The sequence below is a fragment of the Puntigrus tetrazona genome, unplaced genomic scaffold (assembly GCF_018831695.1).
Source record: "Puntigrus tetrazona isolate hp1 unplaced genomic scaffold, ASM1883169v1 S000000005, whole genome shotgun sequence".
NCBI classification, from domain to species: domain Eukaryota; kingdom Metazoa; phylum Chordata; class Actinopteri; order Cypriniformes; family Cyprinidae; genus Puntigrus; species Puntigrus tetrazona.
In genome coordinates this window covers 186,252-474,609 of record NW_025047685.1, presented here as the reverse complement: position 1 = coordinate 474,609, position 288,358 = coordinate 186,252, and the positions used below count along the sequence as shown (strand labels likewise).

At 37.6% G+C, this 288,358-nt stretch overlaps 6 protein-coding genes and 1 long non-coding RNA gene across 8 annotated transcripts; 3 read left to right on the top strand and 4 right to left on the bottom strand.

The window, feature by feature from the left end:
• Positions 1–3,935: 3,935 nt before the first annotated feature.
• Positions 3,936–14,269, bottom strand: LOC122332143 (mitochondrial poly(A) polymerase). Its single transcript, XM_043229444.1, is given in 10 exon segments — positions 3,936–5,643; positions 7,144–7,217; positions 7,404–7,496; positions 9,114–9,340; positions 11,838–12,046; positions 12,659–12,883; positions 13,026–13,253; positions 13,356–13,516; positions 13,700–13,886; positions 13,888–14,269. Coding segments are annotated over 10 exon segments (1,800 nt in total). The 5' UTR covers positions 13,930–14,269; the 3' UTR covers positions 3,936–5,289.
• Positions 14,270–14,730: 461 nt separating this feature from the next.
• Positions 14,731–21,749, top strand: map3k8 (mitogen-activated protein kinase kinase kinase 8). Its single transcript, XM_043229445.1, has 8 exons — positions 14,731–14,906; positions 15,471–15,804; positions 16,011–16,181; positions 17,081–17,342; positions 18,189–18,295; positions 18,892–19,044; positions 19,968–20,214; positions 20,300–21,749. Exons 1-8 carry the CDS (start codon positions 14,875–14,877, stop codon positions 20,422–20,424), a joined length of 1,431 nt encoding a protein of 476 aa, XP_043085380.1. The 5' UTR covers positions 14,731–14,874; the 3' UTR covers positions 20,425–21,749.
• An 18,012-nt stretch (positions 21,750–39,761) lies between these two features.
• LOC122332136 lies at positions 39,762–44,385 on the bottom strand. Its single transcript, XR_006248456.1, has 3 exons — positions 44,259–44,385; positions 43,980–44,090; positions 39,762–39,945 (listed from the first exon to the last, which is right to left on the bottom strand). It is a non-coding gene; the product is annotated as an uncharacterized LOC122332136 (long non-coding RNA).
• Positions 44,386–94,992: 50,607 nt separating this feature from the next.
• Positions 94,993–99,181, bottom strand: bambia (BMP and activin membrane-bound inhibitor (Xenopus laevis) homolog a). Its single transcript, XM_043229461.1, has 3 exons — positions 98,761–99,181; positions 96,778–97,059; positions 94,993–95,893 (listed from the first exon to the last, which is right to left on the bottom strand). The coding sequence occupies exons 1-3, from the start codon at positions 98,834–98,836 to the stop codon at positions 95,466–95,468; spliced, it is 786 nt and encodes a 261-aa protein (XP_043085396.1). The 5' UTR covers positions 98,837–99,181; the 3' UTR covers positions 94,993–95,465.
• A 4,204-nt stretch (positions 99,182–103,385) lies between these two features.
• Positions 103,386–126,376, bottom strand: waca (WW domain containing adaptor with coiled-coil a). Of its 2 annotated transcripts, XM_043229446.1 has the most exons (13): positions 126,141–126,374; positions 125,927–125,960; positions 124,958–125,144; positions 119,287–119,378; positions 116,056–116,171; positions 114,293–114,408; positions 111,839–112,090; positions 108,716–108,838; positions 106,692–106,840; positions 106,497–106,612; positions 105,918–106,158; positions 104,989–105,116; positions 103,386–104,888 (listed from the first exon to the last, which is right to left on the bottom strand). In XM_043229446.1, the coding sequence occupies exons 1-13, from the start codon at positions 126,179–126,181 to the stop codon at positions 104,819–104,821; spliced, it is 1,665 nt and encodes a 554-aa protein (XP_043085381.1). In that variant the 5' UTR covers positions 126,182–126,374; the 3' UTR covers positions 103,386–104,818. The 2 variants fall into 2 exon arrangements, with proteins under 2 accessions (XP_043085381.1, XP_043085382.1); XM_043229447.1 differs by lacking the exon at positions 111,839–112,090 and having other exon boundaries at positions 126,141–126,376.
• A 2,776-nt stretch (positions 126,377–129,152) lies between these two features.
• mpp7a (membrane palmitoylated protein 7a) lies at positions 129,153–220,855 on the top strand. The gene is made up of 17 exons (XM_043229448.1): positions 129,153–129,367; positions 151,079–151,238; positions 160,384–160,502; positions 166,020–166,097; positions 169,308–169,388; positions 173,577–173,708; positions 184,369–184,450; positions 184,607–184,692; positions 184,942–185,016; positions 186,689–186,885; positions 187,840–187,904; positions 202,503–202,673; positions 206,479–206,559; positions 209,544–209,637; positions 212,472–212,580; positions 213,620–213,763; positions 218,305–220,855. Exons 2-17 carry the CDS (start codon positions 151,202–151,204, stop codon positions 218,482–218,484), a joined length of 1,731 nt encoding a protein of 576 aa, XP_043085383.1. The 5' UTR covers positions 129,153–129,367; positions 151,079–151,201; the 3' UTR covers positions 218,485–220,855.
• Positions 220,856–239,601: 18,746 nt separating this feature from the next.
• On the top strand, positions 239,602–287,703 carry odad2 (outer dynein arm docking complex subunit 2). Its single transcript, XM_043229427.1, has 20 exons — positions 239,602–239,743; positions 239,932–240,172; positions 240,273–240,430; positions 241,649–241,775; positions 242,006–242,112; positions 244,490–244,629; positions 245,746–245,862; positions 251,938–252,158; positions 253,112–253,252; positions 254,602–254,746; positions 262,090–262,236; positions 262,831–263,040; positions 263,892–264,125; positions 265,243–265,353; positions 265,523–265,677; positions 270,269–270,511; positions 273,116–273,230; positions 276,192–276,380; positions 276,613–276,834; positions 283,867–287,703. The coding sequence occupies exons 2-20, from the start codon at positions 239,955–239,957 to the stop codon at positions 283,978–283,980; spliced, it is 3,114 nt and encodes a 1,037-aa protein (XP_043085362.1). The 5' UTR covers positions 239,602–239,743; positions 239,932–239,954; the 3' UTR covers positions 283,981–287,703.
• Positions 287,704–288,358: the final 655 nt, after the last annotated feature.

The window sequence follows — 288,358 nt, the reverse complement described above, 5'->3', positions numbered from 1 at the left end:
ACATATGGATTCACCACCACTGATGGAACCCAATATTCATGGAAAGGCTTTGGAAAGTGTTTGGGAAAGAGAAGGGAGAGGAAATAAAATTCAAATTTAAACAAACCGATAGCAATCAAACGCCCATGTAATCAATTTCATGCGTGTGGTTCTAGTTTCCACGGTGTAATAAGACACACGTACAGTGAGAAAAACTCACAAGTGACTAAAAACAAATGGTCTCGGGGCTGAATAATAAAACAACTTCTATTTTTCCCCTTTTCGATCATGAAGACACAGCTCAACAATAGCCACAGATACAGTCAGGCCAGCACACTGGATCTAGCAAGCTCTGAACTCAGCATAATATCTCGTCTATTATTCACCCCGCTGTTGTGTTGCAGCTGTGTACAGCCATCGAGGAAAAGACTAACTGTGGTGGCAGGGGAGAAATCTTGGCCTCAATAAATTGGCAATTTAGTTGTTTAATTTCAGAGAGTATTACTCTAGTAAAAAATATATACAAATAAATAAAAAAACAATCATCACAGAACGTGTGATAAGCATGAATGCATATGGGATTCTCAAAGCAAAGTTGTTGTTTTTTCCCGTTTCTGCAGGAAGCACACAAACGGTCACACAAGCAAGGTCTCCGAGGGTGAAATCCAGAAACTTGAGTAGTTGACTCTAGGAAAGCATTAATTACATTAATTAAATACTAACTAATAAGTAGACAATGTAATCTATATTAATTTAGGTCTTGTGGATGAAAAGATCTATAAAAACATAATATAATAATAAATGATAAATTTAATTGAAGACAATAATCATAAAATATTATAAAACAATATAAAAATAAAAAACTGAAAAAAATATATATATATATATATATATATATATATATATATATGTGTGTGTGTGTGTGTGTGTGTGTGTGTGTGTGTGTGTGTGTGTGTGTGTGTGTGTGTGTGTGTGTGAAATGTCTTGAGCATCAAATCTGCTTATTAAAATGATTTTGACAATGATGACTGGTTTAATGGCTACTGAAAACTCAGATTTGCCTTGACATTAATGAATTACTTTCTGAAATATACTACAACAGAAAACGTTTTACAGTATTAAAAATAAAAGCAACCTTGTTGAGAATAAACATGAATAATGCTAATAAGAAACCCAAACTCTGATCCCTTTTAAAGCTGGCAAGCAAGACTCAGACACAAGGTTCAGTAAGCTGTTTTCACCCATCATTAGTAACTATAAACTGACTGAAGTTTTAAACAGAGACAGACCTATTAAACAGAGGCCTTTCCAGACACTTATATTGTGTTAGTACTGCCTGTATTGCAGACAGGCCCTCGGCACCAGAACAGCAGACAAGAGAGAAAGACAGAGAAATGCCATCGACCGGCATAGCTCTATCGTTCCACTGAGGTCGACTTTTGGTGCCAGGCTCAATTAAGCCTTGCTGAGGTGGAGAACTGAAACAATGGGAATTGTGGATGCACACAGAGGCCCATTCTGATAACTGAAATTCAGTGTGTGTGTGTGTGTGTGTGTGTGTGTGTGTGAGCTCGCTAAAAACAACAACAACACCAGGGCAGTACTTTCCACCAGTTTACTGAGCTAATGCTACTGGCTGGCGCAGTGCTTCCGATTTGGGAAAAGAACTGTGTCAGAAGCTTTCTCAGATTCTCTTGATCCGCAAGGTGCTTTGGGAAAAATAAAAGGCAGGAGGAGAAAAGGCAAAGAACTGATTTAGAGACAGTGACCCTTCGCTGACGGGAAAGATTGAGAGAGGACAGAGGAAAGGACTCTCAATGTGTTTTTTGTTACCACATGGCAAATGATTGGCACAAGCACAAGAACTATTGCGCATTTCGGACAATGGACTTGAGAAGGAAAAGGAAGTCAGATTATGCTTGGCTGTGAATGCCATCACATGAGAAATTGAGATCATGTGATTATAGTCGGACAAATAATTGATGCATATCAGCTGTGGACATATTAAAGTATCGTACAAGTGTCAAATATTTGAACGCCACACTAATCACTGCTTGTGATAGGTGTAAAATAACGCCTGGAACATTTTTTGAAATATCCAAGGCTTTAATGGTAAATTGCACCTAACCAGCAAAATCCTCTGAAGAGGTTGTAAATAGCACGGGTTTTGACTGAAATTCCACTAAGACGGCAAAGCCAAGACCATTTTCATTTCATGTTGTTTTTCCTGCAAATCCCCCCCTGTGTTTTTCAAACCCTCAAGCCACCTTTCCGAAATTCTTTCAGGCTCAGGAGAAAAACCTACAGCCAAGAATAAGCAGAGCGAGCGAGAGAAAGAAAAAAAATGAAAGTATATATTTTGTACACACTCAAAAGCAAACACGCTCTATGGGTAGTAGAGTGAACAGTTGGAGAATATGACTAAAACACATCTCCATTGGAGCAGGGGTCATAACAATCATCATTTCAGGAAATAATCATCACATTTAAAGGGGTTTGTTTAGTTTGGCAGCAGGGGGAAGAGCAAAAATTCTAGTGTAACCTGACGAGTATTACACCCAGCGGAAGCCTCAACCCGTTCGCTGCTTCAGAGGCCGAGCAAACACACGGGAGGTCGAGCTCCCTGCCAGGCCGAATCAAAACAATGCTTTATATGTGGTTATTTTTCAGATGGATAGACCTAGTTATGAACACACACTGCTGCTTAAAAGTTTGGGGCCAGTAAGATTTTTGTTTTGGAAATTAATAAATACTCTTATTCAGCAAGAATGCATTTAGCAAAGGCCTTTACATTGGAAAAAAGAATGCACAATAATATAAATAACACATATCAGTATTGAAATAAATTTGAATAAATGCTTTGACATTGGTTCATGTGTGTGTGTGATTTGGGTCTGATTTTTAACTCGCACTTCAACCTCCACAAACGTTAATACATTATATTAACACATACCTGTACATACAACTAATAAAAATCATACCTTTTAAAGGAGCACAAAGACAGTATCAGCAGCTCTGCATGTCCTAAGCTGCATACTGTGACTCTAAGAACCCTTGTGAGGTATAAAAAGAGAGATGAGAAGCAGATAAACAATTGTGAACAGTCTACTGCCACACAAATATAAGCTCATAAAGCCCAAACGTCTTTCAGCTGTTCAGATAAATCCACCACTAAGCAGCTCTGGGTGGGATTTCACCTGTGAAATTACATAAGGATATTGAGCATTTTTATTCTATCACTCCATCCTTTGCTTGTCTTAAGGAGCCTGTGACCTTCCTCACATTTTCAAACAGCCACTGAAGTTCAAATTCAGTTCAGATGGCTTAAAGGTGACAGAGATGTTATTCTCTGGCTTTCAGTAAAAAGGGTAAGGTTAAGAGAAATGGTTCACCTATACTCTTTGACCCCATCAAGTTGAGTGGTAAAACCATCATGAACATCTAACTAGCACTACCGGGAAACTTTACACTTTTTCATCTTCTCCCACTGTAGTTTTCTTCTCTTGCTGCTAATCGTTCGTCTCAAAACACTTACTTCCTCTCTATTTGCCAATGCTTTACAACTTTTTTCCCCTCAGCTCACTATCTGTTTCCTGCCCTCCCCACCAAAGTGCTGTAGTTCCTCACCTTTCCCATGTCTTCTTTCATCCATGCCTGCCTTTTATAGTTCACTGGAGATATACATGTTGTTAACATACATAGCACTGCTACAGTAAAAAAACAAACAAAAAAAACCTGAAAATAAAATATTAAGCAATGATAATGCATTATAATATTAAGAATTTCCATTAATATTTTATCAAAGCAGATACTTAAATTAGATACTGCTCCTTATGTGATCAAATATGGAATACATAATCAATACACCTAGAACAGATACACTGATCTGCAATTACCATATATTTTGCCTTTATATATATAATTATTAGACTGTATAAAAGGGATGCTGTCAAATATTATTTTTAATTGTTCAGGCACATTTGCTTTATTGATGCATTTTGATTACCAAAATCAGCCACTTATTTTTAACAACTATAACAGAAAAATATAATTATAGGTTTTTCTATATTGGCCAGATTTTAATATTGGTGCATTCCTAATATGTACTTAATATACACATGATATACTCTCTCAAAACACAGACAAGGAACTGCATTAATGAAATCACATCTCACAAACTGTTCATCACACAATGAAAACCACAAGTCTGTCCACAAGCTTGTGTCCAATCAGCGTAGACTGTTGTCTTATTAAGGACACAATACAGTATATACTGAATCATTTTATGGATTACTTCAGCTCCATGGATCGGATCCATGTATGCAACTCTGATAGCATATATATGAACGCAAACTATACAAGTACCCCACTGGTCCTCAGCAAAAATCCACCTTAATTAGCCATATTCACTTGACGGTGGTCCTCTAACCAGATTGTAGTAGCCGGCCAAGTCGCCCAGATCCTTTATCAATTTTCATTTCAAATCACAATAAAATTAAGTCACAATTGTGAGATAAAAGGTCAAAGTTTCATTATGAGATATAAAAATCATAATTCCGAGAAATAGAATTGAGAAATTTAGGTCAAGTCTCATAGTTCGGTTCAGTCACAATAACAAGGACATGATGCACCAATCAGAAGAAATAAAGTTGTTCTCGTCACATTGTGGTTACGTTTCTAAGCCCCAGTTAAGGAAATTAAACTGAAATATAAAATTATTTAGAAATAAAACTTATTTATTCTGTGGCAGAAACAGGCTCGTCATAAAGCTATTATTAATAAAACATTCAGAAAATTAGAAACAAAGAAGCCCAAGGAGAAACGAACAGTAATGGTCTGAACATTACTTTGTTTTAATATCTTATAAAACATTATTTAGTTGACAGTGACTGTTTATGGAGTCATTAGACTGTTGTAATTTTATGGCAACTCAGAGAAGATGGGAGGTTGTTTGTGATCTAAAATAATCACAACCGTTCCATGCAAGCCATTTAGTGTTCAGAGGTTCTGCTTCACTTCTCTGGAAACCGTAATGATTGTTGTTATCAGATCAACACAACCATTTGTCTTAGGAGTCAAGACCGCAGTGGACCTCTTCTTCCATTGTTATATCACACTAAAATCTACAAAGTTACTCTTTCATGTGAAATACTTCAGTTTTTTTTTTTTTACATTTCCTAAAGGACTTACAGATTCTGACTGTAGAAATATATAAACTTGCTCCACTCTTTTGGTGTGCTGGTCATTTAAATTAGTTGTTCAGAAGACGTTTTCCGTGTTCTTCAGGATGAGTGAAGTTTATTGACCATATCACCTGCTAGCGTTTTCAGTTCCCTTCTTTGCAACAGTTTCACCACCTTTAATCTTCAGAGAGTCTAAGAGGTTCTTTATTCTTGAACTAGCAGGTTCCAGTTTCCTCTTCCTGTGACTTTTCACCGCTGCTGCTGGGGTGACTAAAGGAAGGAGAAGTGCGGCCAACCCCCACGGCGAGTCTGAACTTCGCTTATGAATTTCTTTCTGCTGGAAAAGCCAAGCACTTTCTCGACAAAGTGCCACGAAACGTTCTACCTGTGTTGCATTAACATTCTTGCTAATGTTTAGAGTGGTTTCAAATGGATTCTGGATATACAAAGCGGTCGCTTCCGGTTTAGACTGCTCCTTGCCCTGGGGAAAGAGATATAAAGCAGGATATTTATGCCAACATACACCTAAACACACAGTATTAACATCAATTGCATCAGCATCTTCACTTAATTTGGGGTTATTTCACCCAAAAATTTTAATTGTGTCATTAATCACACACACACACACACACAAAAAAAACACCCTCATGCCACTCCAAACCCATAAGACCTCAAACAGAACTGTCACGTTCAAGGCTCTGAAAGCTAATAAGGACATTGTTAAAATAGTCCAAAAAAGACAACAAAATGAATGACTTTATTCAACAGTTTTGGTCTATAACGTGCATTCACTACAGTGAAGCACTGATATCATATGGACTATTTTCACAATGTCCTAACTACCTTCCTGGGCCTTGAAAAATATCTTAATTTGTGTTCAAAAGATTAATGAAAGTTGTACGGGTTTGGAACGACATGATGCTAAGTATTTAATGGGTGAACTATCCCTTTAATTTAAAAATGCACAAAATAAAATCATTTTTTCTAGCGGTCTCAGCTGCAATCAAAATTATTTAAGCACCAGAGACTTTAGTAATAGATCATAAATGGCTGACTTGAATATGATAACATTCATTTAGGTGGACCTGTGAATTTCTGAAAGAATGGATATATGTAACGATCTTTTTGGAGCAATGTATCATTGGCAGGCAGCAAAGCTTATGAGCAGAAGAACATTATTGGCATGGTCAAAAAGAGATAGGCCAGTCTTGTTTTAGGAGTGCATTGCTGCTACAGGAAGGGAAACGTCTTGACTGCATGAAGAATATCACGGATTCTTTGAAGTATCAGGTAATTTGGGCAAAGACAGTAATGCCTTTGATGCACAGACTGAAGATAATGATCACTGTATTTTCCAGCAGGTCAACCATCCCAAAGCATGCATCCAAATCTACTGAAGCTCAGTTTGAGAATCGGCTGTGGAATGTTCTGGAGTGACCCGTTTAGTCTTCAGATTTAAATCTCATTAAAATATTTGGTGGAATTGGAAGAAGGCAGTGGCAACATGAAAACCAAAGATTATCAGTGATCTGGAACCTTTTCCACATGAGGTATGGGCTGAGATTCCAGTGGAGAGAATGAAAGCAGAAGCTATCAAGCACTTAGAAGCAATGCTTATTTGAGATTATAAAGGTGAACTAATATTCTACTTCAATAGTTTGAGCCAATTAGATTTTTTTCTCAATTTTGTATCAACTTCATGAATCTCACAATCACTCCAATGTATGTTAATAAACTTTCTGACAGTTTACTGATGCTTTGGTTGAACTGTTTTCATAATCTTTTGTTTACAGTAACAGAAGGTCAAGGCGGTTGAATAAATTTGATTGCAACAGTGTCCACTGCAGACCCAGGCACTTTCTTTGAATTCACTATATATGCACTGCCCTCTGGTGGGCGTTTGTGGAGGGTCTGCTAAGACGTCAGCAATGTCCTCTGGGAGTTTGCGCATGGATGCACGTGTCGTCGGTGGATGACTCACCTTCCTGATATTGATCGATGCCTTGTTGAAGGGGAAATTGCCGTAAAACTCGAAGAATTCCTGCAACAGTTTCTCTGTGGAAGGAAAAAATAAAAATCAAAACTGAAAAATAAACAGCAGCGTCATTCAGTAAGCGCTCAGTAAAAATAGAACGCATAACAAAATCATTACAGAAACGAGCCATCTGCCCAAAGGTGAAAATGCAGAACCTTTCATTAAGTTTGTGTAAATTATGAAAACAATCCACGAGCTCCACTTACCTAATGTATCTGTGTTCTGCTTCAGTGTAATCTTGCTAAGGTCACTGACAATAGTGCAGTCATTACCCTCAATGACACACTTATCTGACGGTCCTGGAAAGTGCACACACACAAAACATAAATATAATTTAAGTGGCCTTCCATATAGAAATGGATTCTGTATCACTACTGTGGCATCACTGTCCTTGACCCTGACGACTGTGTGTAGACAATCAGCTCAGAAGAGAGAAACACAGTGACATATCCTGAGCCGCTATAGCTTACTAGAGTCACACTTTATATTCACACACACACACACACACACACACACATATTTATATATATACACATTTTGCATTCAAACGTCTTATTTTGCAGCACATTAGGCAGACAGGAAACGTATGTTTATTATTTCTACATGTCTGACTGTAGTGTAAAAAATTGGAAATATGGAATATGATATAGTTTTTTATAATAACTGCAATAGTATGTTCTGAATTTGGAGATCGCTATTAGCTGAATCCATGAAGAAAATCACTCCCAAGTATTTCACACTTTTCCTCACAGTTGCCATTTTGAGAAAATGCTTCAATTAATGACAAGGTTTTATAAAAAGGGAAGAATTTTGACTTGTAAAATCATATAGAAAATTTATTTAGACATGCAAAGTTTTTTTTTTATATGCTCCTTATGTTTATTCATATCTCTTATGGTTACCAAGGTTGCATTTATTTGATCAAAACTCAGTGGTGCCTATTTTAATATATATTAGACTGTAACTTACTTAAATGAAGAAAAAGTAGAATTTTCAATTTTCAAAATTTTCATTACACAAGTTTTAGTGTTATATGATTGTTCAGAAACCATTCTAATGTGTTTTGATACTCAAAAACATTCCATGTTATCACTCAACCAAAAATGGTTGTAAATGTATTTATTGTTTACTGTCGAGCATAAAATTAAAGGCAATGAATACAAGAAAAAAGGTGCACACAGATTTCTAGAGTAAAGGGCACCAGAGCTTTCCCCACTAAGCTCTATAAAGGTAACACTGGAGCTGAGAAAAAATTTTTATTTTTTATTCTTTCAATATTAATTTTCACTTTGATTTCTCAGTCAATCTCATCTGTCACAGGACAGAACATAATCTAAGAGATCCTATTGCAGTCATAATTTAGCAAATATTTAGTTAATAAGAGTGCGCAAAATATATGATGTGTGATTTGACATTACCGAGTATTTAGCAAAAACCATTCAAACCACCCTTACACTGTGCATGCACCCATCACGTGAAGTCTAGACTAGAGTGTTTTTTCACTGCATGATAGTCTAATAAAAAGGCATTTAGAACAATCATAAAATTCAACATATGGGGACAGAAAAAGAATACATTAATATCATTTAGTTAATAAAAGGTCAGTCAATTTAAACTTGGTGAAAAAGATTAAATTCTATTATTGTGAACTGACCTCCACACAGAATATGAAGATTATCATAAACTTTAGGAGTCAGCTATCTTCGGCAGTACTTCAGATACCAGCACAATAACAGACTCAACAAAATATCATCTAATTATCGCCATAAATAAAATCCACGAAAATATTGACATCATAATTTTAATCAATATTGCACACACCTAGTAGTTACGGTCCTTTGCCTTTGTATGGCAGTGTAGTACAATAAACAAGAAACCGCAGAAAAGTGTGGCTGTAAAAGGAAAATTGTATGTACCTGCCAGCTCCTTCAGTCGGTCCAGTGTGGGCAGTATGGAAGGATTCCTCTGTTGTAGAAAGAACACGACCATGATTGTTAAAGAAAAGTTAGTGATCCATGCTCCTGGAATACTGCTTGTGATGCTATGAGCCCGAGCCCAGCACCGCACACTGAACACTAGTTGCCGAACACGAGGGTCCAGCTGGCCGTAGAGAAACAGCAGTTCGGAACTCTTCATTGCCACCCTGCACACATGACAACATAAAATATAACAAAACATGTACCTGGGTTTAGGATGGGATTCGCAGATTATCAAACGAAACGATATATATTTGAAGAGTATTTGAACAGAAAAAAACGAACGAATGCAGCAGATGAGTCAGCAGATTCACTGAGGAACGGCATACACATACATACATATTGTGACGGGAGGAGCCAACGACAGAACACAGTGGGGCATGGCGTCAGGCCTCGGAGAGAGGCTTTATTAACAAAAAAATAGTACAAAATAAAGTGTCCAAGGGAAAAGTGTCCAAATAAAAGGGGAAACTGGTGCCCTCGTTGTGCTTCTGGGATTGTGGAAGGTCAGGTAGTGTTCCAGGGGCAGGGTCCAGGTAAGGGGCGGAGTCCGGCGGTCGCACGCGCTGCTCCTGTTCGGGCGCGAGGGGCGCGGCTTCTTCCGCGGCATCTCCGAGAGATTTAGGGATTAACGCTCGGCATCCTGGCCCGTGCCGATCCGGTGCAGTCGTCGCCTGGACTGTACGGGGTCCCACGACGCGCTTGTCAGCGGGCGGGACGAGCTCCTTCACGCACCCTTCCTGGACCCACGAGGACACCAGCGTGCATGCACGGGGAAGAGACCGGGTGTGCTCGAGGCGACCTGGGCATTTAACGGCGGCGGTGACAAGGCTAAATCCCTTCAGGTGTGCCTCGTCACACGCCGCCAGACCTGGGCCAATACCACGCCTCCTTCGAACACACCCACTCCGTCGGGAGCCTGGTGAAGGGGCGGCGAATAAAGGACGGGTGATGGTGACAATAAAGAGGAGGGCAGCCGACTGTATTCCCCTCCCTGCCGTCAACCCCGTCAGGCGGTCGCCGCCACGCAGGAGTGCTACCTTCCTCAACCAGGCTCCAGCAGTCGGAGTGGGCGGGCAGGGATTCCTCTCCGGCAACTCCTCTCGGAGAAACCGGGAATTAGTCGAATGCTCAACCAGCCACCGGTAAATGACAATAAGCAAGCGTCACTTACCCTTCCTGGTGGCTGGGAGCGAATGGGTACTCAGCGAGAGGGGATGACGTCATCAGATGTCGCCCAACTGTGCCGTCTAAGCTCCGCTTGCCCGCATTCTCCACCACTGTGACGGGAGGAGCCAACGACAGACACAGTGGGCGTGGCGTCAGGCCTCGGAGGCTTTTATTAACAAAAAATAGTACAAAATAAAGTGTCCAAGGGAAAAGTGTCCAAATAAAAGGGGAAACTGGTGCCTCGTTGTGCTTCTGGGATTGTGGAAGGTCAGGTAGTGTTCCAGGGGCAGGGTCCAGGTAAGGGGCGGAGTCCGGCGTCGCGACGCGCTTATTCTTCCGCGGCATCTCCGTCGCTTCTTTCAGATCCTGGTATAGAGAACGAGGGATTTAACGGCTCGGCATCCTGTATTTGAACAGAAACTGAACGAATTGTCTAGCGGCGGGAGCAGACCCACGAGGACACCAGCGTCATGCAGATTCACTGAGGCTAAATCCCCTTCAGGTGTGCTCCTCGTCACACGCCGCCAGACCTGGCCAATACCACGCCTCCTCTCGAACACACATACATATATATATATATATATATATATATATATATATATATATATATATATATAGTATGTTTATTAGCAACAGTTACGCTAACAACAATAAAAAGACATTTATGACATTAAAGTAACACCATGCTGCGGTGTCAAAGGGAACATCCCTTCTGAAGATGAGAAGGACATTACATCACTCCCTGTGTCAAGTGCATTCCAAATGACTAAATGATGACATGCCATGTTCTCACTCAAGTCTTCACTAACAAGGTGATCACTTGGATTTTAAAAATGCCTGTTAACTTTTATAAGCATGTTGTTACACCCTTAATAGCCAACTATCAGAATAAAACACAAAATAATGAAATAATGACATGATTTATAAAAAAAAAAACCTTTTGCAAATAAACTTAAATTGTAAAACCACTTTTTGTAATTATATCTAGTGCCTTTAAATGTCATATCATAGTTATACGATTAAGTCCCTTCAAAATTACCAATTAAAATAAATAAGTACATAAATATCTAAATAAGCAAATAAGAAACAACCACATATCAAAAAACCAAACCTGTTTCACTTTTAATTATGCATAAAAAAAAAAAAAAAAAAATTAAATCAGTAAAACCACAAAACAACAGTAAACATCCTCTCTTTATGCACATACAATGTACAATGTACACATCTGGGAATACCCCTCTCTAAAAATACAGCTTGTCCCACGTCGGGGGCAAGAATGCAACAAAAAATGCTGAGCAGGTCTCAGAGCATAATCAATTTGTCACATTCTAAAAGGAAGCAGAAGAGTGACCTTTGCTTTGGGGAAGTGTAAATGAGAGTGAGAAAACAAACCTTAAAGCCCACATGACAATCGGTTAACTATTACTTACCTTCTCAGCTTTCAAAGTCTTATTTCAAAATGCAGTTTAAATATAGCTATTTGAGTGACATTACCTGTTATTGGCAGTGAGATCACACTGAAAGCCAGAGGGTTGGTGAGCAAAGCGGACAAGAGGACATCGAGCTTGGAGAATGTTCTGGACTCCCACACATCCGGGGCCAAACTGGTCTAGACATTTCCCAATGACTGAGAGGATACTCTGGGTCACAGCTCGATCTGAACCTCCTCTCTTCACCTGGTACTCCAGAGACAGTCCTGGGCGCTGTTTAAAACATTACTGTACAATCAATAAACCTGAAAAATAGAACTGCTATTGTTCTAGCATTAATTGTAGAACTGTAATGCATACTTTTAACTGCGGACAGAACTTTGAAATTATTTAGCCATTTAATTTTAATATTTTAAAAATGCATGTTCAATACAATGACAGCTATTACCCTCCTACAACAGAGGAAAAAACAGCAATATAAAAGCTTTTTGTTCTATCATAATGAATAACTAATAAATCAATAACAAAACAGAAAGTGGATTTTGCCCATAAAATGGAAAGAAATGCTTGGTTACAAATGAAGAGTTTATTTGCAAAAAACTATAATAGAATTTTTTTTTTTTTAACTTTGAAAAAAAAACATTTTGTTACGTTTTAAAAAAACAACAACAGTTCATAATTAAGATTAATTGGAACGCACAATGAAAAATCATGATTTTTGAAAATGGTTAAAACAGATTTGCAAATGATCTCTTCAAACATTCTTTAAAATATCTTCATGTTCAATGTCATTCTGGTTTCCAATGAAACAAGGATGACTAAAACATATAATTGTTGTGTAAACTCCCCTATTTCGATGTAACCTACACAGTCAACGGCACTGACCTTTTTCTGGTATGTTGGATATATGCCATCAAGGTCCAGAATCATGTCAACATCACAGCCCAGTTTGCCAAAGCTGTTGACAGAGGAGCCGAAAGGCCTGATAATACATTCTGGGAAATACGCTCCAGCTATGTCTTGAAGCAGCGAACAAACAAGAAAGCGCAGACTGATGTTCTCCTCTGTGAGCTGCAAAGTCTCTGTCAAACATTGTAGTTGTTCATTAATCTGCAGAAGAAACGTGAAGAGAAGATACATATTTGAAGCTCCAACCAGCAGACGTAAAAAGGAACCGCTAAGCATATTTTCCATTAGCCACATATGCTTTTGTTAAAAAAATAAATGAACATATCACTCAGAGAGGACGTACGCTGTCCTTTTCCGATAGCAGCTGGATGATTTCATTGATGGATGGAGGGGACTGCTCTTTGAGGTCGGGCACAGAATGATTTCTTGACAGACTACCTGACCATTTTAATGACAGCAGGCGAGATTTGAAAGGCACCACAGCTTCGTGATCAACAGCTGGAACATTAGTGCTCTCCTTCAGTGAGGCAATGCTCTCCTTGTTGGAGAATTCAACTACTGCATATAATCCCTAGAGAATCAGGAACACATTAAAAGCAATCAAATCACAAGATTTCTAGATATTACCTTTGTCATGATTTCTATTTGTAATTTATAGTTCTGCAACACTTACATAGCTGTTGTAGAAAAAATGTTTGTTGACTGTCCCGTGTTTAGACAGGTAATCTAAAAACTTCTTTTTGTCGATCTTAGGTGGACAGCTGATCAAAACAGACCTGTCAGCTTCTTCTCTTCTCTTCTCTTGGATCGCTTGAAACGTTTCACTTTCATTGGCTTGCGTGAATAAAACGAAAGTGGAACAAGAGGAAAGGGGCTTGAGTTATTGGGCACGTAATGCACCTGTAATTTTCATCACGATTTTCACCATGAAATGGCAGATGAAAACAGTTTTACGGTTGTTACTATTACTTAACAGAAATTACTTGGTAAATGTCATGCCTAGAAAAAAGCGTTTACCGGCTTTCGCTGTTTTGTTCTCTGTCTGGACTTTGAGTGCTGGTGCAGTCGAGTTGAATCTTATATGCGTTTGAGGTTCCAATCCCAGACAAAATTTATTAAGACCCCCTAAAGCCCTGAATCGTAACCTACACACGCCAAAGGAGGACGCCATTGTTGCTTTGAGACGGGCGCGTGCGTACACATTTGGCTCTACGGTGGCTGTGAACGGACAGTGCTGTGTTTCGCATTCGGAAAAACCTGAAATTGCCAGGCTGGAGATCGCCAGATTTGAATATATCTTTCTGAAAATATTCGGAGATTTTTTATTTTTTTTTCACTTATTTGCTTAGTGACTTATTCTGCAGGTTTACATGTTATAAACATCGCTTCGTTGGTGAAAATTGGCCAACGGACTTCTCCTGACTTTTATAAAAACCTTATGAGATAGCACGCGTTCGTCTGCAAGAAGATGAGTTTCATCTGCTCTGTAAAACATCTGACAGGCATCTGTAAGATGTCAGTTTCACATACTTTCTAAATCATAAACATCTTAAAAACATATACGTCTATATGACATATGATAGCAAACGTCCTATAGACATATTGTAGATGAGCAAACGCTAAAAATAGGTCTTGCAAATATAAACGCAGGTGTCAAATACTCTCCGTGATGTGATTAAGGGAAGATTGTTCCCGTGACTCGTTCACCAAAAAGATTCACTGACTCGTTTAGTGATCATGTCTGCAAGCGTAAAATATGATATCAGTTACTTGCCTTCTTCATTTACTAAAGTGTGACAGGAATTAACGACTACGAAAAGTGCTATTTAAAACACGTGTTATGAACAAAACAGCGTTGAGCTAAAGGTCAGCATGCTTCACTAATCTGCGTGAACGTTTGAGACTGACGAAGACCAGACTTCGCTATCGCAAAGAGCGCGCAACTTTTTCTCTTGCGTATCGTGAAGATGAAAGCGAATGACATCGTTTCCCTCCGCGGAACATTCTGATAGGAGACTGTGGCAAAACTGCAGCAGATACGTGACCTCTCGACGAGAAAACACCTCTCGTTGAAAAGAGAAAACGAAACCGCAGTTGACGTAGACGCCGAGCGGAGGCGCAGCCCGTGTTCCTCTTATCAGAGAGAGTCAGTGTGTCAGAGCTTCAGTGGGAGCTATGGACAGTCAGTGAGCATGTGCCCTGCAGCGAACACACCGACCGAAAGGTAAGCAAACTAATAAGGCTACACGGGTATTATACATCTATTTAGTTATAACATTCGAGCAGCTATTGCTGTTATCTCAGTTAGAAATTTTCACAGCAGGTCGGCAGTGACGGAAAACCTTGCCGGTCTTTTTCTAGCCGAGCATCAGTAATGATAAACTGCTGTCGCTGTACATGTTTTTGCTGCTATTTAAAGATTTTACACGAGTTAAGTATTAGAAGATGAGGTTTTCAGAAATGTTCTGCGTGTATATATGTGTGTTCTTGTATATGTAGGGGTCTGTCAAAAAAAAAAAAAGTCAGCGAGTTTGTGCTTAAGGGCTTTGAAAAGTTCTTCGAGTTTCAGTGTAAAAAGTTTTAGCTGCCGGTTGTTTTGAAGAATAAGAAAGCCCATCTTGGAGTTTCCCACCCCCTTGAAACCACCGCTCACTTGCAGGCAAAATAGAGCAACAAGCTCATCAGGAAATGTCTGACCACGCTGTAAACACACATAGGAGTGCAAAACAAATGAACGAAATTACTTTGGTTCGTGTGCTGTTTCTAACGATCAAACATTCTGATTTAGGATTCTATCAAGGATGGAGTACAAGAATGAAAATGCTGGCATAGAACTGCTTCTTGCTCACATGAACATTGAAGACTTCATTCAAGAGGCAGAGAAATTCTACAGTGTTGAGGAGGAGGTGGAAGCAGGAGTTTCGTTTGAGGAAAGTTTTTCACAGGAGGACATGGATGAGATTGAGGAGACACCACGGGATTTAATCTCGCATGTGCAAAATCCTGGAAAGGTCCGCTACGGGTCTTCATCCGACCTCCTGGACTTTGTAAATATGGTTTCAAACACCCCGTCCTCCTCTCTAGTGGAGGTGGGTGAAGAAATAGGGGTTCTGCTAAACAAGGTAAGATCTATAGGTGGTTGTTTTTGATGATATAATGGATTCATAAAGTATAGAGTAACAGTTGCAATGTACAAAAAAGCATGCAAATGAATTAAATGCTTACACTGTGAGATTGTTGGCTCAATCAAAGCAGCTCATATGATGTATAAATGAGTGTTTATTTGTCATAGCTTTATTCTCATGAAGACTCTGCTTTGTTCATGCAGACAGACATGGTCATTAAGGAGGGGCATTATCGCGTTGACTTGGACTTCCTTCTGTTTCCTTGGAAACTAACCTACAAGCCTCCAGGCCCTGGACACGTTCCCAAAGGCTCATTTGGGAAGGTCCATCTGGCTCAGGACACCAAAACTCGAAAGAGAATGGCATGCAAACTAGTAAGTACGGGAATCTAGAGAATGAATCTCAACTTTTTTTTTTCTTTTTTTTGGCAACGGTAGTTGTTTTCACTCCACTAGGAGGTTATAACAGCCATGACTTCCCTTCTGGGAATCAAAATCAGTGAAGCAAAAACATATTGTGTACAGCTTGTGCGAAATACAGCTGTAAACAATTTAACGAGTCGAAAAAAAAGAATTGAGGTCACTTGAAATCAGTCATTAAGTAAACATATTTTCATGTGAGAAGTATAAGACTGAAGACATGTGATACTGCATGATTTGTTCTTGTGATGATCTTATGCACCAGCATGTGAGGCCACAAGGCTTAATGTACAGTGGAAAAAATACTGGCTCTGAAAAGAGCAAACGCTTTTTGTAGAAACAGTGGCAGCAATAAGAGGATATTTTGAAATGAGGAAGAGCACTTTTGGGAAATAACCCAATTTCCTTAAAACGTTTCGAGGGTCAGCGTGCAGCATGTAGTGTTTTGAACAGAAACTGAGAATGGCTTTAACGCACACAGGAAGCTGACAGGAACGCCCCCGTGGAAACATGCAGCCCTCGGAGACAGTGTCTCAACTGTGTGGCAGAGTCTAACGGGAACATTTCAGACTTGCTGTCAATTTAATAGGTTGTTGTTGACTTGTATATAATAAGCCTGGTGTATATATTATTTCTTTGGAAATCAGTGTGGAGGTGCGATTCTAGTAATTAATATTGTGAAAGTATATGAGGAAATTTGTAGATACACAGGCTGCACATGTTTTACAATGTTTTCACATCTGTCTGCATTTAGGCATTCCTAAATTTTCATATCTATGTATATATTAGCAAGCTCGTTTTTGTGCACTTCCAAAATGTCTGACATTTAGAAATTAGGTGTACTTTCTCTCTAGATTTCTGTGGAACATTTCAAGCCTGTAGATGTGGAAATCCAAGCCCGGTTCCGTCACGAGAACATAGCAGAGCTGTATGGGGCACTGCTGTGGGAGCAGACGGTGCATTTGTTCATGGAAGCGGGTGAAGGGGGCTCAGTTCTGGAGAAGCTGGATAGCTGTGGTCCGATGAGAGAGTTCGAGATCATTTGGGTCTCTCAGCAGGTTCTGCGAGGCCTGGAGTACTTGCACTCTCACAAGATCATACACCACGACATCAAACGTAAGAGCTTTGGATTGCATCATAAAGGACTTTTTCTGAAACATCACTACAGTTTCCTGCCAAACTGATTGTTTATGACCACTTTACCTCAGCTGCTCTGAATTGAATTTTCAAAACACATTTCAAAAGAAGGGTCAGAGGCTGTTCAGTGGGGTTTTTTTTTTTTTGCAAACCACAGGCGTACCAAATCACTGTTATTTCCCCCTCTAAATGCTACAGCGGTGCTCTGTAGGTAAACCAAATAATGTCTGTGTGATGAAGGAAGGTCTTTTGCTTATTTGGCAGAACTCAAGAAGCAGCAGCAATGTTAAATGAATAGCAAAAGCACCGGCCACAGGCAAGAGAAGTGTTTTTAGCTCATGCCCGTCAAAGATGAGGAACGAACATAATTTAATATGGTAGGGTTGTGGCCGCCAACATTCTGCTGCTGTTTAGTCATATGCAGGAGCCAATCAGCGCTGCAGCTCATGACATCTCAAGCGTCTGGAATTTCCAGTCAGGAGAGCAAGAGCAGGAAGAGACAGACATGATTACACAAATGTATTAACTTTCAAGGCCTTATTCAAACTGTTTTCAGATTTCAGTAAGACTAAGAGAGTAACGTGAAATGAGTGACCAAGCACAAGCTTGTTATTTCAAGCAGTGTGAAGTATGGAAGGAGACCAAGAAATGGGGGTTTTGAGACTGTGATCTGTTCATCAACTATTTAAGCCATCCCATGAGTAATTATCTTAACTTTGCTTCCGGAAACACCATGCTGCATTGGTTTCGCTATATTTTGCAGAAGTTACTGTAACGCTTTAGCTTTTTTTTTAGCTTACCTAAATTTCCTTTTTGTCCCTGCAGCCAGTAATATTGTGCTCATGTCCGCAAAAGCCGTGCTGGTGGACTTTGGGCTTACAGTACAGATGAAGGATGATGTATACGTTCCTCGGGACTTACGTGGTACAGAAGTGAGTATGTTTGGGGCCGCTTTTCACACTTACTTTAGTGGAATTTGGCAGTTCCTGATTGTGCTGGTGGCAGATGTCTTTTAGAAAGTCATAAATATGCCTTGTCTTATGACATGTACATTTTTAAATAGCTAAATGGTGATTCTGAAAGGAGATCTGAAAAGCCAGAAGGCATGTGCGCGCACAGACACACTTTTCCCCCCTCTTAGCTGACATTCTGTTCCCTAACAAACTCTGGGAAAGGCCCAAAAGAACATGTGCGCATTAGCTGCCACGCTGTTGACATTTTGCCCCATTTGGAAAGTCCAGCATGCCTTGCTGACCAACACCGAAGATTCCCCACATAGAAAAATAAAGTTGTTTACTATAAGGCAGTACAGTGAGCAGCTCACCAGATGTTCACTAGGTCATTTGCCTATTATATCAGAAGTTGTTTTTCGTGTTTATATTATTCAGAGTGACTGAACAGTAGAAAGCAGCCAGTCCGGTCCAGTATTCATTGCACAAAATTAAGAAAAAACAAGTTACTGCAAATTCTGTTAAAAGCCTCTGCGTATGTGAATTCTGAGCTTATTGTTTGTTTTTTTTCTTTACAGATGTATATGAGTCCAGAGCTGATTTTATGTCGAGGACACAACACCAAGACTGACATCTACAGTCTGGGAACCACAATCATACACATGCTGAGTGGAAGCCCTCCGTGGGTTAGGAGATATCCCAGAAGATCCTACCCCTCATACCTTTACATAGTCAGTAGTCTTATTCGATTTTACCAAAATGCATTGAATTGCTTGATCTTTTAATAGTATTGCGTTCGTATGTATTTTACTGCAACGGTATAGGAGGAGTCCCTGAACGTGGCAAAACCTCATTGTATGAAACTGAGTATATACATTAACCACGGAGCAAGACACAGAAATGCCAAGCAGGCTGATGTCATAACTTCATGATATAAAGGCCTCTGTTAGCATGTATAATTGTAATAACAATAATTATTCTGTGTAATTTAATGAATTCTTTTTGCAGTTTTTGCTCATTCCGTTTTTTTAAATGTATTAATTTGTTTGATTTAAACCACTGAAAATTATGGTATTTCTATACCGTTTTAATAATTGTTAATAATTGTGTATAATATTATTTATTGCTTTAGGATGAAGTAGGGAGTGTCTTTTTAAGGTTTTCTTATTTCAGCTTAAACTCCTATAATATTTTGAATAGTCTTTTTTCTTTATTAGGTCTTTATTTTTTATTTTTTGTTGTTGTTGCTGTTGTTTTAGACACTATAAAAGAAAGGATCACAAGATAGAACTTGTGATTGTAAGTTCTTCTTTCCATTGCAAGCAATTTCCAAATATCTTTTATTTAAAAAAAAGCAACCCTAACTTAATATCAGCAGTTTAAGCTTCCCGTATGTGTCTCAGATTAGTTTGCGTGTTCCAGTTTAAGAGCTGTCCATGTAATGGAAGCAGACAAAAGTCTAGCTCTATAAAAAATTGTTTTTGTGTCATTTTGTGTCATCTGTAGTGCAGACCAACTGGTTTTAGTTCCCTTTTTACACATTGCAGTTCCTTTTTATGTAAATGTATGTTAATTCATGTACAATGTCTCTCTGCATGTGGCTGCTTGCGAATGTATTTGTGCCGCCATTGATTTTCACGATGTCTATTTGCAGATCCACAAACAGGCCCCTCCTCTGGAGGACATACCTGAAAGCTGTAGCCCTGCGATGCGGAGGCTCCTGGAGCATGCACTCGATAGGGTCCCGGCACGGAGGAGCTCTGCCACAGAATTACTAAACGAGGAGGCCCTCCATCCCTCTCGGGAGGACCAGCCGCGGTGTTGGAGTCTGGATTCTGCACTGGAGGAAGGCACACATCCACTGCTGCGACAACATAGCCAGCTTTCAGACAGCACCCAAGGTACATCACACAACACACACACACAATACACTATGTCAGATTCATTTCATTTGCGCGCTTGACATCTTTGTTCTTCTATTTCCAGATTCGTCCTTGTACACTGAGGATTCTGGGCACTCGAAGAAGAAAGGATCACTCTATATAGATCTGGGCGCCTTGGCCGGCTACTACAATCTGGTTAGAGGACCACCGTCAAGTGAATATGGCTAATTAAGGTGGATTTTTGCTGAGGACCAGTGGGGTACTTGTATAGTTTGCGTTCATATACTATATATGCTATCAGAGTTGCATACATGGATCCGTTCCGCGGAGCTGAAGTAATCCATAAAATGATTCAGTATATACTGTATGGTGTTCTAAATGACGACAGTCTACGCTGATTGGAAAGTGATTGGACACGAGCTGCCCAATTAGAGATGGACTTCTGGGAAGGGAAGACAGACTTGTGGTTTTCATTGTTTGATGATTGTGTAAATGCAGTTCCTTGTCTGTGTTTTGAGAGAGTATATCACATGTATATTAAATACATGTATGTCTGTATTATGTATGTATACATATATATATATATATATAATATGCAGATCAGTGTAGCTGTGCTAGGTGTATTGATTATGTATTCCATATTTGATCACATAAGGGGCAGGGCCTAATGAAAGTATCTGTGCTTTGAATTTGCCAAAATATTAATGGAAATCCTTAATATTATACTACATATAATAGCAGTGCTATGTATGTTAACAACCTATGCATGTTATCTCCAGTGAACTACAAAGGCAGGCCTTGTTCTGAGTGTTTTTTGGGGGGGGGGGTATTAGTCATTATATGTGTGAGTCTATTTAATTGTAATATTTGACCACAGACATTAGGCTATCTGTGCTCTTTTGTAACTAATTTCTAAATATTTTAAGTTTAATTTATATTTGCAATCCCCATGTGAGTGCTATCATTCATTGTAAGAATAAGAGTTGCCAAAAGAGTTGCACACTACTTTATTTCTCACAAAAAGTGTTTTCAGACGATATGGAAAATAATCTTTCAGGGGTTTATTCCCATGGAATGTGATTTTGTTAAATAGTTGCAATGCAAGACAATGAAATGTGCAACTGATCCTCCATATAAACCTAATGACTCCATAAACATGTTGTGACACCAAAGAAAGTGGTCTGTACATCTGTATGAATGCTCCAGTCTGCATATTCTCATCCAAAAAAAAGATATATAAAATATTGAACATATATAGAAAAAGGCATATTTGTGTGTTAAAATACTGAATAATTATGTAAAGCAAATATATTGTCAATTTTGATTTTATTTGATGGCTATTTTAGCAGAATTTATAATATAAGGTTGTGATTTTAGATGACAAAGATAAAAAATACATCTGGCTGTTCCAGTCAATAAACAGTTCTTCAGAAGTTCCTTAGTCATTCTGGAAAGACCAGAGAGCCTGTGTGATAATGATCACCTAATACGAAAACTGTTTTTACAATACTTGGGGGAAATTATAAAATAAATAAATGTACTAAAAAGATGAATAATGTGTGATTCATCACTTGGAAAAGCATTATACATGTGGTGGGAACGTTGAAGATATAATTATAAAGCCGGCAGTAGCAAACGTAAAACAAAAATGCAAAAATTGATTGAAGATAAAGATAAGCGGATGAGGGTAAACTCTTTTTAGGGGACTGAAAATTTTGTGTGCAGTAAAGGTCAAGAAATGACTTTCAGTGCAGAAAACATAAAGGTCTTTTGAGTAAAAAAGTTGTACATGGAAATTATTTTAAGAGGCATTGCACAACCATTTCCACGATAAAATTATAAAAAATTATGATTCAAAATAGGACTACATACTGATTGAACGCATGTAAGTAGTTTATGTGGAGACCAGATTATGCTATTACTGGAGCGACCGGTTGCTGCTGAGCTTCAGTAAAGTTGAAAGCACCACACTTAACAAGAAGCAACGCAAACACACGTGCATTACTATTTCTACGTAGTGACACCAAAACGAAAAGTGTTGTTTCTTGAGAAAAAGAGAGCATGGTCAGCAGAGCTCAATTGAGGAAGTGGGTTTCCCCCAGCAGAAAGGTTCTGCCTTTGAAGTTAAAGGTGAGGGAGGTGAGACAGACACTGTATTTTCTGACCTTTATAGTGCAAAGTGACAGATTCATATTCATAGTAAAGGGACAAACATTTCTACATTGTGTCAAAGATGTCACTCAAAATAATCCCTTTTCCGTGCCCATGCATACCAAACATATTTGCTTGTTTGTTTTTCTTGTTTATCAAGATGAGAGCACTTAGTTGACTTTGTTGATTCATACCAAACTAACTATGTTTACTGTCCACATGCTAACCTTAAAACTAATGAACGTGATCAAAATGTTGCTAAGCAAGAACATTTAGTATAACACTACACAGCTTTGATCATAATCATTTGCATTTAAATACATCTTACTAAGATATTATCTGGAGATATAGAGCGGAAGGAGAATTTATATTATAAGCTATCAGAATTTTAATATAGAAGATTATTATTTTGAGCTTAGTTTGCTTACTCCTTATTTCTATACTTATTAGTCAAAGGTTCAATAAACCTTTTTATTTCAAAATAGGAAAATCATTTCTAAAACACACACACACACACACACACACACACACACACACACACACACACACACACACACACACACACACACACACACACACACACGCTTTTATCGAAAATAAATGAATGCGTTTACTCTAGCGACACCTTGTGGTCAGTTTTTATTATAATTAGGTATCTTTATAATTTAATAATTTAATTATTATTATTTTTTAATTGTTCATGATATCCTAGGACCTATGATATATCTGCAGTCATTTAAAAAGAAATGTTGAAATAAATGTGCCTAATTCTTTGAATATAGGCCTTGTGAAGTAGTAAGTTTCCTTTTAGTAAACATAATTATAGCCTATATCCGTTTACTAAAGTACCACAATATTAAAAATTATATAAAAAATTATATTCAAATATGAGTAGCCCTGATGCCAAATACACTGCACATTTCAAATATCTCTCTTACCTGACCTTTTACCATTTCCGGTAAACAAACAAACTAACGAACCAAAGCTTTATCTCATTAAGCAGGCATCCAAAATGTGCACCAAAACGGGACGTCAAGGAACATAGCTGGGAACCAATGATGTAAAATTTAAACGAACTTAAAATATTACCGATTATGTCCAGAAGGGGGCAGAGCGAGACTGTTTAATTTCTGCAGTGATTTACATAGTCCAGATGTTCATAATCATCACAACTAATCATCAGAACCATTTAACACTAACAAAAGTTCTTAAAGAGATACTTCAAGTCTCAAATTACTGGAAAAAGCCTGTAAGTTTGTCATTTCAATTATTATTAGTAGTAGTATAAAATAAAATAAAATAAAATAATATAATATAATATAACATAACATAACATAACATAACATAACATAACATAACATACATAACATAACATAATATAATATAATATAATATAACTAATATAAATTACATTTGAATAGTAATCCTAAAATGACCATTATTATTTATTTCAGTAGTTAATATTATTATTGTTATTGTTATCATCATTACTACTACTACTTATTATTATTATTTTTAATGTCATATACAGTATATATATATATATATATACACACACACACACACACACACACACACATATATATATATATATATATATATATATATATATATATATATATATATATATAGAGAGAGAGAGAGAGAGAGAGAGAGAGAGAGAGAGAGAGTGATACATATAATTAATTTATATATACATAATAAATGTACACAGCATGCACATCTATTATGTCAACAAATTTCTTTCTTTTTAATCTTGATCAATCATTGCCCAGTACTAATATTTAACATATAATTCTTAATATTATGTTTATTACACATATAACATGCTCTATGTTTATATCAGCATATTACTATTTTACATAATTTACATATTAATATTTTGCCTTTTGAGATCGCAAGATCACTTGTTTAGTTTATTGGGAGATGGCACAGACAGAAAAAAAATAAAAATACAGACAGAGAAAGAATGAAAGAAAAAGACCAGTTGTCTCCCCCATCTAACAGATAGCCTCTGGTGTGGCTCCACTAATGTTAATATGCCCTAGTGTGTACAAAAGGCCATTCTTTACAAACACAGCTAACCAGAGACGCACTGTCCTCTAATCTCCACATCTCCAGACTGTACAAACAGATGATAGTTATTACTTTTCATAATTCATAGTCCTTTTTTTTTTTCTCTTGAGACACAGTACCCTGCAGTCATGGTGTCCAGAAACACGTGCTTGCACAGAAGCACTTTCACGCCTGTCCGACAAAACGCCGATCTAATAACAGCAAATCTATATTTATTGCGTTTTAGTCTTTCGTGCTGTATTGGATTTTCTGCTTATTTGGATATCTCTTTCTGTACGGAGGTTATTCGATTTCTAGGAATCCGTATAGTTTGGCGGGTGCGCTGTAAGTCATTTCTGCATTAATCACAATTTACTGGAAATAGTTTATTCGGTGACACAGAGCTTGCTGGCGCTGTTAGCTTGTTGGTTTAGTTCTCATCGAGTCAGGCCGTGACACACTCATGGCACCCCTCTTGGCCTGGTAATGGCATCGTTCCTGGCACTGTTCACATTTGGACAGAGTTTTGGCATGACCAGCGGTTGCCAGCGGTTCAATTTGTATGGCCTTTTATGCACGTTTTGCTTCCAGTAATGCTGCTGACCCTCTTGACAGTTTTCGCTTGAGCGGGTATTTGTTCACCATCCAGACTACAGTGCAGGAAAACACAACGGTCACTAAAGCCTAGTAGAAAAAATCGGACATATTGAAAGACGGGGGCATCCTCAGGAAGTGAAGTTTATTATGGACTTCCTTGACTGTGTTGTCAGTTCAATGATGACGGAAACACGCTATTCAAACTCTTTGTCTTGTTGATGTGGTTTTCCTTGCTCCACTATGTAAACATGTATACTAATGTATATTTTTTTCTGTTCACTTAAACGCACAAATAACAATGCAATATGTTAAATATTATTTTCCCAGCTTAGAAATAAATATTTATTTAATCATTCATTTACTCATTGGAAGCACACTGTGTATGCATAGTTGCCAAATAAGACATTATATTTCAATATTTTACTATGAAACGGTTGTGGGAAAAGAGGCATTTGCATGTTTTTAAGTTTTTAGTTTTTGTAATATGTAGTTTTAATACCTTTCATTTATTTAAAACAAAAAAAAATTAAATCTACAGTATAATAATTATATCAGCGTTTCCAACTTATATACAGTTTTATGATTTCTGTGACAAAATAATTACATAATACATCGCTATTACATTAGACAGGACATAAATGCACATAATAATATATAATATAATACAATTAGTGATAAGCAGTGATTAATCGCATGCAAAATAAACGTTTTTACGATGAACATAATTTATATGTGTGTGTATTGTCTATATTTTATTGTGTATATATATATATATATATATATATATATATATATATATATATATATATATATATACGCATACAGTATATATTTGGAAAATATTTACATGTATTTACATGTATATATTCACATAATTTTTCTATACCCAAATATATTTAATATACTGTATAAACATAACTCTTTATTATAATCATGCATGCATGTGTGTGTGTTTGGATACATAATAAATATGCACAGTACACACATTACATTATGTACAAAAAAAGTTTTATTTTGGATTACTCAGCACTAAATATGATATAATATAATATTATATAATATAATATGTAATACTGTATATTTATTACATATATATATATATATCATACTTATACTATATATGTAAAGAAATATATATTTAATTTTAATTTCTAAACCTCCAATTTTCAAGACAAGAAATTCCCTTTTATTCTTTAGTAACAAAAATCAACAACAAAAACGAGGGATTACAAAACTAACAAAATGAAAAATAACAAACATGCCGAGGGTAAACACACAGCTGATATAGTTTTGAATTGAAGTCTTTAGACCAGTTTTATAATCATCATCATCATATCTGGACATGCTAAGAAGCTAAACATGGGAACGACTGAACATGCTCAAAAATACGAGATCTCTTTGTAATGCTGCTTTGTAACAATAGGAATTTCGCAGAAGGAATCAAATACACTAGGTTTATTTGGCTAGTGTGCATTTTTTTACTTCACATATTCCATAAAATATGAGTATTATACTGAGCTATAATTCTTTGTTCGTCAGCTCTAAGCGTTCTTTCAGGATCCGAATCCCCTCGGTTCACTTAAACATTTAACGTTTTACATCCCTCCAGCCTGACACGGAGCAGAGCGGTGCCACGGTGGTCTTACAAACACAAGCTAACAGTGAACTGGGTTTCCTCCACACGTATTGACTTAAGCTTATGAGACATTACAGGACTTCAATCCATCCACTGACATAAAAACCCACCGCAGGATCCTGAGAGAAATGGGATACTCTAAACAGACGTTCATCTAACACACTGCGCTAACAAGAATCTCTCTCTCTCTCTCTCCTCGCTCGCGCTCACAGATACATACACACAGAGGTACAAAGGTCTCTTTCTGTGACGGGTCGAGGGCTGAAGTTTGATGTTTAATAACTGCGGTATTTTAATGCTGTCTGTGCTGACGGTGCAGTGGGTTTCTGAGGCAGGATAATGACAGGACTAAAACACTACCTGTGGATTCCTGAGGTATTGAGTTCTAAAGCGCCGCTACGAGCTCCGTCGTCATGTGTTTCTCACACTAACACTGCAAACATCTCAGCCAGCTCTGATCAGAACTACAGTAGATGTGTATCTAAGCAGGATTAGACGTGGAGCCGAGGAGACTGTGGTAACAGGGATCAATAGAGTGCGCAGGCCTCTGAGAAACTCAGGGCCTCATTCATACATAAACAAACCTCCTTACCAGAGACTCAAACACTTGATTATATATATTTTTTTTCCCAAGGTTGTAATATTTATGTATTCTTAAACAAAGAGTGAAGCTATAATGGCAGAAATCCCTATAGTTAAGTCACAACATTATATTTAAACTGTAAAAGCAGCATTAGGGTTTTTTCTGCATTGACAGTAATGTGAAGGAAAGACATCAGGACATGTTGCAGGTATATTCAGTAGACCTGAAGTCCTCATCTACAGCACATGCATTACAGCTGCACCACAGTCCTGACAAAAGGATCGCATATCAGACGGTAAAATATATTTTTTATCACTTTCAGTGGCAACAATAGAATCCCACCCGACCAGTTCTTGCAATTTTAGGGATATATTAGTCACCATTTTCCTGGCAATATGGCATTTGAAAAAGCTGAAGAAAGTTAAGGGAGAGGTAAAGCTGAGGTTTTATAGTATTAAGTCTCAGTAAGTGAGCATCCTGATGCTTAATGACCTTTGACCTCTCAGTAAGGTGGTGGGTTTTTCATGCCTGTCAGACAGCATGTGGTCATAGAAACCAGTCAGTAAGCATCCATTGTGTCTCTGTGTCCTCTGGGCTAATCCGAGCAGCCCACCCACAGGCCTCAACATATAGTGGATTCTCTCCAGTCAAGTCTATCTGTCTCCTACTATGACTCCTTTATTCAGCTCTTTATTTCTCTGCTTCAGGGTTTCCCTCTTAATTTGTGTCCTTATGATGATGAAAACAATTTCAGTTTGACCAAATATCCTCCAGTGGGAACTGAACATAATAGTTTGGAAAACTAATGAGGTGATTCTTCACATGATATTAAAGCCTATTTTCTGTGCCTTAGAAAAATACTTCAATCATTCTAGTTTTAAATGATAAATCACAATAGCTATAAATTTTTGTCATTGCGACAATTTAAAAAACTGACTGAATTTCTCTATTTTGGTTTTCTTTTTTTCCTCAGATCCATCCTGAACTTAAAAAATTAACTCATAATGCATTGATTGAAAATGTTTTGAATTTGCCTAAAATGTACATTTCGTTTTCTCATTATTGCTGTCATGACTGTCCCATAAAACTATTGAATCTCTAAGACTTTCTAAGACTTTCGGAAGAGCAGATTAACAATTAAAAGATCAGAAATTATCATTTTTGGATCACAAATTATACCGAAATCCACAAATCCATTTACTGTTAAATATGCAATATGTTTTAACACAGATGAAACTATTACGTTTTGAGTATCCTTTAATGAATTCCTATTAATTAAAGCATCCTTTAATTAATAATGAAAATACATAAAGAAGAGCAAAATCATGCTTCGAAGAATAAAGGTCAAGTTTGACATAGATGTACTACTCCAATGACTTTTGACCTCTCATTTTCCCCACTATGTTTGCTCCTGCCTGTGTGTGAGTTTGAGGGAAAAGATGGTAGAACTGTTTATCTCACTCTAACCTGTCCAATCTTTCCAGGTCTGTTTGCTAACGCTGACACACAACACTGCCACTAATGGCTAATGAGCGAATGATAAACGGCTGCGTGCACGCTCGCACACACAAACACAAAAATATGTGAGGAAGACTAATGTGAAAAGCCACAGTGCAAACACACACAAGCACGTCTCTGTTTATCGTCTATTGTCCAAGGGGCTTCTGTTTTTTTTTACAGAAGCATGAGAAAGAAGATGGATATGTTTACATATTCGGCGACAGCATTAAACACATTGTTTAAAATAGCGTCTGTGGGATAATCTCCCAAAAGTCACCACAGATAGGACAAGAAAATATAAAGCATCGAATGAAGATTCTTCATTCTTTAATATAGGGCTTTTAGAATTATTCTAACATTAGCTCATTGAAAACTTCAAACACATACACATAAAATCCACTGCAGTTTTTAACTCTTTAACTCTAGTGTAGAGGCAATAAATTTTTTTATTTTATTTATTTTAACACCGTTTACAATTACTGGGCAGATTATTATCATACGTTTCTTGCAACATACTATGAGCATAGATTTGTACACTTTCTAGATATTTTGATGTTTGCATTACATAAGCAGCTCCATACTGCATGTGGTTTTTCTTACGTAGTAAATTTGCTCAGTAGCTCACCTGGTTCAGCACTGTACAGGTTTCAGTGACTTAGAGAAACAAGCTAAAACGGCATAGCTTTCATTTCATGTTTGCCTTTGTTTACAATAATGGTCTAGGGTCAAGACTCAGGGTCAAACGCAGTTGCATTAACCTTCAATAAGCACCACTAATCTGACAATTAAATTCTGAACTGCTGCAATACTTACAACAACCAATGTAATCAAACTATCTGTTTTAGATTAAAGCAAACATTTTAGGGCCACTCACTGGACATCATCCTTGGATGTGTTATGAAATATCGCAACGGGCAATTGAATGGACATTTGGACCATTGAGTCTGAATTTACTGTTTTGCTTTGCGCACAAATTACTCCAGATTTATTAAAGAAATAGTGGTAAGACTTTAGTATAGAGACCACAGGTTGAGGCAAAAGTCAGAGTTAGCGGTTTATTAATAGCAAGAATTGGATCTTAAAATAAAGAGAGACTGAAATGGTTTACCTAGCAGTTCAAATGCATTGCAAACCAGTATGTGCAACAGAAAAAAGATATTTTGAAGAATGTTCCAACTGTTCTGTCTATACAGTGATAACTAGACCCCACTGACTTTCATTGTAAAGACAAAAAAGTATCTTGATTTGAGGTCCAGAGAAAAAATAAAGTCTCACAGGTTTGGATCAGCATGAATGCGAGTAATTTTCCTTTGTGGGTAAACTAAAGGAACATCAACCACTATCACAATACACAACGAGTAACAGTGGCAGACGCTAATGAGATAGATTTTTAAAATTCCTGCGCTTTAAAACTATGAAGAAAACATACAACTTTACAAGGATTACAAACATTGGTAAAGCCATGCAAACAAGAATAGCAATTAGCGTTGAACTAGCCGATGTGCAGCTGTGTGTGGAATGAAACAGTGGGGTTCTCTATGGGAAAATGAGCGCAAAATCCTAATTTAGTCAGGACGGCCATTTGAAGCTCCGGCCTCTCTTCATCTCACTTATCGAGCCATCGGATATAGCTGATGTTATTTTTCTCGTCTTTTTCATGAAACATGAATAGCGCCTCTGTCATTTAAGGAGGCAGAGAGAAATGGAATGCGTACGTGTGTGTTTATTCGGGGTGTGCGTCGAACCTCGGTTTGTGTGAGCGTGTTTGGGGGGAGTCTGTCAGTCTGAGTGCTAGAAGGGGTCTGGGATGTCTCCTTCCTGCTGACTTCCTTATCGCCATGGAGATCCTGAATCTATGTGTCTCTGGTGTCCGCCGCTGCTCCCAAGGCACACACAAACATTCATTCTCACACAAATACACACACACACACTCCTCAGAGACTCGGGACGGGATGCAGGAAGCTGTCCTCCACCTCGCTTGAAGGTAGGCCCCTGGTAAAAGAGCTTCCAGAGGGTGTATGTATGTTAAAGTTCTTTGGTGGGGCCCCAGAAGCGAGCTGATCGTTTGTTTTCAGAGCCATTACTATGACAGACTGTTTACCGAGGAGCAGATTACAGTTGCTCTCTGCGCTGCTGTTAGTCCCTCAGTATAAACAGCCACACCAGCACAGCTTACTGTTATTAATGAAGAGCACCTCCTCTCTTTCTGCTTATTTACCTCATTTATTTACTGCACTCATAACGCATCATACTCTTGAATTGCTTGCATCCTTCAAGGCCACATCAACCTTTTAGCAAGACACGGATACACGTACCAATAAGTACATATTACTGCTGTCTCACTAGAGGATAGAGGTACTTTAAAACTTTAGGATTGGATTTGGTGTAAAGTATATTTCCAAAATAGAGCATTAACTTTTAGCGACTGTCCCCAGATATTTAACATAATAAAAACACAGCAATACATACCTACATTAAAATAATGAAGAAGTGGCAGGATTCACGTATTGAAACTGTGTTTTAGTACAGTAATGCCTGTAAAAATGTGCACAGCGGTTGTGGACTGAGTGACCCATGGTGGTGGTGGGGTTATGGTATGGGCAGGCATATGTTATAGACAACGTACACAGGTGCAATTTATTGATGGCATTTTGATCATCATTGATGCCGTGATGAGATCTTGAGGCCCATTGTTGTGCCATTCATCCACTACCATCACCTTATGTTGCAGCATGATAATGAACGGCCCCATGTTGCAAGGATCTGTACACAGTTCTTGGAAGCTGAAAACATCCCAGTTCTTGCATGGCCAGCATACTCACTGGACGTGTCGCCCATTGAGCATGTTTGGGATGCTCTGGAACGGCATATGTGACAGCGTGGTTCCTTCCAACATCCAGCAACTTCACACAACCATTGAAGAGGAGTGGACCAACATTCCACAGGCCACACTCGGATTAACTGTATGCCAAGGAGAAGCGTTGCATTGCAAATGGTAGACACAATAGATACTGAATGGTTTTCAGATCATGAAAAATGGGGGCAAAAACAAAAGTAAGAGGGGACAATATTTAAAAGTTTTAGGCTGACAACAAAAAAGGCATGGTTATCTCTCGTTTTCAGCCTTGTCCTAGGAATATTTTCACTCTCACTATAGAGTGTTTAATTTCTATCCCTTTTTTTTCATTAAAACAGACAGTTGCTTAAAAAAAAACAATTCTTAATTTTTTTTTTTTATTATCTTCTGGTCTTTCAAAGGCTAGTTTTATTTTTGGTATTTTATATGAATGAAATAAATTAAATAATTTTTTTGTAATGTCTATTTTTTTTTACTTTTTTTGTCTATTTGGTAAACATGCTGGTTGTGGTGTAAATAGCAAGAGCGTGGAACAGCTTTTTAATTTATAAAAATCATATTCACATAATTTTTTTTATTCTACTTTTACACATAGGAAGTATTTTTCTAGCAAATGTTCATGACTGTGCCATGAGAAAAACAGTAAAATGTAATAAATGTATTACTGTTGTGCCATATGTCAGAGCACTGCACAAAAGCCTATAGCTTGGACAAAAATTTGTTAGTTTTAATAAAAATCTCCTCCTGGGACAAAAAAGTGTCAAAAGTACAGGAAACACCCATACACAGGTGTGTGTTCTCTTATGTAGGATTTTAAGGCAAACTGTAGGGGTGTATTGATATTTCTTATTCAGCTGTTGATTATGATCAGACTCTGATTCATGGCATTTGGATACAAACAGGAGAAAGAGTGAGAGGACACGGGAAAAAGTTCTGGAAAGCCTGCATGGTAGTTTTGTGCCAGACCGGATAGCGTTCCGGATGCCGCTCCACCTGGGAAAGTGACTGAAGTGGAGCAACCCTGGAAAAATAAGGGGGGTAAATTAGGACGATAATTAAAACAGAGTGCTGACAGAAGGAGAGAAGTTCAGCCAAGAGTCTGGCACAACAAACACTCAGTGCCCTAAGACATCAGTCCAGTCGTGCCTACAGACTGGAAGATTTCAGGACGCGTCACAAAACCACTAACGTTATACTTATACAAATAAAATGCTGCAGACATGACTTTTCTGATGTCAGTTAAGACCTCCAGACATGTGTTTATGGAAAAGGCATTTCCTTCAACAGGAATTGCAAGAGCATGCAGCGACTGCGTTTGAATCTTAATTTTTGAGACTATGCACACATCTAAAGACATTATTTGCCTAGTCATTTGGATTTTAATATTAAAAGCAGGCCTGGGGAAGTTTACCCTGCATCAAGTGTAACAGGAAATGCAGACACCACAGCATATTATTTTGAGAACATCATCCTGGCAGCAACCCTGGCTGCAAAGATGCATATGCATAAAGTGTTTTCAGCAAACAGAGCTGTTCTTTGTTTAGATGGCACACACTGCTCAGCACTCAGTCTCCATGTGTGTCTCCGAGGCCCTCAGTTTCTTTTCAGGCTTTCGTGTAGAGCAGACACTCCTCAAACACACCGGCCCACACGCATACACAAACACAATAAACAGTGGCGCCTGTCTTCATCTTCATTTATTCCCCAACCAAAACACACACACACACAGTCACGCACATGCACCCGTACACACACAAAAACAGCCTTTCTCTGAGGAACGCAAATGCTAAAAAATCTGTGAATGTTATTCATTGCTGAGGAGCCCCTGTCTGAGACAAATGGACAGAGACGTCATTCATCTCTTTGATTTACTGTGTGAAAAGCACAGTTCATTTACGCTGGATTGGTCAGTCACATGTGTCCTTGAATCACTTTCTTACATGGGTTGGTTGGTGTCTTCACTGTTCACTGACACCTTACCTACACATCATGCTTGAAAGTAAGCGGGTCTTACTGTTTAGTGACCCACTGAACCCAACAGGCATATGGTCTTTCCAAACAGAGCCCTCATTGATGCAAAGTGATAAAATCACTCAGGAAAAACACTGAATGCTGAATAACATAGTGTATTAATGTTAGTGTTGATCAGGAGACAGCCTGCCGGAAACCTCTGGGATGTTTTTACAGAAAAAATTACTCCATAATACACACTGCATCGAGGAACTTTTCTAAAAACCTGTAAGTGTAGGAGCCCAGCAAATGGCCCGGAATGAATGTGTGTCAGTTTATAGAATTCAATGGGATATGTGAGTGACATTTCCTCTAATGCTTGACGTCTTTGGTTTATGACTTTTTTTTTGCTCTTTTTTTCCAAAACGTAGTGACTTTTGTAAGGAAAGTGCTCAACATAGGCAGGTGCTTCCTGTTTTAAGAGATATTTGAAATGTAAGCATGTTGCTAAGCTAACTTGCACGACTGTGTTATTTATTAAAAAACAAAGTACATTACGGTTCAAAAGTTTTAAAAACTACTTTTATTTTCAAAAGACATTGACACCTGAAGCTAGCAAGATCTTTTGAACTTTATATTCATTAAAGAATCCTGAACAAATGTACCACACTGCTTCCAAAAATATTAAGCAGCACATCTACATTGATAATAATGAGAAATGTTTCTTGAACACCAAATCAGCATATTAGAATGATTTTGATGGATCATGTGACACTGAAGACTGAAATAATGTTGCCATCACAATAATAATGTTTCATATTTAATATATAAGAAACTAATTCCAAATTGAAAAGAAAAAATCACAATTTTTACAGTATTTTATACAGTAATTACAGAGTAATTACCTAGTAAGTACTTATCATTGTACTGACATAAAACAAAATGTACTTACCATGTAACTAAGTTATGGAACAGTTTGCACTTACAGTTTGTAATTATGTAGATGCAATCTGTAAATTTAAGGTTAGTAGAATAAGTTGACTGATTCTTGCAAAGATTTTTAAAGTATATTGTGGACCTCTTCAAAATAAGATATTAAGTGGACAGTCTACTAATACTCTAATGACTGCTAGTCGACACGTAGTTACGAATTTACTTACTGTAGTATTATCAGAGCTCCAAACGTGAAAGGTTAGCTTAAAATCACATAATAAGCCATTATTCTGTCAAGGAAGTCAATAGAGGAGATGCACTGGAAAGCTGAATAAACTACTTTTATGTGGAAAAAGTTAGGCATATTAATTAAATGACTGTCTGGTAATCTTCAACATGCCTGTCATGACATATTCATTGTAGAGTGAGCTATATTTGGGATAAACTATTAAAGATATGAGTGTTTTATAGGAGGAGGTCTATTTTGCAACATGGGATCAGCAAATGTGACAGAAACTCTAATGTATGACATCTTTAGTTCATCCAATAAATGCCTAGTGTCTATGTGAAAGCACTGCAATGGTCAACCAACATCATTATGCATTTATTTGAAAACGGCATGCATACAATTATATCCAAAAATGTCTAAAACAAAGAAACGGCCATTTACTCAGACAGTTTCAGCCCAACCCAAAGTTATGAAGACCAACTATTACCCTAGCCATTTTGTTCTCCTGATGACCATGTTAGCAGTAAGGGAAGATGGGGCACAGAGGATAAGAGAGTGGAAGAGTGAGTGGGAAGAGCAAGGGAAGAGGGGAATAAAGAAAGAGGAATAGGGGGGTTTGGGGCCGGTAATGAGTTTTAGGAGTGGCAGGATGGAAACAGGATGAGAGTCTCCAAGAGACTCGTTTAATGCAGAACAGAAGGAGTTTTATACCCGCTTCTGAGGAAGACCTTTTTTGTTTTTCCACTTCCTCTCCCTCATTCGGGTTTGAAGGAATGAGAAGGTGGGCAGAGATGATTTGGCTCATTGTTCTGTTCTGCTGTGATTAGGGATATTTCATTTCAAATGCATTTCACAGAGTGGTTACAGCATGAGCAACATGTAATGAGCACGTCACATGTTATCAGCATTAATAATGTACTAAAAGGTCAGTTATGTGTTCTTATATATATATATATATATATATATATATATATATATATATATATATATATATATATATATATATATATATATATATATATATAAATTGTCACAAATGAGCGATTTCCATGTAAAAATGACTGTGCAGACCAAACCATAAGTCGTAGAGACTTGAAACTTGGAGGAACGGTAGTACTCACATCATCTACAACGTGACTGGGGCTCATCCCAATTGGCCTGATGGGGGGCGCTACAGCAATCGAAAGTACAAAATTACTGTGTCAGTGTCACAAGTGTTTTATGTCATTGGAATCCTTGGTTCATGCCGGACAAAATGCCAATCAAGTTTTGCAAAACCCACTTTTGCCAAGTCTCTAGTCCTGTGTTTTTCACCCAATTGATAACCAAACCAGTGCAGAAAGATTCTCTGGAGAGCGAACATCAATAATTATGATTGAACTTTTGACTCAAAAGGATGCCAAAACATTCAAAGGGGCCAGGCAAGCATTTACTAAAATGCCTGTTACAGGTCAGAGGAATTGCGGTGATTGGCTTCTTGTTGGTCCTGTAAGAGGGTAAAAACTTAAAAATGGCTAAAGCTAAGAAACCATTTGTCCTATTAACATAAAAATCATTGTGCACGGTTTTGGTCCAATGTGCCACATGTGTTTGTGGGACATTTGCAAAATAAAAAAAACCCATGGCCGCCATTGGTCAACGAAATTTGAGCGCCTATTACACAAGGTTAACTCGCATATAATATTTCGATGGTATAAATACATTTTTGATTTGCCTAAAATGCTTTTAAATTAAAAATTGATTTAGGTGGATACAGGCTTGCTAAAAAATATGTATTTTTCATTGTTCACTTAAATGCCTAAAGTGCTTGAACCCTGGTAGTCAGCTATATTTATTATTATTATTTTGTTACAATGAAAGGCAGTGCTCACCAAAATCATACAGGTTTGGAACTGCACAAGGGTAAGTCAGTTTTCATTTTTGGGGGAACTATCAAATCAAACTTAAATGAGAGATGGGAAAGATTTAAGTTCTATTCACTATTCCCATACGACACACACACACACATACACAAAGTTTAGTCAGGAGTGACTCTCGCAGCAGGAAGTTGACTTATTAGATCTACTTTCTTAAGAAGCCAGGGGTGAAAATAGATTAAAGCCCACCCTGCCGAGTGAGACAGAGACAGAGTGTGTGAGTGTGCGAAAGAGATGAAAAGTTCTTCAAAGCTGTATCATAAAGTATCTGATTCCAGTGCGGCAGATAACACATCTAACAAAATACACATATCCTTGTGTTTGAGGGCAAGAGTGTGAGGAGAGGAAATGATAATGAAAAACACACGGTTTGACGTGATTGCAGGTGACATGTTCATATACCTAAAACAGTTTGCTTTTTACAAAGTCACCTGAAAATAAATGTGTCGACAAACTGAAACTGCTTCACATTACCGCAAGACCACCATCATGTCTTAAATCAAGCTTATATCGCCACCGGTAATAGGTTTTTTAACAAATAAATTCATTTAAACGTTTGGGGTTAGCGACATTTTATCCAAAGAAAATAAAAATTGCATGTTTATTGCATAAAAATAAATAAAAAATAACAGTACATAATTAATAACAGAACGCATCCTAAAAAGGAGCACAACTAAGCGGCACAATTGTTTTCAGATTTGAAAATGAATAAAAAGGTTTCTTGAGCACCAAATTAGCATAATAAAATGATTTCTGAAGAATCATGGACTAATGACTGCTGAAAACTCGGTTTGCCATAACAGGAAAAAGAAGAGTTTAAACAGTTGTAATTTTTACAATAGTATTGTTAGATTACTGTATTTTTTGATTAAATGACAGAAGCCTTGTTATAATATTTAAACAGTTTTACAGACCCTAACATTTTGAACGGTAGTGTATTCTCTAAAGATATGGTGATATTGAAATCTATTACATATAAAAATGTAATTCTATTAAAAATAAAAATGTTATTTAAAAATCAATGAACACACACTTTGATGAAAAAAAAAATCTTGACCAGAAAATCAACAGGATACAGTACATTCTTATATAAGCACATTAGCATGAGCGACTTCAGTACAGTTCAAGGAGGAAATGAACTGTGTAAGAGAAATGAAGAAGTGTAAAATGAAATGAACGACAGGCAAGACACAGGATGTACTTACTGATGCTTGAACACTAATACGGTTTTTGCTTCCTTTCTTTTTCTGTCCCTCTATCAAAGCAAAAGGAGTCCGTCTGGAGTGTTTATGCACCAGAGGCTGGCACCAGCGAAGATAAAAGAGATTTTATCCAAATAGTACAGAGAGGACAAAAGGGGCACAGGGACAGTGAATAGCTGTATACTGACTCACTTCTCCTATTCATTCATCAATCTATTGATCTTTTTTCTCAGATTCACTCTCATTTTTGTTTAGAATACGGGCCTCACTGGTGCACGGACCTCCAGAGTATCATCAGAAACACTCTTTATTTTACCTTTGGTCAAACTAAGAAATTCCACAGATGGCCTGAAAAAGCCTCCGATTCTTAACTGATGTATTCAGTCAACAGAAGTCTGCCAACCGTAAAAACAGGACCAAGATTTCCCAACACTCTCAACCATGTAGTTCATGAGCCTTGGCTCCAGGTGAAAGGACAACAGTCTACAATGTCCACATGTTCTGCAAACAGATAAAACGGTCCGGCCAGTGTAAACAGAAATAAAGCATTTATTAAGAAATCAGCATTTTTAAATGGGTGTTCAGCAAAACACATTGGAGAGCTTTCATATTTCATATATATCCCTCCGGCCTATGCCCCAGTGGGACCCCATGTCCGTTATCGCTGTTCTTGAAGCAGAATTCAGTCTTTCTTCTCTTCAAAAGCTCCTGACTGTCCAATCTCTCCAGTTATCTTTTTCTTCCTCTTTCTTTTTCACTCCCTCACTTCCCATGGTGGTCTGAGCGTTGGCAGACCGCAGGAGGCAGATGACTCTTCCCTCTCTTTGAAATGAGAGAGAGAGCGAAAGCGAGGTAGAGAAAGAGTGAGAGAGTCAACAGTGTAGACATCAAACACGGCAAAGTCACGACAAAGGACATTTAGGAAAGAACTTTTGATCTGTTCCACACTCCACCTCCCTCTGCCCTCTTTAAACCTGCCTATTAAAAGTGTAACTCGAACCAGGCTTGTTGGCACAGGAGGAGACATGTTTGGGCTACGATTACTCAGCTCAGGTCAAAGGTCATTGAATGGGTCTCGTTAGGTACACATGGGACGGTAACAGAGTTTAACTTGTGAATTTCTAAAAACATTTTACAGAAGACTAATTGATGTGTTTTTAAAAAGTGTTTTTGTTCACCCCAAAATGAGAATTTTGTCATCATTTACCTATGTGGGTCTAAATCTGTTTGACTTGCTTTCTAATGTGGAATAAAAACGAAAGAAATTTAACGGAATGTTTAAGCTGCTTATTCAATGACAGTGATTTTTTTTACTTTGTTTTGCATTTGTGTTATTAAAAATGTTTTAGCTATTTAATAAAAAACTAACAATATATAAATATCATAATATTTATGTTATGTTATTACAGCTTAAAAAAATAACTTTTTCTTTCCATTTACTTTTTATTACAATTAGCAAAAACATTTTTAACAACAAAAATTCAAAACAAATGAAAAAATGTCACTTTATCACTTTAATTTAGTGATTCGAATTGAAATTAAACGCTAATTAACGCTAATAAAATTATCCTCAAATGATAAAAATATTAAAATATCATAATAAATTACTAATAAATACTATATTAGTATATAAATTATACTAAGTAACATAATTATACAAAGTAACACTGACCCATACAATAGTTTTATGTGAGGAAAAGACCAAAATGTAGTTGTTAGTTGCTAAATAAAGTTATTCATTTATATTTGCAGTAAAATTTCATGACCATTTTACTGGCTTCACATTATATTATATATGACTTCAGAAGACTTCAGATATAGCACAAGAGTCATATAGACTACTGTTATGGCACTTTTGTGATGATTTTTATGATAATTATAGTAATTTTTAGAGCTTGACAGACACATGACTCATTTTATCATTCACAAATGTGTGTGTGTGAGTGTGTGTATATATATATATATATATATATATATATATATATATATATATATATACACCTTGAGCTGCGTGTGACTACATTAAAGTAATGTTTTGCTAATCTCACAAAAGAACACGAATCTACACAGTCACTTTGGCACAGTTGGAGAGATGGAGATAATCGGCAGGAGAGACGCGCTGCTCGCTTTCATTCTGCCACTGGAGAGAAGGAACAAAGGACAGAAGTCAGAGGTCAGAACTGCAGGCCTCAAAAGAGTACAAGACAAAACACACAAACATACATACCCACACACACAAAACTACAAGCCTAACACCAACATGCATAAAAACACATAACGCCCACACACAATACACACGTGCATTTTATTATTAAGTATAGAAATCTGGTTTTAATTTGTTGTGCAACAGGACAGTCTGTATACAGTAACAGTCCAAACATTTTTTTTAGGAAATCCATTAAACTCAGCAAGGCTACATTCATTAGAGAAAAACACAGTAAACACAGTTTTTGTACTTTTTTAAATAATTTTTCTATTTTAATGCATTTTTAAATTTAATTAATTGTATTTTTTCTTGTATATCAGTAATTAATTGTGTATTTTTTTGTATTAATTATATATTAGTGCAAAAATTTTCATGTTCCTGGTCCAACAGCATTAATTTGAAACAGAAACCTAAGTTGAATTTCAACACCGATAATTAGAAATGTTACCCTATTAGTGTATCACTACTGTACATTAAACATATACAGTGACCACCATGTATAAAAACATTTTTTGACAGCAACAGACATTTGCAACTTAGTACTAATGGAAAAGCAACTGCACTCTATAGTTGTTAAGCACAGATATTTGAGATATGAGAGGATATGAAGTCAGCAGTTTGTATATAACACTTTCATCCGAGACAAGTGTGGACAACGGACAGTCATATTAGCAAACTCTGAAAGAGATTAAAGAGACCAGTGCCTGATTCAAACGCTGCTAAAAGCCCAATGAAAGAAAAACCACACCAATAAACGTCAGCACTTTAAGAGCTGCCACAAACAAACGCTCAAGGACAGTCGAGTTGTGTTTACTCTTTGCTTGGCCTGTGTTTTGGTGAGCATGTGTATGCTAGCATTCATTCTTGAAACTTTCAGGGAACATGTCTCTACAGGGTGTGTCATAAGCATGTAATCTTGGGAGAGTGCTCATAAAATGTCCTAAAAGCTTTCTAACGGTCAGTGTTTGAGTAAGCGCACGTGTTTGTTTAACCATCTTTGTGTGCGGTTTATGTTTCTTAGGGTCTTGGGCGTTATGTAATGCATGTCTTCTGCAACTTATTAAGGCTTTCAGTGATGTTTGTATGTGTGTGTTTCTGTATGTGTCACATAGCAACCTGCTGGTCATGTTCAGTATGTGTTTTGGCTGCAACTGCAGAACTATATGCTTAAAGCAAAAGTTCACCCCAAAATAAAAACTCTGTCATCATTTACTAACATTTATGCCATTTGAAACATGCATGACATTTCACCGAACAAGGGACGTTTATAGAGCCGAATGCCAAAGCTGTTCTTTCCATATAATGAATATAAACACTGACCACATTTTTTAACTTAAACTTCAGCTTGTTCCTCTCATGCTTATTGTATGACTTGAGAAGCCGTGGCTAACGAATATGATGTTTTGTCTTTCCACATTACAGAAACAAGCATCATAAACATTTTACTAGAATTAAAAAGTCATACAAATAAATAAAGATAATACGTCCATTTAAATTGAGCTATCACTTGAATATTCTTGCGGTCCACTAAAAATCCCCTTGTATTCAGATAATAGTTTGTTCAATCTGTAGTGAGATGGAACCATTAAGGAGGAGAAGGGCACAAGATAACATTCCTAGACAGAGAAAAAATAGTTTTAGATACAAGAGCATCTGTAGCTGCACTTACCAGAGAGGGACCATGGTATCTTAAGTAAGCATTTGAGAGATATTAAGAAACTTGTTTTGATGCATCACTCTTTTTGTTTCTTGAGTACACACACATACACACACACACACACCCATGTTTTTTTTCTGCCAATTGTGGGGACTTTCCATAGACTGCATTATCCCCCAACCCTAAATATACCCCTTAAAGAAAACCTGTTTGCACTGTAACACTTTCAGATAAACATCATTTACTATTATATAATCACAACACTGTTCCAGAACAGTTCAACCCAAATATTAGAGTGTGTTTAATGCATTTACAGAGAACTGATTCCTAAAACCTGCAGAGCAGCCTATGCTGGCCGTGCACAGATGCTATGGGGCAATTCTAAATCTGCAAGGACAATCTGGTGCTTCTGACTCACAACCTTTAGGTTAGTTACATTTCTTAGTAAAAGAACCTGCTATTTGCTTTTCAAACGTGAGTTTTAAGCAGTGAACGGTAGTGCTTGTTGTTTATCATTTCTCCAATCACAAATGCAAATATGGTGTTATGTTTACGAGGCACTATGCGTAAAAAGAAAGTTTTTAAAACCAGTCATTATGTCCCCACTGGATGCAATAAATGACTCATTTGTAATGTCTTTTATTGTTTTTGTGTCATAGTGCCAGGATATGGCATCACGTTATGCTAAGGGGTGTGACATTTCCGTCACATGCTTGCGGTATTCGGCCAATCACAATGGACCGGATAGCTGGCCAATCAGAGCATCTTGCTTTTTAAGAACAATGAACTTTGTACAAATCGACCTGTTTCAGGAAGGTAGGGCTTAAAAAAAAGAAATAATAATGTACAGTATGTGGGAAATAATGTTCTTTTTCGCGAACATCATATGACCCCTTAAAATTAATAACAAACAAATATTCACACAACCGCACATGCACTTTCTCTATCCAACTGTCTTTCCCTTTTTAACACTATTGATGGTCAAGCATGCGACTAACTAAAGAGGTCTGCATCAGTTTGAACTGTATCTCAATCTCATTCAATAGTTCCAGCCAGATTGTCTGAGGCCAGACTCTAAAAGCCCAGGAGAGAGGCTCCTATCTCAGCCACACTCTCCAGCTCCTCTGCATCTGCTCACTACCAGATAGCACAGAAGTACAGCCAGCTATGTGTCTGCACATGGGTGGATGCATGTGACATCATTGAAATAAATGTGTGTGACCTGCGGTTACTATGAAGGCAGATGGTCATGCATTCAGAGCCGGTGTGATCATGAGCATGTAGCGTCTGCCTCACAGACCCAATAACTGACAGACGAAGCCAGAAAACAGACTTTTGTCTAACATGCAGTTGCTCACAAAGATAAACATATAAATGCTTTTTCGGCATGCCAGATGGATGTTGGTGCACAAATTCAACAGCGGTAATGAGCTGGTTATATAAACCTGATATCATGTTACCTGGTATCAATAAAAACAAAGCAGTACAGGCCCCAGTGTAGTCATGGCTGAGTTCTTTTTTTGTTTCTTGCTCAGAGATAAAGCTATGCAATGATATGTGGATATGATAACGCCATAGTGTGGAAATAGCAGTTAAGAAATCATATACATAATATGCTACAAAGAATCGCTTTGAACCCCCAAAAAGAACTCTAAAACACTTTTTTCACTTTTTTTTAATCACACACATGCATTTTTATTTATTTATTTTTGGGGGGGTTTTAAAGTTGTTTTTTTTTGTGTGTTTGTTTAGTTTTTTGCATTAGCAAACAATTGTTTTAAATATAATTGTTCAATAAAAAGAGAAAGAAAGACATTATTTACCATTTATTTAACTATGCTGTAACAGTATGACTTTTATTTGTACCAAAGTACAACATTTTTCATACCACCTCAATGTTAGAATTAAACATACCCCAAAAAACTTCTAAATCACTGAATAATTGACGAAGAAAACATGCAAACTATCAAATCAGTTAGTTGAAATGGTGAACAAATTCAACTGGTTATTTTTAATTTATTCATTGCTTCAGTCGCAGTGGTTAACAAAGTGGTTATCTTGTTGAAGGTGAAGATTAAAATAACTTTTATTTTGCATGATCTTTCGTTTAGTTTTAGATACACACTCTGCTAGTAAAAGGAGTACAAATATTTCAAGAATAAGAGTTTTTCCTTCAGTCTACGTGGTATTTGGTGTTTTGAGTTCAAGTGCACTAACTTTCTTGAACCTGTGGGTGGCACAAAGATCACCTGAACACTGTCGTGAACTTGTGATTTATGTAAGCTTGAATGTGTGTATGTGAGAGGATTACATTTTCACTCTGGACTTTATCCACCGCTTCCTGCCAAGCTTTGCCAGTCGGTCACAATCAGACTAATGGAATAGAGTTTATCAGAGCAAGATGAACTTTGACCTGTAAAGCCTAAACAAGACAGGGTAGGGTGAGGTTCATAACTGACACTTAGCTTATCGTGTGTACAAAAATTCCAACAAACGCACACTCATTTTTAATTGAACACTGAATAGAAAGAAGATCAAGAGTGTCTTTTCCTGCCGCTGTAGGAAAGAATAAAAGCAAGGTATGACCTACCACAGAGAGGACAAAGAGATGACTCTGTAGCAGGTAAACCAAGACATTTGCTGAAACATGGGATGAAACACTGTCATCTATCTGAATTCTCTCTCATTCTGTCGCTCCGTCTTTCTATCTCACTTTCTTTCTGGTATCAAAGCGACATTGCTTTGGCTAATCAGCTACTCCTTTGATCCCTGTCTGTCAGGACCCCTGGGGACTCTAGGTTGCCCTTTTATCTGCCTGACTACTGAGTCCTTTCAGAGAAGAGAGTGATAATCTGATTAACTGTAATACTTATCCTAGAAAAAGAGAATAGAAAGAAAAAGAGATAGCGAGACAGAAGAGAGACAGAGAGAGCAGAAATTGTTTGGGTGGGTAGGGGTGTGGAGACTTTGTCTCTCAAACTATGAGTCTTCTGGTGAAAATTATTCAAAACAAATGTCTAAAACGGACAACAGTGAACACAATCTTAGATCTGGGCATACAAATCAGAGTAAAACTGGATGAGCAAAGACGAAAGTCTTAAATATATAAACAAATACAAACACAAAGAAAGCCAGGAGTTTAGATTCACATACAAATGCTTAGCCAAACATCTTCCTGCAGTAAGTATAAGTGGCCTACTTTTACTGCTGTTTGTTTTCAGTGTAATTAGTTTGGAAGGACAAAGTTGCTCTACCTACTCCAAATAACCCCCCCCCCAAGCAATTCATCCACTTCCTCCTTCTGTTTGTGCCAAAAACACCCTCAAACAGCTCACTGTCAGGCGCCAGTGTTGTTTTAATATCACTGAGATACTGTTATAGTTCTCTTTAATATGTTGACTATTTTTGTATTATTTTAGTGTATGATGTTAAACTAAATGAAACTAAGAAATGTTGCTTTTGGCCACAAAATCCAATAGTTTAACTTACTTATAGTTAGTTAGCTTTAGTTGTTATACTTACTAGGTTTTATTAAGTTACCTGTCAAGGCACTCTTCTGAGTGAGACTTCCTTAAAATATTCAAGTAGCCGCAGGAACCAATGACATTAATAAACCAGATCGAGGCAGAAGTGCACTAATATGTTACTAATGTGCAAAATTACAACAACAAAAAAGGAAAACAAAAAGAAACTTAATAGATTGTTTTTACACATTCCTCCATACAGTTATCTTTCCCTAGTTGCATTCACTGGTGGCTCAAAGTCAAACTGAATGCTGAATCTTCAGTATAACTGAACTATTTGAGAGTATATTGAAAATATTTTTCTAAAATGCGTGTTTTGTTTTTTTTTCTTTTCTTTTTTTTGTAATAGTTACCAATGTTCACTTTGGTTGGGCACTTTGAAAGCTAATCAAATTTGTAAATAATAACAACTCTAAAACCAAGCAATTGTTATAATTTTTTGTGCCACAATGCACTCTAGGACTCTATGTCATGAGTAAACCTTAAGTGAAGGATCACATACTCCTGTACTTTCTCTGATTTCACTGTTTTTATAAAGGCAATCAGTTTGCATGCTTTTTTTGCTAATTTAGATTGTCAAGTGTACTAGCTGACATAAAAAAGGTATAATTTATTTCAGTTACCATTTATTTTATTTTAAGTAAAAACAATAAGTTTAATAGTCTCAGTAAAGCACACTGTAGAGTGTAGGACAAAACAATGAAGAGCACAGAGACTGAGAGGAAGAGAGAACAGGTCCTGGCCTGTGTGAAGTCAGCAGATGGAATTAGATATGATGTTCTCTTGAGAAAATGTTTTAAATGGTCACTTACTTTAAGGGTGTTCTCTGAACGAGTACATGATGGATAGAAATGCGCAAGCTCTTTTTTGAGGACATGGAGAGAACTGAAACCACAAATTGTCTTGAAAAAAAACAACTGAATTTAGTGTCTGAACTGTCTTATTTGACTCACTGATTCATTGGTCAATGGCTGCCGGTGTTCCTTATACTGACACCAAGTGGTGTGGATGTAGCATGATGCAAATAAAGTTGTGTATATATATATATATATATATATATATATATATATATATATATATATATATATATATATATATATATATATATATATATACATTTAGACTTTAGTGTTTTATTCTACAATATATTTTATTAAATTCCTGTGATGGCAAAGCTAAAAGTTTCAGCAGTCAATGCTCCATGCTGATTTTATAAGCTTTATATATGTTATTATATTTTTGTGGAAACATTTTTGTCAAGATTCATGGATGAGCATAAAATTCAAAAGGACAGCATTTATTTCAGTTAATATTATGTAAGATTATAAATGCCTTTACTGTCACTTTTGATCATTTCAATGCATGCTTGCCGATTCTTCCTTAATTAATAAATAAATAAATAGTATCTTGTACTACCTCCAAACTTTACAATTCAACGGCAACTGTTTTCATGCAATATTCATTTCTGCAGAAATAAATAATTAGTAAATGAGTCAAAAAATGATCTCCAAATTATTTCATTTCACCTTGAGGGCACATTTGTCCCACCTCCTTCTCCAGCTAAAAGGCCTGTCATTCACGTGTCAGTGGACACCCACAACCACCATGGAAGAGCAGCAACAGACAGAAACATTATTATCTTTTTCATCCCTGAAGAGATTTCTCCACTGATGTCTGGCCGCCGCTACATATTTGAACACACAGCACCTTCATTGAAGTGGCGTGGTGGTATCTTGAATAAAAAAGGTGCAGATCAAAGTAAAGAGATACAGAGTTACAGTTTCTTTTTTAGACACTGTCATGCTATGGGAGAAGGTAAATTGACCGGCATAGAGACGGATTAGTTAAAATCACTGGGATTCTTACAGGATTAAGAGTGTTCTGGCATTTCCATTGTGTTAGAGGGCTGGCAGGGTTTGGGGCCATTCATCCAAAAATAACATATGGCTTTAAAAGGGGGGAGAAAATTACCCAGCTGAACGGCAAAACGACAGCAGCACACTGACAGCTTGTTTAGACACAACCAATAACTGCAGACACTTTACGTAATGATGTTTTTGTTGTCATTTCTGATTTCAGTTGTTGCTTAAAAATGACATCACACAATCAATCAAATCAAAAGGCTAAAATTCGCATCTCAATCTGCAAATGCATGCAGTCACTCTGGCTCTATGACACACTACGGCCAAGGTTAGGTTACACTCTTTTCAGCCTGTGCTCTGTAATTGCATGGTTGTGTTTCCCATCAACCAAACCATTTCCAAACTCAACGCTCATTAAATATAGTGGGAGGAAATGTTTGCGTCTGAATGTGATGTTTATGGGCTATATACGGAGAAATGGCCTCATCCACACAATAACACGGCTGAAACTGGATCTCTGATTCCAGGGAAGTTTAGGAGGAAACTTGGGTTTTTAACAGGCAAAATTTATTCCAGAGATAATGCTTTATGACTCAGTTTGTCATCTCGAATGAATGATAAGAAATTCAGAAATCTTTCCTAAGAGGTTGTTTACAGTTTGGAATGAGGGAAACTGAGTGGAAATACTGTAGCTGCATAAAATCCTAATTTCCCAGACCACAGTGGAGCTCGGAAATGTGTTTGCTTATTTTCATTGCAGTAAAAACCGATCTAATGGGGCCTTAAAAATGCTCTGGTTGGAATAACAGTTGCTGATGTGCACTTATGCGAATACATCAAATCACAATACTCTTTGCTAGATACGATTGCCTATAAGAGTCGGTTTTTACACATTTGGGGTGTGGGAGCACAGTGTGCATTTATCATAGATGTAAATATCATAATATTTAAAATATTAAATCTAGTTGAATTTTAGCAATGTACCTAAAATTAAATTTTTGACGCCCACGATTTGTGCCCAGCAATTTCTGCACCAATGATAGCAACAGAAAACCTAACTATTCACAAAAAGACTTTTTTTTATTCCTATCAGGCATGCAATCGCAAACATAAAGAGCTGAAAACAATAAAGCTTTTGCTTTGTATCTAACATACCTGATGTAACCATTAAAAGAATTAATTTAATTATTATTGTTGATTTTGATACATGTCATTATGCTCTTGTTTAATGTCTGGACCATCATCTGGAATTATTAATGTGTGTATATTTGGTAATATTTGGCTACAGAATTATGTGAACATTTACACTATAATTTTTTGTCTATGTTTACCAAGGCTGCAGTTTAAATGAAATACTGTAAAGAGCAGTAATATCATTCAATATTATCACATTTAAATAGAACTGTTGTTAATTGCAATTTTAATTGAAATAAAGAATTTTAGCAGCCATTACTTTGGTCTTAAGTGGTACTTCAAAAAATATTTTTTTGGAAACATTGTTTTGAAATGCAATTCTTTATTGCCACTTTAATAAATACATCCTTTCTTCGAAATTTTAAATACTAGCATTTTTGCATGCAAGATTCATCTATTTTCAGTTAGCTATGTGGCATAAGAAAATGTTGTCATTTGCACACAATATTTCGCACAAGTACTCCATATCGTCTTTGGTGTAATATCCATACCAACTTGCTAATTTGTGAATTGCAAATGCTGAAAAACAAATTGCAGAAAATCAATGTATTCTTATATTATCTTTGTCAGAAAGCACATTAATCTCCTATTAGACATGTCCTCATTGGTCTGATTTCCCATGAGATGAAACCATGCTTGGCCTGATCCAGCACTATTTCAAATGCAATCAGAGCACAAGCAGAGTACAGAATACAATATCACCCCATTTACCGACTCCAAGTGCTTGTGTAAGAAACCGCAAACTGCCCAAGCTTTCTCCCTTGTCGCCACAAAGCATCCTTGCAGTCTTGCAACGGAATGGCAGGGTCAGAATTCCCCATTATCTGGAGTCTATTCCAATTACTTACCCCATTATTGCAGAGAAAGACAAAGCGCGCAGGAAATGAGATAAATGTGCTGAAATTACAGCCTATGATTAGGCCTCCGCTCCCACTACCGACTGTGTCTGAATCCATTTGGGATGAAATGGTTCTGTTGGGTGCTTCAAGTATCAGTGCTGTTTTATTGTGTCTGCTGCACTCAGGAACTGAGAATAGATGCAGTGAGTGTGTATATGTGTGGATACTCAAATGTCTGTTCATACATGTGCCGAAGGGGCATGGGCCTCCCAAAACGGTTCCAGAGTAGAGCTGAACATCAAAATTTTGTTTTCAACATAACATTAAGGCATGCACAGTACCCTGTAATTCAGTGTACTTTGACCTGCTTTCAATTTGAAGGCTGGTGTCTGCAAGTCATATTCTCTCAGCATGGAGCCCAAATTAAAAAGGACAAGTGTAATGGACCAGCCTTTAAAACAGTAATTAGCTTAATGCTAATCAGAAAGCATGCTAATGGTAGTGAAATACCAGGCTAGACCCAATTACCGATGCCGGCCTATCTGAAGACTTCTCGAGACTCTTCTGTGTTGACACAGTGACATAGCTGAAAAAGAAAGTAGCTGGTTAACTACAGACGTGTAAGCTATCGTCATATTTCATCTTCAGGCTAAAATCAGAAGTCTGGCCACACGGACTAAAACTTACTAACCCTCTGGAATCTGGGACTGGGATGGATCCATGTCAGGCCCAAGACCGCAAAGATCTGTATCTAAACTAAGACCAACAAACCGAGGTCAATGCTTTCAGTGTTGCCTCTAGTTGAGCTTTTACCTTTGGGACTGCTACATTTTAGGTCAAGATTCATGTCTTTTTTGGCTTATCAATAAAAATCTTTGTTTTTGTAAAAAGCTTTGTATTTGGGCAGTGCAGTGATGGCAACTGAACAACAACATGCATTAATAAAGTTCTTAGGTCATTTTCCAAATGAAATGTATAAAAATCATTACCATCAACTTTCCTCAAAGCACAATGAAACACATGAAAACAGTTGCCAAGTTGCAGTTGCCAAAACAGCATGAAACACTTATTGCATGAATAAATGCATTGTTTAATTAAACTTGAATCAAGGCAATTGGAAATTATCTGAGTGCGCATAACAGCTTTTTAACTCTGTGTACTGTTTTATTCGGTTATTAGAACCCTTCAAGTGCAACCGTCTAAACTCAAACTTAAATTGCCCTTACTGCTATTCTTGGACAGCAGACAAGGAGTCAAGTAATTTAGTTTGATTACCGGTAACAGGCTGAGGAAACAGATTTCAGTCATAGGACAAGAGGACTATGTGTCACTACTAAGTTTTTAATTTGTGCCAACTCAAACCATCACACTGCCTACATGCTGGGAACATGCCAGTGACCCAGAAATGTCTGTCATCACCCTTCTCAAAGATTTTTATCCACCTGTAACGCTGGACCACAAAAGGTGCCATTCTGTTTACTTTGGCATGGAAACACCTTACGAAGACTCTTTCTGCGTGTGCCTGCTGGCTAATTTGTTCTTTCTGGTCCTCAAAACCTGTTGGCTTAGAGGTCTTTCCAACTATGAGATATTTACCCAGTATGGTCATAGGAACCGCTTGAAGCGTTTCTCACAGTGTCATGGTGGAAAAATACTATTGTTGTGACACTGAATCTAGTTTTAAGAGTTTTTTAAAGGTAAAAATGTAGTTCTTTAAATTTCAAAAATTTATAAAGATTGAGCCTGTTTGAAAATTTGTTCAACGTTGTCAGAGGTGTGAGCTTCAGGGTTTCGATGGACATTTAATGCTCATCAAACCAACCAAGAGCAGTCTTATCTCATCCAGGGGTGTGTTTTTCTAAAGCAACTACTTTCACAAGTTTCATTGTTAACAGTAGAGTTCAACAGAATTTGTGATTTTATAATGGCATTTATAATTGGCTGCTGCTGAAATTGTAGTTGTAACCAAAAAACAAACTGACCAGTCATCATGAAAATCCCTTAACAGTTGAAAGAAAAGTAATTTTAATATATGAGATTGGGCTGAAGAATAAGTGTTTTATCAGATGCAGGTAACCACAGGTATTCATCCTTTTTTCATAATACTCTACTGTATGTAATACAATACACTTAAATGGAGCAACACAACGTTTCTTCATTACTAGCTCTAAAGTGACGGTATCGAATTAGTAGCTGTCAATTTACGGCTTGATCTATTGGCAGAAGTGGACTGTTGTATAAACACAATATCACACTTGTAGCCATGCAATATCCCTCTATATCAGCATGGACGCCTCATGCCTCATGCTTATGGCCAAATAACAGCCTGCAATATCATACAGCTATAAGTATATATTAAGAGAAGTCTCTAAGCCTCAACGTGTTGTCTGTGTACAAGTGTGAACACAGTGTGTGTGTAAGACAATAAAGGCAAGTTTTGCACGTATTATTGCTCCATGCTAGTCAAGGCTGTACTATAAAATCAGAAAGCGTTATGACAACACACCTATGAAACAGCTATGACATTTCCAAAGATAGTACATTTCGGGGCTCATTTGTCTTACAGGCTGAAGAACAGTTCTGCTGAATCAAGCTCATCCATCATGATAAAAGCTACATTCCTTTTTCTCATTTATTTTAAACCCAGTCATTTTTTTCTCCTTTTCCTCCAGTCAGTCACATTTATTTTTTCTCTTGGTTTTCCGTTCTTTCCCAATTTCTTTGAATCCACTCTGTACAAACTCATTTTACAAATACGTATTCAGTAGGTTTAATGATTTTCTTTTTCAATAGTTTTGCCTTTGGAAACAAATGTGGTGAAGACAGGCAAAGTAAAATAAAATAAAAAAAAGCCTACAATTAAATTAGATACGATCAGTTTGAACTTGATGGGATAATATGATTAAAAAGACACATGGCTTTATGTCTGACATTGGAACATGAGACGGGACTCAAAACTTTGTGTGGTCTAATTGGCAGGAGAGAGGAGAGATAATCTGGAATAGTTTTTTTTTTACAAACTGTGATGTGAAAATGCACGTGTGATTAATCTTGTCAAACTTTTATTAACTATATAGAAGATACTGGTCCAAGAGAAACCTCCAGGGTGACATTTAATTGCTTAGGAAGTTTTTTTTACTTTGCATCATGGGAGTGGGGGTTTTGGCCTGAAGCCTTGGCACTACAGCAGAGAAATCAAACAGAAAGTGTAACATGAAGGCCATGTTTTTCACTGTTTGACTTGGCAGGGCAAGAGGAAGTAAACACCTACGCTCATTAAGGCAGCAGTAAGCATGATGGACCGATGGACCAATGGAGATTAATGGAATGGGCCGGGTGCAAAAAAAAAAGACTAATAGGACCTTAAATTAAATAAAACATACAGGTTTATGGTTTCATGAATAATAATTAATAATCCATGCTGCAAGAATATGTGCACAACATGTATGTATTGTGAATGAATTAATAGATTCAATAAATCAAAGGTTTACGTTTAAAGCGAATTAGATTTTCCAAAATACAAAACAAAATAATACATCTGTCATACTTATGTCATTATATACATTTGTGTCCCATAAACCACCCAAACTAGTGCGTACACACACACACACACACACACACACACACACACACACAAATAAAGAGTAATGTTAAAAATTGTGGGTTCAGTAAGATTTTTTTTTATTATGCAGGTCTTGTATGCTTCCCAGTGCTTTATGTATTAGATAGAAAAAAACAAAACAATAAAAGCAGCAATATTGTTAAATATTTTAACAATTTCAAATTACTGTTTTCTACTTTAATTATTCTTGTGATGGCAAAGATGAATTTTCAGTAGCCATTGCTCCATGCTGCATCATTGCTGAATAAAATGATTAATTTCCCTCAAATAATAATAATAAACAATAATAACATATAATTGCTAAAAAAATGTATTTCAAAAATAGTATTTATTAGAAAAAACCAAAAAACTATTTTTTGTGTATTTAAATTTAAATGTCTTAATACATTATGGAAATTTTGGGAAGTGATTTAACTTTATTAGAATAAGGAAAGTATTTTATGCAGCATATAAAAAAAGGACAGAGGAGCATATAGCTAAAATTATACAGTGCGTATAAAAATATTACAGAAGAAATGAACTGCAAATAATTACGTGTCACCAACATGCCACTGTTGGTGCGCTTATGTGGCAAGTATATATAAGTGTGTGTTATAAATGAACAGCGCCAATTATATGAATGAAAATCTACTGTGCGGACATGAAAGCCTTGCCTTTCCTATTTCCCAGAATAAACTTCATTCATTCATAAAAGCGGGAGACTGGCTATGAACGGAAACTTAAACACAAAACCATATGCCTAGCGCTCAAACTCGCACACACGCACACAGACACACACATCGCAAACTGCAGTGCTCTGAGAGCAAGAGAGCACCACACAGGCTATAATTCCCAGCATTCCAGAGTGAGCGTCCAAGCCACGCTGACGTCTGTGCGTCTGGGAGGAACGCCGCTATTTACCACCACAAACTTCCTCTGCCTGCACATCATTCAGAGAGGAAGAAGGAGAGCAAAAAAAAAAAAGAGAAGATGGCATGACTGCTCTCTATTTAGGCAGCATGCTAAGTCAGCCTGGAAATGCCCCCTGTCTCCACCCTAATTCTGGTGCCAACGCGCCTCGCCACAGCGGCTAATGGCTGTTCTCCTGCGTGAGTGTGTGTGAAAATTCCTCAGGGGTTCAGGGGTTATTGGACTGCGGGAGAGAGCTGTAATTATTGCAGTAGCAATGAGATCATGGCCCCCTGTCTCTTAATCTAATGAGGACATCAGTGTCAGCAGTAATCAGAACACTAAAGACAGACAGCAACAGCCACGGGGAGAGACGGAACCGCTGAGAAATTCAATTGCGTAGACGTAAACAGAAAAGGAAATCGAGATCAAGCGAAATGAAAAACTGATAGAAAAAAGACAGATAAACAACAAAAGAGCAAAGAAGGAATCATTTCTTAAAGGGACCGTTCAAAAAAAAAAAGTTTATTTCTTTTGAAGAACACAAAAGGAACATTTTTGAGAAACTGTTTTTGTCTGCCAGTCGACTTTCAATGACTTAAAAAAAAAAAAAAAAAAATTATCTCGTCTTCAAAAGAAAGCCAATTATACAGGTTTGAATTACAGAATTTTAATTTCTGGGACAAGTATGTTTGTTTAGTTTTCCCCTGTGTAATTGTTCACGTCTCTGTTTTACGTCCATACTAATTGTACCCAAAACAGAAAAAATGGCAAAGATATATAGTTATATTGACCAAAGGTTAACTGACTCACTAGTTTACACAAACAGACTGTCTTTGTGTCGACAGAATTCCACGGAAAACTCAGAATTCTGCAGAATTAGAACACCTGTCTTAGGCCACATCCCCCTGCTCCTGACAGATTCTTAAAGTAATTATTTTGGTTTATGAAGTATGATTTAAGCTACTATGTGTCTAGTACAAATAGTAAAAACACTGTGAAAAAAAAATCTTTCTGGACCTGACTAGACCAGATAGATTTTTGTGTTTCTACCTGATGCTAATAAAATAATTACAGAACAGATTAATCAATATATTGATTTAAAAAAATCTGTATTTTGTTTTTAAAATAAAGAGAACAATTAATACTTTTATTCAGCAATGTTGCACTAAACTAAGCAAAATGGCCAGTTAAAACATTTATACTGTTACAAAAGTTTTAAAATAAATGCTGTTCTGAAAATTCAGCCTTTCCATAATTAAATTAAATTAAATTAAATTAAATTAAATTAAATTAAATTAAATTAAATTAAATTAAATTAAAAATTCTAAGTTTAATCATTTTTGATAATGTTAGTTTTATTGTATTAAATAAATAAATTAAATAAATGCTTATTAACATTATTAAAGCTTTGATAAACATTATTAGAGACATCTTTCTAAAACATTAAATAAATATCCAATCACAAAATTAAAGTATATAGATACATTAACACACATAATGTGTTAAATATCCAGAGAACATAATATGTCATAGTCAAATGTAATTCGCTGTTGTAAAAGAGGGAAGGTAAAGAAAAGTTAACAGGCAGTTACAGGAATCAATATGAATAGGTGTACGGATGTGTGCGTGTGTCCCAACTGCATGTGGGTGGAATAAAACGGTCAAAATGGCTCAAGAAAGCAGACAGTGAGGCCATCATACAATAAATGTGCTCATAATCCTGTGACTCACAGCCTTTGGGACGTCAAATCACAAACATCCGCATACACAGAACAGATACTGACAACAAACACCAGCTTCGCCTTTCCTTTGCGACTCTCAATCTCAAATGTCTCGTTAATTATAAAACTTGCAGAGAGAATAAAGATGTTTCAATTCCCTTCGAAACTCTTTTGGTTTTTATGAGCTAATTTTCATATTTGCAATGATCTCGTAAAGTGTGCTGAGGAAAGAAAATGACATTTAATGGAAGTAACGTTCTGTTATGAAAGCGTGTGTGTGACTCATGAAGTAGCGCACCCTCAACGCACACGCACACGCACAGCCAAATGGATAATGCCCAGACTTATGTTCTCGTCTGCTGATCTGTTTCATGTCGTTCCTTTTACATTCAAACTCCAAAAAGCTTGTAAAATAGTTCCTCTAACAAATAGTTCCTCTAACAAAGCCAACAAAGTCCTGTTTTATTAAATCGTGCTAACACAAGAACACTTAGCTACCTCTACCTCAAACCTTTTCACCAGCAATGTATTCGTCATCTGTTCAAATTTAAAGCATAAGTTCTCCAAAGCAACGTGTGAGGCAGATCAACAGAACAACAAAGCAGCAAAGGCTTTCCGTAGCTTGACATTAGCATATTGCTAAGCTAGCTAAGCTAAAATATAGAGCACTACTACTGAGTAAAATGATCTATTTTCCATTGCACAAAACTGTTATTATGAATACTTTTCATGTTTTGTTTTTTTGACTCATCCTTCTCCGATTCTGTTTTTTTGTGTGCGTGTGTGTGTGTTGCAGTGCATTCTGGGTTTGTGGTCTTTGTAAAGGAAACATGTGATACTAGTCGCTTACCTTTTGGAACAGCCTTTGTTTGGAGATTACATCTATCTACAGTATGATGCCTATGCAGGGAGCACTCTTGACTTTTTTTGGAAGCAATGTTATAATATAACTACCATTTGCCAACAACTATAAATGAGAACGTAGTGAATTATACAGTATCAGAATGAAAGCAAAACGGCAGATGAAGAGGGATGGAACGGCAAGCAGTGGAAAGTGGAGCTCAATACACACTTGTTCCATTACCGGCAGAGTTTACATGACATTTCAAAATGCTGCTTTCTCTAAACAACCTGGAATAAGCCGGGCGGATATAAACATCATGGTCATTATTTCAACTGAGTACTTTTAAAAGTCACCAAAAATGCAAAAAAAACATGCTCATTCAGACTATATATCCTGATTTTTATTTTCCGTTTTTTTTGGAATACACACGAACATTCCAGAGCTGCTTTCATTTTTGTCCATCATGATAGCAGAACCTCCTGCATGTCTGAGTATTCTGCCCGTTTTACTGTTTGCCACGTGTATCTAATCTACGGCTCCATTCTGTCTTATCTCTTCGCTTCACATAGAAACATGCACGCGCACATGCTGCACGCCATCAAATACTCAACCAATCCCACAGCACCCTGTATTTATGTCAGGAGATGAAATTCACATTCAGTAGTTCCATGGAAAAATGTCTAGCCTGCGACTCTGTTAAAACAACATTTTTCCCCTCAATCTATTAACAGTGTCCAAACTTACAGAATACAAGTGCATCCAATAAAAATGATCTTTGCCCTTTTTTTCCTAACTGTCATCATTATCGTAACTGGACAAAAAGTAGTTTGCCCAGTGTATAAAAATCTTGTGTTTGGTAACATTATATAATACTTTAAAAAATAAAATTCCCAATAAAATCTACAGTTAAATGTCACCAGAAAAAAAGGATGCTAAAAGACATGGTTTTAACCTTTATATAACAGAATATATAAATTCTAAATGTAATTCATAGCGGCGGTGGTGACTTTTCAGCAGTCATTAAACAAATCCTTGAGAAATATTTTTTATGCTTATTTGGTGGTTAAGAACATTTCTTATTATTATAAATGTTGAAAACATGCGTGCTGCTTAATATTTTTGTGGAAATTGTGATACAGTTTTTTTTGTTTGTTTGTTTTTTGTTGATAAAGAGCACTTTGAAGCACTTATTTGAAAAAAATTCCCCTTTTTGACGTAAATGATAAATTTATTGTATGTTTGCTGAAAAAAATACATATTGACCCCAGAGTTTGAACAACAGAGCAATTCTTTAAGCCGTGCATGACATTTTGTGTGGGAGTGTATATTGACCTCACATCAATGATGCTCGACAGTCGTCTACAGCCGACTGAAGCAGAAGCAGCTTTGAAGAGAGGGCTGATGAAGTAGATAAGGCATGAGGAAGCTCTCTGGCTACTGGGCGACCAGACCAGCCCTGACATGCAGTGCGTAAGTATGTCTGTGTGTGTGTGTGTGTGTGTGTGTGTATTGTGTGGTTACTGACTAGATTAGAAGCAGCAGTTGCAGGAGATTCTTGTTTCCCCCAGAGCGTTTGGAGACACAAGACTTAGGCGACAGGAACCTCAGACCAACAGAGACCTTCTGTTACACACTCACTAAACCACTCTCTGCCATCCGATCTCCTGATAACACACAGACTCCCACACACACACGCTCATGCTCTCGCATACACGTCAATGCCCAGAAAAGCCTTCATACAACTCATTCATTTCAAGTCTAATAAATGAGAATATGTAGATTTCATAACTTCGTATTAACTTTCAGTAGCAATACTGACAAAAATTACTAGCTGCTATTAATGTATATGGAAAATGCATACTGTCGTTTTTTCATACAGAACATCAGAGGCACAAATATATGATATTCAACTGAATGATATTAACATTACACCAATTGTATTCAAAATTGTTTTTTTTTCAATTATTAACTCATGGTCACACTTTATTTTAAAATCACTATTAACGTCAACTTTTGTAAACTCATAATCTGTCGCTTATTCATAATTAGTAGAGGACATTATGTATAGGGAAGAATTATATGTGCTTTATAAATAATAATAAACAGGCAGTATTTTTTAATGCTTTTTAAAATGCTTTTATACACTGAAAACATTTTGATGTAACAAATTTTCAAATTTTGTCATAAAAGAAGTTGTGAAAGAGCATTTTCTATTTAAACTATACTTGTTTCGCTGACTTTTTTTGTATTCATTTATTTTCAGAAAAATTCAAAAAGAGAGGCAAATAAAACAAGAAAATAAAATCAAAGAGGTTAAGCACCTTTTAAAAAGTCGTTACGTTATGTAATGCTCTTACGTTACGTTATATATAGAGTGTTCATTTTGGAAAATCATTTCTTGCTGTTAATGTACATTTCTGCTGTGCTACACATGCTGTGTGTTGATGTGTACTTTTTGAAAAAAAAAATTTTAAGTTATTTTTTATATATTACACTGTAAGTATGAGGGATGTAGTACGATGTATGTTTGCTGCCGTCGGAGGAGCCTGGACCGTGTGTATGTGTGATAGTCGGGGCTTTTTGGGGGCACTATACACGTCTGGATATCGTTTGGATTGAAGTCTAAATATTTACATGACCCGGGTTCATTAGTCGAAATGGAAGCTTTTCCTTAAACCACACAAAATGTCCATCCATTAGTACGGAAAAGCACTTAAAGCCAAGTGCTCTTTTTTTTTACACACGTGCGCACACACACATTCTTTGTCTATCTTTTTGTAAAAGGCCATTTTGTGGGGCCACCCTTTGCACAGCTGTCAACTGCCTTTAAATTGAGCTTAGTACACAATTTATGTACGCATAACTCAAGGTTCATACTTTCTTCGGTATCACATTTATCACCCTAAAGCTTACAAAGCATTGCGGAATCGCATTAACCACAAGCCATTGTTTCTCCATATTCTGGCAAATTTGAACGTTAAATTTAAGCATATGTAATATGGCAGAAGGCAGTTGGCAAGCTCATCTGATTGGTCAGTTATAAAAGAGAAATACGAGCACTGGGAAAGTACAGTAGGTTGCTGGAAAACCTATTGGTACTTCATGTGGACAACAGCTGAGTGAATGTATGAAACACATTAGAGAGAGAGAGAGACAGAGAGAGAGAGAGAGAGAGAGAGAGAGAGAGAGAGAGAGAGAGAGAGAGAGAGGGAGGAAAAGTGAGCAGGAGGGAGCTACTCCCCAACAATAAGAATTAATTTATAGACTCTGATTATTGAAAAGGAGCCAGGATTTTTTTTCTGGAGAGGAGTCAGTCTGGCTTAGTGGCTGTGTTTGTGTGTTGAGTTCTTCACCATATAGCACTGAATGAAATCACGACATGCTAGCTTGCTTTCTATAGCGCTGTTCTAACTTTCTCACACCCACAGGTAACTTCTCACACAGAGTGCACTTGTTAGATAAACATGTTATCTGATTCATGACTGATTGCGACTGACTATTACGCTAACATAAGTTTGTGTATGCTTCAAACAAAAGACTTGAGCTGACTTTTAAACGCCGTCTTGAACAAACAAATCGTGCATCCTCCCCGGCCGAAAGATCGAGTCGTTGTTTGGAGTAGTTTTATCTGAGATTGAATCTGTTTACATCCGATTCATACAGACATGTAATATTTACCCATGTTGCATGTACGGGTCAAATAGACTTTTGAAGGATTTGAGTAAACGATACACGTGTAACACATTCTGTATATCTTTGGAATAAAAAAAAAAGGATTTCCGTAATAGCCATTCGCAGATGTTATCTTCCTGTAAATCGGCCCCTGGATTAAGCAATTGCACCTGTATCGGCATTCGGATCAAAACTAAAAATGGTGCAAAGTATGAAAGAAAACTCTCTCCCTCTCTCTCCTTATTAAATTATCTTTGACATTAGCATTTGGCTAATCTCTTAGATCTGAAGACATCTCGTCAATGGGTCTCTTTATCTTTAGTACAGTTTCATGGGCCAACACTGATCACTGGTTAATCATATTTTACTGACTGCTCTATCACAGTCTGTCTGTCTTAATCTAATATTCCTGGAGCCAGCACTCAACAAAAGCCTGTCAATAGTCCCTCTTCTTTCTCTTCTGCTCTACAGCCATTACAGAAAAAAATCAGGCAAGTGGTCTTAAATTCGCTGTCCGAAGCACTTTTAGAAATGAGGCTGGAGTCACACGGGAATTACAACCGCTGAATTCATTTAATCCACTTAAAAATAAGTTTTAGTTTCTAGGGCCCTGTTGCTTTTGGTGTGGGATTTCTATAACTTCTCCCTGCATGTTGAAAAGACTTTATAATATTAATTTTGAAATACTTGATGCAGTATACGTGTGGTGTAGAAAATATTAATTTTATAATATAATAAAACTATATAATCTATATGTTTGGTGTGGAAAATCTTCCTCTCATTTTTCACTTTTTTTCAGTAGTACATTTCATAAATAACTATAAATAAAATGCAAGTAACGCATTGACTTAATTGAATTTTATGACATTTTAAATGTTATGTTTAAACGCTAACAATGCTAAACTATTGCAAATACTTTGGGTACACTTTATCTTACATTGTAAGACTGATATTATATTGTGAACTTGCGATCCATAATAATACTGATATTACAACATATTTTAGGTATAATACTAGGAAATGTAAATAGTGCAATAAAGAAATCCTCCAATTAAATTGTATTTATAATTTTATACAATGGCATAAGTGATATCTTAATAAAATATTTAAAATTTAAAATTATAGCATGTTTTTTACAGCATATACAGTATACAGCATATGATTTATGGAATTAATTACTTGTTAAGACGTAGTTTCTGGTTTAGAAAAATCATATAGAAATATGACCTTTGATAGCACTTTTTCCCAAATGAAAGTGTCAAAAATTAGATTTGTTTGTACATTTGAGTCAGACGTATTTTACTTCACTCAAGTACATTTAAAAAGTATCTGCAGTTTCTTGGAGTGGTTTTGGAAAACTTTACTTCACTACATTCCAAATCATAATGGCTTGCTGCACTACATTTCATAAATAAAAGTTGTTGTATTTTTTACTACTTTTTAAAGTAGCATTAAAGACATTTACTAATGTCTTTAATACTTAAGTACAATTACATCTTTGAATTACTTTTACTTGATTAAAAGTAAGGAAGTAATACATTTCTGATGTAGTTAAGCATTGGTAACACGTGTTAATTATTAACTACAATTTTTCCCTCAACAATTTTTTTATTTGCTGCTTATTAATAGTTATTAAGGTCGTTGTTACGTTTAGGTATTGGGTACTATTAGGGATGTAGAATAAGGTTTTAATAAATGACTAATATTCTGGTAATACGCATGCTAATAAGCAACTGATAGGTGTAACCTAAAATAAAGTGTAACCTAAGCGTTAAATGGTATTTAATATGAAGTAAAAAGTACAATATTACGCTTTGGAATGGTGTGAAGCAAAGTTTTCTTAGGAAAAACTGAGTTTTTACAGCAGAGTAAAAACACTTCACTACTATCCGCCTATGAAAATGTTTTGGTGATGTGATCCCTTTATCAAAATCCGTCTACACAAGTCTTTAAAATCCTCATTTCGAAACTGACGTTAAACGCGATTGAAGAAAAGAGCCGCAGAAGAATGTTGTATCGTTTAGCTTGAAGACACACACCCTTGTTTGTCTTCCTGCAATCACACAGGAGGAATTTACAAGAGTTATCAATCGATTACGGGCAGGGGAGAAGAGATACACAGAGCCATATAATACAGATAAAAACGCACACACAAAACATAATCTGGAGTTGCATATAGTCAGCTGCAAGTTTCGAATGACTTGACCCAAGCAGTAGAAGATAATGTCTGGTGGGGTATAACTGAAATAGCGAAACGCAAAAGCCAAACCACTGTCAGAGTGATGAAACAAATCCAACGTAAAAGTTATTTCAAGCTCTTTGATCACTGAAAACAACTACAACAAAAGATGCCTTACTGAGCCAATTTAATACACCCTCTCATGAATTTTTTGCCTGCCATCATCACCTTTTCAAGCCAGCTTAGCCTCCCTTCAGATCAAATAGGTTGGTTGGTCAATAGCAAACACTTCCATCCACTGACAGAGAGTTCAACTGAAGGGAAAGTGGTCTGTTTTCATGCCGGACAAAAGAAATGATCACCGGGTTTTTACACAGTAATGAAGTGTCACTCATCACATGCTTCATTACTTTAAAGGAGCGGCACAATAGAGTATGTGATATGGATCCCACAAATGCGAGGCCGACTGCTGCGAGTCTTTTTTTTTTGTGAAATAATCTATTATAATATCGAGGGGTAATTATAATATAACTTTTCCTCATAATTTCAGCAAGTCATCTCACTTTACTCAAAGGATGGATTAGAATGGAGAGAGTCAGTTGACATGGGAACCAGAGCTTGAAAAAGTTTGTCCGCTGTAAATAAGTAAAGCGATACCCTCACAAATATCGAGGTATACTGTATGTGGTTGCAAAAATGGCGAATATAACGATTCGGCATTTCTTAGCAAGGGACGTTCGATAAACTAGGAAAAAACAGAAACAGAAAAACAAGCAGAGAGAGAAAATGTGTCGTGGGGGGGGGGGGATTGGGGGCGTAGGAAAATGAGGGACAGAGAGGCGAAGAGGGAGAGACAGTCTATTGATTTGGTCCACAGTGAAAGATAAGGTATCTCCACACATGACTTTATCTGACTGGTAACATATCAGCAAGCGAGCGCACCGTATCGACACGGCAACATCAGTCAATGCCATATGCTGCTCTATTCATCATCCACACCGAATAATGACAGGCACACATGGCGCTTTATTTGGATATATTTGTATGGCATACAATATATGCAGAACAATGTTTTTATATGATTCATTGTTTTATTGTAAAGGAGAATAATCAACACGATACTGTGCAAATATACATCTTTTTGTCTTGTTTTGCAGTAAAATTAACATCTTTAAAACCATATATATTTTATATAATATTTATTTAGAGGCCATTTAGAAGCAAAATTGTTAAAAACGCTTATTTTAATTGATAGTTATAGTACTAAGCGGGCATGGTGAAATGGCAGGAAAATTTTCATTCTCTTAAAAAAGATTTGTTTTGCTCTAAAAAACTTTTTAGATTTTTCTCACACGTTTACAAAAGTATTTTGGTGCGTTTCCCCACCAAACTAACAAAATCACTACATTACTGCTTTTCTCCTGTAAAAATGTCACATTCATTTGCAAAATTTACACAAAAGTTTTGCGACTGAATGCAAAGTTTCTTGGACAACACAACAATTATGCCATCGTTGCTGTGTTTTATTTGTGATATTAGTTTTTTTACCGGTGTGATAAGAAAAAAACATTCTTTAAAATGGATATTTAGATCATCTTTACTGGAAAACAAAACAAAACAAAAAAAAAAAAAGATTGAGAAAATAATAAAAAGTAGGCGTCATCACTGTTGGCGCATTCTTAGCATCTTCAAATAATGAACTTACAGATTTATACACTGAAATCCAACATTATAGGAAGCCAAACAGATGGAGACAGCAACTGACTGTGAATCAAGAAACAGTGATATTGAGATTCCTGATCCTCTAAACAGAGTCAGGTTTATGGGTATAGATTTCGGTGTTGCTTCCTCTCTAGACCTCCTGCCCAAATCAATTATACACACATACAGGTTCCCAAGTCGATGGAGGTATAGGGAGTTTTATCCATGAGTCAATGTCTGTGTCTCCATCTCCACAGCAGCCCCATTTTTATTAGACAGAGGCAGGTGTGTGTGCCTGTGTTCGTGGGGGTTTATATGACAACACTTTCCCATGTTCACATCCTACAGTAATTATTGATAAGACACTGGCTCGACTCACCCCGACTGGATCAATGAGACCAGATGCTCCTGGAGGGAAGGATAGTGTGAATAGCACTGTGTGGGTAAAAAAGAAGAGAGGACAGTATTAAGTATTAGTAAGTATAGCCACAAGTTATGAATATTCATACTAAAATGATTTTAGTCTGAAAAAAGTTTTCTTGAAAAAACCTTTTTACTTTTTCACTGCAGAGACTCTGCCATAAACAGGTGACTGCATTAAATATTACAAAAGAAGCAGAGATTAATAACGGCAATTAGAACAGAGTACAGTGCAATGCTGATGATTACTAAAATATATCACAGTTTGTGAAAAGCGTCCATATTCTACTTTTAAGAGATGAATTACTGTGCTTTCACAAAACTATATGTGACTATACAGAAATGTTATTTATTTTAAGGGTTTAAAGGAAAGTCTTGTTTAACATTATAAACTGAGAAATCACACAGAACAGAATTAATTGTTATCATTTCATATTGAGTAAACAGTTTAATCATGCAATTGGAAACAATGTCACTGATATGACAACTAAAAAAAAAAAAAATTAAGAAAATTCACAAAAATCCATTTTTTAGGTGTGGTCGGTTTTGCACATTTAAATGCTGAAAATAGTTAGGTGTTTATATGTTTAGATGCTGAAAATATGTCAGTATTGTAGGTGACTGTAGAAATGTAAAAAATGTATTTTTTATTGATTAAATCTAATGGAAGAAGTGACAGTTTTTGTATCTTTTTTGTGATGTATATGCAAATTAATAGAAAAGAAAAGAAAAGAAAAGAAAAGAAAAGAAAAGAAAAGAAAAGAAAAGAAAAGAAACAACTGTGTTTTATTAAATGTGTTACAGTCAAAGCTGAATATTAAATCACTGGAGATGTCCCCCACCATATGTTTCCAGAGAAATATTATTTTGATTAATAATTCAAAAAATAAAGAAAAAGTGCATGAAAATGTTGACTAGTGGCTGAATAAAAAAGGTTTTGCCTGTAGTGTCTTGCTTTAATAGCTTTTTATTTTTTGTCTCTTCAATGACAGATTCATTTTGCGCTGGGTGAGGCCTTGCTCTCACTGTCTGACAAAAACACAAATTATGGAAGTAACCAACCACTTAATGTCATGGGACAGAAGATGTTGAGGCATGACAGCTTCAATTTAGGTAGTCCTCATCTGACCAGTTCAAAGCGCAGCCGTTCATTATCTATGTCTGGTGCCGACAGCTTCAAAGAGACTCCTCAGACGGTGTAACATGCTCTAATTGCACAGGTTAAGTTTGGTTACTGGCCGGCCACTGTAGCAGTAGTAAACCACATATCATGAAAATGTCTCTGTGGTTTAGCTTTTCCTCGTCTGTTTTGTAATTGGGAGATTCATGAAGAAACTGTGGGCTGGGAAAACAGAATACCCTCTACTCATTCATTCAGAGAGACTACTTGGCGTCTGTTATAATGCTGATGTTGTGTGGTAAAGTCCCATTAAATTACTAGACAAGTGCAGTTTTCTGTTCTTTGTTGACAGAAATAAGCGATATAGACTTTTGTTACTTCACAACCGTGATACAACTTTAGTCAGTGGCGTTGGGGTAGAGCTATTAAGTGCATTCACTTTAAAAATGTGATTTTAGTTGTACTAAAAGTTTTTTTAAACATATTTTTAAACCGATTGAATTAGTCAATTATCTGAAAGTTAGACTAACCGACAGGTTGTGGTCTTGAATAATGAGAGAATTCTCATTTATTGGTTGAAGTGCCTGTTTAGAGGGTTTTGGGGGTCCTGACCTCTCGACTGTGAGACTGTCTATGGATGCCTGAGGCTGAGGTGTTCTGGGTTCATTATGACAAAGCCTTTGTGTCAAAATCCCATGTTAATCCAAGCATCCATTTTGCTCTCAAACTTAAATCTGATTGAAGTGTGACAGAAAATAGTTTTGGCTCTTTTCTGAGCTCTAGGAGTCTGTCTATTAAGAGCTTTTGACGCCATGTTTAGTTTTGGAAGATCACTGGTGTTATAAGATTTGGTGTTATATGGCTATTCCATGTGTATAAACCACACATAAAAAATTAGGTTATCTCATATATTCAGTGATTTCAAGAAGGTGGCTTGTAATCTGTAGCTGTTTCAATTTTGTCCAATTTTTATTCTTTCTATTGAAAGTTCACCTTGGCATCCTATAGTGGGAAACGAATGACCTATTAAACAATGTTTTTACAGGTCAAGTACAAGTATTATTTACCAAAACTTGGTAAATCATAATTCATAATCAGCACAATATGTAAAAGGTAGACATAATGTGATTATTATATAATACAAAATACTCTTTTTATTAACTAGACCATTTAGGCACTGTGATAGTGCCCTTGTGACAACCAGCCCCAGAGCAGATTGTCTCAGAGAGAAAGAGAGACAGGGCTCTTGTAAGTTCAGCAGAGGGAGCTCTTTCTATCGTGTGGGGAAGAGAGTGAGAGAGAGAAAGAGAGAGAGAGTTTCTCTCTTCACAGTCTGTGCTTCTCCCACAGCCTTCACACAAGCTCCTTGAGCTCAGAACAACTTTTGGCCAACCTCTCGCTTAATATGTAAAGCATACATCCCCTTCAGAACACTTCAAAATGACACATACCGGTGGCCAGATTCATCAAACGTAATGGTCCCGCTGTAGGCTGGTGTGGTCGCTTTTTTACCCTCCCCCTATGTCTTTTTTCATTTGCTTCTGTCATTCATAGAGGGCCTCAGGTCAAAGCTAAGTGCTATTCTGCTATTAGCAGAAATTGGAGAGAATCCAGAGTCAAGAAATCTGATCTTACTAGTTTCTGGATTTTGGGAAAACATCATTTGTCTTGTTGTATGAATGGGTACCAGGAAAAAAAAAACCCACAAGGACCAACATACATTCAGTAAAGACAAGAAAGACGACAGAAGAAAGACACTGAAAGAGAATGCAATAATGGTGGGTTTTGTGAAAAAAAAAAATAACAAAATGCTTTTGTTCCCTATTTCTCCCTGCTACATGCTTCTTATTCTTTATTATTACCCACAATGCATCATCGTTCCCCCTCTTTCCCCCTCTGTTCCTCCACTCTGCTTTTGTGCAGCTATCAGACAGAATTAAAAACTACAGGAGCAACAAACTCGAGCTGACATGACCTGATGAGGGCCATGGTGGGGTGATGGGAAGGGGGGCCGTGGTGGTTAGAAGAGAGCGAATCACTCAAGTCATGTGACACCCTAGCCCTGTCTGCAATCAGCTACAGAATGTAACAAAGAACAAAACGCTTCGTTCCCCCTTCCTCTCTTTTCTTCTCCATTGCTATTGTGCTGATATGAGCAACGGCGTTTGAATAGATGAGAAATAACTGACGAATTTCTCCCATTTCACTTTACAGGTTAAGGTCAAAGGGGAGGCATCCTGTCTGTTAAGCATCCATGATCCTCACCTCCTTCCTAAATGCTCTGTGGCCCACAAGGTGTTAGCACTGGATAAATGGAGTGGGACGGAGAAAAAGAATTGTTTCGGGGTGACGGGGGGAAAGCTGGCACAGTCAGACTCAGGGAGTTTAGTGACAAGTAACTAAACAACAGATTTGTAGATTAATATATCTCAAATAAATTCTATGCATTCTGCTACCTATTACAATGTATTAAAAAACCCAACATAATTTGCCAATATGGTTCACTGAAAGGGTGAACGAAAATGAATTCGGACACAGAGTGATAGTGTGAGCCCTCAGTCAACACACAATGTTGTTATAAATGAACATTTAACACTTAATTTAACATGTAATTACATCAAAGCTTTTGAAAACATGTAGGGTAAGGGAACATATGAGGTGAAGCTAATATATCAGGCTAATCTGGCAGCCTATCTGTTTGCTAGTACATAAGCTATAACTAATTATTAACAGTTCAAATTATCATGAGTTTGTAGGAATTGTGATCAAAATGTAAATATTAAAGAGTTATGTAAAGAGAGATTTGTTTTTCTTTTTATTCCCTACAATTTGTTGTTGCCTTTAGCATGTTAGCTATTTTAATAACCTATACTTTATTATGTGCTTCGTGGTGCAAAATAGAAACATGCTGAACGCTCAAACGACTGTTAATAAAGTGTCTAAAATGTAAGTCTCTTCATTTTAACCTTGTTTATTGAACTGCATTATGAAAGCAACATTACACTGTTGATCTGAATCTTCTTTTGAGAACATGCACATTCAAAAGCACGCAATAATGTCAGTTCAACCTTTCAGATAAATGCTATCAAGAATCTGTGTGTGTGTGTGTGTGCGTGTGTTTGTTGTGGAAGTGTTCAGTTAGGCAGTTCAACAGGCAGACACAGCACAGCTGTAGTTGATTTGAACTGTAGCCCTGACAGCTTTAATGAGATACTTTATAGTCAACACCGATCTCCTGCCCTACTCATGCTATTAAACACACACACACACACACACACACACAAGCATCTACATGAGCAAATCAGGGTTAAACCTAAATGCTATATCAAATAAATTTTAATCACGGTGAAAACTTCAACAGAGAATCCTCAATAAAGTAGATCCTGTGGATAGTTTGGCCATTTAATCGTCCAAACAACATTTGGTAGTGTTTCATTTCCTCACATTGTGATTATAGTTCAGTCATTGATTTCATTCAAGGAAAAGAGCTCAGCTCACATACATGCTGTGTGCAATTCAAGCTGGTCCATCCCTCAACAACCATCCGTCCATTCCACTCCCGTTATCTGGTTCTCTCCCTCCTCTGTCCGTCTGTGCCATTCCCAGGTCAGTCTAGCCCAGGCCTCTGTGTCTGTCTGAAGTCTGGGGGCAGAGTCTGATCAGAGCCTTTCAGCAGAGGCCTCTGTGCATATGAATCTAATCTGAGTGGGTCATCTTACCCCCACTCATGGCCTTTCATTCACAAGACGCAGTTTCTCTCAGGTGCCCCATCTTCATCTTTAGGTTTTATCTGTACGTATGCACAACATAGCATGGCATGGTTTATTTATATAGTACATAATCATGCACAGTGGCAATTCAAATTAATTTCACATAAAGGTCATTAAAAATAATAATTACAACAATAAAACAAGGACATCCCATACTGGCATTAACAAACGTCAGACTGAATCTGCTCAGTAAATGGAAACATTTGATGTAGCTTGTAGATAATGCACCATGAAGGTATTCATAATGTGTTATAATGTACTTTAAAATCCATTATATAATGCTAGTGTAAACAGATTTATAATGCATTATAATACTTACCTGTTTAAGGCAACTCCTTTAAAGGGCATAATGCACTGTAATGCGTAAACCAATGTTGTCATTGACAGGTAAATTGAGAAAAATGACTGGCCATAAAATTGAATTTTACACTCTTTAGTTATAAAAGGCCTATAAAAACTCCTGCTTTTCATTCTATATTTGTGATGTTTTAACATATTTTATTGGATTGTAATATTTATACTCTGAGAAAATTGTTACAATTGAGAAAGTTTTTTTTAACAAATTAATTTAAATATAGTTTCAGGATTTTTAGAAAAGATGTGTCTTGGACAATAGAGATAATTGCTTGATGAACAGATTGAATTTTTATCTTATTAACCTTCAATTTTTGGTTATCTGAACTTTCAACAAAAAGACAAAAAAAATTAAAGGTGAATTTTACACTTTTGGGTGAAATATCCCTTTCATGCATTAATGATATGCCTCAAAACTCTTGCTTTATATTACTCAAAAAAAAAAAAACAATGACTAGAGATACAAATGCATGTCAAATCCATGCTTATAAAGCTTTTAAAGGGATCAGCAGATGCTTTATGAGGAGGAACATGTCAAGAGAGAATGGGCCGGTGTGTGTGTGAGCGTTCAGTTCAGTAGACACGTCCTTTGGCCTCATTAGATGGTTAACTCAGTGCTCATTCAGGTGTAGTGTGAGTGAGGAGTGTGTGTGTGTATTCAGTGTAGTTCAGTGGACACGTCCTTTGGCCCCATTAGATGGTTAACGCACTGCTCATTCAGCCGTGTGAAACAGGACACACACAAGAAAGCTGAGCAGAGGAGAGTGTGTGCGACTGCATGTGTGTTTTTGTTTTGTCATTTATGAACATTTGTTAACACACATACTTGCACATACGAGACACGGAGATGAAATAAAAACCAATAACATTGTGACTGAAGTACATTACTGTTTCTTCCCACCCTAGATTTTTCGATATGGCTTTTCCTCTTCCTCCCTCATCTTTTCCTCTTTCTCTCTTCCTCATTTGCTCCCTGTCTCCTCTCGTCTACATTAACAGCATGTGGCGTTTCTGACTGTTACGGCTTGCTAATTATGGCTGTTTTGTTACTCTGTTCTTCAGAACAATTGGATGATTGTAGAGTGCAAAGATTTGAAAGACAAGCACTGGCCTCTCTCTTTCTCTCTCTCTCTCTCTCTCTCTCTCTCTCTCTCTCTCTCTTCCTTCCCCTTTGACACTCTCTCTCTCTCTTCCCCTTTAACCCCCCTTTATTCACATTTGCTCAGTGCTTGTATTTGCTCTTGTTATACAAGAGTTGTGAAAGCACTTGTGTAGGAAAATTCTGGATGCCGAATTTGGTCTTGACTTTTTTTTTGGCACAAAAGCTTATTTTCTAGCAGTGGTTTTTGTACATTGGCTTCAAAACGCCTTTAATTAGTCTTGCCTTCAAAGCAAAATTGTATTATGTATTAAAATGTATTATGTGTATGTGTTATATTTTTTTTTTTATCATTGGTGGATACATAAATTGCGACAATAACTGGGGCAAGTTGTCATATATATATATATATATATATATATATATATATATATATATATATATATATATATATATATATATATATATATATATATATATATATATATATATATAAGTATACCCAGAAATAATTATTTCTTGGTGTGTGTGTGTGTGTGTGTTAGTGCATGCAGACCTTATCTGTGGTGTGTGCTAGCGTGGGGGTCATTCCCACATCAACTGCTGTCTTTTTCCCACAGACATCTTTGAACACTGAATTCAGACAGCCACAGATAACTCTGAACCAACCATGCCTGACCTCAAAAGTGTGCGTATGTTCAAAGTTAGTGCTGAAAGGTCCCCTGACTTATCAAGATGTTTTGAGTTCATTCAAACATCTCATTCAAAAGGATTCAAAACATGTCCGTAAAGCCCGTGTTTTTGGGAATACGTGGCCTGTTACATTCTTCTTTACTTAATGATCACAGACAGTAGTTACTGAATCTACTAGAACTTAAGGCTTTACAATAAACAACAGTACATCAACAAAACATCAGTAACTAAACACAAGTTCCAAGATTCTTCTTTTATGTTTTACACAAGAATATAAGTAACACAGATTCTCAACAACTTGAGGCATAAATGTACCTGGGTGCACTTTTTTGTGAGACATTAACAAACGTACCAATAAGAAATGAAGGCTAGAGGCAGTAAAGGACACCTTTTATTCCTTTTTCACACAAAGTTTTGATTAATAAACTGAACTTTTGCACTTTTGAACTTTTACTTTAAGAATATCATGTTACTTCAAAATAATTATGCTGGGAGATTTGAAAACTGATGCTTTTGAACGTTAGCGTCACACATATCCAGCTTCATATCTATGGGTTTCCAGAGATGGTAGGTTTGTTCAGTAGCTCATGGAGTACAGAGATGAGGAGCTCCGCTTCGAAACCTGTGTAACTACAGTTTGACAAAACAGTTCAGATCTGTGTAAAAAGAAGTTGAAATGACATTTGTTAACACTATCGAGAAGGTTTATTGTGTTTATTATCAACATAATAAAAACGTTACAGGGTTCACATAGTGAACCAATGTTTTAGTGCCACTCAGTGGACATTCCTCTTTGAAGCTGTGGCAAAACATCCAGTAAGATGTGCAAAACCAGTGTTGCACAAAAATATAGAGGTATATGTATTCCTATGAGACCAGGTTGGATGTAAGTGTATGTGTCTTTATGGGTTTGCAGGTAAAGGTTCGAAAATAGGTTTATTGTGTCCCCTAAGTGACTCTCAATGCAGGTCAGTGACCAGTCAGAGGAACTCAATATTCAGTTCTGTCCTTTGCATTTCCACGGTAGTGTGTGTGTGTGTGTGTGTGTGTGTGTGTGTGTGTGTGTAGCCCCACAGCTGTCATCACTTCATTGTGTCACCAATTACCCATAATTACTCCTGGCAGCATAGGTTCCATTCAGCTAGGAACACAAAGCCCACCAAACATTCATCCAGTTACTGAAGAGGTGAGTGGGCTCCATTCACTGTTTTACACACATTATACTGTATACACACCTATTACTGTAGTCTATATAATGCCCTACACAAGTGAAGATCTGTGTATTTAATTTTCCTAAATTTATGGCAATGTGAGAAATAAGTAGGAGATACCGGGAGTAATGACTGAAGCATTCAACACTTAAGTAGCAGTTCTTTAATTGTAAAATAATATTTTACTTAACCGTACTCATTAAATGTATGATGCAAACATATATAAGCTTTCACACAAATATTTACATAGCTAAAGTATTAAACTATACGTCATTATATGTTAGATATTAAGGATGCTGTACTTATTTTCCTTCTGACTTAAAAACCCAAAATAAGACGGTACACTACGTAGAATATTCAAGCTGCTCTTTTACATATAAAAAGGATGCAGATTTATGCTGCTATATTGTATTAAGAAAAAAGAACTGTAAAAGTATCATAAAATAGTTCAATAAAATTTATTGCACTATTTATATAGTAGGTAGTATACCTAAAGTAAGTGCACTATATTTCCAGTCTTCTTTGATAAGTTTGTATAAGGAATAGACACAATATAAATCTCTTTTCTATAATAATAATAGATTTTTAGACGTCGCACAATGAAATTTATAACATGTTATAAAAGGAGGTGTTTAACTCTATAGGGTGAGGATTATGTGTCTGGAAATGGAATTTTTTTTTAGATCCCCATGAGAAAATAAGTTTATAAATCATAGAGAATTATGTTGAATTTTACTTTTTTTTCTGTAAATGTGCTAATTTTCCTGTAGGTCTAGGGTTAGGGTTATACATGTCACAGATTGTACAGAATAAAAACCATTAGGCCTGTGGAATGTCCCCATTAAATATGTGTATGTGCTGTTTTTTGTGGTTTATGAGGATAAATATTTATATAATGACATAGGTATGACAGAGGTATAACAATTTGAAGGTAGTTTATGAGGACACTGGCAATGTCCCCATAATCCAAAGGCTCATAAAACATACTAAATTGTGTTTTTTTGAAAATCTAAGATTGCACAAAGCGTAAGTTTAGGTCTAGGGTTGGTGTCAGGCAACAGCACATACAGTTTGTACAGTACAAAAACCATTATGCCTATAAAGAGTCCCCATAAACCTCACGTGTATTGAAATCTAATAATGTGTTTCATGAAAGAAAGTGTTTAATAGTAGAAGCGGCATGAAACTAACTTTGTCACATTATTTAACAAAAAGTGTGCATGTGCTAGCAAACTATTGTTTTTTCCTTTTAGAAATGCCTTTAAAGCACAGCAACAGGTGTCAAAATGCACTTGAGGTTAACGTCACTAAACTGGACCCTCGGAGCCACTCTAATAAGTGAGTCTTCTGTTATGCCCGAAAAAATGCCAGCTGTAAGACACACTCATTCAGTTCAGCTCTAAAGATTCATTTCGGCTGAAAGCTTTCGACAGCTTTATCTCTCGAACCCTCTCGTTCAATAGCCACATTCATACATTTGGAAAAGTCAAACACGAGAGGGGGAGGGAGAGGAATCGAGAGCGACACGGACAGAGCAAGAGAGGGAGAATAAAGGACGCTGATTGAAAAAAGCCAGACTCTTCTTCTCCTTTAATTATGCAATTCTTCCCGCACCGCAGCCTATTCCCTCAGTTCATTTTCTAAACATTTTTTCCACCTCAATTTCCAGTGACATCTTAAAACTGTAGCGAGCTCCAAATTAAGGGTCAGGCTACAGGCTGCTTCTGATTTAGAACATAAAGAACTGAAGAACAGAGAAGCCGACTGCTGCTACCACTGCGCGGCTAACTGTTACCATCTGTTTGTGTGTGTGCGTGTGTGTGTTTGAGAGGGCCTGTAGCCCTCGCTCGCATTTCCCCCTCCTTCCATCCGCGTCCCGCTGGTTCTTACCCTCTCTAAATGCTCCATAAAGCCTGTGCACATGAGAGGAACTGACTTAACAAGGTGCGAGGACCGGCCCTGACCAATCACAGGTCACGGTTCGGGGCTTCACTCCCACCCTGCCTTTCTGATTGGCTGCCTGTGTTACCCAGATGTTCTCTTTTTAATGATTTTTTTAACCATTAACTTGATAGTTGTTTATGGCTGTGAAATGCTGGAATGTAGGGCCGAGGGGATGGGGTTTGAGGGATGAAGGGGGCGTGTACGGTCTGGAGGAGAGGGAATCTAATTCTAATCTAGTTTCGAAATGAAAGGAAATCATTTCTAAGAGCTTAGCAACAAGATAATGTGTTTGTTTATACATTTATACTTTTACGGTTGTATTTTTTTTCTGTTGCATTGACAGGATAAACACAAGAACGAAGACCAGATTACTAACACGTTAAACTAAACAGTAGCAAGTCGGACAAAAAAACCTGTGGCACATTTCACAAAATAGCTGAAATCTAGTATGTTTTAAATTTAAAATTGCCTCTAACCTTTCCATTACATGCATGTTAAACAGATCCTTCTTTATTTCGTATTTAGGATGATTGAATTTGCATGAGTGCTGCAGGGATGTTAGCCTCATCCTGACAGAAAGTCTATTAGGATTTTTCCATTAACTTTTTGTATTATTGCAGAAAATATGCTCCGTTACTAGCTAATATTATGATTCTTATGCTTTTGGTCATATTAATACTCTTCACAAATAAACACAACTTTTGAAACCTAAATAAAGTCAAGTGAAAAGCGACTAGTTTACTACGAAAAAAATGTAAATAAAATAACCCCATAGTAGTATTACTTGTGTTGTAGTTCTAGCATTTGACCATAAACTTTAGTTACTTTAGAAAGATGGAATCATAAGTGCTGATTTGTAACTCATGTCTAGATTTTGGCCTTAAAAAAAGCCATCTAAAGAAACAACTACAGTCAACTGATGCCATATTCTCTGACAAATTTTCACAGTCCAAATGCTTTGGCTTGTGATGTTTTCAGTATAGTCAGGCTGATGGAGCAGAGATGACGCTACATGACAATGATTGCACTTAAGGTTGTAGGCAAGGTGCTATCAAAGCTTATTATATTCAGTAATAAAAACTTGTTTGACAGAGTTTTGCACTTTAATGCTGCCTTTTTCGAGTTAGGAAGGTCTTTGGTGCCTCTCATAACAATTCTATATAATAACAATATACCCTAACAACAGCAAAAAAATAAATAAAAATAATGATTCGCAAACACATCGAGCAACCACCAACGTTGCCGGTTAGCCCAAAATCCTCATTTCTAATCAGATCGGCCCCAGTAAACTGGTACACACAACTATACTCCCATCAGTCATTTGAAACATATAGCTTTATAATCACGTAAACATAGGCCTGCCATAAACATTGCATTTCTAAGCACTGTATTTAGAGTAGCAGAGCTGTAAAAAAAAAAAAAGAAACAAACCACCTAGAGAAACTCCATGGGCCACTGGTAAGAGATGTACCACACACTGTGTCTACCTGTGATTAGAGCCTTTGTCCATCAAACCCCTCCATGCCACTTTGTAATGTATTTGCCTTTCAAGGTAACCATAAGCAAATGATAGGTTTAAACTTTGCAAGTGTGCTGGGAATGCAAGCTACTTTGACTACGAACCTCTGTTCAGATCATAAGAGCTAAATATAGAGTTTTTTTCGTGTGAAGCGGCAGTGGATAAAACTCAAATGATGTCTAACTGCTTATCATTTTCATGGAAAACAGACATCAAAGTCATACCAGGAACTTTGGTAAGGAGGTTAAAAATTTATATAGATTTAAAAAAAAGAATTCTTGTTTTCCCTCAGCATCACTGCTAAAGAGAGTCATTAGAATATTTAATGGTGGGAACACAACGGATGAAAGAGCGAAAACGAGCCCCAAAATAATGTGTTTGTGTGTGGATCTGAGCTCACCTTATCCATCTCTGTCTTCCTGTAGGGAGTTGAGCTGTATCTTATAACCAAAGGTCAGGACATCTGGTCTAACTCAAACCTTAGACCGCTCACATTACCCCGCTTTATTCATCCATTCACTCTCTCTCATGCATTTTTATATACGCATGGTATTGTCAACATTAGAAGTGGTTTAAAAAAGTTGTCCTAATACAAGAAGGCATTTTGAGGGTTTAGGACAAATTGATCGACTTATATGTGGGTAGTTCTATGCTGCAATGTATCTATGCTGTGACAGCCAAAAAGTAACAGAAAAAAAAATTAAACTGAAGATAAATCTTGCGCTATTTGCAACTATAAGAATCAACATTTTTCTCATGTTAATTTTTTTCTACATATTTGCTACACAGATACATATTTGTCACAACATAGGACGCTTCCCATAAAAATGTTATAATGTATTTTGACCAAATCAACGCAGCCTTGAGTGAAAAGACTTCCTTTAATAAGATACAAAATGCTTTTTTTTCTGTGTTTGTCATGCTGCCAGTACTAGTCTTTTGACTGATGTTCGGTGCCTATGCGACCCTCAGGGCCCCCGAAAGCAGGACAGGAGAGACGCCACTGGTCAGGTCTGAAGAGAGGTGTCTGTAACTATGCCTGGAAGTGCTCAACTTCTTCTTCATAAATTACTCAAGCAGTCAGCCTCAAGCTTTTAACCTCCTTCTCTCACCTCTGTTAAAGTGTCACAGCCATCTTAACCAGCATTTACAGTTCACTGCTAAATGACAGTAAAACGGCTAAACAATGTTTTTAACTGCCATTAGCATCATGTAGCTGTCAAATCACCTCATCTGAATGCCTTTGATTTCACTTCTGAAAAAATGTCATGTTCAATGTCTTCCTGTTTGGATCAAAGCTTTACTGAGTCTAGACTGTATAATAATCACTTGGATACATGCATCCACAAACAAGGACTCCACCTGGTAGAAAGCACTGCTTTTGTATATTGATATTCCTTAGAAATTCTGGTTTAGGGTTATTCTAAGCTCCTAAGTATTTAGCTTCTAGTTCTGATGCTATTTTTGGTTTTGGAAACACTATAATTTTTTAGATATCTAAGATTAAATTTGGTAACACTTTATTATGTGGCATTGTTAGAGGGTAATTACACAAACAGATACTGAGTGATTTTAATTAACCACATGTACTTACTGTAGAGTCAAAGTTGGGGTTTGTTTAGGGATTAGTTACTTGTAATTATGCGTAATTTACTGTTATTACTAAAGTAAGTCATTTACAATACATAAATGATTATGTCTACATAATATCCGCATATAGATTTTTTTTTCAGTAACACTATTAACCAGTTGCTTATTAGCATGCCTAACAATACCATATTAGCTGTTTAACATTTATAAAGCACTTTCTTCATGACCATACATGCCTAATACCTAGCTTAACCTAACTATTAATAAGCAGCAAATTGGGAGTCTATTGAAGCAAATTTGTAGCTAATGGTTTGTTAAAAGTGAGAATCATACTTTAAAATAAAGTTTGACCATTCTTTTTTTGCTAAAACAGTTTCTATATAAAAAACATTTCTGAAAGCAAATAAAAAAAGTCATTGTGACTTGAAATTGATTTCATAGCTCCCATTTTCAAACCATTTTATGTATTCTAATTGCTATATTTCACTATATGAATTCACATCTCTGAATTAAAACTATTTTTTGGGGCAATTACGACTTTATATCTCACAATATAATTTATTTTAAATGCTATCTCACGTTAACAGAGGAGGAAACCATTTGATTCTCAAACACAAAAGACGTGCTTGTGACAGCAACCGGCTCTGATGAGCGGAAATTACTGTCAGTATAGAACGAAGCCAAGCACCTATACACAATACACCTTTAAATGGCTTGTCTAAAAATATCCATTATGTGGATGAGACAGGCCTGCAGGTGTGTGCGTGGTTGGTTCTGATTGTTTGAGTGAAATTTCTGTGCCATTGTGTCACCTAAGTGCGAGTGAGCTCATCAAAACAATGACCAAGAGACACACAGGCGTCAAACTGTCCCATAGATAAGGCGTAGTCTGCCTGTTATTACCCACACTGTGTGTGTGTGTGTGTGTGTGTTTGGGGGGAAATCCCTCTCATCATGCCGTCAACTCTCATGCCACGATAATAACGCTGAACATGAATAAGCAGGCAGAGAGCAATGGTTTAATTACTCACATTCTTTTAAAAATCCTTTGCATTCGGCCCAAAAACAAACGTTCAGTGTTCTTACTTTTCCCCCTTTGCCGTCTTTTTTTATCGCTCTATCACGCTATTCCTTTCTCTTTTGCCTCATCTTACACTCTCTATATCTTTCCGTCTGCTTCAGAAGAGCCTATAATCTTCCTCGACCATAATCTGGCTCAAATGGCACACCCAACTTTTTTTTCATATCCCCTTTCCATAAACTGAGGTTGTAGAGAAGTTAGATTTGAGGAGTAAATTATAGCACACTCCTTCTTGCTGCTCACTAAGGCTTGATGCAATATCTAAAATATCGGTATGCTTTTAAACAGCATTTGCCAACCCTTTATTCCCTTAATATTTGTATATGCACGTGCCTCAGTTTTTTGAATGCGTCAAATACAAGTAAAAATCGAAACATATGACAATCCGTAGTCTACTCGTGGCTTTTTAGTCTTCCAGTCTGCTAAATGTGGCGGAAATGTCAGATGAGCCCAATGGCACCGGTTGTATCATTGTAATCAGAAAGGCTTTAATGGAAGGTGGTGTAAGGGCAACTGTAAAGACAGTACTGTATAGGAGTACATAAAAAGAGCCTGTCATGAATGCCTGCTGCGCCCTATCCTTTAATTTAGAGTCTTTCTGCAACATAATCACAGCCTGACTACTTACGGTTATTACCTGAGCTCACGAGAGGGGGAGAAAAACATGTGTGCGTATTTGTGTGTGTGTGTGTACAATGGTGCCAGTGCTCTAGACTGACCCGAGGGCACTCATTACCCCAGCCAGGGACATTACCTTGTAGCCTCAGTGTCTCTGCCGTTCCAGTGAAACTGGTTTACCTCACCATCAACAAATGGGCAGAATCAGCAGATAACTCTTCGTCTCCGTCTGTGTTGCTTATCTCCTCATTATTATTATTATTTTATTTTTTTACAGTTTTAGCCTTGTTTATGTGTCCGTTTTCTTATAAATCTTCAATTATAGGGAAATATCTAGTAGTAACTAAAATAGTTTTAAATCACTTGTATTCCCCATTGCTTGTTGCACTCCTCAATAGTAAGTCGCTTTGGAAAAAAGCTCCTGCTAAATGATTAAATGTAAATGTATGAAAGATTTTTTGTTGCTGCGCTCTCAAGCCATACAGGATGTAATATATTGTTTCTAATTAATTGCAGAAATGAATAAATGTATTCATATATTAATATATCAAAGCCACAAAGCCACGATCAGATATTTATTCTAGGAATGTGACAAGTGTTATAGCGCAGATGAAACATAGTTTGAAGAAGCTTTCAAGGTAATGGGCCCCTAGTTGAAGAATTATCCTACCGTGAAGTCATAATAGTTCATGGCCTGTAGCTGTATGATTACTGTGAGTGAAAGACATGGAAAAAAAATGCTGTTCGTTGCGGACCCGATGGAGTATAACCCGTTTTGTCAGTGTTCTCTCAGGCAGTCAGACAGGTAGACTCTGGCTTTCTGGGAAACAGGTTATTTTTTAACAGTGACACTGACTTGCTGGACTCTGGACAACCGTCAGTTTCAACTGGCACAGTTTATTTACATTCCCAAGAGACATCAGTTGTCTGGTTCACTTTTTAATCTGTGGTAGGAGAGCCGGTGGTTTGTTCATTGTATCTGTTAATGTGAGTGAAACACATTAAATGCCCCGTGATGAATCACACAGTGAAATAACAAAGACAGCAAAATCCACACCAGAGGGTACGGTGTCATATTCACCAACCACCTTGAACAAACGTAGTGTTTACAGTATGGCCAGTGTCGTGCAAATCTGTCTATTAAACAAGAGAGAAAAATAGAGAGAGAGAGAGAAAGAAAACACATTTTCCGCGGAAAAAACAAAAGATAACTGATAAGTAACTCATACAGGTGTAGAGCAAAATGAGAATCTAAGCATTTTCATAATCAGATGAACTATATCCTTTACAAAGACTAAGTGCACATCGAGCAAAAGGCAGTTCATTCTTAAATTGAAGGGTTATAAATACATTGTCATTTGCATTCTTATTATCCAGTGTTATTGGGGAAAAAACGAAGACTCCTCTAGACTCGGAACAAAGGCGTCATTGCTTTTTCTCTGACAGAAGTCCTAAAGATAGAAATGCGGAGAAGCTGATATTGCCTCAGAGTTCATGCTTGAGAGATTTTTATTTATGTCTCTGGAGCACAAACGTTTTCTTTTTCTGTGAGTCTGCCCTAAAAAACAGACGAAAAAGAGTGCCCAGCATCGATGCACATTACAACCAGATGTTCCGCCAACCAGGGAGCGGAGATCTATGACCAGACCAAGCTTGCTAGTGAGAGAAAAAGGGAAAAAAAGAATTGAATTATATGACATTTCTTTAATAAGATTCACTGGAAGGCTTTCAAAGGCCTTCTTCACATTGGGAAGTTCCCAAAGAGAGAGGAAATGATAGTCTTTAAAATATCAACCGACATGCTCACAGTGGTTATGACAAAGACAGAGATGCTGCTTATTTTGTGTGCGTGTGATTATACGGAGCGGCTGGACCATTCCACGCGGGGCAAAATGGAGATTTGGGAATGGAGATGGCTTTAACGGCAAAAAAAAAGGACAAAAATAACTTCCAGTTCAGATCCAAAAGGCCCAACGGATGGTTTCCTGATTATATATTTTCTTCTCTGCCCATTTGTTTTGTTTTTGGTTTTGTAACCCGCTCATAGGGTAATTCATTTTCTGTGAAAACTGCAAATGTCATAAGACATTTGTTTTATTCATCCTAAAATCTCATAACTAAACTGTTTTATTTGGGTCTTGTTCAATGTCCGGCGTTTCTCTTCATTGTGAATGTACTGAGGAGGCTTTGAAGCAAACTACTGACAGGACGATTTTTTTTTGTGTGCGTGATGAGGTTATTATTTGGATGGTTATGCTTGAAAAAGTCCTGCTGGAAATTTTGACTTGATGCTCTTTTGCAAGTTCTGTAATATCCTTATCTTTTACTAATGATTTGTCCTTTGTCCTATTTTTTTTAACCACTGAAATTAGACGTTGTCCCATATTTAGACTCACTCACACATACAGGTTTGGTTGCAGACAGTATTTTTTTCAGAGATAAACTCATGGCACTGGACGAACTGATATCAGTGCATACTTGTCTGGGTTTTATTTTTCTTGGATTTAACACGTGTATGATTAAGGGGTCCATGTCATATACTAGTCCTTGTTATTCAAAGACAGGAAAAAGGAAAGATAAAAGAGAGGCAGTGTTCATTTGCTTATCACTGCATATTTCTCAATGAACATTGTGTCCGTTACAGCAAGTGAAGGGAAAACATAGTTTACTATTCTTCATGTTATTATAAAACTGACGGTTTTGTGGGAAGGGAAAATTTTGTATATTTTAAAGAATATTGATAACAAATAGATCTTGTGACGACTAATTTCCATTGTATGGGCAAAAAAAAGCCTTCCCTCATATTTTCTTTTATCTTCAGTAGAAGAAAGAAAGTTATACAGGTTTTGGAACAACATGAGGTTGAGTAAATAACTACTGAATTTTGAGTGAATTGTCCTTTTTATTAAGTTTTTTTTACACACACAAAACTATCATACAACTTTAAAAGTCTTCAAATACACATAAAAACATTTCATGGTGCTTTTAATGTGCATTTAGGCTTTTTTTTGCAGTCCAAAGCCATGGTCACCATTCACTTTCACTGCATGCAAAAGAGCAGCATGAACATTCTACTAAACATAATCGTTTGCTTCCCACTGAAGAACAAATGTGGATCAAAAGGAGGTTGGATAAAGATGTGTACATAAATGATGAACGTTTTTATTCTAGATCCTTGTTAAAATACTTAAAGGCCCAATCTCTGGTCCAATCCTGGATGAAAAAAAGTGAAATGGAAGAGAAAAACACAATGAGATTATAGAGGGATGGATATTTTCTCAGGAGGAGGACAATAGGCGCTCTCCTCTGTCCGTTTCTCCCCCTCTTTCATCCTCAGAGGTCCACAAGGGAGGCGATTGTTAGGACACAATGTGAAACGAGAAAACTTTTGAGAAGACACATCGCATTTAATTAACTAGTGGTAATGATCTCATTACTCTCTGAGTCCAAGGCACACACAAACACACACACACACAGTAGAGAGGTGACACAGAGGTCAGTGGAGCAGAACTGGCCCTCGATGCTATTGAGAGAATGAGCGGTCAGCCTTCTCTATTCTTCCTGTATTCTGCATAAGATGTTCAGGTTTAAACGGCGGATTTTCATCCAAGCGGTTTTAGACATTTGCTTTTACTCAAAAACCCTTATCCCTGTCTAAGGGGTCTTCATAATATTTTCTTTAGCAGATAAATAGGCCTAATAGAGAAGAGAATGTCATGAATTCCTGTGAAGCCAAAGGCCCAATTCATGTTCCCGCTTTTTCCTTTCTAGAGATGAGAGTTAATCTTTTGATATCGCTGAACAAACATTCTTTCCTCTATTTTCCGAGGCTCGCCTTGTCTGAGACTGTTTTTGTTTGGTCTGTCACTCACTGAAAGGCCTGTTTTGCAGAAAACTATATATATCAGAGAAGGATGTTGCAGTTTAAACACGAGGAAACTGCAAAATGGTACAGATGGGCCTATATTTAGATCGATCTTTTGATGGGTTGAGGGAATACTGTAGGACAAACTGGCTAATGAACTTACTTGAATGATAACGGTTTGCTAAATGCAGGGCATGTGTTAGAAAAGACAAATTTAGATAAACCTCAGTATGTTTTTATAGTCTATATTATTCATATAGTATGTTACAAGTCTTTATAAGTCATATATTGACTTGGTATGCTGAAATATAAGTCATTGATGACCGATAAACATGCCCTCCACTTTTTCCCCCATTCTTTTGGATCAGGTATTATTTTAGTACTAAGAATTTACCTTTGCAAAAGACACATCTTTGTACCTTATTAACATCTAAACAGTGCAAACGGGTGCCTTAAAAGTAAATACCGGTCTCTAAAACGTACATATTAGTACCTAAATCTTTTGAAATCGTTTACCGCCCTATAGTTACAGATTTTGTACCCTTTCTTTCTGAGAATATTTGACATATTTGATTTGAATGTGGGACTGGGACTGGTGCAGGAAGCATGGACACAGGAGGGTGAGAGAGGGGTGGAGAGGGGATTTTGGGCTTGGAAGAGTTTCTTATCTCCAGACAGGAAGGGCCAGAGTGATAATGAGCTCAAGGGACGATGTAAACTATCACACACGCCACAACCTGTGTGTATGTATGTATATGTTTGTTCTGGGTGGAGCACTTGACAAATAATCTGTTTTATCAGACAGAGCTCGGGTCACTCTGCACATCCTGTGAAACTCCCCTCACTACAAAAAAAAAAAAAAAAAAAAAAAAATGTTATATACAGTATGGGAAACTTAAAATTTGTGTTAACCCAACCCAATTTAACACTTGTGGGTAATGTAAGGTTCATATTTTGGTTTTGGGAATCTTCAACAATAGGTTGACACGCATACAAGGTCAAAATATACTTGCATTGCCATTCATTTATTTTTAGCTTACTTGATCAACGGTTCACTCAATAATTCATTTTTCCAAACCCCTAGCGTAAAGCTAAGCTGCAGCCCAGTTTACATTCTCATTTCACCATGCCTGTAACGCCTGATAAAACAGTGAGCCAAGTGGTGCTTTGTGCACAGCTTTACTGGGGGAAAACGCTATTTTTACAGCTTCAAAAAGGTACCTACTGTTGAAGAATGGACTTACATTTTCATTCAGATAACTAGAAAACACAAAGAAGCCAACAATATGCTAAAGCTCGGGATTCATTTTGAAAATGCCTTGCTTCGATGATTCAGAGTCTACTCTTTCTTTTGAGAGAAAATCATTTTATACACTGTGCACTTTCAGATTTCAAATTTTGCAAGATGTTTTCATCCCCTGTTACCCACTGCATTAAAAAAAAACCAACATAACAGGGCCACTTTAAAACATGGCTGAACATATGTCTCTGATCTAATAATTTCAGTTTATAGGCAGAGGTTAATAAGACCTGTTACCTAAAGCCAGTGGTTTGATACTGAAGGGTGTTAGTTTTCATACATATCTGCTCTTTTATAAACAAAAAACACTCTCCTAATATAAAGCCACAGGACCTTGCTAATTAATTCAGCATGCTGAAGTACCAGATGAGTCCACTTAAAGTATGATTATGTTAAACGGCGTTTCTTCAATAACCAATACGGGATACATTAGTTCATGCATTTTCAGTTAAATTCCCGGACGCCTATTTGCAGCCTTTTGAACATGCGTAAGTCTTCGTTTTGTTGATGTGGTGCACAAATGCACCTGTGTATGTCTGGCTGGTGTTTGGGGCTGGTGCTGCTGGTCTTGTTTGTGTTTCTATAAGTCTTTTTGTTATATCAGTTTGAGATTTACTCCAAAGGTCTCCTCCGTATCCCGAGGGATAATTCCCTGCAGCCAGTGTAAACACTGCGTAAATAATGGCCTCTCCCTCACACACACACACACACACTCCGCCCAGGACTTAAAACTACAAAGTGTGTTTGGCGCTTACAGTAAACTCTGACCTGCCCGTGTTTGTCGCTGGTAATTAAATGGGTAACTGCTCTCTGAAAACACAAGAAGTTAGCTCAGCTAAGACTTACTAAGGTAAATATTTGTGCGGCGTCAGGCTCGCTTGAATTAATGGTGGACACGAGCGATTAAAAATATTTCTCGCTAATAATTATAACGCAAAAAAAAAAAAAAAAAAAAAAAAGGGATTCGTTTTTTGTTGGATTTATTTTAGGTCAACAAATGTTTCAGGTTGTGAGCGCCATAATGCATGTCGGTGAGTCAAAATTCCTTCTGTTGCGGTCATGCAGTCACAGCTCAGCCTCCACAGCGCGGGACTGAGAGAAGGAGAGGCTACAGCGGCCCAAACATAGCAATTAAACAGCTGTTCTTCCTCGAGCAGGTGTGTGATTATGGGAGCCCGTCGTCTTTGAGAACTGTCCTTTCTGAGAACTTTCCAGGTGCATGTTAGCATTCTGTCTGAGGTATTTACAAACTCTGGAAAACATTCACATGGGAGAGAATCACGCAGCCCGAGGAGTCAGAGAGGCTATTTGTATTATCATTCAATGAGCGAATGATAAGAGAAACGGCGAGATCGTACTTGTACGTCATATTTACCGGGCAGTGTACTGATACCGTATCACGTATTGTCGTTTTACAACTTGGTACGAAAGCCGTAACATCGAGCCTAAAAAAAAAAATCATAACAACGCATTTATTTGAACTCACTTTTAAAAACTGATTGATACTGAAGTACAGGTCTGAAATTGTACAGTTTGAAATGTTACAGTTATTGGCATTGATATGTTTCAGTACTTTAGTATGCTGCTTCTTTGATTAATATAAAGTTCAAAAACTTACTTAAATTATAAATATTATATATGTCTTTACATTTACTGTCATTTATGTTCCTTTATGTTTAAAAAAATATAATATAAAATATATACATTTTATAACTTAATTATAAAATGCTGTGTTTTGTAGAAGAAGCTTATACAATATATTAGTAGGTACATATGATCAACTTAAGATTTTTTTATTTGTTTGTTTATAAAAATCACACACATCCGTTAGTGCTGTAAAACGATAAAAAGTTAATGAATAATCGCATACATAATAAAAAAGTTTTTTACATAATAATATGTGTGTGTGTTCTGTGTATATTTATTATGTATATATAATTCTACACACATACAGCATATATTTTGAAAATATTTACGTGTTTACACGTCTACATTTATATTCATATAATTTATATTAGAAATAAATGCTTTTAATATATAAAATATTTTTTCCGAAATATATACATACATGCGCGTGTATTTATTTGTACATAATAAATATAAACAGCACAAACGCATATTATTCAAACTAAACTTTTATTATGTATGGGATTAATTATTAATTAATTAATGACCACTTACATGCATATGCATGTGAGAAATTTAATTTAGAGCCGCAAGCCTTGTTTGCTTTTGACAAACCATGCAGAAGACCTGAATTTGAGAAACTGGCTCCATGAGGTCTCGCTATAATTTTAGGATTACGTCCAAAACACCAAATGCATCTCGTAAACATGAACGTTATTAGATTTGGTCGAGCTTCTCTCTCAGGAACAACTGTAAATGTGTAAGCTCAGGTGCTGGGCAGGAGAACACAGAAATAAGCAATAACTCCAAAAAACAGGCAATGCACCAGATGTACGTGCATCAGCAATAAACGTACAGTAAATGAGAACTTAAAAAATATGGTTCATTCTCTATAAAATGCTCCTACTGTGTGGTCCGTCTGCTTCTTGAGCGCTTGTGGTCACCGTTAAGAAGGTTCTTTCTTCATTTCACCTCATCAGCGGCTGTTTTTCCATCAGCCGAGAGGAACTATCAGCCATCGCCGCCGAACACTGACTGCTAGTCAACGTCTAACCGTCTGAGCTTATAGCTTGTTAAAGTTTGGTTTCTCTGAGGGGTGCTGCAAAGCTTTGGTTGAAAATAGAGCTCATTTCATCCGTCACTCAATATAAATGATGCCAGCTCCCTGCTGCTGAGATCCCCGGTTTGTGTAATTGGGTAACAAGTGTAAACCACTTACCATACTTCAGTAATAAGGCATGATAGTGAGGCATGTGAAGACAAAATCCATCATAGTGTGGTTTGGTTGGAATGACGGAACAAGGTGCTAAGTGATATTTTGCTTATGGCTTCGAACTGGCATCATCAAATCAATATTATGGCTCTCAATCAATTAATTAATTTCACTTCCGCACCGAACTCATCCAACTGGGTATTTACAGACTGTGTACAACTTGAAAGGCAAGCAAGCAGCAAAGGAACAGTGAAACTGTAAAGAAGAATAGACAGGAAAAGGATTAATTTTTTTTTTTTTTTTTATGAGTGTCCTCCTTTGGCTGCAACATGATAGTATAATAAGCTGGGTCCTGTGGGCTGAGTCTGCCTAAGCATAAGCTGTTTGATATCGGTTGTATTAATGACATTTGACATTTGTTCTCATGGAAAAAAAAAACTGTTTGGTCGAATTAAGAGTTACTAATAAAACCATTTGTTTTGAATAGAAGTTAGCTAATCCAAGGATTTGTGTTTTTTGGTTCTTTGTGATTTCTTTGTCTAATGCATTCAAAGGATTTTGAAGTTTCGTAGCCTTTGGCAAACAGACCCTTTATAATTTCTTTTATTAATAAAAATAAAGCTGTCAGAATAAGCTTGTGTCTGATGTGTTCTAACCTCTAGAACCAAGTGTCATAGAAAAAAAAAAAAAAAAATATATATATATATATATATATATATATATATATATATATATATATATATATATATATATATATATATATATATATATATATATATATATATATATATATATATATATATATATATATATATATATATATATATATATATATATATATATATATATATATATTTTTTTTTTTTTTTTTTTTTTTTTTTTTTTTTTTTTATATTATATCTCTGTATGTTCCCCTGTAAACATTTAATTTGGGTTTTAATGCTACATAATTTAGAAAAAAACAACCATGGACAACAAATAATACTAATAATAATACAAACTTGTTGCTAACTTATATTAACAGCATTCATTTTTAACTTATCTTCATTACATTTTAACCTTTATTAAAATAATCTGAAAGAAATCTATCTGACATATTTGGATACCTTTCAGTTGAATTTTGTACTTTATTCATCTTTATTAGATTATAAACCTTCTGTCTTTAGTATATGGTTTAAATATCGGCCCATGGACCCCAATCATGTTTAAGGAGCTCTAGCTGGTTTTAGAACAATATAATTCATCATATTATTAAGTTTGTCTCTTAAATGACAATGTTTGGCCTTATGTGCTTCGTGTTTTTAAAATAAACACATGCATGTACATGCCCAGTAACACACACACACACACACACACACACACACACTGGAAAAAGTCTTTTTAATGTTCAGCAGACATTTGTAACGTTCCTTTAAATCACTCCAACAAAGCCGCACAGGTCAAAAATGTAGGAAAAATGAAACCTCTTCAAAAGCCCTTGTGCAGCAGTCTTTAAACTCTATGTGTGTGTGTGTGTGTGTGGTAGGAAGAAGGTGAAGTTATAAGTTTAACAGCAATAGCTGCTCGACGAGAACTCGTAAACATGTCACTAGGACCTTGACCTTGCAGTAAACAGCTCCACTCCCCACGGTACCTTTCTTTCAGTCCTTCCTATTTCTTCTTATCTCGCATCCTCCGCGTTTTTCGGGACTTGCCTCACGCCGCTTGAACCACTGGCCCAAATTTGTCATCGGTATTTAAATGTTACCATCGCTAAATCATTGTACTGTAATCTTTAAATGAATTAGATTGTCTTGTTATATTGGTGTGGGTCTGTGCTACACAGCATTCGGTTCAATTACTCATTCTCTCTCAGGGCATCTGCTCTGCTCCTCTTGAGCCCGACTCTGCTTTCAAACAATCCCTGTCATTTAACATTAGCCAGAGAACTGCCATAAAACATCTCAAAAGAATAATTACCAAGCATTTAACCCTTGTGTTTTGGACCGAAGCAGAGCGACTGTCATAACTCACTTCCCTCTCAGCAGATGATGCTCAACACGTGGTGGCAATGATGTCGCTCTCCAAAATAAACAAACAGATGAATTCATTTTGTCAGATTTATGACAAGATGAGATTTAGTGCTTAGTGAGGCTCCTACCATGCACTACCTTTGAATTATATAGTAACGCTTTATTTTAGTGTCTCTTAACTAGTTGCTTCTTAACATGCATATTACTAGAATATTAGCAAATATTAGAAGCACACATTAATGCCTTATTACATGACCTTAATCTACATGCTAATCCTACCCGATACTTAAGCATAACAATCTTAATAACTGTTAATAAGCAGCAAATGAGAAAGGTCATAGTTAATATTGAATAAGTGTTACCATATAGGTATATACAAATGCACACTAAATATTTCACCTTTCTAAAATAATAATTTTAAAAAAGTTTTTTAGCTTTTTCTGTGTCTACAAGCCCCAAAATAGAAATGTTTTGTAACAATATAAAGGTTTTAATGTCATTTTAAGGCATCCTTGTCTTATAAAAGTTTTCTTTTTTTTTTTTTTTTAAACAAAAACACCAGTCATACTGACCGCAAACGTTCGAAAGGTCACGTGTATTTCATTTTTAATATTAGGTGTCAATGTGCCGTTTGAAGCTGAATTGAAGCTGAGTCTGACCACTCAAACACCTGGCGAAGGTGTTACGCTATCAATTTATTTTCAAAGCGGAGCTGAACACAATGATGAAAACGTAAGTCCTTCTCAAAAGACATAATACTTCAGCAAACATGTCTCTCAGAAGTGGAGCTGCTGCCAGCCGACTCATTGTCACATAGAGCGCTCTGTAACCACACCCTTTAAATAATTGCTCAGGGGGTGTGGTTACAGGTGTGGCCCGTGGCATTCTTCACTTATCACCAGCTTGACTAAGAGATAATTGCCTTTACAACCTGTAATATACAGTCCTGGCAGAGTGCTTCGATAAGACGCACATGAAAGGTCACGTCCACGGGATCGTAGGCTTTCATCTCGATCAAAACCAAGAGCTGGCACAGAATAAAATGCAGATACATACTTAGCTGCTGACTGAAGCCCTTTTTAGTTAAACCATTACATCTTACACTACATATACACTGCAGTTCAAAGGTTTGTGATTGGTGGGGTTTTTAAATGTTTTTGAAAGATGGCCCTTATGCTCACCATGGCGACATTTATTCAATAAAGCAGTAATTTTGTGAATTATTATTACATCAGTTTCCTAATCTAATATATTTTAACATGTAATTTAGGTCATATTTTATTTTAGGAATTGTCGGCATTAAGAAACTATTAATTATGACTTTTGCCTCAATAAACCTCTAATTTGCTGCTTATTAGTAGTTAAGTTTAGGTACTGGGCAGGATTAGAGTTGTAGAATATGGTTTTATATATATATATATATATATATATATATATATATATATATATATATATATATATATATATATATATATATATATATATATATATATATATATATATATATATATATATATATATATATATATACACATTTGTATATATTTCAAAATAATAATTACCAAGCATTTAACCAAGCATTTAAATATTATATATTTGTATATATATATATATATATATATATATATATATATATATATATATATATATATATATATATAGCCAATATGTTATTAATAGACATGCTAATAAACAATGAGAGAATTGCTCCTTATACTGAAGTCTTACCGTAATTTATTCCTGTGATGGCAAAACTGAATTTTCAGCAGCCTTTAATTTCTGTCAAATGATTTAATGATTTGGTTTTCAAGAAACATGTCTTATAAACGACCAGTATTGAAAACTGTTGTTCTTATTGAAGGGTTCATCCAAAACTGACAATTTGTCATAATTTTCTCCTTCATGGGAAAAAAAACTATTATTTTGTTCACCACACAAATACATTTTTTCAATAATATTGGGAGCCAGACTATTTCTGGCAGCCTTTGACCTTCATGCTACTTTTTCCCTATATAAAAATGAATGGCAATTGTTTGGTTACGAACCATTTTCTAAAAAAGAAATGAATAGGTTTCTAACAACTTGTGGATAAATGTTAACTGAATTCTCCTTTTTGAGGAAACTATCCCTTTAAAATAATTGTGGGATGCGATGCTTATTTTTCCGGATTCTTTGATTAACAGAAAGTTAAAAAAAAACAAAAATTGGACTAAAAATGTTTTGCATGAATGTCTTTGCTGTCTTGTGCAATTACATTAATGCAGCCTTGCTGTAATAATCGATAATAAAAAAAATACATTAATAGTTAAAAAGCCTAGTCAACAGGCTTAGTTTTCATGTTATTACAGTCTAAAAAAATGTATTGAATGGCCAAAAGGAAGCATTGGGGTGCATCAATGTCGGCGCTTTTCAGTGGCAGCATAGCAAAGACAGAAGACCCAGAGACACAGACTACTCTTCTTTCAGTGCTGTAATCCAGGGCTCTGCGCTCACAATACACACACATTATATCTCTGCAGGAGGCCTCGGGCTACGGCTGCCAAATCAGGGTGTGTGTCACAGTTTAAAAAGAGGAGAAGAAAAAAAAAGATAAGAGGCTTTTCGGGCCAGGAGCCAATTCTGTCTGTGAAATCCATTATTAGTCTCGAGCATGCACGCAATCTTTAGCTTTTTTTTTTTATAAACTCTTTCTTCCATTCTCACCTTTGTTTTGATGATTTTCCTTCCTCCCTCCCACTCAAATTCATTAGAGGACATTTCAACCACCAAGTCGAGATGAACAGTATTGCCTAAACTTCACAACAACCTCAGTGACGAAAACATCCTGACTCAAAATCAGGTGAGGTCGGACCTTTGTGTTCGGAGGTAAACTAGAGCAAGGTGTTAATTTGTGCGATCTCTTCTATAGGGATTCTTGGAGCTTTTTTACAGAATAAACAGAATAAGGGTGAATACACTGGTTGCTGACTAGCAACAACAAATCCATTCCCATCTGCTCCTGCTTCCACAATCTCTTCTTCATCACCACACGCTCGATCCCAGGGGCCAAAATCTCCCCCTTAAGCTTGACCGAGATAAATCTGAGTCCATTGGTCCATACTGAGTGGGGTCACTGCCATCTTTGGAAGGCCTTTTGTACAGAAAAAGAATAGGCATCTTCTGAAAAGAAGACGGACGAACTGATATAGATAGATAGATTGATAGGTAGTGACATTTACACTATTATTTTTAGATGTAAACGTAATCTTGACATTTGCGTAAATGTTTAGAGTTGAGAGGTACACGAGGACATCGTTCCGGTTTGTGTTTCGTGAACTTCAAAGCATTTCTCTCGGCTCTTCGAGTCGTTCAAATATTTAGGTTCTGTGTCCAGTACATGACTGTCACTTGATTTCCATGACAACCGGTTCCTCCCAAATTCTGTTTGCATAAATAAGCAACGTGGGATGACATGTTGTGTTTGTTTGTTGGGAGCGGCCTGGTTTATTTCATTGGTAGAACTAATAAATAATCAAGCGAGGAAAGGAAAAGACCTTCAGCACGATTTTTTTTTTTGAATAAGTAAAAATATGCGAGAAATGATTTGATGGTTATGACAATCCAGAACATACCAAAGACAAAGAAAATGCATGTTTTTTTGGCAGATATACTTGACGTAATCAAACGAGCTATTAACTTAATTGGCTAATGGCATACAGTAACTATTGGATTGTTTCTAACAACGGCTCGGGGCCACTAAATGATTTACATTTTAAAATCGAATATTATCTATGTAAAGGGACTGTGTCCAGAGGCTACATGGGGAGGGGGCCTCAATAAAACTGCACTACTGAATAGGAAGAAAGCAATGGCAGTTTGAAGTCAATTCAAAACAAATTAAGCTTGTAAAGGAGGCTCAGCCGGTGCCCTTGTTAAATTTGCATGTCAATACAAACGGCCAGACTGACTACTGCCAAGGCAATGACTGATGCAAACACACCACATGCTGCTTTTATGTTTTTTTGGGTTTTTTTTGTGGACAAACTTGACAGCGTCTCATTCAAAACAACCCGTATACAGATTCTTCATTTTTTAAAAAAATGCAAATACAGTCAGTCAGAACTGCAATTACTAAGCAATAAAGTAAAAATAGAATTAAAAAAATCACCAAGCGAGTAACATTTAAGTAAGTTATTTGCAGAGACATTTAACTAAAGCACATTTCATCTCAGGAGCAGATGATTGGCCAGAGTGAAGCTGAGAACGCAATGAGATCATTAGCTAGTCCGAACTCTCAGGCTTTTGTTATCATTAACCGAGCGCTAATAGTCCAGGGGGAGGCTAAGCTCACTAATGCTAGCGCCTGTTAAGTGGTCCGCCAGCTAATGGCGTCTTCCCGGGGTCCTGATACACAGCAAGGTCAGCTAAGACACACGAGAGAGAGAAAAAGAGAGAACAGACGCGAGAGGAAGCTGCAGAAAGGACGACAAGCTTTGGACAGGGACAGGGTAATGCCGAATCAACTAAAGTCAATATTATCATGTCTTTGCGGCTTTGTTATTTTCGAAGGAATGCGTTTTAAATCTTGTTAGTACCGCATATAGCTTTCTGTAAAGCTGAATCCGTGTACTGTATAAACACAGTACAAATAAGCTTGATTTGATAGTTTTGAAACACTGCAAATGTAGATCTTCAAAATCAAGAAAACATATACTTTATTCAACTCAAGTTATGTGACTCAGCGAAAACATTTTCAACCCACACATTTGGAACTGTTCATATTCGGTGACCCCTAGAACTAGGTTCACTTTTCAAAGCCAATACTGCAACGCCTCAAAACTCAGATATTTTCATTAACTACGCCACTAAGCTTTTACAAACCACAAAGTGTCACCATTTCAGGTCTTAATTTTTGAACATTATTTCTATTTCTGTAAATCTAACTTTTTCTAAAACATTGTTTTGCAGCTACAGTTTATGTTTTTATCCAATGCATTCAGACATTTAGTGTGTAGAGTGGAAACACACCATATAATAAACCTACAGCTTTTTTATTTTTGCCTTTGACAAATTAATGTTAACTTAACTTTTAATACTTTTTGTTTTGTGGTCATTTTGACTTAAGTTTTAATGTTATTGCATCGGAACAAAACCTGATGACTTTGCTCACATACTATAGCAACTTCTCTAATTTTATACCGATAATTTGTAGCTGACTGATCGCAGGCCTTGTTGACATAAGCTTATGTATGTCGGTTTTAAATAAACATTAGCAAAATGATCCACAAATAAAGCTCAAAACGGAGGAGACTGAATAAGACGTCACACGGAGCCTGTGCTGTACACGTCCACTGCAATGAACAATATCACAGAGGAATGTTAGCAATTGCTGCTGGTCTTAAGGACACTTCAAAAAAAAGAAGTAAAGCTGCAAGCATATTTTCAAAGTAGGTCAAAAAAGTTTCACAGTTCTCAAATCTGCCTGTGATTTGTGGATTGTAAAGTCAAGCCAGAGTGCATACAAGGGAATTACTGTTTTCGGCGAGTGCAGGCGAAGGACTCTGAACTCACAGCTTACCGACATTCCCTCACTTACTAAATAAATACTCGCTCTACCTCCAGTATTAATCCCAAGAGAGCAGCCGAGAGCCAGAGAGATGTAATGTGTCCCTTTTGGAGGGGTTTCAGAGATGACGCAGTCAGATGAAGGGCACTACTTTAGAACAAGGCCCCTGTGTCAGTATCCCTGCTACTGACTAACCTTCCTCACTCAAACACACACACACACGCAGAGCTAAATAAAGGCAAAAATGCAATTACAAATGTGTCCGATTCATGAAATCATAAGCAGAGGCATGTGATTTGTTACAGTCAAGATTGGTGCCTTTATTCATACAATTTGACTACAACAAATCTTATTTGTACCCTGGTGTCAGTGTAAAATTCTTCAAAAAAGCTGCTTTCGAATGCAGCTTTCCAACCATCCCACAGTCATCTAGTCCGTTTTATACAAATGTGCAAAATAAGACCGTTCTTTGCGAATCCTTCAGTCTTCAGTGTCATTCCAGGATCCACAGGACACGGCTCGGCGGGGAAGGGGCGGGGCTTGCAGTCCATAGCTCCGCCCGTTTCATATTCACCACAGCCCCACAGTGACCGGCCATTCTAATTCAAGTAAAGTGCTCTTTTGAGAAAACACAAAAATTTGCGTCCTTGAAATTTCTTCGCTCTCCATGGAGACAATAAAATAACACGCCGAGCAGGACGATAATAAAATTACGACAGCAAACTACACAGTTACCCTTTTGTGCCCTAACAAGGAAGCTCCGAGTAGTCATACGAACTCCAGCTTGCCATGTCCCGTGTACATCCCCCAGTGCACGAGAGATAGGAGACGTTCGCCTCCGCTTCCTCCTCCCGTGCACAACTCCGTCTGCCGCAGCTTATCGCAGCCCAGACAGCAGTTCTCATGTCCCGTTACCGGCACCATGCACTCCAAGTCCAACTTGGCCACGTGGCCTTTCTTGGCGTGGTGGTGTCCATGGAAACTGTAATGCAGGCGAGACAGCATCTGCTGGCGCTGGGCCTGAAGACGCTTGTTTTCGCTACGAAGCATTCGCAAGGCGAGCATAATCAGCAGAACCAGGATAAGCCCGCCCGCGATGGGAACCGCTATCACCGCCGCCCGGAACCACACCTCTTTAGCGGATGCCAACTCTTGCACCCTCGTGATCAGGTTCTGATTGGAGCTGTAGAATCGGTCTAGATAGGGAAAGAGAGAGAGCATGATGAGAACAAAGTGAGATTTGGAGCTCAGGGGATGAAGAAACAGCATGAGGTTTTACGATAACGCGTTACGTTTATACTTGTTCCACTCTTTAATATCTCAGTGCACCTTTTTCATTAAACGGGATTATATTTATGCGCTTTGAGCCGTCTGTCAAAAGGACGCTGTGAGAAGCACATTCCAGCACAGTGGGAACGTTTCATGATCCACGTGCAATAAAAAGTATGTGATCTGAATCCAAGTGCTAAAAGGTAAACTGCCAGTTACCCGCAAACTTGCGCTGCACTGGAAACCATTAAATATCGGCCTGGAGCCGTGAGAACAGTAAAAGTCAATGCGCACGTGTATTTCTGATACTAAAGTACGTGTCACAAGGGTCCATGTTTGCACAGGATTGACGTCAGACATCAGTAAAGATAGCAACCTCCTTCGATTAGATAAAAAAAAAAGAAAATCTAGGCATAAAGGAATCATTGTGTCCTATTCAACGCCAGACACTCTGTACTAAAGCAGGAATATAAAGGTTAACAGATAGTTTACCCAAAAGTGACAATTCTGTGATAATTTTTTCACCCTCGTGTCATTCTAAACCTTTCTGTGGAACAAGAAGGGCATGTTCTAAAGAATTACTTTTGCCTGCACAATTACAATATCATTTCAGAGACCAAAACATATGCGTTTTAATATATATTAATGTTCCACTAAAGAAAGTTGATCATACAGATTTAAATGGCAAGTAAATAGTTGTCATTTCCGCGCGATCTATCTCTTTTAAATGTAAAGCGAACAGCTAACATACAATCGAATGCTACTACTACCCTTACAGAAGTCATACGCTAGCCAGATTTGTGTATCTTACCTGTCGAGTCACCTCGAGGGTGCGTGAGGTCATGTAAACCTCTGTAGTTACACATATCATCGTGGCAGCACTCTACAGGAGAGGCGCTTCCGCTGGAAACATCCACGTTTTTGCTGGAGCACACGTCTGCCGAGTTTAATAGCGAATCTACACAGCCGTGTGTTAGAGGTGAGTTTGTGTTCAGTGGGTCCAGGACCTTGGTGAAGCAAGCGTTGAGCTCAGATTTACACATGTATCCAGTGGCAACGCAGTGCGGCGCGTCACAGTAGCACCGGATCTCTCCTGCAAAACAGAAAAGACATGTAAAAATCTACATAACTGACGTTTATGCACCATTTTGGATATTTTAAATCAGAAAACAACCGTCCTGATCGACTTCCAGGAAACTTTTCCAAGGATTCTTGACACTAATTGCGTTAACATTTTAAACCAGCACCAACTGCAACTGAAATTTTGCCCGGCGTTGCATGGGAATGCTGAAATTCCCACCACATCCATTCCAAGAGAAATTGAGCATTTTATTAGAGAATTACTCTGTGCTTTATTACTAAGATTTCAAGTACCTCGACTGGTTAACTTTTTATTACCAGGATAGCATTCACTTTACCAAAGAGGATGTTAGAGAAACTGAGCTACTACAACTGAACTACTTTTTTATGTCGTGTTAGAGAAAGGCAGAAAAGAGGACTAACACAGCGCTGTGACTAGTGTTTGTGTCAGAGCACTAATATGCGGCAGTTTCTGTTCAACGCTGTAACTGTGTCACGGCTTTTCATGCAAAGGATCCTTTTAGTCTTTCTTATAAAACAGGAACCGTGTAGCTTATAAGTAGTGGTTTGTTTGCCAAAGTCAATTTCTTTCAACCCAAATGGAAACTTGTAAAGGGGGTGAGAGCAGGACTCCTTTTTCAGTTTGCACGCAAACTCACTTGTGGTCAAACCTGGCATTAAATCGGAGGGCAACTTTTAAAGAGACAGTTCCCCTCAAAATGAAAAATCTTACATTTACTCGCGCTCTCGCTGTCTTATATCTGTATGACCTACTTTTATATGTAGAACACAAAACGAGATGCCGACAGCATATTTTTTGCAACTTAATACAACGAAGGCGAATAGTGACTGAAACTCTGCTTGACATCACATCTGGAGTTTCAACTAAAGTCGAACATATTAAAGACACAAATATATTACGGATAAATTGTAGGCTATTCCGGTGGTCAGTCGGTTCATCATTATCACCTACCGACAAACTACCAAAGCGCGTGGACGCGAAACGAAACACTAAACACACACCACGACACGAACACAAATAAACATGGCCTTTGTGTTGTTGTAAGCCGCTTGTGTACACTGTCCAAAGCTGGGGTTACATGTCATCTCATTAGCTGCAAGAAATCGCTCGAGTTCTTATCAGTTAAGGCCAAACGCGTTTATTATTCATTTTATCTCTGACGGTGGTGCTTATTTAATAATGCGACTGTATCGCTCCATTCTTGGCGAGTGTGGCAAATCAAAGTTTAACAAGTGCCCAGAAAATTATATAGCTGTGTCTTGGAGCTCAACGACCGTTTTATAAAGCAATTATTAGACAGCCAAAATAGATTAAGAAGGTTTTTGGAACACGTCAGCGTGTCAACCAGAATTTAGCAACACGTTTTAAACTGAAACATACTTTGGATAGAATTGTCTTGTTCTTTTTTTTTGTCCGCCTACTGAAAGCATTTCTGAAACGCTAGATTTGAAAATGGACGACTAAATCCGAATGCAGATAAAGTTATAAAGGTCGTTGCAGCACAGATTTTTTTTACATTTTGTTAACAAGTTTAACTAGTAGCGTTAATTAAAACAGAGACGTATTTCTTCTTCTTCAGCAAACACGGTCGGCAAGTTAGTGGTGTAAGACAAATAAATACGTAAACCTTTTTTGTTTCGAGGGCTGCTCTTGGGGTTAGGTCTCGTGCGCTTTTAGCGATCTCAGTCTTACCTTTCGTGAGAAGAACAGCCATCGCGCAAAGTTCCAGCTGAAACCAGAGAGAAACAAGGCTGGAATGGCGATCCATTTACAGCTGCTTTTTCCTTGTCTTGATACCCTGTGGCAAGACCCTCCGAATGGTTTGAGGACTCGTTACATATGTCCTACATTGATTGCTGCGTTCCCGGGGATCCGTGGGCTGCGGTGTATCCAAAAACAAACGGGAACAGAAAGGCTGTGTCTCGTTCCATCAGAGACCAGTGCCGAACCGCTGAGATCCGAACTCAGGAGAGAAAAAAAACATTCCTCGTGCGTAACCAATCCAAATATATATATAAATATATAAGAAACACACACAAAACGGATTTGTGAAATAATGCAAAGAAAAATCCAAAAGAAATGAGATTCGGACAACTATCCTCGACCACGGAGCAGCGGCTCACTGGCCGGGGAACTTTCACTGGATCGCTTTTGGGGCAGTGTGGCCACGCCCACGTGAACGTTGATTGGTCTGTTTTTTTTGGCTCATTTGCACACACCGTCCTATTGGCATTGGTATTGGTTCACGCAGCGGTCATACAATTTGTCTTTACGCCTACAGATGCTGAGACAGAATCGCACGATGAGGCAGGTAGCGAGAAACAATATCTAATAATAGCGTAATGGTTATTAAAACTGGTGCTGGCATTGCTAAATATAAACGAATATGATAACATAACCTTTATGATCTCAGTGTTTGTCCCCGAGGGTAGGGTTAATCGTGTTTATTTTTTAATTCATTTTATCTTTTAGAAACGCTTTAAGCTATGTTCCGCTTCGTCAGCTGTACGACAGCGTCTGCCGGGCTGCTGGAGGTGGATACTGCGGGCCTGCAGCGGAGAGTGGATGTAGGCGGGTCGGCTGGAGAAATTAGCAATCCAAAGAGGCACATGGCGCCAGCGAGACGACACAGACAGACAGTGACACTCAATTACCCCCCAGACAATCCCATGCAAAACACACAGAGCACAACGATCGATATCTCAACTGCCCTACCCGCCCTAATGTGTTGAGCACTTCGGTCAGGGCATGCGCTTCACAATTGAAGGCATTTTGGGCAACCTTGAACCATAAATAAACAAATAGACGTTCTACAAATATAACCGAGTCTAGTGATGCAGTAGGCTATTTACACAAACATTTAGACCCACAAATCAAACAGCTGGCTTTTTATATATATATATATATATATATATATATATATATATATATATATATATATATATATATATATATAATTATATATTTTTTTTTTTTATTAAAGTAGGCTAATTAAATCACCTTTCGGTTATGTTGATTTGAAAAAACATAACTTTTGTGCACTTTCTTGCACTATTTTGGACTATGTTTTTTTGCACTCTATTCATTTATTTGAAAAGTGAAAATATTACAGTGTTAATTTAAAAATCAATTTAGATTATTTTTGCCCCTACACCTTTTTTTTTTTTTTATTACATTTTTCTATCAAATGCAAGAGCTGTTCAAAAATCACCAGAATCCTTTGTTGGAAAATTAAGTAGGCTAATATGCTGTTTAGTTCATTAATAATCTATTGTGGCGAGATTAATGGATATATAATAGGGAGGTAAAAAAAACCACACATATACATACATATATACATATATATATATATATATATATATATATATATATATATATATATATATATATATATATATATATATATATATATACATACACACACACACACACACACTGTGGTTTATTATGGCGGCTGAAGGTAGTGAGGGACGGCGCAGGAGATAGGGAAGTGTTTGATGATGAGAGACAGACTGGGAGACGCTCACATCTGATAGACGGCCATCGATTCAGTGTCAAAGGCTAAAGACAAGCCATTCCGCTTCAGGGGACACATTCAGAGACCTACAGAAATTACCGGATTGACAGCAATTATCCTAATTGTTGGTAATTTCACAGAGGCGCCAGCTCAAAAGCAGTCCTCCCTTCAAATGGCGAGTTTCACACCTCCACAGACCCATCTGAGAAACTGCCCTACCAAACATCAAACCGATACTTCTACTGCTCCGGAGAGCTCGTTTGATTAAAAACATGCACTTTTCTACCCGCCTACAGCCAATTCAGAATATTACCTTCAATGTTTAGTAATTTCGCTATGAATGATGACTATTCAGCAGTAATCCGCTCCTAACAGTTATGAGGAGTCACACGATGATGTGGAAACATAATAAGCCTATCAATCTTAATGTTCTTAAGCACATTACAACCATTTAGCAAACGGGACGTTTTTCGTACGTAGTTAAGTCGGCCACCAAGTGTTTTTTTTTTCTTCCTCGTCTTAAAACATATCCGTTAACGTTTCAAACGAATGCGTTTCTTGAACGCTCAGGTGCTGCCCCCTTGTGTCCACTTGTGAAAATGTGCATTTTTATGTTCAAGCCCAGCGTTCCCGTTTCCAAAAGCAAGCGTTAACAAAACATCAGAGAGAAGTGAAGACGCTCTGCTGATATTTTCAAGCACATAAAAATGACCATGTAATAATTTATTTCAAAATTAAAAAAAAAAAATGCACATGATGACTGCTGATTAATTAAACGATTAACATTTCTTTTCTTTTATAATTCTGCTGATTAATTAAACAATTAAAAGGTTTTTTTTATATTTCCAAAAGTGCACAAGTGGTAACTTTATTGAAACTAATGTATTATATAACTATTATATTTCTTATTCTAAACCCCTACTTGTTTTAAGCCCTAAGGTGTTGTTATAAAATGTTAAGAGTAAAGTGCATAAAGGGTTACTTACTTTGTTTATATTTCTTTTATCACCATGTAGTATTTTAGTTAATTCAGTGTTATCGTATTTTCTATCACCCCTCTACCTTATTTTAATAACATATACCACCCATCTTCGTTTATGTGTTTTTATAGGCTGTTTCTTATTTTGTATCCAAGCTTTGTTAGTTGTCAACTATTGTCAACCTTATCTTTTTAATGTAGACCTATTGTTATTATACTTCTTACTCTATCATCCACCTCGTTTTAGCAACTTAATTAATTAATGAATTTAGACTATATGTATTATATGCACCTTTCTGAGATGTTGATGTCGTCACAGACATTGATCTTTTTTCTTTGCACCTGAAAGGCTATTCTTTCTAATGAAATTATCTTCATTTGTTTATACCATATAGCATCCTCACTTAACCCCAAGACGAATCAGTATAAGCGTATCAACGTAACAACCATACAAAATCAATAAAAAAAAGTCTTTAAAAGCAATTTTACAAAATACATTAAATGATCCTGGATCATATGTCTCGATTTAAACAGTACACAACAGTATATTATGTTATTAAATTTATTAAACATCAGTTTTTGGAGATGTGTATAAAATTAATTGTAATTAAGAAAAAAATTGTCAAAGTAAAAACAGTAACAAAAGCAATGCAGAGCTGGACAGACACTTTTTTTTCCCAATAATCACTCAACTCTCGCATGTATGTCCAGGTCTACTTTATGCGTTGCTTGAACAAACGATTCACTCTTTTGAATCGGTTCTTTTCGATGAATTCGAACGATCAAATAGTAACCAGTTCGAATCATTTAGCTTGTAAAACCCCTAACCCTCGACAAGGTAGAGAACAAAAAGCTCGATAGAGTAGAATTGTATGTTGAAATGTTTGCTTAATTATTAATAATATAAGCAAAACCATTAGGCCAAAATTAAAATAAAAGGACGCAGCATCATTATAGGTACTGCCGTTGGGTTTTCTCCCTTGACGGTTATATTTATTAGCACGTGCTATTCTGTTTTTTGTTCATGAATGCAAGTAGAATTGCTAACAAACATTCGTCAGAGAAATATTTAAGACTTAAACAACTTGGCCAAGAGTTATAACTCTCTGGAATCATAGAACATTTGATGCCGAGTTACTTTACAGAAAGCGGGATGAATTTAAGTAAATAATTTTTAAAGTGTGTTTTTTTTTCTCCATCCACGCGTAGACCTTCAGATGAAATGTCTGGGGAGACCTTACATCTGATATAAGGTTTAAAACAGAAAACCGTAGAAAAAGCGGCAAATACAAACCTGCTATCTGCTAACAGTGACTCCTAGCGGTCACAAGAGGCAGACTCCCATAGAAACTAGATTAAATCACGTTTTATTTACCATTTCATCTAGATAAATTAAAACCTTAACATTTTTGTCATATGCCACAAGCGAAGTGGAGCATCACAAATGTTTTTCCTGTATTTTGTACCATTTATGGTCTTTAGAATTAATTTTTGCTTTCACATTTTTAGTTCACATTTTAACTTGGTTACAGGATTGCCTTATTTACTCATTACCTTAATTTTCTATTCAGCCTCAAAGTCAGTTTTAGTCATTTTACTATAAGTTTGTGCCTAGCAGCACCGCCAAAAAGACATTTCATGTTTTTTTTTTTAATTTGAATTCCTTTTGTAATCTGCATTTAAAGCGTTTTAAAATTATTTTTAAAAGATAACATTTAAAACACCCATAATCACATGACATACTGATATACTTAATTGTCTCTAAACAAACAGTGTGCAAGTGTATTTTGTAGCAAGGAAAAAAAAAATTTTACAACAAAATTTTAGTTTAGCATGTTTATTACAATACATACATTTCACATTTGACCTTCTGACCCCAGGTGACCCCGCCCTCACCCTGGTATAGCAGGGTTGGTGATGTCCAGTCCTTGGCTGACCCTCGGTTTCCCAGTAGCCCCACCCCTCCCCCCAAATTCCATCCAATCAGGGTGCAAAGGAAAATGTGTGGTAATAATTTATGAATACAACATATCTGATAGACTAGTAATCACTGCAACTTTAATAAAACTTTAACTTCATTATTACTTAGCAACTGTACATAGGAATGAACTCTGGTTTTTAACGCAAGCTGCCACAGCAACTTGACTTTTTCCTTTTTCTTTTTTTTTTAAAGTACAGTTTTCTTTTTATTTATTTTTTTAAACAAAAGGGTACAGAAAAGAAAAAAAGAAAAGAAGAAAAAAAAAACCTGGAAAGATTAAAAAGAAAAGAAAAAGGGGTTTCTGGGTGACAACCAGTCTTCATCTCCTGCTCGAGGAGGTGAGGGAGGGGAACGACATGGGTTGAGCTGCAGGAATGATTCTCTTTCTCTCCTTTCGTTCTTGCTCACATTCACTCCATCACGTAAGCAGGCACTGGTGTTGACCATGGGCGTATCGCTGGGCCATTAGGGGCAGGTAAGAGACCACTGAACCATTGTGGACAAACATGATGTAAACCCCCTCAAAAGGCATGGGGTGAGGGAATGAAACCATTATAGTGCAACCAGAGAAAGAAATAGGTAAACTAACCGATAAACCATGTAGCATTACTACAATTTTTCATATGTAGCGAGAGAAAAATGAACCGGTGGATACGTGTGCACAGGTGTGAGAAGACAAAGAGTTGTGTACGTCATCGTCCTTGTTAAATGTCCCGGTCGACTAGTCCACCTTTTTCCATGCAGGTCAGGTACATGCTCAAGGCAATGGTTCACCGATCGTATATCTGAAGAGCATTTGTTTTCGCTTTTTTTTTTTGTTTTGTTTTTTAAATCATGTCACTTAAAAATCTGCAGTCAAGAGTTCTACATATGGTGGCGATGAGGGCACTTGAGATCCCAGTCTGCCTTGGTGCTGATTAGTTTAACGTTTTGGATGTCAAAAGCTTTGATAGGCATGGCTTCCCATGACTTCATCTACAAAATATATTTACAACATGGAAATAACATCTACAAATAATCTACATGTACAGGGACGGGGCGAGGGCAGCTCCTCCGAAAAAAACCGCTCCGCCCCCCTATCCCCTCCCCACCCCTCCCACGGTCCAAAGCAAGACCTCGCTGCAGCTCGTTTTAATGTAAGACTGGGCCCAGAGCAGAACGCAACGGAACATGGGTTCTCCAGGGTTCCGCGCGCACCAAATGGGTTTTGCCCACTCATTCACCTACCCCTCTCTCCTCCTGTTTCGAGACCACATCGCAAACCCAGAGTTCCTCAAACCATGAAGGAGTTTTGATTCTTCAACTTTTCAAGTTCTTTGATTTGTTGTCTCAAAAACAGTATCCTGTCGACAAAAACAAACGGAGGGTCACGTTAGTACGCGGTATGTGTTGGTGCATGGGAGTCGCGTGTTTTTGGTATTCGAGAAAGCAAAATGTGTTGACCTCTGCTCGCGCAATGTGGCCTGGATCTCGCACACTCGCACCAGTGAACGCAGGTTCTTCAGCTCTGTGCAGTTCTCGGACATGTAGATGCTGCCCATGGTGTGAGCCTCTTCACGTAACCGTGAGGCCTGAAAGGGAGAGCCGTATGCAAATTGTTAGCAATGCAACTAAACCATCTGTATTTCCGTTTAGTAGCCCAGTGTTTAGAGTTTGACGCTGTGTTTTTGTCCACTGAGGCTTTATGTGGTGCTAACTTTTTCCTGAAATATCTTTACTTTGAAATCTCATGCATTCCTGTGATTTTTCAGCAGCCATTATTTCAGTCTTTGATCACATGATCCTCAATCGTTCTAAATTCTATACTGATTAAAAAAAAAATAATAAAATTCCACTTTATATTAAGTGGCCTTAAAACGAACACTCCAGTTTTTTTGGAAATGGGTTCATTCTCCAACTCCCACAGAGTTAATAAGTTGAGCTTTAACGCTTTTGAATCCCTTCTGCCGTTCTCCGGGTCTTGCAATAGCACTTTTAACATTGACCAATTAGACCAGTAGCATTGCATTCAAAAGTCACCAGTTCTTCAATATTTAAAACTCGACTCTTCTGTAGTTATATTGTATAGTAAAACTAGCGGGAAATTAAAAGCTGCCGTAACATGGCCGCAGCAGGAGCAGTTATATCGCGCTCCTTACTACAGGATATAACTACATTGTACCAAATGATTCATGTAAACATAAGCAGTCATTTGAGATGCTTTTTGTCAGGGCTTGACAATAAATTGTTCAAAAGAATAGAATTTATTTGAAATAGAAATCTTCATTTCAAAAGTCTCTCACTTTTAATCAACTTATTGCATATTTGCTGAATAAAATTCTGAATTATTCGCAAAAAAAACCCCCAAATGCAAACAAACATGGTTTCCATACCTGTTTCTCCACATGCTCTGCGGGCCACCCTTGCACATGTTTGATGAGGTTCTCATTGAAGTGTGCGGCCAACGTGGGTGTAAAGGAACACGTGGCTCTGCCTGGACCTGTGCCAGCGGGTACTGAGCCCGGGGGCATTGCTCCGCTGACTACACCTGGTCCTTGACCACCTCCACCACCACTATTACTGCTGCTATTACTGCCCATGTGGTTTGGACCTGGAGATGGACTTCTCTGACTGCTACAAACATCACAAACAGTGAATGGGTCAATCTCTTCCTGATTTAAGAGACGTGCAAATCCATTCATTTTAAAGATTGAAATGGGTACTGCAGTCTGAATTTTAAACATTTTTGAATACACTTAAATTTAACCCTAGAACTTTACAATCAGCAATTGCACAAACAGCCAGAAGATGGCAGCAAAACACCACAAAGCAAGCCACTCTGAGCTACAAATATGTCTGCATTGAGTAGCACAGTATCCACAAGACTACATCAAACTTTTATTTTGCACAATTTTATTTATTTTTGTAATTTTGATGAATCCATTCAGTAGTTTCTAAAAGTCTTCAGTTACCTCTGTCTCTGCAGCGTCCGTGGAGAGTTGCCGTTGTCGTGATGTTTGTCTGTGGGGAGGGACTGCTGGGACGACGGTGGTGGGAGAGAACTAGACTTAACAGTCATAGCGTTTATCTGAGAAAGACAGGGAGAACGTGTTACAAAGCCATACTTCCGTTTGTGGCATCTGTTATCTCATATGACAGCGGCATACCTTGGTCTGTGAGGAGACTGGCGTGGTGCTGAGGGGAGGTTTGAGGGAAGCTGTGTTGGTCTGCGGCGTGCTGATTCTAGGAGACACATACGACCGAGGAGAAGAAGCATCTGACGTCAGAGACAACGGGGACTGGCTGGACTGCTGGGCTACTCCACAGGACAGAAAGAGACAAGACGGAGATAAGGGGAAGAGATGGCGAAGGCATGTCCTTGGTTAACAAATGTGGTTCTGGCTCTGATTTTAATCTGAGGTTTGTGTTGGTAATACTAACTAAAACTATTTAAAAAACACTAAACGAAGCTGAAATAGAAAAAAAAAACCTTTGAAAAGTTGCCATGGAAAATGAATGGATAGAGTAAATATCAGTAACTAACTTTACATCTCAGTCCAATAACAGTCTACAAAGCATCTCTTTGACCTACTGCTGTCCTAAATACAGCAGTGGCTAAAATGATTAGAACAATAGAATTTTTAACAGCTAAAAATGGTTATTGTTACTTTCTTCGCAGTGTTAGTGGGAAATATCAGTTTACATTTCCAAACATTCATTTTGTCATTAATTGCAATAATCCAATGGGACTTCTGTTTGCAAGGAGTCAGTCAGTAGCTATGTTTCCATCCAAAAATGCACATTTAACTTTTGCAAAACTGGGAGGTTGCATAAAACATTTGTGAATAAAACACTGTTTTCATCCAAACAAAATCAAAGAGAACCAAACAGTCACTTAATAAACTGGCACTAAATATCTCTAAGAAAACTAGAAGCCACTGAAAATAATTTTCTTATATGATCAATTAATTGTGCCTCAGAACGAGCGGATGTAACAATGCAGTCATTGCTTTCAGAGGTGGATGTCTGCCGTTTAGGAAAGCGGTCATGCAGTAAGACAGTAATTATGCAGAAATAAATTGACGGATTTTGCAATTAACATCCTAGTAACTTAGCAATGTTTCAGAACAATAAAAATAATCACGCTCTGTTTTTATTCAAATTGTTTTGCTTTCTAAAAAACACCAGTGTAAATGTAATTTGGACTGAGAAATGATGACAACTAAATAGGTTAAAGTACACTTTAATATGCAGGTACAAATCGATGCAGATTTATTTAGTTTTTTTTAATCTGTTATTGATTGAGTGTTCCTTAATTCTGACCTTAAAGAAGGGCTGCATGATTTTTGCTTAAATGAGAATGTGAACTGAGATCACAATTACATTACACTATTGTACTCGGGTTCAAGAACACTAACCTATCATTTTGAGGTTTCAGGAAAGAACCTATCCTATGTTGTGGTGAAGTTTGAGATGACTGGAGAGATTAGCGGTGTTAATCGCCTGCGCACCATCCACATTTAACTTTAAAATTAATCTACAGGTTTTTTTTAGGAAATCTTGATGATCTGGTATTCACCCACCAAAGCCTCACAATGACCTAATTCCCAAAAGAAAAAGTACAGAGTTCTCCTTCATGGATCACTGCTTAAAGTCAACTACATAAATGTGTCAAAAGGAGTTGCCCGTCTCGACAAGTATTTAAATACAAGCTACTGGTTATGAAGATACAGCATTTATTGTGAACATGCGATTAAACACGTAAATTTAGATCCTGCCAAATAACAGATGCTGCATGACAAATCCATACACAGAGCTACTTGTGTTAAAAACAGAAATCATTTTTAAGGCCCACATGGCTCACCATTATCTGCTCAGACGGCAGCATCCAAGCCTCTGTGTGTGATCCTTGCTAAGCTACCGACCCCATCTGCTAACTCAAGGAAGCTGACTCAGAACCCCACAGCTGACATGAGTCGGCAACACAAGCAACGCAACTCACGCCAAAAAACGAATCAAAACCATGAGCTCAAGTTATGAAGTTCAAGATCAGGTCACGAAACAGAAAAACAACCTTAAAACCACGCGTCAAAGACTTCATTTGGATGGCATTGTAGCACGAATAAAAAAAACAAAGCAGGTTTGAAAGCAAAAGGTAGTATGAGAGAGACAGCAGAGTGTGTGTGTGTACCTTGGCTGGACAGTTGAGTAGCCTGGGAGAGCAGAGTTGTGATGTTGAAGGCAGACGGACCAGCAGTCAGGATCTTATGGAGCATGGACTGCAGTGAAGCCTGAGTTACTGCAGCCGTGAGAACTACAGAGACACAGAGAACACAGAATGAAGCAAGAAAGCATGGGCAAAAAAAGTGAAGACAAGAAGCAGTTAAAGTTAAAGCAAGTGTCCCACAAACACACTTATAATCACATCCAATTACAAATCTAACTGATAGGGGATGAAATTAGTCCTTATCATATAAATATAAAAAGACAACCAATTAATTAACTAGTCATTCAGATAATGTCCTGACTAGCTGATACTGCACATCCCAATTACCTGTCAAAATACTGGACTATGTAATTATTTTACTGCAGAATGTTTAGATAAAAATTACTCGGAAAAACTTAAAGCAATATGTAATTGAGAAAAGCTTTACAGCTACAACCTTAAACATCTATACCTTAAACAATGCATTTTTTCAACAATGCATCTATAATACAGTAGGCTATATAATAATATTGTGAAATATTACTATAATTTAATAGCAATAGAACAGCTGAGCACCCACCACTCCAGCCTTCAACATAAGACTACAGAAAAAATTATTGTACACTGATTTATTGCAGTCAACAATTGTGATCAATGTTGAATACGGTCGTGCTGCTTAATATTTATGTGGAAACATAATTTAACAGTTTAATTAAACTTTTTAGTAGCATTTTAGGTGTATATAATCCTAGGTCACACAATGTGTTGCCATCAACCTCAAGTGGAGTGATTTATAAAAATTCACTGCTAATTAAATGCATTGTGTACACAACTACCCCTATAACGGGAAAATGTTAATAACTTCTATATCAATATAATTTTTTTTTTTTTTTAATTGCACAACACCATTTATTTTATGTTCAGTGTTTTACATCGGTTGATTAATTGGTATCTGTCCAACCTAGTTATCCGTATTTGTTAAATCCTGATCAACCTCATATATATATATATAACATATATATATATATGTTGATATTGAGCTTGCTTCCCCTTTAAGATAGCATTCAGTCAAACACCTTTAAGCAAAGCACTTTATCAAAGCCTAAACCTGAGGAAACGTTCCCTGCAACTAGTTTGAATCAAATATTAAATGCACTTCAAGAACGATGCAGCATCCCTGGCACTGGATCATGCAAACTTTCACTGTTTACACACATCTGCCATATATGCAGTGGTGCAAGAGCAGACCGGTCAAAATTAATTCAAACATTTCTGGATGGCACACCTCGTTCACCCTGGTTCTGGCTAGGAGAATCACTTTGCAACAATGCATTATCATTTGCAAACGCGGCCAATGATGGAAAGCAAGAACCAATGACACGCTCACAAAATGACAATTCGCACAGACCATGTTCAGGAAGCAGCAAAGCTATGATTCATGCCCGAGATGTGAAGTTAAGAGAGGAAAAGCTGACGCAAGCCCAGCATGCACAAATACATAGCAAGCAATTATATCCCCGCTCGAGTGGTACAAGAACCCGAAGCAGAATAAAGCTGAAAACCTTGCTAACATACTACACTGAAGTTATAGAGGTGTTGTAAAGTTTAAAGGTGGTAACAGCCATTACTGCAGAATAGGGTTGGGTATCATTTGAGTTTTCAAAACCAGTGCCAAATCCATTTTAAAAAACATTTCCGGTGCCTAAACTGATACTTAAAATAAAAATAAAATAAAATTATGAATTAAAAAAATTCATTGGTCATTAGCCCTATAAACCAGTGGTTTTCAAACTTGTTCCTAGGGACCCACAGCTCTGCAAACTTTGCATGTCTCCCTAATCTACACACCTGATTCAGACCAGCAGCTCATTAGGAAAGAGCTCCATGAGCTTAAAGTGTGTCAGATAAGAGAGACATGCAAAATGTGCAGAACAGTGGGTCACGAAGAACATGAAAAAAAAATTAAAATGCTATAAACGTCATGGATAGTCCACATGACCAGAGAAGTAGCAGAACACATTGGGGTCAGCGAAGGGGACTGACTGTATCCGAAATCACCCCCTATACCCTCATTCACTGTTCCCTACATTAGTGCACTCATTCAGTTCACTTGAAGGAGTGAATGGAAAAACGAGTGAATTCGGACACCGAGTTTATCTGCCGCTTTTGCCTAGTTTTGCTTGCTGCTTCAATCATTCGAAACGGGTAAGATTAAAGGATTTATTTTGAATTCTGCCACGTAAATTATGAATAAACCATAGTTATTTAATAATCAAAAGTACAATGAATTTGAACCTGTGTTGTATTACACCATGCACAAGTGCACTGTAAAATGAATGGATGGAGAGAGGGAGGATTCAACTGCGGGTGCCATCTTCTGGCAAAAAACAGGAATTCATTCAGCGCGACACACACACACACTGCATTATGGGGGTTCTCTAACCTTTGAGTGCACATCGGTTGTACACATTTTTCCAGAGCATTGTGGGATTGAACAAGTGCACTCGAGAACGTCCACTATGGTTTTGGACACCACTTAAAATGGTTGACTCCTCAAATAGCGTCCTATTTGAGAGTATAGGGGGCGATTTCGGATAGAGCTGATGTAACCAAGCAAACAAAAGATGTAAAAGCTTTGAGAGATGAAGACAAACACTCGACTGCAACAATGTATATAGTTTTATCGGTGTTATTCAAGTCATCCTTGGTATTTTTACAATAAAGTCAAGTAAACGTATAATTCATTGCTAATTGATGTATTCTTTTAACAGTAGCCTGGAACATTTTCTGCTTCATTCTGTGAGAAAAAGCTACGTCAGATCACAAAAGGAAGTATTGGACTGCAGTCTGGAAATAATTTCTCACGTGCAATGCCAGCGATGATTATTCTGACATCCATTTCGAAGAACCGGAGGACAAATATTTAAACCAATCGCTCAGTCATGGCACTGAAATCTGCGTTCCGATTCGGTTCTGGTGCATACCAGTTACTTAAGTACTGGGTTTCGCTTCCCAACCCTTCTGCAGAACAGCAAGTAAAGATTCAAGGTGGGCCTATCCCTGTCCCTTTTGGATAAAAGCATCTGCTAACAGATTTAGTACACTTACCTTCATTGATCTTGGCCATATCTACACTGGCATTGTTAAGCTGCAGGGCCGTTTGCAGAGCGGGGAGGAGCTGACGTAAGAGGGAGGGATCTTGGAGAAGAGTGGGCGGGGCCGGAGACTGAATCACCGGAGAAACTGGAACCGTAGAGCCTGAGGCGGCGCTGGCAGAGTTGGCCACACTTAAGCCAGACACAGCAGCAGAGGAAGAGGAGGGTGTGAGTGAGGAAGGCTTCTCTGTGGCAATCGAAGACTCTTTTTTTTTTTTTTTTTTTTTTAGGGGTGAAAAAGTAAAATCAATAAGATGTTTAGTGACATTTCAAAATAAGAAGTTTTTTGTGGTGAATGCCTCAGACTCTGACGTTCAAAAAGATCTTACAGAGACGGTCTGTTCAAAAGCCGGAAATGAGAGCATGTGTGTACAACATGCATTCAGAATAAGCAGAGCTTCACTTAAGCACACAGAGTGAAACACATGAGCGGCGTACAAATGGAGCAGTTAAACTGTACAAATTTTCATTGTTTAATAGCTGCTGCAGACGTCAGGATCTAAAAATAGCCCACAATTCCCAAGGCTGGCAACGTGGCGAGACGCTATTGAACATTTCTTAACAGGTGCCCTCAGAACAAGCGCACTGAGCAGCTAGAACAACAATTAAGAAACGGCGTGCACAATTTCTCATTGTGAAAACGCAGCATGCTTTGTACGTTAAGATAAAATTCAGGCCAATACAGGCTCATCCCTGCAAATCTGATTTTTTTCTTCTGTGATGCATAATGCATATTGAAATATTTTCAATTAGAGAAACAATCTCCATATTTTTTTTTTCAACATGGCTGTTGGTTTTTATAGAGACAAGGGACATTCTCCTAATAACAAGTCACACAAAGTGTGATATCCAAGTGATGCACTTTAGAACGGAGCATACCGGCAAAATGCATTATTCAATAAAGAAATTCTCATCACTCAAAAGTCGTTAACATTTTTTCCAGTCCTGGAAAAACACATTTCTGAGGTTTTCCATGACAGTGGGAACCCTGTGCCTTAAACCTGCTGCCATGCACCTGCTACCCTCCGACTGCCTTGATATAGGAAAGCATTAAAAAGTAAAGTGAACCGCTGTGAAGACTGAAAAATAAATGAACAAAAATAACAGCATGTAGCACAGGAGTGTTTAAAGAGCATTAACACGTCATGCTGCATAAGGCAAAGACCTGCTACTGCCTCCTACCAGCATGGACAAGCAGACCCCAACGCTACTTACGTGGGTGGTGTGGATAAGCAGAAGTTTGAGACATAAAAACATGGCAAAAGCTCTAAAATGCTGTCATTCTATAAATACAAATCCAATCTGCGATGGTCTCTGAAAAAAGGCTGCGCCGCTCGATTAAACAGTATGTCAGTAATGACTCTGCAACTGCAAGCCAAGTGAGATGATGAACTTTTTCTCGCACCAATATAGATCACAAATATGTCCAGTATCATCTGCTACTGGAACATTTATAACTCTGTGTCTACCATAAAAATAAACATTCAAAAATTTGATCGCCTTCTCGTTTTTTCAGGCCTGGAAACCACATTCTGTGTTGGTTTAGCAATAACAGTTTAACTAATCTGTAAGGATTACAGCTTGTAGCTATCAACGTTACAGCACACAGTTTTCCTCTACACAAACAGTGATACTGCTGTCGTTGATACTGAACATTTCCTTTTCTAACTTTATAAGCCAATTTTCAGAAACATAAGTGGGTAAATTTCAATCCATGCCTTTGAATCAAATCACAAAGCCTCTGCATGGTTTACCATGATTAAAGGGTTATGCTGTCCCAAAACGAGACATTAAAGTGTGTCATTAAAGCACATACCCCCATGTTGTCTTCCAAAATATCTTAAATTGTTTATCAATGAAAACTGCGAGGCTTATAACTGTCCCATTGACTGCCATGCAATTTTCACTTTTCACTTTTCAAAGCACAGAAAAATAATGAAGACATCGTCCAAACACTCAGTCGGTCATCTGTGGTTTAAACGTAATGTAATAAAGCTACAAGAAAAGTCAACATCTTGTTTTCTTTCTGTACAAAAAGTATTCTCATAAATTCATAACATTATAGTTAAACCACTGATGGCTGATGGACTATTCCGACAATGTCTTTCGTACTTTTCTGGACTTTCACAGTAAAAAAAACCCCCAAACAAACTCTAGTTCATTTTCCCCTTTAGGTATGGATCAAACAACCATATCGAGACCCAACTGAAAAGGTGGTCTCGGTCTGCTTCCATGCGAACTCTGGAGCGGTTGAATGGATGACAGGGTTACAATTTTTGGTACATTTGCAAACAGGGCAGTGTGAATGCAAACTGCACCAAACAAACAAAAAAAGGAGCATTGTATTTGGTCTGGACCAAAGCAAGTGAACTAGCAGATTTTCCTGATTTTAGACATTGACACTTACTAGTGCTGGAGAAGCTGGCGGGTGCAGCTTGCATGGCTTCACGCCTGTAGTCCCTGTCTTTAGGGAAACTGTTGACCACTGCAGCCATCTTGGTTGCCTCCTTCTGCCTTTGCTCTCTGAAACAGGAAGGAGTTCAGAAAATGGTACTGGCATTTAAAAGACAACAAAACCACAGCTTTACACACATGACCAGCAGATAAAAAAAAGGCTCATTATGACACTGTCTCAAATTTATTAACTATATCATGAAGTTACAGTGTGCTTATCAAATCACAAAGACTGATTTTATTACATATGCATTCAAAATTTCAGCGTCTTAAAGCAGCTTGGCTTGGAGTCAACGCTGCTCCATCTTTGCATGTTCTGGGAGTTTGAGGTCACTTAGCATACATGAATGCAACATGATCTTACAAAAAACTGACAAGCACTTATAAACTATCTGTTGTCAATAATAGAAACTTGGTTTGTCGGTTTATGGGCTTGTTTTCCTCAAAAGACGTTTGAGGTTTACAAATGAAGATTAGTAATTTATTTTCATTACCATGTCAACATCTAAAGCCCTAATTAGATGAGACCTTTTTTTTTTAAACTACATCTGAGTTTCAATTCTTATCACTTGACGTCTACAGTTTTCATGTACTGATTCAGATGGGACTAACATCTGTTTATTACAGAGATGGTTTGGTGCATTGCAAATAGTCATTCAGATTGATTTACTTTACTAGTTTATATTTTATTTAACCGGGGAAGTCGCATTGATTACCATTAGTGTAAAACACACAAATAAAGCTAAATGGCTAGTATAGCAAAACCATGTTAATGTGTGGTTACTTTAGTTTAATTTAATTTTATTCTATTTATTTGTAGTAAACCCATGTTCAATTTTCATTCAGGTACATATGTAATTAAAACATTGTATAATTGAGTGCAGAAATGAACAAGTGATCCTACCTGACACTGATATTACAAAATTACAATCGATCTGGATTTTGATTTGATTAGATTATACATTTTCTCTCTTTCTTTGCCGGAGAGCAAATATATCAAACACAACATAACGAACATTGTGAAAAATCTATGTTTTTTTTTTTTTTTTTTTTTTTTTAAGAGGATCAATGAGTTGGCTGAAAAACGGTAGGTAATTTGCTCTGGAATTATGAAGAGGTTGTGTGATTGGATTGGTTTAAAAGCAAGTACATCTGTGTAACGCACACAAAATGCACAAAAATGCAGCAGTTAAAATTATAGCCTATAATATATTTTTTAAAAATCAACATATGAAAAAAACATTATAAAAATATATTTAAAAAAATATTACAATTTATCATGTAGTTTAATATTTTTTATTGAAAAATACTATTCTATTAATACATAATATTTATAGTAATTGTTAAATCACAAATGCTTTGGTCAATGTGCAGTTCATCAAAGAACAATAAATGTGGAGCTCTGAAAAGTCATTTGTTGAAAGCTCACTGTCAGTCTGTAAGCTCAACGCCTGATGCAGTTTCTATCGCACTAGCGCTGCAAGATATGCGAAACAGGCCTAAAACTGCTAAATACTATTTCTGGAGAGAGCAAGAAGATGCTAAAAAGCATTTTCCTATTATTTCTGGAAATGTCTCTTCTGTGGAAACATACTACATTAAACTGCACCGATCCCCTGATGTTTTACCAGCAACGTGTGTGGATTAGTGTATTATTAGCATATGATTAAGTACAATTTGAGCCTGAGCCAAGGGGTGAAAGCGTGCGTTTAATACCTCTCCAGCCACTCTTTGGGTTTCTCCCACTGAGACACCTCCGTCCTGCAGTTGTAGTAGTACTTCTTCCCTGAAGAACTGATGTGTTCAGACCAATCATCTGCCGGCTCATATGGCTGAATAAAAGAAAAACAACAGGTGTGAGCATCAGGAACATTGACATCATTTAAAGAGACAGGAGCTGCTAAAGGCATGAGAGGAGAAGAGGTAGAAGAAAGAAGATAAAAAGGAGAGGGGTAGGGCAACGACAAAAGGAAAGACCTGAAAGGGTGAAAAAAAGGCAAGCAATCCAGGTGTTTGCTGTTTTTCTTCTGACATAAGGAAAGGCTACACAGAGCAACAGCATGAGGACGTAAAAAAAATTTAGAATAAGACTGGGAAGAAAAGAGAAGGAATGGGAGCATTAGGGAGAAAGACAGATGGAGCGTGCAGGGAAAAGAGAGAAAGCTGAATCCTGATGCAAGCGTGTGTAATATTTGATGAGGTGGATCTCTGCGCATCGCCCCTGCAGGATGCTTCTTTAATCTGCCTGAGTCCACCCTCCACCTACTAGCAGTCTGACTGTCAAAGCATCACACACCACCACGCCAGACAGTACGATCATTAAAGCTGAAGTGTGCAATTTCTGTGACACTAGCATCACCATCCGGAATTGTAAAAATGACGACAATTTTCTTTAACGCTTCCTTCGTCGGCCAAAAGGGACACAGCACGGTTTGTTAGAATAGCCTAGTTAACTCCTCCCTAGAGATTAAATCTTTCTCCCTTTGATAGTCATTCAAAATAAGGCATGTAGACTCACTTAATTTTTGCTAGCAACGCATTTATCAGGGTCCCGTGTCAGAATGTTAATGGTTCTTTCTATCCAGTCGTTACAAGAGTGTAAGTCCCGGCCCAAACTAACAGCATCAGACAGATAAAGCGTAACACACACAAAGCTAGACATCAAGAGGCGCTTTACTGCGCTGGGAAAGCAGTATTGGTGACATCTTCAAACTAAACGATAGCTAAAGGTTTTCAAAAATGGCTTCAGGGTTTTTGACTCGATGGAACGTCACGTGTCGAGTCAGAGATCATACAGCCATTGCCGTAAGTCAGTTCTCTAAATGATCATTTTAAAAATAGAAGTATTTACAAAAACCCATCGATCTGCTTCAGAAAACATATACCAGGAGATATATAGGTTCGTTTTACGCTGAATTATGCGCTTTAAAATAATGGCCACCATCCACCAGCATTACCAAGCTTGGAGGAGCCAGGATAAAGTTTTGAAGAAGAAAAAAAAAAATCTCAAAGAAGAAAGTTATATAGACCTAGAATGGCTTGGAGGTGAGTAAATTATGGGGTAATTTTCATTTTTGGGTGAACTATACCTTTAGAAGTTAACTGTGCAACAGAGCACTACATTAATATAATGTTTTATAATGCGGCATGGACGAGCATAAGAGACGTTCTAAAAATCTTTCTGAACACAAGCTTTTGATGCAATGATGTTCATTGCAGAACTATGTTCACTTCACTGCACACTAAACTCTGTCCTTGAAGACACCACGATTAAGTAGCACATATTTCAACCCATAAAAAAATTCACCTCTGTATGCCTGTCGACAGCTAGTTCTCGCCTTCAACATAATTATAAGGTTTAATACAAAACATAAAATCCTGGGAAAGGTAATTGAGCAGATGAAAAGGGCTTGATGAATGAGTTCATAAAGTAGGTGGAGAATCTCAACATCTTCAGAATGTGGAAGAGATTTTACACAGCACATCCAAAGTGACCCCAAAGCATACAGAACGAAAGGCCAATTTAAACCAACAGCAGCACAAGGACAGTAATAAAATTGGGTTTCTATGCATTCCAATACTAAAACATTTACATTTTATGCTGGATCACCAAAAGTATCTTGGATTTATGAAAAAGATTATGATACACATATTAGATCCATTCATCATAGTCAAAATAAGTCAAAGTTAGTCCACATATTTCACCAAATGACCACTCATATGTCTGTGCCTTGGCAGCGTGATTTTAGAAACTGAATTCACTCCAGCTCTGTTTTACTGATGAGCAAATCCATATTTTTAATGATTTGCAATGCTGTATCTATTTTCTAATGCTGTCAAAATTAGAGTAAACGCAGGTGATTACTTTTTCAGTTTAACGGATTGAAATGATGCTGTGATGTCTGTTCATTAAGAAAAAAAGAAGGAAGAGGAAATCAATAACTTATATAGCTGTAAGCATTTAGCAATTTAGTGTTTGATAACTTTATTAAATTTCTGCTGAGGGGCACAGGTAGCCCGCCTAAATATAACATTTAGAATGGGTTTGTGTGAAAATTGTTTTAAGTTCACTTAAATTAGAAGTTGAAGTCTAATAAATGTTAAAATTGATAGTTCTTAATTATAATTAAATGCTTTATTGCTAGTGTCGATTGTTAAATATTATATTTTTTTTATAGGAAAATCAGTATTTCTTGGTAGCAGTGATACCGTCCTACATGTCATAAAAGATGCCAATAAAGAAATATAAAAAATATGCTGTTTGTACATTAATTTGAAGATTGAATGTGAAATTATTGCAATACAAGAGTATATATAAAAACTTGAAATGTCAGGTGGGATAAATCGTGATTAAGAAATGTGGGATTAGTTATCTATCAAATCGACAGCACTAATGTTTACAAATCACAATTTTATTGAAATCAAAACCATATGACGTCAATGTTTCAATGCCTTAAATGAATGATGTAATGCTGAGGGCAGCAAAACCTCTTTCTTATTCTGGTAAAGGTAAGCTGTGCTTTGCATCTCCCAAAAGAGCTCATATTATCTACGGCAAGGGGACAGATGGTCTGCACACAGGAGGGTTGCCACACAACCAGACAACACATTTAACAGCAAAGCCGAATTTCAGCCAAAGATAATTTTGTTAGATCCAAATAATTGCCCATAAAATAACATGCCACTTATTAGAAGTCTGGTTTAGCTAGATCTGCCAGGATAAACGTTTTCTATTTTGACTTCATTGGTGCTAAATTAAAGCAACGTAATTGCTACTTCCAGTTAGGCAGCCATTCCAACATGATTTATGCAAAGCTAATAGCACAAATAGCTATTAGGTTATCATAAAATGGTCTGATTTATTTAACAAACATATATACAGCAATAACAGGCAGTTTGTGTCAAAGGGGCAAATGGTTAGGGTTGTATACAGACTCTGGGACTTACCGTGTCTGATGATTTGTTGGGATTTGAATGAGAGTTGGAGCTGTGCAGAGAGCTGTGGTTATGAGAGTTCTCTTGAGGGGATATACTGGTCCCTGAAAAAAGAAAAATACTGAAATGTAAACACCACTTTTGCGTTTTTCTTAAAATGAGTGGAGGACTCACACATATACATAAGATAGAAATGTCTATAATTCACCCCTATAATTGACTGTCGTTTCAACTTTCTGCAAAATAAGGTATGTATATCAATGATGCTTACAGCACTTAAGCTTTTTATGGCTGAATGACGGAGAGACAAACACTTCTGGGCCTTTCTGTCATTTATAGTCATTTCAGTTTAATCTGCACCAACTTGATTACACAGACAATACAAACTCTCAAAGACTCATCTGGAAAGTGTTCATATTGCATGATTTCCATGCCAAAATAAAAGAAATGCTGAATGTACAAACAAAAAAGTAAAGCAATGGAGAGTAAAAAATAATAAGAGTAAAAAAAAAAAAAAAAAAAAAAAAAAAAAAAAAAGGGAGTGTTTTTAGGTGAATTACAAGTGTTCTGTGATATTACTCATTTTGACAAAAACCTAATAATCAGCAGAGCTGGGAGAGATGAAAAACAGCATAATGATTTTATAATACACCAGACTCAAACTCTTAACGATACATCCCGCACACTCATAAATCAGTAACTACCCACAAAAGATTACTTATGGTAAACAAACACATACTAGGCTTTAACTGATGACCAGTTCGATGCGATTCAGACCATTATGATACTACAGTGTTCACTGGCTACCTGATACTCTAGGAGTAACGTCTTTGAAGATCTAACACTGCACACTAATAACTCCGTATAACGCTTCATAGTTTCAACTTTTTAGTTTAGTTTTATAGGCAATTAACTTTACTCATTTCAGGTTGAAAACGGCTCCATTTACACTTGGCCACATAAACGTGTTTCTGCAAAGCAACTTCATTTCATTCATCATCAGCTAATTTCAAAACCAAAAGACCTCTACAGGAGAGAGTGAGGCATCAGCAGTGGAAAGGTAAGTTAGTCTCACTATTTAACACTTTCCTGTCGGTGGCATTTTTATGTTTTGTTTGTTTGTTTGTTTAGTAGCCAGCCACCCCCAGCATGACTCGCACCTAAATTTGAAGGCCCTTTTTGTTATGAATATATGAACATACGTCAAAATAAACAACCAAGCATCTGCTTTAAACAAAAAAACAAAACCTCATCGGAAATACATTTGACAAAGCTGAGAAAAATGCATTATCACATGTTATTCTTTCACCAGTAAATAAATAAGTCGATGGATACACACTCACATATATACAAATATGCATATTCAGATCAACGGGCTATGCATCCATCCACGACACAACTAGAGATGTTTGTGTTTCTGTAAAGGCATCTCTCTCAATGACTACTTTGTGCTGATCAGATCTAAAACATACACATATGATCTACATTTTCTCTGATTCTTCTCGTCACACGCAGGCGACCCGAAAATATATATGTGCATATTTTCATTGACATTAACAAAGATTAATAAACACTGTAATGTGTTGAACATAGTTCAATCATTTTAGTTAACATTAACTAATGACACCCTATTCTAAAGTGTTCCCAGGTGTTGAGCATCTCTGATTTACTTTGTTACATTTGTGGCAGTCTGCTTGATAAGTGATAAACAATTTAAACCTGGCCTTTTAGCAATCGGATAGCTCTCCGATCAGAAAAAAAAAAAAAAAAAAAAAAAAAAGCGTAAGTCTTAACATGCCCTTGTTTCAACATACAAGAAAAGTCAAATTCCAAAGGCGAGCCCTAACTGACCTGCAACCACCTCTGTCACACCACAAACCCTAAGCAGGGCATTTTAACAGCGCTCTTAAGGCTACAGCCAGCCCTCGGTGACTCTGAGAAGATGTGCCTGATGTGTTCCAGGTACCAGAGCATGGAAAACCAACTCAACTCAAATACTGTTTCGCCGTACATGAAATTAGCATTTTTTGGGCTTCCGGTCAATTCACTTTCTTTGTGGTCATGTTCTCTTTAACATGGACACAATATAGAAAAAACAAAAAAAATGTAGTCTCTCTGATCCAGAAACAAACAAAAAGTATGGATGACTCCCTACAATTCTTTTGTCCAATCAAATGCTTTTTATAAATGATACTGGTTCCTCCTCTAAAAAACACCTCCAGCTGATGAACATGCAGCAAATCATTTATCTAATAAGAAAATGTTGTGGAAGCGCTCACTGATATTCTCCCACCCATACTTCCTGTAAACAAGGAAAAACACCTTTAACCAATGCTTTCCTTTTCATCCAGAAAAAAACAAACAAACAAAAAACGTGTGAAGCTACGACACACACACACAAAAACTAAACTTTAGAGTGGTAGAACAAGTCTAAACTAGCTAAAGTTTACATTAGCCTTTACGGAAGAACTAGAAAACCTTGTTTTGTGATTGCTTTAGGTATACATGGCATCTCACTCATAATCTTGATTATATCAAAACGTAATGATGCATTCAATTAAGCAGGTTCTGTACATTATTCATACCGCTTAACTTTACATCAACATTTAGTTTGATGATTTTACATTCACTGGGCTAATTTTAATCTAGCCAATATAAATTTGTAGGTCTCAAGATCAATCCTTTACGCCATTTTTTTCTACCAATTTTATCACCCAATTCAAACAAGTATTAAAACTATTTTGACTTTCTTTAAAAAGTAGCATGAAAAGGTAAACGAAAAGACAGGGAACACATTGAAATGCATAATTTTTCATGCCGCTATGTTTTAAACAGAAAAGTCATTTACAAAACAGCCTGTAAAGGTAATGCATGTTTGATTAAACCTGGCAACAGAACTATCTGACAGCCACTGTTTATTATATTTCAACAACAAACAACTACATCATTAGAAAGGTGGTAAAAAGCAAATGTATACAACACTGAGTTATTTTAGTGTTGAATGTTGCACATAAAATTACATAAATGTAATAATTTGGGCTAGGTTAACATTATTATTGTGTAATTTATAGCATTAGAAATGTACATGTACCTGAAACTTCTAAATTAATCTATAGTATATCCAATCAAATCAAGGGCATAACTAACAATCTACACAAATGGCTATGCTGACAAAGGCATATATAACATCTAACCAATTAATTATGCTGTCAGCATACTTCCATTTAACAGTTATCCTTTTAAATTGCTTCAAGTGGCTCTTTAACAAGATGCGAGACTTGACCTATATAACAGATGCGGTAAATATGAATGATGGATGTAAAGCTTTTACGCCACCAAGACTCACGAGCACTAAAAAAAAAAAAATAATAATAATATAACGGCGCAGGGCCAGGCAACAAATCAAGTAGATCCATCACTTTTGAAGAATGAAATGCAAAAGTCTTTTTGAAACTCTTCAAAACAGAGAATAACATTTTCCTACTTAATGCAACTCTCCTTGTACAACATTTAAATTTCAAATAGGCTAGAATCCCTAGTTCAGTAAGATCTGAAGCAGTGTGCGGCTTCCACAACTGTCTGATTCATTTCGGCGTGTGCTGCTGTCGCTGTTCGGTTAGATGATGCATTTATTTGGCAGCAATCTCATTATCTACTCGTTATCTAAATAAGAGCAGCAAATCAGCATGTAGCGATTAGATTCAGCTGCCATTATATGTAGCAGCAGTATCTGGTCAAGGCGTCCTGTGATGCAAGTAGATAAAAGCTGAAAGACTAAAAAGAAATGACAATGTTTTATCTGAATTGACGATATCAGGGAGGACTAGAAGCTGGTTCACACGAGGTACGATAACTATATAGATAACACATGACACAATAGATGCGTTTCCATCATGTTTTTATGCGCATTTTGATATATCGCATCAAAAAGTAATTAATTAGCAAAAACAAAAAACCTGTTCGAGGTGGCTTCTGACTGAAAAAGGGTTCATGTTAAAAATGGGAGATGGAAAAGTCAACTTTGGACGAAAGGGTTGGTAAAACCTGACTGACCATCGGACCGATCTTGTTCCAAATCATCTGAAATAGGGTTGCGCATTATATCGTAAGAGACTGTCTTGTGCATCTAGTCAGTAAAGCCAGCTACGCAATATCACGTTTAATACCGCACGCGATCCATCCGCGATTATGCGTGAGCATTGCCAGTGAACTACGGCCGTGTATTAAACGCCGCTCCATTTGCAGACAGGCGATGGAGATTTATTGCTGATCAAAGGACCGGCTTTACTGATGAGATGCACATGACTAACGCATGCAATATATAGCGCGACTCCAAATCAGAAATGTTTCAAAATGACCATAGCAGAGGTCTATGAAAGCATTTCTCTATAACCGCCTCCCAGAACCGTTGCACGGTTGCGTTCCCAAACAAAAGGCATCCTCCACCAAAAGCAATTATTGCAATTTATTTTTTTTCATCTGTTCACTGTGAGGCACAAGTAATTTAGTATATATGAAAATTATTGTCTACGTATTACTGTGTGTGTATTATTATTGGCTACTCCTACTTTTCTTAGTGATATAGTGCCAGTTTACCAGAAATGACCATTTTGTTCTCTTTGACTCTATGGATGGAAATGGTGCTTATTTGCAAATGTTTTATGCTGTATTTACATTTGGCGCATTAGTTAAACCTGCAGCTCTGGATAGAAGCCTGGCTAATGCAAATATAAAAATAACAAGAATGACACAGGAACAATATTGTTGCAATCAATTTCAAACTTATTTTGTTATCAACTAACAAACAAAAAAATATATAACTAATCAGAGCCCACTCTTGAAAAAAAAAAAAAAGCTAAACAAATGAGATTACTTTGAAAAATGTTTTTTTCCAGAAAGTCCATGTTCACCAAAAACATTTGGTTCCAAAAGGAAATACTTCAAAATACCATACTTCGTCCTCTGCTGAAGACGACTCCAGGTTTGTAGTGTGAGTAAATCAGAAGATCATTTTTGGAACATTTATGTCTAAATATATATATATATATATATATATATATATATATATATATATATATATATATATATATATATATATATATATATATATATAAAAATACCTAAATCATCATAGCCACTGACAAAATACACTCCTACAATGTTGTCAATACCATTAACATTCACCAGAGCTTGCTACAGAAGCAAAAAGAGTTCTGAAGGACGATATTTTAATGATATGGAAATAACTGTCGATCTAGCATACTTTCAAGCCTGCTCATCTTTTCTGAACGATAAAACGTTCAGACGCAGAAAACAAAAGAGATCCTGAAAAACGTACAGAACCTGAATGGAGATAAAAGCACACCCTGCTCACAGACCAACCGTTACATTTTCCTCTCTGAAATGTCATAATTCATTCGGTTGGATTACAGGGTGCTTGTAAATGGCTGAAGCTGGTGCCACTACCAGAAGTGTGATTTCATTTAATGCCTTTTTACCCTGAAGACAATCAATCAATCTGATCACTTTATACAGAATTTACCTAACTACCATTAATATAGAAACACTTACGGACTAATTAAGACAGTGGTAAGATTTGTGTTATCGATCTAGGCATCAGTATCAGCCTCAGATCTGTGCCTCTTATCGAATGATCAATATGACTCCAGGTGTCCCCTCTTACCTCCTTCTCTGTCTCTCCCCCGGTGTGGATGGATGGCTTTTGCTCTGCCATGTCCGGTGCTGTCCATGTGTTTGTTTTCTGGACTGTCTGATCGCCGCAGCATCTTGCACGGTGGAGTGGCGTCATTACTGTCGCGCATCTTCTCATGTCGGTGATCAGGGTGACTCTTGGATGAGTACTTAAGAGTCTGTCAAAACATGACATTCCTACATTGATTTCTTCTGCACAATTACTCTCTCTCACACGCAGTGTACATGGGAGCCGATTTAAAGCTGGTCCACAATAATCATTAGCTACCGGACTGGCTCATTTATTGCTGGTCTAATATGATATACATGCTAGCAATCATCTAACATGTCCCAAAACACTACAATACTTCACAGCACGATAATGTTTATAACATACATGCACGTTATTTCTAATCTAGGCTAAGCAAAAGAAGACCTATAGCCATTATCCTTGCAGTCCCACATATTAATAAGCACCTCTTGATGTGCTTCGTTTTAATTAGTATCGTTTTATTGCGATTTGGTTGCACTCTAGCAACTCACAAGACGACTGTTTATAAACAACCTAGTGTCACTAAATTCTCATTTACGCAGGCAACCGTTTCTTCGTAGTTGCATAATTTAAACCTTAATTTGATGATTTTAAACGTTATTATGTTGTCAATTTCGGAGTAAATCGCTGGGGCACACAGGCCTGTGATGTAGCCGCTAGCGAGCTAACGTTAGCCTGTTAAAGTCGCTAGCGCTCTGAGCGCATTTAAAACATGATAAATTCGACGGGCAGGCGACTTATGACAGCACAAATGTATGTTTGCGGTGTAATGTAAATGTGTATGCCATTTTAAACCGAACCTGGTGATAACGAGGCACTTTTCGCTGTGTTTTACGCACAGAGGCCTAACTTGCTTCAAAAGCCTGCACTAGATTTACCCCATTTTAATCTTATTTGTTTCAGATCTACCTGATAGGGCTGAGAATCCCTTCGGTCGGTGCACCTATAAAATAAAACAAGAGAAAGAGACAGAGGAACAGTTAAAAACCATTTGCACGGATAGCTGCAGAAATTGCAACAGCTGAATCGGCTTCCTTAAGTTTCTACTTATTTTGGTTTGGCTAAAAATGGCGGATTGTCAAAGCGAAGAAGGAAAATCGGAGTATAAAATAGAGCTCTTTACCCATCGCCGAGTCTCGGTTGTTTCCTTGCATACATTACCATCAATGCCGTGTTAGTGTGTGTGAAGTAGATGTGAAAGATGGGCGACTTATTTTGTATCTGGAGTGGGCTATCGACGACCCGATCGCGTATATTATTTCAATAGTTCTGGCTACTGGAGTCGCTCTTCGCCTCTGCTAGTCAGTAGAGCGCCCTCAGTCCATCTCCCACTCACACATACACCAAAACTCTGCCCCTATCTACAGAGCAGCGAAGCTCAGCCTTCCTCACACACCTCAATCCGGGTTACTCCGGGGCTCGCTTCGGCTCGACTCGGCTGCCGTCGGGTCATTCCGGTCACTTGTTCGAATCGGCCTGAAGCAGTGCGTGAATTACAAATGTATGTGAATGTTGGCTGTTTTTTTTTTACTTTTCTTGAGTAAAAATACATTGTGCTTCGCGTACTCACAGAAAAGTATCTTTTACTATTCTCATTTCGCGCTTTACTCCAGTTGTTGAGAAATATTGAATTTATACCCAATCATCTACTGACATCTACTGGACATGTTTAGGCAGTGCACGTGCATGTCACCGAAATGCAGAAAGGTCTGATGCAGTATGACTCATTGAAACAAGTGAGTCTGGGGAATTCTGGGAAAAGGATCTTACGCGCGCACTTTTTGAAAGGTCAGATAAATAGATGTCTGTTCAGCGGAAGCTTTAGAAAAACAGAGCCTTCTCTTCGGTTGATGGGCTACCTGGGCCTATTGAAAAATGTTTTGTTAAATGGTACAAATTTCATGTTTTGTTCATTTAACATAAAACAAAGTTAACATGAACTAGCTTTAAACACGACAATGCTGCAATTACAGCTGTGAGGATCTTTTGGTGGGGGTTGTTTATGTCTCTCCATGTTTAGACTGGATTTTTTTGGTTTGGTTTTCCATGCAAATTTGTGCCAGCTCTGTCAAATGTGATGTGGAGAGTGTGGTGGACGGCAGTTTGTATGCAGGTCGTACATATTCTCATTCTCCTAATAATATCAGTACAATCAAATATTTTAAATCAATATATATATTATATATATTAAACAATTATCAGGCCTATTTATACCCTGAAAGCACCTTTTACATGACCTCTCAGCTTTCAATGTCACGTTAGTTCACTTTTTGAAGACGCACTGTTTATTCTAACAATGGAAGCAGGTGCATCAGCACAGTGATTGTCTGTGGCCTTTGTCCCATCAGCACTGTCGGTGGCTTATTACAATTTCTAGAAACGGTTCACTCATTTGTGCAATGGTGCAAAAAGGAACAAGTCAGGTTATTACTAATAAATCTTTGATCAAAGGCACAGTTCTCCCCAAAATGTTAATTTGCTGAACGATCTGCTGAAAGTACTACAAAGGCTTCAAAAAGATTAGAAGAGTCATGTGGGGAAAAAGTCATGCAAACTGAACTTTGATTTAGTATTCAGCATTTTATGGGACTTAATCAGATGCCGTGGTTGAAAAGGAATCCCTGCAGTTCGGAGTAGATTAGTATAATCGATTCTTTTAGGGGTTTGCTATATATGCTGATGCAATGCATCTAATACAGACTTCTAACAATAAAATATAATAATAACATAATAATATCCCGTCGTCCTCTCACATTAAAATCCTCTGACATATTTATTTAAAAATGTCTTCTCATTCTTTATTTAAAAAATGTCTGTTTTGCTTGTGCTTGATCTGTGCATAGCTCTCTCCTGATTCAGATTATTTTTTCTATCAAAGAAAGCAATAAATAGAGGACGCATGTAGCCAGAAGCAACAGTTTTTAATAATGGATGGCTTAATAACTGATACGACTCTCAATCTGATGGCACCCCTTTCATTCTAGTGGATCCGTACGCGAACAAGTAATGCGATATTAAATTTCACAGAAGCTCTTTTGATGAAGAAACACATTTATTTACATCTTGGGTGACCTGGAGGGTGTAAAATGTTTATGTTTTAATTTTTGTTTTGCGTGAATACTTTTGTTGGTTAATAATCAGCTAAACTGCATCTTGTGCATAGTTTACCAAGGCAGTTATAATTGCATTTGTAAGTTGATTTCATTTGATCTCAATATAATGTCGTGGTTGAACCTAAATTATATTATGAAGAACAAGTAGAAATGGCCACTCACATTGTGTGTAGTTCTTTATCTGATGTCGACCACGAGGGGGTGCTGTAGTAATAGCTCTTAATGTAATGGCGTTACGTTGTTTCCTAATTACTCAAGTGTTAAATCGACATTGTATATTATTTATGTTTGAGAGTTGGGCCCTGTACGCATGACAGAATGAGAAGCAGATCTGGCTCACTGCCCTTTTTTCAAGTGGTAAACAATTGCTTCCTTCCTTCTTTTCTTTCTTTCTTTCTTTCTTTCTTTCTTTCTTTCTTTCTTTCTTTCTTTCTTTCTTTCTTTCTTAAACGCGTCACTGCCTATACAATGCATATAGTTCTTTGTTCTGAACAGATCAAATGGACATTTTCATTTTGTTGTGTGGAGACTGAACATTAGTTGCAGCCATGAGGCATTGTCTAACACAAACTTGTCAAACCAGTCTGTCACATAAATTTCCTCACTGGAGAAAGCCACTGAATGAGATAACAAGGACTAGCGTGTCGAGACGGATCAAATCAAGTCACTAAAGATCAATAGGAACGATATTTAAATAGAAAAAAAAAACTGGCGGTCATGTGTCTTAGAACAGGAAAGACAGGTGTTCTGTCGTCTGAAGTGTAGAGATGAACGATTAATTCATTTCTGGAAATTTTACCCCATTTTATTAACAACAACAATGAGAAGTGTCATCATGATTTATTTACGCATATACAGTCTCCTGGTAGACCTCTTATAATAAAGCGTAATTTCGTAGAATAAGGGCAGGTGTGGCATATGATTGATTATGTAACCGCCAATGATATCGCAGGATCGCATTTTGATCCCGCCCTACTTTAGTTAACTGTCCAATCAAGTAAAAGATTACTTCCGCCCGCCCGCCTGCCTCGTTGAACGCAGATTGTACGACGCGTTTTGCCTGAAAAGAAAAACAGTTTGGACTCGAAGACCTACTCCAAGCCTTGGATATTTTACTTCAAAATCTTTATTTTTGCTTTTTAAAAAGGAACGCGGAGGTAACTTTTTCTCAGGAGTGACTCCCCAAGAGCCACAAGGCGTCTTGACTGGACTTCCCCAAACACAATATACTGCCCGAGTGAGTAATAACAACTTACTTCTGTTTCGAGACCGCAAGCCGCACATTTACTGCGCTGTTCATACACAAACATGACTAGAATGTAAAATGTTCAGTAGCTGACTGGAGCGTCAAAGGAAGTTCTTTTGAAAACTCGAGTATCGACTTCTTTCATTGTTTTTGTTTGTCCTGTTTTGCTCGAGCCAACGGTCGGTGCACTTGACAGCGCGAGCTCTCCGTGTCAAGTGCACCCGACTGTTGCGCTAAACTGGACAAACAAACGCTGAAACGAGCTGCTGTCCTCGATGCATGGAGGGGATCGGCTTTATTTCAGCGGTGTTGACGCGGAGCTTGACACTGACATCACCGGTTGGGTTCGCCCTGAGCAACAGGGCAGACTCTTCAGTCATCGTAAGCGCTCAACTGCTGGGGTTGGCTTGACCTGCTCTATTAAGTATAATGAAGCGAATATGCGTATTTGATCGTTTATTTAAATTCACCCAGTGCTGCTGCTGCTTCTGGGCTGGCCGCTAGAGAAGCCATGTGCTAGTTTCGTTTTTTATTTATTTATTAGGTATGTTAGAATAACTTGTGTAATTTGCTTGCTGTAAATGTGTATATTTTTAATTTATAAAGCTTGTAAATGTTAAAAAGTTTCCTCCCCTTCACTCTTATTCGTTTACATAAACATCAAAACGTTTATACACACACGATTGAATACATTTAAGAAAATGTTATTAATATTTAAACATAATAGAATATAATATAAAATGGTTTAGAAACGCATGAATGTATATGCATATAAATATTTACATAATTTGCATGTGTATATAACAGCAAAGTTAATTTTTTTTTTTCAAATTAGTTTTTTTTTTTGCATATCTTATATTACCATATTCCAGTGTGACTTTTTTTTTTTATACTCCGTTATAATGAGTCTAGATTGTATTATTTGCCATTCCTGATCATGTGCACATGATTAGTATTGGACATGCTGCAGTCTGTAACATTTCTTGACCCTAGTTGATAAGGGTTCTTGGCAAAACTGAGAAACGATGGAAACCGGAATAAACTTTATGCGTTTCATGGCATGTTTTCATAACTTGGCCTTGAGGCTTCGATAGGTTCTCCCCCTCTGGAACCTTCCTTAGGAACAGCTCGATGAAACGTAAAAGCAGAAAAAACGGCGCAATGATTTATTTTCTGACCCAGACCAAACATGTAATCGTAAAGTGTTCGAGTAATGAAATGATTACGAACGCGCTCTAACCTTCATTCAGCTAGGTACTGAGAGTTTTCGCAGCCCAGCAGCCCTGTGGGAAACGCTGGAGACAGTGGTTTGTTTGAGACTTGTGATCTGCTGTGTCAGATATCACTGCTTAGAAGTGCCCTGTCTGCACTCTCTCCGACTCCCCTCTTCTTGACCTCTTTACACACACTCACACACACACTCTCTCTCTCACTCGTCGTCTCGCAGTGTCAGTTGACAGGCTGATGTTACCATCCATGTCCTGATCATTCCCTCTTTTGACGGCTGTAACCTTTTAGAGTGCAAGTAATTAAACACAAGAGAGGGAACACAATGCCTTACTTGAGGCTTTAACTGAAGTCCTCAGAGGTAAGATATTCTGAGATTAGAATGCAGAGAATTCCCTACACTCCTTTTGAATTCCATGTCTAATATGTACTGACATTAGGGAATGTGTTCTTTGGAGGTCCTGTGGGATTAGTGAAATATGAAATGAACATGCCCATTTAAAGTTGAGAAGAAATTACTGGTTGGTTGAACTGAGGTGATGTAAATAGACTATTCGAGGTCTGTTTATGGGTCTAACTGTTCTCACTGTATTCATCAAACTTGGAAGATTTACACTTGTACTTGATGCATTTTAACTGATTGGATAGCTGTCACAACCGTGTTTAAATGCTAAGATGCATTTGAGTGTAGAAAACATCAGGAGGTGGTTTGAGACATATGTAAGTTTAAGACAACTGCAATCCACATGCAAGCAGAAGAGAACGTTCAACAGAAAATGATCCTTCTCTCTCTCTCTCTCTCTCTCTCTCTCTCTCTCTCTCTCTCTCTCTCTCTCTCTCTCTCGCTCTCTCTCTCTCTCTCTCTCTCTCTCTCTCTCTCTCTCTCTCTCTCTCTCTCTCTCTCTCTCTCTCTCTCTCTCTCTCTCTCTCTCTCTCTCTCTCTCTCTCTCTCTCTCTCTCTCTCTCTCTCAAAAAAAAAACCTCTTTCGGAATACGCGAAAGACCAAATAAATTATGCTGAACAATGATGTGATCAAATATAGGATAATGCAGCAAACTTGTTAGATGTGTAAAAGTGTCAGAGGAAGACACTAAATTAACTGCAGACAGTAATGTTTTCTAAAATGTGCACAGGGTTGCATGTAGCCTATTCAAACAGCGCTGCATGAGCTTGCATATATCTGCTTGTTAACCAGGGTTCAGACCTGCTCTAATCTGTTACTCATCAGCTTCTAGGTAACATGTAACAAACAAATAAATAAAATAAAAGACGATGATAATGAGGAGGAGGATGATGATGACGATAATAATAACAGCTCTATTAATACATATACCCTTACACATAGTGTTCATATTGGGATCTCTAATATTTTTCAATGGTTTTTATAGAATTGTCTTCTATTTGTGTAGTAAACTATATACATGCTTGATTCAAGAAGGGGGTCTCAAATGCTAAGAAATATTTTTTGTAACTTAAGTTAAATTGTACTTTGCTGATATAGTTAAGTATATAAAAAAAATGCTAAGGAAATATTTTTAACTTTTTTGTAGTGTTTATATATATATATATATATATATATATATATATATATATATATATATATATATATATATATATATATATATATATATATATATATATATATATATATATATTATTATTATTATTATTATTGTTTTAGTTTTTTTTTGGAAATCCTATGGCAAAATATATGATGAAGGGAAAATTGTTCGGTGCAATTTTTTTAAATCTCTGACCAAGACTTTTAATTTCGGTGCATCTCTACTAGCCAATTTATTGAGGTTGTCCGACAACCTACTCTGTGCAAAATAAAAGATGGAAAGAGTGCAGAAGTCTTGATAGGTTACCAGACTAGTGACATTTCCTACTGTGTGTGTTTGTGGAGGAAGTCCTCTAAACTTCAGTAGAACAGGTGTCTAATGTCTGGGTGTTAGCTGGCCCAGTGTGTGGCCTGGCATTACTGACATTCCAGTGCTGTTGTTTCTGTAATGGTGAGGTCGAAGCCGAGGGAAGAAAGGTCTTGGAATGTGATGCGAGTAGTTTTGAGCTGTAGCAATTATCGTCCGCTCTAAATGGCAGTTTATACTATTTGTCATGAATAGATTTGCAGAAACTTCAAAATAAGTCTGAGTATAAAGTTTGTATGGGCAGGGAAACCCTAGAAATACCAAATTAATTTTTTTTTCAGGTCCATAAAAAAAATTATGGAAATAATAAAATATATTTATTTAATGGTTTATGTGAGATGTGTATATGTTTTCACATTTAAATCTATTATATTTTTTGTTTTTTAAATGTGCAATATATTTCTTATTTTTCAGGCCAATCCAAATTAATGGATAGATTTACAAAAATGAAAAGCTTTAACCGTTTACATGTTCCCAGAAAACTTAGAATTTTATTGTCAATATAATTAATATGCAGTTTAATAAAATGTATAATTGTTGTTTTGTTTTTATATTTTATGTATCTTTTTTTCCATTTGTTTGTATATGCATTGTTTCTACAGTTAGATGTCAACTGTTTTGAGTCCTGTGACTAAAAAAATGTTATGGTCTAATTCTCAGAATTTTTCTGCCTTTATTAAAGGAAGTTTTAATAAGTGTGGTGGCCTTGGTTCCCCATCATTAACAGAGGGGGAAGTAAGCGGGCAGTTTGGCTGTTTAAACAATGTGATCTGAAGGTCATTCTCAGCCGAGCGCTCTTAGCAATAGTACATTTGTCATCACTATATCTTGTAGTGTGTCAAAGCTCAGGTGTTCATTTCAGAGCGCACTGCTGCTTTTAGATTATACAGCATCTGAATCAGTGCTTCAGTTTTGCTGACATGTACATTACACCACAGACCTGCTGTGTATTCCCCATCTGGCCATCCTATGTCTGTTATTTATTGTACACTAGTACTTGCAGATCATAAAAATGCTCTGCTATTGCTGTTTAACGGGCATTTCAGATCGATCACTGTCAGCTCAAACACATGGAGGGCAAGAAAATAGGCAGCATACAAGGTTAAACTCTTATAAGGTCATCATTAGAACTTTACTTGATATATGTGCTTCTGTACTGCGGACCGGTCATGTCTCTGCCTCTTCAGCACTTCCTGTGAAAGCTGAGCCCAGGCAAGGCTATTAAGAAGGTGCTTTTTGAGACTTTAAGAAGGCTGATGCAACTCATACAACCCATAAGCTCTTAAAAAGGAGAGCAGTAGATTGTGATTCTTCTGATGCATCGTTCTACTCCTCGTCAAGACTTTCTGCTGGAAGTTGAAGCTTTAGGAGAGTTTAGCATGTTAGGATGGACTTTTGTAACGCTAGCGGAGATCTCGCATGTGGTTGTATCCCAGTTTGATTTATTGATGAGAGTTTTCCCATAACCAACCTCTTCTCTGCTCAGCACTGCTTTTAATAATTTAGTGATGAAGGAACAAGACTAAAATAACCCAGTTACTAGTGTTGTCACTGTACCAACATTTCTGTATTCGGTACTGATACCAGTGAAAATCCACGGTTTCTGGGAAACCAGAATTTAAATTTAAAACTCATATATACTCATTCTCACGATCACACACGCTATTCTTACTCATCCTCATGTCATTCCAAAACTATATGACTTTTCTGTGTAGCATAAAAAAATTCCTACATATATAATTGAGAATAATTTCTATTAATTTTCCACTGAATAATGCAATCTGAGTATTAGTGGCTTCCAGGTCTGTCTCGTTATGATTTCTCTTCAACGTTTGCTGTTCAGACTCTGAGGAAGCTCGTTTGCTGGTCATCTGACACTGACACTGACACTGTTCATAACCTGCTCCAACACTTCAGATGATAACCTTCCATTAGGACAGAGTAATTTGGGGGAAAGGAGTTTATATGCATGTATCTTTGGGACAACCGTCTTCAGAAAAGTTCTTGTGTTGTGTTATTTTACCTCCACATAATACATAATGAGCTTAAGCTCTGCTTTGTTTAGATCAACGATACAGCTTTTCCAAGGAAGCGCCGTATCGTTGCTGTTTCATAAGAGCCACTTGCTGTCAGAGATTGAATTTGCATCTCATTCAGCCCATCTACTTTTTGTTTCATTCAGATATATCATCAAAACAGTGTTCATGGACCAGGAGATAAGGAGTGGACAAAGTCAGATCAAACTATGCTAAAATGTTTGTTTTGGCTCTAATGTAAAATTGGTGAAATGTCACTGAAGTCTTTATGGTTCTCACCCCTCGTTATGTTGTATTTAATTTAACGTTGCACAGGTTTGTTTTTGAAAATGGGTTATTTAATAATTATCACTTTCTTTAATCATCTAGTCTAATTATTAGAACACCTAAGAGTTTGTGTTTGTTTCCGACATTTTAACAAATAGTACAATGTATGTGCATGATTGAAATGATTGACAACTTGCATTGACTTGAATTCTGTTGGTGTTAGTATTTCAAGCTCAGTTTATTTAAAAATTATGATATTAAAATGGTGAACGTAAATCCAGCACATCCTCCATTAATACTTGAAGCATTAATTTTTGACGGTATGTTTTTCTACACATGTCAGTAATGCCTATAGCCCTTTCTAGCTTCTTCTGTCTTCAGCGATTTATCCCTGCACAGCTAAAGTTTGCAGGCTGCTTTTGCATTTCCTTTGGAATACTGACAATAATACTGGCAACGTTTCACATGGTGTCTTATTCTTCTCGTCTTTGTCTGTGGTCTGCTGGTTCTTTTCAAGTTCTGAATCTTTAGACATGCTGTCAGTGTGTGTGTGTGTGTCTTGTGTCTTTTGTCTATGTGCCTGTATGGAAGTTTGTGCAATTAGTGTGTGCCTTTCTGTCTGCCAGTCGGTAATCCTCTCGTTATAAGCAGCTGTCTGAAGTGGTTCTTGGCTGTGGCCTCAGCTCTTTAAGATCTCACTCAAAACACTGGGCCTCACTCCAGACCCCCCACACTAGACCCCAGGTTTGAGTTCAACAGTAGCCAAACCCCCAGGCCAAAAACTGTGCTATAGACCCTCGGTCCGCTGTTGCCAAGTTTCTTGCTGTTTTCCACATGATGCCTACATTGAGTATTTGTTTGTGAATTAATGAGCATGGAATCTGCGAGAGGAAGTGAGGGATTGTTGGTGTGTGTTACAGGATTATTAAGCTTTATGAGGGTGGCCTTGGCATTCAGGGTCAATTAGACATACCAATGACTTGCTTATGGTGTCAAAACAATTCAGCTGGTGGTTTCTTATGGTGACACTGAATGACTAATGCATAATTTTTACATGTAATGTGATTTTCTTACAGTATGAAATCCCGCATAAATGTATCCTCTCACTGGGAGATTTGTTCGTTGTTAAGTGAACTTGCAACATCAAGAAGGCCTGTTTGGGAAGTATGGGAATTTCTAATACGCTTGCTACTCCGGTATCGGTGGCTTTAAATCAGATTGGTTAATTATAATTAATTAGTTAATTAATCTGAATCGGTTTATCTGGTTTGAAAAGCCAATTTTTGTTGAGTTGCTCTCTTAATAAAAGCTGACAGGCAGCACTGATGCTTCAAAAGAACTTGGAGTTGTAGCCAGAAGGTGTTGAGAGAAAAAATGTCTTGTGTCAAGCCCACAAATATACCAAAGTTTATATTTTCCAGATTCTTTGAGCAGTTTATCATCTGGTCTGAACCATTTTCCACCTTCCCTTCCAAAAATATAAAGAAGAGTAATGCTTTATTTATGTGATATTTGAGCTTCCTTCAGGATTGGGAGCACAAATGGCTCCTCTCTGTTCCGAGAAGAGGCTGCAAATGTTGAGCCACAGCGTAATTTGAAACTAGATTTATCCCGTCACCCTGTTTTTAGATGCCGTTTATGGCTTGTTGGCTGAAAACATCCACATCCATAACGTATTCAGAGTCTCTGCTTAACAGATGTGCCATATTAATGACAGATAGAGTTGTACTAGCCCATAGCTTTAGATATTCCTGTAGTACATGAAGTGATTGTGTTGAAATTACCATGAAATTCTACTAGACTTTTATAGGCAGCGTTTTTATAACAGAATTATCCTGCTTTCTGAGATACCCTAAATTATAAAGATGCATTAATTACTAAAAATGAAAATGCATGTGTCATTTGCTGAGAATGCAAGTAATGCCGGGCTATATATTGCACAATATATTCATGCGCATCTCGTCAGTAAAGGCGGTTCTTTGATTAGCTGTATCAGTTTCACGGGTGATTCATTTGAGAAACTGAACTCCTTATTGCGTAGCTTGTCAGTGACTCATGGCTCTGTATATTAACCGCCGCTCCGTTTGAAATCCATTTTGGCTTTACTGATGATATGTGAATGAATATATTGTGCAACATATTGCCCGGCCCTATTACAAGTTAAGTAAAAATTACAGGTGGTAGTCAATCAGTACTGAATCAGTATGTCTATTTTTAATTTTTTTTACTTTTTTCATACCAAATATTTCTTTTTATGCATAAGCAGTTCATGCTTTGTTTCACTTTATTAGTTGTATGGTAATGACAAACTCTACTGAAAACAATTAAGTTAGGTTGTGCACTTTGCATGCAGAGCTATATTTACATGAGAACCAGAGTTTCTATGTAGAGCATTCCAAATCCGTCACTTATTAGGTTCCAGTTCAGTTAGATAGTTATAAAGTTTCTGTCCCACCATTTGAAAGGTAACCAAAAATGAAAAGGATCCTAAGAAGTTATAAAGGCATTCTTAAAATGAATATGTATGAATTGAGCAGTTTAATCCAGATAATCTAAAGAGATACGGTTACTTTGTTAAACAGATGCTTAGATTAGTGCATTTAGCCTAGTCATACTTTTGCAGATTCTTTAATTTGCATGTCTTGTTTAATGTGCTTTAATTTGAGAATAAATATTTTTTTTACAGTGTTACCATGAACAAAGTAGATTATTATGACTTCAAATAAGGTCTATAACTAAACACATTGATTTTGATTATTGTTACTATTCAAACTTGTCACACAGAGAAAGCATCATGAAATGGTTGGAAATACTGGACACATGCCTACTAATGGTTGTCTGGTTATTAATTTGTATACAGTTTAGTATTTGAATGAGCCAAGTTGTTTGTTTGTTTGTTTACTGATCTTTTCAGAGATAGTTGATGTTTTAAAGTCAACATTTATGCCTAATAGTTTGCAGGTGTGTTTGTACAATTATTTTAATATGAATGTGACCTTCTGTTCTGAAAGATTCAACCATTGTTTGTGTGAGAGTGAGTCATTTGTTGTCATGCCCTTTTTATTTTATTTTATTTTTTTTTATTTTTTAAGTAATGTTTGTAGTTTACTTTTGCCAGGTGCATGCAAACATATGCTCCCCTTTTATGTATCTCAGACAAAGGGACTCTATTGTATTATTAAAAACTGAAAGGCTTATTTGAGTTAATGTGGATGACAAACAGTATGTGTGTGCCTTTTTGCTTTTCAGGTTTCTTACAAACCAAAGCCCTGCTCCTAAGGCCCGTTCACACAAAATATATTATATTGCTGAGAATGTTGTATTAGCGTGCACACCAATCTACTGCTTTAAAACAACTGCATGGATTGTGATTATTTTTGCAACCTCGGAGCACCTCAGCAGTTGAGCTGTATTACCCCGAATGCTTGTATTTTTTTTGCTTTCTTAAAGCAATCCACTGTTATTAACAATGATTTTTATACTGCTAGCCAAGCTACCACTCCAGAACAGATGTGTCTGGGGAGAGAGGCAAAGAAACACCTGACATTTGCCTTATTAGAAGGCAATTCTCTATGATTATATTCAAGCTTAAAAAAGAACTATAGCTATAGAATAGATGCTACATTTGATCAAAAGTGAACCAAGAAGTTGAAATCAACCTGAATACACTATATCTTCATTTCATGTGACTTACAATTATTCTCACCTTCTATTTAGCAGAGATGTACACATTTGGACACAGGATATGTCCTATAAAAGGCCTGTGTCTAACCCCTTTATGTCTTTTGGCATGTTTTGCTATTGCTAATGAAAGCATGGGGAGAGCATTCAGCTGCTTATTACATCCTGGTAAGCACCTTACTAACTGATCCTGCTAATTCTACTCCTGGTGTTAGAGAGAGCAGAGCTAATTGGATCAGTCTGGACAGACTTGGATTAGTCTTTGCCAGCTATTTAAGTTTCTTTTTGTGAATCTTCCAGGACAATTCCAGATCATATTTATAAATGATCTGTTGTTCTGAGTGATTTTTAGCATTGGTACACACTGCCCAGGCATGATGTTTTATTTTGTAAGCTGTTCCTGATTTTTGTTTCATAGTCAACTTTACTTGTTGCACACTTATTCAACTATACGGTGACTTCACCCGCAATGTTAATGACCTTAAATTCGATTGTTTACCTTTTGTTAGGGAAAGGATTCTTTCAGCTGATTGTATAACCAGGTAACCCTGGTTTGCGGAGAGGATAAGGGAAAGGCCTGGCAGGGTTTCCCCAGTCGGATATCCGTTCACAGGGTTTAATCTCGTCAAGGCCCTTCATGGAGTGCTACAGTCATTAATGCATGCAGCCACACAAACACAGGAAATCTATCTCTATAGGTGCCTCGTGGGTGTTGAGGTAATTTCAGGACACTTGTGTACTCGGGTAACAGTGGCACAAGCAACAAAAGGCATAATGTTTTGTTACATTTACATTTTACATTTGGTCATGCGATTCATCTTAAAGAGGCGAACAGACAGAGGAAGTATTCATAATACCAGCCTCAGGTGCCGTTCAAAAAAGAACAAGCTGGAAAGTGAAAGGGATAAGTGAAAAGGTTTTATTTATTTATAAATAAATATATACATACATGGTTTTGTTTGCTTTCTACAAACCAAACAAAATTAAATTCTGCTATATAAACACCATAAAAACTTTTGAGGTATTCTGAAATTAAAGTAGAGACTAAGAAATATGAGGTAATAAATTTAATTATGCAGTTATAAAGGCATTAGAATAGCGAAAACGTGCTTTTTAGGGAACTGCCATATCTGAGTGGAAAACAGCTTCTCAGTTTAGAAATAACACAATGGTGACAGTACAGGGATATTGTTGCTTAATGAAAATAAACATCTTGGCCAGAATTTGCCTTTGTCATTTGCATTATTTAATACAGATTCATAATTTCCAGTCTACTTGAATTTAGAAGTGTTCATGCCACAAATGGTCTAATATACGAAAACACACACTGAAATTGCCTATAAGTTCTATGAATGTGTCTGTGTTTGCAAGGGATAAAAATATTAGTCCATTTATTCTAAGCAAACGCACGCAAACCACTCCACCCCAGTCCACTAAACCTTTTAATCGGAATGACAAAGTCATAAAATTGTAAATGTAGAAGTGGCTAATGTTTTCATCATTCATCATTAGGATAAAAAAAACAATCTGAAAGTCATCTAGCGAATTTTATTCCACTGCTATAGTTTTAGTCCTTGTTGAAAGGGAAGCACAATGTATTTATCGCAGTATCACTCCAACTTTACAGTGCATTATTCAGCTAGAGAGTTTTATCTACCACAGTTCATGAAAATGGTTTTTCTTTTTCAGTTTTTCCTGCAGTTGCAGTGAATCATTTATTTATCATTTTGAGTTTGTGCCATAAATGGCTTAAAATACTCTTAAATGGTTGCAAGTTGCTCTTTAGTATGGGAGACTTCAGTCCCACAGGAAAAGTTGTTTTATGCACTATTATGATAGTTAGAAGTATTGCCCCAAAGTCTGTTTTACTGGTTGCATTTCTGAACTCACTTATTTTTTACTTGTTTCACCTATTTTCATTTCAGTTGGGAATGTTTTTTTTTTTTTAGAGAGAGAGAGTTTTAAAGCAAGAACCAGCAATGTCAAATGAGCTGTGAGTAAACTGTGATTCTAATTCCACAGAGTGATCTCTTTGCTTTCCATTGAGGTGTGAGGTCTGGACTCCACGGGGCACGCTGATCATTGAATGAAGGATTAGTGTTCCCCTCACTCTTTCCTTGTTTTGACCATACAAAGGCATCACTGCTAGTAAACATAGCAGCCTTGATTGTAACCCACCTTGCAAGTGGGTATTGTTTGTTCTAAAGGGACATTTTAAACTATCCATCTTGCTCTTGCTGCTCTTTTTTTTTTTCTCCCCCAAACATAAATTCACAACTTTTTATTTTAATTCCAGTAAACGCGAATTCCACCATGAATGCTAGCGACTGCTGTACACTGCAGCTAAAGGTTATTATGGTTTTAAAAAATGAGAAGTTAGTCATATATCTTCAGTGTTTTATGCATGTTTTTGTTTCCTATATGAACATGGATGGTCAAGAGGATTATTGGCACCAAACCTGACATGCACATGTAGAGAAGGAGGACCGTGATTGTGGTGTAATGATAGTATGGGTGTGAGGAAGGCCAGGCCCTCTGATCAGGGGACAAGGGTGAATTTCTAGAAGACAATGCTATTCTTGTAAGGGCCTAAACAGATTAAAATCAATAGAAACGAGAGAATGCAAGAGAGGATAGCGAGGGAGGGAAAGGAAGTGAAGCTGAAGAGAAGCTCTGATTGTGTTACTTTCTACCGCTCAGATTTGGGTGAGTAGTTCTCATTCAAAAAAAAAAGACAGCGGCCCTGAAATTCCCTGCAGCCAGTGCTCGCTTTGTTTAAACCTCTCTGAGACAAAGGAGCCCATTATAAAGAAAGGGGGACTAACACACACACATCTATTGCTCCCTTTCTGTCACACAGTTTAGACAATGAGGCTCTCTAACAGTCACCTCATAAGAGCGCACTACTGTAGACCGCTGTCCCGGTTTATAACATCAGAGAGGTTATGTTGCTGTTTTGACCTCATTTATGCGTTCTGAACTATTGTGGGCTTTTCCCATGGCACAGTGCTGAGTTCCAGTTTGAGCCCTCAGAGGGTCTGAAACTAAATTGCGCCCCTCTTTCACTGTAGACAAGTTTATTGTTGTGCTCAGCTTGTGGATTTAATTTTCCGTTCCATTTTTGGGGATCTAAAGTGTATCGTCCACATTTTTTTTGGTCCCACAATTCTATGTCTTACTGATTTTGTGACGTCATTGCATGTTATTCCGAAGAAGAGTAAACTGTGAAGCAACTTTTTGCTTGATGACACCAACCTTATTATTGGGTTCTTTATTGACTTTTGAACATACCAGCTCTTGTCTTAATGTGCGTTTCAGCTTTGAGCCAAGATGATATAAGTGACTAGTCATCAGATCTTGTCTGATCTTGCCTAATTATTTGTAAATTGTATGTTTTTGTTTCTGTATTGGGTGCTGAGTGGTATCTCCCTGTCTCACATACACATGCAACCAGACTCTAGTTTTGGTGTTTCTATAAAAAGTTACAGGCTTTAGTTCAGATGCTCTGATGTTTGTTCCTTATGAAGTACTGCTGAAAAGGCCAATCTATAAACTCAATAAACTGCTGCTCTCTAAAAAGGTAAAGATCAATGTCTGGTAGCTTTGGCCTAATCGCCTGCTAGTTATAAAATGACCTGCACACATCCAGTGAAAATAAATATACAGAAAGCAACACACACTTGGTACAAACACTTAATATCTGCCTTATTTCATGGTATGGGACATTTTATTTCATGATAACGATATATCTTGATGCAGTTAACTTTGTTCTTATTTTTTAATAACAAATAAAGCAAATTCTAAATGTAATTGTACAGTAGAGCAAAACGTTTTTCAGCTTAAAGCTTAATTTTTTTTTCTTAATAATGACAGACAGCAGCAGCTGTCTCTTTTGAATGTGCAATAATACTGACATACTGAAAAGAGTACTGCAGTCCAGATTAACAGAATTGTTTCTCCTGTTCTCGCCTTTTCACATTCTGTGCTCATGCCCTTTGTATGATTGAAGACACGCGCAAAACAGCAAGTGTAAGCTGTGGAGTTGATTTATCTACATTTTAAAGGGTTAGTTCACCAAAAATGAAATTGTTTTACTTGATTTTGAAGCATCCTAGTTGTATATGAATTTCTTCTTTCAGACAAATCCAATCTTTGACACAATTAATTTGCTCGCTTTTTAAGAAAATTGGTATAATGTCTGCTAGAATGTTAAAAAAAAAAAAAAAAAAAAAAAAAAAAAAAAAAAAAAAAAAAAAAAAAGTCTGTCATCAATGACAGTAGCTCATTGGAAAATAAAGGAAGATGCCCTTCATTGTTTAATACATGCTGCTGCCTGTCAGCCATAATCACCAAATTTAACGCTGTTCTATTCTGCATAAATATCATCTGAAATATTTTTCAGATATTTTGATCTCATTTTGAGCTTATCGCCCACCCCTAATAGATACAGAAGTTTTAGAAAGTTCTTGTTAAAATTAACTTTAACAGGTTTATTGAGAAGAGAAGTGCATATTTATAAAACTTGTTCCTGGCAAGATCTGTCTTTTTAGGGTACTTTTTTTGTTGCATTGAGCTTTCTTCTTTGTCTCTCTGCCTGTAGGAAAAGGAGGCCAGTGCTGGTAGAGTTAAATGACCATTTGAATTTCTGTGGTCTGTGTGTAATGCAGTGTCGGTATGTCTTTGTGCCTGCCATCTACACAGCATTGTTCTGCAAAGGATGACTTTTAGCATAACAGTATACTTCCCTGTAAATTTAACAACCTTTAACATTAACTTTCATGTTTGAATTTTTATTACAACATTTTATTTTTTTTTTCTATTAAAGTTTCTGAAGTCAGAAGTCAAACATCAGTCAATCAAAATATGGGCAAGCACTTTTTCCAGACACTCGCAATGAGATACAATAACAAAGCACTAGACATTACATCCCTCATGTTGCAGCGATACTGATTCCACAGGGAGTTCTTGGGAAAAAAAGACTGCTATTAGGCTTTACCATTAAGACACATAATCAGAAGTAGAAAATCTAATTATAACTCTTAAAACATGAAAAAGGATTTAAAATACATGTTGAGTGCTTTCTCATGGATTAGAGGTGACAGCAGCAAGGAACCAAAACCTTATCCATGACAAAATGGGGGGAAAAAAACCTTGGGAGAAACCAGGCTTTTTGGGGGCAGTTCTTCTTTGGCCAGACAAGCCTTGCATGCTTTCAGTGTGGCTATGAAGGTCACACAAACTGCCTTTTTGGATTTTACTCTTTAGCATTTCTGGACATTTTTGTACCAACAGCAAAACGTTGGAGCGTGAGCAGTTTAGTTTGAATGAGAGTTGGATTATTGTAATATAATGCAATTTACTAAAAATAAAATAATTTTATTAAAATGCAGGAGCTGAAGAGATTCAACATAGAAGAAATTGTAAAGAAGCAATGAGAAAAGTGAAATGAGAAGTAATGAGATGCATGAGATGAGATGGTGTCGAACTTGAGTTTTAAAAATGTAAACCTTTTTGTTTCAATTGGTCATCTTATCGATTAGAGAGAGAGTCTTACATTTGTCCTGAGAAAGCGCTTCCACGCGGCCTGCTGCCATTGTTTGTTTTCATGCTAAGAGGCTTAGCATGTGGATTAGCCTGAGGACTCTTGTGTCTGTGATGGGAAATTGACTTTTGATCTCACAGTATTAACTTGAGGTTAAAGAGAGAATCCCTGCAAACATGTTTCATTTACTAGTTACACTTTTCCTCTGAATAGTCAAGTGTGAGCAGAACACCAGGTGACCCATAGGAAAGAGTGGGAAAAATTGTTTCACTGTTTTTGTTTCGTTATTTTGCATTTTTGCATTCTAACATAGAATTTGTAAAGAAAAATAAATTGTTCTTTGCTAAAGTACTTCCAGTAACTGGTACTAGCCCACTGAGGAAAAACTTTATTGTATACTAAACTTGTTGAAAACAAGGGAATAAATATTTGCATATGAATGTATTGCATTACATGACATCACTTTGTTATTTTGCAAATGAAACAAACAAATTTATTGCTGCAGTATTAACAGATAGTTGTTAACTACAGCTGTGTCTAAATGACTCAGACCGGTCTAGCCTATGGGGGACTGTTGATAACCGTGACAGCTGCACTTGACGAGCGGCAGTAAAAGTAAAGTTTTTATTTTTTTTTTTTTTTTTAAGTTAAATGAATGTACATGAAACTAATCAGGGTTAAATATTTTACTTATGTACATAAATGGACAATGATGAACATAATACATTTTAGTTAAGTCAACATTTATCACGTAATTTCAATATTCAAGTAAGTCAAAACCCAGTGCTTACAGTTAATGGTCAAATTACACTTTAAAAGTCAAAAACTAACAATTCAGGCTCTATTTTCATTAACAAATAATATCTATGGCAGCTCTCTTCTTACACCGTTGCTACGCGACAGGCGTGGCGATCGGGAACACCTGGTGACGCAATCAGGAAATCCTGTGAAGGCCAGACTCCGAGTGGCCTTAGAAGTCCGGGTCGGGTCGCATCCTCCGAAGGATGCGGCCTTTAAATTGGGACACAGCTAATGTTGCTGGGATCCTTTTCAACTCCTCTATAATGACACCACTGATCTGCTCCGTGTTAAATAGGTGGCGCTGCTCTCACTTGTTGAGGATACCCCACAGGCGCTCAGTAGAGTTCAGATCTGGAGACACATTGGTCACTCCCTCACCTTCATCTTCATCAATAAGGCAGTTGTCATTTTAGCAGTGTGTTTGGGGATGTTATTGTCTGGGGTCGACCGGCATGCATATGGCTCTTGATGCTTTTGGGGTCGCTCCCGTGGCGCCTCGGCCCTGCAAGCTGACATGTTGCAGTAATTTTGACTGCTCTAATACAAGGTACACACATCAGTCCTGTCAAGCAGACAAAAACATGTTGAAGGGGACATGTGGCTTTGCATGGATAAACATCGGGTAGAGTGGGGAAGGTCCCCAAAAGCTGTGTATTATTTGTTTTATGTTGAAGTTAAATGTCTTCAGAAAAGTGACAATAACAAAAATAAACGGTCTGATTTTAGATTTTTAACAAATATTGTTACTACCAAAGGGGTAGGGTAAAATGCACCTCAGTCTGACAAACTCTACCCTATAGCTGTAATCACTTAGGGCAGCGATTCTTAATTCCAGTCTTCAATTTGCTATGTACATTTTTGTATGTTTCTCTTGTTGCTTCAGATGTTTGGTCTATTTGAATGTATGTGCCCTGCGACGTGGCCATGATTCCAGTTCGAAGCAAACTTACACGTTCTATTCGAAGTGCATTGAAGTGTGCGAGAGGTGATTTAAATCGTATTAATTTATTTACAGCGCAAATCCGTGATTGCATGTTCCCAAGCGAGGTAAACTTTACCGGATTTCCCCTGCTCAGGGAGTAGAGAGCACCATGTCAATTGGAACACCGTTCATGCACAGAGCTCTCTTCTAATGATCTAATTATCTGATTTAGGTGCGTTAACAAAGAGAGACATACAAAATGTGCAGAGCGGTTGGGCGCGAGGACTGGAATTGAGAACCACTGACTTAAGAGATCAAAATAGCTAGCAACAAAAGTGAATAGACCTTAATAGTAATGAAAGGTCCAAAAGTTGCGCGGCAGCTCTGTTAGTCACTAAACAGCTGTAGAAATCCACTAATTCCATCCGTCCTGCTACTCCCTTGTTTCGTCCACACATGTCACAGCCATCTGCTTCTTTCATCAAAATGATGCCCTGCATTATGTTTGCATGTAAGAAGCGTATCTTACTGTTATGACACATTGACCTGTGATTTTTAGTTAAAAAAAAAAAAATTCATATAAAACTGATGCATGTCTTTACTCAGTTTTGCCAGAAACAAATGAGAAAATGGCCAAACCATGAAAAATTTGAGTTCATATACTCTCACATACCAAATATTGACCTCTGCCTACCTGCTTTATTAACTAAAACTGGTGTTAGGAAATTTTATTATCCAAGCCCAAAGATGCTTACTGTAATTGCCGCTTATAATAAGTGGACATGGCAACACATAAATGCAATAGGATTATTGCATTAGCTCCACAAACATTTAAATCCTCCATTTGTAAAATTCCACCTAGCAATCCCAATACTATTGTCTCTCTTTGGTTTTGGCTTCTTTAATAGCATGTGTGCAGACACTTCTCTGCTCCTGTAGGTTGGTGTCACAGATATGGTGGAACTTATTATTATGGAAACCTGTTAGTCTTTGTGTTGACATAGTATCACATGTGATATCCCTTGTCGACCACTATGACACACTACACAAGATAAAAGATTGATCTTGCATCCCAACGCTTATTGTCATTTATGAATCCCAACAACACAAAAATTCAATTCAAATTGCAAATAAATAAAACCTTATTGTCCCCAAACATCTGCACTTTTGCAAAAAAGTAAAAAGCCCTCTGTCAACAGCATTGTTGTAACTTGCTTTCCACCTGCATGCCACTTTTTTTTTCTTTTTTTTTTTTTCTAATCATTACACAGCATGCTTGTGGTGATAATCAGATGAGGTATTGTGCTGTGTTTTAATAATCAGCCGAAGTAGCTGACTGGCGCTCAATCATGTGGGTTACCGTTTCACTTTTAATGTTATTGTAACCGTTTCAACAACGGTGTGCACTTAAAGCTTTCATTCACATGTGCTGTACCCTCTGTGTGTGTCTGTGCCAATCCACAGATGAATGAATAGAGCGAGCGCTGATGTGTGGTGGGGTGGCAGAGTGCCTCTGGAAGCTGTCTTCCAAAAAGAGCCCTAAATAAATCATTCATCTCCTAATGACTCCACACAGCCTCTGAGGGCCCATAGAGACAGTTACACACAATACTCCACCCAACTCTCATTGAAGGAACGGGGCTGTTGTTCTCACACAAACACTTCACATCATCACCTTAATGATGCTCACAATGCTCCAAATCTCAAATGCTCCTTTCACGCGCACGCGCACGCGCACACACACACACACACACACACACACACACACACACACACACACGCGCACACGCACACACATATGCACACGCGAAACACACATAACAAGGCCTGGTAGAAATTAAGTTTGAGCTAGCTGAAACTATTGAACCATTTCTCAGTTTAGACTTTGATCTTTTATTTGGTTTGTAAATTTTTTGGACCTTTTGTGACTAGTGTTTTTTTGTAGAATAATTTGATACAAAAAAGCACATTTATATGCTCTAGATTTTTATTTTTTCTAGTAAAAGTAAAATTAACCCATGCTAATTTCTTCAACTATGTGGTATGCTGTGTTTGAGTGCATGATTTGTAAAAGTAGATTTATGCTTTATCTCCACCTGGTGGTTACAATGTGTAAGCATGCCTTTTTGCTGTAGGACTCTAACATTAAGGATGATTCTTCTGTTTTCATTATTGAGGCTATTTATTAATTTAGTTCTTTTTTTTAATTGTCCTGACAACTCCATTTGCCAAATAATAAAAGTTTAGTTTTATTGTATACATATTAACATAAAAAAATATATACAGCCCTTCTGTAATGAATAAGATTCCCAAAAATTTTTGACTCTCCTGTATTTTACTTTTATCATATTGTTACGACTGGAAGAAAAAAACCACTTGTAGAAACGCGTTATTCCTGTTGTTCGGGTATGTGGGTGTGTATATATGCGGGTGTGTGTGTGTGTTATCAGTTGGTAGGTGTGAAGCATGGGCAGACTTGACATGAATTAACATGAAAAGCAGATTTAGAAACAAAGCCGTGTTACTTTTATTAATGCTCTTTCTCTTTACCTTCAAGAGAACTATAATTAAGCTACCCAGGAGATTGTAAAAATGGACCTTTTTAATGTTTTCAAAACAATAAGAAGCAGGTGCAAATTGTTACTGTAATGAAATATTAAGAGATTAGACTTCCAATTGTATACAGCCTGCGATGGGGGAAGAAGATGCCTAATAATAAAGATGAGAAAGCTGGCTAATAGGGCCCTGCTAACAAAAGAGAAACCTTGAACTGCAGCAGACAAGCAAGTCTGTTTCATACTGTTAAATTCTACAAAAAGCTAATTATACATCCACTTCATTATTTTTTTTCCTATTTGAATACTACTTATAGAAATGGTTTAGTCAATAGTTAAATATGCTGTTTGCCAACATAATGGTGTAAGATCTTCCAGCAGGGAATAACTGCCGAATCCAAGCAGCCAGCTACTGACCCCTTGAGCCCAACATAGCAACAGATAAGCTCCCATCCAAGTGACTTCATTTTATTATAGTTTTAGCAGACACACTCGCAGTCAGAGGGCCTTATGATGCGTTACTGGCACGTGGCAATTTATTGTGTTCCCAGTGGTTCATTGTATGAAGTCAGGGAAGCGTTTTGTGGTTTTTTCCATATAAAACAGGTATGTGTGTTTTATGGATGAAGTTCTAATAGGCTTTTATTGCGGCAAACCTGATGTGTGAGCGCACAAGATAAACAGCGAGCAAGGTTATTTCTGAAATACAAAAAAAAGCTTTAAGTTCTAAATATACATCCCAACAAAATGCAGAATATACACAATATATATATGGGTCTTTTCAGATGACGTTTCAGCGGTAAAAATGCAACCAATGAGTCAGCACAGCTGAATTTAGCCCTTACCTGCTCTTATTACAGCACTGACGTTGCACACGTTTCCAGTAGCCCTTCATCATAATTCATTTTTCCACTACATCATCTTTAGAGCTTTAAAGGCTCATTCAGTCCAACATAAATGCTGTAATTCTTTTGATTTACTGATCTATAAGACTCTTAATGCACCTGCAGATGATTCAATGATCTCCTGGTGCCCTTGATTTAGTGATTCACATATTCTCTAAAAAGCAGTGATGCTCAAGTATATTAGAGCCCAGATCAATTACCTAAAATAATTACTCTCATTTTATAAAATGTAAGAAGTCCTGACATTTCTCTTGTGGTCTGCGGGGAATGGCTTAAACTGTACAGCTGCATGCCAGTAATAAATGTAGCTTTAAGGTAAAACAACAATTTCTCTTATGCCATATGTATAACGCATTAATGCTCTGGGCTCAGTACAAGTTAAGCTCAATTGACAAAATTTTGGCATAATCTTGTTTGCCACAAAATAAATAAATAGATCTCTGAACAGGGGTGCCGTTTTGGATTTCTGTCTAATTTCTAAACTTTTAAACCGTAAATAATATTTAAAGGCATGCATAATACTCCCATGTTTACATGTTTCTACTTTAAAATCTTTAAAAGCTATTTCTTACTTGCTTGACTTTGTATTAAAATTTGAACTTTTCCTTAAAAATAAAAATATATTACATTTTAATAGCTTGATGCGGTTCCTGTTTTGATAAGTCCCTTCATCCTCACCTTGCCCTTTGACTTGTGTACATGTGCAAAAGCGCGTTAGTGTTTTGCTCATCAGTAGCAGCACAGCATTAATATTAGTCAAAGTGTTTTATAAACTGGAAGACTAACTTTTTTTTTTTTCTTTTTCTTTTTTCACTGTATGAAGTTTACAGACATATAAACACTTGCGCACACTGGAATAGCGAGACGCGTGTGCTCTTAAAACAGCATGTGCACACCAATGACACGCCATGCATTTAATAACAGCATGACTGCCATGAGCCAGTCGAGTTACAAGAGCACAGGGACATCGAAAGATCCGCAGAGGAAAGAGAGAGTGAAGGATAATATAACAAACAATGAAAAGGGAAATGTATCAAACCGACCAAGGTGGTTTTTTTTGTCTCTGTGAACTCTCTCTGATCTTGCGGGGGCTTGCGATGCGTGTAGCATCTGATCTCTACCACGTTCTTGCCAGCTATCTGGAGAGCGTGTCTGTGTTTTGTATTTAAGTGTGTAAAATCACTTTAAGTCTTAAACAAGTTCCTGCTCAAATCACTTTTTCGGTCCTTTTTGGTTTAAATCGCAGGTCCACCCGATGACTGCCTGCACTTTGTAACCTGTAATTAGCTGCAATGTCACCACTAGATGGCAGCAGCGCGCTTTGACTTTCTCGTAGCATATGATTGAATTTCCAGCATACCATTCATTGCGATCAGGTGTTTTTTTTTATTCTCTCCTCTCCATACGGTTTCTTGTTCCACAAACCCGATACTGTGTGATCTATATAGAGGCAGAGCAAGTATGGTTGCCCCCACCTTCCTCTTTCCATCTCTCAGTTTTTCATTTGTTCTTTCGGGCCACTGGTTACAGGTCTTTAGGGTGACATAAAGGTTTCAGGTGCTTTCTGTGCCGCGGCACGGATCAGGGCAGGCACAGGGCCCTGGACGGAAAAAGCAGAAATTGGAATTGATTTTGGGAACATTTGGGGCTAATGTATCTCCGTCTTTGCTGCTTCCCCTGTTCCTTTGCCTCACATCTTCGATCTCATTAGATATCAAAGATATTACAGAATCAGAAGAGCTTGTCCAGTTTAAACCTTTCATTTGTACATGCATTCTTAAATTTGAACTGTTTTTAATATAATGTGTTAATAAATTGTCTTTTTTTTTTTATATAGATTTGCCAATGACATAACCACGGATTTGCAGACTCTTCCTGGGGTCGAGTCGGCCAGCCCCAAAGCTGCTGGATTTTTGTGATAACGTTGCAAAGTTGAAAGGAAGCAGATCTGCCAGTCACCATGCCGGCCCTCTCCACCAGAACCGGCAGTGAGATAGGTACCTCGTCTTGCACCTCTTACTGTGCAGCGTTTAGGGTCTTCTAGTTTGACCAGCCAAGTATGGCCAAATAACAACAGCTTATGATCAATAATTGTAAAAATGTCTAATACAGTGGTTATCAATCCTGTCCTTGGGACCCCTGAATATTTTTATGCGTCCCTCTTTTAACACACCTGATTTAAACTCATCAGCTCATTAGTCGAATCTGCGAGACTTGAACTGGGTGTGTTCTGTGAGAGAGACAAAATAGCTGGTGTCTGGGGGTCCCCAGGAATTGTGCTGCTTTTAAGGTTCGTTAAATAGAAAGTACATATTATAAGAAATGGAAATCTTTTGCTCAATTTATAAATGTCTTTTCTGTCACTTTTAAGCAATTGAATGTATCCTTGCAGAATAATAGTTGCAATTTCCTTTAAAAAAAACAAAAACTGACTCTTTAAATTTAAGTGTTTTTGGTGTCTGGAGACTATACTGCTATATAATTTGTAACTCAGATGCGCACTTTGTCTTTGTCTTTTTTTTTTTTCTTCTGCACACATCCCTCACTCTGTCTCATTTCCTTTTTATAAAGAAGGGATTACCATTTGAATGTAATCCATTAGAAACTAATGCCTAGTTGGGGTATAAAACTCTGATGGACGAGCAGAAGGTTGCTGGGAGACATTTGGTATGGTTAGGTTACGTCTGCTGTGCGCAATCCTGTCTTGCCCAACAGATTTTAATGAACACTTTGAAAGCCCAGAAAGCCACTGTGGATCTGATAGATTAGAACCATTACATCCCTCATGTCAAGATGTGCACAAGGGCTCATGTGCCCTGAACGTTATGCCACTGCTCTTAATGGGTTGTTGGCTGCTATGCTATTGTTGGACACCTGACATAAACCCTCTTTCTCTCTCGGACACACACACACACCTTAAATGTTTCATTCATATAGCAGGAAATTGAGATTTAATCACCAAAGCCCACTATAAATTAAGGATGATTGCCAAAAAGTTATTAGCTTGTTTCTGGCTCTTCTGGATCTGTTTTTTTTTTTCCCTCTCTCATTGCAACTCGCCATCACACAGTGTCTGTTATATTCTAGTCTCATTGTTCTGCATAGATGTAAAATGCTGTTCTTTTACCCCATCATATGTATCTTGTTTTTTGTGGGGGTGTTTTGCTTCCTGATGGCATTTGATTTCACTACCCTGGGGTGTCCTTGGGCTGACCGACCCGTCCACCCACTACCTGTAAAATGTGAATGTGAGAGAACGAGAATCTGGTGTTGATGTCATATGATAAATTACTGTAATTCCTCTTACATCAACTGCAAACTCAATCATCCCCCCCCACCAAGCAGTCTTTTTTCCCCCTCCAAATTCCAGTCCAGCTCAATTCTGTATTTGTATTATAAAACTTTTTTTTACTTTTTAAACTTTTTTTTTTTTTTTTTTACCTTTTAATTTATTTATTTTATTTTTGTGCTTTTTTTATAAATATTAGTGTATTGGATTTGTATTTTATATTTTGTGAGGGGAGAAAAAAAAAAATTATATATATATATATATATATATATATATATATATATATATATATATATATAGAGTAACATTAATTTATTATAAATTAAAGTTTTTCGTATGGTTATACTTTATTCATGTTTTACTAATATCATTTGTATTAGATATTTAAAAAAAGCATTCATGTATTTTAAATGAATGAAGATTTAAATGTAAAATAATACACACATAACACAAATATATATGCGTGTCATTTATTTATTATTTTCAGAAGCAGGAGTGAATGTTCAGACGGGCTCAGTTGTCATTGATATCTCTCTCAGTTCAGCCACGGTAAAAGGAAAGCTCATTCATTGAGCGCTTTGGTCCTTAGAGCTGCACTCCCACCTGTCTTCCCCACAGTCTGTTAGCCTGATCACTTTGAATCTACCCTTTTGATTGGAGCATCATAGCCCCCTACTAGGTTTTTATGAGCCATATGAAGTTTTACTGTGTTATTCTGGGCTGGCCTGCTTGTCCAATTATGATAACCCTCCCCAAGGCGTCAGTAAAAAGAGAAGAGCGCCATGTAGACTCGAGAGAGACCAAAAGGGACACGTGGGAAATTTTTAGTTCTTTAGCAGATAAGCCTCCTCTAATGAAGATGAATTGATGTGTGACAGGTTTTATGCATGAAGCTATCCGTGCAGGTATTCTACTTGAAACTGGAATTTTTTTTTTTGATTGGTGTGTGTGTGGATCCGCTTATTTCCATAAGTCCTGTTCAGAAACAAGTGTATGGTGTAATGATGCTATTGTGCATAACGAGATCCATATTGAGCTCCATATTGTTTATCGTTCAGGTGCGGAGTCTCTCTTATGGCTTCAGCAGAGAACCGGCCGAATATGGCTGCAATGAGGGATATGACAGGAATGGTCATATTAAATTTCTTCTCGGCTAACAGTAAATTTTTCCATTCTGATGTCAAGAATGCAGAGCATCTGGGAACAGAGGACAGAACGAAAGAGAGGAAGGGAGAGAGGAACGTTAGTAGCGGCAGCAGCATGCGCTTTGGGAGCACTTTATCGATTTCCAGCCATTTATCCTCCTCTTTTCCATCTCTTTCTCTCTCTCTCTCCCTCTACTGCCACAGGGATACAAGACTGTAACACAAGGATTTGTTGCCACTGGAATAGCTCCCTGTTTCCAATTACATCAGAATGAAAATTTCCACTTCATTTTACCAAATGCAGGAGAAAGGAGAGGGAGAAAAGCAGAAGGACAAGGAATTTCATTTATTTGTATTTTATTTTTATATCTCTATATTGAGAGGATCAAGATATCTGTTGACGACGACGAGCAGAGGATATAAATATGTGGAGTGATGTGGTTGCTGGAATTTAAAACGGGTCTGAACATATTTAGACGCAATTGCAACAAAAGCATTATTTTTGTAGGTATGCAGAAGTTTTTATCACAGTATTAAGGTGTTGCTGGGAGTGACATAATAGCCCTAGTCAGATGAGGACAGCGTTGGCTCATATTTCAGTCACGCATCCTTTCTTCAGTGTAATAGCTATAGTTTTAAAAACTCAAGTTTAAATTGATACTCGTCAATTGTAGTCCTGTTATTTTTTTTGATTGAGCTCCGATATAGACATGAAATGTGTACTGTCACAAGGAATCAGTGTGTGATTGGACCAAATCTTTTCTACAGGTGTTCAGATGGCCGCTTCAGGATCACATTCCCTCCTGTTCGGTCTAATCGCAGTAAAATAACAGAAATTCAGGGCTCCAGAGATGCTCATGTTGAGGGATGGTTTGACCTTGGCTACTGTGCAGCTAGATCAGAAAAGAAGCAGAAAAACCCATTTGTCTGTGTGTCCACATGTTGACAAGCACTTCATGGATACGAAATGGAAAAATAAAAGACCCAGGAATGATTGATTTTTAGGAATTTAGGAACCAAATGACCAAAGTTGTGCAATATACATCGCTATTCAAAATAAATATTTTTTTATTCAGCAAGGATGCATTAAATTGCTCAGAGTTAAGACGTATATAATTTTGAGCATCAAATCAGCTGGTTCAATTTCTGAAAAAATAGTGATGGCTAAGCAATTTTTGCAGTTGTCATTGTAGTCTTCAGTTACACATGAAAGGAATAAAATGCATTTTAAAATGTTCATATAAAAATGCTGTAATAGTTTGCAGCGTTCCTGTTTTTGATCAAATAAGTACATCTCTTAGAGAGCTTAAGAGATCAAAAACAAAACCTGTTAGTGTAGATGAAGTTTCTGAAAGCATCTTTACATGGTCTTTATTATATTGCCATATATAAGTGAATCACCAGTGGACCATCATGCCAAACTAAAATGACTATGAAACACATTTTATTGGATAGTACTGTTGTTGTTGTTGTTGTTGTTGTTTTTGTTTTTTAAATGTAAATGGGTTTTGTTTAGAGGCGTTTAACGGATTTATTAAAAAATGCACCACCTGAATGTATTTTACAGAGTCCTGCAACTGCCATGTTCAAGAACCAGAAATGTAGTTAGGAGATTGTTAAAATAGTCCATGAAGGTATGAGAATACCTTTTGAGCACAAAGAAAAGAAATATAATGACTTGATTCACCCATTTTATTTTATTTTTTTTCTGTTGTGTCAGGCTTTGTGTGTTCACAAGAGTGCTGACACAGGAGCGGGGTTTTATCATTGTCATATGTGTGTGTGTGTGTGTGTGTGTGTATATATATATATATATATATATATATATATATATATATATATATATATATATATATATACACACACACACACACACACACACACACACACACACTCATATGATAAAACCTGCTCCTGTGTCAGCACTCTTGTGTACACACAAAGCCTATTAGTATATAAATATAAGTTTATATTATTTATGGAAAGTGTGCAGGAATTATTTAAACCAAATGAGCCATGTGCATAAATTTAGGCACCACAAAAGAAAAAAATAACTTAATATTTTGTGCATCCTCCTTTTGTGGAAATAACGGCCTCTAAACGCTTTCTATAGCTTCCAATTAGAGTCTGGATTCTGGCAGAAGGTATATTTGGACCATTCTTCTTTACAAAACATGTCCAGTTCAGTCAGGTTTGATGGTTTCCGAGCATGCACACCACAGTGGTGCATTTCAAATCACACCACGAATTTTCAATAATATTCAGGTCTGGGACTGAAATGTCCATTCCTGAACGTTGTACTTGTTCCTCTGCATGAATGCCTTATTAGATTTTTGAGCAGTGTTTAGAGTCGTTGTCTTGTTGAAAGATCCAGCCCAGAGAAAAGTGCAGAGAAAAGGCATTTTCCGCATTACTCATCCATACAGCATCTCCTTGTGTAAAGTGTGCTGAATAGTTGAACGATGCACAGTGACACCATCTGCAGCAAGATGATGTTGCAGGTCTTTGGAGCTGGTTTGTGGGTTGACTGTGACTGTTCTCACCATCCTGCGCCTCTGCTTATCTGAGATTTTCCTTGGTCTGCCATTTCAGGCCTTAACTAGAAGTGTGCCTCTGGTCTTCCAATTCCTCACAATGTTCCTCACAGTTGAAACTGAGAGCTTAAATCTCTGAGACAGCTTTCTGTATTCTTCCCCTAAACCATGATGTTCAACAATCATTGTTTTTAAGTCAACTGAGTTGTTTTGAGGCTCCCTTGTTGCCACACTTTAGAGAAGATGCAAAGAGGAGAAACGCTTACAATTGGCTTCCTTTTCCTTTTATTATATTATTATTATTATTATTTTTTTTTTTTTTTTGTTCTTCCTACCTTTCTGGCCCTTGAAGGTGTCAGTTGTGTTGCTGCCTACGCTGTGTAGAGATCTGCACAGGCTTTAAAATTATTTCTCACAACAAATGGCCAATAAAAAAAATCACATGAAATCGGTCAGTAAACAAATACTTGTAAACAAGGAAACCAAAAAAAAAAAAAAAACTTATCAATTATGCAAATTTATGAAAATCAGTTGCAGTGGTCAGAAATTTGAGTCTTTGAATGGTTGTATACAACGGAATCAATATTTTCTTTTTTTAATTTATTAATTTTCTTGTTCTTGTTCCGTGTCTGAGCATCTGAAAAACTTCAAAAACAGTCATTTTATCCCCTCCTTGCAGAGAAATGTTTCTAATCAGTAGCCTATCAGAGCTCTTTTACTAGCTAATAAAAGTTTTTCCAGGCTGTGTGTTTGCTGCGCTATCTCAGATATCTGTGTGCAATACTTTGTGTGTGCATGCAGGAAGCGTAGTTTTTAGTTTAGCTACAAACCCGAGCCCGACCTGAACCCGAAGCTATTCATTAAACATTAACCAGATCCTAACCCGAAAGTATTTCAGGACCCGTTGTGCTTGCTTTAGATGGTAGACCTCTAATACAGGGTCAGGGACTTCAGCAAAAATATCTTAATTTGGGTTTCAAAGATGAACAAGGGTCTTCGGTTTTGAACAAGTTGATGAGTAATTAATGACAATTTTTTTTCTTTTTTGGATGAACTGTCCCTTTAAATTACTGCCACCATTTACAATGCAAAACAGTTTTTTTTTAAAGTAATTTTTATCAATAAAAGTAATTGTGTATAATGCTGTGTATACAGTACTGATGTATAGGACTAGACACCGTTTAATGTGTAGCTACGGTTGGTGTAGATGGTGCAGAACATGCAAGTAGATCTCTGAGATCCTGGGCAAGAGCTCTGATGTGGTGTTGTGGTTTAGGAGACCGGAGCTGAGAACACGGTGATGAAAACCCTGAAACGGGCTCAGACTGCCAAAAGAGCATGCGTTTTTGTATGCTTCATGCATATCGGCCCGTTAAGACACACGGATAAACCAAGAACAGATTAAAGGTTACAATTTACAACTCATTACAGCTTCACGGTTATGTAGATGGCTAGATGTATCTCATTTTGTATCTATATTTCTCTCCCTCTCTCCTCTACTATAATTTGTCAGCTCTAGAGGGCCTCTCTTTCTCTCTGTGGATGTAGTTTTTTTTTTTTTTTTTTTTTTTCTGTTTTAGGAAGTAAATCAAAGAGAAAATGAATGGAAGTACATAGAGTGCAGCTGTTCTTGTTTTTCATTTTTCCATTCACTCGCTCGGTTTTCTCACAGACAGGCATGAACCATGTTCTCCGAGTAGCACCTGAAATACTGACCCCTGAGGTGGTCTTATGCATGAGCGTGTGTTCGCCTGACATATATATTGCTTCACAGAGTCAGTCTCTCAGCACTCAAAGGAGAGAAGCACGGCCCAGCGTTCATTTCCTGCCACACAGCTCACTGAGCCGAGTGTGTGTGTGAATCTTTTTGCACTATTGACTCTTGAACTCATCCAAACAAGACATTTAAAGAGAGCCATTTTTCTGTTTTCGAAATGTGGCCTGTGTTGTAAATCTATCTGGTCCCTTTTTTTTCTGCCAGTTGTCCTCTTCCTGGCTAGTGCGAGGCCGACAGGAGCCAGACGGGGAGCCAACGGAGCATATTTCCCATGCGGACAGCCTCTTTTGTGGCATGCGTCTGTGTGTTTGCATGTGCTATCCTTGTTTCTTTTTACAGGTCCGTGTGTGAGTGCCTTTTAAATATTCTGTGTTGTTCTAAAAAACCACCATGTTTGCGTGCATATGCACTTAAAGGTTTGTGCACGTCTCGCGTAACTCCAGACAGTTTGGATGACCTCTGTGTTTTCCTGACAGCCTGTGTAATTAAAGCTGCTCTCCGTGCCCTGCGCTGCTGACCCATAATGTTGCGAATTTGAAAAGCAAGACCTTGCCGCCTTCCGCTCCGCCCTTTTGTACTCCATCTTCACCATTGATGTCTAAAGAACGCTGTTATTTTCTGGAGGCCGCTGGGAAGTGTAGGCGTGTGAAAAGGAAACACTGCTTGGCACAGCATTCTTTCACATCCCGCCTGGTATATTTGGCCTGGCAGCCAATAATGGTCAGTTTACACTGATCTTATTATAGGCTGCTGGGACATAAGGTTAGATGTTGACTGTTAAACCCAGCCTGTGTCCAGATGGTCAGCGGTCAGAAGAACAGTGTTGTTGAGTGACTGCCTTAAAGTAGTGACAGTTCTCTCTTAACATTGGTTAGTAGTGTGACAGCATCTCAGCTGTTCGCAAAACAGTGCAGATTATCCAGTAACAAGCTGCTTTGTCCGGTAAGTGGTCAAGTCAGAGAGAGTGCGTTTTTTTTTTTTTTTTTTTTTTTTTTTTTTTTTGGGTCACATTGCAGCTGAGTTGTGGCAGTAATCAAATTTGATAGTACAACTATTCAAACAAAATATAAAAAAAATATAAAATTCATATAATATTTATGATTCATCAAACTGCATTTTACATGTCTTTTGATGTAGGCTAGAATATAGAAGTAGTTTAAAGACAGCTGTCTGTGACCATTTTAACCAGTCATTATGATTTAAGGAAAGATTAGTCATTTTCTTGTATTCTATTTTGTAAGTGTAATTTATTATTTTGATACGGTGTTTGTAATAGTAACATTTTTATATACTTTAAAAAATATATGTATTACACATTATAAATAGTATATTATCTCCTTAAATGTATATGTACAGTAAAACTTTTTCAGTATTCATTTTTGCACATAAGTAATTAGCACTTATGACATTTAAAGTCCTGTAGAGTTACTTTGTAGTCTTTTTTTAGATGCAACTTTAGTGTATTGGTCACCATGATTTTGCGAAGAAAAGCATGTTCCTGGAAAATGTACTCCAATCTGCATAAATGATGCATTCATGATCATTTCCTGAACATGACCAGGATCTCACCATCTTTTAGTATCAAACGATGTGCATATAAGGCGTCAAACTGGGCCTTGTTTATGAAATGTTCATTAACAAACATACCTGTGAAACTCCAGAAAAACACACTGCATTCCACTAGCCATATTAGGCTGGGTTCTTTAGGAAGCTCAACAAAGTTATGTTTCACTAACAACCAAAAATGCAGATCTCCTGTGAAACAAGCTGTAAAAACATAGTGATGGTTTTTATTATTTATATTGCAAATTTATATTCTTGAGGACATCAACACCTAAAATAAAATTCCAAAAAGATGAACAATATGGGACTTTTTTAAAGCTCAGTTGTGTTGGTGTCTGAATCTGACAACAGCTCCTAATGCTCATCATATCTACCATTTGCTGTGGTTTTTGCCTGTCAAGGATATTATGTTGTGTTTTTGCTTGTTTGACCATCACATGCTAATGAAACTTTAGGGATTTGATTCACAGTTCCAGTTGTGATTCCTAGAAAAACAGGAAGTAGCCAACAAAGGGAGGAAGTGAGGTGCAGCCTGGGAGAGGACCATTTTTACAACCCTCAGTTTGACCCATTGAGCATGCTAAAGTAAACCATAATGTTGTCATTATTATTTTATTAGTGTGTTGTTATTGGAGGGCTACAATAATGTCACATCATGTTTAGAAGAATTCTCTTGTGAATAATCTTCGTAGCTTTTCTAACTGACATGCCTCAGGTATCTGTGTTGGATCAGATTTTCAGGGTCTTGTTTATATTTGTCTATATATTCCCTTTGGGTATTGGCTGTATGTGTGTGTCTGGGTGTGTAATGCGTTTCCTGTATTTCCTCTGCAGGTCTGTATGAGCTGTTGTCTGTACTGCCGTCTCAGCTGCAACCTCATGTTCAGAGCGCAGATGACCGCTCTTTTCTACACGCTATGTTTGGGGAGAGGAGTCTACATTCATTGGTCGAGGTGAGAGTGTGTGTGTGTGTGTGTGTGTGTGTGCGCAAAAATGTTAGACATAATCTTTTCTGAAAGATGTGACACTTGGTGACTAAATCTTTCTCATCTCGTTGCTTCAGTGATTGTGCTTTTGAGTGTTGTAGTGTTTGTAAAGCTGGTTGTATAAGAAGTGGTGATCTAAAAGCACATCCCCAAAAAAAGTAAATTAGACAGTTATATTGAATGTGACTTTTTTTCAGACTTCAAATAGCATGTAGGCTGGGTGCCATGACGGTCTGTGGTAAAGTGTTAAATATATTTGTAATTTAAATTCTTCTCTGCCCTTTGAATGAAGTTTTCATATGCCATTTGTAGCCACTGTCAGGTTGTAATCACCTTTCACTTTTTTTTTGGTCATGAAGCAGTTTTTTTTGGTGTTGTGGTCTTTTTTTTTTTTTTTTTTTTTAAGGTCAATGATTCTATGAGGCCCATTTGTAATACAGTGTAAATCAGGACATATCATAGTGAGTTTGTATTTGCTGTGGACTGAGCTGGCCTGTGCTTCTGAAGTACTCTGTTTAACCTACTTAATCAGAGGAGGTCTGACAGGCAGGACAGCTGATCGCAGTCTGACCTCTGCTCTCCTCTCTCTGTGCAATTAAAGCAGGGTTTCACATATATCCAGCTGCACTCAGTTCCTCTGCCACTTTCCTTACTGGAAATCTGAAACAACCTGTAATTTCCACCTAGATTAGGTGTGTGTGTGTGTGTGTGTGTGTGTGTGTGTGTGTGTGTGTGTGTGTAAAACGAGACATAGAGAAAGTGAAAGTTTTTATATAAAGTAGCTTTATAAAATAGTTTTAGTATAGTCTTAAATATAAAGTTTGATCAATTTTATTTTTTATTACACTATATATTACACACACACACACACACACACACATTATATATATGTATGCAGGTGCGCTTTATAGTGTATATATATATTCTGGACTATAAAGCGCACCTGCATACAAGCCGCATCCGCTCTATTTAAAAAGGTTTTGCAAGCCACAGATATGTATGTTTTTAGATTAGATATTTACTACAGGAACAGAACGATTTTGAATTGTAAATGTACATGTACCTAAATAGATCCTTTCCTAACCTGTATTTTAACACGGCAGCAACTTTGCTGATTAAAACGGGACAGAACCAAGAGAAAGTAGCCGGTATTTACAGTATCTTCATTTCTCCTGTGTGTGAAATCACGGGTCCTTCTATCCGCTTCTACCGACTTATATCTGCTATATGAACTACAAATGATTCCAAAAAAATATTAAGTACCTATTTTTCATTAGTTCATTAGTTTTTTAGCTTATTTTCCCCATTTCAATTGACCTTTGGGAAACCCAGTCAAAAAAGAAAACCGTTCTACTCTATATGGAACACTTTAATATGGTTAAAGTAAGGCAGTTTAAAGCTTACACTTATCTACTTATCAGTTTATAGCACAGATGGATATGTCTGCCCTACTGTTGAATCTGAGACGCTGAAAATATATTTGTTGGAGTCCCAGTCGCTTGGCAGTTACGGCTATACATTTTCCTACTTAACACCGAGCCACCATATTAATGTTTGTGAAGTCTCTTAAAGAGCAGCTGGTGTCTGATTCTGATTCTTTATAATCCGTATTCTGCATCCAAAATAAATTCCCAGAGTAATACAAGACTTCTGCATTCAGTGTCTGGACTCTGCAAGCTCCAGAGTCAACAAATGCATATCTCTATGCACACATACACACACATGCTTGAGTGAGAGTGGGTATTTTTTTTATGTGAGCGCACATGTGCGTTTGTCAGGAATACTGAATGTGCTTGGAATGGAATGCAGACATATGTAGTATACGTTTAATCCATAAAGCCACTGACGTATTACATTATACTCACAATTAGAGCACCAGTGCTCAGTTACAGACACGAGGGGCAAGGGCAAGACCTCATCTGAGAAATGTTGGAGCGTTTCTCATACAAGCCAGTGTGAGATCATATACTGCTTTTACATGACAGGCACCTTTTTTCTTTTTTTCATAAGGAAGATGTGAGCCCTGTCTTCCAGTTTCGGATCTTTCTGCGGTGTTCACAGTGCTGTAGCTTTCATTAAAATTAAATTAACACATTTCAAGTGCTACAGATACCATAAAATAGTGCCATTCATTTGGTTTTATGAGTTGTGAAACTTGATATTAGAATTGGGGATTGCCACACATAACCGCAAAGATGTTTTCCCTTATTTTCTGAAACCGATGCAATGGTTTAAATTGTCATTTTATTGAAGTTTAAGTTCTGATATGTACTTTTTACCCAGAACGTTCACCAGTGTGTGTGTTATATGTATATAACTTTTCATAATGAGTTTTAAAGGTGTGGCGTCGCCCTGTCCTGTGTGGTGGGGTTTGTGTAAACATCCCTCTTTGACAGGCATCTCACAGTCAAGCCCATCTGTCTGCAGACCTTTCCTGTCTTGCTCTCTAAAGGTCTACAATCAGCTTAAGCGTGAGGTGATGAGGTACAGTAGGGCTGCTGGTGCTGTTTTGGGCCGTGTATCAGGCCATTAGGATTACATGATCCAGCTGCTCTGGTCACTTTGAGACAAACGGAAGAGAAGAGGTCAATATCATTTCAACATTACAAATCTTAACAGTAGCCCAGAGTAGAAATACTGCTTCAAATACATACCATTGCCATACAACTCACTACGTCTGACCGTTTACACGTTGTATTAAGTTATTGTATGTATTAAGCATTTATTTTCTCTACTTTCAATCAACTTCCTGATTAATGTGAGCTCCACGGGCAGGTGCACGTATGGCCCTTTTCTGATCTTTTAGATGTAATATTGCATAATTCTGAGAAACATTTAAGTGTTTTTTTTTTTTTTTTAACCATTTATTTAAATTACCAATCATCAAATGTAGACATCATACACTTCAAATTAAACTTTCACTATTTTATGCTTTTTTTTATTAAACCAAAAGCGCCCTGGATAAGCATATGAAAACTTTCAAACTGAATGTTAGTGTAATTTTTCCAGATCAGTTACAAATAAAGTTTTCTTTTACCTTGTATGCCGTCTCAGAAGGCAGCTGCTGAAGTAGGTAGTACCCAGCAAGACAGCTCATTAACTGAGCTTTTTCTTTGATGCTTTCTATATTCATCTTCTCCTTCTTTGCCTTTTTTTTATTTTATTTTTTTTTTGTCTCCGTTGTCATATTCCTTGAATTCCACATCAAATCCCCCTCCGTATCTGTCAGCGTTCAGTGTAATTGTGTTTAAAGCTGTGTTTGTTTGGCTGCAGAATGCTCTTGGAGGACCCAGAGGCCAGACTGGCTGCCGTTTCTCTCACCTGCTTATGTTCTCCGCTCGTGTTTTGTCAAGGGCCTGTGGGTATTGAACGTCTGTTCCAAGAGGATTTAGACACTGCTCCATTGTAGCATGTGATCTGAACCTTGACCACAAAACAGAGTGTTTACCAAAGCATTGCTTTGTTTATTCATATGTTTTAATACTCATTACTAAAGTGTCAAACCAGAGATGCTTAAAAATGGCACCTTTTTATTATAGTCAAAGGAAGCCCTATATTTGTGTTTTAGAGGGTCTTCACATCAGACGTACCATTCTGGTCAAAATCAGTCGGACAAAGTGCTGTTATTTACAAGGATCAGAAAAGCAGTTTTAACTTTTTTTTTTTTTTTTTTTTTTAAAGCATAAATATATTAAAGCTATACGTGGTGAATTCTGTGAGGTAACGCTCACTAATCAACTCATCAACTAGCCACACAGCCATGACCGATTCACGTTGTTCTTTATCCCGACGTGCAATTTTCAAGTCTGAAAAATAAAGCGGTTGTTTATCGGTCTGCAAGATCTCTGTGATGTAGTGGAATAATGGTGCACTAATGCTTGAAGGTATTACTCTGATTCATTGCTCTCATTTCCTGCCCTCTCTTTACTGTGGAACGTGAGCTATGATCAGTGTAAGGGCTCTGTAATGGATTTTAAACGTCTGCTCTCTGGCGCTCCTGTGCGGACAGGCAGGTATCTGGATAACGGCCCGAGCTGTAAATAAAGGCATTGAATCTCACTCAGCCTCTGATGGAATCTAAACTGTACAGAGCAAAACCGCTCCGCCACTGCTCAGACGGCCTAAACAGATGTCGCTCCCTGGAATGCGCAGGAACCGGACAGTTACGTTCCATCCTTCACCAGATCCCACATTCCATTCCTCCTCCACCAAGTGTGTACGAGTCTGTGTGTGTGTCTGAGTGGATAAGAAATATTATGTCTCTTTTCCTCGCCTGCGAGCGTGTTTGCCGGTGTGCGAGAGATTCCACTTCTACACCGCTGCTGTAGTAACAGACGGTGACCCCCGTTTGGAGTTCTTTGCTGCTTTTTTTTTTTTTTTTTTGAGGGTGACGAAGAAAGCACAGATTGTTCGTCACGGGTCCCGACAACCGTTCTTACCACGGCCAAGCTTCGCCACATCACACGCGGTTCTGCAGAAGGAGATCCAGAAAAATTGCATCTTTGGCTCTCTTAGACCCCGTTGATCCAAGCTCACAGCGTTCCCTTCTCTCTCCACTTCACTATGACAACCAGCCTGGTGGCAGAGTCGTTAGTCTCGTCTTGATAAATATTTAGTCCCCTTAGTAGCAGTTGAATTTCTCTTTCACTGGCGTGTCCTGTTACATAATATTTCACAGGACAAATTCCAGTCTAAACGTGCTGGTAACTTCTGCATGACTCCCGACCACGATGTTGTCCTGGTCCCACAATTTCAGCAAGATCGAAATGGTTAAACGGATATTACACAACCTGTACAATACACAGCTGTTAAAAACATGTCGGAAAACAATCTTTCTCAAAATACTTATATATTCAACTTTTTTGTATGTTGATCATCTGTATCTAATCTGCGTATGACATCTACATCATACAAATAGAATATTAAATTTTTAATTTTCATTTAATTTTGTGGGGGTTTTTTTGCATGCTTTTTTTTATACTGCTTATACATTTTATATTACTTTTGGCAATTATTACCATGTCCTGGTTAGCCTTATTAATTTAATAATACTTCTAAATATAATTTTTGGCAAATATAAAAAAAAAATATCATGCTGTAAATTTATAGTGTTGTACTGTCTAAATTTTGTCTAATATGGAATTGTAACATTTACCATCTATTCGTTATTGACCAAACCATGAAAATAATTGACTTAACAGTGTCATATAGAATTTCAGTGGTAAGTCTCCAATTTGGCTATCGGTTAACATCATCCAATATCTGTGTGACATGAGTGGAAAGTAATGTGTTGTCAGAATTTGTTTAAAGATTATGTTATAAATTACATTGATTATTTAGGTAAAAAATGAATAGTTCACAATAAGACCAGAAACACTGGAAAGTGCACACTGGAAAGTAAACATTAGGAAAGTAAACGAGGTCAGTTTAGATTCCACATTGACTTTAAGTGATCGCTCTGTTTCCTGTTTCACTGCCTATTAGATCCATGAGAAGTTACAGTGTTATGAAGACCGTGCTCCGACTCCAGTACTGGACAGCGCCGGCTCACTGGCTCAAGACGTGAGTGAACCACATGCACACACTTCCTGTTAAAAACCAAAACACTTTTATGCTCATAAACTTTACACACTTCTGCATGGATAAACACACGCACACATGCACAACCTGCGCCTGTGAAAACACATATATACACAGACGTCTCCCAGCATGTCTAGCTTAAGACTGACTCCAGGAGGAACTTGTCATTAAAGGAAAGAAAAAAGATGGATGGATGTCTGGGGCAGAGAACACAACTTGATGGGCTGCAGATGAGAGTGCGAGATGAGGCGTGGAGTATTGTGTGTGTCTGTATAAGACATTAGTCATCAGTATTATAAAACACTCAACGTTTAAACTCTCAACGGCTTGCATAATGTAAACCGACTACTATATCAACATGGCCGCATAGACACACACAGACACACACACACGCACAAACCTATGTAAACTTTGAAGAGTTTACTCTGGATATGATCACAGAGAAGAAAGACAGAAGGAAAGAACACAAAGGCTGTTCAGAGAAGAGCATCTCAGGTCATCACTGGGCAAAAAATGCTTTGAATATCCGGACCGTTCCGAAATGCATTTTTTTGCAATAAAAGATGCCACTTCTGTTCAAATGGAGTGTTGTTTTTGTGGTCATATTTACACCTGAGGAGAGCTAATCAGCTTTGATGCATGTCCGTTTCCTGTTCACTCCTTTCTCAGTGGGCGGTGGCGACCAGCCATCTTGGGTTTCCATAAATCTCGACTTCCGTTACAAAAACTTCTCAACCTGCAGCTCAGATCCGCCCCTCAGATTTACACTTTCCTTCTGCGTCCCTTAAGGTCCCACACACGGAGAACCCGATATCCGCGTGTGCGTGCGGATGAGGGCCATCAAAGGGTCGAACAGCCAAAGCAACCAAATTACTCAGAGCCCCCTCCTGTGTTTTTTCAGACGTATCGTTTTCATCCGTTGCTGTGAGGAATATACGGCGCGCTGCTGTTTTGAACACTGTAGCGGGTTTGCCGCTGCCGCTCATTCGAGTGTAAAGTTTCGCTAATGGAGCTTTAATTTATAGTGTAGCATAAAACGCCATTTTAACCTCCGCCTGGCCCGAGACGCTGTCTAGCACTGACGCAGCAGGCAAGCACCTCACACACACACACACACACACACACACACACACACATCCACGGAAAGCTTTTGCAGAGATGAAATACACACAACGTTATGAAGTTAAGCATCAGGTGTGCAGTTCTCGTTCTGACCACAGGTAGGCAGTAAAGAATGCTATTTCCACAAGCATGTCTGAATATAAACAATCGGCAGATTACAGTCCTCATCGCCTCCCGGGTGTCTTCCATTAGACTGTGGAAAAATGGAGCGCTGCAGAGCCTGCTGGATGAGACCCCACTCCGCTCATACCTCTCAGATGCAGAAGTCTGTTCTGGAGACGTCAGTCAAGCAAATGCATAACAACTGTCAGATTACACTGCAGCGCAGCGAAACAATGTTCCTGATTGATTAATAGAAACCGCTTGTAGACTTATTTTAGATGATCATTCTATTGCCACACACAATACAGATGTCACAAGCCAGATGTGCAGGGTTTTTTTTTTTTTTTTTTTTTTTTTTTTTAAAGTTGCAGATCCCAAAAGATTTCTTCTGTTGTAAGACAAAAACAAAACTTTTACAAATTTTTTTTTTTATGAAATTGTAACTGATTTGCGATAAATATTTGTCTGCAATTGTGTTTTTGCACCATATCAAAAAAATAAGAGACTGTTTTGAAACGTGAAGCACTGAAAGTTTCCAGTGTTCAGACACTTGATTGTCTCATTGTAATTGCGTTTAAAACAAAATATCAAGATGCTTTACAATTATTCTTAAATGGTATATTGTTTTGTACTTTTTTTTTTTTTTTTATAAAGTGTTTTCTTTAAAATAATGATTCATGGATTATTTTCTACTGTTATATGATATAAATGAAAAATAAGCAATACAGTTTAAACGCAGTTTGCTACAGTAAAATTTAACTTTTTATAATATTCACTAAATTTGATGAAAAAGATGCATTAATCAATTAGGATTAGACGTATCAATTATGGTTAAAACAATTAACTGAAAAATATATAGTTTCATACTTTTTTTGTTGTTTTTGGTTTTTTTTTATCCTATTGAAATATTTTTCTCCGAGTCAAATCCAAGTGTATCAGCAGTGCATGGCGTTAAACTGGAAATCATATTTTCTCAATGAGCAGAACATGCAGCACACAATAAATATGACATGGATTTGACTTGGTGGGAAAACTGGAAATAGTGCAGCATAATTGAAATCAAGCATTTAAAATTTATTTTTCATGCTTGTCCAGTGACATCACAAATGTGTCCAAGTCGCACACACAGACCGTCACGCCCAGACTACACGTTTTTATGCAGGTTCATGGTTAAATGATTATTAGTCATTCAGAGATTTGATTTATAAACTTCTATTACAGATATTCATACATTTTAAGCATGCACTAAGTGTCCAAATACCACAGTCATAAAAGATAACCCCGGATCTGCACACGCTGTTTTTCTCCATATGTGATTTCTGCTTGTTATGACGTCATCTGCAGTGGATGGTATGTATCTAGTGTACACATGATGCTGTGTGTGTGTGTGTGTGTGTGTGTGTGTGTGTGTGTGTTTGTGTGTGTGTCTCTAAGGGTCACTGTCACAATTACTCAGTTAAATGTCACCTCCTATTTTGGTGGTTACTGGAAAAGTCTACTGACATCCTAAGGGAGTGATTCTTTAAACACTGATTACAGCATTTCAGCAGACTCACTCCTCACACACACACACACCCAGAACCAGAGTGAGTGGGGTCAATAATAAGGTTGTGGCCCAGGAGTAAAACTTCAAATGGATCTGGGGAACAAGCCCATCTCTCTCTGTCTCTTTCCTTGCTCAGGGAAACAGCAACGTGTCTCTGTGCCTCATTTAGTGAATGTCTGCACTGCTATAAATCTCTCAATCTCTTAAACATGTGTGTGTGTGTGTATATATATATATATATATATATATATATATACACACACACACACTCTCTCCACCTGCTACCTGCCACAAGGGAGACATTTATACTCCAATTATTCATAATATGTGTGTTCATGTCTGTATGACCAATGCATGTGTTCACGGATGTTATCAATGCTCATTTTCTCTTGCTCTCTGGTTTCTGTTTCTCTTTTTGTCAGTTGATCGAGGAACTTCAAGGAAGAAGTGCAAGCAACGAGATCAGAGAGCTACTCAAGCTACTGTCCAAACCACACATAAAGGTGAGAGAGTAAACAAAACCACACAAAATAACGGCTATACCATAAAGAGTTCATACTTTTAACTGGTACTATAAGGACATCTAAAGGACATTTAAATAATGTTAGTAATCTAAACTGTTTAACTAAGTAACACACCTTTTGAAATGTAACTCATAAATAATTTAAAGTTTAGGACATTTTTTTTATATAAACAATATTTTGAAAATGCTGCTATAATACTGTTCTAATTTGAATATATATTTTTCTTGTTTGCCAATTTGGTACTAAAGATGTATTTTTTATTTTTTTTATTATATTTTTTTTCAATTGTATCAGTTTTGTGATGGCTTGACATTTTTGTTGAAGCATACCATCTTTTTCTCTTTTTTTTTGATGAATAGTTTAATATAATAGTGTTTTCTTACAATAATAAATGTATGAAATATTCAAAATATTTCTTATTTTAAATAAACATACTGACACCATACTTTTGAACAGTAGTGATAATTGTCTTTAATCTGAACTAGTCTGGCTAAACCATCATTGTACTCTCTGCTCTTCTTTTTGTATTTTTCTTTGGTCTATTTTTCTTTCCTCTTATGTCTATAACCCAGTGTCTGCTTGTGCTGTGTAAAGCACTAGCAGATGGCTTCTGGGGACTAGAATGGCGTCTCTGTACGATAGTAACTGTATCACTCTCAATTAGTGTTGAAATGATCCATTCCCTTCGACCAGACATAAATCAGAACCTATTAAATGATCTCTTTCCTCCTCCCTCCTGTATGATTCACACATGAAAAAACACATTTTACTCATATTAGACCCGCTTACAGACTTATATAGACATTGATGAAAGCAGCAATTACGGCAAGCCGTGTGTTGCAGAAAGTAAGAGCCGCTCTGGTCTGAGCGAGAAAAAGGAAATGAGTGCCTCTCGTTTGTGTAGGAAAATAGATAGAAGTGTATAACTTTGCCCTTTTTTTTTCTTTTGCATCCGTGTGTAGATTTTGTGCAGGCATGTGTATGGGTAGTTAGTTCAGCAGGTTGAATAATGACTGTTCGGATGACAAACTCTTTCCTAATGAGAGCTGCATGCCCAGTTACATTTCCCAGACTTTATTTGAACAAGTTCAGCAATTTGTTATTGTAAGGGGCCTAGTATAACTAATTAACATGCTCACACAGACAAACGGCAAAAAGTACCTGAAGAAATGAGTTACTGATTTTGACCCTCAGTTCACTCTTTTGCCACCTGGCCTGATGTTGACCCTAGTCATCCAACCTCAGGAGAGAGCTTAACTCCACAAAACATACCTCTGTCTGTGTGTGTGTGTGTGTCTGTGATGCGCGTGTGTGTGTGTGAGACTGTGTTTGAGTGTGTTATGCATGGCAGAATAGTGAATATAGACAGAGTTTTTGGACTGTAGACAGATTCTGTGGGAACAGAGTGAAGCTATTACTCTGCCTCACAATTTCACTCATCAGGGAAATGTGAAGACCAGTCTTTTAGATTGGACTAATCAAATGGAAGAGGTGGGGAAATGTTACAATTTTCCTGAAATAATCCTTTCCGCGAACTGATAGTAAAGTCAGATTTTAGTGAGTAGACCTTTTTTCTGTAATGTGTTTTCTTTAACTGTAAATAATGCCAATCCATTTCCAGTTTTTAAGTACATTTAATATTGATGGGAGGTTCAAAATGTCAAAATGAGGTTGACGTGTCGGTGAAATGCCTGCTTCCAAAAAAACTAAACTTTGTTCAAATAATTAAATCCATAGAAAAATGGAAGAAGCCTTTTTTGTGGTGCCCATGGAAAATCCAAAAATATGTTTTGACTCATGATGGTTTTGTGACCTCTATACATAGGAGGAAGCTGTTTAAATATTTTGAATCTTTTTTTTTTTTTTTTTTTTTTTTTTTTTTTTTACAGAGACTAGACTGCTTTTGACATTACCGAGCAGCTGCTAAGGTGTATTGAATTGATCTTTTAGCAGTTGCTATATGATGAGTAACATCAGGGATGCACTGTTATTGAAGTTTCAGCTGAGCTGATATAGATAATAATTTTCACAGTAGTGCACAGTAAATTAGTGTTTTCAGTGATTAAGTGAACATTGGATGAGAATCAGCGAAGGTAGTCTATCTTGGAGAAATGAGCATGAACAATTAAGTATTTAATATCGAGATAAGCGATGTAGATGTTTGTAGGTTGTCTTAGACATGGTGTGTATTTAAAATGTCACATCCATGTACAAATTAATATTCAGCTCTGCTTGCATGTGCATTCTTTCGTTCATCCGTGTGGCTTTGTGTTGGCCAGCTGCACACATTTTAAGAAAACTGAATCACAATGCAGCATTAATTTTGGCCTTTAGCGTAAGGAAGACAAGGTGTAATGCTAAAAAAATGCAGTTGCAGATGGTTAATGCCTTGACGCTTTAATAATATTTATATTGTGACATTTTATTCAAGTCCAAGCGTAACACAATCTGTTTTTTTTTTTTTGTTTTTTACTTGGTGAAAGAATAGATCTGGTCATTTGGAAGAATCCAGGTCACAATGTGTGTCTGTTTGTTTTCTGGAGGAGGACTTGGACAGAAGAAATGCATGGCAACTCAGTTGCAATTAAAAATGTTCCATTTCAAGTTTGCTTAAAACAACTGCACCATTCAATCTAATCTGCAGAGCTGTGTTTAGTGAAGATGCAAACAACATTGTACCCTAAAGGGATTGTGAATTTTTTTTTTTTTTTTTTTTTGCTCGTGTCTGCGGTTGCTCCAAGTTGTTTAGATTATCATAATATACTGCTTATCTGAAAACTTTGTGTGAATGTGTTTGATTGGCAGGTGTATAGTCCAGTGAGAATTTAGCTTTATTTTATAATAAGAGTCAAATTTGCATCATAGTGGTAGGTCTTGATTAAATTTGTATTAAATAATCAGACTGTTGCAAGCGTGCATCTTTTACTTCACATTATCAAATGACAAGCAAGTGCATGATGATACAGCTTTTAGGTATCTCAGAATTAATTTCGAGATGTACACGACAGAAATAATGATAGTTTGCTGTTCAGGAAGTGAGTCACATTCAATAAATGAGTGAAATGCAGACTTGAACCCATTTTCTAGTGAATTGGTTCATTCGGGTAATTTGTCCAGGGTTTTTTTTTTTTTAGCATTATTTTTTGCAGTCTTATGACATTTAAGTGTCTACTGCAAAAAAAAAAAAAAAAAAAAAAAGTACTTTTGAAGACTGAAGTGTTTAGACAAAAACTAATTAATTAGCAAATATTTGTAATATAACTTTCAGTTAAAGAATGGGTTTGAAATTGACCTGTTTACTAGACACATGACACACTCTCGCGCTCTCTCTCTCGCGCTCTCTCTCTCTCTCATCTGTTCTGCTTTAGCCACATGTTGAGTGTTGTTCTGGAGCTTAATCCCATGTCATAAAACAGACACTTTTCTTCTCCTCTCTGTCTTGTCTCTTTTCTCTCTCTTTTTTTTTCTCTCTCGTTTCTCTTTTTCTTCCCTCCCATTTTTTATCTCTGGCACACAACTGGAAGATGGTTTTATATTGGAAATGCGAGGGAGAAAAGGAGCAAAAGAAGAAGTGTTCCCAGCTGCATTTGACACACAGCATCGTTAAAGCAGTTCAGTAATGAATCTCTGAATGCCGTCATTCTATTGCTATACCTCGTTCTCTGAGAGCTGAGGTGTGAAATATCTGAAATGGCTGAGAACTTCATTGCTTTCTGTCCGTGCGTCTGCCATAAAGTGTCCTCACCCCTTGGAAGCTCACAGCAATGTTGCCGTATTCCCAGCGGGATACTCGTAATACTCATAATAATCTAATCAAATGAAAGATGACAATATGATTGGTCTTGGTTTTGATTCAGTACTTTTTTTTTCCCTGCTGGAGACACTTTAACAAACAACATCGCCAAAGAGGGTTGTAGTGAAATAGTGACTGTAATCAATTCAAAAGCAGCTTTATTTGTCAGTAGGAGGTAGTAATCTAAAGCAGACCTCTAAAACTCCATGATTTATACTATAGGATTCAAGCAGATGCTTGGAGTATGAAGGCTGGAATGATTAGCCAAAATGAGTAGCAACACAAAATCAGTCAAACGACTACTGTTTGTCTTACTGCGTGAGCTTCTGTGGATTTTTATTTTTTTTTATGTGTACAACTCATTCTCGTTGCAGAGTTTGTTGTCTGTTCATGATACCGTGGCCAGGAAGAGTTACGATCCAGAACTTCCTCCACTGCCAGATGACATTGATGATGAAGAAGATTCTGTCAAGATCATTCGACTGGTCAAGAATAAAGAGCCTTTGGTGAGAGAACTTCCTTCTCACACACACTTACAAACACATGCAAATTTCCACATGCCGTCAAAGCCAGACACACAGAGGCTGCCATAATTCAAGCTCACGTAGTGGAAAACACTCTTGTGAACATGAAGCACATAAATACAAGCGCACTCGCGCGATAGTGTCAGTGATGTGTTTGGCTCGCGCTGCCTGTTCACCCTTATCCTCTAGTTCCTGAGTGACCACATATCCTCCATCTATACATGACACGAGCCACATTCCGCATTACCTTACAGACGCTCTCACCCGCTCTGTGTCCAGCGGTCTCCCGCGGCGTTTAGATGTATGTGTCTGTTCCTCTTTCCCTTACGTGTCGTTCACAGCTCTCTCTAGGCTAGAGTTCTGGCCAACTTTCGCTCCTCCGTTTCGTCTCATTTCTCTGAGAGCTGTCGGAATCAAGACCTCTGTTTACTCGTGTAGTCATCAGCTGCACAAACCTGTTTGGATTCAAGCTCGGGCTGTACTGTACTTTTTAAAAGTGACAATGAATGAGCATTGACATCTATTGGCATTCTTGAGTTTTTAGAATCCCAGAATGACATATTAAATCTTTTTGTATTTAGCTGAGCAGTTTTTGGGTGGTTTGCCAATGTATTAGATTTCTTTTACTACATAACAACAAATATGCTGGACTAAAGTGCTTGTGGGAAGAAAAACATGTTCGACGTGGTAGTGTAGCATAACACTCCTGGACAAATGTTGACTTTATCATTTCTGGACCCAAGATATATGCATGTCTGATTTTAATCAAAGTTTACACTTGGGATGCACATTATGGGTTAACTAGTATTCAACTTAATAGACTGCCAGTGTAATTGGATGTTGCATTCACAGTATTTACACTACCAAGTGTTTGGGGTCAGGAAGTATTTTTTTTAAGAAACAATGCTTTAAATTGATCAAAAGTAAACGGTAACATTTCAAATAATTACTGCTCTTTTGAACTTCCTATTCATGGAAATAGTTTCCACAGAAATATTAATCAGCATTTTAATCTTTTCTTTAAAGTGTCTTGAATGCAAAATCAGTTTATTAAAATTATATCTGAAGGTGATGTGACATTAAAGGTATTACTTAAAAAAATGTTCACCACAGGAATGAATTGCATTTCAAAATATAGTGAAATACTACTATAATTTGAAGTTTAGTTTTTTTGGATCACTTTATTTTAAGGTCCAATTCTCATACTAAACAAACCATTAACTGACTTTTGCCTCAAACTTCTAATCTGCTGCTTATTAATAGTTAGTAAGGTAGTTAAGTTTAGGCACTGGTTAGGATTAGGGGTCATGCAGAATATGTGCTTTTATAAGCACTAACAAACAGCCAAAATGTTAAGAAAAGGCATGCTAATAAGCAGCTAGTTAATAGTAAGAATTGGTCTCTGTTTTTTTTAAATTGAGTTTTACTGTATTTTTTTCTGTATTTGAAATAATAGCTTTTAATAGTAGTTTTAATAGTTAGCAAGGGGTTGAGACTGTTCAGTACTTGGATGGGAGACTTCTTGGGAAAACTTGGTTGCTGCTGTAAAAGGTGTTAGGGAGACCAGCAGGGGGTGCTCACCCTGTGGCCTGTTTGCGTTCTTGAGATAGGAATCTTACACTGTCAAAATGCACCATCCTTTATGAGATGCTAAACCAAGGTCCTGACCCAGGAAGTATTCTAGGTAGAGGTACTATATAACTTTGCCATCCCTGCCAAATTTGCCAACTACCCTTTGTTGTAATTCCTCTATTGATTAGATTTGACCTTATCACTCCTCTCCACCTATAAGCAGATATGCCAAAATGCTCACCACACATTATTATTACGTCACATCATACAAGTTCTTTACATATTTTTGATGTCACAAACAATTTTTATGTATGAGAAATATACACCTCCTGTTCAGTTCCATTGATTTTGTTAATAGCCCTTAATTTGATCAATTAATGAAGATTTTCAAATGCGTTCCACATCCTATGCGTTCAGAATTCAGATTTAACATCTGCAGTTGATCAACATTCGATTTTTTTGTGAAATGAAATGCTAAATAAATCTCCCTTTCCTCTCAATAAACATAGGGCTTTGGTTAGGTATAGTGTGACCTGTGGCCCAAGTCCTCAGCAATTTTAGATGCTGGCTGCCCTTCCAAAACCTCTAGCTGTTTTTCAGACAAGTAAATGTTTTTTATATAATTTTTTTTTTTTTGCTCTCTGATTTGAACTGGAAATTGTATATATCGTCTGCAGACAGCCTGTGCAGTCATTATGACAAAAGCCCTGCAAAGTTGAGCTTTAGTTTCTTTCTTTCTCTGGTGTGTGGTAGTTAGCAGGCCTCGGCGGATGATTCATCGGTTTGTATAATTGTGATTAGTCGAATGGGTAGGATTCAGTAGCTCTGATTAATTGCTATCATTTTTCAGCCCTTGACATCATGCGTATTTTAGTGAGGGGAGTAATGAGGAGAAAGTGGAGGGGGTTCAAGCACTTCGGGGATGGGACCCAAATCCTCAAATGCTCTCCCCTCAATTTGGTAACTTTAACCTGCTGATTTATTAGCAGCAATGGCAGGATGCTGAAATAATTGGGCTTGGATCAGCGTACATGTGGGGTGACGGCAACAGCAACAGAAGTGAGCTCAGCGGTGGATTTTATTGAAAGAATGTGTCATTTTGGATAAGGTTACTGAAAGGTCTATAGGAAGGCGAAAGACTGTGTTGGATAGATAGTGTATATATTCTATCCAGATTTTCAGACTGAGTAATAGGAGAAGAGTAGACGGAACAGACATTTGCCAGTAAGATGATTTGGCTATAGATTGTGTGTGTGCACTCTTTGTTTTGGCGAGCATATCCTCATCTAGGTGCTTATTGCACTTTTAAGATGGAGCCTGCCCAACATCATCTTTCATTCCTAACCATACAGTTTGTCTTTTGGATGTAGTAGTCTTCTTTAATCTCCATGTTGCTCATCCTGAGGGCTGTAGTAATCTACTCCTTCACTTTTTCCAAAATGAGGACCTCCTCTGGCTCCTGTTCTGATTGAATAATTTTTTTTTTAAATCACAAATGACCTCGAGTATAACAGTTTGAGTGAAAAAAGTTGCTAAATTTGGTATACCCACCTACTGCTTTAACGATAGCAGCAAAAGTCTCATTACTTATGTATGTTCATTCCCACACATACACTCAGGTGAGGTCTATTGCATATTTTCCTAATATGATCTCTGCCAGGGTGGATCTCAGGAGGGATTCTTAGTCATAATCAATATATCGTTTTTGCTTTCTGTGTGTTTAGACTCGAGAATCCAGAATTCTGGATTCACATAACACCCCTAAGAATAATATTCTCTATATTTCATTTGACACCACCGATAGATAATGTAAAAAATAACAAGTCAGGATCCTGTAACTTTAAGCAACTCAAAAACAAGTCAAATGGGTACTTTGTTCTTGATTTCATAATTAAATTTGTGAAATCAAGCAAAATCGTAGCATATACTTGCAAACAGAAAAAATTCTAATTATGCGTTCATTTTTGAGAGATGTTAAGATTTGTGAAATCCAGCTCTAGGCATGTTATATGCGTTGTGGTTTTTTTTGTTGTTTTTTTTGAAGAAGACAGTGAATGGCTGAAGTTTGTGTGATTTTTCTCCTCAAACAGTTTCAGTACCCCAGGACAATGTCAATGAAGCATGCAGAACGTCCTAAAACACTTGTTTCTTTTGGCTTATTGCTGTTGACTATTCATGGCAATGAAGTCTATACAGTGGTAGAGGACCAAGTCTCAGAGTCTGTGAAGCCAAAACAAGACTTACTGCTTTGGAAAAAAATGTTTTTGAATGTCTGAGCTTAGATTTGTCATGTTGAGCCTTGGAACACAAGCACAGCCAACAGACTTTCTGTACTATAAAAGTTGTTCTCAAAAACTGTTCTCATTTCCTCTTTGACCTCTCATTGGTTGATGACACACGGCTTCATTAATGTTTCCTCTCCAGCAGCTTTATAGAAAACCTGATGCTAAATAAAGGTGGTGGTGGTTGTTGTTGGTTCTTGATATCAATAGGGTTTATATGTGCCATGAAATTTTATATATGTTAATGACATGCAGAAAGACATTACACAACCTAATAACCAAGTGGTGTCTATTTCTACCTGCATTTGTAGTTGACACTTGCTGCTTAAGGTTTTCATCTGTTCTTTTTTTCTTTCCCCCTCAAGCATATGGGAGGTTATAAGGTCGTCCGTTTGGATTGGTGATGAAAAACCAAGCACTAAGTTAATGTCACTTTCTAGAAATAATGGAAGCACAAATTAGATTAGGGTGAAAGTCAGGAGCACACATGATAGCGCTTTTGGGATACATCTGTGTGCTCGGGAGAAATGCATTATGGCCCTTATGGCTTCGAGTGGAAGAGAACGTTTTCTCCAGTGAGATATTGAGGACAGACACTGACACGCACCATCAGAGGGTAATGTTGACCTGAGAGCTGATGTGTCACTCATCTCATCTACCTGCTGAGATCAGTAAAAACAGTATTTTAGGCTAATACATAAAAGGTCTTTTCATACATTCCTACAGCCTTGTAGGATAAACCTTTTATTATCATTATTTTTTTTATTTTTTTCATTTTAAGCATTTTAGAATGAATGCATTTATTAATGGACAGTTTATTCCTTTAAAAAAATGTTTGAAATACAGATTTATTAGGGTTAAAGTTTGTCAGGGGTCATTATGTAAGAGTGGGGTTCAGGCCTCTCTCCTCTCCTTTTGCTGTTTTTATAATCTTTTATTCTTTCCTCTGCATAGTGTGCTCTGATTTTCCCAAGTATCCATGTTTCTGTCTATATCCTGTTACAGGGTGCACAGGAGGCACTTGAGCACACACATTAACACACACTGTGTTCTTTGTGCAGTAAGGTCTGCTTGTCTTTCGAAGGCATTTCCTCATGTAGGTGAAGGAACAAGATCCGACTTCTGAAAGTGATGTTTCCTTAGTGGGGTACACAGGCAACACGTATAAGACAACCTATGGATAATCTAGTGTCATCAATTTCATTCTTTTGATACTTTGAAACTTTTTTTTTTTTTTTTTTTCCCCACTAAAAATGTTATGCACATTGTTTCAGTTTAATATGTGAGCAGCATAACAAAAGATGTGATCGCAAAACAATCAAGGAAAAAAGGCATTGCGTGCAAAGTAATGCCTTTTTCTTTGACTGAAACATCAAACAAGCATGCAAGAAATCGTTGTTTCTTTTTTTTTTGTGTGTGTTGTACTCTGTAGCTTCAACCACTGATAAATCATATTAGTCCAAAAGCCCACATTAAATAATATTAAAAATAAAATTGATTCTGATTAGCTGCCATTTTTAGTTGCTTTGTGCAGTATTTAGGTTTCAGCTTGGATGGAAAAATCACTTGATGTTGGAAACCTGCTTTGGACTGTGTTTTCCCATTGGATATAAAATGACCGTTTCTTGCTTACAGGGTCATACTGCAGGAGACATGAATGATTGTATCCAGTGTTTTATCCCAGGCCTCAACTTCCTTCTCCAGCTCATTCCCTTTTTACCTCCACCCATTCCCATTTACCTTCCTGTCATTCTTATTTATTTCCATTCAAATCAGGCCTGTCCTGTTTTCAGCACAAACCCTGGCATTCCTCAGCCATTATTACCTTAATGAGACCCAATTTTCCTTTTTTAACATAATACCTGTTAATGATGGAACTGTAATGCAACAGGGTTAAAGCAACACTGAGTGTTTACTGAGCAGGTCATTGAAGGGTCAGTATAACAGTCAGAATATATAAAGGGAATGAAACATCACAGACTCTGTGTTCGTTTTGAGTCTCACTATGTGTTTTTGTGTGTGCATTTATAATTGGATGTTTAGTAATCCTGTTGCCCTGTTTAAAACGTATCTTCTTCCTGCCGGTAAACTTACAGGTGGCATAAATCAGCAGTGATAATTGCAGCTAATTGTGTTTTAATGAGCTCGCTGCTGTTCTTTTTTGCTGTCTTTTCCTCCTCCTAGCTTTCGTCCTGCCAAATCTACAGCAAACACAGCCATTTGGTTCTCTGTAATTTATGTTCATTTGAGCGGCGAGTTGAAGAGCGTGTGTATCGTTGTTTGTTTTCACGCCAGTTTAAGTGACTTTGTGTCAAACACTCGCTCTGTCTCGGGCCTGGGTCTTTGTGTTTGTTTTTTCAGGTCTGCCTTGATGGCTAGAGCTTCGATTCTGCTGAAATGATCTGAACCGTAGACTCTTATTGTAATGACGTTTGAAAAAGTTATGTTATGATAACAGAGAGTATGTTCGAAAACTTTAATATGTTGGCACTATGCACCAAGGAGATCTATAATACAGTTTCCTAAATCTGAATGATCATTAATTGGCTGGCACAGGTGGACCCCCGTCCACACACACTAAATTAATCAAAACTGACACAAAATGTTGTAAAACATTGATATTACAAATAAATATTTTTTGTTCATCAGGGAATCCTGTAAAAATGTACCGTCATTTCCACAAGAATATTAAGCAGTGCCTCTGTTTTCAATTTACAGTAGATTATAGTAAATAAATGTAATATATGATATTTTAAAATATATTCAAATATTAAAACTTTTTTTTTGCAATAATATATAGTGAAAAAGGGCTATTTTTACTTTATCTTTTAACAAATAAATGCAGCCTCTTTTAGCTTAATAAGCATAATCTTGCCAAACCCAATTTTTTTAGCAGTTGTGTGTGCACATATTCACAACTAATTAAAAAATAAAACTGTACAGCTATTTTGTGATTAAAAAAGAAACTGCATTTTGGCAGCTAAATGGTGCAGAAATCAACCATGATGAGCTAATTGGGTCTTCTTAACCAGGCACACCACTTGACCCACTGGCACCCACAACATCTGTTTAACATCTAATGTGCTTGTAGATCATCTTTGTGTATTTTTATAAAAGAAAAGGTTCTCTTCATTGTCTTCATCTAATGCCTCTGTCGTGAGAGTAAGCGACACATGAGCAGTTACTGTCATCACGCAGTCACGAGCGGCGGTGATATGCGTTTGATTTTTGCGTCTGTCAATCTGTCAACTGATGAACCTCTCTGAAGAATGACTTTTGTCTCGGCGCTCTGAGCTCTGCACAGATTAAGCCATCCACTTTTGGCTGGCCTTATAATAACAGTCATAAGCAGTTATGTGCTAAGAGTCTCAGCATATGGAGCTGATCACCTTCACAACTGGCAGCCGTGGGTCACGTTACTGATGAGTAATTTAGGGAGCCGTGGCCTCTTATTCTAACTTGCTTAATTTTTCTTCCATCTCAGTTTCTGCTTTTCCTCTCTCTCTCTCTCTCTCTCTCTCTCTCTCTCTCTCTCTCTCTCTCTCTCTCTCTCTCTCTCTCTCTCTCGACGTTCAGAGGAAAATTTTTCATTAAAGTCTATTTATAGAGCGTGTTTTAATGGGCAACAAGAGGAAATAAGAAAACCTTGAAAATGCTCAATCAAAGAACCTGCTCATTTCCCCCAGCTACCTATTACAAAGTGACCTTACTGCAAGAGTGAAGTTGGACTTGTGAGGATCGTGTGAGCGTGATTACGAGGATGACTAACTCCTGATGGGTAAATCGTGCCTGCGTGATGAGTTTGGTAAATCAGCCTAGTGCAGCGTGGCTCTCTCGGCAGCATGTGTGATTTGGAGGAAGTCAGTGATGTCTGAGGCAGAGAGGATAAACTTGCAACTGAATAATATCCGCTCATGCTCTCACACCAAGAGAGAGAAAAAAACGGACTTCTGTCGTTTGCATGGGTACGTGACAATGAAGAATTTATTTGCTTTAATTCATATCGCTTGGACCCTCCAACTGTGGGCAGGTCTAAGCCAGGCCTCGAGAGATTTGCACTAGAAACTGTGTGTTTGGCTTTTGATCTGTATGTTAGCATTGCAGAATAATGTTTGTCATTACAAGCAAGAAAGATTCATTAGAATGATATGAGAAATATCCTTTCTAATTGGATGTGACAGAAATCTTTGGTCTTGGGTTTTGTTTTGCCTTTATCTTTTATGAAAGCATTATGAATATCTAAGTCTGCCTTGCACTAAGAGGCAGAGAGTGTTGAGTGTGTAATGATGTATTTATTTGAATAATAACCTTGTTGAGTGAATAATGATCTTTTCCAGCACACTGGGAAAAAAACTCCTTCCACACACGATTAAACAGACTACTGTACCTTCAGTTTAGATATTTATTTATTTTTGTAATTCATGTTTTGATTAAAAAGGAACTTTTTTTGGAATGGTTCTACTGTTCACTTTATCACATTTTACCAAATTTGCATGGTATATCTGTTTTCTAATTCTCTTTCTTTACTCCCCTTCTCTCTCAATCTCCCTCATGTGTGTCATAAACACCACTGTTTTATCTCACTTTGAGACGTAACAGCTAAACTGATCGCTGCTTTCTGTCACCTCCCAAAGCTCCAGGCCAATCGCTGCCTTGTCCTCCCAGGTCACCAAATTGTTCCAATTATTTGATCAACAGGAAATATTCAAAGACTTCTGAAGGGAGCGTCGACAAACGGCTGCTCTTTCCATCTTAAAAGCTGTGTTTAACACATCAGAGGAGGACCTTGAGCTAATGTATTAGTCATGATGATGACATCGCAAAATCATTACAGGTGACCAAGTCATCAAAACTGCTTTGACGGCAGATTATTGGTCTTACTGAGCTAAGGCAGATAGAAGAGGAACGTTTGTGTGTCTTCAGCGATGTCTTTATGTAGGGTTTTAAAAAGCCTATTGATGTGCCAATGGAAGAGGTTTGTCAAGGTTTTTTCACCTCTTTTAGACACCTGAAATGAGGTGAGGTAAAAGCAGCAATAGGTTTTAAACACACATGCACACTGGAGGAACCGCTCCGCACCTTCATCCACTGTCACGGATGCTTCAGAAATAATAACAGCCTTTGAGACACTGATGCAGAAAACAGAGGGTGAAAGAAGGCAGACTGAAACTCAAACTGCCTGACATGTTTGTGTGTGAATAGCCATGCTCCCTGCTAGGAGTCTTAGTCTCGCTGTCTAATTTCACATGGCTCCAGACTGTGACTAAAACTATAAAAATATTAATTTGCCAGTGAAGTTCTTGCTGTGGTCATCATTGGCGACTATAAATATATACATGATTTTGAACATAATGTTTTTTTTTCCTTGATTGTTTTGTGATCACATCTTTCTGCTTACATATTAAATTAAAACAATTTGCATATAATTTTTTTTGCCACAAAAAAATTTATTATAGGTATTCGCTTCAATTTTAGGCCAAAATCATAATGACATTTAGGCAATAAATATGGTTTGGCATATAATCTTTCATGCGGCAGGCAAGATTGCCTCAAGCGACGAATGAACCTATTATCCTTTTTACATCTGTTAATGAAAAAGCTTGTTCATTGTTTCAAACTGCAGAAAATGTGTAAAGCTTGTAAACACTGGAATATAATAATACCTTTACCTCAAAATAACCAAAGCTCAACAGTCAGCTATAAAGAAAATTGGAATTTGCTTTATATATTAGAATAATATAATATAAAATGCGTCTATTCTGTGGCACCTAAATTAGGCTAATTTAATTTATTTATTAAAGGGGTTTTTTTTTTTTTTTTTTTTTTGGAGCCCCGTTTCGCCATGTGTGTGGTGACAGCCCATGCTGTGAGCGTCTGGACACATGTGTCTCTGTTGCAGCAGCACATGAGTATAGATGGCGGCAGGATGACACACAGAGCTGGCATATTGTTGGCAGTCTAGTTCCACGGATGGCTTATGCTTTTGCATTCCTGCTTGTGTTTTTGGCAGTCATAGCGGTCCATTTAAATCCATTAAGTGGTTGTGTGCATCTAGCCATACTCGATAGTTTGAGAGCGTTTACTTTACTGTGCACAAACGCACAGAAACTCAGTGGGTCTTTATTAGTTTTTATGCCAGTAGGTGGTGGCAATTTCTTGTTATGCAGCGAATCGCTGAATAATTAGTTAAACTGGTCTGTTTAAAAACACTAATCCATTCAACAATGAATTAAGTGAATACTTTTAAATACTTCTCTCCTCAACCATCAATCTCAAAAGCGTTTTGAGGATTCAGTTCAGTACTACAAAGTATGATGGGTTATGGACAAATGTTAGCCATAGGATTGTGCATCAGTCCATTTTCCAAAAATCTGCCAGAAATGGTAGACTACCTGGAGACTTACTCTTTGGGACATGCAGTACTTATTCTAATCTCACATATTATTTAGCATGGGTGTTATGCACATTTGGATGCATTGACTGAATCAACGACTCACAGATGAATGCAATCAATTCTCTCACAAACTGATTTATTCAACAACACAAAACGTTTTCGTTAATCATTGAGTATTTCAGCTGATACAATCCAAAACACTGATTCAGTAATGAAACGTTTTTCTTCAGAGTCTTTGAATCATTTATTTAGCCATTTTAACATTTGTTTAACATTTCTAATTCATTAGAAAACCGGTTTAATTAACAGGTGTGCATATAAACCTGTGCACTCTTAATTGCACCTTTTCTTTGACTTGACTAAATGTGATTGACAATTAGTATGTGTTTTACAGGGTGCCACCATAAAGAAGGATGAACACAGTGGAGCAATCTTAGTGGCACGCATCATGAGAGGCGGGGCAGCAGACAGAAGTGGTGGGTGCTAATGTATCTCTTCTCTCTGTACACAAATGCTCTGTAACAGCACCCAGATGTTTAGTTTGTTTACACAAAGCCTGAGATGGTTTATTACACTGAATAAACGTCTGAAGAACTGTATGTGGTCTCTTAACTTCTCTTTGTTCCGTCCAGGTCTGATACATGTCGGGGATGAGCTGAAAGAGGTCAACGGTATTCCTGTAGATGACAAAAAACCTGAGGAAATAATTCGCATCCTGGTATGCATGCGTGTCTGTAGCCTGTCAACATGAAACAGCATGTTTAACTCTTGTAATACATGTATGAAACATTATATGCTATGAAGTTAATATGTGGTTAAAAGTTTCCCTGGCTGTTTCAGCAGAAATAAAAAGCTATGAAATGGATAGAATTAAATGAATAATGTGCACTGCTGCATTAATTATTTTTTTATGTGCTTAAATGGTTGCTTATGGTTTGATGTTGTCTTTTTTTCACTCTATTAATAGTCCCAGTCGCAAGGTGCCATTACATTTAAAGTGGTCCCAGGTATCAAAGAGGAGGCACAAAGCAAAGAACCCAAGGTACAATTCATCCTTACTATTGCCGATCTGACATGATGGTGAGAGAAAGAGTTGACCTAAATGTGATGTTCTATTCAAAGAGTGGGGGAGCTGTTCCTTGTACAAAGTACCACAGTGCTGCTGGTTTGATTAATCTTTGTTCCCTTACAAGTTAGCTTACAAATATTCTGTAAATCTGTTCCTAAACTGTCTATATAAACTGTCTGTTCCTGCTGTCTGCATGAAAGCTAAACATTGACTGATTTGAATGCTGTATGTATGCAGCTGCACACACGGCACTCTTCATGTGAAGCCTAGGAAATCATTACCTCCTGATTGATTCCAATAGAATTGAGACCATGTTGCTAAACTGAAGTTAAGATGCAATTAAAGACTAAACACAGATTAGGTAAAAGTATTGTGTGATGGGTTAGGTAAAAAAAATGTTAAGCCAAATTTTGCCGTGCATTTTAAGATTCATTTGTCCCTGAAGAAATAAATGAAATACTGACTGAAATTTCAGTCAAAATATCATACTTGTAAATTAATATCATGAATGTTCTTAAACATCCCTAAGTGTTTTATGACGGAGCCTTTAGATACACTGCGATCAAATTCATTTATTTTTTTTTTTTAATCTAAGGTATTTGTTGAAATATTTATATGGCTAAATTTATTTAAATCAACAAAAAAGATAAATTAAAATATTGTGAAATATTCTAACATTTAAAATGACTGCTTTCTATTTCATGCATTTGAAAATGTTATGGCAAACCTTCATTTCCAGCAGCCTTTATTCCAGTCTTCAGTGTCAAATAATGCTTAAAATAACATTTTAATATGCCCATTTGGTATCATTTTAGAATTTCTCATTACTATCAAAAGCGAAATGAAAAAACTGTTGTTTAACTTTTCAAAAGAGCATTTATGTTTAAAACATGTATATTTAATGCATCCTTGTTAATTATGAAAGTAAATGTGTAAATTTTTTATTTTTATTTTTTTAATTAAGGGCTGTCCCATTTCTATGTGAGTCTATACTTATATTCTTTTACTGTGCTTTAATGGTTTAAATATAAAATCAGTTTTGAATTTAGTCATAACCCGTGTGTGTGTGCGCGTTATCCGTAGTTTACTGTTTTCCGCACGTGTAATGAATATGTTGAAGTGCTGCTAATTGGCTGCACATGTGTAAGAGGGATAAAAAAATGATGGAGTGCTAGACCGAGATGAAGAGTTCCCTCAGGATGTATTGGTGTGTTTGGGGGGAACATTCTCCTCTGTAACATCATTTTTCTGTATGGCACATGCAGCTCTCTAAATCAACACAAGCCACTGCTCTGTGCCTTGGGAACTTTGCTGTCTCTCAATAGCCCTTCTTATTTGTCTTTTCTTTTTTTTTTTTAATTCATTAGACATGTCAGCACAGTCACTCCATTCCTTTAAACATCCCAAGATCTTCTTTGTTTGAGAAAAACGCTAATGAGAATCGCACAGAATTTCCAATTGTTGCATTGCACTGCGTATGTGTGGAAAATAAGCCTGCCTGCTACCAAAAATGCACCTTTATTTGGTCATGCTTTAGAGACAGGGATGGAGCAGATGTGATTTGAATCTCATCCTTCTCTAATTTCGTTTTAATCCACTTAATGTTGTTCATCTTAAAGCTTTTTCTCTCTCTCTTGCTCTTCAGATGTTTGTAAAGGCTCTTTTTGACTACAATCCAGCTGAGGATAAGGCGATCCCTTGCAAGGAGGCAGGCTTGGCATTTAGGAAGGGAGATATCCTGCAGGTTATGAGCCAGGACGATGCCACCTGGTGGCAAGCCAAACTGGATGGTGATGGCAACCCGCGCGCAGGACTCATCCCATCCAAACACTTTCAGGAGAGGTTAGCCAATGCTTTTCTCTCTTGCCTGCTCCTTTCATCCCACTTTCACCAGTTTTAAATTCAACAGCACTCCATGACTCCATCATCCTGTCCGCCCTCTGTCCAGCCCCCTCATATATCATATTCTCCTGTCATGCATCCATCTCTCTGTCTCTCGATCATTCCAGACTTCTTCCACTCCATTACAACCTGACTTTCACTCCCTAGTATGAAAGGAATGGCTTTTTTTTTTGTCTTTCTCGTCATTTTTTTCCCTTTTTGTGCAAGAGGGCTCGGCCAAAATACTTTGGATTTCCGTGGCTGTCTGGGCTGGAATGAGTAATGACAGACAGTGATAGCACTGGTTCACATCCACTTTGGACGTCCACACACGGAAAATTGCACATCAGTGGCGTTCTTTGTAAAGTGGACTCTGACGTGCGTGCACATGTGCTCTGCCTTAGGAAATAGGTTCTTTGCTCTATTTCTCTTGAAAAAAGTAACTTTCAATTGTAAAACACATTTTTGAACCTGTCAGATGTACAGTAGCAAGTGCTGTTTCTGGCTGACCATTCATTCTCTCGCTCACTCACACACTCTTCACTCACTAATGGATACTTAGGCAGGTAGCTCTGCATTGTAGTGAAGTGTTTAGTGATCCCAATACAGCCGTGAAATCTGGTGGTTTTATTGCGTGTCTCTGTATGGCTGCACTCACGATAACAGAATAAGTTTGTCAAGTACTACATTTCTAATTAAGTTACATTTACACGTTTTGGTTATAAACGAGTGTGACAAGTGTGTTAGATTGACAAAAATGTAAGGGAGTTATTTTGACAGCGGTTGATTTTTATATTTGGTGGATGAAATTTCTTATCAATCTCATCGCTCCTATCAAAGTAAATGCATGTGTCGGTTTTAAAAAATTTGTTTAAGCGTAGATTATTTATTTTATTTCTCTTTCACTTCTTTCAGGAGGTTGGCAACCTGGAAACCCATGACCGTCACTACTCTTCAGAGAACCCCCAGCAAAAGATTTTGTAAGGACCATACTCATACAATCACACAGCAGCTAAAACAACCACTGAAACACGCACATACACAGCAGTGCTCAACAATACGATTTTTTTTTTTTTGTGTGTGCACTCCAATCTACTAGGCTATTAACAGTGTTTTTTTATATATAATATTTGTATTTGTGTCTTTTTTTGCACAAAGTTGGAACCTATAATACCTGTAATGTAACCTTTCAACACTTTAGAGAATGATAGTATATGATGCAAAACATTATTGATCAGCTTGTCATTTAAAAAATTTTTTTGGTACTTTCGAGACAAATCATTTTAGCATTTTTGACCAAATCTTACTCATATCGGCAGCTAGGCATTATTTTGGAAAAAAAAAATTATAATTTGCAAAACAATGTTGATAAAATGACTGATACAGTGGTTTTCCAAGGCCTATCAGGGGCCTCAACAAACCTTCAGAAAGACCGAAAGTTGATTTTAAAGTTTAATGCATTTTAAATAATAATAAATGTTTAACTCTTATTTTTATTAATAAATTCTTATTAGTCTATGTAAATGGGTAGTTAACGTATCAACATCAGGCCTACATATAACAAGGCCTACAACCTGAACTATATATATATATATATATATATATATATATATATATATATATATATATATATATATATATATATATATAATACTCATCCTTTTGTTTCTGTACTACTGCAGCAAAGATCTTTTAAACGGCATCTGCAATGAATGGGCCTCTTGCATGTGACAGTGACGTGACTCTTTGAGTAGAGCAATGCCTAGAAAAAAAAAAGAATCATAAGAACAGCAACCGGAAAAGATTAGATGAGAGGGAGGAAAGGTTGGGAAGTGCAAGGTGAAGTGAACGCGGTCAGAAAGCCCAGACTCCCCTGATTGGTGCCAGGCAGATATGTGCGCACATGTGTATTCATGTACATGTGCGTTAATGCACGCCTGGACATAAGCTTCCTCTCCTGGTTTCCATTAATCTCTCATGTCTGATTATTGCATGCGTTTGAGCGTGTATTTGTACGCCACAGCTCTAATCTCTCCCACTGGCTGACAGCAGGGGTCTTTACGGAGCTGTGCTGGGTTGCTCTCTACACATGGGCACACTTAAGACTCGCCACGAGACAGACTCACAGCAACACTCTCGACATGTTGTCGTCATCCGGACAGCTCCACACACACTTGATTGAATAAAACGGCGATTCTGGATTCTTATCCCTCCCTGCCACATGCTCGGCCTCCCTCTTCTTCAATTTTTCTCCTTCACTCTATCAGCTGCTTCAAACAATGAGTTGATGTGCATATCACTGAGGTATCGGTTCTTGATGAGTTTTCCAGGACCACCCCAGGAGTCTCGAAGCTGCTGTCGTCTTTCTAACAAATAAGCATAAGTAATATTAAAGTGCTGCGTTTATTCGACTTTTCAAGAGTATGACATTTCAGAATGACGTCACGTATGGGACTTTGAAAGAAAAACTGAAAGCTCAATTACTTGACCAGAAACGGACCGTATACAATATCAATCCAAATGTGTTCTCACACAGGTTTAGATGTGTATAAGTGTGCTTGGAAGGAAGAGGTTTGTTTGTTCGAAACTGCATGAGCGTGTGCTTTTGAGAGTAAGACCATCTGTCCACTGGCCTGCAGTGCAGTGACGTTTGCCCATATTTCAAAGAGCAGAGATGAGGGGCTCTCTTTGGATGACTGAACACACGCTAGTGCTTTGCTCTGCAGATATGTGCGCTCGCATAAAGCCTTATTATCAGAACAGCATGATCACTAGCTGAGGCTATATGTCATATCCATTGCAAACCACATCCATGCACGGTTAGAGAATGTACTGTAAAACTGTGCGTTTTCACAGGCACAGAATTTTTTTCAATCATTTACGAGCATGGAAGCATCACATCAATTATGAAAATTAAATTAAAAAATAATAGATTCACCAGTTTGTTTTTGACTTCAAGACAACACCGATTCGGCGACACAAGGAGCTTAAATATCATCTTATGATGTTGGGTGACCATATCTGTGTAGTGGAGGTTTCAGTTAGAATTTTTATTCCATACTTGATGCCACTGCCAGACAAAAAAAATCGAGGACAGCTGTGGTAAAATGAGATAAAACGAGCGGACAGAAAGATCGTCAAAACTCTTCACTTTTGCAGTGCACACTTCTTATCAGAATAGATTTAAATAATGTTATGGATGCAACAAAAACATAACAACAAAAGATAATACTTTATTTGCGTCCAAAGATTTCTTTATGCATCTCACTAAGTTAAGTTGTATGAAAAATGTGTCAATTTGTTGTTTCACAAATGCACACAATTTATATCCTTAATTTTTTTTGTATATACATTGCTGTGATTTAATAGTGGCCTTCTGAATTCAAATATATACATCTTCATGACTTGATAGACATGGTGAGTTTGTCTTAACTATACACATTAGATGTGAGTCACTCAACCAGAGGTAATCCCATCAGATCATCTATCCGTTGGGTGAGCGTGTACGGGTCGGACAATCTGGTTTCGTTCATTTTAAAATTAACCTTTTCAAATAGCAGTCACAGTCCTGGACAGTGACTGTTCAGGGACTATAAGGTCGATAGAAGCAATCAAAACCAATGAGTCTCGGTTAGATATATGTAGTGTCAGAGGGAATAGAATGTTTTGTTTTTTTGGTGAACATTTAATCCTTAACAATCGAATTGTGAACATCCATGCATATGTTTTTTGTTTGTTTGTTTTGTTTTGGGGTTTTTTTTCTACTAAAACGTAATAAGCCAATCTTCCAATCAAGCTACATTGTTGTAATATATTGCATGCCTGTATTCAGATCTCCATGTAGTCAACTGATAGAACTTGATAGAACTGATAGAACAACTGATGGTCCCTGTACTATACATTTGTTTAATAATCCCTTTTATATGTCAAATCTGCAACCTTCTAGTTATCCACCCTGTCATTAGTATGTGGTTTCTATAGACTTCAATAGTCTGATAACATTGATTACAAGTGGATTAATACAACTCTTAATACATCTTATCCTTTCGTCATCTCTTACAATGAACTTTTCTCTCTATCTCTTGTGTCTTTATGAGAACATTTGTCTTTCAGTCATACTAGCTGCATTTACATGCAACCTAATTTCAGCTAATAATCCTCATGCAATCAAATAGCAGTTGGTAACCTTAACATCTTCAGGACCACTGATTACAAGCTTCTTGTTATTGTAGTGTTGACGCATTGCACGTAGAACAATTTTCTTCGGGTTATATGCACATGTCAACTGATATATTTACATAGGGTGCATATAAACAGTACATGTGTAACCTACAGCGGTATTGGTTTAAATCTGTTTGTAAACACAGTGTGTTGGTAGGCCTATCCTGCCTCTTCACATGCTCTGGTTTGTGCCCTTTGTTTGTTTGACCAGATATAGTTTCATCCCAATTGTTCCATCATCATCGTAGATATGGAAACAATTTAAGCGCCCCTTTAATCTAAGCTCACCATCCCCACTTATTTGTATTAATCATCTGTTCTAGATGAATTGTTTTAAGCAAAAGGCATCTGTTATCTTTCAAATTATCGTGTCATGTAGAAACGGCACAATTTCAACATTCTTGTTTTCATATTTGCGCAGTCCAGTTTATATATTTTATGGTCCTTTGTGACCAAATGCCATTTAAATCCAAATAGGTGGAAATGGACACATTTTACTGAAAAGTTAAGTTCTTTTCTGATTTAGTTTCTCTGAAGAAACATGAGTTATCCATTTTCACCTGTAAATCGTACCCATTTACGTTGTATTTTTTTTTCTTATTCTAAGGTTAGTGGCCTCTCTTTTCTCAGACTTTAAAAGTACCCTTAGATCTCCCTTTCTTTTCTTTTTTCTTTTTTTTTTTATTAATTTTGTGTTTTTGGTCCTTTGGGTCACACTGACAAGAAGGCAGATGCCTAAGGATTCACTTGACTGATAGCACACAAAAGATTTTACTGCCCTCCATCCTTCTCTTCATGGTATTGCTTTTTTGGCAGGACTGTGTGGATGTGTATGGCAGGCTGTGTAGATGCTGCCCTTTGCTCGTGTGTGTTTTGATTTAAGCTTGTTTAGTAGAATTGAGACCACATGAACTGGAGGAAGCTTTTAAAGTGACTCCAAATGTTCTCATGTCTTCAGGCCTGCACATGCACACTCAGAAACACTTTCTCCGCTGTTATGAACTGTGTTAGTTGTTCAGTAGTTACAGTTTCCTATGAAGTAAGCAGTGGTTTACCACTTAGTAGCATACTAAAGACTTTTCATAGAAAACAAACATACAGTTTTACATTTAGTCTGACATTTTAAAGGGACAGTTCACCCAGAATTGAAAACTGTGATCAATTAGTCACCCACATGTTGTTCCAAACCTGTATGACTCACTTTTTTGTAAAAAAAAATTTAATTTACTTTATGAAGAATATTGGAGAGAAAACCACTTTGGATCCCACTGATTTGAATTTAAACGGCAGACGAAATTAAAACAAGTTTTGTTGAACTGTTCCTTTTTAAATTTGTATATTTCAGTGTATTTCAGAAGTCATGTTTGTAATGTGTGCTTCCAGTCACATGACTATATCTTTCCTGTTTTTTGGGGGTTTTTTTTCCCTTCATAAGATGATGAGATGGTTGAATGGGGTAGGTCAGTTTCTTCTTCCTCCACTCTTTTGTCCTCCTTATCCCGTTCTTGTTCTGTTTTTTTTAACTTTTTGTTTATCATATTCCTTTCTTTGCTTTCCCAGTGGAGGACATTGAAGGTACACCTTTCAGACTAACTCTGATTCGCCTATTAGATGTCATAGCAATTAGATCATTGGCGTGGGGACCCCTGTATGTGGTAACAGAGTACCCAAACAATGAAGACACGGTTGATTAGCATTCATTGGACCACAACCACCTAATGGAGCGTAGCAGAGTGTGTAAAGAGGCCAAGAGTTCACTATACTGTATCTTTCTCTTGCACAAAGACATACACTCACAGGCGCACAATACATCCATTTTTGCCTTTCCAACTGTGCCTTACCCTTTAAATTATATTAGTATGAGTGCTCCGATGAATCCCATCCATTTTAGTCTTTCCTTATGATGGACCGTGTGAATGTGAGTTTTGAACGTGAATGTTTCCCTCAGTATTTCATCGTCTTATTGTTGTGTAAGATGCAAAAGATTTTTTGAATAACTTCTTCTTTATCCCATCTGTAAGATATGTATTGGATGCATTATGAGTTGTGTCTAATAGACAAAAGAAATCTGAAGTTTATGGCCCACATGGAAAGTTGTGAATTTTGAATACAAACGCTGCCAATGGATCCGTCCACCTGGTTCGGCTGTAGAGGATCAGTTGATGAAGAAATATGATAGTTGTGTTAGTGTGTAAAATACACAGCGGTTCAAAAGTCTGGGGTCTGTAATGTTTAAAAAAAAATTCTCTTATGCTCACTGAAACTGCTTTATTGCATTTTTGACCAAACAAATGCAATGTCATTATGGTTAAAAAAGGCCTACCTGTTTTCTATTTAATGTATTTTAAAATGTTCCTGATGGCAAAGCTGAATTTTTAGCAGCCATTATTCAAGTCATCTCTTTCACGTGATTATTGTACCATATTATGATACAACTGAGTACATTTTGAAAGATATTTTTTTCCCCCAGAATTTTGATGAGCAAAATTTTTGTTTAATAGTGTCTTTAATGTCACTTTTGATCAATGTAATGCATCCAAAAATTTAATTTAATTTTTTTTTTTTTTTTTTTACTGATCCCAAACTTTTAAATGGTACTGTGATCATTGCCAGTTTTTTTTGTTTTTTGTGTGTGTGTGTGTGTGTGTGTGTGTGTTTTTTGTTTTGTTATATAGCAGTGTTCCTAACTTCTCTAATATAAATCTGTCCTGATTCCTTCTGCCTTTCATAATTTGAAGAGGACACTGAGTTTGCTTCCTATTTAAGCGGACTCCATATTGGTGAGCTCTTTTTGATTATGCTTGATTTTGTGTTCGTCGTCTGTCCCATATCATTCCTCTTCTGTCTCATTCATATTATTGATGAAGAGCTTGTATATCCCTTTCTGTGTCACTCTCTCCTAACAGTTTCATGTGCTGTTAGCGTCGCCTCCCTCTCTTTCTCCTCCTCTGTGTGTGTCTGCGGACAAAAATCTTTTCTGACATGTGGCTGCACGCTGTTGCATGTCCTATAGTATCATTGTCTAGTTTCCTTCTGGCTTCACGTATCTCATAATTTATAAGTGGTAGCAGTCTGCGTTTTCTGTCTGTATTTCTTTTTTCCCCTGTGGCAGTTGCCATGGTCATTGCCATGTGCTTTGTATGTTTTATCGAAGATTGACTTTGTTATTGTTAGTAGCAATTCCGGAGTGTTGTTAAGTCTCATTCGCAAAGCAGAGCAGAGAATCAAACTGATATCAGTGAAATCTAAGTACTCTCTATAGTGCTGTGGTTAAAAAGAGGCAAACGCTCACTAGTTTCTCAAACAATCGCCCTGAGCAGCTGTACTTTCTGATTTTCCTGCGCCCTGGCAGTGTTTTTATTTTAAATAGCTCTTTGTGAATGTTAAACATATTGCAGTTAAAGGCACTGGTTCATTTCCAGGCTTTGTGGTGGAGGTCCGGCAGGCTCTTGATGTGGTGTGTGTTGGACATTGGGCTGTTTGAAGGCCAGCTCTCAGTCAGGCCTTAGTCTGGTTTCCATCTCCAGCGTGAGTTTGTGGAAAATGAGTGTGCTGTAGCGCTCTCATTATCTGTCACCGCACAGACTCATGTACTCTGTTGTACAGTATGCCCGTCTGGGACAGCTCTGTTCAGTGGCCACAAAAAGTACAGTGTTTCAGTGGATCCTTAAGTATTAAATATCTTAAATGGTACAAAAATCATTTATCATTTGCAAGAGTCTTCGGTTTCAGTTCACGGCAATTTCCCCTCAGTGTTCTGTAATCACTCCATTCTAGATCTACTCCAGGTTTTCCATTTCCTGTTCAAAAATTTGTGCAAATCAGTTATTTTTGTTCTTCAGTTTCGGTGAATTTGTCAATATAATATAATTGTATAGCTATTTTTTGTTTCATGTCGTTTAAAGTCTCACCAAGGCTGCATTTATTTGATCAAAATACAGTGAAACTGTATTATTATAAAATATATTATGGCAATGCAGTGTTATATGTCCCCCGTTTAATGCAAAATCAAAGGGTTAGTTCAGCCCAAAAATTAGACAGTTTTGAGTAACCCTTTATTTTATGATTATTTATTCTATTGCTTATTAGCGTGCTTATTAGTAGAATATTAGACATTTATCAGTGCTAATTAAGCACATAATACCTTATTCAACATTACCTTTTTTTTTACATCGCTCATCCTACCCAATGCCTAACAACTACCTTACTATCTAATAATATGCAGCAAATTAAGAATTTGAGGTAAACATCGTAATTAAGTTAACAAGTGTTACCAAATTCTGTCATTATTTACTCGCCCTCATGTAGTTCCCAACCAGTAAGACCTTCATTCATCTTCTGAACACAAATTAAGATATTTTTGATGAAATTTGAGAGCCATCTGACCCTCCATAGACCGTAAAGCAACAAGGAAGAACAGTTGAATTTATTTATTTTTTCTTTGCATAAAAAAAAGTGTTCTCATGGTGTCACAAAACTGAAGTTAAGCCACTGATGTCACATGGACGGTTTTACTGAGCTGGGAACGTCTCGCTTGTTTTACTGTCTGTGGAGGATCAGATGTCTCTTTCTGATTTTATCAAATATATCTTAATTCATGTTCTGAAGATGAACGAAGGTTTTAGCGGATTGGAATAATATGAGCGCGAGTAGTTAATGACAAAATTTTTATTTTAGGGTGAACTAACTCTTTAACAGTATTAATATAAAATACTAAGCCCAAATTTTTGTGCACTACTTTATATTGTATATAAGTACAGCGTATTAATTACGTTTTTCTTTTCTAACATATTTACATTGGTTTCTTTATGGGGAGTGTACAGTGTGTTCTGACAATTGGCCGAATATCTCCCCTCGCTCTTTCTCTTTCTCTTTCTCTTTCTCTTTCTTTCTTTCTCTTTCTCTCTCTCTCTCTCTCTCTCTCTCTCTCTCTCTCTCTCTCTCTCTCTCTCTCTCTCTCTCTCTCTCTCTCTCTCTCTCATAGACATTAGGCTGTTTGTGTAAACCCTAAGCCGCTGGCCACTCATTTAAGCTCTTTTGATTTCACAGGCGATCCTGTGGGTAGAAAGTTTATAAATAAAGCCGCACAGTCTTGTCTGCCAAGCTCAATCAAGCACCGTCATTCAATAGGGATAACCTTTTCAATGCTGTGCCTCTCGGTTTTTTTTTTTTCTCTCTCTCTCTGCCCTCCTGTTTTCTTCCACGCTTTCATTACCAGCCTTCTGACCTCAGCCTCTCCTCTTCCTCCCAACGGCCAAAGCACCTCAAGGGCTGGTCCCAGGACAGCTCCTTCCAGCTTCCGTGCCCTGCCATGCATTACATATTCCATGTAACAGGAGAATTTTTTGAAGGGGAAAACATTGACCTCTTTAAAGCCTACGGTCTAATTCGCTGTTATGATTTGAACCTGGTGTTGTGGTAATGTAAGACTGTATAACAAGGATGTGTTGCTAGTCCTGCTCCCCCTGTGTCACTAGGATGAAGGAGTGTCAGGCATGCAAGGAGTATTAGTCTTAATCCCAATTGTGCCATTCATTCATGTACATCAGCAGTTCAATTTTCAAGTGCACATGAGTTTGTGTGTGTGTGTGTGTGTTAGATGACTGAAATGTTCTGTATTGCTTTAAAGATTAAGGGTAGACTAAACTAACATTTAACAACTATAATAGCAGGATTGCAAGTTTGGGGTCAGTAGCATTGTTCTAGATGGTGGTGATGATTATTATTATTTATTTATTTAAAACGATGTAAAGAAATGCACTTTAATAGGTAAAACCTTTATGCCAGTTTTGGGGCATACTGTATTTATGTAAATAAGATTTCCATTACAGATGAAAGCAAGATCATAAAATCAGCTCAAATTGTCAAGTGTTTCCAAAACCACTCCGAACCATTATTTTGCATAAAGTATGTGATGTGATATGATGTGAAGACAGGTTTGCAGTGATCGGCTAATCCTAATGACCTCTCTGCAGGCTGAGGGCGACCACAATTTAGGAGAAGTAGGAATGGGGAAGAACGTCAACAGGAGTCACAAGAAAGAACAAAAAAAATGAAAACATTTGGGGGGAAAAGCTAAAGCTGGGAAAGACATTAGCCCCCAGAATCCAATTAAGGCAGGAGTTATGGAAAAATGAGACGTGTTTTAGACTGAAATAAAAAACGCTCCATTTCCAAAATGAGTTTATCTCATCTGTCCACAGGTTCACTCCTGGAGGAGGAGCACTGGGGCCAGAAGCCTCGAGGCCTGTAGCTGTGTGCAGCTTTCGATTACCACGCTTTTCCCCACACTGACCTCGGCTCAGGTGGATACACTTTAGCATAATCGGCTGAAGTCACTGGGATTTTAATTTGGAGGGGTTGTTTGGCAGTGTCTCTAATTTTGTATGTATGGTAGACCAGATTTGAATTAGCCATGGACGTGGAGAGCAAATGGGCATCTGTTTGTCTGATTTGTAGCCAGAAGTGGATGATTATAGTCTCAATGTCCTTTATTCAGTGTTTGGCCGTCCGTCTGTGGGGGTCAGGAATGGCCAGACTTTACAGCGGTTCAGTGAATAGGTTTTGTGTCTGTTGATATTTGCGTGTGGGTGTTTCGTATCTCTGATGGAAGGAACAGGTGATTGATGAGACTAACAGCAGAACTCTGTCCTCCATCTAGCCTATTGGATTTGTAGATACTTACTAAACCTGCTAGTGATGACTGCACCGGCTTGACCTGGCAGCCCACTCTGTTTGTCTATAAGTTAGACTGCTTGATGCATCATCAGTACAGACACGTATACACAGTGTTCCCATTTTTTTCCTAGTTTATATATCGATATATTGTGCTTAATAGGACGAACTGTACCAGATGAGATTTTTAATTTTTTTTTCCTGTTTCATATGTGGAGATGTTTACACACCCATAAGAAATGTAAACTTAAGAATTGTAAACGCCTCTCACAAAAGTTATATTTTATGCATATTTAATATGTATTTTAAAATTCGATACATGACATATTTATTCATACTTTTACTTTATACTTACAATAATCTTAATGATATTGCATACATATTTTCAGTCATGGATTAATAGATTTTTGGTTTTCTATTTCATTAAACAGTGTTTCAGTGAACAAATTGTGGCTCTGTCTTTAAAAAAAATTGGTATAATTATGTCTTTTAAGAACAAAAATGGTTGCATAAACTGCATTATAATAATATGCAAATAAAATGTATGTATTAGAAGTACATTGCGTTACAGTTACGGTATAAGTTTTATCGGTTGTTAAAGAGGTATTTCACCCCAAATATTACCCTAATGTCTGTCCAAACCCGTGTGTTCATCTTCAAAACACAAATTAAGATATTTTGATGACATCTGAGAGCTTTATGATGCTTCATAAACAGCAACCGAACTACCACGTCCATACCTTGAGCATGCATCGAAACTGACTGGTAAGAGAAGAAATTGTTGTGTAAAGTCATGATTTTAGTTTTTTTTTTTTTTTTTTATTTTAAGTATTCTTGTAGCTTCATAAAATTATGGTTTAACTACACTAGAAAATGCAGCTTTTTTTGTGCGTGTGTCTCAAAGACATCTGAACAATCCTTGCTCTAAAATTTGAGATTTGAATGAGACAGAGAAAGAAATATCACTTCTTGAGTCAAGTCTGTTCTCTTCTGGCCAACAGGAACGAAGAGTCGGTATTCAGCGCAAGCCTGTAACACTTGGGCAGAACAGGACTTTCCACTTAGGCAGCACAATGGAATCCACTCCTACAGTGTGTTCCCCCTAGACAGCCATTCTTAACGAGTTCAACATGATTCAAAGCAGTGCCCAATACATATTTCAAATAGCACTACTAAATACTTGTTTTGCTTTAAACGTTGCCTGTGAAGGTTATCCATCTTCTCCCCTGGATCCAGGCAGCCAGTCCGTGCTTATCTGTGGGAATGCTGAGCAATAACTGGAGTTGGTAAACCGTTTGTCTGAGTGCACAGAAAGACACTTTTTTTTTTTTTTCCCCCTACAAGAGATGGAATATAGTTAGTGTGCACATGAGATGAGATCAGACGATTCTGGTACGTGCGATTTGCACCGGAAACTCCATAATGTTTGATGCTGGGGGTCTCCCTGACACCACCCCAGGGGCCTGTACAATACCGCTAAACCTTTCTGCAGATGACTGTAAAAGAGGGTGGGAGGGAGTGAAGGCCACATGCCTGTCCATCTGAATGGATCGTTCACATGCTCGACAGGCAGCTCTCCGTTAACCTTGTTTGGGGTGGAAGGTGTAGGCCGAGGCATTTCACAAGAGAGAACTTTATTTGAGTTCATTTCCTCCTTTCAGGAAGCCTTGAAACCACAGCTAACTTTGTTCAACTGTATCCACCTTCACTCCTCAATCTGTAAAAAGCAGCATACTTGGGAAAATTTACTACATGATTAAATATGACTTACAAGCACAGGACAAGGATTATCCATTCCAAAATAATGGATAAAAGAATTAGTCACAGGTTGTAAAGCAAAAGATGATGGAAAAATAGGGGAGCTCTTTCTATGAAATCCTTTTCGGTTTGATCGATCGCTCTACAGAGTGTTACGATTCCCCTTTTTGACCTTTTTCTGGTTCCCTTATCTTTTTGATAAATGTGAAAGTGCATCATTGCGTATCCATACAGGGAGTTAATGCGTTTGAAGGTTACAACCCTCATCGTCCTCGAAGCTTTTGAATCCCTCAGGGCTTTCACCTCACACATCTACTAAATTTCTTCCACGGCTGTAAGATATTATTGCTGTGGAAAATGGGCATTCGGGAGCCACAGCAGCTCTCAGGCGATTGTGTGTGCGGCGGCGGCGCGTGTCTTTTCAGTGTTTACACTGAATTTGGGCCTTTTCATTGTTTTTCCTTCCATGTCTCAGTGGAAGAACAGGTTTGATTTGTGAACTGCTAGTTGGTGATGGTAAGTTGCGTAGCTCTGAGGTCCAATTAACTTGTCACGCCACAGTGCACGCCATTAGGAGAGGTGCATGTTTGGGCCTCTACGGCGGGCACGTGGCGGTCTTCTAGCCTGTACTGTCATACTGGAAGGGAAATGAAAGGAATTTTATGACTGTCCTTGGCTAGCTGGCTTTCTCTTTTTATTTTTATCTTCGTCCCCAAACCAGAAGGTCGTTGGCTGAGCATTTCTAATATACTCAAGCTGCCTTCTTTCGCCCCACATATAGATTTGCCTCACAAAGGAAAAAGAGAGAATTAAGGAGAAGCAGGCCCAACATTTCTACTCAGACTGGAATGAATTAATTTTCATGTTTTTTTTCTTATTCGGCTTCAATCAGTTACGGGGACTGAGGTTCAAGAGGGGGGTAGAGTTGCTTGCTTTCTGAGCCTTGATTTATTTATCCTCATTGAGATGGAAAGCAATATTTCGCCTATTTGGATGGAGCCGTCTATCGTGTTTTAAGTGATTTTGAAGGGTCCCGATTACGAATCCTCTTCAGACAGTGAACCGCCATTTGCACTGACTAGCCGCAGCCGGGCAGCCGTAATAAAAGCTTTGCACCTGCTCTGTGTTTGGGAAAATGGAGATTCCTAATGCCAGAGCCAATCGACCATCGAAACCGAAGGGTACGAAAATTAAATGGAACAAGCCACTCAGTGTTTCAGCTTACAAAAGGTCACCCTCATATCCTCTCGAAAGGAAAGATTTGGCACCTGGTACCATTTCCCCTTTGAAAGATGTTAATATTTGTCAGATAATCATACCTGTATGCTTACCTTGTTGTAATAATGCAGTTCTTGATGTTTTTGCTCCAGCCTGGGTAGAGTTTTAGCGTGATGGCAACGCATCAAGTGGCACGAGCAGCAGAGACCACAGGTTAGCCTGAGTGGAAGAATGCTCTGTCCTAAAAGCTTGTAACCAAATCCTCACTGTGGAACCACACAAACACTTGTGTTGTGGTACAGCGGGCGCTTGACTTACGGTGTGTTTCATTTGTATCCCACCGTAGGTCCCCACCAGCCCTTATTAGGTGACTGTGTGGAAAAGAACAAGCTGTAAAAAATGCAGGATCTGTCCACGGCCGCACATCTGCGCTCCGCGGTCTCTTGGTGCTGTGGAAAGTATTAAAGGGGGACTGGATCAGGGCTTTTTTTCTCTTTTTTTTTTTTTTTTTCTTTCATTCCCCCTTCTTCTCAGTCCATAATTTTCTTACTGCCTTAATCTTACTTGGGCATCTTGCATCATATCCCTGCGTTCATTAATCACAGTAAAAAAAAAAATAATAATACTCAGTAGAGGCGGGAGGGGAAAATGCCTTGTGCAGAGATGGGGTATTAGGTGTCTCTGGTTTGGGGCTGTGCTAGACTAACTAGCATCTGTCATGAATATAAAACCGTGCTGCTTAAATGAGGGGTACGTTTTGAGTTTTGATACAGTCTGGGGTCATTAGAGACAGACTGGTGCTGTCCAGAGTAATCAGACAGGAAGTTTTGCGGTGAAGTTCTTAACAACCTTTTAGGGCATGAAAAAACCACCCGTAGCTATGACCGTGTCCTGAAATAGCCCACCTCCTGCCGTGTCCCCATGAAATACGTAGCCTCAGATATTTCGGTCTGGTCGTTTTGTTACCTGGATGTGGATGAAAGAACCACAAGTCGGTTCATATGATGATGGCGCACAGGAAAATCTGTTATGATCGGGCCCAGACGGAATCTGAGGACGTTTTTTGTATTTTCCGTGCTGATTTTTAGGGGAAAATCTGTGGAATGGGTTTAGATATGGTAAAATGTGGTATATGGAATTAATAGACCTAAGCACTTGACGGATGAAAGAGTAACCAATACACCAAAATATCTGACGAATGGTAAACACATAAGTAATGAAGGATGTGTAGAACGTTGTCTGAAAAATAAATCTTATAGAAGAAAAACAAATTATATAGCACCTTTTAAAAGTGGCTCAAGACGCTGAGGAATATGCATGCACTTTTCAGTACCATTCAAAAGTTTGAAGTCAGATTGAGTACTTTCATTTAGCAAATGCATAATAAATTGATCATAAGTGACAGAAAAGGGAAAAAAAGCACACACGCACACACCAAAAAGATTAGGTAACACAACTGTTTTCAACATTTACGTGAGAAACATTGAGTACCAAATCAGCTTATATCAGACCTGCCACAACCTCAAACCAATACAGGTACAGGAGGCAGGGTGAAAGTCTTTTGAATGTGTTAAGAAATGAGTAAGTGTCGGAGTGTGTTAAGATCCAATAAGACTTCCAAATCTATATCCTTATTCTCAAATGCACACAAGAATGTAAGACAAGCTTGTTCTCTTGTCTTTATTTGTTTCTCTCTTCCTCTCCAGCGGGTCTACGGAGGAGTTTTCGTCTCAGCAGAAGGGATAAGAAGACAAATAAGTCCATGTATGAATGTAAGAGAAGTGAGCAGTATGACACAGCTGATGTGCCTACTTATGAAGAGGTAACGGCCTACCGCAGAAAACACGGAGACAGGCACAGACTTGTTGTGTTAGTTGGTAAGTGGCCTTTTTTTTCTGTCAAAATGAGGAATGTCTTTACTTAAAAAAAGTCTAAAATGTAAAAATACAAATAAAGAATAGGCCTAGTACAAAACAACAGCATTTTGAGGCTGTGCACAAGCAGTGCTTTACCCATGACAGCACTTGACTGTAACCTATAAATCCTGTTCTGCTGTGGGACTCTCACTCAACCCGGCCCTCCAAAGACCCGAAACCCGTTTAGGATTAATTCATCTTTGTGACACTTCATTCGCAGCGCTGGTGTTCTATTGGAACATTTTATTCCTCTTAAATATTATTCACCAAAGAATTGTTAACACTTGTTTTCAAGGGAACAGTGTGGGCAAAACCACAATGAGACCTCAGCTTTGCAAAGTGAAAAAACCTTGAAATGATATTAGATTTTCGAATATCAGATTTGGTGTTTGTTTGCCAGAAATTCTGGACAAAGGATATAGAGGCCTGAACAATAAATTAAGTGTTTCATAAAAGTGTGAATAGAAAGTCATTTAGATTTGTATGACAGATAGCTTGGGGGTTTCAGGTTTCTTTCTTTTGTTTTAGTTTTTAGTAATGTTGAAATGCTGAATTAACCTCTTCTCATCGACCTTTTCCACTCTAAATCAATTTCATAATTTATTTTTCCCAGTGTAAAGGGTTGCTGTTGTGAAAACATCCCCATATACTGACAAGTAATGTTGACCAGGTGCATAAAATACTTCACATACAAATCTGTGAGAGGTAGCACAGGGTCACGGTTCACTGCATTAGACCAGGCCGTGTGTTTGTGAACGCAACACAGCATATGGATTCTATCACAGTTTGGTTGGTGCATGTAATTAATGGGGTGTGTGTTCACATGCCTGTGTGAGTGAGTGCATAAGGTGGTCCGTTTAATTAATCAAGCTTTTCCTACTGTCAGGATGCCCCTCTGGTTATTTGCAACTCATAACTAACACAAATATTTTCAGTTTTGTCTCATAAGGTGGAGGGCAGCATCATGTACGTATCAGTCATGACAAACCCAACGATGTAGAAAAAGGGTCTGCTGTGTTTTCTCTCGGAGCTGTTATTCTGTCCCTTGAGGTCATGCTTTAACTTTTCCTGGCCTGCACTTTTTATAATTTTTTTTTCTTGTCTGTCTTTGTCATGATCCTTGCCGGTTGTTTTATTGCATTTAATAATGCAGCCATTAACGATGTCTTTTGAATCTTTTTCCCAACACGTCGTTCTTTGTGCTCTTTGTGCTTTCTAGCTCTAAAGTGATTCATTTGAAAGCACTTTAAACTTTTACACTCCCATTAGGTGTTTACCCATGTCTGCGGACAACAGGGTCAAGCAAAATAACCCCAGAACGAAATAGTCTTATTTCTTTTTGCTTTCTCTAACACGACTGACCCACGGTTTGCGGTTGGGTTTCAAACGACTTTCCAGACGAATCAAGATCTTATCTGTTTGGATACATATTAATCGAGCGGCCAAAGTCAACACATTTAACATATGCGCAGCTTCGCGAGCCCACCGTAGTGTTTTAACTGAAACCTGATTATTTAACATAGCAAATGATCTGTTTTTTTCTACATGTTTGAGTTAAGATTGAAGAGATTTCAGTTGATATAGACCCAGACAGAATAACGGTGGAACACAAGAATGACCATTGAGGAAAATGATGATCTAAAGGAGCTGTCTGTTCAAATGACGGATCAGATTCTTTATTTCCTTTTATATCAGAATTTTAATTCTCTTTCCAAACATCTCTGTCTGGGCTTTTGTAATTGAACATTACAATTTGGGCTGCATTGTGTTGTTTCTTCCTAGAACTATCAAGTATAATTTTTACACATCTGAGCAGTTGGCAGGGTGCTGTACAAGTTGCATAGTGCCCAGCTTAAAATCTCGCCAAAAAAGCTTTAATTGTGAAATAATCGCACATAGAACTGTGAAGAAAGGTTATTTATCGGACACACTTGGTGGAATATGTTGATGCTGATAATACGAGGACATGATGACAGTGTTTTAAGGAGCGTTGAGAGAAGGTTGGACGGCGGCCCCCCACGTTCAGCCAGCCTAGCAGCTCCTCTAGGTTAACTGCATTTGCTCTGCGCTTAGCCTGGAAGTTATTAAGCCTTTCGTATTAGCCTTCTCCCCTAATGAGCGCCCTAATGACTACTGACACTTTTACGACTGCTGCAACCTGCCCCCGTGAGTGCGCCCATACACTTGGACTGAAAAACAATTACTCAAATGTGTTATTTTATTGGGGCCGTTGAAGAGTGAAAGGCTAGTTTTGTTTGCGTCAATAAAGCGCATGACAATGAACAGAATTATCAGGAAAAAATACACAAAGTCAAGTCGTTTAACCTATTTGTGGCAACAACGGCATATTTTGAAGACTGTTTAGACTGTAGGATCTGGCTGGGTGCTCAGTGCTTCAAGTTTCAATGCTGTTTGTGGCTTTTTTTTGACACGGGCAGCTATACATCAGAGATAGGGTGAGCCGCTTGCAGAGATGAGTGAGTAAGGGCTTTAAACTCATTTAGTGCAAGCGATGAGTGAATAGAATGGCCAAGGGACTAGAGACCATCCGTCTTCCCTTTGACAAGGTTTCTATGTGGCAGGCAGACGGGGCCTAGTAGGGTCTGGAAATTAACATCCCCTGAAAATAAAGACTGTTCGCGTTTGTGGGTCTTTTTAAGGGGAAGAAGCATTTGCGTATGAAATATGACTGGCTGGAAACATGTATCGCAGTGTACTTTTTTCCTTTTCTATATATATATTTAATTCACACACAAACAGTTTTTACATATGGCTCTCAAACAGGAGCTCCACATTACTCAGTGACCCTGAAACACAAAAAATAATCTCCTATTTCCTCACCGTAATAAATCAGCGTCTTGCTCATCTCCTCTATCGCAGTGGAATAAAGGGAGCACGTTTTGCACCATCATGGGCTTCTCATGATGTCATGTGTGTGTTGGAAAGTGGATGATGCATCAAATGAAAATGTGTATTCTCCCAGATAGTAGGAAAAACATCTGTTTTGTGTTCTCTAACATATAGATTTTGATTTGTGCATGTCTCGTAGCAATCATTAATGGCTAATAGAAAAACCACGCTTGACTCTTTGCATTATACAGTGTGAATCTTGGCCTGCCTTTAACAGGGCCTTGACATGCATGAAGGGATCAAATCTCTCTTGCTGTGTATTTTTGTTGCATATGTGGTTCAGACTCCGACTACAGAAAGATCAACTCTTGTAGTGAAAAAGAGATGAGACGAGGAGAAATGGATGACTAGAAATTACAGTACAGTATAAAGAAATTAAATACTTGTTTATTTGTTATATTTTACTGCTTTTGACTATGCATAAAAATGTAAACATAAAGGCACTGTTATTTTTATTTATTTTTTTGAATACAGTCAAATTTGTAATTTGCAATCCAGATTATTCTCACCAAGGCTGCATCTGTTTGATAAGCGGAAAAAAATTGTGAAAATTGTAAAATGTCAAATGATCCTTAATTCAATTTCAAAAGACATGCATTTGTTTCACTTAGAAGTCTTTTGTAACATTGTTAGTCTTTAAAATGATTAATGTCTTAACGCAAACATTTGGACAGTAATGTTTTTAATAAAACTTAATTCATAATATGTCTTTTTGATCGTATTTTAAGCCTGTGTTTTGTTTTTTTTTGACAAAAATAGAAATGATACAATTATAAGAAAATAGCAGCATGCTAAAATAAGTAAAGCAACATATTAATGGAGTTTGTTTCTGTCTCTCTCTGTTTTGCTTGTCTAGGTCCTACTGGTGTTGGTTTAAATGAGCTCAAAAGGAAGTTGTTGATATCTGATCCACAACATTTTAGTGTCACCATCCCACGTAAGTTCTTCCTTATGTGTGTGTGCATTTGTTTGACTGTATTAAACATATATTCATTTATTTATTTATTCATACCCATCACAGTGCTGTAGATTACCTTTTGTGACAATGACTCTCTCATCTCATCAGTCTTTCACAACTCTACTTGACCCATTCCTCTATCCCGAGCAGTAGCACCCATTCCCTCTATTCAGCATGCAGAAACGCACAATCCAGGGAAATACACCAGAACAGATATTTTTGGGACATATAAATAATCCTGCGATTTATGTCTTTAAACAGGCCGACGCTGTGGAGAAATTGCATATTTAGAGGCAAGAAAGTGAGAGACAGAGCTTGAAAGTTTAAAGGAGTTGGAGACAGTGGCCAGAAAACCTTTGACTGTTGATATAACAGCTGGATGTTTGTTACATTCGAATTTGGCTTTAATAGATGTGTCTGATTTAGGCTCTGACACTTTGAAATGCCACTGGTATTAAAATCCCATCCAAAGCTTTTTGCCTTAATGCTGCCTAATTGCTCACAAATGTGACCCCTGCATTAGTCTGTATTATGTACCCCGGCTCCCCTCAGACCTTACGAAGGATTTAGATTAAAGGAATGGATTGTTGGAAAGTGCTTTTTTGTCATCTTTCTCCTTTCATTTCAATCCTGCCAGTTCCAGCTCTCATTGTTATTATGGAATAATTAAACATTGAATATATTTCTATTTAATTTCTATTTAATTAAGAAGACCAACGAGAGGGATGGCTTCACATTTCCAACAACTGGGTCTTTTAAAATGCAAACCAGTCATGGCAGAAATGCTAGCGAGATTGTAGAGTACGATTAGATGGGAGCACTTGAACATTTTGTCTCCTCTCCAAGTTTTACTGCTATTTTCCATGATCTTAGAATGAAATTCAAATTCTTTTGCCACACCAAAAACATTTCCTTTGCCACAGAGCTAATGCCAGATGAAATATATTCTATTTCTTTCAGCAGTACAAGGGAGTAACTTTTTTTTTTTCTTGTTTTGTGAGCACCAGCAGTTGGAGGTATAATAACATGTTATCTTATGTCTGTGGTGGGCTGTCATCATGAGAGGGGGATGCCTCTTCATCAAATATGTGATGGGTTGAGGGCAACTAATAATTTACTCCCATCTCGCCCAACCCATATTTTCTCTCTCTTCTGTCTCCTTTTATTTATATATATATATATATAGTGTATAAAGTATATAAGTGTATAAGCATATATTTGTATAAAGTATATACGTATATAAGTTTATATATTTTTTTTCTTAACACTTACAGAGGCTGCATTTATATAATCAAAAAAACAAATAATAAATAATAATAAATAATAAAATATAATAAATAAGCAAATAATAAAAAGGGAAAAATAATAATGCAAGTGTCACATGGTCATTCAAAAATTATTGTAATGTTGATTTCATGCTCAAGAAACATGGTTTATTATTATGACAGTTGAAAATAATTGTTCTGTTTGATATGTGTAATCTTTTTTTAGGATTCCCTAAATCAGCATTTTTTGCGTAATATTCTAAATGTCTTTACGCTTCACCACATTTTGATGATTAACTTCAATATTTTTTTTCTGAATGAAAGTATTGATTACTTTGTGAAAACAACTCTGAACAGTAATGTGCTTATATATTTAAAACAAATACAGAACAATTACCCATACGTGTCATGATAAATAGATAGAGCGATAGAGACGATTCAATAGGGGCCTTGAAAAAGCAGAAGGAAAAAAAACAGAGGAAGAAAAAACCTGGAACAAGGCGAGTTGGAATGGTGATAAAGTTTAATAGTTTGTTTTGGAGCTGCTGGCGGCTTGCAGACGATTTGTCGGAGGTGTGTTCTACAGTGACCTTTGACCTCCCCGACACTCGTTAAACACACCGCTGTGTCTCTCCACACGGCAAACTCTGACCCTGGCTGTACCCGGCGGAGCCGCGCTGGCTGGACTGGCACGCGCCGACTGATTTAAAGACAGGAGTTTATAAGCAGCTGAAAGCAGGAACGGGGCTAATGAGGGACAGAGTAAACTCAGTGCTGGTACTGTACAGTGTGCTCCTGGGGCTTTACAAGCAGCGCTATACTCACACTGCCCTTCAGAAGCTTTGTGGTGAGGTGAGCCAAGACAGACGCGGTGGGTGTGGCGTCAGACCTTGGAGAGCTGGTTTACTTTAAATAAAATTAAGTGGGAAATAAAGTGCCCACGGGGAAACTCCCTTTAATCAAGGAAATGTCTGTAATGAACATTTCTTCACATGTTCTTCTTGAAGCACCTTTAACCATTAAGCTATTCCACCACAGTGCTTTAAGAAACCCTGCTGGAGTTAGGGAAACGGTTTCTAATGCCACTTAGGGCTGGGTAAAAATATCCCACTTCAGATTATATGTAATCTTCTTAATCATGTCATGTGCATTATATTGATTAAAATCTTATGATCAAGCTTTTATGGTAATACCTATTTTTAGTGGATATGTGAATATCCTGTCCTGTACTCTACCTGTACTCATTGTTCAAGCAGAAGATACTGTATAGTGTGACCAATTTACATGCAGTTCAATTCAAGAAGTTGACTTTTATAAACCAGTTCTGTTTAGTAAATCCAGAACATGTGACCAGTATCCACTTTTTTCCTGATGTAAAAATGGGTGGTTAACCCAGTTTCCAAAACGGTTAACTCTCTTGAGCTAGTTCATGTAATTATTTTACTTCTTTTGGCTTTAATGGTTAATCATAATCAATTTAAAGATATCCAGCCCTAATGCCACTATATTTGTTTTTCTGAAGCTATGGTTGAGACCTTTTTTTTTAATGTGGAAATGCTACAGTTTTATGTGGATGGGTCTGTTTTTTGTAAAACTTAGAATGGACTACAGACCTTTGCCCCAATTTACAGTCTTGCCAAATCAATTTTATGAGGTGATTTTTAGATTTGAAAAGGCGCTTTCCCTTGTCTTTTACAGATACATCTCGATCGAAGCGGCATCAGGAAAGCGATGGAGTGGAGTATCATTTCATCTCCAAACACCTTTTTGAGGCAGACATTCAAAACAACAAGTAAGTTACCATCCGACGATTTGGAACAAGCATATGAACGTTTCTTCTGTGATTTGGATTTGGGATGTGAAAGTTTACCGTGGAGATCAAATAGTCAGTATTAATCATTGAAGTTTAGTGGGCCGCTTCCTTTATTCTCAGGATTGTAATTATGTCAACCGTAACCCTGACACAAACACTCCACAGTGGGAGAGATATAAATCTGAGAGACGGAGCCTCTGTGGCCAGTTAGTATTCAACACATCGTCCAGAGCCCTGACTGAACTTAAGTAAATCAGCACCCCAGTCAAAACACTGCACAACAATTTTCACTGATGTCGTCTGTCTCAGACGCTATGGCAAACATTCACCAGCCCTGCCTTTCAGCTGCCCACTATTCTTTCATTTTTCCACTCCATTTCCTTCAAGCAAATTGTGTGTGTGAGTGTGTGCTACTTGTGTAGCAGCATGATGTGGGCTCAGATCCCTTCTCTGTAAGCGAGAGTGAGAGGGTGTTGACAGGTGGTCTGTTTCTGTGTGTGTGTGTGTGTGTGAGAGAGAGTGAGAGAGGGGGATCAGGCTTCTTTTACCCAGTGGTTCGTAAGCTCAGATTTGTATGGATGGCCTGGTGATGGATGTTTTTCTGCAGCCCCTCATCAGAGGATAAAACAACACAACAGCAACGCGTATAGAATGTCACCTCGCCAGCAAACTGGGCATTTTAACTGCCTTGTGGTGGAAAAAACAAGCAGTGGCTTGTTCTGTGGTGAAATGAACATCAAATTGAGTAAACCACAATTATCAATGTTGAGAACGAGCAAGATTGAGCAGGTGGGCACGAGGGACTGCAACAGGGCTGGAAAGACTGTTTTAGTTTTTTCCCCTTCTGTCAGTGTTTTCTTTTCCATTATTTGTATTTTTGTTGTAATCTGTTCGGATCTATACATTTATTTTAAAAAACGTGAAATGTGCAACTCAGAGATACAAATACTTATATTATAAACTTTAATTTCTTTTTTAGTAAAAAGAAAATATTATTTTAATATTTCTTTATTAATGTCATGTTTTATATAGTGCTGTCAAATGATTTCAAAATGTTTTTGTTTTTTTTACACAAATCTTTACTTTGTATATTTATTGTATATAAACACATTCATTTATATATTTAAGAAAAGTATGCTGTGTGCGTGTATATGCATATAAATATGCACATACTGTACATATTTTGAAAACATTTTACATGTACACATACATGATATACATAGTTCTATATAAACATTTTTTTTTAATTTGGATGTTTGATCGCAGTTAAACAAGTCATTACTACATAGTTGGCATATATTATAATTACTTGGGGAAAAATGATTTAGTAAAACTTTGTGAAACAGGTTTGAATTAGATCTTTTCTTAAAAATGGTATGAATGATTTTGAACACCATATGAAAGTAAATCATGAAAATGTTTTGGAAAAACCATGTGGAACCATCATATGAAAATTATATAATTATTATCATCATATGAAATGTATAATTTCATTTTGAAGTCATTTAAATTTCCTGAATTTTTTTTTAAAACCATATGAACCAGTCTGCATACATGGAGTACCTTTTTAAGAACATTTTAAACCAGACAGTTGTATTTAACCATTAAGTTAATATTGCTCATTATTCTGCCTTCATTTGAGAAAATGCCCGTTCTCATGAGCAAACACGACATTGGTGTTCCCTTGGAAAACCCTACGCAGGGCTAAAAACAGCATTTAAATGAACCCAAAAACCACAGAAGCAGCCTCCACCCCACCATCCAAAACATGCACCGCATCATGACAACAAATGCCACGACACAGAAGCCCTATTTGAGCACATCTGCTTTTAAATAAAATTTTAGTCACTTTAGGAATTCCTGGTAACCCTACATGTCAAATTAACACCAGCAAACCACCTCTTAGCACCCAACTAAATCAACTTGGCTGACCAGCAAAATGGATTGAATGAAAGAGTGTACAGGGTTTTAAGACATGTCTAACAGGAGAAGAGTGGCAAAGAGTCACGTTAGCTTCTAAAAATGATCGCCCAATCACAGGTTGCTGTAGACAGCATGGGCCCAAAAGTGTGAGCGCATTTATAGTTTTCACTTCAAAGACTTGTTGACATTTGGATTGATACTTAGGGAACAATAAAGAAGCCTTTATGTACAGTATAAAGAACATTTTACCAGTAGTTTCAGTAGTAGTCATTTCTGTGTCCTGAGTTGCATAACCAAATATTCACAGAATATTACAACACTGTGCAGGGGTAAGACTCTTTCGTTCTTCTGGAATACTTTCCATATTCTTCCACATTTCTTGCAAATACGGATATCCTAAAAATACATGTCCGTGTTCTTTGACGCTGGTCAGGAAAAAAAAAAAAATCTATGGATTGGATTGAACGAGAGGCAAATTAAATACTGGAAAAGTGTTTGTTTGTCTTTGTCTTCTCAGGAAGTCAAGTTACTCTTGCTGTTGGCATTCAAGCTTGACTGTGCTGCAAGGAAACAGGTGTTACTGATTTAAACTGTAACATAGAAGATTATATAAAAGAGCCTTGTGTCAGACTGTCTGGAATCGCCATGTGGGGAAGAATGCGAGTGATGGTGAACACACCGTGCATGTCTAAGCAGCCTTTTACACTGAAAGCATCAGGACAGGCTGGGAGTAAATAATGGGTTATGAGTTTCCTGTCATTATCCTGGCCATTGCCTTCTCTTTTTATTCTAGGGTGGGGTCACTTAGACCCATGGGCATTGCTTTTGCATGTAGAGCCATGAATCATTACAAACCTCTCTTGTTTTTTCTGTATTTTCCTATGCCTCAGGTTCATTGAACATGGAGAGTATAAGGGAAACTACTATGGGACGAGCTTTGACTCTGTACGTTCAGTCCTGTCCAAGAACAAGGTGTGCCTTTTAGACGTACAGCCACATGTGAGTAACTCCTCAGATACACATTTTACCTCTCCATTTTACCTCCCTCTGCGTCACTCCATTTTTCAGTCTCTGTTTCCAGATTTATCCCCCCCTCCTTTCACAGGTGTGACATTACACACTATTCCTCCTGGATCTTTTGAGATCAGTGCTGTGTGTGTGTTTGTGAGTTTGCACTCCATTTCTTTGTGTTCAGATTAGGGCAGGAGATCTAATGCTTGCTGTGATTGATGATGTTGATGGTGAAACCAGCGTTAGGCTGCAGCACCAGTTACGTCACTTGCCCACCCTGTCACTGTCCCACACTTTCTTTTTGATATTTCTTCTAATAATAAAATTCATTCAGAGAACAGACTGTGGCTGAACGTGGCTCGTCATTCACAGTGCACCGAGTTCACAATTCAGATTTTATTTATCACGTAAGAAGAGTGAGTCAAGCTGATCAACGTAAAGAGTGAGGTGAAAAAGACAAGGCTATGATGGAACAAAATGCAAAAGCACCTGTTAAAATATTTTTGGATTTTGGAAAGTCTGTTGACTTATAACAATCTAAAATTTGGTTCTTAGGGTTTTTTTTTCTAAGTGCTCATGGCTATCAAACTCAAAAAACAAAAAGAAAAAAAAATGGCGGAAACATTTTTAACTAGATTTAACCACATTGTAACGTTTTGTAGCTTTTTTCCACAGTAACTTTGAAGTCCATGATTAATTCAGTCGCTTGAAACATCTCCAAATAAAAAATGTGGTAAAGTTCAGTGGTCTGATTGTTTACAAAATTTCATCAGGAACCCGACTACCTGAAGTGTAATCTGTCTAACCAAAGAGCTTTATTTTCACTCATGGAGTCAGATCAGTTGAGCTCAGTGTGAATCAGCTGCTCTGTTTTCTGTCAAAATGTAACAGTGACTAACAGTAATAACGCACAGAAGTATCAATGTCAAACTAAATCATGATGGCATGAGTGATGCTGCTTTAATGACTGCGGTTCACCCTGCTCTCTTTATCTTTCTCCCCTTTTTCCACATTCTCTCTCCATCAGACACTAAAGCATCTTCGTACGTCTGAGTTCAAGCCCTATGTGGTGTTTGTGAAGCCTCCATCCATCGAGCGTTTGAGAGAGACCAGGAAGAGTGCAAAAGTCATCTCAGGCAAAGATGATAAGAACTCGGCCAAACCCTTCTCGGTAATACACACCACACACAGCTTTCACTTCGCTCTGTCCATATATCATCCTCTCATCTTGATTGGATCTCTTTTTTTTGCCCTCAATAGGTCATTGTGGGTTTTAGGTCATGTTCACGGAGTTTTCATTCCACTATCTCACATAGTTCTTGGTGAAATAAGAAATAGATTTCATCACTTACTGGCAACATTCACATCATTTATTATAGTCATTTTCCTTTTGGACCTTGCAAACAAACTCTGGTTTAGCGTTTTACCGTGTGTGTGTGTGTGTGTGTGTCCGCGTATGTGCCTGCACCTCGTGTGTTTATGTGTAACTGTTCCCCTGAGCATCAACCTGAAATGAGACCCATGAGCTCACACTACACCTGTATGACTGCTCTCAAAGAAAACATATGAAATCAATTAACACGTACACCAGACCCTTACCCTGTCCTGCCATTGGTGTGTGTGTGTGTGTGTGTGTGTGTGTGTGTGTGTGTGTGTGTGTGTGTGTGTGTGTGTGTGTGTGTGTGTGTGCGCGCGCACACGCGCACGATATGGTGTTGAATATGCGGGGTATCTAATGACTTTCCCAGAGTTCAGCTCTTGCCTGTGTATCTTGCTGTGTGCCTGCACCGGGGCCAAGCGTGCTTGCTACAGGATAAGTGACCCCAGGAACCTAACTCCACCACATGCAGAGATGGCTTGATGCCTATTGTTACTGCAGAGACTTTCTATGTCAAATGCGGTTAGGAGCTCCAAACACGTGCTCACCTGTCAACCTATTGACACAACAAGTGTTCAAATGCAATATAGACTGTTTTTCAGTCTTCTGCACAACACAAACCAGCAACTGTCATTATTGGCAATTTCAGTAGAGACAATGCTAATCATTTTAACACATCAGCTTTAGTCTGTATAATCATTATGATTTTATAGAAGCAACTTCTTTCAGTCATCTAGACTGCATTTTGACAAATGGATACACAGTAGAGCTGCATGATATTGAAAAAAAAAAACCCTGACATAAATTCTGATTTTTAAATTAAACTAAATTAAACCATGGTAAATTAATTCTGATAAATATTTTTTTCTGATAAATATTCCTTCAAAGTGACTTAGTATTATTACCAGTAACCGTTTTATTAGCAGTGCTACTGTCATTACATTAAGTAATGTATTTTTGTCAGTTTCATCAAGTTAAAAATGATCTTTTTGATTATATATTCATATACTCATATTTTAAGGCATGATTGAAAACACTGTGTCACGCATGCTTCAGTATGTGTGTATTAAACAATATTTCTATTCATTCACTCAGACACAAAGAACATAAAAGACTCATTTTTAAATAGTATTTTTATGGCATAATGTTTATAGGCACTAATCCATATTGTGCTTTGATTTAAGTGTTCTCACATACTTTTAATTTATTCATCCAAAATTCAATGACATTCTGCATTACACAATATATTTTTTGATTGTTCCATGATTCTGTCTGTGTTTTCCACAACAGAGAAATCATACCCTATATAAAGTATCACTAAATCGCTTGAATAGCTACATTTGGGAAGACTTTTGTTGGTGGTGATTTTGTTGGCGAGTGCATATGCATACAAAAGAAAGGAATAAATAAATAAAAGCTGTGAAATTTTATTTGAGTGCAAATCATCATTTTAGGGTTAAACAATTTGGAAAAACATGAACAAATTTTATAGGAACCAACTGAAACCTCCTTTAATAACCATAAATGGAGGGGAAAAAAAGATTTCTTTTCACTAGATATTTAAGAGGCCATGGTTTCACTGTTTTTGTGGGATAGGAGTATTTTCAGTAGGACTGTATGCAACTTTGAAGTATAAGAAATATAATACAGGAGTACTGTTGTACTGTAAAAGAAAGTATTTATAATAAGTATTTGTTTTTGGTCTGTGCAAGTGAGAAATATATGCACTGCCTGTTTGAAGATGAAAGAAAGTTTGAAAGATGAAGTAGCACACTGTTTTCAACCTAACTTAGAGATGCTGAAACTCTGTATCATGATCTGTTTGCATGTACATGAACAGTTCTGAGCTTCACTGATTTCGGAAGTGCACGTTTATTTAAATAAATCCCCACCTTTACGGTTTGCCATCACGTTAAACTATATCCCGATATCAATTTAACTATTGTGCAGCCCTAATACACATGCTCACAGATGTATACTAGAAGCGCATTTAATTATTCTTATTTCAACAAGTTTGAAACCGAATAGATGCTGGTCACATTAATTCAAACCACTGAATGTGTGATTAGACCACACCGTACTCCCCAAACTTTTAAATTCCCAGAAAGCTGAAGGATTATGCTGTTGTCTCTGGGAATGTTTCCCTGGCTATCTCTGTTATAAGAGGAACTGTACCAAAGGCTGTCCACACAATCCTCAGCAACGTCTGCCTGCTTTCAACAGGTCGCTGTGGGTACTAGTAAAGGGAAAAAGAAAGCCTTCGTAGCTGGCAAAATGTAGCAAAAGTGCATTATAGGCCCTGACAGTGTTAAAGGCACCCAGATTCAGCCTATTATTGGTACGTAAGAAAAATTGTGTTTGATGAAATGTCACAGACGTATTTTATCCTGGACTTTGCAGTATTTCTTTCCCAGAGAGAGACGCTGCGTCTGTTAGAACCATGAACTTGAGCGCTGTCGGCTCTGCGCAAGAAAACAGGCATCCCTTTGTTTCTCTGAATCCAGTCTTCCACTCTATTGTTCTCCCTTTTAGTATCGCTTGTATAACTTTAATGTGTAGAAGATCAAAATATCACTCATTCTCTTTTCTTTAGTAGTAGCAAAAAAAAAGGAGTGGAATTTCATAAAAATGTCATCAGAGGTAGAAGAGCAGAGGGTTTCATTGTCTGACATTAAATCGTCATAATGAGGAATGGAAACATAAGCTAAAATTGAAGGATGTTTTTTTTTTTTTTTTGTCCTGTGCTCAGTAAAAGTCAGCCCAGTCTGCAGATGAAGTGCTTTTACTTTGGGAATATAAAAACAGGGACCTTTTGATGACCCAGAGATGTCCTTTTTGAACTGGTTTAATGATAAGGGCAGGTGCACTTTATATGATCCAATAAAAATCGATTTTCCGGCAAGGATTGAGAGATAAGCAGACCTTACACTGACTGTGGAGGGGGAGAGCGAGAGATAGCTTAGTGCTGAAGAAATTCTTCTGTTTTTAAAGAGGGAAGGCCCGGATTTTGAGTGAGAGAGCGCATTAGAACCTTTGGGAAATAAACAATCGGAAAGAAATGCAGAGGAAAAATAGATTTAAACCCTTGAAACTGATCAGATTTGGTAATAACACTCCCCTGGAGTTACAACATCTGTTATACCTCAATTAGCATGAGGTTTGTATTTGATGACAGAATGAAGAAAAAATATATTCAGACCTTGGGCCAAACCTTTGACTGTTTAGGCCAAATACAAGCTAATCCACCACGTTGAACCAGATCTTTATTAAAGCCAGGACTAAGTCAATGAACTGCGACTGTTGATGTGTTCTGCCAATAACTGTCAGATTGAGAGACTGCTGTAATTTTCGGAACGCCAGCAGCTCTTTGACTCAGATGAAACCGAAATGTTGACCAAATCACAACTCTTGATCAGAAAAGATGGGAAGGCTTCAACAAAGAGTGGGGGGGCAAGTTGCCGTCTCAGAATGGCCATGCTCCATGACTTTGCTAAGCTTGTCTGCTAATGCCTAATTCCAACATTTCCATACTTACCGCTTGCTTAATAGCTTTTTAGCACAATTTGAAATGTTTTAAATCTGGCCAAAAGCTTCTGATTTAGAGTGGCAATATGTTTTATAGCGCCATATCGCTCTCAGTATGGGTCCCATGTTGTAAAAGTTGAGTCTATATTGGTAAAGCCACTCAAACCCTGCCATGTTCCTTGAGACTGGCACCAAATGCCAAGATTGCCCACATAAACACTTAGTTAGGACCCACAAGCCCAGAAAGGTCAAAGGCCATGCTAGAAAGTCCATAACTAGGCTATACCAAGACTGTAATGTCATGAAAAGAGTACTTAGTGGTGGGAGGTTGATGTCTTATAAAGTATGTCTGATTTTAGCTTGTTTTTTTGCAACGTCAGTTTGTTTTGAACTGTAAAAATATTTAATGAATAATGACTCTTGATCATTTTCTTGGGTTTTTAAGCACCAATGTGTAACATGTGCCAGGGTATAAAATCGCGGTCTGTTTATTCGCTCCACTGTTCCTGTGATCAAAACCACTGGAGATCCAGACCTCAAACTATAACTCTAACTGTGTAGAACATTAAATATCAGTTTATAGTTTTATCTTTTATCACATGTTGATATTTTTGCGTTTCTGCATCTAACACAGTTTTATGGTAAACAAAAAAGAATACTTTTTAATTAAGTCAATGTTAAGGGCATCTATGAAAGTCCTTTTTGGAAGCTGGTTTTTGGAATACTGTGGGAAAGTGTGTTTTTGACTTCTTTGGGTTGTTTTTTTATGTCTTTAAAAAGAACTTGGACTAAATGTGTTTGTTGTTTAGGAGGAGGACTTCCAGGAGATGATCAGTACCGCTCAGATGATGGAAAACCAGTATGGTCACCTCTTTGAAAAGGTCATTGTGAATGATGACCTCACGATTGCCTTCAACGAGCTCAAGCAGGCGCTCAGGAAAGTGGAGACCGAAGCTCACTGGGTGCCCGTCAGCTGGACTCATTCCTGAGTGTCAGCACAAAACAGGACAAAAAGAACAAGGGAACAAGGCATAACATTTTTGGGGAAAACTAAGGGAAGGACTTTAAGAACTGTGAAAGAAATCTGTTTTATTGTGTTTTTATTTTTGGCTGTAGATGGTGACAGGGAAATATTTTAGTTGTCTTAAAGCATCTGAAGTGGTTTATCTGTTTTTGGAGAAACGTATAGGGTTTTTTTTTTTTTTTTTTTTTCGTGGCGGATATAGCTGAACGGGTGTAACTGCAGTCAAGAGATTGTTTAGCCGCCGCTGAGAGAGTGTTTCAGACTGCCAATCAAGTGGTCTGGTGGCGTTGACCACTCCTTAGTGTATTTTTAACATTAGTTTATAGAAACCAAAGGGATGATTATTATTTTTCTGTGCTCAAAGTCCACATTTTTGTATTTCAGAACTTGTAGTCCACTGTAGTCCGTTGGCCTGTTACTCTGCAGCTAGTTTAATCGGCACAGCATTAACAATATATAATGAGGTTGGGGGATATCAAGTGATGTTCAGTGGGCCCAAAGGGATTTTATTTAAATAGAAAATTAATATATTTTGATATTTTTTGGACTTTTTTAGCCCGTTCCCTATTGAGATTTTTAAATTAAAATCAGAGCTGTGAGGATTTATTTAGGCTTTTTTAGCAAGCGCTCATGGCTGATCAAAGCCTCAGGGTCCTTGTAGACAGAGCTTTTATTAACGTACAGTAGAAACCGATGTGCGCGGAAGCTGACTTCTTTCTTTCTGTTCCATCTATCTGTTTTTCTCTATTCCCCTTTCCTTCCATTTTCATTTTCCTTTATTGCCCAGGCCACAAGGACTAGCTGTTGTTAAGGGCAGGCATTTGGAAAGGACATATAAGGGAAGGTTATTCAGTCTGAACTGATTAGTCAAGAGTCTTGGAAGCCTAACAGCAGCACTTCCACAATTGAATCAAAATCTTTAATGAATTGAACCTCGACTGTTACAAAGCAGTTCAGACAGGATTAGTTCACCCAAATATGAAAATTCTGTCATAATTTAGTTCTATTTTATAACTTGGAGATCTTGAGTATAGAACATGAGTCATATGGACTTCAATGGTACTTTATTGTTTTCGGTGCTCAACAGTCCCTTCCTACTTAACTCATGTGTAACACCTACATAGAATGAATATCAGTAGCGGTGCTCTAAAATTTCAGCTACCCCAACAAAAAAAGTATCCAGCCATGAAGTTTAATTAACGCTTCTCAGATGATGGATTTGGATCACGTCACAATCTATTTTGTGCACATAAAGTGAATAAGGTACAAAAGTGTAAACATGTCAGCAGTTTGGACACATTTAAATGTGAAAAGAAAAAAGAAAGCTAAAGTAGCAAAATGTAAAATTTGTTCAACTGAAATATCAAGAGCTGGCTCGTTTACAAAAACTGCTTTAATTTAATCATCTGAGAACATTACACCCTGAAATTAACCACTTTTGGGGGGGGGGTTTGACTAAATTAGACATTTTATTTCTTAGTGTTATTTTTAAAAAAAAATATATACTTTGGTGCATCACTAGTAGCGACATGAGGGCATGCGAATGTTGACAGAATCGTCTTTTATTGGGTGAACTATGTGAGGTATTTTCAGAAATTAAAGGGATAAAGATATGTCACTCAAGACATGTTTTTGTTGTCATTTGTCTTGTTTTAATACATTGGTTTTCAATCAAGCAGTGTCAATCTCTCACTCCATACTGTTAGGTCCGGTTTCATAGACCAGGATTAGGCCGTAGTTCAGTTTAGGACGTAAAAGTAATTTTTATAAACTTGCCTTAGACAAAACCATTTCTGGTGTGTATCTTAAGACAAAACAATGGTACTGACATGTTTTAAGATCAGTCAGTGCAAGTGTCTTTCAGTTGAAGCAGCTCAGATTTACATTTTAGTCTAGGACTAGGCTTAAGCCTTGTCTATGAAACATGGAGATAGTGTATTTAGTTTAATCCTGCAGTTCAGAAACACAAATCAAAATCAAGGTGCACTGATGTTTATTCATTTGCTTCACTGTTATGTTTGTCCTTGCCTTCTTTTTGATATATTTCCGTTTTTATTTTCATACAAAACAGATTCCAAACTTTTGTCAAGTCTGTTCAGTCTTTCTTAAATGAAATATGCAAAGCAAATATTGAATCCTGTATTTTAGCAATATACCTCTGTATCTGGTTGTTTGTCCTCTGCCAAGTGGTCTCAGATGAATTTTGTGGAAGCCTCATCTGAACAACAATTCATGTACCTGTATTGTTTCGTTCTGTCAATGATCGTGAGTTTACAACCTGTGCTGTTATAAAACAACATCTCCTCCAAATGGACATTAAAAATGTCAATCAGTTATGTTCTGTACACGTTTTATTCCACAGGGTTGTGAGGAGTGAGGTGTTTTTGTTCCTAGTCCCATAATTAATAACCAGTGTTTCTTTTAATAGTTCATTTAAATTCAGACACAAAGGGCCGGTGGGACAGACTCATCGCTCAGGACTCGCTCGCTACCGAGATCTCGCTGTCTGATGAGATGCCAAAACAAACCAGCAGCCAACACAGCGACCCATAATCCTCCAGCTCCCTCTCCATCACACAGTCCTGCCGCTGCTGCTCAGAGCTGATAGTGAGCTGATTGAATGTGAGCGATGAAAGGGATGGATGACACGAGACAGGAAGATGAACAGGGGTTGAGTGTAGCAGGCCAGGAAAGAGGTAACCGTGTTTTTCAAGATTGATAGAAGCTCACTTCATCTCACTAATTTCTTTTGTGTTTTCATCCTTGTTCTTAGTATTAGTAAAGGGAGAGTTCACCCTAATTGCTCAATTTCTTCTGTGGGACACGAAAAGGTGAATTTTTTTTGTTCATATTGGCTCCAGATCAATCAAGAAATAACCATAAAAGTGGCTTATGTGATTTGTGCATTGTTTGCCAAATGTAGTAAAGCCACACAACAAATGTAATTTAAATCTGGGCATCAACAGATTTAGTTTTAAATGAGTTTTGTTTTTAATGAATCGGTTCAAATTCGGGTCTGAATCATTTGTTCATGAAGCATACAGATCCAGCTCTCAAGTTCAATGGTTTAAGAGTTATACAGCATTTAACTCGCTGAAGGAGAATGTAATTGGTGAATGAATAAAAATTTAAAGGCATTGTTCACCAAAACATTTAACTTTTGTCATCATTTACTTGACTTTCTGATGTAATGCATAAAAGAAGATAAACCCCCTTCCATAAACTGGTAGTCTGTTTTGTTTCCAACTTTTCTTGAAATCTTTTCTTTTTTTGTTAAGCGAAAGTATATTAAGATGGGCAGGTTTGGACATGAGGATGAGTAAAGATTGACATTTTCATGTGCTTTTAAATTTTATGTTTCTCACAGTTTAACATTATAGTGCACAGGTCATATAAACCCTTTTTATGATTTTGTGCTTATGTCCTTTTGAAATGCAGTGTCCATTTATTTAAATTAAAAACAGTACAGTAATTAAATTTTTGTTCCGCCTTTTGTTACCTTAAAAAAAAATGTAGTTATTGGTAAGGTGACTTAATGATGACGAACTGTACTATTCCTTTCGATACAATTAAAATGTATATATTTTATTTATTAATTTTTTTAAATGATAAACAAAAGCAAGGAATGACCAGAAAGAAATGTACTTAGAACAAGGGAAGAGCGCAAATGTCAGTGTTAAAACATGCTTGAGCGCGTCCTTACACACTTTTCCATCCATTTTCCCCTCACTACTTTTCCTTTAGACTGTCAAACACAGGAAGTGTGTCACAGGTCCGCTGATCAGATGAAGCGTGGGAATGTTGAGATGTTGTAATGCTGTTGTAATAATAATAAGGATGTGTTTGTGTGTGTCAGGTAGAGACCATTATACCAACCTCCTCTGATTACCATCTTTGTCGCAACAGGCCTGTCAGAAAGCCAGTGCCACTTACAACCATGACGGAGCTCAGCAGGTTTGGCAGGAGCAAAATGAGGAAATAAGAGAGCGAGTCGGGCCGGAGGGGGAAAAGACAGACCGTCTACTTTAAACTTAATCAGCGCTGGTGCCGCCGCGCCTTAGCACTTGTCTGTCTGAAGCTGTGGCCATTGTGCTGAAAGCGTTTTGATGCCTTGCTCACTTAGCACACCTCCTGATCTCTTTGAGGCAGATCCCGGGGTGAAAAGTCCAGCAGCCCCGCTTAGTTTGTCTGTTCTCTATTCGTTTAGTCTTTGTGGAGATTAATTTAGGTGACTCCGTTTTTTTGTTTGTTTTCTCCGTGTGTCAGGGGTTCTCAGGATTCTCTCTCGAGTTCCCAGGACTTATGTGGTGGTGCCACGCTTGGCTTTTCATTCTTTGTTAAAGCGTGCAAACGGTGTGGATGAATGATGGTCTGTTTCATTAGGAAAGGTTATGTGTAGTGAGGAAGCGAGACGCTCCCGGGAGGAGGGAGGAGTGAGCGTCTTTATGTCTCAAGGCCGTGTTCGTGACATTTTCGTCAAACAAACTAATGTGTGGCATGTTTTTTTGAGAGAAACTAAGGCATCCAGTGACATAAAGAACATATTTATGTTACTTTTTTATATATAATATTTTTAAACTATTAACTTTCTGTTTAGATTTCTCAAAAAAATATTGATTGTGAAATAGTCATTAAAATAAACAGATTTTTGTTTTAATATGTTTTGAAATGCAATTTGTTTCTGTGATGGCAAACTTTTACTTTTCTATTGCATTTATTGAGTCTTCTGTGGCATGTAATACTTCAGAAATCATTCTAATATGGTGATTTGGTGCTCAAGAAAAAAATCTTATTGCTAAAATATTTAACATAAATATTAACAGTTGTGCTCCTTATTAATATTAAAAAAACATACCTGGTTTCAAGTTTTTTGTTTGTTTTTTTTTACAGTGTAAAAGTATTTGTTGCAATTTTTTGGTGTTATCTTACTATTTATTATTATTGTTATTTGATAAATGAACTAATCCCATATAAAGACACACACATACGGTATATATCTTAATTTTTTTCGTGTAGTTATATTTGTAGAAAATATAAAATTTATATATTTCCACACACACGTAAACAAAAATCTTTGTTTTATTCCAAACTTTTACTTTGTATGCCATTAATCGTTTAATTTGACATAACTTCAGTGTTTCATGAGGGAAAGTTTCATTACAAAAAGTTTAATTTAAAATTCACTTGACTCTGAAATCTGAGGGTGTGCTTGATCCATCAGTTTAAACGGGCATGACTCTGCTGCTTACACCAACTTCAAGCATGAGGATATCAGATGAAGAATCAGTGTTCAGTATGTTTGACGAACCCTTTGTGCGCGTTTCTTTCTGCGCTTTCGGTCTTGCATCAGCCTGTTTGGTGTTCTCCCACAGCTGAGATCAGAGCGGACAGGAAAGCATGTAGTCAGATTAGGTTTCTGCCACCCTGTCATTAATAATCAAGCAGCCCCTGAGAGAAACGCAACCATTACCGCTGACACATCTTCTTTTGAATGAAAGGACCGCAATCCCAGTTTCGCTCTCTTCCTCTTGTTCTGTTATTTCCCACCACAACTCTTTTGCAGTCAGTTATTTTCACTATATGTGACTGATTAAGTCAATGATGTTGATTGAAGATTATATACTGTACACTATCTTTCCGTTCTGCATGCCCTCTTCAGGGAATGAAATCATCTTAAGCTTTTCCAAACCATAACGTGACTCAACATGAAGGTGGAGGAGTCAGAAAAGCATGGCCAAAATGTAAGCTCCTTTTTTCTGTTTGGTAAAGCTGAAGGCCTCTTTCCTTCATCCAAATTGTGAAGCCTCTCTTCTACACACATCTCTGTGGAGTGCTGCAGTGATGTATGTTTGTGTTCCAACCCGCAGGTTAACATCGGTAAAAAAAAAGTTTGTAAGAGTAGTTTGCAACAGTGTGATTCTAAACGTGTGAAATTGGCTACAAAATGGAAAAGAAAACCCAACAACATCAGTATACGGTAAATATGGTAATATGGTAGCTACTAATATATATCTATATATATATATATATATATATATATATATCTATATATATATCTCACAAAAGGTTATTGATTATGAATAAATTCAGCTTGTTCACCACAGACCTTATTTCAGGCATTCAACCAAAACCCCATCGACTTCAGAATGATGCAACCGGAAGCTATAAAATGTTGACTCGTTTCTGAGTTTTGACCTAGAAAATAAGTCATCCCTGCAGCACTCTGTTAATCAGGCTCTTTGTCCAAGGACCACAGAGCAAGTCATCCAATCCTGATGTTTGAAGCGTTTCTGCAGTGATTCCCTCCTGCGGCAGACTATTAGAATTAAGTGACGAGGCCTCCTTTCTGATATACACTCCAATCATTTTGATTTAAAGGCCAATGGGAGGTTGCCTGGCCCCTTCTTCCTGATCCTGACCCCTGTCTCCTGAGGATGTGGCGTGAGCCTTTCGTATTCTTCACTGGACTGGATGAGTTACACAGAGCAGAAGTGGAGGTGGATGCGTGGGTGGGTCACTGGGGTTAGGGGGTCTCTCTACTACTACTACTGAAGTTTGATATTCATCCAAAAAGACACTCTGGAGGAAGAAAGCAATCTCTCTCGTGCTTAGATTCTCACTATTCCCAAACTTTAAACTCTCCGCACTTTCCTCTTGTCCTCTTTGACCCATAATTCAAGCATTATCACTCGCTTTTTCACTCGCAACAGTACATATCTCCTCTTTCTGTCCCCGTCCTGGCTGGATTTGAACACATAAGTCCTTGCGATGTGACACTTTACTGTCTGGCTTGTTAATACTTTGTCCTCATGCTGTTTGTCTGCTTTGGCTCTCACAGTCCACTCTGGTTTTCTCATCTGACCTTAGAGAGACAGAGAAAAGGGTAACAAGAGACAAAGAGGAAAGATATACAAGACAAAGGGTGGTGGTGTGGGTACAGAAGTGAAGAATGGGCTTCCTCTTGTGTTAACTGTACATTACTTCACGTCTGAGATGTAGACTCTTTCAGGTCTGCTTAACCTTGAGCTGCTCCTCTTAATCGGAATGAGACGTCGGAGCGTTTCGCTCCAGTGACGGTATTAGATATGTAGATATGAATTGGACGTGTAACAGTGATGTCACCACTACGTGCATAATCATGCAATCTAAAAGCAGTTTGGAGGTCGAAGGTTAATGTTATTTCATTTGATTTGAGGACTGTTGCAATGTATGCAGAGTTGAAACTCAGTTCAGGAACCTGTCTGCTAAAAACGTAATGACAACGGGAACAAATGAGTAATTTTGAGGCATTATGCTGACAATATGTAGACAATATGCAGAGGGACGGTGATGGAAGGCATTTCTATAGACACTTCTATATGGCTACGCATGGGCTGTTTTGGGAAATCATTGGAAATGTTTAGGGAATGTATCGGCAGTGTTTGCAGAACAATTTGGCAGAGTCTTGAGAATGTCGGGGTAACCCGTAGGCTACTAAGAAAAGCCCCCCCTGTTTTCTTAAACTCCCCCTCACTGCTCTCAATGGAGCCCCTTCACTCCTAACATTATACTAATTGCATGACCAGAACAACCACACTCATAGTTAACCGAGAGCTGAGTGGGTGTCAGGATTCAATTGACAAAGTGTATGCATGGGGGGAAGTCACCGTTTATTTTAGTTTTATTTGTTTTATTATATATTCAGTGTGTTTTGTCATCAAATGTTTTATATTATTTAGATTTTTAATTTTTGTTAGGAATGCCAAAACTTACTATTATGTATTTTATTATTAGTTTGACAGTCATTTCTTTTATTCGTTCAAGAAATGACTTTGTTTACAGCCAGCATGCATTGTTTTTCAAGGGACTTAGACATAATAATGTTTCAAATACAAAAAAATAATATCCTGTCATTAATTAATCACCCTCATGTCATTCCGAACCCACGAGACCCTCGTTTATCTTCGGAACGCAAGTTAAGATATATTTGATTAAATTTCCCGGCATGAGTCTGAAAGTTAGCGAGGACATTGTTAAAATAGTCCATGTAACATCAGTGGTTCAACTGTAATTTTATAAAGCTCCCTCCAAAATAAAGACATGATTCATCGATTTTGGTCAGTCTTTGCCACGTGTTTATTAGAGCACCACAATGTATGCGTGTGGTGCTGCTGACAAAGGCAGAAGAAATAACACAGTCTTGCTACTTTTCTGGGCCTCTGTTGCATTGATGTCTATGGAGGATCAAAAAGGATTTCGATTTTATTTGAAAAAAAACTTTAATTTGTGTTCCGTAAAAGAACGAATGAACAACGCGAGGGTGAGTCCTTAGTGCCAGAGTTTACATTTTTGGTTGAACTATCATTTTATCGGCCATTTTAACCCATTCAGCATTTGACGTGGCCGTGATGGTTCCTTATTTGTGCTGCTTTTGGTAGATTGCGTCGATCATTAACAGAAACGAGCCAGCTGTGCGGCTATTATCTGCGTCTTGTCAATAGATCTCCTGCATAACTTTCCACTTCCATTTGCATTTTTGCTGGTTTTCCCATTTTTTTATAAATCTAGCCGCAAATCAGCATATTACAATGATTTCTAAAGGATCATGTGACATTGAAACATGGAGTAACGGTTTCAAAAAGTTGAGTTTTGCCATGACGGGAAGAAATTACATTAAAATAGGATTTTTGTGATCGTAAATAACGGTCTTGGTGAGCAATACTGTGCAGTTTTTACTTACAATTTTAAATAGATTTTTTTCCATGTAGGAGAAGGAAGAATTTGTACAATGGAAGTGTTTGTAAGCTTGATGAAACTGTAGGACTGTGTTTTCTCAGCTTGAGTGAGAAGACAATGTGATTCAATATTGGTCTCCAGACTAACACACACACTCATTAGGTACAGTGTTCACTGGCTGAGACTGTCTATGCTCAGACTCTGACATGGCAGCGCTAAAGGAAACTGTGGCAGTCACAATCATCATCAACCAACAAATATTCCCCTGCAGGTTATGCAAGCACATACAAACTGACACACTCGGCAAGCTTACGCACAAACTTGTGATTAAGCAGGCTCCTCGGTTTTGACATAACATACACTTTGCCTAAATTGGCCACTGTAGCCTCATAGGAGATTTTTGGCTTGTGTGTGTGTGTGTGTGTGTGTGTGTGTGTTTTTATTTGTGAGTGTCTGTTAGTTCACTTAGCTCTTGATGAGTATATGTTGGACACTAACTATCCTTCATAAATATCCGCTGGTTTCACAGACAAGGCTTAAGCTTGTCCCAGACTAAAATGCATGTCTCAACTGAAAATATCTTGCTCTGAGATATCTTAAAATATGTCAGTGTCATTGTTCAAGTGTCAAGATGCACAGCTGTAATGTTTTCAAAGGCATTTTTGTAAAAGCTGATTATTTAACTAAGGTCTAGTCCTGGTTTAAGCCAAGCCTAGTTTATGGAACCAGGCTTATGTTTTCCAAAAAAGACTTATTTCAGAAATCTGATTGTTATAACTTATATAACTTATAAATTATATTTTAATTCTGCAAGGAAACATTAATTTGATTGACAGAAAAAATGTTATTGAATTGTTGCAAAGACATTGTTCCAGAAGATGATGTATTTTAATTTTCTATTCAGCAAAGAGTCCTAAAAAAAAAATGCAGGCAACACAAATGTTTTCACATTGATCTTGAACATGACATAATGATTTCTAAAGCACAATGTGTCAAAATTAGAGTCGTGGTTAATGGAAATTTAGTTTTAAAATTTAAATTTAGTATTAAAATAGGGAGAGCTATATATAGCATTTCACAATATTGAAAACTGTTTTTAAGCAAATAAATGCAGCCTTGGTGAGCAAAAGAAACATAAAAAACTCAAACCAACTTCAAATGTTTTGAATGGCAAAAAATATTTACCATTTTAGAACCCGTTTTATAACTTGTCTATATTAAATAGGATCAAGATGATATACTGAACCTTGTCAACCTTCAGAAGCTGACGTATTGCACACTAAAACACATCCACTAATACTGTGGCTTTAAGCTTTATGTGTCTGCATGACCCGGTCTCTCTCCTTAACACTCTGGTATGTTCACATCTCAAGGGTGTATGAACCTCCCCATAGCAATATTTAACCCTAACAGGTTGTCATCGGCTCAGAACTTTTAAAACGTGTCGCACATAAGATGACTCATGTAACACACCATCAGTGCAAACACAACATAAAAGAGGCTCTTGCCCCTGACGAGAGCCTGGAACCACTAAATCACTAAATCCTGGTCTGCGTGTAGAAATCCCTCTCTAAAGTAAGGTGCTGTGAAGTGCATGCGAGAGCGGTCACCTTTAATTAGAGCTTAGAGGCAGATGTTGCGCATATCACTATCTGATCTGAGTGAAGGGAAAATAAAACGCCTCTAGTCCTAAGAGCCGCACGGAATCCGCCTGGAGAACATTTCCACTGAGTTCCACGGTTTTTCGTGATTTTTAACAAAAATACTTTGACCAAAATTATTATATTCTTTCTGCCTCAAAGTAAAATAAAGGTAATCCTGCTCTATTATTTGTAATTTCAGATTTATATCGTAATTGTGACAACTTTATATCTTCCGGTTTTGATTTTTACATCGCATAATGTGACTCTTAAAGTCAGAAAACGATTTTTATTAGATTGTTTAAACTTGCAATTACACCTTTTATTGTCTGCTCTTGAAGCAAAAGGCTTTCACATCAGATATTACTATGAGTATATTGTTATAAATGTATTATGTCACTACAAAGTTTTGCTCACTGTATTTTCCACAAGTTAGTTTTTAAAAGAACCTTGTTTAATCTAGAGCAAAGGTGCAAAGACAAATAACAAATAATTCCTTATTATATATTGAAGCCAGTGATATTTAATGATCAGTAGCACTTTGCAATAAAATCCTGTTGATTAATGCATTATCTCACATTAACAAGCCATACATTTGTTGCAGTATTTATCTTGGTTATTGTTGGTAGATAAAAATTTACTAGTTATTAGTTCATGTTAGCTGAGGTCCATTAAATGATAGTAATAGAATCAACTTTTTTTAATATTGTGTTTTAATGTATTTGAAATGAACAAGTACAATAAGTGAATTTTTAATATTAATGAATTGGAGAGTCCACACCAGAACGAGAACGATAAAGGCACATGTAAACGATAACGTTGGAATCATTTTCAGAACGATTTTCTTTTCCAGCTGATGGACGCTACAAATATTGACAGCCAATCAGAATCCATCATGCTACCAAGAGCTGGAGAATTTAAAACGACAGACGTGTGTTAGCTCGGAAAATAACAGGCAATATAATCTTTTCAGTTATCTTTATAGGTGTCGACCTTGGTGTGAACGTGCCTTAAATAAAGTGTTTAAATGTTGGTTCATGTTTACTAACGGAACCTCATTGTAAAGTGTTACCATATGATTTTCTGCTGCATGCCGTTGAATTAAGCATGACATTTTGTAGTAGAAAAGCTGAAATAGTATTTCCTCGTTTTGTATTTGTACAGCATGTTCATTGAATTTATTTATTTATTTATTTTTCAGATTTGTCCCGCCAGTGTCTGTGAGCAGAGGCTTTCAACTGTACTGCAAAAGGAAGAATGGATACTGGGTAGAGATCTCGACTCGCTGTCCTGTTTTTGGAGTCGGGCCAAAAAGGAGGAAAAGAGTTGTTGAACCTCAGAAACCTGCCCTCTGAGTTGCCATTACGCCAACTCTCAGCATTTCAGCACGCTTGCTCCACTCAGCTTCCACCTGACGTCTACGGACGCCTGAGGTACGGACCGAGGACTTTGTCTTTGATCAGGCCTCTGCTGTTAGCGAGCATGGCAGTGCTTGTGATCTGAGGAAACATCAGCACTGTCTTATGTGACTTTAAGTGCTTTTCCATGGTGCCATAGCGGGATATCACAGTTACAAAGTTCTTCTGTTTTTTCTCCATGTCATGGGCTCCTCATTCCTTCCAGGTCTTTCCTCTCTATCTTCCCCCACCAAATTACAAGAACGGTGCCAGTGTTGGGGCCTATTAGAACCTAAACTCTTAACCAATGACCGTGTTAGACAAACAGCCCGACACCACAACGCTCACACACACACACACACACACACACACACGCCACCCAGCACATGCGAGAGAGAAATACCAAGTGGCACATCTGTGTGCGTTCATCGAGACAGGAGGGCAGGGGAGAAAGGGAGAAAAAGAACCAGAGAGCCTGTGATGTTTGCCCGCAGAGTTTATAAAACAGAAGTCAAGCTGTATTAAAACACCCGGCACATTACTGCCATAGACCCTGCCAAACCCTGACAGCCTCCCCAGACCGCACTTTCAAAATAATAATTACACCGCGAGAGAGAGGAAAGAACATTTCAGATCTGTGCTTCGGCTCAAACATGCCTTTGAAATCATAGAAGCACCAGTTATCGGCAGGAGAGGGAGGTGTGGGTGTTCAGCCGGACACTGGGGAGCCGTCTTCGGTCGGAGAGCGGGAAAATCGAGGCATATGCAGTGTGGATTAAGAGCGATGGGCGGGTCTCGAAGTCAGATGAGAGAAAATAATGAGCATGTCCAATAAACGGTCAGAAAGCGAAACCGTTCACTTGAAAGGAGTTAGATATGACTTGGCTGGAGTTCAGTTGTGAGATCATAAGATATGCGCCTGCTATTTGAACCCCGCTGTTTGTGTCTATTTTGACACATTTGGCTAATAGTTATTAAACGTTTCGTTTTTTTGGTGCTTAATGGCGTCTGGAAGCTACCTCTAGACTGAGGGCAAAATTGACCCAGATTTTCTGATTCTGATCTTTTTTTCATTTCAAAATTGCGTCACTTCCATATGTGCTCCTAAATCAGACACAGCTACAATGTTTTGCAATTTTACATCAGTCTGAACACTCGTATTGCAATTCTTGCAACTTTATATCGCTGGTTGTTCTTTGGTCACTCTGTAAATATGGAAAACAGCTGTGAAGATAATGGGTCTAGAGACAGTGAAAAAACCATAGAAAGCTTAACTCGCCGTCTCCTTGTTTTTTGGGGAGTTTTTTTCGCGTCCTCGTCGCCTCCTTATGACTTTGTTGACTTCCGCAGCACATCATGTTATAAATGAATGTGAAAACATTTGCATCAGTAGCATCTATTCGCGTATCATACGTTACGTTCCAAATCAAAGTGATCATCCCTATCCCCTTGTTAGTGGAGACTGCGCTTGTCGTTTGGGATGCACTCAAAAGGAGCCATATAATTTCCACATTATCTTCAGATCCTGTAACAACGAACGCACCGCAATGTGCGTCAGCGTCTTAATGTCATAAATGTCTTTTTATTGTTAACTGTTGAAAATAAACATACGTTGTTAAGGATGATCAGTCTGATTTGGAAAATGACCACGATTCGTTACACCCCTAGTAGCATTTATATTTACTTTTTCTATTACAGTATTCTGATTTTGCTATCGTTGTTTGCACATACTGTGCAAACTTGTGTAAGTACGTCATAAACAGAATAAGACACATTTATGGTCTGGGATTTGTTGTCGCGTCAGCATTGCTGTATATAATTGGATGTGATAAAATGCAATGGAAGCTGTGTAGACACAGTGTAGGGCTTGCAGTGTGAACACAGCCAAAATGGTTCAGTGAGTAATATTCTTGCCGTCCGTCTTCCCAAATGTATTCAATTTTATGTTGATACGATTTTCTCAAAGACACGATTTGAGGTTTGAGGTTGCTTGATCAGCTTATTCCATATCTGTAAAGTTCTGGTAAAAGTTCTCGTTGATTTAGTCTGAGGAATTGAGGTTTTTGCGGAACAACGATGAAAAACGTTAAATAAACAAACAATGCCCAAAAAACCCACTCCAATATGTACTACTGTCACAAAGAACTGTTATTGGTTCTTACCATAAATCCATATATTCATAAATCTCCTTTTAACATCTATATTTGAAAGTCAGACTCCCGCTCCAAAGAAAGCACAGGCACACAGCGGCTTGACATGCGCACACATCACATGAAAGCCGCAATTGTAGGTTTTGAAACCGGCCAGGCCCGAGCACTGATATTCATTGTTACAGAGAAAACATTTTGTCGTATCTGATGTTGTTTTCTCAGCAGAGAGAGAAAGTTTAGTGCAAAAATAATTGACTTTATTGCTTCTATTTTATAGCGTGGCTCCTTTACGAACACCCTGTGCGGTGATTTGTAATGCGTTTACTTTTCCCTGTGCCCGGTGGAAGTGTTGGCTTGGGCTCGGGATCTCAAGTTTGTGTTTGTTGCAGATACCGTAGACATGAAAGTTATGACTGTTGTTTTAGAGCAAGAAAAACTTCAGAAAGATGAAGAACAGGTCTTTATTGCAGAGAGAAACAAATGTAAAATCAAATTCTCAAGAGGTTTTATCTTTCTTTCTTTTTTTCATTTCCCTTTTTATCCACAAACTGTTTCACAATTTAACCCTCTGCATTTTTGACTTACGATAAAGTTGAAGATTGCACATTTTTGGTATTAGATAAAGAACATTTCTGCCAGAAAATCTAGAACGAAACAACGAATGCAAGTTTTCATATTATATACAAACATAACGAGTAGCTTCTTTTTTTTCTGCCAATTTTGATGTATTTAGATTTATATTCCATTTAGTAAATTACAGAAACTAGCCTGTAGATTACATTTAAAGAAATAAACGGGCTCAAATGTATGTATTATTTCAGTTTCTTAAATACACATCGGAAAAGAGAGATTTTTTTTGGGGGGTGGATTTCTTAAGAAAATAAGTGGGTCATCATGACCCATCTTTTTTTCCTTTTCTTTTCCTTTTGCCTTTCTTTCCCCTCATCCTCCAAAACCTGTCTTTTTCTTATTGTTTCCAAGAATGTAAGAGAAAAATAAAGGCATTTCTTAAAACATTACTGCTATTCTATAAAAAGTAAGACTAAAAAAAGAACAGGTGCATATTAAGCAGACTGTTTCTTCTAGTGCGGGTCAGTGCATCTCTTCAACCCCGCCAGCCAGTGCCGTTTAACAACCTGCTATTGCAATACAGGTTTCTGTCATAAATCAAAAAGCCAGTCTCCTTAAACCATCCTATCTGATTTGACAGTCCTGGAGCTTATCGTGCTAAACTAAGAAGAGGTGAGCGCACGGCAGCCGTGAATCCCATCACACAACGCTTCATAAACATACTGATGCACCGAGGTCTTTCTCCGTCTGCTGTTGAAAATTAAGTGAGGTTGACTTTGGCACCCAACTCCCTCTATGTGTCTGCCTGTCTGGCCTATCAAACCATTGTAAGGGTTTAAGCATTTTCGCTTTGGCTCGCGCACGCACACACATTAACACACACTCACACTTGTACAGCTGCCTGTGCAAACACCCTATAAAACGGTCTATTATTCATAATGAGCAAATAACGGTAGCATTTATATTTGAGTCTGGGATGAGACGCAGATGATTTGCGGAATGCGAACTCCTGCGATTTCAGATTGAGACCATGTAGAGTGCACCGGCTGAAAATGTGTGTTATAACAGGTCATCAACTTTCTTGTTCATCGTAAGTCAGTCTCGCCATCCTACAGCTTTATCCCCCGTAATCTTCGCTCTAAAATCTGCTCACAAGATCAAGCTCACAGCTGGGAAGTAGCATGGTGGGCTTTTCTCGTCCCCCCCCCCCTCCCCACATCAGTCTATCTCACTCCATCTACTCCTGCTGATTTTTCTTTTTACGAGTATCTGACAGATTTTGCAGGTGTTCATTACCGTGACCAAAGTCACCCGTGTTCCAACCAGGCTGCTTTTGGAGTTTAACAGAGTTGTTGAACTGCACTTAACTGTGCTGAACTGTTGTTGTCTTCCATCCCTGTGCAGTAATGGGATTGTCCGCTGTGGGAGCTTTAGGTCTAGGTACGCTACTTCATGAAAGAAAAAAAATCCAAAGTGTGCTGTTGTAAGTAATATTTCATGTCATGCGACACGATTTGAGAAGTCCAACGGTTATACGAACAGATGTTTATTTCATGGGGAATCATTATTAAGTAATGCACTCCAAAAGCCTTTCACCTTTGGGCTGGCTATAATATTTCTGTACCAATGGCTTGGCATGATTACAAACTGTTGGCTAAAAACATCCTGAACCTCGCTGGTAGAATGCATGTAGTTATGTCGCCAGTTTTTGCCACTTTGTGTTTGTGGGGTTACTACACCCCAAAATGAAAATGGTCATTAATTACTCGCCTTCATGTGGTTCCAAACCCATAAGACCCATAAGAATAATGACAAAATGTACCCGAATTACTACTTTTGACAAGATTTGAAGTCAATGGATACTTCACTATACCATGAGGCAACAAGAGATGAATTGTGATGCTACAGGCCGATAAATAACTGTACCTAATCATACTCTCTACTAAACGGCACAACAAAGTGTAGACATATCATTGTACAGTACCTGCCAATCAACTGGTAAATAAGTGTATCTGAACACCCTGCCACTCTGCAACACTTGAAATGAGCTCAAACGCATAAATCTCTGAAATGCATGGTCTTTTGGGGTTTCTCATCACAATCAACACACAAGAGGCATCTTTAGCCTAAAATTCCCATGTTTGGATACACTGGTGCTCTGAGACTGGTGCACTTATGACTTCTTGTTACACCCAAAGCAAAATGTCAGTCCCGAGGTATTCAGAGCCATTACACCCAGGGCAAAGTGCATGATTCCCAGTTCCCAGAGGGTGTTAGCAAGTGCTGGGCAGCCAGTAAATAACCATAACTGGTTTAAAACAGCAAGAACTATCAGAAGAATTTATATTTGATTACATCACAATGATATCTGACAGGCATTCCAAATGACTTCCAATGATGTCAGCTGCAGGTACAGTTCTCTTTAGTCCTCAGCTCTGGTCATGCAGGGCCGCTGTCCTGCAGAATCTTGCTACAAACTCACCTGCCTGTATCATACTAGTAATCCTGAACAGCTTAATTAGCAGGTTCAGGTGTGTTTGATTAGGGTTTTTCTCAGGGTTGGAGATAAACTCTGCAGGACATTGGCACTCACGGATCAAAGTTGCTGCCTACTCCTTTCTTAGGCTGATGATTATACGATGCAATGTTTTAAACAATTTTGCCAGATACCTTTTTTTTTTTGCATGGTTTCTTGGGGATGTTCCCATTGAGAATGGGTAACAATTTCTATCTGGATACTTTAAATCAGTGGTCTCAAACTCTGGGAGCAGAGTTTCTGCAAATCGCACATACTTTGATTTAGAGTTTGATTAGCAGATACAGTGTTGCTAACTGATTTCAATTAAAAATATCTAAAACTGGTATTTAAAGGGGTCAATTGATGTTGCTAAGAAGAACATTGATATGTTTGGTGCAATGCGTTTATGTGGGTTAATTTAAAAAATAAATAAATACTATTTTCCACATACTGTACATTATCGTTCTTCTCTTAGCCCCGCCTCAAAAAAAGGTTGATTTGTACAAAGCTTATCATTCTAAAAAAGTGAGGTCTGCTCTGATTGCCCAGCTTTCCGGTGCATTGCGATTGGCCGAATATCTCAAGCATTTAGCAGAAATGTTACACACCTTAATATAACATGTACTGAAGTCCACTATCATCTCCACATTTTTAAGCATGTTCAGCTCCAGGTTAAGACTGTACCAGACACTCTTTGCACCAGATGTCAATGGACAACCAGGTGAGACGCAGGGCCACGACTGATATAAAGTATCTAGAAAGTTGTTACCCATTTTCAGTTGGAAAGTGCCCAAGCAACATGGCTCAATAAAATCGCTGCATATATCATCAGCCTATGCGGAAATGTTCTGTTACCAAACTTAGACTTTTACTAATTCTTTATAATTTTAGCTTTTAAGAAGATAATAGTATAGTATAAATACTTATTAAAAGATTTTTAGGTCAATTTTAACTTGATGTGCCGTTTTAAAAGCGCTGCACTCTTGTGTGAGATCTGATGCTTAAAACAGCAAGACGCAGCGGTCAAAGACTGCGACTGCAAAGAAAATGATTTAGAAAGCAGCGCAAAAACATGTAGTGTTTGAACTGGCCCTAACTCCTGTAGGTCGGTGCCCTTTATCGCCCAGAAACTTGTGTGTAATCCATCCCGAGCCTGATTTCCCCTTGTTAATGGACTGTTTTGAGAGTGGAGAGTGAGCTGTGGACGGATGCAATCACAGCCTCCGTGCTCGAAGACACATCCGCGCCTCGTAAATCTTCTGCTGCGTGTTCCCGCTTCGGCTCAATCAGCATCATTCCCGGACTGTTCCAGAAGCCGCCTCTGTTTATTATGCCGAGTTTGAGTCAAAGGCACAGAGAGTCGGAGGAGCTGACAGGTGCTTCTGACCACAGGCTGTGTGTGTTTATGTTTGAAGGAAGCTCTGGTGCACCGGCTCATTGTACTTAGCCTTCTTAACGAACAGCAATTAGTAAGAGCTAATGAGTGTATAGTGGATTACAAGTCTTTTTCTGTGTTCTCTCTTTTCTGTTTATCTTCCTCTCATTCTTTCTTGACATTCAATTTGAAACCTTTAATTCGTCACCTGTTGTTGTTGTTTCCCACTTCTGTAGTAGTTTTAAATTATTTTTTAATGTGTAGGCCTGTAGTATTACAGAATTCTATATTTTATGCATAAAGATCCATGTATACTGTGTACAAAAAAAAATATTTTATAATGACAATGTTATTAAAGATTTTAAATAATTGTCTTTTAGATTGTCATTGTGCTGAAGGAAGGTCAAATAATTAACTACTAATAAAACACATTTACTGCTGAAAAGTTGAATGTTTTTTTTCTACCTGCTTATTTTTCCTCAATAAAATTTTATTCAAATGTACATCTTACAAATCTGTCAATAGAATAGCATAAAATAATCATAGAGTCAGCATTTCTGAATACTGTTAACAGTTAAGTTTTTTTTTTTTTTTCTAATTTTCCTTTTATTTATTTTTTTATTTTTTTAAAGGGCTTTTCGGCCCTTTGGGGGTCCCTGGACTCCAGTTTGAAAACTCTTGCACTGGTATTTCAGTGCCATCATCTTGAATCTATTTACAGTTTATCATTGAATGATTGCAGACATGAGAGTGAGGGATCGCAATGCTTTAACGATGGAGAGGGTCTGTTTTTTATTGCCCTCTCAGTCTCAGCGTTACCTCTTGGGGGCTCCCCTCTTTAGGCTGTTGGATTTCCAAGAAGTGGCTGGGCCAGACAAAAGGTCACACAATAAGATCGACGACATTGATTTGCACCCATTTATTCTACCAAGGATGAAAGACGGGCTTTTGCAAATACGTGTAGAATTAAAGCGTGTCTGGACTGTAGGTATAAATCAAAATGCTGACACTCAGAGTTAAGTGAGCATTTGCATTTCTTTTTTTTTTTGCTTCTGTTCATTATCGTTATATGGCCTTATGGTTGTAAATGACCAGGCTGTATAGCAAAAAGGAGCAAGAACAGATATTTTCCCAGATTTAAAATCAAAGGCGTACGCAGCCGGCTGCTTATTTCCTACACGCAAAGAAAATATACAGTAGTATTACGGTAATTAAACCCATTCAGTGTTGTTTACTGGTGACGTGTGTGGAAGCTCTGATATACCCATATTTTATACAGCTTGACAGACATGATTAAATTAATTAAAAAAGCCTCTGCTCCCGTAATTTACTTTGTAAGTGGATGTCTAGTGGAAAAGCTTGTAAATTTCCATGTATTATTAAATGCCTGGAGAAATTCTTAGTAATGATCTCTCGATCTGCAGCAAGAAGTGAAATCATTAATTCAGAAAGAGAATAATCTAAAGAGCGCTATTTAACTGAAAAAGCATGGAAATTTCTGTAATGTTAATCTCCAGGTCATCGGTGTGGTTTGGCAGTGAGCGAGAGAGGCTAATACACCTGGCACTAGGCCTTGCATCTGCATGATCTGAAAATAGGGAGCTCCTGTTCGGTTCTGGTTCACTTGAAAGCTCATGAGTGAGACCTATCAAAGTTAAACCCAGCGTGAATAATGTTGTGCTGAATTCACTTATTTTGAGAGGCTGTAACGGGGCAGGATCAATGGGGAAACGAAGTCTTTTCTGTGGCCCAAATGCCTGTGTGTAATTTTCTGCCAAACCATACAGCACAGCACGGAAGTTTATAAAGAGCCTCTCAAAAGTGTGGTTCTGTGGGCACGCAACCCCAGAGAGAAAACAAACAGTTGACATAATGCAGAAGACTTCAATTTGGTCAGGTAAACTCGTTTTTGGACCTCACTTTTGTTTGAGTTACGACGTCGTCCTAATGCGGATGATGATCATTCATATATACAATAAAGTGTTTTCAGCAAACACGAAAAGTGTTGCCAACTCATTTTCAGGGGAAGTCCGTTTACAAGATGACATCATTGTGTAAGCGCTACTCAAAATTGTGCCAATGCATCAAAACGCAGCGTATTTTATATACGTTCGCTAATATTTCTTAGTAAAATAATATAAATGCATAATATTAAAATACAAATAGCTATTGTTAAAAACAACTTTGAATTGTTAAGCGCTTTTCAGCCATTTACGTTTTTTAATTGGATAGTAAAACATTCTGAATAGTTATACATTCTGAACGATTATACTTTTAAGCAGTGTATTATTAGTGTAGTGTGCTACACTCTAGTCTGTAATAGTATCTACTAAGGTAAGATGATTTCCAAATTTTGGTTTAGATTTTTTTACCTGCGTTAGAACGACGCATTGTATTTTGTTTGTGGGTTACAGGGTTACAATGGATAACAGGTATGGTATATCTCAGAAAAATAGTACCTTTTCCATTTTTCAGGTATTTTTCTTAGTGTACTGACTGATCGACAAACGCAGGCAAGTTAACAAGGTGTATCATAAATGAACAGCTATTCAGTCGTTATTAAATTGAACAATTGCAAATATCAGCTTAATCCACGCGTGTTATTTAGAACAAAGAGAAAATGTTTCTAGGTGATTTTGTAAGAAAAACTATTGAAATCGACATTGCCTAGACCTTTTTTTAAGCCTCTCTGTTCCTGTTGTTTGACCGTATCTTAGCAACCGAAGCCGGCCAGTAGTTCGTTTCTGTTTACATAGTAACTGAAGGGAACGCCGAAATGTTAGCAGGATAGCAAGACAGCGAATTTGAAGAGCAAAGCGGATAGAAACTTTGTACAAACTTGTTTAGTCGCGTTTGTTGGTGAGTAGTAAACAGTTTAATATTTGACCCTTTCAAAAGGGGCACACATATTTGTGTAAATATATATATATATTGCGTCTTTAAAGTTAAATAATATAATCCGTGTATGAAACGCCACGTAAGTTATCGGTCCTTGCGTTTGTGTGTGTGTGTGTGTGTGTAACAACTTACTCTGTTTTTAATGTTAGGTTAAGACTATCTGTTGTCCGTCATGGGAGTGACGCTCTCCAGGGCAGTTCAGTTCAGTTCTGACGCAGATAAACTCGAGGATAGCCCTCTGAATAATGACATACTGACTGAAATCCTGCTCTTCACGGAGGACTTCGACGACAGATACCCGCAGGAGGCCAGGATTCTGTTCAGGGAGCCTTTACGCTGGAAAACATCTCTAGAAGCGGCTGATTTCACATCAGATATATATGACACCAAGTAAAACTGGAGATAGATGTTAGTTGTGCAGTTGACTAAGCGTTAGAGAAAAGTTACATCTAATGTAATACACCTACTTTTTGCGGATTCTCTTTTTCAGAGGAGAATCAGCTGTGTCTTTGGAATGTGATGATAAGGGAAGTCCCCTTCTCCAGCTGAGTCCACCTGACATTACAGTTCACTCATTTCACCATCTCTCTAACCTTTTGCAACTAAGCAAAGATAAAAAGATGAAGGAGATCCAGGCCTGTTTGGAGGGTGAGCTGCATGCAGAACATGTACTTTGTCAAGAACATGTCTGAGATAACATGTTCTGTTGTTCCTTATTTCTTGTAGCCATTAGAAATATTAACTAGTGTTGTTAACATTTCTGCAAATTTGTTAACGTTAGTGCTGTAAAATATTTAACTTTAATAAAATTAATTTTATAAAATAATTTTAATAAAATAAGTTTTTGTGTACAGAATATATTTGTGTTTGCTGTGTATATTTATTATATGTGTGTGTATATATATATATATATATATATATATATATATATATATATATATATATATATATATATATATATATATATATAAGATATATAAGATTATTTATACACAGTATCCACACATATATTATGTAAACATTTTTTTTTTTTTTTTTTTTTTTTTTTTTGGATGTGGTTATTCATGACTTATTGATTGACAGCACTAATATTAACACATTTGCAGCCTTCATTATTACAGTGCTTACATTCACTTATGATGATTGGGATGTGGGCTCCCAAAATCCAAGACCATATTAAGAATCTATAACTAAAATCTAAGAATCTGTAACTAAAACATAAAATGAGTATCATTTAAGATTCTGCACTATTTATATGACCTAATCAAATAACATTTGTTACCATGTCAGCCATATTATACAGTAAGTCAAATGTTTTTTTTTCACTGAAGCACAACATCCTCTCTCACTGCAGAACACAAGATCCAGGGGTTGAGGTTGGATCCAGATTCAACTCCTCCCAACTTTCATATACCTAAACCTACCCCTAGATGTGGATCCAACCCTGCCCTCTGGATTGTTGTTCTGCAGTAAGGGGCTACTGCATTCTTAGATCCGGCTGGAAAGCATGATCGTCCGAGTTTTGTGAAACTTGAATATACTACGACAGTATTCAGATTTATTTGATGATATAATTTGTAATAAATAAGTTAGTATTAATTGTACAAATGTGAAATTGAAGCCTTTTCGTTATTGGTCTTTAAATTGATTTTGCATATTAATCTATATTAATTCTAGACATGCTTCCTGCAGCTTTTGGCTAGAATTTAAATGTGTCATAGCTATGCTAACATTTAGTGGGCTCTTGTTTGCCCGAATAGTACCAGTGTTTTTTATACTGTTCCAAGAGTCTTAGGGAAAAACAAAGATTAGTAGAAGTGTTTTTGTTTGACAAGCAGGTGTGAATAATGTCTTAATGGCCAACAGTTAACAGAGAGCCAATAAAGAAGATCTTTGGGCCCATGTCTCCCACAATACACGAAGACAATCTGTTCAATATCCTGCATCAGCTGGACGAGAAGCTGTTAAATATTGCTGTCAAACCTATCACCGGGTAATCACTTTTTCTGTATACATCTTCTTACGCTGCCCAAGCAGTCAGCCACACTTTAATATCTTTTAATATACGTTTACAAAGAAGATACAAAAAATATACTACTAAATCTACAGTACTTGACAAGTAATGTTTTCGCTTTCGAGGTGCACATGTATTTGTAGTTATATTACTGTTACTGGTAAATGAGCTGTACTTTTGATCTTTGTTGTGTGTGTTTTTTTGCCCAGAGAGGGCAGGCTAAGCCCAGCAGCTGTTAATACAGAGGTAGATCTGTTGAAGAGATTCTGTGGAACAAGAGAAGACCGGGCGCTGAAGTCTGTGAGCTACACATCAGGTTTGCATTATCCTCACTTTCCCCCCTCTCCATCACTTCTGCACACTTTATCTCTTTCTGTCACTCACTCACTTCCAGACTTATTTTCATCCTCAATCGGATTAATCTCATTTCTGCCTCAATCTCTCTTTCTCTCTCTCAGTTGATGCTGGATGCGAGTGATTATAGTTTTCCGGCATGAATGAGAGTTGTTCAATTGGACTAAGTTGTACTGTAATTTAGTCATTGGGAACTTCACACATGTGACTGTCAGACATAGCTGCAATTGCTTGACTGATGCTTTGTAAAATCCAGTACCGATGTCTACAGTTGAAAATGTACATTTCATAAGATATTAAGCCTTCATATAAATGTATCAAAGTTGATTATGCTTAAAATGAGAAAAAGCTCTTCCAAGCGGGTAATGAAAATGTTTTTTCTTTTTAAATTAAACCATTTTTTTATTATAACAAAAACAAATCTCAGAAACTAGAATTTTATGTTATGTCATTATTCTTTTCAGTTAAAGACTATTTGCACCAGTTTTTGTACTTTGTCTATTTTAGTAGTTCAAAGTAAATACATTTTTTGTGTGTTTCAATTACGAACACATTAGGCAGACCTACTTGAACAAAAACGAGATGAACGCCACTAATGTTGCTGTTAGTGATGATGTGCAGAGCTGCGACAGGAAGAGTGGTGCTGAGTTAAATGTGGCCACTGAACCATCACAGTTCCCCCAGGCCAGCGAGAAATTGAATCAAGAGAGGCTGGTGTCAGATAACTCAAAAGATGGATCTGTAGAGACAACTGAGGTGACAGTTGGCCCCAGTGAAATGCTCACAGTCCCACTATAGAGTCGAACCTCATGCAGGTGCGTGGGACCGACAACCATGCTGATGTAAAACGAACAGCCTGCCATAAATGAAATCAAAACCAACTGATATCAGACATCAGCAAACAGTATTTCTTAAGGCTTTAGAGTATTTAGTTAATGATTATGAAGACTTTGAGTGTTCTAGGTGAAAATTGAGGTTCTCAAAGAAAAACACAAAGCAGACCACCTGAGATGAAATTTAACTATATTCAGTTTAACAGATTCATTATTTCCTTGACCGTGCCAGAAGACTGTATAAGCATAAACCTTATACCTCTTTAAAAAAACTATTTTTTTGGGGGGGCAAAAAATGATCCATTGACAACAGTGTATGAAGTCAAGTTTAAATTTCTATTGGGCAATTTGGCGAATTTGTGTGACCAACTTGATCCCAATGTGAAATATGCATGAGGAAATATTTTGTCATCAAGCGAAATTTAGCAGTTTCTGTACAAGTGACTTGATTTTAACCAAATGACTAAATTCTGTAAATGTGACAACATTACATCTTTAAAGCTGCACTCTGTTTTTTTGTGTTCAAAATGTACAAAATTTATATAATAGGTGAGTACACCATGAATCCATTTTCCAAGCAGTGTATAAGACTATTTAGACCGGTTCGGGTAGGTACCGATGTAGAGTAGCCCAGTACCTGAATGATTCTACATAGACATAAACAGAGAGAAGTAGTTCTTTCGCAAAATGCACACAGTTCTGTTTATTAACTGCTAAAGCGCCAGAAGTTACGGAGTGCAACTTTAAGATCTAAACATTTTCCAGGGAAGTTATCTTATATGAAACTCACAAAATATAGTACCCTTTGATAATTGTAGTGCTTATTGACTTATGATTAACACTCTTAAATGTCAAAAAAGCTTTTCTCTCTGCCTCACACTCAGTCTTCAAGCCATCACCATTAGTGGCAATTCTGCATATCCTTTAAATATAACATTTCTGTATTCAAGTCTCTGCAACATGGAAACTATTACATATGTCAGATTTCAGTTTACAAAGAGATTCATCAATTCTTCCTTTCTCCCTGAGGAGAACGGGCAGATTTGCTGTGCCATAACAATCAACTGTTTTTGGAAAGAGGAGTGCGGCCTGCAGATTTTGAATGATGGATGTGGCTTCTTTTGAAAAATGTGTCCCCGAATGCCGAGTAAAAATTGGAAGCTTCTATGCAAATAAAAAAGGGGGGGGCACTGTGAGGATGCTCAGGGCAGTTTGGAGCATGTGGAGTATTGGTGGGGGTGTTTGGCGAGGGTGATTTATCTTGGGGTTATACTGAGCAGCAGCTCAGTCCTGAAGAATAATCAGTCATCTTCACTGGCAAGGCTACTGGGAGAGAGTGTCCATCTGCCCCGGTGGGAGCCAGCACTGTATAAATTTTCCAAAACTGAAGTTTTATTGCAAATATTTACTGTCGAGAGGTGACAATGGTGCACTAATTTAACATTTGACACAATATACATGTAACAAAATATACAAATCCCTAAAGCATAAATCTTGCCTCCGCAGATTACGTTTTCTCCAATGGTTGTCGTTCTCCACCGTGGAGGCAGATGGATGGAGAGATCTGCTCCCTTATAATTGAGACCTGTGACACAGAGCCCACGCTGTTCATCACTTGCAGTACAAGTGGAGTTTTTTTCGATGAGGTGAGAAAACTGTCAAAAAAGTAATAACAGTCATTTGGTATGTTGGTTTTAGTTTGTTCTAGGAACACAAATCTCTCGTGTGTCAAAGCAAAACACAGTTTTGCTACATTCGTGTCAGAAGTTATGGAATTCAGCTACATAGCGTATCATCTGCCATTAGTAATCAGTTTTATAAGTGTGGACATTCTCTCAGTTGATTATGTATTGTATTTTTATCACGAAACCAGTACAGAGGAGGTTGTTAATCTAAACAGGGCATATCCCAACAAGCCTGATCTGAGCACCTAGCAGATGGAAATTAATGCATCCCATCGGAATGCTGAATGATGCAATAAGTTTTCTGAATCTGAAATGTGTCAGGCTGTCAAGAGAGCAAATTTTGGTAGACAATTTGATCGTACACAATGTGCTCGTAATGGGTTTGAAAGGTATGGTATACAGACACTTTTCCAAAACATGAGGTAAGTGAAACTGAAAAGTTTAGACATGACAGTTATATGATTTCGTTCCAGATCTGCTTTTCTTGCTGTGTTCAGTGTTTCGAGCCGCCCCACAGAACTAAATATGTGTGCAATTAATCAAAATCAGCATTTCACACATTTTTTTCATTTTGAGTGCCAGTTAATCAAGTACATATCTGTCTATTTTTACCTTTCTTTCTTGTTTCTATCTTCAATCTTGATCTCTCCCCCTCCACCTCTCTTTAAATGTCTGTAGTTTTTGGAGTCTCTTGTCCTCGTCTGTGTTCTGTTCAATGCTTTTTGACACTCACCTGTTCATTGTATATTTGAGGTCAGTTTCAATCTGCAGCAAATGACAGTGATGCTAATTGTATTGATTAGATATTTAATCAGAGCAATTCACCTCTAAACCTCAGAGATTAAAAGTTGAAAGTACAGCTATGTCTGTGAATTTGTGTGAAGTTGATGGACATTTTATGTGACTTTAGTGAGTGTTGAACCTTTTCTCTTGCTCTTTTACTTGTCTTTTTCAAATATGACGTTATGATTGAGATATCTATTTTAACCTGACTTATATCTCAGCCAAAAATACTGATACACCATTGGGAATGTTGTCAATCAGTGTTTAAACTTACAATATGATTTCATTTTCCAGAGAATCCATGGAGAAGGAGGTGTAAACTACTATATGAGAAAAAGTGAACTCTACAAAGACATTATTACACTGCTGAAAAACATGTCTCCCCATTTTGCTGCAGCTGCTAATGAACAGGTATTGCTTAACACTACAGGAATACAGCAGTGTTATCTCTGTCTTAGCATATATTAATCATGCCTTCATTCCTCAATTGTTGGTTTATAGCAGTGATTGGCATTGTTGGGTTTCCATTTCTCTGATCGTTTTAGTCATCCTCTTCCACTGCATTTGGCTTTAAAATGCTCCAGATGACAGTGGTTTCATTATAGTGTCTGCTGCACACCACAGAGCTTTGGATATCCTAACCATGCTCTGGGCAGTCATGTGAGTGATATAATTCAAGGTTATGCACTAATCATCCAAAATTTGACAACACAATTGTGACAAACCTATATAATCCATCTACTAAAAAGACATTAAGACGTTAGTGTTCATTAATTGCATATCTCAGATGCTAAATGGGTTTCTTCGTCTACCTAAAAGTATTCGAAAGGCTGATGAATTTTGCGAGTATTGAAAAGCTTGGAGCTCAATAGCGGTGGTCTGGATAGCCTAGATTTCTGGCATCAGAGACAGATGACATCATCTTGCGAGTATGCCATACTCTTGACAGACGTGCGGCCAAGTAGAAGTCTGCTATTAGTGAAATGGAGTGGTGTTATTGATGGTATATAGCCCCTAGTATAAGGTTTAATTGTTATTTTTAAATGACCAATTATGATGTGGATGGATTCAAGCTACCAGAAGACTGCAAGTGTCTAAATAGGTTTGTTTTGATTATGTTAAGGTATACTACATTTCAAAGGTTTGATGTTAGTAAGATTTTTTTAATAAGAGTCTTATTTTCTGGTAAGAATACATTACATTTATCAAACTTGACATTTCAAATGCATTATCCTTTCTTAACTTAATATTCATAAAAGAATCATTTCAGGACGTTTTTAACATTGATTGAAAAAAATAAAAGATTTTTGACTACCAGCATATGATTTCTGTGAGAGCATGTAACATCAAAGAGAATAGCAAGGAAAGGTGGAAATAAATCCCTTTTTCAAGTCTTCAAATTGTATCGTTTTACTTGAGTAGACTGTATGTATGCAGGTAAAGTTGGATATACTTAAATTTTATAAATGAATAAATGCAGCAAAATAGATGTTTAAAGATGTTAGAAATTTTTACCAACCCCATATTTTTGAAAGGAAGTGTACATGTATAGCTTTTTTGTTTTAATATTTATTTCTAATGTCCGTAATTTTGCTATATGCATATGGAAAGTACTGACACATTTTATGGAGGTGTACCACCTCAATCAACCTTTCTTGGTCTGATATTGATCGCCTCTCTCATCCTGTCTTATTTGTACAAATTTGTCTAATAAAGGCAAAAATGCTAAATAATAACGCTAATAACAACTGAAAAAAGAACACATATTAAACATGTAGGCTACTGATTCAGTTATTCATTTTGAATTCCAAATATTTGCAAACAGACTCAAGGAAAAAGGCCAACACTTCAAACATAGACTCACAAACAGCAGAGCTGTCCTTCAACTGGCAGCAGTGTGCTCCTGCTCGCTCCTCAGCCTGTGGTGTGAGGTATGCAGCCTAAGATTAATCACAGCTGAGGAGAAGAGAGCAAAGGGAAAGAGGGGACAACCTAATGTCTACACTTCTCTCTGTGCGCAGAGTGTCTGCTTGTCACAATAACCAAGAGAGAGACAGATTAAGAGACTGAGCTGGAGAGCGAGGGAGTTCTCTTCTCTGTCACTCTGCTATTTTTCACATCACCACAGTGTGAAAGAATGTGAGAACAGGCCAGTTAGTCAGACCCCTCTGAATTAAGTAAAAGATAAATTAACAAATTGGGTTTCCGATAATGGCCTCAAGATGTGGTGAAAAGTGTTTATTGTTTGAGATATGATATCCTATTTCTCATCACTGACATAATGTATTTGTTGGAAAAATGTTTTGTTTTACAGCACCAAATATTTAGTCCTTTCTACACAGTATTTAACAGGCAAGAATTATATCAAAAATAATTTTTAAATATACAACATCTTTAAGAAATTAACATTTTCTTTTCACGTGTGTGCGTATGTGTGTTTTTTTTTTTTTGTGGGGCTGACTCAATGTTGTCCAGATCTGTCTTCAGCTTTGTCGGTAGCACAGTTAAGTAAATGCCTTTTTGTTGATGCAGACAAAAGATTTCCTCCAACTTGTACTTTTCTTTTCTTAAAACAAAGTCCTCAGATCCACGCTAATGTTTTATGCCGACCGTTGGCGGTTTTATAACCGACATAATTCTGTCCTTGAGCAATATAAACGGAAACTCCATCATCGAGACAGATTTCTCTTTATGTTCGTTGCTAAATGATGGTGATGTTATCTCTCGCCGATATAGTTTGCAGATGGAAAGTGAAGGCAGACAGAAAGATTACTGCTCTACCATATAGTAATGGTTATTGTCTAGCGCTACTCTGCCGGTGTAAAAAAACTCTGTCTGGTGCTCCCGTCAGTTACCTTGAGGACAAAAAATATAAAATGTTCCTTTCATCTATTCATTCTGCATTCAGAGCCAGTTTTCAGACACCAACTAAGCCCGCTGCAGAATTTTACCTTTACTCTCAGCAGAGATGTCCAAGTTAAACTCTGTCAGGTCCAGGACAGGCTTCATCTTCCTCACTTGAGGAACAGTTCCCATGAGTCTGTGCTCAGTAGCTCTGCTCACCTTCCATAACTCTTGCCTCTGATGAATGTTGCGTCTAAGTGTGCTATCATTCTAAAGTTCTATGAGAAAAAGCTGAAGCCGAGCTATATGCTATACTTGCTCTCTGGATCAACATCCTTTGTAGGTCCTAGAACAACATCCTCAGCAACCAATCAAATCTCTAACGCTCTAAAATCATAAAGCAATGATTGAATAATAGGAATGTTGTTTCAGGAACAACAAAGGATGTTGATAAAGGAACATGTCCTACTTGTGTAAATCACATCAGGCTGTTTTTTTGGTACGTAACAGTCACAGTCATATTCGCTGTTGCTGAAAGGTGTCTGAATATTTTTGCCAATATATATTTTTTGATATTTGCGTTCTTATCAAGACAGGAAATGCCACTTAAAAGTTCATTCTGACTATGGTTAGCCTACCGCTGGTGCACTTCTGGTGTGATATTCTAGAATGTTTTTTTTTCCTTGCCATGTTGCCTTTGGCTTGCTTACTGTGGGTATTAAGGCACTATTTTCTGCAAAGCTGCTTTGAAACAATATGTATTGCTGAAAAAAAAAAGAAAAGAAAAAGAATGAGGTGAATATTCTCAGTGCGGTTTTAGTGTTTGGTTTTTGAACAAGGCTGGATATGTGCTAGCAGGTTGAGTTCGATTATTGGTGGCAGCGAGGAGAAAGACTTTATTATTCTTTGTAGAGATGATGCCAGGCAGGCAGTACAGCGTGCAAGCGTTTTTGTGTGTAAAAATGCCCACCAGACTTTCATGTTTTATTATGCCAGCGGGCGGGAGCTCAACCATGAGCGCTAGCAGCTGACGGGTGATGGACAGAGGCCGTAAAGAGAGAGCCATAAAAGTAGTCTGCTTAGACACAAATCAAACGCCTCTTTGTTCTCCATATTTTGCATTGGTTCCTTGTTTTCTAGATTTCACAAGTTTGTAATTCTTTTCATGTCTTTCTAAGATCTTCCAAACACATTTCTACAATATGAGAGTTGTCCTTTTTGCTCAAGACTCAAATCACCTTCTACAAATACACGCTTATCCACCTGAAACGAACCCGTTGCGTTAGGGCGCATGTTGATTTGAGTGCAGATAATGCTTTTTGCTTGCTCTATGGGACTCTTGTAACGTGAAAAGTTCAGTAGAGAATAAGCTCTGGATTGCAGCCTGAGTTTGCTGTAATAAGTCTCAGACACGCTCTGGTCCTTCAGCCATCAGTCAAGCACCGGGCCGTGATTATTCAGCCCAGAAACCCTCAACACACACCAGCTCTCAGCCAAATACAACAGGCTGTATCTCCTAACATATCAGCTGCGTGAGGAACCAATGCGTTTTTATACTTTTATCAGATCAGACACTTTTAATCTAACATGCACAGCCAGGGCTGAGCAGAAGGTGACATTCATCAGGGAAAAGATATCATACTCTACTGCTTTGTCAGACTTTGACAGGAAGACTGTCGCTCTATTCCAAAACCTAGTAAGCTTCTTTTGAAGAAGGTAGTATTTCATTGCATCATTGAAAGAAACCTAGAATGCATGATTCTGTCCTTTTGAAAAGCAGTAACATAATGCAATGCAATAAAAAAACATATACAAGATGACAAACAAAGTGAAAAAAATACCTAGAAATAGATTTCATTTATTAGATTGTGAAGAATATTGATTTGAATACACTGGCCTTCAAAAGTTTAGGGACAGTTAGTTTTCATTTTCATTGTTTCCACAAAACAGTAACGGCAAAAACTGTTTTTAATATTGATAATAATACAAAATGTTTCTTGAACACTTCAGCATATTAGAGTGATTTCTGAAGAACCATGTGACACTAAAAACAAGAATAATGACTGATGAAAATTTTGCCTTTTGGATCAAATATGCGTAAAAGAAAGTTGAAATGGCAAGGTTGCATTAAACAAATGCCTTTTGATATTAGTTTTGCATTTGTTAACACTATCAGGTAGGTGTAGGGTTGGATTTAACATGATAAATTCCAACATGATAGAGCATTATGAGACAGGATATTTGAATTCTGAACCGTCTCTATACAATTAAAGCAACGTAATAAAAACACAAAAATGCTTACCTATGTCATGGTAATAAAAATGTGCAATTGTTTGCGTTTAAACTTGTTTTAGCGCTACTCAGTGGATATTTCTCTTTGAGACTCATGCAAAACATGCAGTAAGGTACATAAAATGGTGTTGCACAAAAATGCACCAAGGTAAATATTTTTTTTTAGACCAGTTTGGTTTATGCATATTAGAGAACTGCACCATCAAGTGTGAGCACCGTCAGCTCACTGGGTTTTAAAATAGACTTTTGTCTTGCAATTTTCTCTGTCTTTCTTTCATAGTTAGATGTTAGTTGTTGTAGTTTGAGGTTTATCGAGCACTTTTTTTTAAGGTTTTCTCTTGTTATTCAGACTTCTGTTTGGGATGCCATACTAGAGAGTTCACTCTCCCTACTTAGTCTTGGACAGGGTTTTTGCAGGTTTATTACTTCAATTATTACATTAAAGGTGGGTGGAGTGGTATAAGGAAATGGATATAACTTTGGCTGTGCTTAACTTTGGCCTTCTATAGGCCAGACAAGCTCATGAAAGGCACAAAGTGTGCTTAGCCCAGCTGGATCTACACAAATTCCCTTGTGCCATATTAAAAGCTTTTTCCCTTGTGTACTCTTTCTGAACTCTTCCTCTCTCACACTATTCTCTCTTTCTCTTGCACTTTCTGTTACATTTTCTTGCTACATCTCTCTCAAAGATGGAACCAATCAAGGGCGGATGGCAGGTGCCTGTGACTAAAATCTTTCCTGCCTCTTAACCATTCATATGTCTCCTGTTGAGCTTCTTACAAAATTAATAAAGAAGGAGTAAGAGAAAGAAAGAGTCTCTTTTAATAATAATAAAAAAAAATGTTGCGTTACTTTGCCACAGAGACTCCACTGACTGTGTGCCAAATTTCCAGCTGCAGTTCAAGAATGTACAGAAACAATAAACCTCTCATATTGTATAGGCAATTAACAGAAGAAATTTTGGAAATACATTTCAATTTTTTTTTCGATTATTCTCATAACTCAAAGACAGGATTGTTTTTCTGGCAGTAGACTGTGGAGAAAGGCTATATTATATGAATGTTCAGGGATACAAATTCATAAGTGGGATTAAGTTTTTATACGTCTCTTTTTCAGAATGAAAAGTTTGCACTAACTCGAAGATGAGTGTGTGATGTGCCTCCCCAATAAAGAGACAATATGTCAGATGTAAAATGGAAAATAACAGTGCATTCAAGAAGAACTTTGTTGAATCAAGAATACTAGAAAGGAAGAACTCTTATAACTACCAAAGCTTGTGTGTTTGGTACAAATTGAGACATGCCCTTTTCCTAACGGTCTTGTTTCTGTTTTATTCACTTTTTTCTACAGGACTCTGCCATTCAAGATGTGCCATCCACTAAAAAGATCTTACATGTGGAAACGGTTGATGTTGAGGAAACAGGCCAAACCCTGAAGTCTTACGACCATGAGGAAAAGAATGTGCCTGAGAAGGCGAGACAACAGCTTGTGCGGAACAAGCCGGGCGGTAGGAAGAAGAAATTAGAACCATCTTTAAAATGGAAGAACCTCTGCCTCACGTCTTCTTATGAGTAAGTGATAATTCCAGATCCCAGTGGACTCCCAAAAAGCCATCACGCCATGAACATCAGAGGCCACTGATACTAATGTTTTCTGTTTTGTCTACATACTCTATAGACAAACAGTTCAACAGTCAGCCAGACTTGGGTATATGTCTTATGCATTAGTGGCTGTTTTCTTGTGAGTGTCAGTTGGTGAAGTCATGGCATAGCTATCCATAGTGACAGTCAGCTGATAAAGCCAGACTTGATCACCCAGGCATGTGTTCTACTTGGATTGATCTAGCAGACAAATCAGGCCTTTGGCTATTTCAACACTTGTTACTGGTAAACCTCCTATGACCAGTCATCTAGGATTTCCAAAACAATAATCCTTTGTTTTGGAGAAATAAGAATTTCCCAGATGTGAAAATTTACGCTGTTCTGCCAAAACCAAATTTGCGTTTAAATGATGTAAGCTTCCTCTGTAAGGTGTCACAGAACCTGACACGCTTTAGAGAGCTATAGAAGGCTGAAACAAACATTTTACCTGATGAAAAAAAATAAAATATCAGACTAGACATACAAGTTACCTGACAATTTAAATAATTTAAATCAAATAGGCAGCTTTGAAAGTTGACTTAAAATTTTGACTACTTTTTCCTATTCAAATAATATGTCTTCTCGAAAAAAATGTATTTATTTATTAATGACTGCTGTAATTTAATGTGAGTTTTAATGTAAACAGCAATGACTTTGCAATTACATGTCAGCTAGCAGTCATTAGAGTATTGGAAAACTATCTGAAAAACTAAGAGTCTACTCTAAGAGTTAGTAGATATGTAGTTGAAAATGAATGAGAAATATTTGACATGTTGACAGTAGTTACAAAGTTTTTTACAGTTAGTAGAATGTCTGAAGTAAACTGTCATAATAAAGTGTAACCCAAAATTTTTTTATTTATCTGATTGTTGATTTTTTTCCAGTGAGGTAGAGGAGAAGACTGGAAGGAGCAGAGAAAGCAAGAAGATCTTGGAAAATGGCACAAAATCACCTGCATCCGAGAACAAAAAAAAGGCAATTTTTTCTGGATCGTCTTTGCCAGGCTGCCAATCTTCTCAAAAAATGTATGCCACCATAATCTCAGTCCACAGAAATCGTCTTTTCATTGTACATATGGTATTTTCTCTGTGGTAAAAACCTAACCATTGAAACAGGATCAGAAAAACCCTCTCCCAGGAACACGCATAATTGAATAACTCTTTATTCTCCTGGCCAAACATAAAAAAAACTTATCCAATCACTGAATTGGAAATAAAGACTCACTTTCAGGGCAAATTATTTCAGCTGTGGATAAGTATTCATTTTATAGCTTTTAATAAGACACGGATGAAGCAGTCGTTCAGGTTGGTGTGCACATAGAACGGTCCTCTGGTGCTACTGGGAGTAGCGGTCTGTAAAAACCGGCCTGTGCCTGAGCCGCTGATAACCCTGTTCCTTCTCCTGACTCCTCTCTGTCTGTTTGGCGACGGTGAGTGAAAACTCCAGCTGTCCCCATAATGTCGACTGCCAGAATACACAGTCCTGCCTGTAAGGAGCTCCGGGTGTAGCCGCAGTCTCTCTTTCCCTAGGCCTGCTTCTAATAGAAGCTTTTTAAATGTAGCTTTCTAAAGATTGTTTGTGTGTTCATTGGGCACAAACACATCAGTAATGTAATGCATAACACACTAAGCCTGCACACTTACAGTCATTCGCGTTGCGGTACACACATTTACTTCCAGTAAGTGACTAACACCAGTTTTGTTGTTTTCATGGCGGGAATTACAAAGAGACCAGTCCGCTGCTGTAATCCGCTGGAAAACATATCTGAGTCCCTCTGGCCTCTTCTCCGTGTGTACCGGGTTTCATGACTCGTTTGACGATACATTCATTTCAGTAGCCTGATCCGCTTTAACGGCCATCTGCGTTTGTGCGTGCGTGTATAAGCTTGCGATGAAAGAGTTCAACAACGCACTGATGACCACTCCAGTCTTCCTCTCTCTCTGTTGCTCTGTCTCTGTTCTCTCCATCCCCTGCCGTTTAATTTGATGCCATGGCTTAAGATGACACTTCAAATACACCCCTGAGTTTGATGGCCGTTGTGTCCAAGGGTTTGAGCATGAAGGCCTTTCAGAGAGCAATAATTCATTCCACATTGGATTCAGAGAGATTTTACCAGAGCTTTGAGAGAATGTGCTGTGTGGTTTGGCTTGCACCTGCTCCAACTCTCCTCCGATTTGATGTATTAAGCTCTATTTATTATAGAAAGGGCTTTTTCTATAATGTCCTGTTATGTATGGATAGTTCTCGTTTCTACACTGAGAAAATTCTGTGGGAGAGGACTCCCAGTTTGTGTCTGAAAGACATAAAATTGTGGGCCAGCTTGAATATTAATACTAATAGGTGCATATATATGTGTGTGTGTGTGTTTGTGCAGCAAAAGCCCAGGAGGAGCTGACGACTTCAGTGAGAGTTCATCAGAGGATGAGGAAGATGAGGAACAGCCCGAAAGACGGTCCGAGATCCCCACCGACCTGCCCTCTGAATACTGGCAGATCCAAAAACTAGTCAAATACTTAAAGGTAAAAAAAACCACATTGGCTTGTGTATGGGCACAGCAGCATATGTCAACACTAGGGCTGTCATGGAGCCCTGTTTTCAGTGCACAATTACTGTGGCCAGAAGAAATCACTATTATGATATTATCACAAAATACATAAAATATATTGTTAATTATTATCTTGCTATCTATAAAAATTGTTACCTTTTTTTCAAAACATATTTTATGTTTTCCGGAAAATAAAAATGAATCACATAAAAAAAAAATTAGCACTGAGAGATGGAAAGAGGTTTTGTAACCATAACAAGAGCATACAAATCAAACTTCCTGCAGACAGTGTTGCCAAGGTTGTGGTTTTCCCGAGTTTTTTGGGCTACTTTCATAATAAAACTGCATTTTTTTTTTTTTATTTGGGGCTATTTTTATAATGTACTGCAGCTGTTAAAAAAACTAATGTGCACCGATACTTGGGATGAATACCTAGAAACCTAAAGATGAAATAGCAACTGAAGAAAAGATGGCACATTTGGAACTCATGCAGCTGTCAACTCTGATTGGACAGGGAGAAAATTAAGCTAGCACTTTTGGTCAGGCTTTGAATTGGCTTTAGGCTGAACATTTTTCAGGGACATGGCATGTCTGGAGTGTCTAATATCCTCGAATGCAGGAAGTGTGTCTTACTTTTGGCTGGCATCTCCTCTGATTCTTGTACAGTAGCACTATCTACACACTATTGCTGTCTTTTTTCTGTTTTATGGTTGTTTTTCAACTAGCATTAAGTTGTAGTATTCCCACTTACTGTTGGCCAGATAATGGCATTTACCATATTATCATCAATGGACCATTTACCATATTATCATGTATAGTACTAACATGATATCAGTATTTCATTTTATCATCAGTACTAGTTTATTGCAAGTCAGTACCTAATCAATACATTTAAATGGTGTTTACAAAAAACTCAATTTGCAAAACTGGTCTCTTGCATTAGCATATGAGAATAAGTTAATTGAAAGGCATATCACTTCCTTTATAATGTAGTAAATAGTATCACTGAAGGCATAGACCTACTCTAGATAAAAAAGGGCGCTGATGTCAAACACCCGAGGGCACAGTGTGTACACATTTTTAAAAGGATGTCCTTTGGTGTAGAGAGCTATAAATCATGTAAAGAAAAACATCCAAGCAAAGTTCAGCCGCAGGTAGATATTTTTAGCCCAGTAAAACACAGGATAACGAATGTGATTTTCCCAGAGGGAGGTGCTCATCCTCTACCAAATGTCAGGAAAAAGAAGCGCTTGATAACAAAATCCTGTTTGATACTCACCGAATGATCTTTTGGAAAGTGGTTTTGAAAAGTTTGTTTTTTTGTGATTTGTGTGAGGTGTTTGGGGATGCGTTTGTTACAGTGCTGTGTTTAACTCTAGACAGGATGTGTTTGTAACGTGCCCTTCCCAGCATTCTATCTGTCTGGAAACCACAGTTCTTATTTATGAGGGTTTGTCCAGTAGCGCTCTTATAATGTCATTACCATCAGAAGCCGAAACACAGTCTCTGCCAAACTAAATATCTGTTTTATTTTTGGAGTGAAGGTTCAGATTTTCTCCTCCCCTCTGTCTTTTCTTCTGCTCTTTTCCAGGGTATAGACATGCGTTTGTATTTCTGGGAGATTACGTTTCTATAAGGTGATGCATGAATGATCGGACTTGTGCTTTAATGGCTGTTTATCTAGGGATATTTTTGCAGTGTACATTACCTGAACTGTACATTTACATGTCTTCGTGTTTGCGTTTCTGTACACATGTACGAAGGGCAGTTTGCACCAGTGACTATATCCTTTCATGATGTTCACGGCAGTATTAGTGTTATATTAAGAAATCGTGCATGTCTTCAGACCGCAAAACATATTACACACACCAAACTCCATTCAGTCGTTGCCTGGATGTGTCAAAGAACGAGCGTCGAGTATAATTGCACGTTCACACATTCACAGACGCACTTTGTAACTGCATCAGTGTGTAGAGGAGGTGGCCACGGGCTGTTTGTCTCACCAGATTCAGCCCAACTGCCTCATTAGCTTGAATTAGAGAAACATGGCAGGCAAACAAAGTTGCATAGAAACATTCTCTCACACTCTGCCTTCTCCCAATTACCCCGTTCTGCTCCTCGTTAATCGCTTGTAAGTGAAATTGCTAGTGCCCTAATGCTCTTATATGCTGAAATATCGTTTGCAATTTTCACCAATGTGATTAGCTACATTTTATATCACTGGCTCAATTTGACTGAAACGTTGCAGAGTGCCTCTGTCTGCTCAGGAAATGTCTAAATCTGGATCTCTCGTGGCTCACTTACATAGCGCTCACTGTTTCTCACAGACTGCTAGATTGAGAAATACTCTCTCAGAAAAATAATTAGCTTTTTTTTAAACGATCCTACGCATGAAATTAATTTAAAGGACAAATCATCTGCAAAAGCTACACTTTTCCATCTGCGCAGTGGCAGAAGTTGAAGTTCCTGTCAGAACAGAACAGTTGATATTTGTTACCGGAGTAATGTCCACATCTTGTTATCTCTCATGGCCGTTATGAGGTCTCGCTCCCTCTACTGGACAAAGACAGAAATGAAATGAAATGAATGTGTCAGATCATGTTGTCGGTGCATCTCATTTCAGCCCTGTGTGATGCAAGCTGATTGTTTTTCTTCGTTAAAAAGCTTTACACCAATATAACTTAAAAATCAGTATTCTAATAAAAACATTTATATAAAAAGAGAGATGATCTATGATTCAAAAAATGTCATATGCTTGCCAAGGCTGCATTTACTGGGTGAAAAAACAGTAAAATATTATTAATGTATTATTAATATATTAATGTTTTCTATTTTAATAGATTTTAAAATGTAATTTATTCCTGTGATGGTAAAGATGCGTTTTCATGAGCCATTGATCTGTTGATCACATGAACTTTATTATCTGAATTATTGCAATATGCCAATTTGGTACTTAAATAACTTTTCTTCTTTATTATCAGTGTTGAAAACAATTGTGCTGCTTAATAATTTTGTGTAAACGATGATATATATTTTTTTAAGGTTACATTTTTGTGATATCATAAATGTCTTTACTGTCACTTTTGATGAGCTTGTTATATCCCAAAAAATAATAATAATAAAATTAAAAAAAACCATTAAAAAAGTAGTGTAAATAAAAAAAAGAAATAAAGAAAAATACTCAGCAGTTTGTCATTCTGGTGTCATCTACCGTAAGAGACAGCAGCTGAATATGCATATACATACAGATAAACTGTATTGTCTGAAGCGGTATACCCATTCCATCCAAATGGTTTGAGGTGTGTGTGTGTGTGTGCGCGCTTGCAACAGTCGGCGCTCATAAATACGCTGTGGATATGCTGTTTTGCATCAAGTTAATACTGTCCATTAAATCCGATACCTCTTTGCTCTTAAATCTAGAGGAGACGGCTCTGCATTGTGGCTCTATGGCTTCTCTCTGTGTAAATCATTTATACAGCTGTCTTTATCTTGCTCTGGAGAGCTGGCTGCTTAATTGAGGATAAATGATAATGATCAGACCTCAGTCAGCTTCTCTATAAATTAACTCTAATGTGTGTATCATACACAACGCTCGTGCCAGAATGAACATTCACATTCTCTTTTTCTAATACCTCCTTGTTCTCCTGATCACTCTGCCACTTTCTTTTCTTTCTGTCATCTCAATTTTCTCCAGAGCATCGGTACAGCTTTGTTTTCTTCTTAGGTTTTATTTATATATCCATTCTCTCTGTTTGTCTTTTCCTCCTTTTTCCTTTCTGCTTTCTTTCTCTGCTTTCCCATCCTTTCGTGATTCGCTCTTTACTGGAATTTACTAATTTTCTGAGCTCTGTCTGCAATTGGGCAGGATTTATGAATGCTGGCTCATTCCACACTGTTTTTTGCTAAACATTTTCAAGTATTCTTTCCTCAGGATAGATTTTTATGGTGACACACAGCTTGTGCTGTCACTGGGACCTGCTTTTTTTGCTCTCAAGCAGAACCATAATCTGTCAGTTTGCTCAGTAGCTTTGTGACAGTTCAATAATTTCAGATACCACTCGGCATGGTTATTTATTGAAGACAAATGTTTTCAAAAAGAAAAGGCAATAAGCTTTTTTAACCTTGATCACCAATGAATGATTCCAATCTTCTTTTCTGAAGACGTTTTAATACAGCTGTCAGATAAGGCCTGCATACCCGGGCAGCATTATCATTCTTGTCATCTAAATGGAGAAAGTAAGCAAAAACATGTCCTACAGGACTTTGACACCATTTTATAGTGCATTAGGTTATTTCTGATACATCTGTGAATGAGTTTAATTGTGTTTGGAATCAGCTTTACAGAAAATCATAATTCTAATGTTTAATGTTAATGTGAATATCTTCATACATTATAGTTGGATTTAACAGATTATAGCTGGGTGATAATGTGATGTACATTTTGAGAAGCTGTAAACCATCAGGCAGCTGAAACATGCTAGCAATAAATTATTGAAGAAACTATGGAAATTATTCTATTTTAGTACCCAGAGTAATAAGTATGTAGCATTAAAGTATTGTTTGTCTTATTCTCATCAATGCTGTATTCGTTTAATGAAAAACTACAGCAGAACAGTGATAGTGTAGAGTGATCTTCTTTTATACTTTAATCAACATTAATGACATAAAATAATATGTATATTCAGCTGTCGATACATAACATTTTCTCCCTACTGTTTACATTCATTAAGATTTTTTTAATTTTTAACTCTGCTTAAGGCTGCTTATGAAAATACTTGCTAATATGGGCACCCAAGTAACCTTGCCCTCCGTGTGCAAGTTTTGTGTGTGTGTGTGTGTGTGTGTGTGTGTGTGTGTGTGTGTGTGTGTGTGTGTGTGTGTGCATGCAGAAAACAGCAAAGGTGTACTGATTTGAGTTCTACTTGTTGGCTGGGGTTAGCAAAGCTCCTGGCTCACCCTAGGCCCCCCGTGGAGCTGGGATTTGCTATACCTACAGTAGTAAGTGTAACATCCCTAAGTAAGTTTGCACATCCCTGCAGTTAAATATCAGAGGTGAGAAAGCACAAACTCGAACATTAATGTGAGTATGGTATATAGTGATTTCAAATTATAAACCTGTCAGTCATCCGTGTTCACAGCTTTTATCTGCGTGTGCATCTGTCCTGAACATCTGTCTTCACACCACACATTGTGAGCGAGGGCCCGTTAGATTCAAGACAGAGACATTATAAAAGACCTTCAGATGTTTTCTGATTTGTAAAGAATGTCTACAGCACGTTGAGACCAAAGCTGCTAGAAAATGAAAGCATATGAACACTGGATTTCTTTTTCCCTGGTATCAGTACTAAATATAGCTTCATGTTTTTACAAGGTTCATTGCTAACCCATCGAATGCTTTGAAGATGGAGAGAGTGGCAAGGCAAAAAGTGCAGTGGATTCACTGCTAGTTTTGGTTCACATTTGGTCCAGCCACTTAATGTGGACAACACATGTGCTTTTTCTCTCACTCTTGCTTCTTTCTTCTCTGTACCTTTCTGTCTCCACCCCTCTGTGACTATTTTTCTCACTTGTTATCACTGTCTTTTTCATCGCTCTTTTTAGTTTCTTCATATTTGCCCACCCCTTCTTTCAACTCTGCCCGTCATTCTTCATTACAAGTGCTATCATGTTCTCATCTCTTTGATCTGATGTTCTCCTCTTCTCATGTGTTCATTCCTTGTTTTGTCTTTTTCCAAAACATATTAATCCAAGTGCTACTTTTTAAAGATGTGCAATACACAGTCACTATATCTGTTATTTTTAATAGTATCCATGCCATCATCTAAAAATTGTTTAAAATGAATCTAAAAACACTAACAATATAATAACACTGCTAAAATGCAACCTTTAGCAGATCAGAAATGACAATGTTTTGATGCCTAAATTCACTTGGCCATTCATGTAGCATTTAAGATCAAATAGTCCCTGAAATCTCTTTAAAGTCCCTGAAATATTTACATTTAGATCCCACTTAAGTATATTCTACTCTTTTAGAAAATTACGCTGAAGTGTCCTACTTTACACAAGGGGCTACTCATTATGCATTTCTACAAAATCCTACAAAACAGAATAAAATAGGTATGCAAACTGGGACGTTACTAATCACTAGATCTCGTCTGTTGCTCGTTTTATGAAAAAGAAACACAAGTGTTTATTTAGTTTTGGAAATGAGTGTCACATTTCAAAGGTCTGCTGCACGAGCAGAATTACAGCAGCTTACATGCCTCTTTGGGACCTACTGCAATGAGCACAACACCAGCCTCGGAGAGAAAAGCCTGTCTTTGTTTGCATTCATAAGAGCCACTCCATAAAAAAAAAAAAAGAGGAGAAAAACGAGGCATCACATTAAAAACACACGTGGAAGTCGAGTTTCTGATGTTTTCTCTAGGGGAAAGCTGATCTTAGATCTGTGGTTTTGACCTAAACAAACAGCAATCACTAAAGAAGCCATAATTTCTTGATTAAAGATGATTAATAGTGTAGTATTTTTGCTGGATCCTCTGCTTTATTTATCTGTCACTCGCCCTTCTGTTATTTCATTCCAGTGATAAAAGACATACCGTGAATGATATCAAAACCACAGTCGGCTGCGATACATATCTGTTAAGGAGCTTGGCCCAACAAATGCCACATGTTTGGTTTGTTGCACTCACTGTGTAGGCAACTTCTGAGGAACGACCAGCCTAAAACACTGTGTATATAGCAACTGTCAAAACAGAGCTTTTTCTAAGGCCAATCCATTATCATCTCCAACATTTCAGAGCTTGTTTTCTTTTAATTGCTAACTTAGGTCATTGTCTATGGTTTCAGGCCGCAGCACAGCAGTAGTCTGTATCAAAGGATCTCTCCCCACCCCTGTTTATAGTCACAATACCAAACACTTATACTCACATGTGGTCAACAAAATAAGACTTGAAGAGAAGATGATTTTGGGGTGTGGGTCAAATGGGTCGAAAAAAGAGGTTCATGGAGAAATAATAAAATAATATATATATATATATATATATATATATATATATATATATATATATATATATATATATATATATATATATATATATATAAATTATATGATGACCAAATGTGGCAAATGTACATCTGCCTTCACACTCACGCATTTCACACATATAAAGTCATACAGTACTATATAAAGTCAGTGTGTCCTTTCACGTTTTAAATGAATGAAATATATAAAACAATAGCTGTTCTGTTCATCTGACTGTGGGTTACGATAGAACAGCTAATGTAATTGCTGCACATGTGTTTGTGTGTGAACAGGGGGCTAATCAGACAGCCACAGTGATTGTGTTGTGCGCTTTGAGAGACTTTAACCTGGTCCAGGAAACTTGTCAGCTGGCTATCAGAGACGTGGGGGGGCTGGAGGTCCTCATCAACCTGCTTGACACAGATGACATCAGATGTAAAGTAAGTGCATCCAGACTCAATTAATTGGGTCAAAGGTCACCGTTTGACTTGTTTTTGATTCCATCTTTTTTCTGTTTTTCATTTATTTAGTTTATATTTTTACAGTTTTACAATTTTGTGATTGGAAAGATTTTTGATGTTCAAAAGAGACTTTAATCTGCTTTAAAATGTCTATTATTCCTCTGATAAGCAAAGCTGTGTTTTCAGAATCATTTCTACCGTCTTTAGTATCACATGATCCTTCAGAAATCACTCTAATATGCTTGTTTGGTGCTCGAGAAACATTTCCTATTATTATCAATGTTAAAACAGTTGTACTGCTTTAATTTTAAATTGTGATACAATTTTTCAGGATTCTTTGAACAATACAGAGTTCAAAGGAACAGCAATTATGGCTTTTCCAGAAAAAAAGAATACTGAACTAAATATTTTAATTGTTACATAAAACATACACATTACAATTATAAAGGCATATCAAACTAAAATATGTTTAGGCCACTGCCATTTTTGCTCTAATGAAAACTTTTAATCAATTTGACATTTAAAGCACTTTTTTTTTCTAAAAACGAATATGTCACTCTCTCTTTCTGTCAGATTGGTTCTTTAAAGATCTTGAAGGAGATCAGTTGTAACTCTCAGATTCGGCAAACCATCGCTGATCTGGGTGGTTTGCAGACCATGGTGTCCATCCTGGACTCTCCTGACAAAGACCTGAAGTGCCTGGCTGCTGAGACCATCGCCAATGTAGCCAAGTTCAAACGGGCCCGCAGGACTGTCCGACAGCACGGTGGCATCAAGAGACTGGTGAGAAACACGAAAACTGTTCCTGTGTGTTGTCACAACAGGTTGACTATGATTAAAAACTTGCACAAAGACAAAAGGATAGAATATGTTGAAGCTACATACGTATACCATGCTCTTATTTCTCCACTTGCTCTCTTTCTTTCAAGACTGTTTCTCCCAATCATTTTCTATGCCAGCATCAAAGGGAGCACACTGCAGGTAAAAACAGATTGAATGTCGTGCTCCCCCTCATCCTGGCATGTGTGTTTATTGACAGAGCGACGCTCGGTATGATTAGGGCTTGCGTGTTACTCTGCTCTGTATATTTACTCGGGGCCAGACTCGGACGTTCTCAATGTAGCTATCATAGATTAGTTACATTTAAAGACCCAGACCACCTCTGAATGGCACGCGCGTGTAATGCTGTGTTAGAGCGGCCTTTCTGGTTTGACAGCAGGGGAAACACGAAATTTAGTCTTTGAAGGATGTGGTCATTTGTAGATTTTGGTGTGACATAGTCTGAATTTTCAAGAGCTCTTAAGTAACAGCCAGTCTTTGGCTGGTGATGAATGTTTAGATGAATGTTGGCAGCTTCAGTGCAGGAGATTGTGTTCTACATCCTGCAGACTCAGTGACAGAAGTGCACCGAAGATGTCATGAAGTACACCATGAACCTATTAATAAAACATTCAATCGTTCGTTTTGACGTGACACGACTCTCCTACCTTAATGCGGAGTGAAATGAAAACAGCATAAAGCACAACAATGTAATAATAATAATGTTATGTGAAGCAGAGTGACAAATCTATTGCGGTATTTCAAAGCTGAAGCTCAGGAAAGTGCGTTTGAAAAGCTGAAGTTGTTTCTGGCAGGTGGAGTTGTTGGACTGCGTGCCTAATGGTGTGTCTCTGAGTGCGGAGCGGGAGAGGGATATGGAGGTGGCTCGCTGCGGGGCTCTGGCTCTTTGGAGCTGCAGCAAGAGCACCAGGAACAAGGAGTCTATCCGTCGGGCCGGGGGAATCCCTCTGCTCGCCCGGCTGCTCAAGTCATCACAGAAGAACATGCTCATCCCAGTAGTGGGGACCTTGCAGGAGTGCGCTTCTGAGGTTTGCTTCAGCATGCTAAACCAAATACAGATGCTTAAAATGTTCATGTCTTCAATAGCTACACTAAAAATACATTTACTGTAGGATTCACTTTTAAGCAATTTAAGATTTGAGTAAATCTCTCAAATGATTACAAACATTTGATGAAACATTTTGACAGTCCATATAGTATTGGATTATTATTATTTCTTTCTGATTTTTGCAATCAAAATGACGGATTTTGTGGTTGTACATTAAAGAAATTTGCACACACACAAAAAAGTTATTTATTTATGTTTTTTGCTTAAAGCTTAATAGCCGGATCAACTCCCCTCTTTTGATGTCTATGATGAATCATGCAGATACTGGACTGCTCCGTAGCGGTACTTACCCAAACTCTAAATATTCTGAATATAAACACTTGTTATAGGTGAACCGTAGTGATTCAGGACAAGCCAAAAACACGGTTTGGAAAATGGATTTATGATGTACTCGCTTATTATTTTGAACACAAAGTTACAGACTGCAATTTTAAATAATTAGGATAGCACATTTACCATATTATAAATTGTTAGATGCACAATAGTCATGCATGACACAAAAAACAAACAAATTGCATAATAAAAATTTTGTTATATATTTAGCATTTAGTTTTTGTGAGGCCTTAATTTTAGTGGTTATTGTGCGATAAAAGAACTAATTATGCAGGATTGCAAAAAATGCAACATTTTGATTCAGGGATCACAAAGTTGCATAAAAAACTGGAGTACAAAGATTTACATACTATTATACTACTATTACATAGCATTTTAAATACTGTAAAGTACATTTACATACAAAAAAGCATTGTGAAACATAATACAAGCTTCAAATGACATATGTAAAGCCACTTGATACAAGGACAAGGATACAAGGACTGAAAATAGCACGCTGTTCATAAAATCGTACTTTTGACTGGCAGATTGTTTCTATTAAAGGACCGGTTTGAAGATGTGAATGACTGTATGAGGCCAGAAGCAAGAAACCCTAGGATGAAATAAGCGCTACGCCGCTGCACGCAGTGTTGTTTGGCAAGACGGAGTGGTTTTTACAGTAGGTGTTCAGCATAGAGAGTCATTCTGCATGTTTGTGTTGGCAGAAGAGCTACAGAATTGCTATACAGACTGAGGGCATGATTGAGGATCTGGTGAAGAACCTCAGCTGTGACAACCAGGAGCTCCAAATGCACTGTGCCAGCGCTATCTTTAAGGTACGGCCGTACACACTCAACTACACTTTTCTTTGGCGCTGTATAAAAAGGGCTGAGGTTGAAATGAAAATACTAATTTAGCCCTGGCTCTGATTGTCAGTGCGGTGCACATCTCGATGCTGCCTAAATCTGTGTACTGTATGTGTGTGCGGCTTCACTCCTGTGTTAGTGTGCAGAAGATAAACACACCCGTGATTTGGTGCGGCAGTACGACGGACTGAAGCCACTGGTCATGTTGCTTAACGAAGCTGAAAACAAGCAGTTACTAGCTGCCACGACTGGAGCCATCTGGAAATGTTCCATCAGCTTGGAAAATGTAGCTAAGTATGTGCATTAAACTTCTGAGCTTCTGCACACAAATTTCTTTCTTTTTTCTGAAAAATTCTGATATCATTGTATGAGGACGAAATATATCATACAGTGTAATAATCCACATAATTTATAAAAAATTTGAAGTTGGACATTTCTAATTTAAAACAATGGACATTTCGATCTAAAAATCAAAAATTAATTGTATGGACATTTTGATCTCAGTGTGGCATATTTAGACTAGGACGAGTCAAATCAATGCGAGAAGCGTAATTGGCTCCAGATTCGGTCAGATTGTGCACCACTCATAAAAAGGGGTCCTTCAACTTAGTGAAGGACAGAGGATGTGCAATCAAACGCAGCCTTCGAAATGTCTCATTTGTTCACTTCTAACGCTCAGATTTTCCATGGCTCAAAGCTGTCAACCATTGTCCGTCCGAGTCTGCGCTGAGTGCAGCTACAGAAGTGATTATTTGAAGAGAGAGCAAAAGTTTTTATAAACTCTGTGAATGAGCTCTGATCTTTTACGATGACTTTTTGCTAGAGGAATGCGAATTGTTCTTTCACCCATACCACTAACAAAAGATGAAGTAAAGTGTTGATTTTATAGACACCCATGATGTGTTAGTCGAGGCCGTTGCTCCATTAGTGGCAAGTGGGCTGTGGGAGATGTGGAATGCTTCTCTGAAACAGTCGTGCTGTAATAATCAGGAGTGTAAGCTGAAAGACTCTTAAACCGTTTGTCATGTAAAGCACGCTGGTCTTTATTCCAACGTCACTTAGCTCAGTGAAGATGATGACCATCCTGGAGGCTTTCCTGGTGTAATTTTTCTGGCGGCAGATGTCTTTTAAGCCAGTCATTTTCCCCCATAAATACAAAAAAACCTTGGAATCATCATCTGGCATGCCCGTTCTGTCACACAAGCACTCTCATATAAAAATGATTTACACATATTACTTTGCTTTGCAGTATGCGTTTGGGGACATGTACTCTACAGGGCTCAAAAATGCATTTTTTAATTCTACCATTACCTGTCTATAAATTATCAGGTGTTATTTTCACAACTTTGAAGCCAAGGAGCTGATAAATCTACATTTTTAGTTTACGATAAGAGCATTTTTTTAGTATTTTATGGGATTGTTATAGGCTAGGATCTGTAGAAGGATCTACTGTCTGGCCTCACACCAGCCGCAAATAGAATAGTATTGAAATAGGAATTCAGAGGGAGGCTTGGGTCTGAAATGGCCCAGTAGCAGCATGGCCGCTCTCTCTACACCTCGTAAGTCATAGCTGACAAAAGCTCATCCTGCGTTTACATCAGGCTTAGTTTGCTGAAACTGGAGGCAGGTGCCCCATGCCACATTCAGTTCGCTTAATGTCCCATTAGCCAAATAAGTGTACTCTAAGAAAAGTAATGCTCTGCAAAAACATTCAGTTGTTAAGATTTGGGCCATGGTAATACCTCTGGAGAAGGGTCGTTGAAACTTGTGCTTAAAAGTGAGATTAAACAAGCCAGTAAACAAAATGTGTGAACACTACTAAAAAAGCTAATTAAAAAAAATTAAAAAAATCATTCTTGAGAATAGTTGAGTCCCAAGTCACAACAGAAAAGGGATACCTCACAAAAATGAAAGTTCTGTGGTCATTCTTTTATTTATTTTTTTTGCTGTCCCAAATGTGTGTGAAATCTCTCTATGTGGAACAGAGATGAAAAGACTGACAGAGATCAGTTTTTTTCGATTTAATTTTTTTTTTTATCAGTGTATTAGTTCTCATAATGTCTTTATCTTTATCCAGGACAAAATAATACAAATTAATTTCATGCTAGATGTGCCAAACTAGATTGAAACCTCTCTAATGTATGTTATGTTCACTTGTGCAGGTGGTTGGTTTAAAGTTGTAGGCGTCAGCTGTATAGAAAACCACTGTGTTACTGGCATAATATTTAATGCAAACTTGGATGTGAAAAAATAACTGCTTTTATTACAGTTTTTTTGTACAACATCAAGGCCGAACACAGCAATTGACATAAAACAAACCAACCATTTATGTAAAATTAAATGTGCTGAGGGAGTGGAGCTCTAGGTCAGTGATCATTTTCCCAATCCATCTGGTCTCAGTGTAAGCGCAGTGTGCCATTTCAGAAACAATCAAGGCCTGGCGTTTAAAGGCAAAAATCATTTCAGAATGTATTTTACAGTGGTCATAATTTTGAGGTGCTTTTCCTCCTTATTTTTCTGAGAGTCGTAGTGTTGCCAGCAGCAGACAGCATGTCTTTGTGTGGCTGATGAGAGAGCTGATCATGTGAGTCCAGCAGAAATAGGGGTTCAAGGCTGGGTCAAAGGGGCTTTTAGTAGGTGGTAGTAACTGAAGAGGATGTGAGACCTCCACAAATGTGCTGAGAAAGGCATGTGTTAACCATTTACCTGATTAATGATGCATAAAATGAAAATTGTTATATTATAAAAATAAGAAAAATATTATAATGATTATGCTAATAACATAAATTTTATTATACACAAAGGATGATATTCACCGGAGTTTCAGTTATATAGGACTTTCAATGCAATATCACAGTCATCTATGATCTTTCAGCTATGAATTCACAAATTGCTTAATTACGTACTAATTTCTGTTGATGAATATTCTAAATAGGCCAAAATAATTGAAATAGACTGAAATCATTGACCGAAACTTTGACTTTTAATTAATGCCATCCAATGGAGTGTTTTTACTATGCAAGCACTTTGCATTACCAAAAATGATGCCGGGGAAGTGGCTTATTGCTGAAGAACTTCACTGCAAAAATGAACAGCGTATAAAGAGTTGAAAGAAATTTTTTACATGAAGTCTTCATTTGGAGTTCAATTGCCTACCCAAATTTAATTACCAAAATGTTAGCCAAATAAACATTTGTTTGCAAACACAGTGAAAAATACAATGACATGAATTAAATAAATAAAAATGCGCATCACTACTGATTTCTCTTATTTTTCCACAGTAGTGCCATCAAAGTCTATAATTGCTTAATTTTGAATTTACTGACATGCTGTTGCTGACAAGCTTTAGAGAACATTCCATAGAAATTAAATGGAGATTGCTATGAACAGTGAAATGCTATGTAAAATTTCTTCAAGTAGTAACAATTTATTGGAAATTATTCTTAAATGATCTGGATTTAAGTGACATATCGAAGCATTTTATCTGATGTTTCTTCAAAGAAACATAAATTACACATTAATGTGATTTAAAACTGAAAAGAATAGTAACAAACTATTCTCAAAGCAACCTGAAAAAAGAAAAGCATAATTGGAAATGCATTGGATCTGAAAAACTTTTTAAAAAAGCTAATTACATATAAAACTATATCTCCATTAACCTACGTTAGTTAAGTATTTAAAAAAAATGTCTTTTGGATGCTCTAAAACGGTGCATGCTCACTTTTTAACTCACTTTTTTTTTGTGGTGGTGGTGGTGGTAGCGGCTTAACGGTGCTTTTTCATGTTGTTTCTCTTGGCAATATTATTTGGCAGGTTAATGTTGGCTTTACAAAAATAGACAACACCCACAGTCCATTAATCAAAGGTAAAATGTAATTTCTCCACAAGTTTAATGTAGCATGCTGATAACAATTCACTGATGGCATCTCTGTTTTACATGCTATGTTTAAGTGTAGGCCTGACCTTTCTGACTTTTTATGCTGTGCTAATTTTGGCAGCTTTTTTTACATTTCTGTTTTACTTGCAAGAAATGTTTGGTTGACTTTGACCAGCACCAATTGACCTTGGACACTCAATGGTCTTCAGGACTGTTTAGCCAGAAATCCTAACTGTGAATAAAAACAGCCTTATAGCTTAACCATACATCAGAGATTAGTTGAGGCTCCCTGCAACCACATTATATGCCTTTTAAATGTTTACTGTAGTTCACCACTACTTGGCAAACAAATCCAGAATTGCACCAAAAGCCCTTGTTGTCTTGCTCCAAACCAGAAAATGCGGTCATTGGGCATAAATGCATATTGAGCGCAGCGTGGGAAATGTTGCGGTGATAAAGCATCACCGGATTTATTCTCCTTCGAGATATCCACAACCCATACGAATGCTTCCTGTTGCTATTTAGGGTTTTGAGTCTTCATGTTTTTATAATCCATTGCATGATGGAAAAAAAATGCTTCATCTAATTATAAACAAACCATTTCATGTTTTTGTGTTCATTGAAGAAAGGTCATTCAGGGCAGTATTGACACAACTTGCTCTCTTTCATGAAATTCCCATGGATTTCCCATTATCCTATCAGTTACCACATTTAAACACACAGGAGGAAATCTCACTTCATACAGCTTTGAACATCTGTGGTTTTTAATTGTTTTTAATTGTTAAAAAAAAAAACTATTTTCTAGCAAGCATGTTCACAAAGGAAAATGTGGCCAAGTTTAGAAAAAAGACTGCACCATAAATGCTTGTTGTGTGAAAGCAACATGAAATAGTACTTCTTAGAGATAAGCATTTGATGACCTGGTATATTAAGTCCTAGTATTTTCCATTGAAAACACATTGGAATTGCATATGAGTAATCATTTCTTGTTGTCTTTCTCTTTCACAGGTTTCAGGAGTATAAGGCACTAGAAATTCTGGTAGGTCTGCTCAAAGACCAACCTGAAGAGGTGCTAGTTAATGTAGTGGGTGCTTTGGGAGAATGTGCCCAAATATCTAAGAATCTTTCCACCATCCGCAAAAGCAACGGTATCCAGCCCTTGGTCAACTTACTCACCGGCACCAACCAGGCCCTTCTGGTCAACGTCACAAGGGCAGTGGGAGCTTGTGCCACTGACCCTGAGAACATGGCGTAAGTCTTACCTCTTAAAATTAGTCCTTTACACATCAAATGCTAACATTTTGCACTGTATTACTATAACACATTTCCCTGTGCTCATATCAGACTGTGCTCACTGTTTGTGTATTACCTAATCAACCTGGATCCAAAATAGTTGTCCAGAAAAGATCCAGCAGCTGAAAGTGCTCATAGTATGCTACCTTGGCCCTGTAATCCCTCTCACTGTTACCATTGGCTCGGTTTAGGATGACCAGGCATTGTTCTTGTTCTCTGTAAAAGATTTCATGTTCACTGCTTCTGCGGCGGATCCAATGGGCCCTGGGATGTGCCACTTGACCAGTCTCCGTGCTCCATACATGCAGGGCAAGAGCCCTCAGGCCTGGTTCTGTAATTACAGGGCTCGGAGATCTGTGTTTACTCTACCTGCTGTGAGACTCATAGCTGCGGCCAGGGTGGAGGCCTTTTATTGTCTCAATGCGGTCAGTTTGTATAAGCTGTAAAGCACTTCTGACAACGGCCATTGGACTTGCTAAACAGAAACAGGCAGGCGTGCATAAGCACAGATGAGTACACAGAATGTCTTTTTCAGCTTACTGTACTAGATTATGGTCTGTATTGAGTGTCGGACAATAAAATCACTGCAAGAAATAAAAGGATGAAACATCTTTTACGGTGCTCTCACAAGCTGGATGAAAAACCAAACGAACAACACAACCAGTTTTAAATCTGTATCAATACACAGCCCTACTGGTGTCATATGGTTAACAAACTGAAAAACAAGTATCATTTTTTTTAATTTATAAAGAGCACAGAACTGCCATGTAATCCACACATTCACAAGAGATTTGAGTATCGGTTTTTCTGTATATTTAACACATCTGACTCTCATTGCTTTTACAAGACTGTTATAGACTGCAGTCCCCTCTTAATTAATGCTGGACACAAATGAAGAGCATTTTGTTCCCTTCTATTCAGCACCCAAGCTCACACAGCCTTTGTCTGAAAGATTAATACGTTTATGGATGTGAGCAACCACAGTGGTGTAGTAAAAGTCCACAAAGCTTGTTTTTGAAGAAATAAGGTCATTCATATAATTTTAACTCTTTGAGTGACCAAAAACGTCAGTCCTGTAGACCTATGTAACAGCCCTTGAACATGTTGTTCTTGTTTTCTCATGGAATCTATATTTGTCTTTTGTCTATTGTCTTTTTGTTCCCATTTCCTTGTAGTAACAAAGTCTTTTTTAATGTTCTTTTCATTGCTCTTTGTACTGTTTTGATGGTTTATTTTGAGAATTAAGCACAGTAGTCTACAAAGCAATTAGCGTAGCTCATATTTGATTATTGTTTTCTTTCACAAAACAGCGTGTTGAAACCTGTTTCTGAAATTTAAAGCGGTAAAAAGAATTGACGTGTCTGTCCTCCACACAGTACAAAATAATGGCGTCAAAACTCTCAAAATTATTGGTCAGTTTAAAAATATTGTAATTACATTTTCAAAACGATTTATTGAAAGTACATCTTTATACATCTAATGGCTAAATTAAACAAATGTATCCATTGTTGTTGTCAAACACAAACTTCTACGGCTAAACTAGTCCAGGAACAGATTTCTAGATACATCCTACTACTTTAGTGTTGAGTGCATCTTACCTGTTCAAGTGCAGCATTATGTCCTGCTCCTGAAGGATTTAGTGGCCTCTCAGGATAGTGTGAGGCTCTCCCTGTTATCATGTTTCTCAAAGTGATTTATTATAAGGATGGGGTCGGGGGGTACGCTTGGCGTTAAGATTGCTCTGACCAGTTCTCAGCCTGGCCTCTCTTCACTTGCTCCCCCCTTTGCAGCAAGGTTTAGCAATTATGACAGCATTGAATGTCGGCCTTGTCGCTGGATGCACACATGGGAAACAGGTTACATGTTATTTATACCTGACAAACGGACCGCACTGAAGAGTCATTTTCCCGTTCTTCCCAGAGCCTGACTACGTCCTTTAGTAGAATCATATCCGCAGCATGAAATACAGCCTGTTCTAAAGTAAACCTCACTCAGAAGCAGTGAAATATAGAAAGACTTGTCTCTGAGAATGTTTGACTTGGAAAATGTACTTTCTCTGGGTTTTTTCCTCCTCCGAGTTGCCGACAGGAACCGAGTTAAACGGTGCGCTCCGTGCAAGTGTGTGTGTGAATGTGTGTGTTTGTCCACGGCCCGCTATAAATATCCGCACGGACCTCCTAAAAGCATTGTACGGGTCAAGCCTCGGCCAGGCTGATGTGAACATGTTTTAATGGAGTTGCTGGAAGGTTTGGAAGGTGAGCAGGGGGTACCGGCGTAAGGGACTGAGCAGGTGGGATGTGATGGAAAAGCCATGCTGAGCAGCTTTCTGATCTGCTACTGGAATGTTTTCATCATCACACCAGGAGGGATAGTCTGCTGCAAAAGCCAAACTAAACCCTGGGAAAAACAGACATATAAACATGTTGGGAATACAAGTCACGATCATACACTGTACATTGCTATAACTGTAATAAACTATGTATTGGGGGAGGTGGTAAATCAGGTTGGTGTGACATCTCTCTTAGTATCCAGAAGTTACACATTGTTATTCTTCTCTCTCAGGATAATCGATCGTCTTGATGGTGTACGCCTTCTTTGGTCTTTGCTGAAGAACCCCAATCCAGAAGTTCAGGCCAGTGCTGCCTGGGCCATCTGCCCCTGCATTGAGAATGCAAAGGTATGTTTAATTATGCCCAGTTTCATGACAGGTTCATCTGTATCTCGCCATGTTGAAATGACAGTGTTTCAATACACACAACAGATAATCATAAATTGAGTCCTGCCATTGTAGATACTGTATGTAACATCTTGGCATGCATTTGTGGTATCAGTGCTGAAAGTACACGAAGAACTGAGAAGCTTGCACTTGCACACAAACTACTAAATGCACGTTTAACCTAGAGCACTGCCCTCCATTAGCTTTCTACCAATCCACAAATAAACATAGAATTCACACTTAATTATAGCATCCAGCACACGGACAAAGCAGTTGGTTTCAACTATATATAGGATATAAATCTCATAGCTGGCAAAGAGCAAGTCTGCTTTCTTGAGCCTCTTGTGTAACGCATTAACACAAATGCTTTATTGTTCCTGTAAATTATTAGCACATTTGCAAATACAAGAGCATTGTTATAAAATGTGTATTTTTTTTAAATCTAAATCAAAAGTTTTGTTTCTTCCAGAATATCCTTTTTTTCTCTGTGTAGCCCCCTGGCTTTGATGTGTCGCTAAAACAATACAGGTTCACTTCTTGGACTACAATGGGTCATAGATAGAATGTGCATTTCGGGAGAGGAGAGTGAGAGCTGGTGGCAGGGGCTATGTGAAATTACGTACCCATCCAGACCAGGAACCTGATCGACCTCACAGCAGCAGTTATTTAGATAAAGGCCCATGTGGATTGAGTTAGCAGCTCCAGGGCCAGATTTATGAGAATCATGCTTGAGGAACCACATCTGGGGATTTCAAAATCCCTACCAGCGCACAAACACACGCTCACAGCTGGTGCTTACTATGAATCCTCTAGTGATTATTAGCTACTGTAAGATAATTCAGCTTGTAGTGTCTGAGAACTGTGCTTAATTAATTCAAAGAATCAAGGTGTGGTCACTATGATGATTTTTGAGAAGTTTTGTCTGTAATATTTATGAAACACAGCTTACACAGGAATCACTTTCACACAAGGTAAATTAACTTGAGCTACATGAAATCTATATAGAAAAATCTTTTGCAAAATCTCTGATCCTGTGTATTCCTTAATGTATTTTGTCCATAAAAAATTACCTTCACAGTGCAGTATGTACGCCATGTTTTTTAGTACTGATGAAATGTAAATCTTGAAAATGCCATGTAAAGGCTCTGATATGGTAAGATTTTTGTTCTTCATTCATATCCAGAAAGAAGCTGAGCATATTATTGGGAGTCACATTTTTTTGAACCAATGGAATACAGGCTAGTGCCACCTGGTGGTATGGAGAGTTATTTCCTCTAATGCAGGTGCCGAATATATGTGCTATTTGGTCAGTGGATGTAGCATTTGTGGTGTGTAGCACAACCAGAAGCAGGTTATGTGAGGAGACAGCATAATCTGGTTTTGTTGATGTATGTATCTTCTTAAAGCGTTGTAAGCATTAAACTGTTACACCTCACACTCAATTACCTGAATGCTAAAATTTGTTGAGTACAATTCCCTAATTTTTCTCTCTTGTATTCATGCTCAGCATCTTGTTCTTCCCTTTTTCTCTCTTGGGCCTTTTCCTTTCCCTCTTTAAGCTTGGCTTACATTGGTTTTTGTACACTGTTTGTGTTTCATCCGTTCTCCCTCTTTCTCCCTCACTCTTCCTCTCTCTCTGCACGTCTCGCTTCGTGCTGTGTTTGCTGATGTGGAACTTAGTTGGGGATGTTTTTGTGGGCCCTGGGTTGAAAGGGTTCCTCAGTGACCCTCCGCAGCTGGTGGCTCTGCCATACTTCCTCTTCTGCTCCCTCTTCTCTCTCTCTCTCTCGCTCACTTTCCCAGTGTTCATCAGTATTCCTGTACTGCCATTTCCTGTGTGAGACACGCTGCAGATTCCACCCCTCTCCTCCCTGATCTCTGCCCAGACACACTAAACACAGAGCTCATCCTTTGGCATCACTTTAGAGGCTCACCCTGCTCTGCACGCATGACCTGCTTTGGGTCTCCTCTTCTCTTTCTGGGTCTGCAGGGTGGAAGGCTGATTTCTGCTGTGCTGTGCACAAGGGTTTATTAGGGTTAAGCTGTGTTGTGAAATACAGGGTTATAGTGGGACAGACTTTATTGTTCTCAAGAGAACCCCAGAGGATTGTACTTACAAGAAAGTCAGGGACTTTGTTCTCTAGGTTAGAAGACTCCAATTCACACAAAGAACAGAAGCAGCAACCTGTAGTACTTCATAATCAGTCCTTGTCTTCTCAAATGACATCTTTATTCAGTAAAAATAGCAGGTGGGAATATATGATTGTGTTGTTTACTGAATGTTTGGCTTCATCTGATTCCAAAACCATAATGACATGCTGCTGTACCTTCAATAAAGATATCACTGTACTATTTTATAATCATTCTAAACAGTCTGGTGCCGTGTTGGGATGCCACATACCCTCTGGCACAACTGAAATTACTGGACTAAATATATAAGAGTGCCTAAAGTTTCCATTTTTGTGCAATATGTGTGGACTTTCGTGTTTTTAATGCCCACTGTACTACTGTGGTTGACCCTCTACTTTGGCATGAGCTTTCATGTTACCCGAGGCCTTTTGGAGAATGCACATCCTCCTTCATGATGCCACCAAACCTAAAACTAGCTCTGCTTTACACACAGTCAAAGGAGAAAATGACAAATGCTCCTTTTTTCAGCCATATTTCCTCTCTGATGTGAGTGTATTCTCTAGGTAGTGTGGACTGATTGAGTTTGACATGTACAGGTATCATATGTGACAGAATGAGTACAGACTTGCTGAATCTCACAGTCTGTGTCTCATCCCAAAGCACGGTGGAGTGTCTCCATGTATCATAGAGAAATGTGGCTATTCTCAGTAGTTCAGTGAGTGATTTAACACATGATAGCATAAAAAAATCTTTTCGCAATTCATGACATTTTCTTGTTTTCTCTGTGTTTAGGATGCTGGAGAAATGGTGCGTTCCTTTGTGGGTGGTTTGGAGCTCATTGTTAACCTTCTAAAATCACAGAATAAAGACGTGCTGGCCAGTGTTTGTGCAGCCATTGCCAAAATTGCTAAAGATGTGGAGAACCTGGCAGTTATTACAGACCATGGTGTGGTTCCCATGCTGGCCAATCTCACCAATACTGTAAGTGCTGATCTAGCCATGTTTTACATTGACAAATTCACTTCTCTGGAATTAGAGGCATTTTTGTTATTCCAACGTAAGCCAAGCAAACAGTACAGACACCTCATAATATTAATGTAATTTTTTTGTTGCTGAAAATGTAACCGACTGTAAGCATACTAAAAGTGCATATCCATCAATGCTCCATTTAATTAGGTTTTCTCTGTCTCCCTCTCTTTCTTTAATTTTACAGGGGGATGATAAGTTACGGCGGTACCTAGCAGAAGCCATCGCCTGCTGCTGTACATGGGGGAGTAATTGTGTATCATTTGGGGAAGCTGGAGCTGTAGCCCCACTGGTACACTACCTTCGATCAAAAGACCCTTTGGTGCACCAAGCGACAGCCAGGGCTCTGTTTGAGCTGTCTAAAGACCCTACCAACTGCATCACAATGCATGAAAATGGAGTAGTCAAGGTACTGCATGATCTCATTTTCTGCATTGCTAGCTGAGAACTTTCTCCAAAGTACGTACATGCAGGGTTGACACATGAAAACATCATTTTGAGAGGATGTATTTCAAACTATTTTGAGCAATGAGGGCAGGAGAACAAGGCATGTTTTCTTTTTTTTTTCTTTATTTTAAGGGGGTATGGGTGATGATTTTGTGGGGTGGGGTGAGGGTTTTGGGGGGCGGAAGTTTGAGCATTTTCTAACCGTCATGGGAATTCAGCAGAGCAAACAGTAGTGTGTATACTGAGCTTCGCTCCGCCACCCCCCAGTTATCCCCTGAGCCCTAGCATGCCAGGGCTGCTGAGCATTGAAAGGCTGTTGCGCGGGGAACGGTTGCTCAGCAAGCTGCTGGGAAGAAGGAGCAGAATGTGACTGTGGCATGACTTTGGCCAGGACAGACCGGTCTGGGGTGACAGAACACTGCTGGGATACTTTCTGAGTGGCAGTTTCTGGAATCTACCCAATATGGCGCTCAAATCAAAAGATACATGCTATGTTAGACAACAATGCCGTACATGGTCTTTAAAACTTTCCATAATAATTGCTCAATTTACAAGTAACTAAACGGATTTATGTGTTAGGTGTGATGTAGGTTTTATTGTAGCTCTTGCAGGGTTATTTAGGGAAAACTGCTCTCCACTAATGCCAAAAATCAAGCATTTCAAGATGTGGCTGTTAGAGTGACAGGTCTAGACTGCAGCAGCTCAAAAGAAACCTAATGCATTTTATTATAGAACTCTATAATGTCACCTAGTGATTAGAATAACTATTAAAAAAACTATTCCACTCTCAGAAAAATTTGCAAATTGTACCTAGGGGTAGGACAGCTTGTCCCTCTGGCAGTACCCTTAAAGGCACATGTTTTACCTTATTTTCCATTAAAATATTTATAGTAGTAACATAAGGTTCAAAGTTGAAATGATCTTGCCTTGATCTTCTGTCATTTAAGAGGCTACATATCATAAACAAAGCATCTTTTAATTAAGCTCCAAAAAGCTTGTTTGGAATCGAAGAAGCAAGGTCATTTGCATAAACAAACAAATAGACAAATACCCATCTTCTCACCATACAGTAGACCCTGCCCAGTGGCATTCAGTCATATTTTGCGGGCTTTTTAACATTATGAATCAACATCACATTTGCACACACAATTCAAATTATTGTTTTTTCCCCAAAATTAATATAATAAAGAGAATGATTAAGTTAATAATCGGTTAATTAATAATTTCAAATGAACGTTTCTGTTTAGAAATATTAAAATTTATTTTGTTTTCTTTTCTGTTTTTGTTCCTGTTAAATGTAATTTGTTTTTCGCTTTTTGTTTTTGTTCCTTGAACCGGTTCAGAGCCCTGATTATAAGTAAACCTCAAAGAATATATTAAAATAATAATAATAATAATAATAATAATAATATAAAAACATGTCATGACCCCTTTAAAGGCCAAATCAAACAACACAGACAAATGCCAACAAACTTCAATGAAAAAGTTGGCTCAAGTTGGCTGTTGGATTTAGAATCTTATGAAAAATAAGACTCTTGTTCACACTGCACCAACAGACACCAACCAACTCCCACTGACTGGGAAAAAAATGGATTATCCTATATTCACAATCTAAGTCTTATGTTACACTTATTTATGTGTCATTCTTTGGATAAAAAGACAGCAAATAAAATGAAACAGTCTGTGAGTGAAGCCGTGGTTGCTGTCAGTCTGGTGAAAACAAACTCCATCCAACACCAGCCAGCGCCTAACAGGGTAACACACTAATCCAACACACTCCAACAGACTAGTTTGTTGGAGTTTGCTGGCATTTGTATGTACAGTTTGAATTGGCCTTTAGAGTATAGTCCCAGTGATGAAGATGTTGTATCTCTAAATGTAGTATTTTTGCACTTTTTTCTGACACTGAAAGTCTAAGAGGTCATTTATATAGACTAAACCTCCATGTACTCAGACTAGGTTCAGCATGATACTCAAGATACTCTCTACCTGATGACTGTGCAGTTAACACTAGTAAACTACGTATTCTTCAATAAAAGATGACATTTTATTTATGTATACTGTAATTCAGTCTGGGAGAAAAAAACATGTTTTACCAATATTCAAATTTAACCACATTTCACTTTCCCAATGAGATTTTCACATGAGAAAACAGTTTGAGAGCTCATACATACAGTTAAAACGCTTCCCCCACACCCCCAATAACAACTGGATATAAATTATGAGAGTGGTTGTCGTGTTGCAGCCAAATATTTTTTCCCATGTTCCTTTAATGGTGTGCTGTAGTCTGATGTGCTGGTGCAGTGAATGTGGTTCAGCTCAGCCCATAATTGGAGGCTGGACTGAACTTTGGGTGTTCCAAAAGAGTAATGTCCAATTTGCAAAAATCGTTAAGGGCGAATGTTTTTTTGCCCGGTTCAAGCAATGACAAAAACTGGACAGCTTAGTGTTTGTGTCTGTGTGAATGCTTGTGTCTGCATGAGTTGCACCATCCAGCCTTCAATTGCGCCCTCATTACCTCTTTAACTTGTTCTCACTGACATATTTGCTGCCTCCACCTGAACAACCACCAGCATAACTGTCATTTAAAATGATATATCAGCTATTGTGACAGAAGACATGTTAAAACAATATTTCATACCACTGTAGATGGGTTTCGAGAGACAGTTTATCAGGGAACGATGTCTGCGCTGCAGTCTAATTTATGAAGGGGTGTAAAACTCAAGACTGCCTCTTGCTATTATTGCAATCGTATTTCAGAGTCAGAAGCTCTTGTACACCCAACAGCTTAGAGCTGTAATGATTTCCTCCTCTCTCTCTCTCTCTCTCTCTCACTCTCTTTTTCCCGCTTTGCATGCTGTGCCCTCTCAGACTTATGTTCTGTCTGTAACTTTGCAGCTCGACATTCTTAATGGTGTAGAACTCAGTCCCCCAAGCTTCAGCAGAGGAAATTAAGCATTGAGAAGAAAATATTTTACACTGGAAAATACATTAGAGATGGTCTCTGCACCCTCCAGCCTCTCCAGATCCTCCCTTTACACTTTTTACACAATTTATTTAAACTCAACTTTTAATATTCCATTTGAATATTTCATAAAATATGAAAGAACACGTTAAATTGCTTCTAGAACAAAAGCCTTATATAATTTTACAAGTGTATTACACCTCAAAAAACAGACGTATGAAAGTTCTGCCCATTTGGGAACTACTATGGCTGGGGTTGCTGATCCCTAACGACTCTGTTCGTCATGTTGTGTGTTTGAGCGTCCTGTGGTAATTAAACATACGCTCCGTTTGATTTGACATGTACACTCAGTATCTCACAGCTTTCATTTGGATGTGCCTTGTTGCGCCTGATGCTCAGAAAACTCTTTTTATCCAGTTCTCTTTCCCTCCAGCACACCGCCACAGCTTTGCAGATTGTTTGTTGAAACCATAAATCCTTGCAGACAGCTTTAGCCAGATTTTTCTGTTAAAGAGCTCCTTTCATAGGCAAAAATACCTTTGCGAGACAAATTACAAAATACGAATGGTAATTATCAGCCATTTTCATCTGAGAGGATTCCAGCTGGTGTGAGTTGCCAGATCCTGGTATGTTTTACTGTATTTTTTGGGGGGACTTGTCATGTGTCCTGCAGTGTTGCTTCTGTTTTGACTCCTGTCTTGTTTGTGTGTTCAAAACAAGCCCGTATGCATGCAAATGTGCTTATATGTTCAAAATACAAAGGAGAGAGCATGATTTAGTCTCGATCGGTAAAAATATTCCATACGTTTCGTTTTAGTCATGGTCTGTGTGTAGCAGGTTGAAGCTGCTGTGGATATGGCAAGCAGATGACGTCCTTATACACACTCAGCCTATTCAGTCTTCTCTCTTTCCCTCTCTCTCTCGCCGGGCTCTCTGATCTGGCTACTGTAGCATGTGTCTGAAGTTTGGAGTGTTTTATGTCTTGAAACAGCATGACTCGACCCTCTGTTTCGTCTGAGGTGAGGAATGCAAGGTATCTCAGGTGTAAGAGTAAAAAAGGTTTAAGAGATGTGTGTATATAACGTGAAAAGCCTTTTTTCTTTGCATTTTTATTAAGGAAACTTAAAAATCTACAGCAGGGAGAACTTGGAAAAGAATAAAACAAAGAGTAAGTGAAAAGACTGAGGATGTCCTGAAAGTATATATGGAAAATAGTAAAAGAATGGAAGCAACATATTTAAGCTGCTTATTTAGATGAGTACATTTTTCTCAGAAAGAGTATCAATATAGATTTACCATTTCAATTCAATTTTGAGTTGCAAAGTCTTGATTCAATTTGATTCTAATTTTGATTCTGTCCTATCCATATTTTAGTTATGTCCATTTTGCTTAAAAAGACTTCTTGCTGCTAATATGTAAACTGCAGAGGGCATGTCTCAGAGCAGTATTGTTACTGTTAACAACATTTTTTCAATTGTTTTTTGATAATAGAAATGGTAAAAAGTACTAAAATGACTAAACCTAAAACCTAAAATTGAAAGAAAGTAGAGGCGGGTGGACGGTGGGCTTTTACTGAGACTTAAACCCTCTCCTCAGGAAACGACAGCTTACCTCTGCTGCACTTAACACCACAACACCTACATGCGTGACATGGCATGTGTGTGCAAGCGTGCGTACATGTGTGAGAACTTACGTACATGTGCTTGTGCTGAAAGAGAAGCCTGGGAAAACATGTTTTCACTCTACCTTCCTGGAGGTCAGGATCCTCCCGCTTTTGCGGCATATAAGACAGAAGAAAGTCTTAGAGGCTCTGATTCATTTTTCAAACATGAGGCAAGTTATCATGTTACTGAGGTTTGGGAGTATTTAACAAGTGGACTATTATAGTCTGTTCAGGAACCAGCTGGGAGAGCTGAGAGGGGCAGGGGTAGACAGAGAGCAGTGCTTATCTGAGGCTCCGCTCCAGGCCCTAGGAGCCCCTGTTTGGCCACGGCTGAATAACACTCTATGAGCTCTGGCAAACGGTGGCTGACCCTGTCGCGGGCATCCTCTGACTGCTCACAAAAGCAGCTTGTCTGAACGTGCTGGCATGTTGCTGCAGCCCCGTGTTTGCATCCGTTCGCCTCTTCTAGGTGTTTTGGGATCTATTTTAAAAACTGCAAATCTGGAAATGCAGCTGAACATGATAGCTGATGTATTCATGTGCTGGAGAAAGACTGCGGAGATTGTGTGAAGAACCTAGAAGCGATTTTAACAAAGAAAGAAGAGGAGAGATCCTTGTGAAGCTATTGTTTTTGTGCAAGTTAGTTCAGTTCAGGAATCCAGCGGAGCTCACACATAGAATATTAGTCTTTCCATTTGTTTATTTTTCACTATTTAACTTTTAGCATGGAATTTTGGGAATGTCTTGCCTCTCTGTGTCTTGACCTAGTGTTGTCTATATAAACGGTGCATGTATGTAGAACATGAAAGGAGTTAGCCTCAGCACACATAGCAGTCATGAGTAGACCTCAAATCCAAAAACACTGTAGATTTTTTTTATTGCAGTCAATATAAGTATCGTCATCTAATGCTCACCCAAAGAAAACTGTATCATGATTTATTCACACGCATATCAATCCAAACACTAAGACTTTGCTAATCTTCTCTCATAACATTCTCTCATATTTTTTTTCTATATGTGTCTATTTGGCAACCAAAATGTTCAAGCTTCCACAAAGTACAAAAAGACATTATGGATTAGACATAATCTAAATAAATCAAGCAGTTTAAGAGAATTTAATTTAGTGTTTTTATGCACGTTGATCAACCTACACACGTAGAGCATATTAAATATGGTAAACACTGTTACCATAAAACATATATGGAACCATAAACAATAATAATTCTTTTGTGCTTGCTTGACTTACATTTCATTAAGCATATTCAATACTCTGACGTACGGTATTGGTATCAGCCAGAATTTTGAAATTATGAAATGCTGAATAAGGGTTTATTTCTTAAATATGTGTCTGACAACATGCTCATATCCTGCCCTTGAGCATTCAGAAACAAAACAATCCATGTTTTTGAGAATCTGGTTGACGATGGCCTGTTAAAGTAAACCTTCTGCCCTAAATGTGCTGGCATACACTGGATGGAGCTCAATGAATGACCTCCTATTGGTGCTGCGGTGATGGACACACACATACCAAACAGATTTAGACTGCCCGTTGTGCCAGTCTATTTGCCAGCAGTTTGTTTATTTAGATTTACGAACACAACTTGCCACTAATCTTTCTGTCTATCTGTGTCTGTCTCTCTCCCTCCCTCAACCAAATAGACAACTATATTATAACTTACCCACAGCGTGGCCTTGGCACAAACTCTACCCCTTAGGTTCACTTTGTGTGACAGTATAATAAGCAACTCTCATTGTACAGTAAAAGAAAAAGCTTTTAATATATAGTCTGAATGTTCCAGAAAGTAGTCTTTTTTAGAGTCTGGTGTTGAGAGAACGGATCAAAAGAAGCGGGTTACACAAGGCTGAAGTGGAGGGATCTGATATGACCTTTGATCTGATGGAAGGTGCAGCCAAACTGCGGTTTAGTACATGGCCAAATGTTCAGGAGATTTTCTAAACAACTCCTCAACCTATTCATTGCAGTAACAAACACAGTTCTTCTAATACACTCACTCGCATGAATTCTGTGCCATATTCTCACTTTCTACCTCTTATCTCGCTCTCTCAAAACAACTAAACACACCGATATGTGAGTTAATGAGCCGGCGCAGTGCTGCTGCCATCCAGTAGGCAGTGGGCCTTGGCAGCCGCTGGAGCTGTAAACTCCTCTGGCAAAAATCTGTGCATTTATAGCTTAATAACAGATTAGATGTCTCCTTCAAGCCCCAGGAAAGAACTGCTGTAAGAGGCCTTCGTGAATGACTGTTATTGTAGCTATGCGGTTTTCGTTCTGTCTAATGAAAGGAGGATGTTGGCCAGCGTTATCATTTCATGTTGTTTCTGACATGTTCCTCTCTTCTTCGCAGCTCCTGCTCATCATGATCGGATCCACGGATGAGGTTCTGCAGGAGGCAGCAGCCAGCTGTGTGGCCAACATTCGACGCCTGGCGCTGGCCAACGACAAGGCTAAATATGGGTAAAAGTTATCGCATCTTCCCTTCAGTCTCACCCGCAGTGGGCAACAAATGAGTTCCTTTACCCACCCAATGAGTATAAATGGATCAGCTGCGATGCCCGATGCGTTTTTATTTATATTTTACTTCAGCTCTGTAATAATAGGAAGCATTTAGCCAAAGCTAAACATGTCATTAATTAATTTGTTGGAGTCTACAACCCTGGCTCACCCTTGTCTCAGCTTTTTCCCTCAATTTCCTCATTGCAGCATCTAATTTAACAATAACAATAAACGCTTTGTTCTCCTATGTGTGTAGACGCCAAATGTTCCACAGTTTACGTTCTCTGAAGTGGTTTCGAGCATAAATACAACACATTCACAAATGCAGCAGGTACTGTTGTCCACACGTCTGAGTTAACAGGCACATCTGGTGATGTGACTTTTGTTTAAAAAGTTCATGCAACCCTGTAATTGAAGACTGCTTGCTGATTAAAGCAGAAGTCTCGTTCTCATATGCTTACGGACACGATAGTTATTCAGGCCTTATGATGACCACATACACAAACATGTAGGGAAAATAAAACAAACCAAACACTCACTCACATGGTTTCAACCAGACAAAGACAGTCCCATTAATGTGAAAAATCGCTCATAAATTCATTCAACAGTGACGTGAATGGGCAGAATGCTTGGAGAACTTGGAACAATGCAGTAGCAGGTCCCTTCTGCACTGTGAGTAAATATGATTTTGTGCATAATTGACGTGCAGCAGCTCCCTGATGAGATGGAGTATTTTGCGTTATTATTTGTTATTGAAAAAATATGGTGGTGGCTCCTCTCAATGTCCTCATTAATTCTGCCTGTTAAAAGTAGGAGCGAGTATGAGGAAAATGAGACCACCTCAACAGTACAGCAGCAGCGTGCCTTTTGCTCAGACAGCCCCATAAAATGTAATCCTTAAAAATAATCATGTTTTATATTATCGGCTTCAATCCAATGTCCAGTATTTTCACTACCAGATATAATGAACGCAAAACAACAAAACAAGCAGAGATACAATTACGCAGACTTGTGGAACAAACAGTGGAAATTTGTCATATAATGACTCAAATGTCAATGCTGCACTGTAAAAATGTGCGGTTATTAACTTAAGGAGTTAAGTTAATAACCTGATCTGAACCTGATTCTTGACTTTAGTTAGTGTAACCTACTATACGTAGTGAATATACGTAGTTTGAGCATACACATCCATCATTTTCATCATAGAGAGTTGATCTTTTGATGAAACCCTTTTTAAAGCACAGCGTTTATATCACAATGTTTGAGTGGGTCCAAAATTATAATAAATGTACAACCAAGTCTTTAAGTCTTTTAAGGACTACAGAGAACAGCCTCTGTTACAGAATATGTGGCAGACTAAATTCAAAATAAGACTTATAGTTTTAATATTCTCAATATTCCTAAATTCAGACAGTAAATCCATTAATAATGTAATCGTTTAACATACAATTGGATCTGAAGACATTGCGGTAATTATTACGGTGAAAGCTTTATTATGCCGACCTAAAACACACCAGCAACCAACTATCTCTGCTGACACCGTGTAAGAAATCACATTTACCGTTTTCTACAGTATGTAAATATGTGAAGTAGGAGACAAACGGAACTGGATATTTAAATGTTTGAATCAATATCGAGCTTGATTATAGCTGATTTCCTGTGGCTCCGTATTTGTCATACTGGATTCTCCTGTGTTGAGTCTATCATGTATGGCTAAGTGCAGTTTACTTCAACAGACTATAAACCAAGAGACTCTAAATGAGAATCATTGTCTTCTGAGTATACGACTCCGATCACCAAAAATAAATAAGGCCTTTTCAAACCCAAGCAGTGCAGATGTTACAACCACTACCATTCCTTTTTTTACATCTCCTCTTCATCCATCTTGGTCTCTCTCTGTTTCTCTCTCTGAGGATGATGACTAGTAGGACATGCCTAACTAACATCATTAAACAAATGTTGCGTGTTTGACTGAAGGACAGGAATTTATGGGATGGTGAGTTGAGGACAGAGGACATGTTTAAGTCATTGGGATGAGAATTAGTGCTCTAGCGTCTGTCTTCCTGCCCTGTCAGCCCAAAAGTGCAGACCGTTCTCAACCACACCGCCTCAGTCTGTTCAAACCTCAGTTCACTTCTGATTCCAGCCATACTTTTGTTTTTAGAATCTACCTGAGATCTTAAATGAGAGGAAAAATTTATCTCAACGCATTTGAACATACTGTATATGTCTTTGCAAACACCTTTTGGATCCGTTATTCGATCAAGGATATTTTTTTAAGCTAATGAGGGGTTCTGCCATCGCTCTCACACACACACCAACCAGTTGAACCATTAATATTTGGAAGTCAGTGGGGAGGGAAATACGCAGAGAAATGTTGCGGTCATGCTTCACCTAAACCTCCATCCCTTCCCTCAACGAGAAATCTGACCTCATCACAACAACCAGGAACCGTTTCCTTATTAGATTTTGATTGAATTACATTGAATACAGTCTCATTTGTATAAAATCATAATTCAGTGTGTTTACTTAAGGTCGTGGTGGGATGGAGCGATGAAATGCAAGTGCGTGCTGCATGTGAAAATGAAACGCGTCTGTTTGAAGTGGAGGGTTCCCGCAGCTCCCTAGGCAGTGGGATAGAATATTTCATAAAGAAACTAATGACTAGTAAAATTTTCTTCCAAATATCAGAAGTGGCTTTGCTTTGCCTCAAGAGGACAAGAAGGCTGTGTTTTAATATAAAGCCAAATTGGGAGCAGAGCATCACGGCCCTTAGAATACAATGGAAGTGTGTGCTCACTTAACACACAGACCAAACTTCTGCATGCTCAGTTCACTTGCTTTTTAGAGATTTTTTTGGTTTCACACACACATACGCATGCTAGTGTGCTCAGTATGTTGCAACAAAGTGTTAGGTTTCTGTTCTTATGTGGTCACAAACCCTCAAAATGTAATACGCTCTCAAAGGTTAAATATGTCTTGTAATGCCTTTGCATAACTAGATGGTTTTGGTTTGCCCGCTCACTCTCTCCTTATTGCTCCAGTTCCCTCCCTCTGTCTTTTTTTTCTCTTTTAAATGGTTTAACTGCCTCAAATGAATTCTGACGTTCCCATCCATAAAGTGTAAATAACTAGCTGGCCTAACAATAAATAAACAGAGAAATGAGTGTGCAAATACCACAGTGTCTGGGTCGGCTTTCAGACCTGTCCCCTATAAAGAGCTCAATGACTTTAATAAAGACTGCATTGGTGCTGACAGGCTATGCTTATGGTTACATACTTTATGGAGTTCACTGATTTATTAAAATAGGAAAAGTCACCTGTAGTATGCTATCATCAAGGGGCATAGGAATTATCTAAAATGGGGGTAGGGGTGATAAATCTCACCAAACTCTTCAAAATACAGACGTTTTAAAGAACCTTTAGAACAGGCGTTTTTATGAACTTTTACGCTTAGAACTGTGAAGTGTGGTTGAGCATGAGAGATTACGGTGTTCATGGTCAACGTTAACAATAAAAGGTCAGAGGTTAAAAACTTGTTAAATGTTACCGCATTGTAAATACTTTTAATCTTTTTAACAGCAATAACCTATAATATTAGTGTGGGTGTGTATTTTTCACTATTGTGATACAAAAGACGGATTGGTCGTTGTGATTGGTCGGATCACCTTTCAGTCTAGCTCCCTGTGAATGGTCATTTGCAGCAAAGGAACTGTCTTGCTAATGCCAAGAAGACTGTTGGGTTTAGGAATATTAAGTATGTTTGCTCAAACTTAAAATTTAATTTAATTACTTATTCATACACATTAGCTGCACCCAAATATGCACAATTGCATATAGTAGACGAAGAAACAGTATGTGAAAATATGATTACATTCATTCTATAAACAATTATACTATATAAAATTATTTTTAACGATTGTTGGGAAAATATTCAGTTTAACAAATTATTCTATAAAAAAGTACCTTTTAAAAGAGTGATGTTACTGCTTTTGCCTCAGTTCTGCCCTTTGCCAAAGCAACAAAGCTACCAGAAGCTTCAGATCAGGTCCTAAGGGAAATTAGTTTTACAACAAATAATTTAAATTAACGATTCAGTGATTTGTTCATCACTCAGACAGTGGCTGAGTCTGAATATACTACTTTTTACTTCTGAGAATGGTCCAAATTCACAATTTTCACAAGCACTTGGTAAGATTCTGAAGTGCGCAAGAAAATAGACACGTGAGGCCATGGGAGAAGATTTGAGAACAGCAGTGAAGTGAAATGAATGATGCTGACACAGAGGCGCACATTTCAGCCTGGTCCTCATAAAAGCACCTGGAGATTGGGTTTGGTCCTCT

Coding starts and splice junctions, on each gene's coding strand:
- mpp7a (XM_043229448.1), top strand. CDS start 151,202: ATGCCGGCCCTCTCCACCAGAACCGGCAGTGAGATAG. Junction 173,709..184,368: donor TCAAGAATAAAGAGCCTTTG/GTGAGAGAACTT, acceptor TGTGTTTTACAG/GGTGCCACCATAAAGAAGGA. Junction 186,886..187,839: donor TCCAAACACTTTCAGGAGAG/GTTAGCCAATGC, acceptor CACTTCTTTCAG/GAGGTTGGCAACCTGGAAAC.
- waca (XM_043229446.1), bottom strand. CDS start 126,181: ATGGTAATGTATGCAAGGAAACAACCGAGACTCGGCGATGG. Junction 119,379..124,957: donor GGGGAGAGACAGAGAAGGAG/GTAAGAGGGGAC, acceptor TTCTTTTTTCAG/GGACCAGTATATCCCCTCAA. Junction 114,409..116,055: donor CCCAAAGAGTGGCTGGAGAG/GTATTAAACGCA, acceptor TTCCTGTTTCAG/AGAGCAAAGGCAGAAGGAGG.
- odad2 (XM_043229427.1), top strand. CDS start 239,955: ATGGGAGTGACGCTCTCCAGGGCAGTTCAGTTCAGTTCTGACGCAGAT. Junction 245,863..251,937: donor CTGCAGCTGCTAATGAACAG/GTATTGCTTAAC, acceptor TTTTTTCTACAG/GACTCTGCCATTCAAGATGT. Junction 276,835..283,866: donor ATGAAAATGGAGTAGTCAAG/GTACTGCATGAT, acceptor TCTTCTTCGCAG/CTCCTGCTCATCATGATCGG.
- bambia (XM_043229461.1), bottom strand. CDS start 98,836: ATGGATCGCCATTCCAGCCTTGTTTCTCTCTGGTTTCAGCTGGAACTT. Junction 97,060..98,760: donor GGCTGTTCTTCTCACGAAAG/GTAAGACTGAGA, acceptor TCTGTTTTGCAG/GAGAGATCCGGTGCTACTGT. Junction 95,894..96,777: donor CCCTCGAGGTGACTCGACAG/GTAAGATACACA, acceptor TTCCCTATCTAG/ACCGATTCTACAGCTCCAAT.
- map3k8 (XM_043229445.1), top strand. CDS start 14,875: ATGTGCCCTGCAGCGAACACACCGACCGAAAG. Junction 16,182..17,080: donor AGAGAATGGCATGCAAACTA/GTAAGTACGGGA, acceptor CTTTCTCTCTAG/ATTTCTGTGGAACATTTCAA. Junction 19,045..19,967: donor ACCCCTCATACCTTTACATA/GTCAGTAGTCTT, acceptor GTCTATTTGCAG/ATCCACAAACAGGCCCCTCC.